Below are 216,929 nucleotides of genomic sequence, written 5' to 3'. Positions count from 1 at the left end.
TTGCTGAGAGTTTTTATGTTGAATGGATGTTGAATTTTGTCACTAGCTTTTTCTGCAACTGTTAATATGATTATGTGATTTTTCTTCTTTAGCCAGTTGATGTGGATTATATTTATTTATTTATTTTTAATTTGCTTTTAGTATCTGTCTGCTATTGAAAAATTAGTTGATGTTTGAATGTTGAACCATCTTTGCGTATCTGGGATAAATTTTACTTCGTCATGGTGTGTATAATCCTTTATCTACATTGTGGGATTTGATTTGCTAATATTTTGTTGAGGACTTTTTTTTTAATACTGTCTTTGGTTTTTGTATTAGGGTAATGCTGGCCTCATAGAAGGAGTTAGGAAATAGTCTCTCTGCTTCTATTTTCTGAGAGATTGTTGAGAATTGCTATAATTTTTTCTTCTCTTTCTTCTTCGTATTCCTCCTCCTCCTCTCCTTTCTTCTTCTTCTTCTTTTTCCTCTTTTTCCTCTTTTCTTCTCTTCTTCTCTTCTTCTTCTTCTTCCTCTTCTTCTTCTTCTTTTTCTTCTTCTTCCTTCCCCTTCTTTTCTCCTCCTCCTCCTCCTGCTCCTCCTCCTCCTTCTCCTTCTTCTTCTTCCTCTTCCTCTCCTTCTCCTTCTTATTCTTCTTTGTTGAGACAGGGTCTCACTCTATCACCCAAGCTAGAGTGCAGTGGCTCCATCATGGTTCAATGCAGCCTTGACTTCCTAGTCTCAAGTGATCCTCCTGCCTCAGCCTCCTGAGTAGCTGAGACTACAAATGTGTGCCACCACACCTTGCTGATTTTTTTTTTTTTATATATCTTGTAGAGACAGGGATGTCGCTATGTTTTCCAGGCTTGTCTTGAACTCCAGGACTCAAGGGATCCTCCTGCCTTGGCCTCCCAAAGTAGTGGGATTACAATTGTGAGCCACTGCGCTTCACCAGTATAATTTCTTCTTAAATGTTTCGTAGAATTCAGCAGAGTGCATCTGGGCCTGGTGCTTTTTGTTTTGGAAGGTTATTAATTGTTGATTCAATTTCTTTAATAGATATAGGCCTATTCAAATTGTCTATTTTTTCTTGTGTGAGTTTTGGCAAACTGTGTCTTTCAAGGAATTGGTCTGCTTCTTCTAAGTTATCAAATTTGTGGGCATGGAGTTGTTAATAATATTCCTTTATTATCCTTTCAATGTTCATGGGATCTGGAATAATGGCACCTCTTTCATTTCTGATATTATTAATCTCTGCCTTTTCTTGTTTTTTCTTAGATAGTCTGGCTAGGGGCTTATTTATTTTTATTTTATTTTTTGAGACTGAGTCTTGCTCTGTCACCCAGACTGGAGTACAGGGGCATGATCTCGGTTCACTGAAATCCCCGGCTCCCAGGTTCAAGCAATTTTCCGGCCTCAGCCTCCCGAGTAGCTGGGATTACAGGTGCCCGCCACCATGCCTGGCTATTTTTTTTGTATTTTTAGTAGAGAAGGGGTTTCACCATGTTGGCCAGGCTGGTCTTGAACTCCTAACATCATGATCCGCCCACCTCGGCCTCCCAAAGTGTTGGGATTACAGGCGTGAGCCACCACACCCGGCCAAGGCTTATTTGACCTTGGCCAAAACTGATCTTTTCAAAGAACCAATATTTTGTTTTGTTTATTTTCCCTATTGACTTCCCATTTTTAATTTCATTGTTTTGTGTTTTGTTTTTAATTATTTCTTTACTTCTGCTTACTTAGGTTTAATTTGCTTTTTTTTTTTATTTCCTAAGATGGGAGCTTAGATTATTGATTTTAGTTATTTCTTTTTTTCTTTCTTTTTTTAGAGACAGTGTCTTGCTCTGTCACCGAGGCTGGAGTGTAGTGGCGCAATCTCGGCTCACTGCAATCTCTGCCTCCTGGGTTGAAGCGATTCTACTGCCTCAGCCTTCTGAGTAGCTGAAACTACAGGTGTGTGCCATCACACCTGGCTAATTTTTGTATTTTTAGTAGAGACGAGGTTTTGCCATGTTGGCCAGGCTGGTCTTGAACTCCTGACCCTCAAGTGATCCACCTGCCTTGGCCTCCCAAAGTGTTGGGATTACAGGCATGTACCGCCGTGCCCAGCCTCTTTTCTCTAACACATATATTCAATGCTATTAATTTCCCTCTAAGTACTGCTTTTGCTGCATTTCTACAAATTTTGATAAATTGTATTTTCATTTTTACTTAGGTCAAAATAGTATTAAATTTCTCTCAAGATTTCTTCTTTGACCTGTTATCAGAAAGTGTTGTTTACTCTCCAAATAGTTTGAAAATTTCTAGCTGTCTTTCTGTTATTGATTTCTTGTTTAATTTCATTGCTGCCTAAGAGTAGACATTGTATGATTTCTATTCCTTCTATTCTTTTTTTTTTTTTATACGGAGTTTTGCTCTTGTTGCCCAGGCTGGCATGCAGTGGCGTGATCTCAGCTCACCGCAACCTCTGCCTCCCAAGTTCAAGAGATTCTCCTGCCTCAGCCTCCCGAGTAGCTAGAATTACAGGTATGTGCCACCATGCCCAGCTAATTTTGTATTTTTAGTAGAGATGGGGTTTCTCCATGTTGGTCAGGCTGGTCTCGAACTCCTGACCTCAAGTGATTTGCCTGCCTCGGCCTCACAAAGTGCTGGGATTACAGGCGTGAGCCACCATGCCTGGCCAACTTCTATTCTTTTAAATGTGTTTAGGTGTGTTTTATGGACCAGAATGTAGTCTATCATAGTGATATTCATCAGAAATTGAGAAGAATGGGTATTCTATTGTTGTTGGATGAAGTAGTCTGTATTTGTTAATTATTTCTTGTTGATAAATGGTGCTATTGAGTTCAACTATATCCTTACTGACTTTTTGCCTGCTGTATTTGTCCACTGCTGATAGAGGAGTATTGAAGTCTCTACCTATAGTAGTAGATTCATCCATTTCTCCTTGCTTTTTTTTTTTTTTTTTTTTTTTTTTTTTTTTGAGACAGGGTCTCTCTCTGTCACCTACGGTGAGTGCAGTGGCACAAACACAACTCACTGCAGCCTCAAACTCTGGGGCTCAAGTGATCCTCCCTCGTCAGCCTCCTGAGTAGCTGGGACCACAAGTGTGAGCCACCATGCTGGGCTAATTTTTTATTTTTTGTAGAGATGGGATTTTGTTACACTTCCCAGGCTGGTCTTAAACTCCTGGACTCAAGTGATCCACCTGTCTTGGCCTCCCAAAGTGCTGGGATTGCAGGCATGAGCCACTGTGCCTGGCCTCTCCTTGCATTTCTGTCAGTTTTTGCCTCATGTATTTTGATGCTGTGTTGTTAAGTGCATAGACATTAAAGATTGTTATATCTTCTTGGAGACATAATTGTTATGTCTATTCTTGGAGAATTGACCATTTTATGGTTATGTAATGCTCTTCTTTTTCCTGATAATTTTTCTTGCTCTGAAGTCTGCTCTGCTTTTGTTTGTTTGTTATGAGACGGAGTCTTACTCTGTCGTCCAGGCTAGAGTGCAGTGGCACAATCTCAGTTCACTGCAACCTCTGCCTGCCAGTTTCAAATGATTCTCTTGCCTCAGCCTCCAGAGTAGATGGGACTACAGGCACGTGCTACCATGCCTAGCTAATTTTTATATTCTTAGTAGAGACAGGGTTTCACCATGTTGGCCAGGATGGTCTTGATCTCTTGACCTTGTAATCCACCCGCCTCAGCCTCCCAAAGTGCTGGGATTACAGGCGTGAGCCACTGCGCCCGGCCTCTATTTGAAATTAGTATAGATGCTTCAGCTTTCTTTTGATTGGTGTTGTCATGGCATATTGTTCTCTACCCCTTCACTTTTAATCTATATGTGTCTTTATATTTAAAGGGGATCTTTTGTAGACAATTTATGACCCAAATGGTTGGGTCTTTTTTTCTTTTCTTTGTTTTGAGATGGAGTCTCGCTCTGTCACCCAGGCTAGAGTGCAGTGGCATAATCTCGGCTCACTGCAACCTCTGCCTCCCGGGTTCAAGTGGTTCTTCTGCCTCAGCCTCCCGAGTAGCTGGATTACAGGCACCCGCCACGATGCCTGGCTAATTTTTGTATTTTCAGTAGAGACAGGGTTTCACTATGTTGGCCAGGCTGGTCTGGAACTCCTGACCTCATGATCCGCCCACCTCAGCCTCCCAAAGTGCTGGGATTACAGGCATGGAGCCACCACACCCGACGGTCTTATTTTTTAATCCATTCTGATAATCTGTCTTTTAATTGATGTATTTAGATCACTGACATTTACATGATTACTGATATAGTTAGATTCATATCTACAATATTTGTTACAGTTTTCTATTCATTGCCCTCGTTCTTTGTTCCTATTTTTGTCTTCCACTCTTTTTGTGTCTTTTGTAGTTTTAATTGAGCACTTTATATTATTCTATTGTGTCTCCAATATCATTTGAATATTTGCTACCATCAAATCTCATTTTGAAATGTAATCCCCAATGTTGAAGGTGGGGCCTAGCGGGAGGTGATTGGATTATGGGGGTGGATTTCTCATGAATGGTTTAGCACCATTCGCCTTGGTGCTGTTCTCGCCATAGTGAATGATTTCTCATGAGATCTGGTTGTTTAAAAGGGGCATCGCCCTCCACTTGCTCCCGTTTTTGGCCATCTGATGTGCCTGCTCCCACTTTGCCTTCTGCCATGAGTAAAAGCTTCTTGAGGGCCTCACCAGACGTCAAGCAGGTGTTGGTGCCATGATTGTATAGCCTGTAGAACTGAGAGCCAATAACCCTCTTTTCTTTATAAATTACACAGCCTCAGGCATTTCTTGACAGCAATGCAATGAACAACCTAACATACTCTCCTTTCTTGGTATATCATCCTTCTTTTTTTATACTTTTGTTAGTGGTTGCCCTGGAACTCACTTACTCTCTCACCCTCTCTATACATATATATAATGCATATACAGCTATATATAATGCATATGCATTCTAGTGGTTGCCCTAGAATTGTGTCTATATATAAAATACATATGCAATGAATACAAGTCCACTTTCATATAACACTATACTACTTCACAGGTAGTGCAAGTACCTTATAATAACAAAGTATTCCTAATTCCTCCTTCCCATGTCTTACATCATTGCTGTCACTCATTTTATTTACACATAAGTGTGTGTGTATACATACACACACATAAGCGTACATAATTGAATACATCTTTGCTATTATTTTTTAACCAACTGTCATCTGTTAGATCAATTAAGAATAAGAGTAATAAAAGCTCTATTTTACCTTCACTTATTCCTCGTTCGATGTTCTTTTTTTTACGTAGATCTGAATTTCTGACCTATATAATTTTTCTTCGCTCTGAAGAAATTTGCTTAACATTTCCTGCAAGGCAAGTCTACTGGCAACTGATTCCTTCCATCTTTGCTTGTCTGAAAAAGTCTTTCTTTATTTTTCATTTTGATGGATACTTCCACAGAGCACAGAATTCTAGGTTGCTTTTTTCTTTTTTCTTCTCTCAACACTTTAAATATGTGACTCTACTGTCTTCTTGCCTGCATGGCTTCTGAAGAGGAGACAGATATAATTCTTATCCTTGCTTCTCTATAGGTAAGCTGTTTTCTTCCTCTGGCTTCTTTCAAAATGTTTTCTTTATCTTTGATTTTCTGCAGTTCAAATATGATATGGCTCAAATGTCTTTTTTTGGGGGTTGTTGTTAGATTTTTGGCACTTATTTTGCTTGATGTTCTCTGAGCTTCCTGGTCTGTGATTTGGTGTCTGCCATTATTTGTGGGGGAATTATCAATGATTATTGCATCAAATATTTCTTCTGTTCCTGTCTGTCTTTATTTCTCTTCTGGTATTCCCTTTATGCATATGTTATACCTTTTGTAATTGTCCCTCAGTTCTTGCATATTCTTGTCTTTGTTTTGTTTTGTTTTCAGTCTTTTTTTTTTTGATTTTCAGTTTTAGAAGTTTCTACTGACATATCTTCAAAGTCAGACATTTTTTCTTTAGCCACATCCAATCTACTACTGAGCCCACCAGAGACATTCTTTATTTCTGTTACAGTGCTTTTAATCTTTAGTATTTCTTTTTAACTTTGTCTTAGATCTTCCATCTCTCTGCTCACATGCCCTGTGTGTTCTCTTGCATGTTGTCTACTTTTCTCATTAGAGCCCTTGGCATATTAATCACAGTTGTCTTAAATTTCCAACATCCCTCCCTGCTATATCTAAATCTGGTTCTGATGCTTGGTCTCTCTGCAAATTGTTTTTTGCCTTTTAGTATGCTTTGTAATTTTATGGTGAAAGCCAAGCATGATGTACTGCATAAAAAGAACTTAAATAAATAGGTCTTTAGCAGTGTGGCAGAAAGGTGTAGGGTGAGGGGAAACATTCTATAGTCCTATGATTAGGTCTCAGTCTTTTAGTGAGTCTGTGTCTATGAGCTGTGAGCTTCACATGTGCTTCTTAGTCCCCTCTGCCCCCTTAAGTGGGACAAGATGGCTAGAGTTGGGGGAGTTGGCTATTTCCCTTCCCCTAGGTTGGTTTGGTTCTGTTAAAACTCCAATAGGTCAAGCTCTGGCAAAATAGTTTCTCCTGAGGGCAGACTTGCTTATGAACAGAATGCTCTGGTGTATTTCACAATGGTTCCTTTCCCCATTCCACCTGCAAGAAGCCTTTGTTTTTCTTTAATACTCACCGTGAGAACCCCATAGAGCTCCTGAAGGTAAAAAGGTAAGAAGTGTGGGGGCCTCCCTATGACTGGACCCTTCTGACGTTTTTGTCTCTCAGACTTGTCCACATTGAGCCTCCATCGGTTTGTCAACTGCAGGTCAGGTTTTCCTATCTAGTACTGATTCCTGCACAAGTTTCTACTGGAGGATTTTTGCTCTGGTAAATTGTGATTCTATGTATCTGCCTCTCTTTCTCCAATTTAGAGGGCGGCAGTTTGTCCTATGATCTCAGTTCTCTGACAAATCTAAGAAGAGTTGTTGATTTTTCAGTTTGTTCAGTTTTTGGCTTGTTAGGATAAAATGACAACTTCCAACATCTCACATGTTGAACTGGAAACTGGAAGTCTGTGATTAAAGAAAATTTTTTTCATTGTGGTAAAATAGATAAGTTAAAATTTGCCACTTTAATCATCCTTAAGAGTTGAATTCAGTGGCAATAAATACATTCGCATTGTTGTACGACCATCACCGCCATTCATCTCCAGAACTTTTCTATCATCCCAACCTGAAACTCTGTACCCGTTAAACACTAATTCCCCATTAAGTAACTGCAAGCTTTTATATGATTGCTGATGCTGTCACTACTATGTAGTAAGCAATGGCAGCTCTTCTACTGGGATATTGGGCATCATTCTCAAGAACATATGTAGGGTGGGGCATCATGACATACTTTTGAGAAGGGAGCTAATGAGGTCAATGTGTGTGTTTTAGGGAGAAAAATCACTAATAGAGAGAAACTGTGGTGGAGCATGGTAGTGATGCTCCTTCAAGTCAGAGCTAAGCAAGCTGCCCTGAAAATTGGTCCTAAATGGAAACGTTTATCAAAGTAAATGTCTTGGCTCCACATTGACTTCATTTCACTGGTTTTGTTTTATTGTTTCATCTGCCCAGGAATGGAACCTTGAAACTTTTAGCGAGATGAATGGGAAGATTCCTTGTACTAATCTCATTTCCAAATGTAACTGGTGTCTGAATTATGAAGCTCTCTGCTTCCAAAGGCTACGTTAACAGAACCATCTATCCTCCTCTCCATGTAAGAGGTCCAGGGTGCCATTGTGATGCATGTTCATTATTGCAGCAATGGAGAAGTAATGGAGTTGGTACAACCTTTCAGAAGGCAATTTGGCAATATGTATCAAAATGTAAAATTTGCAGAACTTTCAGTTTAGCATTTCATTTCAAGGATCCCAAAGAAGTAATTGGACAAATGGTCAAGGGTGTTTGTATAAAGATGTTCAATGCAGCCTTGTTTATAATTGTGAAATATTGGAAACATTCTAAATGTTCAACAGTAGGGGACAAGGTACATTAGTTATCCACACAGTGGAATGTTTACTATGCAACTCACCAAAGATAAGGTGGAGCTGGAGGTAAGGAAAAACCTCCACAGTATTCAGGGATATCCTGCAGAATATTTCTCTGGTTAACATTTTCCCAGTGGAATCATTCTTAGTTTATAATACCCAAACTTGAGAGAATACACATCTCTCAAGAACAATGTCTTTTTTGGCAAATGCTTGCACAGGAAAAACATTTATATTCATATCCCTAAAACACAATAGAATATTTTAAAATTATCTTGGGGAAAAAGTTACTCATTATATCGCAAATAAGTTTAATGAAGCTTAGAATTACATATAGAAGGATAAAAATGCAACTGAGTGACCCAAACCTTCCAGTACCAAGGAGTCCTGGCTGATAAAGTGCAGTGGAAGTCACTGGATGAGACGTTCAGGGATGCTTTTATGGAAGGAACAGCCCCTGTTCCTTGCTTCTCTTTTGCCTTTTTGCCCCTTCCCCATTCTCCCTGTCTGGAACATGGAAGTGTTGTCTAGAGTGCAGCAAACAGCATACAGCCATGAGACTACAAAGCCTAAAGATGAGTCTTCACAGTGTGCAGAGGAAAGAAGGAAAGAGGAGGCATAAGGCATACCCAGCACTTCTTGTTACATAAGACATATACGCATTTTAGTAATTTATATCTTTTTTTTTTTTTGAGAAGAAGTCTTACTCTGTTGCCCAGGCTGAAGTTCAGTGGCGCAATCTTGGCTCACTGCAACCTCCACCTCCTGGGTTCAAGCTATTCTACTGCCTTAGTCTCCCAAGTAGCTGGCACTACAGGCATGCACCGCCACATCTGGCTAATTTTTGTATTTTTAGTAGAGACATCATTTCACCATGTTGGCCAGACTGGTCTTGAACTCCTGACCTCAGGTGATCCACCTACCTTGGCCTCCCAAAGGGCTGAGATTACAGGTGTGAGCCACTGCACCCAGCCGATTTATATCATTTTTTGGTCATAGCTTCTTCCATGTGCTTCTAAACATGATCCTGACACTGTGGTTATTATTTTCCCTTTTTTTAATTTCTAAAACAAAATTATAAAAATATATCATGAACTAATAACAAACAATACCTGAAGGAGTTAAATAGAAAGAAGTTTAAAAACACTGCCAGGGTCAGTGGCTTATGTCTGTAATCCCAGCAACTCAGGAGGCTGAGGTGAGAGGATCGCTTGAGGTCAGGGGTTTAAGACCAGCAACATAGCAAGACCCTGTCTCAACAAAAATAAAAATAAAAAATCAGTTGGGTGTGGTGCCACTTGCCTGTTCCAGCTACTTGTGATGCTGAGGCAGGAGGATTGCTTGCACCTAGGAGTTAGAGGCTGCAGTGAGTCATAATTATGCCACCGTACTCCAGCTTGTACTAGTTAGGAAGCTTTTGGCTGTATGTAACTCAAACGTGAAAATGCAAATGAAATGCTATCTCACTCAAGAAGCTAGAAGTAGAGTGTTTCCAGGGTTGGCTAATTCAACCTTAGATACATCATCAAGGATTTGAGTTCTTTCTACATTCTTGTTCTGCCATCCCCAGATCATTGGCTCATCCTCTTAGTCCAGCCTTTTTTGGCACCAAGGAACAGTTTGGTGGAAAACAATTTTTCCACGGATGGCAGGGAGAGGGGGAAAGGTTGGGGAGGGTGCTGCTGGTGGTTTCAGGATGAAACTGTTCCACCTCAGATCGTCAAGCATTAGATTCTCATAAGGAGCGTGCAACCTAGATCCCTTGCACGCGCAGTTCACAATAGGGTTTTGCTCCTATGAGAATCTAATGCTGCTGCTGATTCTGACAGGAGGCGGAGCTTAGGCAGTAAGGCTTGCTCACCCCGCTCACCTCCTGCTGTGCAGCCCGGTTCCTAACAGGCTGCGGATAGGTTCTGGTCAGTGGCCCAGGGGTTGGGGACCGCTGTCTTAGTCTTATTCCCTCCAAGGCCCAGGATAATTGCCATTGCTCCAGAAGCGCCATGCTAATGGCAATATATAGAGGCAGAAGATATTAATATCTTAACCACGTCCCTTTCTGAGATTGGGGAAAACTTTTCCAGAACCTCCATCAGGTGGTAAGGAGAACAGGAATATAACAATTCTTAAATAAGTCAGTGGTAAGAACAGGACTGTAACAATGAGTTGAGACCAGTAGCTCTCAACTCCAGCCACATGTTAGCAATACCACCTGCAAGGTTTAGGCTCCTGAGTCCACAGCACACCAACAGTCTGTAGTGCAGTATCTCTGGGAGTGGGACCTGGGCTATGTATATATTTTTAATTCCCTGGGTATTTTCAATGGGTAGCAGAGTTCAAAACTACTCTTTTGGCTGGGCGCGATGGCTTACGCCTGTAATCCCAACACTTTGGGAGGCCGAGGCGGGTGGGTCATGAGGTCAAGAGATGGAGACCATCCCGGCCAACATGGTGAAACCCTGTCTCTACTGAAAATACAAAAAATTAGCTGGGCTAGGTGGCAGGCGCCTGTAGTTCCAGCTACTCGGGAGGCTGAGGCAGGAGAATCACTTGAACCCGGGAGGCGGAGGTTGCAGTGAGCTGAGATTGTGCCACTGTACTCTAGCCTGGGACAGAGCGAGATTCTGTCTAAAAAAAAAAAAAAAAACCTACTCTTTTATGCTAATTATACTTCACCTCCTGGGACCAGGGAAGGGGCTGATTTCCCCCTTGAAGCATATTTGGATTGTTGGCAGAGGAAATGATCAAGAAGTGTTAGTTATGCATGTAGACTAATGATAGTATTTAACGCATATGTTGTGCTCCTATTTCTGTAGTTTAAAAAATTGTCTAAGTACATAAAATGACATATATGACAAGAAAAAATCTGGAAGTCTACAGACCAGACTTTTAATACTGATTATTATGGTGGGGTGGGGAGGGTTAATTTTGGATTATTTTCACTTACTAGTTGAACTTTCACAATGAACATTAATCACATAATTAGAAAAACAATGATGATACACCATTTTGGAAAAAATATTTTTAAAAAAACAAAGAAAAAAAAAGAAGGTGTAGAAGAAGAGATGCTGCTTTGCCTTTGTAGGTTGTCTTCTGTGGGGCAGTCCAGTCCCTTGTTGAGGGACTTATTATTATGCCTGTAGAGTTGGCCAGGCATGGTGGCTTATGCCTGTAATCCCAGCACTTTGGGAGGCCAAGGCCAGTGGATCACCCAAGGTCAGGAGTTTGAGACCAACCTGGCCAACATGGGGAAAGCCTGTATCTACTAAAAATACAAATATTAGCGGGGCGTGGTGGTGCGTGCCTGTAGTCCCAGCTACTCGGGAGCCTGAGGCAGGAGAATCACTTGAACTTGGGAGGCGGAGGTTGCAGTGAGCTGAGATCAAGCCACTGCTCTCCAGCCTGGGCAACAGAACGAGACTGTCTCAAAAAACAAAACAAAACAAAACAAAAACAAACAAACAAACAAAAACAAAAACATAGTATTGATCACTGACCCAGCAATCCATATGACCTGGGCAAAGGTAAACCCTGATCATGACACTCTTATTTCCCTTGCCAGCAACTGGCGTAGGCCAGGACGTGTGATGCAGTTGTGGTCATTAATACGTGAGAAAGCATCTGCTGGTAGGGGTGGTGGCTCTGGGAAATGTTTCTTTACTTTTCAAAAACACACAGGAAAAGAGGGTCTCTTTTTACCCCAGACATATTCCTTATTACATGTAATGCCTGGCTCTTGCAGCTGCCATCTTATGATTAAGACAAAGTCCACACACTGAGGCTGTCACAGTGAAAATATGAAAAGAATTGGGTCCTCTTTGGTGGCACATTTTTAAACCTGATGTATAACTTTCATACAATAAAGTGCACACATCTTAAGTGTACAGCTTGGGGAAGATTTTATGTGTATACACTCTTGTAACCATGAGCCCGATCAAGATACAGCACACTTCCAGCTCTCCAGAGGGCTGCCTCGTGCCCCTTCCCAGGCAATTTCCTATCCTCAGTGTTCCAATGCCTTAACAATTTTTTTTTGTTTTTAATTGTGGTTATGAACACATAACATTAAATTTACACTCAAACATTTTTATGTGTACAGTTTAGTAGTGTTAATTATATTCACCTTGTTGTGTAACAGATCTCCAGGATTTTTTTTCATTTTGTAAAACCCGAACTCTATGCCCACTAAACACTAATTCCTTTCCCACCTCCTCCTGGCCCCTGGCAATCACCTTCTCTATTTTCTGTTTCTACAGTTTTGACTAATTTAGATACCGCATATGAGTGGAAACATATGGTATTTGCCATTTTGTGACTAGTTTATTTCACTGAGCATAATATCCTTGAGGTTCATCCATGTTATAGCATGTGACAGGATATCCTTTTTATATTTTTTAAATTTTACTTTAAGTTTTGGGATACATGTGCAGAACGTGCAGGTTTGTTACATAGATATGCATGTACCATGGTGGTTTGCTGCACCTGTCAACCCATCATCTAGGTTTTAAGCCCCACATGCATTAGGTATTTGTCCTAATGCTCTCCCTCCCCTTTCGCCCCACCTGCCGACAGGCCCCGGTGTGTGATGTTCCCCTCCCTGTGTCCATGTGTTGTCATTGTTCAGCTCTCACTTATGAGTGAGAACATGTGGTGTTTGATTTTCAGTTCCTGTGTTAGTTTGCTGAGAATGATGGTTTCCAGATTCATCCATGTCTCTGCAAAGGACATGAACTCATTCTTTTTTATGGTTGCATAGTATTCCATGGTGTATATGTGCCACATTTTCGTTATCCAGTCTATCATTGATGGGCATTTGGGTTGGTTCCAAGTCTTTGCTATGGTAAATAGTGCTTCAATAAACATACATGTGCATGTGTCTTTATAGTAGAATGATTTATAATCCTTTGGGTATATACCCAGTAATGGGATTTCTGGGTCAAATGGTATTTCTGGTTCTAGATCCTCCAGGAATCGACACACTGTCTTCCACGATGGTTGAACTAATTTACACTCTCGCCAGCAAATCCTTCTTTTTAAAGACTGCATAATATTCCTTTATATGTACAAACCATATTTTCTTTATCCATTCATCTGTCATTGGAAATGTGGGTTGTGTCCACATCTTCACTACTATGAATAATGCTGCAGTGAACATGAGAGTGCAAATATCTCTGAGATCCTGCTTTGAATTCTTTTGGAAATAAATCCAGAAGTGGGACTGCTGGGCCATATGGTAATTCTATTTTTAATTTTTTGAGGAACTTCCATACTGTTTTCCATAGCTGTTGCACCATTTTATATTCCCAGCAGTGCACAAGGGTTCTTATTTCTCTGCATTCTTGCCAATACTTGTTTTCTGTTCTTTTGATAGTGGCCATCCTAATTGGTGTGAGATGATATCACATTGTGGTTTTGATTGGCATTTCTCAAAATATTAGTGATGCTGAGCATCTCGTCATGTGCTTTTTGGCCATTTTCTTTCGGGAATTATCTATTCAAGTCCTTTGCCCATTTTAAATCCACTGTCCTAATTCCTATCTCCATGGTTTTACTTGTTCTTGATCTTTATATGAATTGAATAATATAGCATAAGCTCTTTTGTAGTTGGCTTCTTTTGCTCAACATGTTTTTGAGGTTCTTTAATGTAATTATTACACTGGTAGTTTATATTTATTTATTTATTATTTAATGTAATTATTATACCGGTAGTTTATATTTATTTATTTATTTTTGAGATAGGATCTGGTTTTGTCCCCCAGGCTGGAGTGCAGTGGCACGATCATAACTCACTGCAGCTTCAAACTCCTGAGCTCAAGCAATCCTCCTGCCTCAGCCCCCCACATAGCTGGGACTATAGGCGCATGCCACTATGCCCTGGTAATTAAAAAAAAATTTTTTTATAGAGAGAGGGTCTCTCCATGTTGCCCAAGTTGATCTTGAATTTCTGGTCTCAGGTGATCCTCCTGCCTTGGCCTCATAAAGACCTGGGATTACAGGCGTGAGCCACTATTCCCAGGCTAGTTTAGAGCACTGTGTAATGTTCCATTCATTTTTTCCATATAGATTATTTTCTATGTTGATATAAAATTTCTCCTGACCTACTGAATTTTGGTGGTAAATCAAGCTATCATACTTGTTTGGATCCAACATTGGAGTCTAAATGCTATTCCATTGGTCTATTTGTCCATCCTTGCACCAATATCACACTGCCTTAATTACTATAGCTTTATAGTAAGCATTGATAGCTGGTGGGGCATATCCTTCTTTAAGATTGCCTAGGTTATTTCTAGGTCCATCATATTTCCATATAAATTTTAGAATTAGCTTGATAATTTCTATACTTTGTCGGATTTTGGTTGGGATTGCATTAAATCTACAAATCAATTTCAAGGGAATTAATTACCAATATTGAGTCTTCTAATCCATGGTATATCACTGCATTTATTTTGACTTCAATCTGATGACATTATTAAGCATTTGATTTAATTTCATCAATCCTGGAGTTACCTTACTTTGGTCTTCATATTATTATATGATGCATTTTACTAATTAAGACTTTTTTTCTAGTTGTTTACAGCCATAAACATCTCAACTGATACAATAAACTTGTCCTCTATTGTGATAGATGAAGCAGAAGGCTTCAGTCTGTACGATTCACTGTGTGACCATGGGTAAGTCACTTTACCTCTCTGGGCCTATTTCCTTATCCATGAAAATCCCACAGGATCGAAAACCTTTTTCACAAACTGGTGAATGTCAACTCATCTCTTGTGTCTCAATTTAAGTATCACTTTTGTTAGGAAGGCTTCCCTGACTCTTCCAGAAAAATCTGATTTTCTTTTCCTGTCCATGTCTCTCAAAGCAATCAACACACTGTAATGCCATTGTTTACTGATTTGTCTCCATCAATGCCTTGGATCAGTCAGGGACTTGTAGGAAACAGAAAGCACAGTTACAGGCTTCCTTGAAGAGAGGATTAGACAGGATTAAGGGAACCCATACCGGAAGATGAAGCACCCAGGGCCTAGCCATAAGCCAAAGCCATTACCAGTCTTGGGCTTGAAGGATTAAGATGAAAGAATTATTACTGGAGCTTACTGATACCTATAGCTGTGGAACAGGGACTGCCCAACAGATGGACAGGTGGGGAGGGAAGAACAAATGCCCGCAACCTCTCCTTTTTCTCCCCCTCTGATTTCCTTCCACTGCTCCCATAGGCTGAAACCAACCACAGGTCAGAGGGTGATGGTGCTTGGGTGATAGACTGCATAAAGTTCAGTCTCCTGGAACATAGAGCAGGGCAGAGAGAGGCACATATGGATACAGGAGAAGGAAAAGGTAATGCTCAGGATACTTACCTTCAGTGTGAACCTTTGAGAATAGACATCAAGTCTTTGAAAAGTAATGTTGCCACAGTGCTTGTTACACCTGTACAACAATAAACATTATAGAAAATAAAAGACAGCCCCAGAAATGACCATAGCTAACTCTTTGTTATATAATATTTCAGATTTATGTATATACACACTGAATATATGGGTCTGTGGAAGATCACAATTTAAAAAATGACCACAGCAATATTTCTGGTCTTACGTGCTTTTCTAAACATTGCCACTCCCCATCACGAGGTAAATATGTTTTCCCTCCCCTTGAAACTGGGGAGGGCTTTGTGATTGCCTTGGCAGATAAAATGTGTCATACATGATACTTCATGACTTCTAAGTCATAAAGACACTATGGCTTCCACCTGGAAGTCTCTTTCTTGGGATGCTCACCTGGGAACTCAGCCACCATGTTGTGAGGAAGCCCTGTCACATGAGGAGGCCACATGCAAGTGTTCTGGCTGATTTCCCAGCTGAGATCCCAGCTGACAGCATCAATTGTCAGAATGAGCTTCTAGATGATTCCATCTTTCAGTGTTCAAGCCACCTCAGCTGATGCTAGTTGGAACAGGGCAATCTATTCCCCTAAATCCCTATCCACATTGAAGATGTGTGAGCAAAATAAGTGTAGTTGTTTTCTTAAGTCACGGAGGTTTTGAGTAATTTGTTACATAGTCATAATAACCAGCAAAGAGGCAATATGAGGAGGTTAAGCTCTCAGACTCTGCAGCCAGACTGCATGGGTTTGAATGTGGTCTCTGAAATTTATTCCCTGTGTAATATTTGGCAAGTTGTTCAAATTCTTATTTTAAGTTCAGGGGTACATGTGTAGGATGTTCAGTTTTGTTACATAGGTAAATGTGTGCCATGGTGCTTTACTGCACAGATTGTCCTATCATGCAAGTATTAAATCCAGCATCTATTCGTCATTCTTCCCCATGCTCTTCCATCCCCCACCTCCCCAGCCCCCAGGTGCCCAGTGTGTATTGCTCCCCCACCATGTGTGTCCATGTGTTCTCATTGATCAGCTCCCACTTATAGGTGAGAAAATGTGGTATTTGGTTTTCTGTTCCTGTGTTAGTTTGCTGAGAATAATGGCTTCCAACTCCAACCATGTCCCTGCAAAGGTTATGATCTCGTTCCTTTTTATGGCTGCATAGTATTCCACTGTGTATATGTACCACATTTTCTTTGTCTAGTCTATCACTGATGGGCATTTAAGTTGATTCCACGATTTTGCTATTGTAAACAGTGCTGCAATGAATATACACATGTATGTATCTTTGTAATACAATGATTTGTATTCGTTTGGGTACACACCCAGTAATGGGATTGCTGGGTCAAATAGTATTTCTTTCTCTAGGTCTTTGAGGAATTGCCACACTGTCTTCCACAATGGTTGAACTAATTGACACTCCCACCAACAGGGTAAAAATGTTCCTTTTTCTCCACAACCTCGCCAGCATCTATTGTTTTTTGACTTTTTAATAATAGCCAGTCTATTTTTTCCTTCTTTTTTTCTTTTTCTGAGATGCGATCTCACTCCATCACCCCTGCTGCAGTGCAGTTGCACGACCTTGGCTTGCTGCAACCTCTGTCTCTCAGGCTCAAGTGATCCTCCCACTGCAGCCTCCCAAGTAACTGGGACTACAGTCATGTACTACCACACAGGGCAATTTTTTTTTTTTTTTTTGTATTTTGGTAGAGATGGGGTTTCACCATGCTGCCTGGGCTGGTCTGCAACTCCTGGACTCACATTATCTGCTCACCTCAGCTTCCCAAAGTGCTGGGATTGCAGGCATGAGCCACCATGCCCAGCCATTAGTAGCCATTCTGATTGGCATGAGATGGTATCTCATTGTGGTTTTGATTTGGACTTCTCTAATGATCAGTGATATTGAGCTTTTTTTCATATGTTTGTTGACTGCATGCATGTCTTCTTTTGAGAAATGTCTGTTTATGTCCTTAAGTTGTTCAGATTCTCATCCTCACTTTCTTCATCTGTAAAATGGGAATAATGACATTAAAAATCTCACAGAGTAGGATTAGTGTATAAAACACTCCACCTAGTGCTCAGCACATATTAAGTGACTCTTTTTGATGATTGATTCCCTGAAAGCCCACCAGGAAAAACTGTTGATCAAACAAAGCTAAACATATTAAGTTAACTGTAGTAAGGGAGAACAATGCCTTAAAAAGTTCTTCTAGTATTTCAAAATGAAGAAATTAAGGAAAAGACACTTACAAGGTTTAGGCTGCTCAGGGTAATTTTTAGGTAAGTGATACAGACAGGTAATTGTCTGGGCTTGGGCAGAATTTATGACATAATTGCTTTGGATTGGTGAGCCCAGAGAGGCAAGAGCCTTGAATTAATTCTTGATGAGCAAGTTATCTATTTTGATAAGTAAGATGTTTAGTTGGTTTGGTCTTATCTTCCAAGAGCAGGCATTTCCTGGAGCAAACAGCTAAATTATTATTACTTGGTCCCGGTATTGTTTAAGGCAGGGGCAGAAAAATGTGTTGCTCACAGTTCTCATTATTATACGTATCTTTTCATGGAAAAAAAGATCATGCCCCACCTATTGTATTGAAACTTACCTTTTCATCTAACTACATGTCTTGAACACCTTTTCTTATCAGCACATGTCAATTAATTGTACCCTTTTCAACAGTTTCCAGGTATTAACTTGCATAGGTGCATCATGATTTGTTTGCCTTTTCCCATATTAGCAGGTACCTGGTGTGTATCTGAAGTGAGCTGGGGCACCCAGACCCTTAGTACAGTGCCTGGCACAGAGTAGGCACCCAGAAAGTGTGTGTGTTATTTTTTTGGGGGGGATGGAGTCTTGCTCTGTCACCCAGGCTGGAGTGCAGTGGCGCGATCTTGGCTCACTGCAAGCTCTGCCTCCTGGGTTCACGCCATTCTCCTGCCTCAGCCTCCCAAGTAGCTGGGACTACATGCGCCCGCCACTACGCCTGGCTAATTTTTTGTATTTTTAGCGAAGACGGGGTTTCACCGTGTTAGCCAGGATGGTCTCGATCTCCTGACCTTGTGATCTGCCCGCCTTGGCCTCCCAAAGTGCTGGGATTACAGGCATGAGCCACCGCACCCGGCCAGGGTTTGTTATTTTAAAGACAGTGGACATGACATGTGCAAGATGCCATATACATGTAATGTACGGGTGGAGGGTTGAGATTCCCTGATTTCTGCTCTTATCCCACCCCAGTTTGTCTCCTGTATTAGGAACCATGTCATGGATGTGCATGTCCTGGGAGAGATCTAGAAGTTCCTATGAATCTGGGATGGGGTAGATTGCTGAGGGGTTTGAAAACCAGGGAGCCCAGGGAGCTGTGGGATGAGCAGCTGAGGCAGGGCTGGATGGAGGATGCAGCTGGGGCTCAGGTGCCCAGGAGAGTGGTGGTGGCAAGAACAGACTGTGAGTTTCAGCGGGTGTGGGCTTTAGCAGCTGGCACCATCAGGACACCCCTGGCTAGGTAAAGCAAGGGGCATCTTGTGAAACCAGCCAGGACTCACAGGACTGTACCAGGGCCATCCCTCCCCATTGCCATGAGAACATTTCCCTACATCCAGATGTCATCTTGAGGAGAAGGAAGCAGAGGAGAAAACATTTAGAAGAAAAATAAAGCAGCCCCTGTAGAGATTTTAACCTGATAATCAGATGCAATATTTATGAAAAAGAGGATGAGATGCAATGAGGCATGGGTTTTCAACCTGGTGTGACATCACAGCAGCAGGGGGCATTTGGAAATAGGTGGGACATTTTCCACCCACTACAGAAAAGTAGAAAGAATCATGGAACAAATACACTTATATCTATCACGTGGATTTCTCAGTTATATGGGGGATTTGGCTGTAATCGTTTTATCTATTTTTTTTTCTGAAGCAGTTTAAAGCAAATTACAACTATCATAACATTTCAACCCCTAAATGCATCTCTGAAAAATAAGAACATTTTTCTGCATCATGTGGGGATGCTCTTGGTTGACACTAAGAGTGCTACTGGCATTTAAGTGGGCAGAGGTGAGAGGCTAAATGTCCTGCAATGTGTGATTTACTTCAGGATAGGAAGAATTGTCAGGCCTAAAGCTCCAATAGCACCATCTTGTAGAAAGCCTGTTCTGTAGAGGAATGAACTTGTGTGGGAGTGTGTGGGTGTAGGTGGAAGAGGTGCTGTCACATATTTATTCATTGTATATATGTGTGTGTGTGTGTGTGTGTGTGTGTGTGTGTGTTTATTATAAAAGTAACACAAAAACTGGTAAGATGTAGAGACATACCAGAAAAGTTTGAAGAAGCAATAGGATAAAATCACCTGTCATCCCATCATCCTCTGAGAGTCAACCACTGTTAACATTTTGGCACATTTCCTTCTAGTTCCTATCTTTTTACATAGTTGAGATAATGCTAAACATATACGCAGCTTCCCATCTTAGAAAGGCATACTTTTAATTGCTTATTTAAAGTTCCTTTTTCTCTGCCCACTCACGACAACCTAGTGGGGAAGGGAGCTGGAGAGCAAGAGAAGATCTGTCTCTAAAGCAAAAAATAATGCCACATTTTCCAGAAATGCATTTGATTTGTTGCTTGTTAATTTGTTTTCACCCTACCTACTTGTGACCTCAGTTAATCTTCAGAATTACTTTATGATGTAGAGATTATCATTCTCATTTTCCAGATGAGATACCTAAGGCACAGTGAGTTTAGGAAGCCCACCCAAGCAAGCTCTGTGCTCTTTACCATTCTGACTTGCAGCTCCTGAATACACTGTCTACTCCCTGACCAGCTCCAGGAACAGAGAAGCCAGGATATGGGAGTGCAGAGGGAGCACTTGACTCAGGGATCTTGGGAGATGGGAGATTCTGATTCTCTTCTACTGAATATTAAATGACAAGTAGGATTTACCTCAGTTGTGAGGAGTCAGTTTTCCACTCCCCATTTGATCACCCACTTCTAGGTTGGAACATGGTTTGGGGAAGAACTTACCTATCTGTGTCTGAGCATAGTTACCTGGGGCCAGTACCTGGAGTGAGAATGCAAACTACCTGTAGTAGGTTAAAGATGTCTGCAAATTCCTTGACACTCTTTTCATTCAAGAGGAGGGGTCTGTGTTTCTCCCCTTGAATCTGAGCAGACTCAGTGAATGTTGACTAATAAAACATTGCAGAAGTGAAGTTGTACCCATTTTTCTGGCCCAGGATTTAAGAGACTGGAGTCTTCCAGATTCTGTTTCTTGGAACGCTTGCTCTGAGAACCTGGCTGCCATGTTGTGAGGAAGCCCAAGCAGCACTGCAGGGAGGCCCATGCAGAGATAATGGAGGCCACCAGTGTATAGCCTTGGCCAAGCTCTTAGCCATTAGCTAGCACTGACTTACTCCCCATGTGAGTGAGCCAGCTTGGAAGCAAATCCTCCAGCCCCACTCACACCTTCCCAGCTGATGTTGCATGAAGCAGAGATGAGCCAACCCTGCTAAGCCCTGCCCAAATTGCAGATTTATGAGCAAAGTTAATGATTGTTGTTATTTTAAGCCACTGAGCTTTGGAATGGCTTGTGATGCAGCATTAGATACCAGAATGCCACCATTTTCTGAGCTGGGCCTCTAGGCCAAATTATATGTCAAACCTTCCACACATACTAGCTCCTTTAATCCTCATACTCCACTCTAAGGCAATAAAACCAATAGCTAACATTTATTGAGTGCTTGCAGTATACCTGGTGCAGTTCAAAATCCTTTTTCTATGTCAATTCATGTAATTGTCCCAATAGCCCTGTTTCACAGGTACTCTTATTCTTATTTTACGGATGTGGAAATAGGCGCCGAGAAATTGGAGAACTTGCTCAAAATTACACAGTAAGTGGCAGAGCCGAGGACTCCCTGTCTGATTTGAAAGCCAGCAATCCTAAATGCTCCATTGTGCTGCTTCAGGCAGAGCAGGTCATTGTCCCTAGTTTTCAGATGAGAAGGCTGAGTATCAGAGAGGTGGAGTGACTTCCTCAAAGTGGCACAGGCTAATGAGCAACTTTGGGCCACTCATTCTCTGGGCGGCTTAGGACTTCCTCCAAGGAAACTGCCATGGCCCTGCTGGAGGTGACTGTTCTTTTGGGCCTGTCTCTGTATAGCCATGGCTGGCTCTCGATCTCTAATGATGTCCCTGAGCTTGCTTCCTTTCCCTGCAACTGTGGCTCTTTTCCCAGTGACCTTTGGCTGTCTCCACACATTCAATTCCATCCTCAAAGCACAGGATTTTCCTAATCAAGAAAGCTCTTCAGAAGAATGTGCCCCAAGCTCATAAGGACTTTCCAAATAACTTTCCAACATTCCAAGGACAGTCTGTGCTTTGAGCTTCAGGCAGTCCTCCCTGCCTTTCCTGCCCCATCTGCCCAGTCTGCCTTGCAGATGAGGGCTGGAGGTGAGCAGGACAGGATATAAGGGATAAAAGTGAACATGAGCTTGCCAATCACACAGACCTGTGGCTTAAGGCAATTATTTAACCACTCAGAACTTCTACTTACTTGCCTGTAAAATGGGATTATCAATAGTCTCTTCTTCATAGGGTTGTTGAATAAAATAATGTTTGTGTTTCCCAGAGTTCCTCTAAGACTCGTTGCTCCAGATAATCGGAGGGTGTCAGCTGCAGAGAGTATTCTTGCCCAAGGTTTTAATCTTCCCATGGTGGCTCGTATCCGAAGACTGACTGATATAGGAGCATAAGGGCCTGGTCATCATGGCCCAATTTGGGACAAGATTGAAGGCCCATTCTAGCTTCAGAGCTGTCCATGGGTTTGGCCAGTGCTGTTATTAGACCTGCATTGTAGCTTGACTTCTTCTTCTGCCCAATTCTATTTTGGTCACTCTCTGCCATCAAGTGTTGATCCAAGGGCCTTTTTAAGTAAGTGTCCTGCACATTAAACTCTGTCTCAGCTGTGACAGCATGAAAAGCACATACTCAGTGCCTGGCAAGTAGTACTAATCCTCTAGAATAATGAATACCATTGTATCTGTATGGAGGAATGCTTTGTAATAGTATGCTAGCACACACCCATCCTTAACTCCATTTTCAGTGACATCACATTGGTATCTTGGAATCAGCCATATATGGGAATCACCAAATGCTACAATCAGAGCCTCCACTCACCCTGGTGACCTGGTTGTTATACATCAGCACACCACTGGAACTTAGTCACGTGGCCACACTTAACTGAAAGGGAGGTTGGGAAATGTAGTCTAGCTGCAACTCCAGAGGAAAGGAAAATGGATGTGGTGAATAGCTAGCCAAAAATACCAGGACCTATTTCTGGAACTGGAGCAATTCCAAACGCCACAGTCTTTCCACATGTAGGATTGAATGGAAGGGATGTTGAGGGGTCAGCCACAATGTCCATCATACTTTTATTCCCAGAATAAAAGCACTTCATGAAGGCTGAATAATCTCATCTGCACAGGTACCCAGATTTGGATACTCTAGGAGCCCTGGAGAGGAAGGTTAGCAGTGACAGCTTGGACCTCCCAAGGCAGAAAGACAAAAGTGGGCACAATGTTCATTTCTTTTGGGCTTAGCTGAACCAGTTTGACAGAACAAAGGGCCCTGCCATACCACTTGTCTTTGCAAACCTAGAGGCAGAGATTCAAAATTAACTCCCCCAAGGGTGGTGCTTAAGATGCCAAAATTAATTCCTCAAAAGCTGGTGCTACAACATGCCTGTGGGGCATATGTGGGCAGAAGAGGCCAAAGCCTCAGGCAGTTTGAAATAAGACTTTCTCCCACCCACCTGAGCTATCTTGGAGAGACACCAATTAAGCAAGCAGAGAAGCAGTAGAAGACATGTCAGTTCCTGGCTGCAGCTTCTCCCCAAGCTGATCTGGGTCATGTCTGACAAGGGACGATGCTGATCAAGGCATTTGGCACCTGACCTCCAAACTAAGCACAGTTGGGCAGTGTGTTAGAATCAGCCCTGGCCACTCAGTGCATAGCAGAGGCTAAGAGCAAGGGCTCTGCGGTCACATAGACATGGCTCTGATGTGCTCCGTGACCTGGCGAAAGTTACTGAAACTCCTTGAGCCTCTTTTCCTCTTCTGTAAAAGATGGCTAGTATCTGTATCTCAGGTGTGGGTAACACCGAGTACAGTGTTCGACACAGAGTAAGTGATGCGATTGTTAAGAAAAAGAAAAAGGAATACTCATATTGAGGACTTATTGACATATAGTGCTCTCTCTACACCACCTCCTTTAGTTTTCACAGCAACTCAGGGCCTCCAAGATATGAACAGTAACCCCTGGAATTTGCAGTGCAGCAGTACAGCAGCAACCCTGTGAGGTAGGAATTCTCTTCCTTATTTTATAGAGGAGGGAACTGCAGCGTCACAGACACTTTCAGGTCCTCACTCATATCTTCTTGCCTCAACCAACTCAGTGAACACTAAGAGCTAGCACCTGCATTTCTTTGCCCAAGGGTTTCCTCTTGCTGTTGGCCCAGCAGGCTGGAAGCATTTATAACCCCTTCACCAGCAGCTTTCAAACATTGACTGATGGGAGTTTGTGCATTGATACCCTATCTCCCTTAACCCTCGGGGGTAATCCCGAGGTGTGTGTTCTATACTGTCTCCCAGATATCCCCAGTGGGACTGAACTCCAGCGGCCCACCGGCAGCTGCCTTAATCACACACCCTCTCATGGCTCTTTCCTTCTGTCTGTCACCTCTCTATTCTCCTGTCAGTTTTCCCTTCACTTCTTGAATAAACTACTTACACTTGAATTTTTATCTTAGGGTATGAAGGACCCCAAATTAAGACATGAGACTTAGAGAGGTCAGGAGATTTGGCCCAGGTTGCTCAGTTCTGGCAGAGTGGCTCACTTGGGTTATCAGGAACCCTGTGTGGGGCCGGGCGCAGTGGCTCACACCTGTAATCCTAGCACTTGGGAGGCCAATGAGGGTGGATCACCTGAGGTCAGGAGTTTGAGACCAGCCTGGCCAACATAGTGAAAACCTGTCTCTACTAAAAATACAAAAATTAGCCAGGTATGGTGGCGGGTGCCTATAATCCTAGCTACTTGGGAGGCTGAAGCAGGAGAATCACTTGAACCCTGGGGTCAGAGGTTGCAGTGAGCTGAGATCATGCCACTTCACTACAGCCTGGGTGAAAGAGCAAAACTCCATCTCAAAAAAAAAAAAAAAAAAAAAAAAAAAAAAAGGACCCTGTGGGCTGGGCACAGCGGCTCATGCCTATAATCCCAGCATTTTGGGAGGTGAGGTAGGAGAATTACTTGATCCCAGGAGTTTGAGACCAGCCTGGGCAACAAAGCAACACCCTGTCTATAAAAAAATAAAAAATAAAAAAAATAGTGTGGTGGCATGTGCCTGCAATCCCAGCTACTCAGAAGGCTGAAGCAGGAGGATCACTTGAGCCTAAAAGGTTGAGGCTGCAGTGAACTATGATGGTGCCATTGCACTGCACTCTAGTCTGGGTGACAAAGGGAGACCTTGTCTCAAAAAAGAACCCTGCATACTTGGGTCTAGTGACAGAAGTGGAGCTGGTTTGGAAGACGTTCTCTACTTTATTTCCTGGGGACCTGGGGGAGAAGTTCCTTTAGTTCCCAGCTACTCAGGGGCAGTTGATATCCTGATCAGCTGGTTTTTTGTTTGTTTTGGTGGAGAGGGTGCTTTTGTCCTCCCCCCGACTTTAAAGTTTAACTTAAAGAATACAGGAATCATAGAGTATAAGGAGGAGGCACTGCCCTTAGGGCTGAGATAGAGTGCCCAAGAAAGAGCTACACTTCCCCTATAGGCTGAGATCCAGACCTTGTTGGAGAGGGCAAGGCTGTGGCAGAGATGTGGCTGACCTGCAGTGCCACCAGGACTTTGGGGAATCTGTCCTCTGGAATATGGGTGAAGCCACCCATGGAGAGATGCCATGCCTTAGTGCTCACTGCAAAGCTGCCTGAGAGGGTGCCTGGGGAGCTACTCACAGGGAGGTACCTTGGCAGTGGCACTCTGCTGCAAATTTGTCCAAGAGGTGCGGGAGAAAGCTGATGGCCACTGCATGCTCTAGGGCACTGGAGAAGCCATACCCTGCTGAGGCCAAGTGCTGGAGAAGCCATGTGAGCCACTGGTGCTGGGCCCTGCAAGAGCCTCATACACCACAGGAGGCAAGTGCTGGATAAGCTGTGTATGCTATGGGGGAGCAGCACTGGGGAAGCCACCTGAACTGGAGCAGCTGCACTAGTGAACCCACACGCAGTGCTGGAAAAGCATGCAGTGCTTCAGAAACCTGCCTGGAGGAGCACGTAGGAGCCAGGAAGAGGATCTCTTCCCCCTCCAGTGTCCCACAGCATTCTTTACTGACAAAGCTTGAGAAGGAGATATATTTACAGAGCCCAGCTCCATTATTATAGAGAGAGAATGAAGGGTAAGTTTAGAGCTTGGAGGCAATATGTTGATAACTGATTGAGTCTACCTTTTGGTTACTCTTTTCTTTCTATGTGACAATTTACCATAAACTTGGAGGCTGCAAGCAAAACACATTACTACAAAGCTACCAGTAATCAGAACAGTGGGGTATTGGCATAAGGATAGACATATATATTGATGGAATAGAATTGAGACTCCAGAAATAAGCCCATACATCTATAGTGAATCAATTTTTTGACATGATGCCAAAACCACTCAATGAGAAAAGAATAACAGTCTTTTCAACAAATGGTGCTGGAACAACTAGCTATCCACAGGCAAAAAAATTACTTTGGATTCTCACTTCACACTATATACAAAAATTAACTCAAAATGTATGAAAGACCTAAATATGAGAGCTCAAACTATACAACTGTTAGAAGGAAACACAGGCATACCTCTTTGTGATCTTGAATTAGACAATGGTTTCTCAAATGTGATATCAAGAGCACAGGATGCAAAATTAAAAAGGGATACGTTGAACTTTATCAAAATTAAAAACTGTTGTGCGGCCAAGGATACTATTAAGAAAGTGAAATGACAACCAACAGAATGAGGGAACATATTTACAAATCATGTAATTGATAAAAGCCTGGTATCAGAATATAGAAATAACTCTTGGCCAGGCGCAGTGGCTCACACCTGTAGTCCCAGCAGTTTGGGAGGCCGAGGTGGGTGGATCACCTGAGGTCAGGAGTTCAAGACCAGCCTGACCAACATAGTAAAACCCTATCTTTACTAAAAATACAAAATTAGCCAGGCATGGTGGCATGTGCCTGTAATCCCAGCTACTTGGGAAGCTGAGGCAGGAGAATTGCTTGAATCTAGGAGGCGAAGGTTGCAGGGAGCCGAGATCATGACATTGCACTCCAGCCTGGATAACAAGAGTGAAACTCTGTCTCAAAAACAAAAACAAAAACAAACAAACAACAACAACAAACAAACAAAAAACTTTTACCACTCAACAATAAAGAAACAATTTAAAAATGGGCAAAGTCGGTTGCTAAACATCATTAGACATTAGGGAGATTTTCAAATTTCAAAATTATAATGAGATATCACTTTACATTCACTAGGGTGGTTGTAATAAAAAAGACGGATGACAAGTGTTGAGCATGTGGAGAAATTGGAACCCTCACATATTGTTGGTGGAAATGTAAAATGATGCAGCCAGTTTGGAAAACTATCTGGCAATTCCTCAAAATGTTAAACAGAGAGTTGCCATGTGATCTAGCAATTATACTCCTGGGTATATACCCAAGAGAATTAAAAACATGTATCCACACAAAAATTTGTAGATGACTGGTCAAATGATTGAATGTTCCATCAAAAAGTGGAAGCAACCTAAATGTTCATCAACTGATGAATGAATAAACAAAATGTGGCATGCTCATAAAGGCCTATTATTCAGCCATTAAAATGAGTGAAATGCTAACATGTGCTGCAACATGGATAAACCTTGAAAACCTCATGTTAAGTGGAGGAAACCAGCCACAACAGCCCACATATTGTATGATTCTATTTATATAAAATGTCCAGCATAGTCAAATCTATAGCGACAAAAAGTAAATTAGTGGTTACCAAGAGAAGAGTGCAGGGAAAAATTAAAAGGTATGGTGTTATTTGGTGGGAAATGATGGAAATATTCTGGGATTAAATAGTAGTGACAGTTGCACATCATTGTGAATATACTAAAAACCACTGAATTGTACACTTAAAAACAAACAAAAAAATCCAAGCCAAACCAAAACAAAAAACCAAACGTACACGTATGACCCTAGTTTTCATGGGTTGGGAGTCTGGGCTTGGCTTAGCTGGGTTTCTTGCTCAGGCTCTCATCAGGTTGCAGTCCAGGTGTCTTCTAGGTTGTGGTCCTTTCTGGAGCTTGGAATCCCTTTCCAAGCTCATGTAGTTGGGAGCATAATTCAGTTCCCTGTGATTGTAGATCTGAGGTCCCCATTTTCTTGCTGGTTGTCAACTGCGGGTCACTCTCAGGTCCTAGAGGTCACTCATAGTACCTTGCCACGTGGCCCTGTCACAGGTCTTCTCATAGCCCTCCGCCCACGACATGGCAGCTTCTTAAAAGCCAGCACAGGACCCTCTGGCTTAAATCTGCGAAAATGGAGACTTATATCGCATAATATAATCATGGGAGTTACTATCTTATCACCTTTGCTGTATTCTATTGGCTAGAAGTAAGTCACAGGTTTCCCTACATTTAAGGGGGAAGTGATGATATACAAAGCCCTTACTTATTGGGGATCACCTTAGCATGTGTCACCACAGCTACTCGGCTTACATGTGCACCCTCTACACACATTTAGAGTCCCATATAATAAAACAATTCCTCTTCCCATCTAACAAGATATAACTATCCTCCTTACATTAGTAAGCAGTTCTCACCTTCTCCCCAAAATGAGGCACTGCACCATCCTGACAGTCATTATATCCATTGCTGGATATATTAATTGTCTTTCAATCTGTTATAGTACCACCGAATATTCTGTTATCTAAAGGCTAAATTATAAAATTAAGCTTCAAAAACTTGTATAATATAAAACAAAAATAAGAAGAAAAAGAATAAAGTAGTTAGCACATTCTTCTAACAAGCAAAGAGAGCATTTGCAGAGCTGCTACAGGCCTTGATTCTGTAATAGGTCATGAGGTCATAGCTGATATCCATGGCTTCCTTCTTCCGTTACCCACCCCTCAGACAAGGTCTTGCTCTGTTTCCCAGGCTGGAGTGCACAGTGGTGCAGTCACAGCTACCGCAGCCTTGACCTCCCAGACTCAAGCGATCTTCCACCTCAGCAACCCGAGTAGCTAGGACTACAAGCACATGCCACTCTACCTGGCTAATTTTTAATTTTTTTGTAGAGATTGGGCCTCACTATGTTGCCCAGACTGGTCTCAAACTCCTGAGCTCAAGCGATCCACCCATCTCAGCCTCCTAAAATGCTGGGATTACAGGTGTGAATCACCACGCCTAGCCTCTACTACCCAATTTGTGTTTCCTTTGCTCTCCAACAGAGCCTCAGTTAGTTGGGGTTCCTTATTTGATGGGGCAATCCAAACCTTCCTTCTCAAATGGCCTGAGTCCTCAATTATTCTGCCTTTTTTCGGGTTGCTATAGTTTTATCTTAATGTTTATTATTGGGCATGGACACACTAAGAGGCGATCCATAGAATCCACTGCATTCCAGGCATAGATCTTCTTGTCCCCACTTTGTGGCAGCCGCAATCCAGTTTTCTCTTGTTAATCAGGATCAATCATTCCAACCCACAGAATAACGCCCTTTTCTGCTTATTGATTCAGTGGCATAAAGAGTCCCAAAATGGCCAAGTGACAGCCTCACCTTCCAATTCAATGGAATCATTTTTGCATTCTCTGATTGAAGTATTTCCACCTGGGAAATAATCAAAGCTAGTATTTCTCATTGCCTTAGTCAAGTGAGTGTCTGCTGGGCTTTCTTATGAAGACAGTTGGCAGGTGAGTGGGCAGATTGCATGTGATACATCCAGGCAAAACTTCTGGTCTCCCTAAGCCTTTGAATTTCCTCCTCTGTGTAATTTTAGGGAAGTTCTGGCATCTCAATATCATTCAGTGTAAGTCACCATTGAGCCCAAGTTTTAGTCAACAACCAAGAAAGCAGTTAGAGACGCTTCCAGTAACATGAGGTCCATACAAGTTAGAGCTATCCTCCTTAAAAGTATGACATTCTCACGCTCTCCCCCAAATCCAGTCACTAGTAAGTTCACTTACATCAGTGAATTTGCTCACTATAGTGTTATAATCTACCCTACTTGGTCTAACACCTTTCAATTCCATACTCACACATGTTACCCAGGTTAATGCTGATATACATTAGCAAATTTTTGCAATTCTTTTGGTGTTTAAGCTATTTTCTCCAAGGTCATAATGTGTACCTGTCTCCCTGGAGCATACTGTTATTTGACCCTAGTTATAGGTCTAGTGGCAACAAAAGGTGGTCGTGGTGGGTTTGGAAAAGAATGACCATACCTTTTCAAGGTATTTGCCTCAGATGAGGTTGTCACAGGGCTATCAAGCAAAGAAATGCTAGTGTCCTAATACACCAGAGGGCAAGCTACTTCCACTGGTAAGAGAAGCTCACAGTGATTTTGGGATTCAAGATTATCAACTTCATCTAGGTCCAACCAGATGTCCCTGTTTCCAGTTTTATGATTCCATTTTTTTCCAATCAACTTTCATTTGAGCAACTTAGTAAGCTTGTGAATCTGACTGACACTATAATTCGGCAATCTACACAATTAAATTTTTGTTATCTTTTTCAGCAACATCAGCCTTGTATCTATAAGAAATAAAATATTCATTTAACCTCTCTGGTTTTCAGGTCATGATTTGAGCTGAGTTTGGCATTTTCTCCCTATAAGCATTCAAGTCCACTCAAAAGAATATATTCCACACTGCAGTCATTACAGTCATCATTACTGCTGTAACAATCAAGTGGAGCATCCTCCTGGGCTCCCTGGACACTTGCTTCGGTTGGTTGTAGCTTGTTTAATTGGCACTGCATGCAATGAATTGCTAGCATCCCATTTCCCATTGGTAAGAAGCTCATTACTGTGCTCAAGCCCAAGGGCATGACCAAACCAATGCCCAAGTCCCATCTTTACAGATCTATTTCCTGAGACGACTCCTATGTCAGCCAGAGTCTAGTCAGGGGATAAAAACTGTACAGTAATTTGAACAGAGAAAGTTTAATATGAACACGGTTAACTATAGGAGAGAATTGGCATAATAAGGGATTGGCTGGTAAGAAGTGAAGAACTGTAAAGAATGCAGGAATAGCAGGTATGAGGAGTACCCACTACTCTTAGGACTGAGATGGAGTGCTCGAGGACGATCCCCGAGCTCCACACTGTGATCCAGACCTTGTTGGAGAAGGCATGGCTGTGGCTCACTGACTAGTGGAGCAGTGTCCAAGCTACTGCCCCAGCGGGACTTGCTGAAATCTTCCCTCCTGCATCCCAATGAGGACCATCCATGCAGAGATGCTGTGCCTTGAAACTTGCTGGAAATCTGCCCAAAGGGGAGCCACCAGAGGCAGTTCACAGGGAGGTACCTCATCTGTGGCATTCCACTCTGAAGTCACCTAAGGAGTTTCTGGGGAAACCTGTTTGCATTTGGGTACTGCTGGCTGCTGCACCCTGTAGGGACTGGTGCCTGCCTTTTAGGAGTTGGAAGTTGAAGCCAAGACTGGACCCAGGTGCTGCAGAAGCCACATGCACTGCAGAAGCCAGACACTGGAGAAGCCACATGTGCTACTGGAGCTAGAACCTGCAAAAGCAGCCTGCACTTCCAGAACCAGGTGATGCATAAACCATAAAAGCCTGTGGAGAGAAGTGCACTGGGAAAAGGAAGAGAAACACCTTTCTCCTTCAGTGTCTCTTCTGTGTCCCCTCATGTCAAAGCTTAACATTGTGCTGCCTGGCAAAGGAAGAATCTTCACAAGGCCCAACTCTATTATTGCAGACCAGGCAATAAAGGGAGACTTTGGAGCTGAGAAGCAGTACGTTTGTAATTGGCACATGGAACAAACATTGTAAATTATCTAACACTGCATGTCCAGTATAACCACATGTGGCTACTCCAATTTACATTAATTAAAATTAAGTAAGTATGTAAAATTCCAGTCCTCAGTCATGCCAGCCACATTTCAAGTGCTCAATAGCCACATGTGGGTAGTGGTTGCTAGAGTAGAACATTGCAGCTGCAGGACATTTCCTCCATTGAAGAAATTTCTGTTGAACAGCCCTAACATCTCTTTGGTCATCTCTTTGCTTTGGCTGCTAGAAAGCTTGGACATAAATTTCATCTTCAGGTTAAGGATAAGGTACATCTCTAGCAAATGATAAGTCTATATTCTAACCCTTGGCCTCCTCTTACTTTCTCTTCATCTCAATTTCCTAATCTATTTATTTTATCCTGCTCTATTCCTTTCAGTAAACTTTTAAAATTTACATATGTTGCAGGATTAGGATGGCTAAAATAAACATCCTTCAAGTAGAATACCCTTATTTTTAAAGCCGGATGAATCCTTAGAGATCAACTTGTTCGTTTTTCAAATGAAGAAGTCAAAGCCTAGAAAGTGAAAATAAGCCACCCATAGTCTCAGAGTCAGAACCAGGATGATGACTCAGGTCTAATGACTCCCATTCCAGGTCTCACTGCACAGAATTCAATCTCTGGCTCCAAGATTTGAGGGTGACGTCACCTGAGGAAATAATTAGTCCTGAAATTTAACCCACGATTCATGGCTCTCTTCTGAGGTCCTAAAGTCGGGGCTCAAAGCCTCAGATGAGAAGGAAAATTCGAGCAGATTCAGGGAGAGGTCATGGCAACCTCCTACAAGCCTGCCAGAGTCACTTGCCACCTTTACCTTGGTATCCTTATTCATGGATGGGGGCTGGTTGACTCTCTGCAGCCATCACCTGAGATCCTGTTCATACCTCAGGTGTGCCTTAATACCAGTCTGCCCTGCAGTCCTATGAATTTCTGTTCTACTGGGTCTCCAGTGTTTCCTCTGCCCACTTGCCTGACTATTGTCCCTGTCTCCTTCCCCTTCTGAAACTACAAGGCCACAGCATGCTTTGATTGGCAGAAGTTGCAGATACCTATTGGGAAGTTGTCTGTGATACAAATGGCTCATATAACTGACAGAGAAAGCAACTGAGAGTGAGCCTACTAGGTGCCAGCCTTATGCTGCATGGTATTTTGTGTATTATGTTTACCTCCTAAATAGCTCTTGGATCTGCCTACTTCTCTATCCTCACTGCCACAGCCTAGTACAGACACGTCATCTCATCTCTTATCTGCAAATGTCTTCTAATTGGTCTCCAACCAAATCAGTTCTCCTCTCTGAAGCAAAGTTGTTGTCTTTTTAACAAGTGCAATTCATATAGCGTAAAATTCACCTTTTTTGAGGTATAGTTTTGTGAATTTTGACAAGCACATGCAGTCACATAACCACCACCACAATCAAAATTTAGAACAATTCCAAGATTTTAAAAATTAAAATTTAAAAATTAAAAAATAAACAGTACAGTTCTGTCACCCAGAGAAGTTCCCCTGAGGCTCCTTGCAGGCAACTCCTTCCTCTACCCCCAGGCCCTTGCAAGCATTGCTCTGTTTCCTATCCATACAGTTTTGGCTTTTAAAAGATACCATATAAATAAAGTAACATAGTAGGATTCTTTTGAGTCTGGCTTCTTTCATGCAGCATAATTCTTACGTGATTCATCTGTGTTGTTGTGTGTATCAGTAGTTTGTTCCTTTTTGTGGCTCAATAGTAGTATTTCATTGAATAGATGTACATAGTTTGTTTATCCCTTCACCAGTCAATGGACATCTGAATTGTTTCCAGGTTTCTGGTGATTTTCTGTAAAGCTGCTATTTAATACAAACATTTACCTCCAGTTTGTGCTTGTGTGTGAATGGAGCTGAAATGCTGGTTCAGTTGCTTGCCACTTGCAGAGTCCAGTTAACAGTGAGGTCTCGTATAAAGTGATTTTTTATTCCAAAGCTAGCTTAGGGGAAGAAATACGGGCTTCCTGCTTTAAGGGTACCACTTACTTTTAGAGCAGAAGGTGAGCACTTTTAAAGGGGACCTAACATGAACAGCATGAGGAGGGGTAGGGGGAAATGAGCGGGTAGGGGGTCTTCGTGTTAGCTTAGTGCCTTATCTACCAGGCTGTCAAGCTGGTGACTGCTGATGTTTTTGTGGGCAGGCATACTTTGGGTTGTAATTGACTGTTACCTCTCGAGGTAACCTCCTAGCGGGTGAGAGTTCCTTTCTGGAGTGCCTAAGCACATAGTTGCAGGTGAACTTGCCTTGTAGGGAGTGTCTGGTGAAGGGGAAGGAAAGCTATATTTTCATTTCTAAAGGGCTAAGTAGGAAGTAGGGAAAAGGAGAAAAGAAGAGACAGAGAAAAAATTATTAAATTATCTCTTAGAAAAATGAGGGTACTCAGTTACATGAACATACATTTAATTTCAGTTGAGTAAATACTTAGAAGTGGGATTGCTGGTTTCAGGGTATTTCTAACTTCATACAAAACTGCCAAACTATTCCTCAAAGTAGCTGTGCCATTTTGTGTTTCCACCAGCAGCATATGAGAGTTTCAGTTGCTCCATAACATCACCAACCCTTTATATGGTTGATTCTTTTTAAAAATAGGAATTTTTTTTTTTTTGAGACAGAGTCTTGCTCTGTCACCCAGACCGGAGTGCAGTGGCATGATCTTGGCTCACTGCAACCTCTGCCTCCCGGGTTCAAGTGATTCTCCTGCCTCAGCCTCCCAAGTAGCTGGGACTACAGGCTCTCACCACCACACCTGGCCAATTTTTGTATTTTTAGTAGAGACGGGGTTTTGCCATGTTGGCCAGGCTTGTCTCGATCTCCTGACCTCAGGTGATCCACCCACCTTGGCCTCCCAAAGTTCTGGGATTACAGACATTGAGCCACTGCACCCATCCCAGGAATGTTTTTTTAACAATTCAAATTTAGTCATGCCACTCCCCTATTGAAAATCCTCTGATTGCTTCTTATTGCTCAAAATTCTCAAGGTGGCCTTGAAGATTTGGCAATTGTCAGCTGGGTGCAGTGGCTCATGCTTGTAATCCCAACATTTTAGGAGGCCGAGGCAGGCAAATCACTTGAGGTCTGGAGTTCGAGACCAGCTGGCCAACATGGCAAAACCCTGTCTCTCCTAAAAATATAAATATTAGCCGGACATGGCGGTGTACGCCTGTAATTCCAGCTACTTGGGTGGCTGAGGTACAAGGATCACTTGAACCTGGGCGACAGAGGTTGCAGTGATCCAGGCTGGAGCACTGCACTCCAGCCTGGGCGACAGAGCATGACAGAGCATGACTCTGTCTCAAAAAAAAAAAAAAAAAAGTCCTGCAATTGCTGATGCTCATTCCCATCTTTCATATGTGCTATTGCTTCTAACTGAATATCACCCCTGACCTTCCAACTCTGCCCACTGAATTCTTGCTCTTGACCGTCATGCCTTCACCCTTCCTTAACCTCCCAGTTTAGGTGGGTCCCTGTTAGGTCACCATGTATCTATCACAATTGTAACAAGATAATTAATTTTATAATGAGGTATTGAATATGTGTCTGCCTCATTAGAGCGTCAGCTCTGCCATGGCAGGTAGCATGTCTTATTCACTACTGTACCTTCAGGGCCAGAACACAGCCTGCACGGGTAGGTGCTTAATAAGGTTCTCTTGGGCAAGAGATTTCATTTAGTTGTCTTAACAACCCTGAATGGAACTATGATTGTTTTCATTTTACAGAAAGTCTCAGGGGGGTGAAGTAAATTGCCTCTGTTGCTCTGCCAAAGCCAAGATTTAAGTCCTGGTGATCCCTACCCGTTTTCCCTCCCTTGGTCACCAAGTCTGAAGCCCCCTGCCCCCACGTTTACAGATGGCTGGGCCGGTTGTTGAGTCTGCTGGGGCCTGCCTCTCATTCTAGGGACATTTTCCTAAGGTCTTCTGAGAAGATAAAACAGAGATGGGATGGGATATTCAGCTTGTCCTATCCCTTATTTCATTGACTCCTAACAACAGCCCTGTATTTTTACCTCATTTTACAGCGGAAAAAGTGAGGCACAGGTAAAGAAAAAGATCCATTGTATGTCCCACAGCCAGTGCTGCCGTCTTTCTCCCTCTGAGGGAAGTGGCCCATGAGGAGTGGTTTAGGAGGGATGGAGGGATGCCTCTGGCATCACATCACCCAGAGGGCTCATTAAAATCCAGATTTATGGCTCCCACCACCAGAGATTCTAATTCAGTGGGGCTGGATGGGGTGTGAGAATTTGCATTTCTAGTAAGTTCCCTGGTGAACCTGTGGACCACAATTTGGACTACTACCTTATGGCATGCTTACTTCTTCAGGTCAGTGGGGCCTCTCACTGCCCCTAGAGTCCTAATAATAATAGCAGCCAATATCTTATTGAGCATTTACTATGTGCTTGGTACTGTTCTAATGATGTCACACACAACGCCTCACTTAAACCCACAATATCCCCATTTTCCAGATGGGGAAACTGAAGCACTGAGATGTTAAATAATTTGCCCAAGGTTGCAGCTCCCGTAAGGATTGGAGCTGGGCTTTGAACCCAGGCAGTCTGGCTTTAACATCCACACCTACAAATACCACACTATATTGCCCACTGCTCACAATAGTGCCTGCCCTTCCATCAGCACTGGCAGGACCAGTCCAACCTGAATACTTTTCAGGGCAGGGCCGGAGGTCATGTTCCCCATTTTGTTTACAGTTAGTCTCCCCTCTCCCCAGTTTAGTTCTTGGGCCACATTTAAATGGAATGCAAACCTTCTCCAGTGTCTCCAGCAAGTGGCAGTTGACACCTCTACTGGCATTTCAAGAGCCAACCCCCGGCATCATGCTACTTGTTGACAACTCCTCAGCTACACGCAATCAGTGATTACACACTGTCAGGGGCTTGCAAATAGCTTCCCCCTTGGAGCTGTGGCTCTGGAAGGCAAAGGTGTCTTGAAGAGGATTCTGCAGAGACAAGCTGATGATGACATCTGAGGGCTGGGAGAACAAAAGCTTTATATTGAACAGTAGCCAAAAATAACTCTTTTATATTGGGAGGAAGAGCCATCGAAAATTCATGGTAGTGAGAAAAAAATGCAGATGTCAACTTTCCTGAGGCTAAGTGGCTAAAAGTGGTACATTTAGCTGCACAGTCCCAGAGAACATCAGAGGGAAGCTATAATGTCAGAGCTGGAGAGATTCTTAAGGATGTGTGAGCCCAGTCTCTTCTTATTTCACCTAAGAAAGCTGAGGCCCAGCGAGGGTCAGGTCCTGCTTAAGATCACACAGCAGATCTTGGCCTCCCATTTAGTGAATGGGCTCCAGGGTCTGGAAGGAGGGATGCAGGCTATCTGGGCAAAGGCAGGCTTGCAGAAGAGGCCAGTCAAAGGGGGGCTTACAAAAGACACCAGCCTTGTCTTCCTCTGTCCAACTTCCAGAGTCATCGGAGAGGATACTTCTAATAGCACACACTTTATCAGATTATTGCTGATTCAAAGATTTTGATGGCTTCCCACTAGACAGAATGAATCCAAACCCTTGTGGAATGGATAAAGTTCAAGCTGACATAGGGCAGTACAGCTTGGTGGTTAAGAGCATGGAGTATGGAGTCAGAGAGACCTGGGCTCATGTCGTGGCTTTGCCACTTACTAGCTGTGTGACATTCAGCAAGGTACAGAATCTTTTGGAGGATCAGTGTCCTCAGCTGCAAAATGGGTTCATAGTAGCAGTTATTCTCAGATAGTTGAGAGAATTAGATGAGATAATACAAGTAAACGGACTTGGCAGCATTCTCGACTCACAATATTGTTATTAATTGTTCTATATGTGGCACCCAAGGGCCTCCATGATTTGCTCCCAGCCTACCTGTCCAGCCTTGTCTTCATTTTGGCCCCATTCTTACATGTCTTGGTGCCAGGCTCTCTGTTCTTTCTGCCTTGAAAGCCCTTTCTTCTGTTGGTGTTTAAGACTCGGCTCAGGTGTCTCCTTCCCTGGGAAATATTTCCTGATTCCTGATTTGTATTATGAACTTCTGCTGGGAAGAAGAAGGTCAGTCACTGCTATTTGGCACAAACGTTAAGAGCAATCTGGAGTTTTGAGCAGTTTGAGTCTGAGCACTGAATCTGCCTACTACTTGCCAAGCAACTTGGAGACTTGCCTCCTTAAGCTCCAGTTCCCTTATGGGTATAATAATAACGACCTTGGGATTTTTCTGAGGATTGGAGGAGGTGATCTCTGTAAAGAGCTTAGCACAGGCTCTGGCACATAAGCACTTATTGAATTATAGTACTTATTGAATAGCATTAAGTAGCTGTTATTTTAACAAGAGATAACTGGGCTCTTAAGTACCTGACTATATGTGGCTGCTTCTTTATTCCCACTTTACTCTGGTCTACTGTCCATCCAATTTTGTGCCTTTGACCATCTACCCACCATCCACCCATGTCCCCACCATCCACTCATCTCTCAACTAGCCATCCACCTACAATTCATCCACCCACCATTCCTTATGCATCTATTCACTGTCCATCCATTCATCTACTATCCACCTATCCACCCACCATTCCTTACGCATCATCTATCCACTGTCCATCCATTCATCTACTATCCACCTATCCACCCACCATTCCTTACGCATCTATCCACTGTCCATCCATTCATCTACTATCCACCTATCCACCCACCATTCCTTATGCATCTATCCACTGTCCATCCATTCATCTACTATCCACCTATCCACCGACCATTCCTTACGCATCTATCCACTGTCCATCCATTCATCTACTATCCACCTATCCACCCACTTACCTACTACTCATTCACCATCAGTCAATCTCTCTCTTCACCAAACACCATCTACTTATCCTTCCATCCTCTCCATCAATATGGAGTGGACACCTATTATACTTCAGAATTTGTAGAGATTTAGAGATAAATCAATGAAGGCAACAGGATGTCATTGAAAGATTGGGAGCTTTGATGTCAGGCAGACCTGGATTCTAGATCAGGCCAGCTCTATGACCCTCTAACATTACTTCGCCGTGAGAATGTGGCAAGACACTTCTCAAACCATGTGTGTCTTTTAACACATTTTCCCATTCTGAACACTTAAGCATTTATATAGCCACTCACCTGAGCATCTCCTTGGGCTTGATTCTATGCTGATGCCCAGCCACAGAGATGAACTGGTTGCTGTCCTTGCCTTGCGGATTTCACCCAAATGCCTCTACTGTGTGTCTAACTATTGAAGTCACCTTGAACATCCCTTACAGGGGACTCTTTTCTAATTGCTTTCATTTTTGTTTTGTTTACCCCTGCATTTTTTCTCTTTCCCCAACTTAGTTGTGAGAGCCTTGAGAGCAGGGACAATTTTCTTTGGATCTGCCTCGGTGTCTAGTGCTGTGCTTCTACCTAGCAGCTCTTTGTAATTGTTTGTCTACATTTCACCCCTGGACTGTCTATAATAATAATAAAGCTGATACTTATTGAGCACTTACTATGTGCCAGGTCTTGCATTGCATTCATTATTTTATCTTGGTCTTACCACAGCGTTATGCGGTAGGTACTTTTTACCCCCATTTTACAGATGAGGGAACTGAAGCCTAGAGATGCAGAGTCACTGGTTACAAATCTGCTCATTGACAGAGCCAAGAGGGAATGCAGGCAGTCTGATGCTAGAGACTGCTCTCCTCTGTGAACTGAACCACCCTCTGCGATTAGAGAGATGGATATGACTATATTCGTCCTATTTGCGTCAAAGGATGGCCTAAACACAATAAAACGAAATAACTGGAGAGTGCTTAAAAAAAGAAGAGGAAGAAGTTAGGAGTTAAAAGGAACAGAATTATCATTAAACCTTGGGGATTTCCAGAAGTTATTTAATAGTGCCGGTTCCCTGACATTATCATCTGGTACTATCTCCCCTCTATAAATGGCCCCCAGGAGGAATGGTGTTGATGAGAAACCAGTGGTAATTGGAAGAAAATTGCTCCTCCAGGTGTTTCAGAGTGAACCTTAAATCTTTGCCCTTGCAGATAAAGCAAGTTTCTGAGAAGTTCAATTTTGGTGCCTCATTTGAAGGTGACAGAGAGGTGAAAAAGTATTGATTCTTTTGGAGTACTTTTGGGATTTGGAGTCCTGGGGAGTTGGATCTGCATATTGTCTGTCTCCCCTTTCTAGGCCCAAGGATTCCCTGGGACCAGGACTAGCCTTCACCTACTTGTGTATTTCTGGTTCATCATGGGTATTCCAGATTGTGCTGGCAAATATCTCCCAGAGATGACTGTCTGAGATGATGCTTATCCTTAAAGTAACCACTATGGCCAGGCAAAAAGAGAACTTTGTCCAGGTCTGGGTGAGTAGCTACCACTGTGGTGGTGGAGAACCACATTTAATGTGTTCCACACACAGAGAAAGGGGTTCTGTTTCCCTAGGGAGGTAGGGAAAGGGGCTCTAAACCACAGGTGTCCACAGTCAGGCATCCAAAGTCAACAGTCAGAGCAAGACCTCTTTTTGCTCCAAGCAGTAGCAGACAGCACAAATTGTGACCACCTTGTCTTGCACTGACGAGAAAACCACAGAGCTCATTAGCTGGGTGATGACTTTTGCTGCCAAATGAAGAGAAACTGAAGACAATGGAATTATACATCCATTAAAGAGAGTGAGGCAGATGATAATGACAGTTAACATTTACTAGGAACTATGATACGCACTTTGCAGGCATTATTTCATTTAAGTCAACAGCCTCATGAGGTAGGTTCTATTATTATCTCCCTTTTACAGAGGAAGAAATGACACTTGGAGAAGTTGAGTCACCTGCCCAAATGGTTTGGGTGGAGCACATTTCAGAGGCCAACTCTCTTCTTTCCTAGCTTTTTATTTTTTAAAAAAATAAACCTCAGAAAAGTTCAAGACAAGTTCAATGAATACCCATATATCCTTCACCCAGATTCACCAGTCCTTCAACATTTTGTCACATTTGCACCATACTCAGGAAATTCAAGGCTAATACCATACATTCGCTACATTCTATATTTGAATCCACATTCTATACTCAAATTTTCCCAACTGTCTCCCAAATGTCCTTTTCAGCTAGTTTCTTTCCCATCTAGGATTCAACCCAGGACCACGCCCTACAATTAGATGTCATATCTCTGTAGTTGCCTTCAACCTAGAGCAGTTCCATAGCCTTTTCCCAGTGCCCCCCGTCCCCATAACACTAACATATTTGAAGAGTCGAGGAGAATATCTCATGCTTTGGATCCATCTGATTGCTTCTTCCTGATTAGATTGGTGGCAATGGCTCTGGAGTGATGTCATGTCCTTGTTAGCACCTCACACAGAAAGGCATGTCGTATCAGTTTGTCCCTTGTCCCTCACTGGTGATGCTAAATTCAATCCCTTGGCTAAGCAGTGGTCATCAGATCTGGACCCTCCCACCTCTGTAAATAAATAACCCTTAGGTTGATACTTGGAAACAGTGTGAAAATCCTATTCTTCATACATATAACTCCACTGCACCTAATTACTGACATGGATAGATATGGATGTACCCATAGTACATAATTAAATTTAAAAAGCAAGTGGCAGAACCGTGCATGCAATTACAACCTTCCTTCTTTTTGAGCTACTGTACATATTAATAAATACGTAAGAGAGAGGTGTTGGCTGAGAAAGACCTAATCTATAATAGCTGGGCTATTTGCTCAGGGTAAGCCCTAGCTATGAGTATCTCTGGGTCTTCTCTCCGGGGCTGCTCATTTTCCCCAGAGTGGAATCTTTCCGACTGGTGGGGTAAAAGCCTGAGTCTGTCACAGTAGAGAGGAGAATGAGGCCTCAGCCTTTAAGTGATACCTTTCACGTAACTCAGCTCTTTCCCTGTTTTGGGATGGAACACCTCAAGGCCAGAGCCTCTTGCTTCAACTGTACCTTTTTTTAAGAGGCACAGCACATTGCCAATTCCTGAGCTTTGTGGGGATCCATAGCATAAATTAGATGAATTTTCTGGTTCTATACTGCCTGCATAGGTTTCAGCTTTCTTAGATCTGCTAAGTCAGTTTCCATTGGTCCATTTGCTGCATAGCATCACTAAGGTTTCATTGCTGTTGCCTTCTCTATCCTTCTCCTTATCCTGTGGGTCATCTCTTTGATCTCTTAAATTATAGTGAGAGTGTGGAGGGGCACAGAGGTAACTGTGTTTCACTGGTTATGCTTAGCTGTAAATCCATAGCATATACAGTTTTACAGGGTTTCAGTTTTAAAATGAGTCTATATTTTGTAAAAACAAATTAAAATGCAATAAAAACATTTTTGTTTTGTTTTTAAACATGCCACATCTAAGAGGCATAGTAGTCAGAAGCCTTATGATTGCATATGAGAGATATTCGCCTCAAATTGGTTTAAGGAAAGGAGGAAATGTATTGGTTCACGTAATTGAGGCGTCCACAGTGATGCCTTGGGAACGCCACGGACACCAATAATGTCCTTAGGAATCTCTCTTTCCATCCTTGACTCTCTCTTCCCCATCTTTGGTTTTTTTGTACAGGCTTTCTCCATTGCTCTCCATCTGCACATTTACACCTGCAAAATGGGGCTGTCAGGAAAAATGAGTGATGGAAAGAGCTGAGAATTAATGCACTCAGCAAACAGAGAAGGTTTCTGAAATCCTAACCAGTAATAAGCATAATTGCTCTTCAGAAACCTACCCAAAGACCCCGCCTCCAAGAGCAGGCACACAATGAGGCAGAGGAGAATTTTCAGCTTTGCATTAGGAGCTGCCTGAGCTGAGAAAATGGAAACGTGTCTGGGTGAATGAGTCAGTCATCAGCCTTGGTACAAGCTGATCTCTACCCATGGCCCAGGCAGCTGTGCCCCACTCCAGAGCTTCCCCAGGTCTCCGTGTTCTCAAGACTGAGTGCTGGAGATGCTGGAGGGTAAGGTCTTAAGGTCACAACTGCCTTACATTCCATGATGACGATATGTGTGTGTGTGTGTGTGTGTGTGTGTGTGACTGACCTCTCCGACCCTTATATGCTGAGCTCTGTTTCCTGGGTTGAAGGATGAGGATATGGTCTTTTTGTGCAGCAGAAATTGAGATAATGGAGACTGTGGTGCAGTCAGTGAGCAGCAGGGAAACAGCAGGAGAGAAGGCAGGGGGGCAAGAAGATGAACTGCACGTTTAGGGCAAGTAGGTAGTTCTTGTTGCCAGGGCAGCATCCTTTAGAAGTTCTTAGGACCTTGGATAAATTGTCTTATTTCTGCCAGCCTCAGTTTTCTCATCTACAAAATGGAGCAGCATTAGCACCCTACCTTATTTATAGATGTTAAAAGCCAGAGAGAACATTTTGTTTTCTCTTTTTTTTCCCCCTATGTTTGGAAAAAATACTTTGATAAGCTTGTGGAGGGTGAGAGACATGCACCCAACCCTTTCAGGGAATAAAACCACCAAAGGTGATTCCCATGCTGCTGTGCAGATGGCGAGGGGAATGTATGTTGCTCATGAGAGAGAGGGAGGCAACGGGGAAGAATGACATTGGTCAGACAGTGTGTGTAAGCCTCTTGCCTACTTACTGCAGCTCCCAAGAGTTTAATCAAGTTGACAAAACTCACAAAATGCTCAGTGTGGGTGGAGTTCCTGGACAGATAAGGGAAGAGGCTGAGTAGATAGGGATGTAACAGAGACATTCCTGCAGAGGACACAGTAAAGAAAATCCCTTTGCAGAAATCATGGAGAGGACTTTATAGCCATAAAGCTGGGGTCTGAGCAACGCTGTCCATCTGCAAAAGGGAACCTGAATGGATGGCATCCGAGGAAGTGAAACACAATGATGAGTGGATGGGAATGGACACAATGCTTGATATAGTAGATGCTCTATAAGTGGCAGCTACTATTATTTAAATGATCACTATAATTAGAACACTTGTTACTCCCTGTTGTCTCTCAGGACTGGGCCTGTGAGCCTTGAGCCAGTTCTCTCTAACCAGTGTTTTGCTTCTCTATTAGGAAATACAATTTGTACGGAAGGAATTGAAATTCATTGAGCCTCACTAGCAATAAAAGAAAAGTGGCCGAGTACGGTGGCTCACACCTGTAATCCCAGCACTTTTGGAGGCCAAGGCAGGCAGATCACAAGGTCAGGAGATTGAGACCATCCTGGCTAACATGGTGAAACCCCATCTCTACTAAAAATACAAAAAATTAGCCAGGAGTGGTAGCATGCACCTGTAGTCCCAGCTACTCGGGAGGCTGAGGCAGGAGAATCGCTTGAACCCAGGAGGCAGAAGTTGCAGGGAGCTGAGATCACGCCACTGCATTCCAGCCTGTGTGACAGAGCAAGACTCAGTCTCAAAAAAAAAAAAAAAAAAAAAAGAGGCAAATCAAAACCACACAATATTATTTAGTTTGTTTGGCACATATTTTGTTTTTCAAGTGTTAATACCTAGTATAGGTATGGACAAGTGGAGATCAGCCATCTTAAATCACGTAGGTGGGAGTATAAATTCTTACAACTTTTCTTGAAGACAACTTGACAAACAGCATTATAAGCATTAAAAACACACTTGTCTTTTGACTTTACAATTCCATGTCTAGAAATAATATGTAGTAGATGTTGGCAAAGGTTTAGTTGAAAGGCATACTGTGCTGATTGTTGCAGTGAAAAATCGGAACTAGCTAACTGTTCAACAATAGGTATTTAACTAAATGAATAATGGTACATCCACACATAGGACTAAAAAGCAATCATTCTAAATGATATTGTTGGAAGCGTATCTACTGGCCTAAATATAAAGTTAATTGAAAAAAGCAAGGAACCAAACTGTGTGTGGATATGAGCTTTTCATCTCTTCAAGATATTCCTGGGCAAGCCATGTCATTAGGGTACCCCCTGGGCTTATGACTCAAGCTAGGTCAATGAAGGATCCTAGGATGATGGTAAACCTCTCAGGAGGGAAACACCTCTCTTTCTGCAGGCATAAGTTCTAAAAACCATGCATGCTAAGAGCTGTCAGATCCCTCTTTGCCACCATGTGGGAGAACCTGCTTCAGATGAAACAAACCAAGGGAAAGTAAAGCCAAGAGGGAGAATGGGACAGATCCATGATATTATTGAGCTCCTGGATCCACCTGTTCCTGAAGACAGCCCCTTGAGATTTTTCAGTTCTATGAGCCAATATATTTCCTTTATTGCTTACATTAGTTTGAATTGGGTTTCTCTCACTTTCAAGTAAAAGAGTCTCCACTAAAACTATTTCAGCTTTATAAAAATCAACGACAAAGCAGTATCCAGAAAAGTTTACATGAAGATGTTGATTGTGATGATCTCTGGGTGGGCAGGGTTGCATTGTTGCTTATTGTCCTCTTTTTGCTGGAATCCTGGGGTATTTAAAAATAGGCCCGCAAGTTGATCTTTGATGCTCCTTTCAGCAAAAAATAGGGTCTCCGTCTTCTCCCACTGAATCTGCAGTGACCTTAGTGACTAAATGTCCACTGGAGTGCTGGAAAAGTGATGCTATGTGACTTTGAATGCTAGGACATCAAAGGCCAGGAGGCTTTAGCTAGTTATTTTGATGTACAAGCCTTGGAGTCTTGAGCTTCCTTGCAAGGAGTCCAAGGTAGTCATGCTATGAGCAAGCCCAGGCCACATGGACAGGTCATATGTAGGTATTCCAGCCAATGGCCCAGGCTGAGGTCCTGAATGACTGCCAGACATGTGAGTGAGGACATCTCCAGATGATCCTGCCCCCAGCAATCAAGTCAACCCCAGCCTTTGGTCATCTTAGCTGAAGTTCCCTGGTGGAACAAATACATGCCATTGCCCACCCCCCTCGTTCCCTTTCCAAATTCTTGACTCACAGAATGTGGGAGCATAATAAAATTGTTATTTTAAGCTGCTGCCAAATTTTGGAATGGTTTGTTACACAAAAATAGATAGTTGAAACATAGATTTATTTTTATTTTTCTGTAATGAACAAGAGTTGTTTCATATTTTTAAAACTAGCAAAAATTACTCTTAAAGTTTTCAGACATAAAAAAATTTCACAGCACCATCTGGTAAGATTTACTTGGTCCTTTAGGTAGTGGGGGTGAGGGTGACAGACATTGCTCCACTTCCCATTCCATAGCTCATTGAAGGTCCAAACTGAATGAGTCAACATCCTAGAGTCATTGTGACCCCTGATATACTGAATTACTGAATTCTCAGAAGCAACTGTCAACTGTCTCATCTAATAGGTTCAAAATAATTTCTGCCTAATTGCAAATGTTGACAACTCTTTTGAAAAACAATTTGGCAGCGTGTTGTACATGAGCTAGCATGCTTATATTTGAAAGTGAAAGCAAAAATGCCACTTAAAGTGGCTTATCCAAGAAAAGGAATTTATTGACTCACATAATTAAAAAGCTGAGAGGTAGGGCCAGCTTCAAATGAAGATGAATCCATCAGCAATGTGACCATGATGTCTCCCTTTAGGTATTTCTCTCCTCTGCTCCCTCGGTGGGGAGGGGGCTAATCCTCAGTGAGCAACAGGATCTCCCTTTGTGGCCACCAAATTGTAATCACTGGCACCAGGGCTCTATGTCTTCTGGCTCCATTCAGAAGAGTGTGTTTTCCTGATAGTAAAACACAAAGCAAAACAAAAATTAAAACCACTACTGGGTATACATCCAAACAAGATGAAATTAATATGCCAAAGGGATACCTACCTGCACTCACACATCCACTGCAGCATTATTTACAATAGCCAAGATATGGAATCAACCTGTGTCCAGCAAGAATGAATGGATAAAGAAAATGTAGTATATATACACAATAGAATACCATGCAGCTTTGAAAAAGAAAGAAATCTTTTCATTTTTGACAACATGGATGAACTTGGAAGATATTATGCTAAGTGAAATAAGCCAGACACAGAAAGTCTAATACTATGTGATCTCACTTACACGTGGAATCTAAAAAAGTCAAATTCACAGAGAGAAGAATGGTAGTTAGCAGCGACTGACGGTAGGAGATGGAAGATGTTGGTCAAAGGATATAAAGTTTCAATTAGATAGGAGAAATAGGTTCAAGTGATCTGTTGTACAACATGGTGTCCATAGTTAATAACAATGTGTTGTATTCTTGAAAACTGCTAAGAGAGTAGATATTGTGTTTTCACAGACACTTAGCATAAAAAATGACGAGTACTGTGTATGAGGTGATATGTATGTTGCATGGCTTGATTTAGCCATTCTGCTATGTACAGTCATCCCTCCCTATCCTCAGGGTATTGGTTCCAGGATCCCTGAGAACATCATAACCTAAGGTTGCTCAAATCCTTTATATAAAATGACAGTATAGTCAGTCCTCCATATCTGCAGGTTCTGTGGATCCACAGATTCAACCAACTACAGATCAAAAAATATTAAAAAAAAAAGAACAGTCAATAACAATACAACAATAAAAGTGATGCAAATAAAAATACAGTATAACAACTATTTTTCATAGCACTTGCATTTCTATTAGGTATTATAAGTAATCCAGAGATGACTTAAAGCATATGGGAGGATGTTCATAAGTCATACGCAAATACTACACCATTTTATATAAAGGACTTGAGCAACCTTGGATTTTGGTATCCGAGGTGGGTCCTGGAACCAATACCCAGAGAATACTGAGGGACAACTATATTTGCATATTACCTATGATGGCAGTGGCAACCCATCTGGGGTGGCCACTGCCATGACACCAGCTGCAGTGGGGGAGGTGTGGCTGGGGCTGCACACTCCATGGAGCTGGTGGGAGCCACGAACAGGTAGGAGCCCTGCTCCCATCCAAGTTAAAGGGGTGGGAGCTCTGCCCTCCCAGGCACAGCTGCAGCTGCCCAGCCATGGCTGTGGACCCAGGAATCTCTGCATTCTCTGCGGCCTGGGAGCCCCTCTTACCCCCACAGGCTCAGAAGTGCCTGCTCCCACTGCCTGGCCTCTTCCTGCTCCTGGTGCCCACTCCAATTTTGGAGCAAAGGTGTGGCCAAGCCTGGGCGCTGTCATGACCTGGCCAGGTGTGTATGTGCTTGGGGGCAGCACTGACATGCCAGCCTCCTGCTGCCTCAGCCCCCTCTGGACTTTGGGTGCTGACAAGTATGGGAGGGAGGCAGAGGGGCAGTTAGGGCAGCTCAGCACAGGCCTGAGGGCACCCCTTGGCATGAACAGCCTGGCCATTGTGAGCACCGTGCATGGCAGGTTAATGGTGGCAGGAGGTGGACAGGCTCCTGAGTGGAAAGGGGTGGGTCCCTGGTGAAACCCCACCTTCAGCTCAGGGACAGCCTGAGGCCTGGGGACTGCACTGACAGTTCTGCAGGAGTAAGAACTTATGGTCCTTTCTCTAGGCCACCCATGACTAGCCATGGACAAGTCAGCATGCACTTCCTCTCCTCTGAAGCCCATAAAAACCCCAGACTCAGCCAGATTTGGGCAGATGCCAGGGTGACCTGCCTGCAGAGAGGAGCTACCCACTGCAGGTCTCCTGTCTGCTGACAGCTGAGCAGATGTTGGGATGACCTGCCTGTGGAGAGGAGCTACCCACTGTGGGCTCCTCTGAGCTGTTCTGTCACTCAGTAAAGTACGTCTTCGCCTTGTTCACTCTCCACTTGTCCACGTACCTCATTCTTCCTGGACACAGGACAAGAACTTGGGACTCATCAAATGGCGGTGATGAAAGACCTGTAACACAAACAGGGATGAAGCATGCCCCTTGTGTGCCACATTGCAGGCAATGAGAAGGGGAGAAGAGCTGCAGCCCTTTGGGGAGCCCACATCTAGTAGCTCCTTGAACCAGGGCTGTGACATCCTCTTTGGGACTCTGTGGTTCCTGGCATCTCCAAGCTTCTGTGCGCCACCATGTTCCCCAGTGCCAGCTGTGGAAGCTGCTAGCAGTACACCTGGTCCAGCTGCAGCCTCGCAGAGAGCTGGCACCCATGCCAGCGCCTGGAGCTGCCTGCCCCGCCGCAGCTGGCATGCCTGGCTGTGCACAGTGGTTGGACCCCATGCTTATTCACACGTGCCTTACTACTCCATGGCTGGCTTACCCTTGGCAGGTGTGGGATCCAGGCTGGTAACATGAGCCGAGCACAGCTTGCCAGGCTGAGTGGGCAGAACGAGTCCAGTGGGCCTGAGCAAAACTTGAGCAAAGGTGCCACTGGCCACAGAGGTTTCTGGCTGGAAAAGCGACACCCCAAGGATCCTGTGACACCTACACATATCTCTGGTATATTTTAAATTATCTTTAGACCACTTATAGTATCAAATACAATGTAAATGCTATGTAAATATACTATATTTTATTTGTATTATTTTTCATTGTTGTATTGTTATTTTTTATTGCTTTTTTCCTATTACTTTTGATCCATGGTTGGGTGCATCCACTGATGTGGAAACCATGGATATGGAGCTTCAATTGTATACATATTTCAAAATATCATGTACACAATAAATATATACAATTCTTATTTGTCAATTAAAAAGAAGGGTTGGACCTGAGTCTGGTTGACTCTCATTGGACTAGCTTTGTTCACGTGATCACCCCTAAGTCCCTCACTCTGTGTATATGTGGGGTGTGGCTGGTATGGATGGTGTGGGTGTGGGGAGTGAAAGGACATCCCAGTTGGATTTAAATCAGGGATTCACTCAATGGTGTGAAGGTTTAATAAATCTTGCCCAAACTCTATAGGTGACATGTGCAGGGTTTTGTTAGAAAGGAGTAAGGAAAAAGTGTGAGTGAGGCATCTACACTATAGTGAGAGACACACAAGTCTTTATCCTTGTCCCAGGAGCCCTACTTCTGGGGAAATATTCTAAAACACAGGAAAAGGCATATTTATGGAGCTACTCACTGTTAATTACAAGAGTGAAAAGTGGGAAGCATCCTCAAAGTTGAATTCACTCATTTATTCCATAGCTATTAAGCTCTTTTACAATATGGTAGGCATCATTCTAGACTCTGGAAAAACTCACAGATAATAAGACTAGTCTGGAGTTTAAAAACTCGAGGTTCAGAGTATAAGAGAAAGTAAGTGCTGTGGGAGCTTAGAGGAAGGACACCCAACTTGATTTGAGGAATGACAGCAGGGAAGACTTTCTTGAGGAAGAGACTGAGAGACCAGTGACACTTAACCACAAAAGGGCGGGGAAAATGGTTAGGAGTGGGGGGTGAGGTGGGAGCAGGTAGATAAAAATTATGAATGCCTGGGTCGCACTGCACAGATTTGGTTTCTATTGGATTAGGGTAAGGGGTGGGCATGATTTGTTTTCAGAGAGCCGAATTAAAAGAATAAGTTGATATAAACTGATAAGCTCCTGGGGGTGGATGGAGTAGGAGACTCTCAAGACCATTGCTTCAATGTTAAGATGTGATTGCAATAATGTGGAAACTGAGACAAAGAGAGGAGTGTATTCTGGTTCTGAAATGACTTGGGAGTAGTTACGGGTGGGTGCTGCCAGTGTGCTTGTGCATTCTCTATCCCCACTTTGTTCCTTCCCATGGAGAGTCTTCCACGGTCAGACCCTGTCCCAGATGCTGGGGCTACCTTGGTCGCCAGCCACTGTCCCATTCCTTATGAGCACCTCCCCATGAACTCACCCCTAGATCTTGTTTAAAACTTTCCGTGATTGGATTGCCCATGGAACCCAGTGAGGGGCTGCACATGGGGTCTGGGAGGATACGGGGATGTCAGAGACAATGACATGGTCAGCGCACATGGTCAGCAGAGTGGACCAGGCAAAGCCCCATGGAAGTCACAGGAATTTGGGGACAGCTATGGAGTAGGAGATGCCAGGCTCTTTGAGGGAATAACAGGCAGCTCCCAAAGGTGCCAGCCTCTCTTTCCCGGCAGAATCAAGGACAGGATTTTGGTTCTGCTGGGAAAGAGTCTGGCACCTTTAGGTGCTGCCTGTTATTCAGTTTGGCTCAGGTAGTGTGAGGGGGAGTGGTGAGTGACAGGGTGGGAGACATTTGCTGGCCACATCTTTGAAGGTCTGTTAAACTGGATTAAAGCCCTTGGACTTAATCCTGAGAGCAAGGAGAAGCCAATAAACCTGACCGGGAAAGTGGACTGATAGAAAAATCCTGCTGGCTGCTGTGGGAAGAACACATGGCAGACCTGGTTTTGAGGTTTTGATCTTAGGGCACTGCCACTTACAAGTCAGAGCACTTGGGTGAGTGGCTTTCCTCCCTGAGCGTCAGCATCCTCATGTGTACAATGGCGGTGATACTATTTACCCACTGTGGGTCGATGGGTGGATACAATGTGATAGGGTGCATGTGATAGGACAGGGTCATATGTTTAAGAAGACTGAGCATGGGGCTAGACTGCTTGGTTTGAATCCTGGCTCTGCCCTTGACCAGCTGTCTGACCTTAGGCAAGTTGTCTGACCTCTTTGTGTGTCAGTTTTCCCTTCCACGGAATGGGGATATACTAACTTCCTATCTGATAAGATTATATGAAACTTAATATTAGTCACATGCTCAGAAGGATGACCAGAGAAGTGTTTATTAAATAAGCAAAGTGCTGAGAGTAGCTGAAAGGGCATTGGAGAGGACTTGATTTGCCCAAAGTCAGGTAGCACGTAGATGGTACCAGAAGCTGATCTGAGCTAAAGCCTTTCCCCTGTACGATGCCTTTTAAGTTAGATTGTTCATCTTATTACTACTGTTTCTAATTCTTTCTTTAATGTGGGATAAGAGCATAGATTCAAACCATAAACACTACACAATACTGCTTCTCCTATATATGAAATACCTGGCAGGTAACAATAATTAATGATCAAAGAAGCAATTTCCTCTCTGTCCTCAAGGCGCTGGCCGGAGGATCAGCACAGTTTCGAAAAGGATGCCAAAAGGGTGCTAAAGAAAACCTGGGGTGGACTTGTAACCATCTGGACCCAGGTTGGTATTATGAGTTCAAAGCCTGGTTCCACCAATTAGGAGAGGTGTGACCTTGGACAAATCACTTAACCTCTTTGTGTCATACTTTTTCATCTGAGAAAATGGGGTGGGATGGGGAATAATATCACTCTCCGAGGGTTGTTTTGAGGATTAAGTGGGTTAATACCTGTAAGTGCTTTTTGTACCTGGCACGTCCTAAACACTGAAAAAGGTTAGCTATGAAGCAATGATGATGATGATTCTTGAGTGTTTACTCTGCGTCAGGCTTCACATTTGCTGTCTTATTCCAGGCTCACAAAAACTCTAGCAGGTAGATACTATCTATATATCTATATAATATCTGCATCTGTTACCCATGGAGATGAGAGATTGGGCTCGGGGACCTTAAATAACTTGCCAAGGTCACACAGCAAGTACATGGTGAAGCTGGGAGTTGAATCCCCACCTATTTGATTTCAAAGTCTGAATCCTTAACCACCCACTAACCTTCCGTGTGTCAGTCAGCCCCACCAGACTTTGAATAACATGGGGGCAAAAAGCATGTTATTAATTTTCACACCCTTCACCACCCCACTAACACTTCTAAGTGCCTGCCCCAGAGTAAGCATCAGGAAATGTTTGCTGAATGAATTGTTGATCTTTCCTCCCACTCTGGGCACCCCTCAGTCCTTCAAGGACTTCCCTCTCTGTAGCCTTGAACCAGCTTTTACTGAGCATAAAAGGAGGAGTTATAAAAAGAAGTCTTTCTCTCCAAGGATACAATTAATCAGAAAGCTTCAGTTGCGCACATACCTCTGTCTGTATAAATACATGTATTTGTATCTATATAAATAGTAGCATTCACAGAGGTTGCTAGCTCAGTGATGTGGTTGAATGGGAAACTGACAGCGTGATTCATGCTCAGGTCAAATTTAACTCTAACCTGTTTGTGCAAGACAGATTTACTTCAAGAGCCCTTTCTGTTGCATAATTGCTATGGGCCCACCTTCTCCCCAGGAGAGGATATTTCCACATCAGCCCACAATCTCCTGCTGCTGCATACCCAAGTCAGATCTGGAGTCTCTTGGCCACTTTCCCAGCAGTGTGGGCCCAGGTAAGATCCAACCAGGCTGTCTTTGTCAGCGCAGGAAGGAGTAATAAAAACTGCAGCAGGGGGCTGCCAGCCAGGAAACCTGGGAATATGAGATGGAGAACCCTCTGGCATAAGTGATCTAGAGAAAGCCGTTAACCCATCTGTCTATCCATTTATCCTTCTACCCACACATAGCATCTATCTATTCATCTATAGCATTCATCTATCCATGTGTTTGGCTGTCTGTCCATCCATCCATTATATCCACCCATCCATCACATTCATTTCTCCATTCATCAGGCATGCATAAGATATGTGCTGAGCAGCCACTATCTGCCTGCACTGTGCTGAACACTGGGGTTATAGTGAACAAGTCAGACAGAGCCCTTGCATTTATGGAGCTTACATTCTAGCATGAGTTCAGTCAATAGACACATAATCATGCCAATAACTTATTAATCAGAGGCTCCAAGAAGTGCTGTAGAAAAGAGTTCCATGGCGGCAGGGCGTGGTGGCTCACGTCTGTAATCCCAGCACTTTGGGAAGCCGAGGCCGGCAGATCACGAGGTCAGGAGATCAAGACCATCCTGGCTAACACGGTGAAACACCATCTCTACTAAAAATACAAAAAATTAGCTGGGCGTGGTGGCGGGCGCCTGTAGTCCCAGCTACTCGGGTGGCTGAGGCAGGAGAATGGCGTGAACCCGGGAGGCGGAGCTTGCAGTGAGCAGAGATCGCGCCACTGCACTCCAGCCTGGGCGACAGTGCGAGACTCCATCTCAAACAAACAAAAAAACAAACAAACAAAAAAGAAAAGAGTTCCATGGGGTTAAGAGACCCTGTACCTAGGGAACTTGGCCTAGTCTTGGGGCCAGGGAAGACTTCTAAGAGTTATGGATAAGAAGGAACAATCCATCCAACTAGGAGCTGGGTGGAGTTTTCAGGGCAGAGAGGAGAGCCTGAGGGCAACTTTGAGGCTGAGAAGACCTCGGTGTGAGCAAGAAGCAAAGTGGTTTTAATGCACTAAGGAGGAGAGCGAAAGGAGACTGGGTTGGCAAGGCACTGGGAGGCGAGATCACCCAGGACTTTGGAGGCTGTGGAAGGATTTGGTGTCTGGAAGGATTCTAACTTTCTTGTGGTTCCATTTTCTCTGATGGAGTGGGAGCTTCATGTCTTCAAGGGGAAGGTGGTAAATCATGGTGAAGAAGTACAGAGCTGAGCTGAACTCTGAGATCCTCCATTCTACAGATGTCCAGGCTTAGCTCACTAAGTCATTTAACTTCTCTGACTCTCAGATTTTTTCACCTGTAAAATGATGATAATCCTTCCTTCCTTTCACCCTTCTTTTAATGTTCACAGAGCACCTACTATATGTTGGGTGCTGTTCTGGGCGCTGGTGAAATTCCAGTGACCGAAATAGATTAAGTGAACTGAGTTGTTGTAAGGACTAAATGAGATAATGCATATAAAGCATTTGGTAACATGCCTAGTTCATTGTAAGGGCTTATTAGATGGTAGCTGTTTTGATTATTATTTTAAAAATTAAGGAACACTTTTCTAATATTGTTCAATATACTGGGAGCTCCAAGAAAATAGCAGGTGGCATTTCCTTTCTCCAATCCTAGCATCCCTATTCACGTATTCTACCAACACAGGAATCTGGTACACATTCTTCATTCATCCCTCTTCCCTACATCCGACAGCTAATCATTTACCAAGTTCTGCCTATCTTACCTCCTAAATATCTCAAATGTACCCACTTGTCTGTAGCTCCCATTCACTGACATAGTTTGGAGTTGTTAATCTTATGCCTGTTTAGCAGAAATTGTTAATTGCTTAGTCAAAATATATGCATTCCCTTCTTCCTTACTCAAAGAATCATGATTCTCGGTATCTGTAATGTTCATATCTTCAGGATAAATACTCACATTCCCAGCCTCTTTTGCACTTAGGAGTGATCATTCTGGCCAAAGAGTTAGAAGCAAAGTCTCCTGGAGGAGACTTTACCCAAGAGTTACTATTTCCTGATATTTCTCTAAGAAATTTACTAAGGAGATAGGACAATGAAATGCAATGTAGGATCCTGGATTGGATTCTAGGCCAGAAAACAGACATCCATGGGAGATTTGGCAATATTTTAATAAGATCTGTAGTTTAGTTAATGGTACTGTGTCAATGTTGATTTCCTGGTTCTGATAATTTTACTATGGTCATGTAAATTGTTAACATTAGGGGAAGTGATGAAGGGCATACTGAATTCTTTGTACTGCATTTTCAACTTTCTGTAATTCTTCAACTGTTCTAAGTTATTTCAAAATAAAAACTTTTTCAAAAGATCCTTTTAAGCTTAAGGAAAAAAATTATAAAACACAAGAGATTGGCATAGTTTTTAATTATATTTTTATTCTAGAGAGTATGGAGTATTCCCTATTAAGAGATACGATGATATTAGCACCCTTATAATTATTTTTATTTTCTCTTCCCCAACTTGTCAATTTCTGTTAATTATTATTATTATTACTATTAGACAATAGATATAGATACTCTCTCTCTGTCACCCAGGTTGGAGTGCTGTGGTGTGATCATGGCTCACTGCAGCCTTGACCTCCTGGGCTCAAGTGATCCTCTTACCTCAGCCTTCCAAGTAGGTGGCTGGGACCACAGGTGCATGCCACCACACCCAGCTTTTTCTCATCTTTTTTTCTTGTAGAGACAAGGTCTCACTATGTTGTCCAAGCTGGTAATTATTTTTATATTGTCAACATTTTTTGGCAATCATAATTATTACTGGAGCTGTTTAATCTTAATTATGTATTTAAGTACATTCAGTGCACACCACCAGGCCTTTTGTTTCCTGAAATCTTTATTTTGACTTATCTCTTTATTGGCTGGATTTCCTAAATAGGAACTTTTTTTTCAAGAATGGCTCATTGCTGCTACGTTCCTTGAGCTCATGCATTCTTGAGGATGTCTCTGATTTGCTATTATATACAAATGAAAACTTGGCTAGCTATACAATTCTGGGATTTGCATTCAGAACTTTGTAAACATTCCTCTACCATTTTCTATCATTGGGTTTTAAAAAAGCTTACATAGTGTGACATCGGCTTGTTGGTATACTGTTTTATAAATTTTAACATATCAAATAGTCACATAGCCATGACAAGAATCGAATACAAAATGGTACCATGATCTTCTGAACACTTTTTATGCTACCCCTTCAGAGACAAACCTTCCCTAACCGCTAGTTCTTGGAAACCAGTAATCTATTCTCTGTCCCTATAGTTTTGCCATATTGATGTCATATAAATGAATTTATATGGTATGTAACCTTTTAATACTGATATGTTTTGTTCAGCATAATGACTCTGAAATACATCCATACTGTTGTGTGTATCAAGTTTGTTCTTTTTTATTGCATTGTGTCAATAATCCACAATTTGCTTATCAATTATTAAAGGACAGAGTGACTGTACCATTTTCCTTCCAACCAACAATATATGAGAGTTCCAGTTGCTTTCCATCCTTATCAGTACATGATATTTGATTTTCCCTTCTTAATTTTAGCCATTCTAATAGGCATGTGATGGTTTCATCTTGGCTTTAATTTGCATTTCCATAAGGGCTAATGATGTCGAACATTTCTTCATGTGCTTATTTGTTAACTCATGTATCTTCTTTGGTAAAGTGGCTGTTTAAATTTTTTGCCTTCTTCTTGATTTTTGAGAGTTCTTTGAATATTCTGAAGACAAGTCCTTTGTAAAATATATTTCTTGCAAATATTTTGTCCCCACAGGTAGCTTGTGTTCTCACTCTGTTAGCAGAGCAAACATTTTAAATTTTGATAAAGCCCAATTTATAAAAAAATTTTAGTGGATTATGCTTTTGGTGTCATATCTATGAATTCTGTGCCTAACCAAAGGACATGAAGATTTCTCCTGTTTTTAGAGATTTTGTCTCAAATGTTCCATTTGTGATAATTTTGAGTTAATTTTATGTAAGGCATGATGTATAAGTTGAGGTTCAGCTTTTTTTTCACATAGGTGTTCAATTGTTCCAACACTATTTGTTGAAGAGACTTTTTTCCATTGAATTGCTTTTGCAACTTTGTCAAAAAGCAATTGACCATGTTTATGTGTCTCTTTCTGTACTCTCTGTTCTGTCCCACTGTTATGGGTCTGTCTTTTTGTTAATACCTCATTGATTTTATTACTGTACCTTTATAGCAAATGTTAAAATTGGGTGGTGTAGGCCCTCTAACATTATTTTAATCATCAAAATTATTTAGGCTCTTCTAATTCCTTTGCCTATACATATAAATTTTAGAATCAGTTTGTCTACATCTACTGAAAAATTCCTGCTGTGATTATGATTAGAATTGCATTAGTTTGGGAGAATTGACATCTTAACTATGTTGAGTCTTTCAATCAATGAGTATGGTATGTCTCTCTGTTTATTTAGGTCTTTTATCAGTGTTTTGTAGTTTTCAGCATATAGATTCCATATATGTTTTATTAGTTTTATACCAAAATATTTTACAATTTGGGGGTTTGTTGTAAATGGTACCATTTTTAAATTTCCCGTTTCTAATTGTTCATTGATGGTATACAAAAATATGATTAATTTTTATGCATTGACCTTGTATTCTGTGACCTTGCTAAACTTACCTATTCATTCTTTTTTTGTTTTTAGATTCCTTGGAATTTCCTATATATTGTCTGGGAATAGGGACAGTTTTATTTCTTACTTTCCTATCTGTATGCCTTTTATTTCTTTTCGTGACTTATTGCAGTGGCTAAGACCTGCAGTACAATGTGGAAAAGGAGTGGTGATAGTGGACCTCCTTTCCTGGGTCCCAATCTCAGAGGAAAAGCTCCCTCTTGCACCATTAAGTATAATGTTAGTTGTAGGCTTTTTGAAGATGCCCTTTATTAGGTTAAGGAAGCTGCCTTTTAATCCTAGTTTGCTGAGAGACATTTAAAAAAAAACATAGATGAATATTGAGTGTGGTTAGGTGCATTTTCTGCATCAATTAATAAGATTATTTGGTTTCCTTCCTTACTATGTTAATATGTTAGATTACGTTGATTTTCAAGTGTTGAACTGTTATTGTACTCCCAAGATAAACCTCACTTGGCCAAGACATATATTTTGTATGTGTGTGTGTGTTTGCATGGGTGGGTGTGTGCATGTATGTGTGTGTGTGATTTGCATATCCATACGTACACAGTCATGTATCACTTAACAATGAGGATACGTTCTGAGAAATGTGCTGTTAGGTGATTTCATCATTGTGTGAACATCATAGAGTGTACTTACATATATCTTGGTGGTATAGCCTACTGCACACTATTATGTATGGTATAGTTTATTGCTCTGAGGCTACAAACCTGTATAATATGTTACTGTACTGAATGCTGCAGGCAGTTTTAACACAATGGTGTTTGTGTATCTAAATATTTCTAAACATAAAAAAGGTACTGTAAAAATAGAGTATAAAAGATTAAAAAAAAATACACCTGTATAGGGCACTTCTCATGAATGGAGCTTGCAGGACTGTAAGTTGCTCTGGGTGAGTCAGTGAGTGAGTGTTCAGTGAATGTGAATGTGAATGGCATTACTGCACATGACTGTGAACTTTGTAAACACTATACACTTAGGCTACGAAATTTATAAAAATCATTTTTCTTTCTTCCATAATTAATTAACCCTTAGCTCACTGTAACATAAACTTTTTATTTTTATTTATTTTTTATTTTTGAGATGGACTTTCACTCTTGTTGCCCAGGCTGGAGTGCAATGGCGCGATCTTGGCTCACTGCAACCTCCTCCCGGGTTCAAGCGATTCTCCTGTCTCAACCTCCAGAGTAGCTGGGATTAGAGGCATGTGCCACCACGCTTGGCTAATTTTTTGTATTTTTAGTAGAGACAGGGTTTCTCCATGTTGGTCATCCTGGTCTCGAATTCCCGACCTCAGGTGATCCCTCCGCCTCAGCCTCCCAAAGTGTTGGGATTACAGGCGTGAGCCACTGCGCCCAGCCTATAGCCTTTTTAATTTAAAAAACTTTTTGACTCTTTTGAAATAACAGCCTAAAACACATCGCACGTTTGTGCAAAAATATTTTCTTTCTTTATATTTTCATTCTATTCACTTTTTTAAAATTTTTATTTTTTAAAACTTTTTTGTTAAAAATTAAAACATAGCACCTATATTAGCCTAGGGCTACACATGGTCACGATCATCAGTGTCACTGTCTTCCACTTCCGCATCTTGTTGCAGCGGGAGGTGTTCAGGGGCAATAACACGTGTGGAGCTGTCATCTCCTACGATAACAGTGCCTTCTTCTATAATACTTCCTGAAAGATTTGCCTGAGGCTGTTTTAAAGTAAATTTTTTATATTTATTTATTTATTTATTTATTTATTTATTTATTTATTTATTTATTTATTTTGAGACGGAGTCTCGCTCTGTCGCCCAGGCTGGAGTGCAGTGGCGCGATCTGGGCTCACTGCAAGCTCAGCCTCCCGGGTTCACGCCATTCTCCCGCCTCAGCCTCCCGAGTAGCTGGGACTACAGGCGCCGCCACCAAGCCCGGCTAATTTTTTGTATTTTTAGTAGAGACGGGGTTTCACCATGTTAGCCAGGATGGTCTCAATCTCCTGACCTCGTGATCCGCCCTCCTCGGCCTCCCAAAGTGCTGGGATCACAGGCATGAGCCATCGCGCCCGGCCTAAAGTTAACTTTTTAAAAATAAGTAGTAGAAGTGCACTTTAAAATAAGGATTAAAAATATAGCATAATGAACATGTACACCAATAACATAGTCTTTTATTATCATTACCACATGTTATGTACTGTACATAATTGTACTGCTATACTTTAATATGATTGGCAGTGCTATAGGCTTGTTTATGCCAGCATCCACACAAACATGTTAGTAAGGTGTTTCACTATGACATTAGGATGGCTATAACACCACTAGTAATAGGAATTTTTCGTCTCTATAATCTTATGAGACCACCGTTGTATACTTGGTCCATTATTGACCAAAAGGTTGTTACGTGGTGCATGACTGTACATGATTTGCTGATATTTTGTTGAAACCATATGTATGAGTTTGGAGTTATATTATTGAATGTTTTTAACTATTAATATTAATTTGGTTTTGTAATGGACATGGGAATATTTAGGTCATCTATTTCTTCTTGGGTGAGTCTTGATAGTTTGTGGCTTTCAAGAAATAGGCCCATTTCAGCTAAGTTGTCAAATTTAAGTGGATAGATTTGTTCATAGTATTTTTTATTATCCATTTATGTCTGTGTGGTCTGTAGTAATATTCCAATACTTTTACTCTAGAGATTGGTAATTTGTGTCTTCTCTCTATTTTTCTTAGTTAGTCTGGCTAGAGGTTTATCAATTTTATTGATCTTTTCACAGAAACAGCTTTTGGTTTGATTGATTTTCTGTATTATTTTTCTGTTTTCAATTTCATTGATTTCTGGCCTTATCTTTATTATTTCCTTTCTTCTGATTGCTTTGGGTTTATTTTGCTCCTTTTTCTAGTTCTTTAAAGTGGAATCTTAGATTGTTGATTTGACACTCTCCTTCTTTTCAAATGTAATTATTTAATGATATACACTTTTCTTCTGAACACTGCATTAGCCGCATCCCACAAACTTTGAGATGTATTTTCATTTTCTTTCAGTTAAAAATTTTGTAATTTCCCTCAAGACTTCCACACTGACTTATGGATTATTTAGAAAGGTCTTTTTAAGAAATTTCTAAGTGTTAGGGGAATTTGCCAGATAATTTTCCTATGTTAATTTTTAATTTAATTCCATTATGTTCAGAGACATTCTTAGGATGATTTACTCTTTTAAACTGTTAGGGTTTGTTTTATGGCACAGAATATGATCTATTTTGGTGACTGTTCCTTCAACATTTGAAAAGAATGTGAATTCTGCTGTGCTTGAATGGAGTATTCTGCAAATGTCAATTAGATGAGTTCACTGATGGTGTTGTCCAGTTCTTCTCTGTTCTTGCTATTCTCTCTGTACTTGTCCTGTCAGCTCCTGAGTGAGTAGCGTTCACACCTCCAACTCTAATTGTGGGCTTGCTCATTTCTCTTTTCAGTTCTAGCAGTTTTTGCATCACATATTTTGAAAGTCTGTTGTTAGATACATACTTCTTAAGAGTGTTATGACTTCTTTGTGATTGATGCTTTTTCATTATTTAAAACCCTCTTGATCTTTGGTAATTTTCTTTTCTCTAAAGTCTACTTTGTCTGATATTAACAGAGCCGCTCCAGTGACTTTTCTTTTTATTAGTATTTCCATGGTGTATTATTTTTCATCCTTTTACTTTTAACTACCTATGTCCTTATATTAAAAATGGAATTCTTGTAGACACTTATAGTTGAATCTTGTTTTTTTCTTTTTTTTGGTCCAAATCTGGCAATCTCTGTCCTTTAACTGGTGTGTGGTATGTTTAGACAACTTTCCTTTACTGTAATTATTGATAAGTTTGAATTTAGGTCTACTATTTTATGGGTTTTTTTTTTTCAACTCTGTTTTTCTTTGCTGCATTTTCCCTTTCCTGGCTTCTTTTGGAGTATTTGAATACTTTTTAGTATTCCATTAAAAATTTTCTATTGTGATTTTACTATATCTCTTTGTATATAGTTTTTAGTGGTTGCTCTAGGGATTATAATATACATACATGACTTTACAATTTACTAGAATCAATGTTTTACCGCTTCTGGTCTTACGTGTAACCTTATCATGAAATGGGTCCCTGGGTCCTCCTATTATAATGTATTTCTCATACATACTACCTCTGTATGTAACCCAGCCAAACAACGTTATAACAACTTTTTGCTTTCAACTGTCATTTCTTTTTTTCTTTTTCCTTTCTTTCTTTCTTTCTTTCTTTCTTTTTTTTTTTTTTTTTTGAGACAGAGTCTCTCTCTGTTGCCCAAACTGGAGGGCAGGGGCAAGATCTCGGTTCACCACAACCTCCGCCTCCCGGGTTCAAGAGATTCTCGTGCCTCAGCCTCCTGAGTAGCTGGGATTACAGGCATGCTCCACCACACCTGGCTAATTTTTGTATTTTATTTTTAGTAGAGATGGGGTTTCTCCATGTTGGCCAGGCTGATCTCTAACTCCTGGCCTCAAACCATCCACCCGCCTTGGCCTCCCAAAGTGCTGGGATTGAAGGCATGAGCCGCTGTGCCTGGCTTATTTTAAAGTTAAGAGGAGAAAGACAATCTATTTATGCAGATATTTACCATTCTTATTGCTCCTTCTTCAGCGCTCATGTTCCAAGTTTCCTTCTGGTATTATTTCCTTTCCTTCTGAAGAACTTCTAATAGTTCTTTTAGAACAGGTATTCTGGTGACAAAATCTTAGTTTGCCTTCATCCAAGAATGCCTTTATTTTGTTGTCACTCCTGAGGGATAGTTTTGCTGGATATAGCATTTTGGATTGACAATTCTTTTATCTCTTTAAAATGTTGTTATACCTCCTCTTGGCCTCCATGATTCCTAATGAGAAATCTGCAGTCATTTGGATAATTGTTTCTCTATATGTCATACATTATTTTTCTCTGGCTGCTTTTGAGATGACTTATTTTTTAGACTCAGAGTCTTGCTCTGTTGCCCTGGCTAGAGTGCAGTGGCATGATCATAGCTCACTGTAGTCTTGACCTCCTGGGCTCAAATGATCTTCCCATCTCAGCCTCCCAAGTAGCTAGGGCTACAGGCATGCATCACCACACTCAGCTAATTTTTAATTTTTCTGTAGAAGTAGAGTCTCCTTATATTACCCAGTCTGGGCTCAAACTCCTGGCCTCAAGTGATTCTCCTACCTCAGCCTTCCAAAGTGCTGGGATTACAGGCATGAGCCACTGTGTCCAGTCAAGATTTTTTTATTTGTCTTAAACATTCAGCAATTTTTATTATAATATGCTTGAGCGTGGATTTCTCCATTTATTCTGTTAGGATTTGCTTATTTTCTTGAATCAAGTTTGTGTGTTACACAAACTATGGGAATTTTACAGCCATTATATTTTTAATACTTCTTTTTTCTGTACCACATGCTTTTCTCTGTCCTTCTGGGACACCAATAACATGAAAGTAGACCTTTCTGTATTGCCCCGTAGGTTACTGAGGCTCTGTTCATTTTTTCCATTTTTTTGATTGGATAATTTCCATTAATCTGTTTTCAAGTTCACTGAAAACAGTTATTTTTCACTCTGTTATTTCCACTGTGCTATTATCAAGTAACCACATTTTAAAATTTTGGTTATTGTGTTTCTCAATTCTCAAATTTAATTTGGTTCTTCTTTATAGCTTCTATTTTTCTACTGAGGCTTCTCAGCTTTTCATTCATTTCAACGCTGTTTGCCTTCTTGGATTATAATACTTACCTTAAAGTCTTTGTTTAATCATTTCAATATCTAGACACTCTTGCCATTGGCATCTGTTGTGTTTTTTACCTGAAATTGTTAAACTTTTTCTTGATTCTTTATATGTGGAGTACTTTTTTATTGTATCCTGGCCATTGGAATATCATGGTATGAGACTCTGGGTCTCATATTTGTTTAAATCCTATATAGAATGCTGATTGTTATTATTATTTTTAGCCAGGAAGTTGACCCACTTAGTTTTGGGCAACAAGTTTTGATCTACTTTCTGTGGGCTACAGTTTCATTATCAGTTTAGTTTTCAAAGGATTTCTGGTGCTAGTCAGATATATTCTGCATATTTACTGTCCATTGGCCAGCCTGGGATCTTGGTGGTTGTCTGTTCTCTAGTTCAGTTCTCAAAGTCTTTGGTATATGTTTAGGATTGGATGCATATATGCTTATTTCAGGGATAAGCCCAGGAATACATAGACTACTTTATTAGATCCCCTTCTTCAGCTGCCTCCTGAAGGTAAGTGGCAGAGAGAGAGAGAGAGAGAGAGAGAGAGAGAGAGAGAGAGAGAGAGGGAGACATACATCAGCAGGTGAGCATCCAGAGCTGAGGATGCTGAGAATCCCTAGCCAGTCTAGGGGATATTGTTTGAGCCCATGGTCAATCTGTGCTTGGTCTCCAGACTTCTCAATCACTTGTGCCAATACTTTTTTTATTTCCTAAACTAGGTGAGATCAGGTCTCGTAAAAGAGTTCTGAGTAATATGTACGCCTCTCGTGAGCATGGCAGCCATGGTGGTGAATGAGATTGTGGAATAAGAATGTGTCGAGAGAGAAGAAAAGAGAAGCCTGTTTTAAAAGATAGGTAGGAAGAGGAGCCTGTGGAAGAGAATGAGAGGAGTGCTTAGAGACACAGGCGAGTTCTTTGTCATGAAAGCCCCAGAAAGAGAGTGAGTCAAGAGAGTAATTAACAGCGTAGAATACTTGTAGGGGATCAGTCAAGATAAGAACTGAGAAGGGCCCTTGGGATCTATCAACATGAGGCTGTTGACAAAACAGTTGTAGTTACCACACTAGAAGAGTCCTTTGAAATCATACTCTACACCCTCTTCTGCAGATGAGGCAAGTGAGGTAATGAGCTACTTAGTTTTTTAGTTTTTTTTTTTTAAGTGGCAGATACAGAATTACAATAAGTAGAGGTCAAGGCTCTAAGGATATTTAAAGGTCGCCTGCTCTGATTCCTTATCCCGTACTTGAGTCTCCTGTACAACAGCTCTCTAAAGCTCGTGCCTAAATGCATCTACTGGGAGAGAACTCAGTTCCCAGTTCTAATGAGAGCCCTTAGTGTCTGATTCTTTATACTTTGTTCTCTTATACCACAGGGCAGACACATGCCAGGAGATTGTCTGCATCTTGAGCTGATCCTGGTGGAAGCTGATTGGATTTGAGAACTCAGAAGATTTGGTCAGGTTTTGAGTTTTAAGAAGGCTCTTGGCCAAAATGAAACCCTCTCCTCATAACTCTGGCTGCTCCCTAAATAAAGCCAGATCCTTAGGGAATTCCAGGACCAGGATATTCCAGGTCCAGCATAACATTTCCACATGGGTGTTCATAGGCACCTCCAGCCCAATACATGAAAAGGTGAGTGCATCACCTTCCCCTGCCAAAACCTGTTTTTATTCTTGAGACTCTGACTCCTCTTCCATCCAGGTGCTCAAGACAGAACTCTGGAGGTCTCCTTGACTCTTCTCTCTCCTCTATTCCTCAATTTAAAATGAATCATTATTATTCTTCCCAAGCATCCCTGGAACATGTCAATTTCTTCCTATTCCACCATGCCTCTCAAGTACAGGCCACCATTACCTCCTGTGTGGACAATGATCAGCCTTCCAGCTGGTTTCCAGCTTCTAGTGTCTTCCCGTATAACCTGTTCTCCACATTGAAGCCTATCACCTCCATGCTCAAAATGCTTCAGTGCCTTCCCATAGCTCTCAGGATAAAATACAGGCTCCCTAACAAGGCCAAGAGTTTGTCCTTAATTCTAGGGCTTCTGCCTGCTCTGTAGCCTCATCTTGTGCCTCTCTTTCTCACTCACTTTCTGCACTTCATTGACAAAGCCATGCTATTTTTCTCCTTCAATGCTTTTCGCTATTCCCATTCTTGGAGCTCCTTTTTGTCACCTTCTCTAATACTGCCTATACATTCTTAAGATCTTTGTTTGGATATCACCTTCTCAATAAAGCCCTCCTTAACTACCCCCCAGCCTATCATAGGTAGGATTGTTGCCATCCCTCTCTTCTCACAGGTCCTTGGGATGCCTGTATTATGTAACTTTTACTGTTCTCCAGTTATGTGCTTTGAATCTTTCTCCCCATTTGACTCTAAGGCCCAGGAGAACAGGGAATATGTCTGCCCTCATTCTCACAGTATTTTTACTGCCTGGCACAGTGCCTAGCACACAGAGTGTGTTGAGCGTGTACAATTCTATGGTTTAATTATTTATTTAATGCTTTTGGTGTTGTTGGCACCACTTGGATGAAAAGAAGCTGGGCTCAGATGAATTAGTACACCAAAATTCTTACTGCACCTTACAGGGTTCAGATAGACATCTTCTACATTCTCTGCTGTCGCAGGGAGTACTGAGTGTAACAGCTGAGATGGGAGCTATTGTGGCCTCTCCAGAAGAACAGCCCTCAAAAGGATACCCCAGGAGGCCTCATTTCAATACCAAAAACTTCTCCCTGGAATACCAGTAAGCCCTATGATGACATCAAAGCCAACCAGGTATCTGATCAATGTGAGCTAATTACTATTAGCAAATGTGATTCCAGCCCAAACATAAAGCCTTGGTGGCCTAATCATCCGTTCACTCTTTATTCAGCAAATATTTAATGAGCACCTACTCTGTGCTAAGTGCTGAAAACACAAGACAGACAGGGGTCCCTGTCTGTTAGTCGACATGATGGTGGTCAGGTTGAGCATGGAGCAAAGGAGGGCTGTTAGTTAAATAATTACATAGTGATTGTGGTTAGTGCTATGATGTAAAAGTATTGGGTTCTCTAACAGCATGTAAGGGGGGTCCTGACATAGGTCTGGAGAATTGGAAAGGATTTCCCTGAAGCAGTGGCCTAGGTATACATAATTTTTGCCAGGCTATGAAATGCGCAAGGAGTGTTCCAGGCAGAGGTAGCAGCAGAGCAAAGGGACTTGGCAGTTGGGAAGGAGCATGATGCCTTTTAGTTGCTGAAGGAAGGCAAATGGCAAAGCATTTGAGAGATGAGATGGGCAGAAAGAAGCTAGAGAAGAAATCGGGCCCAGACCATGCCAGGCCTTATAGGCCATGGTAAGAATTTATAGATTTTATCTAAGAATGATGAAAAGCTCTCACCAAGAACTGTTTGATCCTCTGAGGGAACAGGAGTAGCTGCTGGCATTTAATTATAATAATACCCATGCATGGTAGGTGTGGTAGTTTTCAAACTTGGCTGTAAATTGACACTCCTTCCACTTAGAGATGGGGTCTATGTCCCCTCCTCTCAATCTGAGTGGCCTTGTGATGGTTTTGACCAACAGAGTGCGAAGGAAGTGACACTATGTGACTTGCAAAGCTAGGTCATAAAAGGTCATGCAACTTCTGCCTGTTCACTGGAACACTAGCTTTTAGAATCCTGCTGGAGAGGCCAAGGTAAGGCATTGTAGCTGAACCCAGCCTTTGAGGCAACACTGCCTGGGACCATGTGAAAAAGTCTCAGGTTATTCCAACCCCCACCTATTTGAGTTTTCCAGTCTGAGACCCCAGACATCATGCAGCAGACACAGCCATACCTGTTATATCCTGTCTAAATTTCTGATCTAAGACTCTGTGAGCATAATCGAATGATTGCTTTGTTATCCCACGAAGTGTTAATGTGGTTTAATATGCAAGAATAGAGAGCTGAAAGAGTAGATATATTATTAGTATTCTCCCATCTTACAAATGAAGAAGCTGAGTTTCAGAAAGATTAAGCAACTAGATCCAGGCCTTGCAGACAGTCAATAGTAGAGCCACGATTGAATCAAGGTCTGGTTAATTGCAGAGCCTGCTCCCTTCTGATGATCCCGGGTGACTCCTACACTGAGTAGGGCTCCCTGACAAAAATCTCCCAAGCTCCCCCGTTACTGCTCTTCAATCTGGAGACCCACTTTGGTCAATCTAGATTTCAATGACTAGGATTTGATTACAGAAACAGCCTTCGTGACACATTTGATTTGCATTCTTTTCAAATAATTGAAAGACATTCACTCTGCAATCGCTTCTTTTCTGACTTTATTTTCCCCTCCACACCCACAGGCAGGAGCCAGATATTTTTGCCAAGCCTGACAAATCTGCTCCTCTCCCCACATTGCCCCCAGTGCACCAATGCCCACTAGTCCCCTATTAAATCCCAGTCAGGGTTGTGAGAAGGCTGATTCAGCTCCCTCTCCCCACCCCCTCAGAAGAGTTAGGGATGAGCAAATCACTTATTGGAGTAATTCTGGGAGCTGAGGCAGAGCCATGGCTGGAAGCCACCCACTAACAAGAAACCCAGGACATCAATCAGCCAAACTGATTTTTCCGCTGCCGCAGCCACTTAAACAGTTATCTTTGCTCGAGGCTTTGTCCAAAGTTACTCAATCAGTGGGTTCCTGGGCGATAAGTCACGGCAGCCTCACTGCACTGTCTCTGTGTCCTAGGGCTGCCTCTTTACTCACTTCTCGAGAGGGGTTGAAGTTCATTTTTTGCACTCTAAAAAGAAGAGCTCCTGCACTGCTTGCGCACATATTCTGGTTATAGCGGGAAGATGAAAAAGGATATTGAGGTCTGCTGGGATATCAATACGCTTCTCATTTGACGCCCTGCGGAGGCAAGGGAAGGATGTTTTAATTCATTTTATAGCGCCCCCTGCTGGTCGCGTGGTCCAGCTGCAACAAACGCATGATCCAAGCCTTCCGGGGAGCCCCTTATAAGCCATTTGTGGGGTGGGGAGGGGACCCATTAGCCACACAATCTCCTTTTCCATTTTACATATGGCAAAGTTGAGGCCAGAAAGAAAAACATGATTCCCTCAAGGTTGAATAGTGAGTCAGTGCTATTGTTAGAATCAGCCTCTCCCAAGCTGGCACCTTTTCTAGGCTCCGAGAGTGCCCAGCGCATAGTTAAGTGGCTCTGCTTGACAGCACAGCATGAAATTAGGAGGTCCTGGATTCAAACCTAAGCTCTGCCGCTTAATAGCTGTCACGAGAAGGGAGTTCTCAGAGACCCAGTTTTCTCATCTATGAAATAGGGGTAAAATAAAAATGGGTAAAATAGGATTTTGTGAGGATTCATTCATCCACACATTTATTAAAAACCTATTGAGTGTCTACTATGGGCCAGGCACCGTGCTGGGTACTTGCGGTATAATGGTGAATACAACATTGCAGTACCTGTTTTCTGCTTTTTTGTTTGTTTTTAGGGTGACAGTCTAATGAGAGTATTAGATAACATATGCAAATACACAGCATAAATTTAACAACTGTTGAGAAGGGAAACATTTTCCCTTTGATTCTCCACACTTTCCAAGTATCAGGAGGCTCGGGGCCTTGCCCCAGCTGTATCAGTTTAGGAATATTGATGACTCGAAGAGATTAAGTGATTTAAAGGTCAAGACCACATAAATCTCTGTATTCTTCAGTATGCCTGCCCCCAGGATGTGCTCAGTAAATATTTGTTTGGTTGCATGAATGTCCCACGTTCTGGCTTCCTCGCCTCCCCGGCTGCCAGCCAATCGCTGTCCGTGGTGCTGAAAAGCAAATTCCTGCTACCGAGCATGAGGCGGCGCAGGTGCTGAGGCAGAAAATGGAGCCCAGGGGAAGTGAATAAAGAGAGGAAGAATGAGCCAGCTTTTCACTGACTATTAGTGACATCTTCATTTTGCCATCTCTTGGAATCCAAAGCTAATATTCCTTTTTCCAGATGTCCCCACTTGGCATTTCTTGCTAGCTGGAAACACTGGGCAGATAGGTGATGCAGGATGATCATGTCTACAATGGGGGTGGGTGGGGGAGAAGGGGTACTGGGAGTCCACAGCCCCATAAAGCCCTATTTTAAAGTGTTCTGCAAAAGTGGTGGATTCTTTCTCTAGACTCTTCCTGGGCAAGGAAAAGGCAGCAGTCATCGATGCCTTCTCCAGCTGCTTTCATCCATGTCTGTCACCCAAGAATGTAGGCAGCTCTGAGTCAGAACTGGCTGTGGAAGTTCTGACTCAGATACTCAGATGTATATGGCAGAGTCATATATGTGGTATATAGTAGCCCAAAAGAGATCTGTCTGGGATTAACAGGCTGAAGCTGAGTGAGTGTTTCATTTTGACCCATATTTAATGTGATAATATTTTTACTTATTCATGCATTCTATAAATATTTGTTGAGTGCTTCCATGGCCTGGAACTGTTATAGGAGTTATAGATATACAGTCAAGTACAAGAAAGACAAGATTTCTGGCTTCCTGAAACTTACATTCTAGTGGATGAGAAAAAGAATAAACAAGTACACAAATGTGTAGCATAATTCCAAGCAAGAGGATAGATGATGATAGATAAGGTTCTCTTTTAGATAAGGTGATCATTGGAGGCCTCTTTGAGGAGGTTTCATTTGAGCACAGATGTGAATGAATTGAGATAATAAAACATGAAAATATTAGGGGAGGGCAGCATTCCGACTAGAAGCAACAACAAGAGCAAACACCCTGAGGTGGGAACAAGATGGCATATCCAAGGACCAGAAAGGGAGCCAGTATGAGTGGAGTAGATTAGACAATAGGGGACATGAAGACGAGATCCTGTAGGTCTTGAGGAGGACAAAGCAGGGTGTCTGGAATATGAGAAACACAAAATGACAGTTACTGCTGCACCTGCTATCATGTATTGATCATTGAGTATATAGTAGGCACTGTGATAAGCATTTACATGTATTAATATCATACTTGCAACAACCCTATGAGGAAAGTGAAGTTATTACTCCACTTCACTGATAAGAAAATTGAAGCCCAGAGAGATTAAGCAACTTGCCAAAGATCACACAGCTAGTCCAGGGCCCAGCCAGGCAGTCTGGCTCTGGAGCCCTTCATTGCTCCTAATCACTGTATTCTATTGATAAAAACATCATTACTCAGAGAGGTAAGTGAATTGCCTAGTTAGTTATACACAGCCCAGAGATGATGGATCAGACTTGAATCCTAGGATTCAGCCCTGGGGTATTTCCACTGCACCACACTGCCTCTTTCTATGGTAAAGCAGAATAAAGGAGAGAGGCTGTTCTGTGACAGCACCACAGAGGCAGGAGCAATTTTAATGCTGCCAGCGAGCCCCATGGGGATTTTATTTAAATGATAATCTGCACTCTGCAGTTGTCTGATATTCCCTCCCACTTACCTTTCTCAAATGTGAAAACCATGTCACTCCATGCACCCTCCCCCAGCAGGTAAATGCTTTACCAAGGAAGCTCAACCTTTCTGTAGGGATTTCAGGTGTTGAGAAAGCTCCCTCCTTAAATACCATTGTTTCAGGGGCTTGTAAAGATGACTCAGAGAGAGAGAGAGAGAGAGAGAAGCTGCAATGGAAAATTAATGATCTTATCTGAGATGGGACCCAGGCTGAAGGCTCAGCTTTAGGCTGATAAAGGCCCTTCAGCAAGGGCTCCAAGGAGTCCTGAGTTGTCACTGACCAGTTGTTTAAAGAGAACTCAGGAGCAAGGCTCCGAGCTACTTCTATTCTCTGCAACTTTTAATATTCCTGAGTGTGTCACAAAACTGGGAGGGTGTGGAGTGTGCGTGTTGAAGGATGTGTTTGCATGAGTGCTGCTGTTGTTTCTCTGTGTGTGTGTCTATATGTATTTGGGTGAGGTAGTGCTTCTATAAGTTTGTGTGTGAATCTGAGTACTAGTGAGGGTCTGTGTATTTGACCATGCATATGTGTGTCCGTTCAAAACCAGGTGTATGTATGAGTGTTTGTTTGGTGTGAATCTGTGTATATTGTTCTGTGGGTACTTGTGGGTCTCTGGGTGAGATGAGGGGAGGAATCCTAGATGTTTAGTTAGAAATTGGCAAATGCAGGCAGGCTAGAATAATGGAAGCAGTTAAAGTGCAGGTCTTTTTATGCTGCTACTGAGGTAGGAGAAGAAAAAGCAGTGAGGTTAAACCACATAGAAAACCTTTAAAAAGTTTTCATCTTCAATTTGGGGAGGATCGGCTACTATTAATAGTAATGGCAGTTTATAATTAACAATAGTATTGTGGAACCAGTCCCATCAGCTCCCATTTCAAGAATACCTACTGTAATCTTCATTATATTTAGTATCTGCCATTCTCATGACAACTCTGTGCTTTTCTCCATGTCCGTTTCACCGAGGAGGCAACTGGAGCTCAGAGAGGTTGAGTAACTTGCCCAGAGTCACACAGTTAGCAGGAGTGGAGCCCAGAGGAGAACTCAGGCATAATTGATACCAGAGGCTGAGTTTTTTTCCCCTCTCCAGACTGCAATTCTTCACCTACACCAGCCATCACCCCCATCTCCAGCCAGGCCCCAGACCCAGAATGTGAAGAAGAGGATGGCAGAGCAGGCACAACACAAAGGGGAGAACAAGGTTCTAGGCCCCACTTGTCCATGGAGTTGTGTGGCCTTAAGACAATAGTCTTCCCTCTGCACCTCCATTTCCTCATCACAGAAGTGAGAATCTGGATTCACTGGTCCCCCACTCTGACAGGGCCACAGGGAAGGGGTCTTTGTGGGTGGTCCTTATATCACCTGTGGAGTGTTGACCTGAAAAAGGGCCTCTGGGTGGAGGCAGAAGAGAAAATTCAAGATATGTGTCCACCTGGCCTAGGGCACTCACTCCTTTCCTTCCCAGTTGTGGGGGATACGCGTGCTTGGGCCTCAGCCCCCATTCCCATCCACTCCCCCTCTTCTCCTTGGTACACTTTCCCATATTGCAGAGATAGGAGTTGAAAACTATTTTCCCCAGCCTCCCTTGCGGCTAAAGTTCTCGATGTCAATTATGTTCTGTCAATTATCTAGGCTGTGTGAGATTTTGACTCTGGAATTGAAACAGAGGCCGTCTCTCTGCTGCTGTGGCTCTTTCCTCCAGCAGGAGCCATCATGATGGCATGGGGGTTTTTGCAGCAGCATCTCAGAGTCTGGTGGCCACCTCCATGGGTGTTGAGAGGCAGTTGTGATGACGTCATGGTGGCTCCCCAGTCCCAGCTTCCAGATCCCTGGACCCAAGTGTGACAGTAAGTTCTTGAACTCACTATTTGCAGGGGTGGTCTCCCATTTGCCTGGCTTTCTGATTGCATGGCTGGTTGGTCAGGTAGTATTCTGGGAGTCATTTACAGAGGCCCTGTTGACTCCTCCAGCGCCTTCCCTCCGCTAGCACCTTTTAGAGTTCCTTATCCCCTGTGTTAAATCAACTTTTGCTTTAAAAAGCCTGGATGATTTCTTTCAGCTGCACAGAACTCTTTCTGGTCACCATGGAGCTCTCCTACTCATCCTTCAAAACCCAGCCTTGGTCTCTAGCTCCAGGATGACTTCCCATATTGAACAGACTGGCTTGGGTACTTCTGTATATCCACACCTCTATCTCAGCCCCGTCCAGGTGGTGCTGAAATCACTGAAAGTACTGTTTACTTCCTATCATCCCTGCCAGCTTGTGATCCCCAGAGGGCAGGAACTGGGTCATCTTAGCCATGCAGCTCAGTGTTTAGTAGAGAACCTGGCCTATAATACATACTCCAGGTGTCTTGTGGAATGAATACAGAAAAGGCCACAATTTGTCAGCTCAATAGGATTTAGGAGAAACTGTAAGATTTATGACTGAGAAAAAATCAGTTTAATCTCCTCCTTTGGCAAAAAGAAACTCACCTGGCATAAAGAGCTATTATTAGGAATGATGTATATTATGGGGCTCATGGGATGATGAGGAGCAGGTCTTAAATGAAGGGTCTCATTTCAGATCAAATACCCAGAATCTCCGGGCAGGTCTGTCCTCTTGCTGATGCCCAGGCTGCTGCTGAGGAATTAGGAGATGGTGGCTTTTGAGAGGTAGCTTGATGAGTGAAAAGAGCCCTGGCTTTTGAGGCAGACAGACCGAGGTTTATAACCTAGCTGTATCACATTCTGTGTAACCTCAGACAGGTGATTGAGCCCTCAGCTCGGTTTCCTCATCCGCAAAGTGGAGCTAATGATATTTACCTCCTAGAGTTGTTGTGAGGGTTAAATGAGACAGTTTAGGAGATGTGCCTGGCACCTAGCAGAGACTTGATGAGTGGAGGCTGTGATTAGATTTTAGTGATGTGAGATGTAAGGTTTTTCTCTTTTGTGCAGGGGGCTAAAAACAGTTCACATTATTACCCAGTGAAGTCTAGACCAGGCATCCAATCCTGCCACTGACCTCTTGTTCGACTGGCAGCAGAGGTCAGGCACATGTTCCAGACACGTGGTCATAAATGTGAAGCCTGTAGTCCGGACCCAGAACATAGTAGGTACTCAGTAAACAGGTGTCCCTCCTTACCATGTGCTGGTCAAATTCTTGTTCAGGTCTTGGTCCCAGAAGTCTAGGAAGGACAGAGGAGCATCATGGGTGGATGTGACAAAGCAGAAAGGGGCACAGACTTTGGAGCTATACAGATCTTGATGTGAGTCCTGACTCTGTCCGTGTCCTGCTGCGCTACTTAGGAAGTCATTTCACCTCTCAGTGTCTGTTTCTTCATCTGCAAAGTAGAACTTACAGTGCCTGCCTAACTGGGCTGCTGAGAAGTTACTAAAGATCATGTATCCCTGTTCTTAGCATTCTGCCTGGCACAGGGTGACTCTCAGTGGATAATAGCATGTATGCATTTGCTGCTTTTGGGTTTCAGCTTGCCTCTGTGAGGTAGTAGTGCAAAGCATGGTCTTTACAGTCAGAGGAACTTGGGGTCTATTCCATTTATGAGCTGTATGACCTCAGGCAAGTGGCCACCTCTCTGAGTTCAGTTTCTTCCTCTGGCAGATGAAGGCAAAAATAGCACCTACCTTGTTGATTTGCTGTGAGGATTAAATGGGATAATAATACATAGAGACGAACTAGCAGAGTGATGGGCATCAAGTAGACGGACAACAACTATCAGCTCAGAGTGTGGAAGTTGTGCTGCCAGCTGAGGCAAAATAGGAGAGAAGGTGAAGTTTTGCCCTTTGGGAATGGGTAGTTCTGTGGCTTCATAATGCTGTTGCATCCATTACCACTATCTACACCAGAATGTTTTCATCACCCCAAGCAGAAACTCCGTGCAATTTAAGCAATAACTCCCCACTTCCCCCTCCGCCTAGCTCTTGGTAAACTTTACTCTGCTTTTTCTCTCTATGAATTTTCCTGTTCTAGGTACCTCATAGAAGTGGAATCGTACAGTATTTGTCCTTTTGTGTCTGGTTTATTTCGCTTAGCGTAATGTTTTCAAGGTTTGCCCATTCTGTAGCATGATCCAAACTTCATTCCTTTATATAACTAAATAATTATTTGTTGCATGTGCATCTGCCACATGTTGTTTATCTATTTTTTTGTTGATGAACACTCAGGTTGTTTTTAACTTTTGCTGATTGTGAATAATGCTGGTATAGGCTGGGCATGGTGATCACACTTGCAGTCCTAGCACTTTGGGAGGCTGAAATGGGAGGATCACTTGGGGCCAGGAGTTTGGGACCAGCCTGGGCAACATAATGAGACCCTGTCCCTAAAATAAATAAATAAATAAATAAATAAATAAGCTGGCTTACAGGGAACTGTGATCACATTACTACACTCCAGCCTGGGTGATAGAGTGAAACACTGTCTCTAAATTAATGGTGATGATGATGATGATAATGATGCTATAAACATTGGTGTACAAGTGTCTGAGTCCTTATTTTCAATTATTCTGGGTGTATATGTAGGAGTGAAATTGCTGGGTCATATCGTAATTCTATGTTTAACATTTTGAGGAACCCATCAAAATTTTTTTTCCATAACACTGTACCCTTTTACATTCCAGCCATAACACATGAAGTTTTCAATGTCTCCATTTCCTTGACATTGGCTCTTTGAGGTGCATTAGGAGACCAAACTTTGTTTGGCAAACTCCTATTCATCCTTCAAAACCCACCTCAGAGTTTGCCTACTCAGGGGTCCCCAGACAGAGTACATCACTGCTGCCTCTGTATCTTGCATTGCTTTGCTTTTGCACCCACTCCATGGTGTTTTATGCCAACAGATATCCCTTATTGGACTGTGAGTTTGTTGAGCATAGGAATCTTGTTGGATTTGAATCTGAATCACCAGCACCAGAGCACCAAGAAATGCTCATGAGCCAGATTAAATGATTGAATAAGTTCCCTCCAGATCTCTGAGTTCTCTGTCCACATGGAGAGCCATTGCCAACCCTTTCCAGCCTCCAAACGTGCTTCAGATAAAGTGCTATGTTGACCTGGCCCTTGGGGTCCTGTGTGGCTTCTTCTCCATTTCCCATCTTTCACTCTGTGCTCCAGCCACACTGAACCATTTGTTGTTCTCTTAGTCACTAACTCAACGAATGTGTACTGAGCACTTACAATGTGCCAGGCGAGACAAAATTCCTACCTCCCTAGAGTTTACATTCCACCAGCGGAAACAGGCAATAATCAGATAAACCAATAAATATATTGCATCAGGGAGGGATAAATGCTGTGGAGACTGACAGAGGTGGGTGAGGGATGGAGAGGGACAGAACACAGGGTGTGCAGAAGAGACCTGTTTTAGGAAGTGACGTTTAAGCCCAAAGCCAGATGCAGTGATGGAAGGAATGTGGGGAAAAGTGTGTTCCTCAGAGAAGGCACAGCAAGCACAAAGTCCCCGAGGCAGGAATGTGCTTGGTGTGTTTGAGGAGCAGCAGGGAGGCCAGGGCAGCTGCAGGAAGCGGGGAGGACAGGAGGTCAGCAGAGAGTAGACCTTCCAAGTGAGGAATATGTGGACCTTCTTCCAAGTCAGATGAAAACCACTGGAGTGTTTTAAGCAGGGGTGAAGTACAATCTGAGTTGCTTTTCTTTTTTTTTTCTTTTTTTTTTGAGACAAGGTTTCACTCTTGTCACCCAGGCTGGAGTGCAATGGCGTGATCTCCGCTCACTGCAACCTCTGCCTCCCAGGTTCAAGCGATTCTCCTGCCTCAGCCTCCCAAGCAGCTGGGATTACAGGTGCCCACCACCATGCCTGGCTAATTTTTGTATTTTTAGTGGAGACAGGATTTCACCATGCTGGCCAGGCTGGTCTTGAACTCCCGACCTCAGGTGATCCACCTGCCTTGGCCTCCCAAAGTGCTGTGATTACAGGTATAAACCATAGCACCTGGCCTGAGTTGCATTTAAAAGAATCTCTCTGGCTGCTGAGGAACAAATAGTAGGCTGGGTAAGGGCAGAGGAAGAGGCCAGCCATCTAGGAGAGAAGTGACAGCGACCGGGGGCCCAGGCGATAGAGTCAGAAGCAGTGAAGAGGAGGTGTCAGGGCAAGAGAAAGAGGGGAGTCAAGAGCAACTCCCCCACCATCCCACTCAACTCTTCTTGCTTGTAGGCCTTTGCCTAAGCTGTTCCCTCTGCCTGACATGCCCTTTCTTGCCCTCTGCCTGGAAAACTCCCACCTGTGCCTCAGTCTTCAGCTTCACGCTCACTTTCTCCAGGAAGCCTTCTCCCAACTCTTCAGCAGGCTGGTTGGGAGCCCCTTTTCTGTTCCCACAGTATTCCAGGTCTCCTAGCCCCTACTTGCCGTACTGCTGTGAGTGGCTGTTCCTATACCTGCCCCTCAACCTGGATTGTGAGGACAAAGAGGGCAAAGTTGTGTGTGGCATGTTAAGCCCTAAGGGCTCAGCACTGAGAATGGCACATTGGGATGTTTCAATACAGATATGTGGAAGAAAAGGAAGAGGAAGAGGAAGAAGAAGAGAAAGAGAGAGAGAGAGATGATGAGCACAGCTCCTCACTCCCTCTTGCAGCAGCGAGGCACAAACACGACGGCTGGGGCAGTGGGAGTCTCTCACGCGCTTGCCCACCCAGCCCCGGTGTGGACATCCACGCTGGACACACGGCAGCATGAAAAGTGATTTGGGAGACTTGATGCTGACCACAGGACCGGAACTTCATCCCACTGAGGTCCTCCTGAGTGATCCATGTTGCCTGCTGCCACTTTTCCAGGCTGACAGGTGAGTAGAGAACGCACACAGAGCTCGGAGCATGAAGCAGAACAGGGAGGAGAAGCCCAGGCGCAGCGCAGCTCATGGCTGGGGCACATGCCTGGAGTCGGATTGCCTGGGATCAGGCTGTGCTCTGCCACTTTCTACCTGTGTGCCTTTGTGCGAGTGACTTAACTTCTCCCAGCCTCTGTTTCCTTCTCTGTAAGGTGGGGGCAGGAATTGCATCTAATGGCAGAATGGTGGGGAGAATCAGGTGTTGATTTGTGTCAAGGGTTTACAATGGGGCCTGGTAGTAGACAGCCCTTCAGAAATGCTGGCTTTGTTTCTTAACTTTTCTGTCTTCCAGCCTGTGCTTCCTGAATCCTACCTAATGGAGTGATTTGAGGACTGGTTGTTTTAAATCTTTCCTTTTCTTTACTCTTTGCCTTTTGCCCACCTCGAGATCTGCAGTAGAAACTGGTCATGCACGGAGGGTGTGCAGGGAAGGGAGCATTCTAGAGCTTTGGAATGAGCCCTGACATCTGTATAAAAGCTAGCAGCATCCTCCTGTCTTCAGAATGACTCAGGTGCTCAGAGAGGCGAAGTATCCATCAGTTGTCACACAGTGAGGAAGCAGTGGCGTCGGGATCTAAGCTGAAGTGAGCCTGGCTGAGCCATGGTACCCACCCCCGGGACTGCTGCCCACAGGGCCAGCACCATGATTGGTGCATCACTGAGCCCAGGAGAGGGTGAGCTTTATGGCAAGGTTCTCCAGGACTAAGGGGGAAGGCTGCTCCTGGCCTTCTATGTGTGTGTGTGTGTGTGTGTGTGTGTGTGTGTGTGTAAAGGAGGCTGCGGAAGGAGAGGAAAGGCAAATGCAGGAACTATTTGCTCTTGAGGCAACAGTAGACTCAGGGGGTGAAGGATATCAGACATCAATGGCTTAATGAGGATTATCCATGAGTGTCTCTACTCTCACTGCCCCAACTTCCCTCTGGTGAATAACAGTCAGGAGAGGCCCCTGTCCTCTGCTCTTCCAGTGCTTGCTGACTTCCAGCCACGGGAGCCATTGTACTCCCTCTCTAAGAGTCTCTGTGTATTCGAAGGTTATTACCAAGAGCTTATAGAGGCAGAGGTTAGGAGGAGAAGGAGGAAATGAAAAATGAGGAAAGAGAGCAGTTGGAGTGAGGCTTTGGCCTTGGGGATGAAGTAGACGCTCACTCCTGGGCTCCCAGATTCCCAGGGTGGCAATGAATAGACTCCACTCATGTCCTCTGGCCACCATGCAAGAAGCCAGCCTGAGATGTGGCCAAGTGCTTGGTGACCCTGCGCACTGGCTATCACCAACTGGGCAGGGGCTTCCACATAGGGCACCAGGAGTCGCTTGCACCCGCCAGTCAGACCCCTTGTGCTGCCTCGGGAAGAGGAGACAGGGAGGAGAAGGAAAGTGAGGCTGTGGGTCCAGAGGGGAGTGTGGTGGGGCTGCAGCTTCAGGATCTGAGGGATGGGTCTCGGTTCTTCCTCCCTCCCTGGGTGGCTGGGGCCTCTCTGAACTTCTGCTGCCTTCTCCATCTGAGGACGCATTGTGAGATCCACACCACAGGTTTTCTTGTTGTGAGGATGTGATGGAATGTGGAAATGTCTGAGGCATAATAGGTGTTCAGCAAACAGCCCCTTCTACCCTCCTCCTTATGTGAGAGTTTAACGAGCCAGGTGCAGGGAGAGGAGGATGCCCAGGAGAACCTGCTGCATCAAAGCTGGAGGGATGTGGTTTATCAGGAATGATGGGAGCAGAACATCCGCTCCGTACTGGCTGCTTTAAGTGCTATTGACACATCCTCCTTTCACCCTCACAAGAGCCCAAGAGCCCCATGATACTGTTGTCCCCACTGTACAGATGAGCAATCAGAGGTTGAAGTTGGCAGCTTATCCAAGGTCTCTCCGATGGTGAGTGGCAGACCTGAGAGTCAAACTCACATCTTAAATGTCATTAAGCACAGCCTGTGTATGGAGAGGCTGAGTCCCAGAGAAGAAAACTGACCCCACCCCTCAGTGTGGGCAGATTCAAGCCTGGGGAGAGGCAAGGGAGGGGGCAGAAACTTGGAGGGTAGATGGACCTGACTTTAGGTTCTAGCTGGATGACTTACTTGCTGTGTGTCTCTAGGAACTTGGAGGGTAGATGGACCTGACTTTAGGTTCTAGCTGGATGACTTACTTGCTGTGTGTCTCTAGGAACTTGGAGGATAGATGGACCTGACTTTAGGTTCTAGCTGGATGACTTACTTGCTGTGTGTCTCTAGGAAAGTTTCTCAGCTCTCAAACCTCTGTTTTCTCATCTGCAAGATGGGGATAATATTAACCAACTGGCTAGGTCATGAGGATTAAATCTGACAACTCTACCTAACCGCCTGGTGCAGCCAGGTGCCCACAAAATGGGCGGCCCTGCCAGACTTCTGAAATAGTTGTGCCTCCCACCACAAACTGTCTGCTATTGACTGAGAAGAGAAGCATGTTCTCTTCCAAACTCAAAGACCCTTATGTTCTGGAAGATCTCTGTAGCAATGAAGAGTGCCACCTTCAAGCTGCTGCTGGTCCAGGCCAAGGGTATATTGAGGTGGGTCCATCCCTCACCCAGAGTGTGTGCTGAGGCATATTGCAGCCCATATTTTGAGGGGTTTTTCCTGCTATTCATTTTGTGTTGCCGCCAGAGAAAACTAAACTGCAGCTCCTGGCTGTCGGGGAAGAGCTGTGCTTCTGCCAGGGCTAGTGTGCCTGGCACCAGCTCAGGCATGTACCAGAGCCGAATGCCGTTTGCAGGCAAATGTACACACAAAAAGATTCCAGCACACGCGTGCACCAGCCAACACAGAGTTGCCACGGCACGCAACAGCGGGCCATGCACGTGCCTGCTGACTCGGCTGTCATCTTCCGACTCTCTTCCGTGATCAGAAGACTGTCTCAGCCTCTGTCTGTCTCCACGTCTGTCTGTCTGTGGATCAGTGTGTTTTGAGTCTGACAGTCTACCTGGCTGGTTTCCTTTTTTCTTGCTCTGTCCCTCTCTCCTTGTGTTTCTACCCATCTCCCTATCTCTGCCACTCTCTGTCTCTGTTTTTCTTTCTCTTTCTCCCCTCCTTTGTATCACTCCCTAGGTCCGACATTGCCTCTTTCTCGATTTCCGATTCTCTCTGAGTCTCTCTCTCTCTCTCTCTTTCTCTAACTCTTCTGTCTCTGTCCTTCCCTGTCTTCTTTTTCCTGTGACACTCTCCTGGAAACGCATCAAAAACTGAAGTGGCCGGATTTCAAGTGACAAACAGCACTACACCCAGAATCCGCCCCCTCCCCAACACGGCTGCCTTCCTCCTCCACATCCCTGTCACGAAGAGAAGCCTATTGTGTCAGGCCCAGGGAGTTCGAGTTGAAGGGCCTGGGGGTCTGTGCTCTGACTGCTCTCAGCCACTTCCCCATTGGCTCCCAGCAGCCTGTGCTCAGCAAGGGCTGAGCGACAGGGGAGGCTCTCGTCCATAAAAGGGGGGAAGAGGCACCAGAACTGCCATTTGAAGGGGCTTTGGTGGTGTTCACAGCTGCCTCTTTGGCACCTCCTCCCAAGCCGGAGTCAAGGAGGCCCCTGAGCCTTGGACCAGCCACTGCCACCTCCGACCTGCTCGGCCAGAAGCTGCCCAGGGACAAAGCAGAGTGCAGGTAACATCCAGAGGGGGCACTGGAATTCTATCGCTTGGTTTTATTTGCTTATTCCTGGTCCTCTGGACCTAGAGATGGTGGGAGCTCGGGCTGGGGATTTTAGGTTTGGGTCTGATTATCTAGCAAAGGTGGTTACAGTTAGGAGGCTAGTTCACAAAAGCCAGACCAGTGAGAGACTGCTCTTTGGACTCTCCCTTTCTGCACAGTCCTGGCTTAAACAGGTGGTAAGCTCTCTCCCAAGAGGACCACCCTTTGGCTTTAGCTCCAGGGTCTCCTTCTTGCAGTCTCCCACACAGCAGTTCCCATGCCATTCCCAGGGTCTGGGGAAAATGGGACACCCTGGATGGGAGAAGTGAGAGGTTTCACTAATCAGGGTGATTTTAAAGGTCAATGAGTCTCACTGGACTTAGAGAACAATGGCTTGAGGACATTAATGAGATCCAAGGCTCTGGCATTTATCACATAACATGTACATCAATGTACGGCCAGGTTCGGCCTTTTCATTCTTTTCGGATTGTGTTTAATTGCTGACAGGGTGCTGGTTTGAGCGGCTTCTTTTGATGGAATTTGATACAGGTTGAAGTTTGGGGATGTTTTGTTGGAAGGGAATGGGAAAAGGGAGTGACAACAAGCCAGGAGGCCCAGGCTTAGCAGGCATTTTCTTGTCCATTTTACTTGGAAAGGACTTGTTGCTCTCCTATTAACTACAGCCAGAGGAGTCTAAGGCCAGGAGGAGGCTCAAAGGGAAAGCCATTTGCTCACTGGTCCAGAGACCCATATTCAGAAAAGTACCAAGTCTCAAAGTTTGATTCTAGCAAAAAGCTGATGAGTTTCAGGAAAAAAAAAAAAAAAAAAAAAGCCTGCTGACTACTCCAAGGTTGAAGAGTAAATTCTGCAACTGCTTACTTTTTCCTGGGTATCAAGAATCCCTCCAAGCTCTACAAACATTACTTAATTAAGTCTCCAGTCTTCCCAGGGGAAACAAGCTCTTTCGATTATTGGATCTGATTTCAATTCCCCTCCCACAGACTGAAAGTCTTCATTATCATCTTTCTTCCAAGGGTTGCTGAAATATACAAGGCTTGCCTTTCTAATTTGACAGGCATCCCAGTCGAGATCCATTGCAAAGCATTGCAGAATGTCGATCCTCTTCTGTTCTTTCTCACCCCAGGCCTCACTCCCACCCCTCTGTGGCACCTTCCTTCTCTTTTCCCCTCCTCTTCTCCCCCCAGTCCCACCACACCTTGCCTTTGTTCTATTTTTGCAGGTCATTTATCTTCAGGCTTTGAGATCTGCGTGGGGGGAGCTGTTGCAGCAGCCCAAGCCGGTGAGTTATGCTGCCTGGGGGTGGTTTGCGTTCACTGACGGGATCTCAAGCCCACTGCTTTGCCCCAGCTGAGCTAGAGGTGTGATAGGTGGCAGGCAAACCCTATGCCTCTGTTGGCAGCTGGGAGGGGGATGTCACACTGGTTCCCAAGGCTATGTGGCGGAAGGCAGCACATTTTAAGGGAGCAGGCAAAGGGATCAGCTCTGGGGCTATTTGAGAGATTTGCGATCTTAAAACACGTGGAAGGAGTTAAGGTTTCTTGAAGTAACTCCTGGGAGGCAGGAATTTTCCATCTGTCATCTACACGTGTGTCTCACAACACCTGAAACAGTGCTGGGCTGAAATCCCAGATCCTACCACTCACTTACTGTGTGACTTTGGAACAGTAGAAGTCCCTCTCTGAGTCATACTTTCTTTACCTGTATGATGAGAATAATAATAATATTCACCTCCTAAGGTTATTGCAAGTCTCCAATGGGATATAGCAAAATGCCTGGCATTCAGTAGGTGCTCAATAAATACTGGCATGACTGCTCAGATTTTCACTGTTCCGAAGTGGTGAGGTTGGACCTTTCTCTCCATCGATTATCATATCGCTGATCATCCCACTCCATCATGCTGTGTGCTATGTCCAGGAGATATGATCTAATGTCTAATATTTTCATTTGAGGGGCTGGTGCTCCTTTCCCCTCCCCATCCCAGCAGAAGACTTTTTATTTCATCTGCTGCATCAGGATCATGAAGTCTCTTTTTGATCGATACTCCCTAAATCCACCTCCCACTACCCACCTCCTTGGGTCATTCCTGCACAATTGTCGTATTTATTAGATCTCTTCCATCATTGTAAGAGAGATCAATAGTTACTGGTTCGATTTCAATGCATGCCTGACAAAGTGTGGTTACACAGCTGATTTCTCTCACTGTATTCACTCATCTCAGCCCATGAATGTTGGCTAATCTTGCTGGGTCTGACAAAGTGATAAACCTGTTTCACTGAGACAGAGCTGGCCACTGTGGTAGGCAGTGAACATCGGCTGGAGACACCCAGGTAAGCCCCAGGATCAGACCCTCGAAATGGAGTGGGGTCTGTTAGTGCTGTGAAGCGCAGCCTCATCAGTCCCTCCCAGCCTGGATCCAGACTGATGCTCCTGGCAGGAGGACGATGGCCTAGGTCCATGAGGCACATGGCTTGGCTCAGGGGGCTCCTCCGAGTCCATCCAGGTCATCCCACTGGCCAGAGCGGCTGGCCACAAGCCGCAGACATATGCACCGAGGCAATTTGTTGATGCATTGGCTTGAACTGCCATTTGGTCCCTGTCCTATTCCTGGACGATTTGATTTAACTTGACAGCGGTTTACTGAGCAGTTATTATGTGGCAGGGTCTCTTGCCCACTGGTCCCTAGGAACAAAGGGCAGACTCAGAGAGCAGCAGGAGGGAGAGAATTGGTGTTTGTGATTCACACGGTATGTCAGCATCCTGAATCAAAATCTACTCTCCCTCCCCACTTCTCTCTCTCTTATTGTGTTCACTTCCCTTCCCTTTTTTCCCTCTTCTTCCCCTCCTCCTCACCCCCTTCCCTTCTATTCCCATTTGTCCTCTCCCCATCTCTATGTCTCATCTTATTTTTTCTTCCCATATGGTCCTCCACCTCTCTCTGCTTTTTCTCGGTGTCTCGGTCTCTTTTTCTGTGTGTGCAGTTCTCACCTCTGCCATTCTTTTGGGCCCCTGTCTTTTTCTCTGTGTCTATATCTCTAACTCTCTCTTTTTACATCTCTCTCTCTATGTCTCTTCATCTCCATATCTCTCTAGCTTATCCTCTTTTTGCCTTTCTCCCCATCCCTTAATTGCACCAGATAACAAAAAGGGTGGCGGTTCCATCCAAACCTTGCTCTTGAAAAACGTTCTTTTAAATATGCAGTGAATGATCCCACCAGGACCACTGCCTGCAAGGCCGTCTTTCCCTCTGGTCTCTGCACAGCAAATGCAGCCGACCACCAAACGGGACCCTCATCCGATTCTGTGCTTTGATCTTTGCCAGGCTAAAGTGTGGGTTTACTTTCTGTTCAGAACCCGAGCCTCCTTCCCATTGATCATTCGTCTTTCGTTACGATGCTAACACCTAACAAGGGGCACCGCTTTTCCAGGTTCAGGGGCTCCCTTTGCCAACCACCTGGAGACCCACAAGGGTGAACTTTACACTTTCGAGTGTGGGGCAAAAGCTTCTGAAATGGTTTCAACGTCAGGAATGTGAGAGTTTGGGAGGTTATCCGAAAGACACTCGATACATATTTAGGCCTCAGGATGGTTTGTGGCGTGGTCAGCAGACTGACTCTGAAATCTTATTCTGCTGTTTCCTTGCTTCTTGGTCTTGGCCCAGTCTTTTAGACTCTGAGCCTCTGTTTTCCCCATCTGGAAATGGAACTAATAGTTCCCAACCCACTGGATTCTCTTCAAGAGAAGAGAGAAATAATTGAGATAAAGTGGACAGCAAAGAGCTTGTCCCTTCTCATAGCTACACCCTAAATGAGGAATGCGATGGACTTAGAGAATTCCAACTCTGCCATGCTCTGTGACCACGGAGAGGCACTTTGTCACTTGATCCTCACCTTCCCATCTGGATCCCAAGCTGTAATATTAGCCCCTGCCCCGTAGGGTCCACGGGAGGCACCTGGAGTGCACGGGGCTGGTGCAGAACAGCGTCTCAGTCCTTGCTGGCTGTTAGGATGGTTGTCATTGCAGGGTCATTGAAACAATGGCATCTCTTTAGTGGGAGTCACGGTTCAGGTGTGGGAGGCTGGAGTTCTGTCTCCATTTCCCTCGTGACTCATGATATGACCTTAAACAAGTGACTTCATTTCTACCTTTTCCCATTTCCTCTTTCATCAAATAGGGGTAATCATATGCGCTAAAGTGCTCAGAGAGATAATTGCAATGTTAAATCAAGCCATTATTATTCCATGCTGGCTTTTTAAATAAAAACGCTTGCGGCTCCTCTGAGCCCTCAGCTGACTACAATATAGAAATATCATCGAGAAGCCAAGACGTCAAAAAGATCATTCCCTTTCAAGGAACTCTGGGCCCTGGGTGAAAAGAGGGTCTACCTTGTGCTGGCCCTTTAAGCAGTGCTGTCTCAGTGCAGGAAGATGATACACCCCAATCACAGATGAGAAGACTGAGGCTTGTGGAGGAGGTGGCACCAAATGACCGCAGAGCCCATGCCTTTCCCTCTCAAGGAAAAGGTAAATCCCAAGGCAAGCCTCCCCAGGTCCTCTCAGTATTTGCCAGGAGAGCAGTCCAGGCAACTAGAAAGGGCTCAGGGCTGAAGAATGGGGCCAGTTGCTTCCTGCCTCTTCCATCAGGAAACCCACCTGACCTCCTGGCAAGAGATCCATCCACTAGCAAGGCATAAAAAATGTTTTATTATTTAAGAATATGTTCAAGTGCCTGAGGACTCAAGAAAATTAGCTTAAAAACTATTAGAATCATAAAATGTTTATAAAACCAGTCAAAGTACGGTCAGCAAACCTTGTCTGTAAAGGACCAGAGAGTAAATATTTTGGGCTTTCTTGGCCCTACAGTCTCTGTTTCAGCAATTAACTCAGCTTTTGCAGCATGAAAACAACCACAGACATAGATGCAAACAAAGGGGCATGGGTGTCGTATTAGCCAAGGTTCTCCAGGGAGGCAGAGCCAACAAGGTGTGCCTATCCGCAGAAAGAGATTGACGTAAGGAATTGGCTCATGTGATTAGGCAGGCTGGTGAGTCTGAAACAACCCCACCTGTTAGGGGAGAATCACCCCACTGCCCCATCAGCCCCTCTTTCCCCTACTGGGCTATTACAAAGCACCCGAGGTAGCAGCTGAGAAAAAGCTTCACAAACTGCCAAGTGCAAAGGACTTTTCCTTGTGTGGCCTCCGGGTCCTTGGCCAAGTCTGTGAAAGAAGACCATGCAGGCCCTCCATCAGGGTCAGATACTGACATCATGCCTCCCGCTTACCAAGGGGGCTTGCTTCCCACTTCTCATCCCGATGATCGGCAAAGTTCCTTTCCTCCTTGGCCCATCCCTAATCAGACATGATAGGCAGGCAGGGCTCTCTCTTATGTGTGACTTCCCAGCTCCATTCCTTGGCAAATCCCCATCAGAAAGGTCGAAATGCTTCCCCTGGGGCCCATCTGACATTGTTCAGTAATGTATTTATCCTATAAAAGGAAGGAAATAGGATCACCTATGAAATTGTGAGGGCCAATGTGTCTCTACTAGGGTCCCCTTTTAACCCGGAGGGATCTGGACAGGAGCCCAACTCCCCCATTCATAACTCCAGGTGAACTTGGATGAGCAAGTTCCCCTTTCTCAGCCTCAGTCTGGCCCTCTGTAAAATGGATATTAAAAGAAAAACATGCACCTCTGGGGCTGCTGTGAGGATTGGAGCTAATATGTACAAAGCAGTAATGCACAGCCTGGCACCCAGTAGGCTCCTGAGAATCGGTGGCTGTTGCTGGGTTGACAGGATCATGGATGAAGGGCATTCAGCCCAGACCAACACCCAGCAGGCCCTCCGTCCACGGCAGTGAGTCATGCAGCAGCATTTTTTGTTTCTGCAGTGTGCCAAGCTCTTTATGATCTCTCCTTTTTGCCCTCTTCTTTTCCTATCCCCTACAGCTCAAGTAAGACTAGACTGGAGTCTTCATACTCCCCTCTCCAAAGCACCTACTATGTGCCAGGTGCTTCAAGCACAAGCTAGGTGCTTCAAATGTGATCATTTATTTAGTTCCTATGTCCACCCTCTGAAGCATTATTATTAGCCCCATTTTGTAGCTGAGAAAACTGAGGCACAGTAAAGCTAAGTCATTTTCCTAAAGTGGTGGTAAGTGGTGGGCTGAGACCTGAGCCCACTTTACTGACCACTTGGTGATCCTGCTTCGGGGTCAGGAAAGAATTTGAGGTCCTACCTCTCCTTTCTCAACAGCTGTGTCCCTTCCACCCCATGCTGCTTCTCCGAGTTAGAGTGGGTAATTCAGGGGCTGCAGACTCACTTGTCTGTCAGGCAGTCGGCAGTGAGGGAAGCCCCAGGTGGTTCCGCGGGTGGCGATGGGCAGTATGGCTCTTCCTCTGTGACTGTTGCCATATTGGAATACAGGCTCAATGTCCCCAGGCCTTTTGTTTTTTCAAGACAAATTGAAAATTGAGATTTTTTTAAATGTAAAAATTGCCTAATTTTAAAATATTGCCTGTTTATTTTCATAACTAATTGGTGTGCAGCTCCTGCTCTCATTCTAGCCCTGTATGAGGTACTGGGACACCATTCATTCATTCATTCATTCATTCATTCATCAATCACTCAAACTTCCTTAGTCTTCCAGTCACATTTAGATCAAATGCAAACTCTCCCTTGGCCTATGAGAGCCGGCATTATCCATCCTCTGCCCACCTCTTTGCTTTTTCACCCCAGTCTCTCCCTTACGTCCCTTCATGCACCCTGGCCTCTTTGTCATCCTCAAGCACAACACACTCGCACCTCAGCGACCCCCCTACCTGCCCATAAGGGACTGACAGGTAAGTGGTAATTTTGTGATGGAGCCAGCATAGGAGGCCGTGGGAGCTCAAAGGAGGGAACTAATCCAGATAGACTTCCTGGAAGAGGCAACTGAGGCTGAGTTTTGAATAATGAGTAAGAATTAGCCAGGTCAAAGTGTGATGGGAGTGGATGAGTGGGTTGAGAAAGATGTTCCTGTCAGAGGAAACCCTTTGTGCAAAGGCTTGGAGGGTGGGGTGTGTGGAGCATTTGTTTTGAAATTGCAGGTGGTTTGGTCAAGCCCAGGATGGGCAGAACTCACATCCAATCTGTCTGGGTGCTGTGTACTTGCTGGGATAGCTTGGACAGACTATATGATCTTTCTGTGTCCCATTTTCTCATCCATAAATGGGGAGAATATTAGTCCCAGTCTTACGGAGTTGTCAGAAGGACCCCCTTACAATAAGACACACAGAGTTCTGAGCACAGGGGCAGGCACACAGGGAGCACTAGCAAATGTCAGCTGTTGGTATTAGGAGAGCCCGGGGCTGCTAGGTGATGGGGACAATCTTCCTCTGGAAGCCAGTGGACACAGGGCAGAGGTGCAGTCAGATCTGCATTTCAGAAGGGTCCTCCAGCTGCTGCGTGGAAAGTGTCTAGGAGGGAAAGATTGGAGGCTACTCCAGAACCAGGTGGAGGGTCCACCTGGAGGGAGAAGCTGGAGGCTGGAGATGAGAGGACTGAAGGGGCCTGGGCAGTACACAGCAGTTACGAAGGTAGCTCTGGAGCCAGACAGCCTGGTAGGAATCCCAGCTTTGCCACTTACTCACTGTAGAATCTTGGCAGGCTCTAGAATCTTAACTCAGTTTCCTCATCTGTAAAGTGGGCATGGCAACAGCACCAGTGCTGTAGAGTTTCTGTGAATATGTATGAGTTAATCCACGAGAACTGCTCAGAACATCGTGAGTACTTCATTACCTTCAGATCAACCAGAATTATCATTCAATATAAAGTTAATGGATGAAAGACAAGGATGCCAATGCTGTTTTTGCCTGAGATAAAGAGATCTTAACGTGAGTCCCCTACCTTTGCAGCTAAGCTGTGTGGGAAGCCTTCGGCCAGGAGTTAGATGGTGTGGTAGGCGCCCCCTCCCCAGTAGGTTAATTCACTGCTGATCTTCTAACAGGCCAGCCCAGCCATCACTGATATCAGAGAAAACATGAGCTGCCCGCTTTGTATGGCTCACTGGTGGGGAACTGTAATCCACTCCGCAGCTGACAGACTCAAGGGGAAGAGAAAGACACAGGAGGGACACAAGTCCGCTTCCCTGACTTTTCCACTGAGCCTCCCTGGTTCAGGGGAGCCGACCTTGCCAGCCTCAAGCGAGGCACATGGGCCTGAGCTTATGCCTCGAATTGCTATGTGACCTCAGGAGATTTACTAAGCCTCTCTGAGCACCAGTTTTCTTGTCTATAAAGTGGGGCTAGTGATACCCACCTCTCACAGTTTGTGGGTAGGCTAAGTACAATACACAGGTCAAGGGCCTTGTATATAAAGCCCCTTGGATCTCACGGAGGGTGCAGCTGCCACTGAATTGAAGTTGCTCTAGAAATTGTAGTCATTAAGTGTAGGGGGTCAAACAGAGCAGGCCTTGCACCCCAGCTTCACTATTCGAGGTAGAACATGGGCAATTCACCAGACCAGAAGTGCCCGCTTCCCTGAAGGAATAAATGAGGTGATGAATTGAAGAGCTTAGAGCAGTAGGGATCTGATAAATGGCGGCTGGGATCACTATTAGGCATGCTCTGGTGGGGGAGCCTACTGCATGCTTTAACGGGGAGACCCTGCTCTGGCTACAGCGTGGGGTTCTGGGGCCCGTGGAGTGGAAGCTTCAAAACACTCTGAGCACCTGAGCAAACACGGCAGTTTGCAGGGATGGGGAAGTTGGAGGAAAAGAGGACAGCCTTTTCTGAGAGTAAATTGGTGTTGTCAGGTTACAAAGACCATGCTGGGCGAAGCATGAAGCCCCTGGCCAGGGTGGGGTGGAGTGTCTTAGAGGATCCAGTTGAAAGAACTGTACTGCGCCCCCATAAATCAAATATCGAGGCCCTGAGTCTTGATGTCTGATTTATAAAGCGCTGACTATGAAACAGACAACTTTTTTTTTTTGAGATGGAGTCTCACTGTGTTGCCCAGGCTGGAGTGCAGTGGCACAATCTCTGCTCACTGCAACCTCTTCCTCCTGGGTTCAAATGATTCTCCTGCCTCAGCTTCCTGAGTAGATGGGGCTACAGGTACATGCCACTCTTCCCAGCTAATTTTTGTATTTTTAATGGAGATGGGGTTTCACTATGTTGGTCAGGCTGGTCTCAAATTCCTGAACTCAAGTGATCTGTCCGCCTCAGCCTCTCAAAGTGCTGGGATTACAGGTGTAAGCCACCATGCCCTGCAAAACAGACAACTTTTAACAGAGTATTTATGAAGCATTAATTCATCTGCCAAGAATTTATGGAGGACCTGCGATGTGCTGGCCGGGGTTTTAGGAGCTAGTATACAGCAGAGAATAAGACAGGGTCTGTGTCCCCAAGGAGCTAACATTCTATTGGGGAGGCAATAACCACAACATACACACCACCAACAACAACCAAGCATCAGATAGATAGGAGACTATGAGGTGGGAGTGTTCTGATGCAAACAAAGGGTGATGTAAGAGAGAGACCAAGGAAGCCTCATTAGACATAGTGATCAGTAAATGCCTCTCTGCCAATGTGACAACTAATTTAATGACAAAGAAGGAACTAGTGATGTAGAAGTCTGAGGTCAAAATACTGCAGGCAGAAGAACAGAAAGTGCAAAGGCCCTGAGGTAGGAGCAAGCTTATTTGAGGAACAGAGTGACTATTTCAGAGAAAAAGACAAGACGTGGAACCAAATCCTGAAGACTCGCATAGCTAATTACCAAATAGTAGACTATTTTCATGGAAGAGGCACATGTTGCTGGGAGAATAGAAAGGAGGAGCAGCTCACCTAGCCTAGGCAATCAGGGAGAGCTGCCTGGGTGAAGTAATATCTAATCCAGGACCTAAATGACAGGTAACAGAATAGGAGATGAAGGGTTCTCCAGGCGGAGGGAACAGCATGTGCAAAGGCCTGGGGGTGGGTCAGAGCCTGATGCATTCATTAAGGGAATTGCAAGAAGCTGATGTGGTTGGAGCCCAGAGCTGAAGTGTGGGATTGTAGGAAAGGGACTGAGGGAGCCCTGACATTTAGGCAGAAGGGCCAGCCTGACCCCACCCAATGGGTGTGTTCACAGAATTGATATTGCCAAGACCGGCATTTCAGGGTAGGAAGGAGGAATCGGAGAAGGAACTGGAGGCAGGCAGGGAGGCCAGCAGGGAGAGGGAGTGAAGGTGGAGCCGTGGCCAAGGTCAGTGACAGTACCAGAGTGGGAGAGAAAAATTCCAAAGCCCTCACACAGCCGAAAGGACTGACATGGGACAGTCTGGGACACAGGGACAAAGACCTCAGAGAACTCAGAAAAGCATTTAGCCAAGTATCTTCTGGCTTGGCGGGTGGCCAAAGTGGGTTTTGAAGTCTGAAAGACCCAGAGCAAGTCGTGGCTTGTCCACTTCCTAGCTGTGTGCAACCACTTCCCAGCTCTGAGCCTCAGCTTCCCCATCTGTTGAATCAAACTAGCACAGCCCACATTGAAGAACTATTGTGCAGATTGAAAGTGAATGTGCAGGAAAGCTCTGGGTATACAGTGGGTGCTCATTCCCTTCCTTGACCCTTGGCTTTGGGCCTCTGCTTTACCTCCCTGGGCCTCTGTTTTCTTGACTGTAGAATGGGAATCAGAATGCTTTGCAGTGCTGTGGGCAGGAGTTAGAGATGACTTTGTGGGCTCAGAACACAGTCTACAGAGTGGTGATCACAGATTTCATTATCTTCTCTTTCTTCCTCCCCAGCAGGAATTGCTGAGACAGGATGGCCTGGCAGGGGCTGGTCCTGGCTGCCTGCCTCCTCATGTTCCCCTCCACCACAGCGGACTGCCTGTCGCGGTGCTCCTTGTGTGCTGTAAAGACCCAGGATGGTCCCAAACCTATCAATCCCCTGGTAGGTTTCAGGCAAGGTTCTTCAATGCCCAGGTCCTTGGACCTGTGCGAGGCAGCCCAGAGAGGGGAGGTTGCAGGCCTGGGCAGCTGTGTGCTGTCTTGTAGATCCATCCCACCTGTGCAGGGTGGTGGGTGTCCTGCCCTATAGATGGCCTGGACACCAGGGGCTGCTGTGTCCCCACTCCAGACCTCGCCATCATGGGTTCACTTAGGCCAGGACAAGAGACTCAGGTGTCCAGGGAGAGTGATGCCTGGCAACAGGGAGTGTCATTTCTGAGGTGGTGCTGACTTCGGCAGTCAGCAGCTCTAGATTGACTTTTCAGGGCTTCTTTTTCCTGGGCTGATGAGCACCTCCAAATCTAGACAGTTCCATGAGAGGAGCTGTCTCCAACACCCCTAAATGCAAAGATCTGGCTGACAGGATCAAAGCTTTGACCCTCTCCTGGGCCTTAGCACCTCTTGACCCTACCTTGTCGGCTTTCCTTTGAGTTAAGTTCCCCCACATGTCTCTCCCATGACAGCAGAAAGGCTGGAATAGAAGTACCAAGGGCATAGGGACAGAACACAGACTTTGATTCTGTCCCTTTCTAGCTCCATGACCTTGGAACTCCCTCTCTAAGCCTCGGTTTCTTCATCTGCAAAATGGAGGTGATTCCATGAGATAGTGAAAGAAGTTATTTAATTATTTATTTATTTTTCCGAGACAGGGTCTCACTCAGTAGCCCAGACTTGAGTGCAGTGGCATGATGTCGGCTCACTGAGACCTCTGCCTCCTGGGTTCAAATGATTCTCCTGCCTCAGCCTCCCGAGTGGCTGGGACTATGGGCACCCACCACCACACCCGGCTAATTTTTGTATTTTTAGTAGAGACGGGGTTTCACCATGCTGGCCAGGCTGGTGTTAGACTCTTGACCTCAAGTGATTTGCCCACCTCGGCCTTCCAAAGTGCTGGGATTACAGGCATGGGCTATCAAGCCCATGCCAGAAGTTATTATTTATTTATTTATTTATTTATTTATTTATTTTTGTTTGAGACAGAGTCTTGCTCTGTTGCCCAGGCTGGAGTGCAGTGGCACTATCACAGCTCACTGCAACTTCCGCCTCCTGGGTTCAAGTGATTCTTGTACATCAGCCTCCCGAGTAGCTGAGACTACAGGTGCACACCACCACACCCAGCTAATTTTTGTATTTTTAGTAGAGATGGGGTTTTGCCATGTCTGCCCGGCTGGTCTCAAACTCCTGGTTTCAAGTGATCCGCCAGCTTTGGTCTCCCAAAGTGCTGGGATTACAGGCATGAGCCACTGCACCTGACAAAAGAAGTTATTTAATACATAATTCTAGCCACTGAGAGATGCACACAATGGGCCAGGTCCTGCCCGTGCCCAATCTCAAAGAGCACCACGTTTAAGCATGAAGACTCATGGCACTGGACGGCCTGGGTTCAAGTTCCATATTCTTTGCTATTGTCATCGTCATTATGATTGAATGCTCCCAATGGCCCTATGAAGTGATGCCATTGCCCCCCACCCCAGGCCTGATGAACCCTCCTGTGTCCTCTCCTGTGTGTTCTCTGCCATGCTGCACTTCTCTGTCCCACTTTACCAAGAGTTAGCAGTGTGCTTCACACCTGCAGAAGCCTGGGAGAGAATTTGTATTTTTAGTGGAGATGGGGTTTCCTGTCTGGGAGTCAGACGTGGAGGGGGAAAGGTGAGCACGCAGAACACTACGGGAAGATCTTACTTCCAATTCTGGCAATTGCCACCTGCAGCCATGTGTCCTGGGTCTAAAGCCATTTCACCTCTCCAGGTCTGTCTTCTCTTTCTCACAGGCACAAAGTCCCCTACCTTTATGCACCACCAGTAGTATGAACATGGGTAGCCCAGGGCTTAGCAGTGGCGTTCATTTTGGTTTTCTCAGACACTGGACAGGGGAGCCTGGGGCAGACCAGTGCATGTGTTTTGATCATTTGCCACTGTGGTCTTTTTGGGTCTTTTGCAGATTTGCTCCCTGCAATGCCAGGCTGCCCTGCTGCCCTCTGAGGAATGGGAGAGATGCCAGAGCTTTCTGTCTTTTTTCACCCCCTCCACCCTTGGGCTCAATGACAAGGAGGACTTGGGGAGCAAGTCGGTTGGGGAAGGGCCCTACAGTGAGCTGGCCAAGCTCTCTGGGTCATTCCTGAAGGAGCTGGAGAAAAGCAAGTTTCTCCCAAGTATCTCAACAAAGGAGAACACTCTGAGCAAGAGCCTGGAGGAGAAGCTCAGGGGTCTCTCTGACGGGTTTAGGGAGGGAGCAGAGTCTGAGCTGATGAGGGATGCCCAGCTGAACGATGGTGCCATGGAGACTGGCACACTCTATCTCGCTGAGGAGGACCCCAAGGAGCAGGTCAAACGCTATGGGGGCTTTTTGCGCAAATACCCCAAGAGGAGCTCAGAGGTGGCTGGGGAGGGGGACGGGGATAGCATGGGCCATGAGGACCTGTACAAACGCTATGGGGGCTTCTTGCGGCGCATTCGTCCCAAGCTCAAGTGGGACAACCAGAAGCGCTATGGCGGTTTTCTCCGGCGCCAGTTCAAGGTGGTGACTCGGTCTCAGGAAGATCCGAATGCTTACTCTGGAGAGCTTTTTGATGCATAAGCACCTCTTTTCATGGAGTAGAGTCAGGAGAAACCCCTGACACCTTTTCAGGTTGGAGTGCATTCATTCATCCTCTTATATGTGCCCCTTCCCCATGCTCAGCTCAGCATTGTGTACAAAATATCCAAGCCCAGCCTATCTCTCTTCTGCGTGGGAGTATGTTATTTCTCTGGGGTCTGTGATGGGGAAGGGTGGATGTCCCTTCCCCACAATAGGCTTAGTGCTTGGCTCAGACACCTAGACTCTAAAACTATCAGCAGCGGCAGCAGCAGCAGCAGCAGCAGTTTGTGATCTGTCCTTCCAACCTGTTCACGTGACTCCTCAATTCCAGGGAACCAGAGCGATGTGTTCTTTGTACCTGTAGGTCTATGATGTCCAAACTTAACAGATCACATGCCCCTCTTAGAAGAAATATGAGCATGCTCCCTCATGCAGATAGTATACACATCATAAACAAAGAGTAGAACTTTAAAAGAAGGTAAATAATCATACACAGAAATCCTAACATTATATTCCCAAATCTCAAAAGATCTCCTGTGCACCTGACTTTGGAGACGATGCTTTAGGTAAAAAGCTTAAACATTGCCTTATATTGGATCAGGAACCCTTACAGTAGAGGGTCCAGTCTTCTAGTGGGTTTAATGTTTAGTCAGTGTACTCTGAGTCCTCATTGTTCAGAAAAGCACCTCTTGAAGAACTGACTTCCTGAACTCCCAGTCATGTTGGTACCCTGGACAGTGCCTAACTCCTTACAGAAGGGAGTGAAAACCTCTTTCGGAAATGATTGAGAGCAGCCTCTTGAATGCTTAAATGATCAAGGAGGGAGAAAGGCAAACCAATTTGTTCTGTGCAACAAACTCAAAATGTGGACCAGTTCCCTCAGCCCTCATTAAACTAATTAAACTGATGGGTATCATGCTTCTACTCCATGGTGAACTGAAGCAGAGTCAAGCTGATGAAGTTAAGCACAACCATGTTCTTGAGCAGCTGAATTGGCTGCCAAGAGTCCAAGCCATCTGGCCCAACATACGCACTGGGCATTGGGTAAGGGACTCCAGAAGCAGCAGCTAGAAAGAGAAAAAGCCCTCTTCAATCCCCATAATGCTTCTTTCCTCTTAATGTCTCAAAATAAAACCAGAAAGAGGAATAAAATGATTAAGTGCTTGAGGCCAAATGAGTTCCCTTGATTCAAATAACCCTGAATCAGAGGCAGAGACCTCCTGATGTCTTGGTTTCCATCAAAGCCCTCCCTGTCTGTCTGTCTCTCTTTTGCTCTCTCATTCCCAGGCACTCTCTTTTGGTTTGTGGGTCCAGGAGATGAGGCTGGATAGGAGAGGAAAAGGCTTGAGTCTGGATAATTTGTATAAGATGCTGCTGAGCACATCTCTTCATGCGCAGTCCCCAGGTATCTGATGATGTTCTGAAATGGATAGATTGTTTTAGAGTTATTTTGTGTCCTTTAAAAAAATCCCATTTATGCAATTTACTTGGAATTTGCTTAGCCTTTAATAGGCTTGTGTAATTTCCTGCTCCTCCAGTACAATAAATAAAAGAAAGATGCTGATGACTTGGTGGGTGTGTGTGTACGTGCACGTGCACATGTGTGTGAGCCTCAGTCCTCAGAGAGAAAAAAAATTTGCAGAAAAGAGTGCTAGGGAATAAAGAAGAGTTACACACACACACACACACACACACACACACATATTCAGGTTGGAAAACCAAGTGTGGGATAACAGAAAGAGCAAAAACTGTGAAGTGTCACAGCTTTAAATTGGAACATTGGATCTGTGCGACCTTGAGTAAGCCATTTGGCTTCTCTCAGCCTTAGTTCCTGCCTCCATAAAATAAAGACTAATAGTGCCAATTTTGTAGAGTTGCTGTGAGGATTAGAGGAGCTCATATATGCAAAGATCCTGGTACACAGTAGGTGCTCAGTAAATGAGTTTTTTTTCCTACATTGTCTTAAGGGATGGTGACAAAGCTTGAGCATTAAGCAACACAATGAGGAGAGTGGGGAGAGGTGCTGCAGAGGGAGTCTGCATCCCACATAATTCCCATGGGCTGTTTTCTATGCTAGATGACCAGGACAGGAGATAGAGACATGTTCCCAGACAAGGATGAGTGAGTTAGGGATGGAGGATGCTGTAGCCATGGGTGGCATAATGTCCTTTACTAAAATGACATTTTGCATTAAATGTTGTTGATGAGATGTCTTTAAATAGGATGAATGTGAGATTTAATGGCTACAGACCTCATGGGTTCCATTTGGACACTGGCTTTCTGAATGACTTCATAGAAAATGCAGAGTGAGGAAGGTCTCATACATTCTCTCATTCATTCAGCAAACTCTTAATTAAAGGTCTACTGTGTTTGGCAGGCCTTTTGCTAGGTGGTGGAAGTACAGAAAAATGAAATGGACAAGATCTCTGCTGTTATGGAACTAACAGTCTAGTAGAGGAGACAAACACATAGACAAAAATATAAGTCAATCATTAAAAATAATGGTAATTGTTGGGAAATAGTTGGGATGTGGAGATAAAGGATAACAAGGGTAGGGGAGAAACCTCCCTAGGGTATTTAGGAAATCCTTCTCTGAGGACTGTGTCATTCATGATATTCATAGGATCATCAAAATGGAAGGAACCTAAGGCTTGGGTTCATCTTATCCATCCACCTACCCTGTGCCAAAATTGACACATTGATAGGAAACTTTAATCTGCTTGAATACTTTTGTTGACTAGGATTCCACAACATATTCCTATTCCTCAATGATTCAGTGTTGGAAAGTTCCATCTTTATGTCAGGTTGAAGTTCAGGTTTCTGTTATTTTTACCCACTGAGTCCCGATCCTGTTGTCACTAGCCTGGGAGATTCTCCAGGGAAGAACTGTCTACCACTTGAAAACAAATGACTCCTAACTCTCTCAAATGGGTTAAACAAATAAACTACAACAACAAAATCCAAGTAATTTGTTGGTTCACATAAATAAAAATTCCAGGGATATTTAGCTTCAGGTAGAGTTTGATCAAGGGACTCAATAAGGATAACATGATCTCTGCATCCCTAGGCTCTCTTCTCCTCTGTATTGTGTTCATTCTAAGGCTCTACGTGCTTTTAAGATGACTGGCAGAAGCTCTGGGTTATACCCACATGCTATTTTCACCAATCTCAATCAAAGTTTCATGACATCTTATTGGCTTTAATTGGGTCATGTGTCCTATCCTGAGCTCATGCCAGTCACTGTGGACAGATGGATGTGATGCTCTGTTTGATTAGAACCGAATCACATGGACATCACTGGAGCCAGGGATGGATTCAACCCCACTCGAAATAGTGGGGAAGGAAGTGGGTGGTTCTCAAGAAGAAAATGGAGCATGGATCCCAGTAGGAGAGCAAGTGAATGCTAGACCTCCTAGGGTATAGAGTAGGAATATGTTATGGAATCCAAGTCAACAAAAGTGTTCCAGCAGATTAAAGTTTATTATCAATGCATCAATTCTGACACAGCGTAGGTGGATGCCAGTGAGTAAGGGGAGCTGGTGGGGGTTGGGGCCAACTGGAGAGTATACGCTGTGGGAAATGTGGCCCTAGAATGGCAAAACCTTCTCTGATTTCCAAGAGACTGCAGAGATTGCTCAATATGCATGTGACATCTCTGTTTTTCAATCTCTAGGCAGGTAATTTTTTTAAAGTACTGAGTAAGACAAACAATACCATGTTTAGGATAAGACACATCACCCTCTCACCACTATTTTGTGAGTTCTTTCTAAATCTTTTTTTTATGAGAAATACTTTTTTTTCATTTTTAGTACTTTTCCCCTTATGCTATGGACTGCAGAACACTGTTGTTCTGGACTTTCTTTTCTGGACCGATTTCACGTGGTCATAAGAAGGAAAAAGCATGGTAGGAGCCACAGAGAACTGGCTTCAGATTCTGCTTCCCTGGGTGACTCTGAACAAGTCCCTGAATGCCACTGTGCCTCAGTTTCCAGTCTGTCAAATGGAGAGAAAAATAATGATTTCACTGGGTTCAGTAATATATTCAGTAATATGAAGTGCACCTGATACATAAGAGGTTTATGATTCCTAACTATCTCAAATGGGTTAAACAAATAAACAACAACAAAAAAAAGCCCAAGTAATTTGTTGGTTCACATAAATGAAAAACCGAGGGATATTTAGCTTCAGGTAGAGTTTGATCAAAGGACTCAATAAGGATATCACGATCTCTGCATCACTAGGCTCTCTTCTGCTCTGTGTTGGGTTCATTCTAAGGCTCTATGTGCTTTTAAGATGACTGGTAGAAGCTTTGGGTTATACCTGCATGCTATTTTCACATTGTTGCTTCTTCTTAAAGGGGTGTGCCTCTGATTATGGTATTTCTGATGTCACCTGAGTGAGGCACACACCTGTTGAAAAGACAAAACTATGCTGGTGGTAAGAAAAGGGTGAAATTAATTTTTTTAATAGAGCTGTAACATATGTGCTATAAAAGTGTGCTTAAGTGTGTCATTCAATGGAGCCTCACATTTGCATACACCTGTGTGGTCACCACTCAGATCACACCATAGAACATTTCCAGCACCCAGAGGGCTCAAGGAGATCATTTTAATAGGCTGTTTGTGGGGGATGTGGAGCAAGCCAGAGTTAGATTTGGAATAAAAACATTGAAGGCCTTGCGGATTACTGGTTCTTTGTCCATGCTACAAAGGCCACTGTGCAGTGATCACAGAGCAGGCATTGGTTAAGGGATTCCAACATCCCGGTAACCTTAAAAGAGCACGTTACTAATAAGCGCACGGTTTCCACGACAACGCCGTACACCATCACTAGTGAGGAAAGTCTTGTCATAATGATCACGACAATCATTATGATCCCTCAGATTTGGATCACCCCGCCCCCACCCCCAGCTCCAAGCCCTTCACACAAATGAGCCCAGCCATGGGGCTTGTCTGTTAATTAAAGGCCCCAAAGTGAAAACAACAAAAATCCCCACGACAGTGTCAGGAACAATGGTTCCCTAATAGATGTCATCTCAGCATTCTTGATTCATGTGCTGGCTACATGTCGCCTCCCGTTAGCTATGCAGATTTATAACAAAGATTTATAATCAGCCTTCTAATATGTAAATCTGCATCTATGTTGCATTCCCTCATGATTTGTCTCGTCTCTGTCTAACTTACACCAAGCCCCATTATTCTTTGTTCCCAGGGCTCCCCTCATCCTTCATCACCTTTGACATGAAGTGTGCCTTCTGAAAATGTGCATCTGTCTCACTCTTAAATCCCAGTTACACCTGGTGAGCTCCTACAGGCCTGTCCTCAGGTTTAGGAAATCAGAAAGGGCTTTCTGGTTCTTGGTAAGATCCATGCTCTGTCTGGACTTGAAGAAGGAGCACTGGAGTGAGAGTCTCACCTGGGGATGTGAGGATGGTCCCAGCTCTGCTAACCAGTCACTGGAGGTGGGCTGTGGCCTCCCCCAAAGAGTTTTCTCTTTGGTAGAGAAAATGATGGTGAAATATGGTAATGTCTTTCGTCCTTTCAGGAGCTGACACATAACACCTGCTCTGTACCTGTCAGTCAACTAATCAACAAGGCCTCAGTTGCCTCATCCAAAATGGGGGTGATGGTTTCTGCCCTGATGAATAGAGGGAGGTCATGTGATAAGACACAGGGACAGTGTCTGACCCAAAGTTGTTGCATAGTCAGGGTTAATGCCCTCCCCTCCCATATTCCTCCAATCTTTGATGAACATTTACTAAGCCACCGTTGTGTGCCCTGCGCTGGGCTAGTGGTGGGAGATTCAGCAGTGATTAAGCAAAGTTGGTACTTCCTGGGGCTCACTTTCTAACAAGGGAGACCAGTCGCCTACAAATGAACAAGGGTCTCCAGGTTGCAGGCGCTTGCTAGTGCTGTGAAGGAAAATACAGGGTGAGGGATGCAAGTGACAGGGGCAGGGAGGCTGTCACTCAGAGAGGGCACAAAGGCTCTCTGGCAGGTGACATTCGACCAGAGATGTGCAGCAGGTAAGCCTGTGGGTGTCTGGGCGAGGGAGTGAGGGAAATAGCCTCCCGGGAAGAGGGAACAGCAAATGCAAAGGCCTTGAGAAGGATTTGTGGCTGTTTCTGTACTGAAGAGTAAGAAGCTAAGGCAACAAGTAAGAGCAGAGGGCGAGAATCAGGGTGCCGAAGTGGAAGAGACCAGATGGTGGAGGGCGTCCCGCACCTTGCGCTGTCCCAGTTTACACTGTCACTCCGTGTGACTGTGGAGCTGCTTTTACTCTCAAAGTATCCTGGTTTGGATAATGTATAGTATTGATGCCTCACTTATGGGCCATGGATGTTGACTTTTGACCCATGGTGAGATGGGAGCCACTGGAGGATTTTCAGCACAGGAGGGGCATGATCTGACCCAGATTTAAAGGGACTGTGCTGGCTGTTGTATAAAGAGCAGGCTGCAGGGAGCACAAGGGAACGTTCTGCGTCCCTGTCAGCGAATGGCACTCTCCAAAGTGAACATGAGAGACGGAGGTACCAGGAGGAGTGACATGGGAGCTTTTCTTTCTTGAGATCAAAGCCCCAGTCACAGTGTTCTCTCCTTAATACACAGCCACAGGCATCAGGACTCTCAGACACTGCCAGTGGTAGTGGTGGATGGCATTTAAGAAACTACCAGCCTGGAGCCCTCCTCTCCCCACTCCCGTCTCAGCCTTGAAAAATGCAGCCTCATAGTTTGAGCTTTCGGGGAGAAAAATCTCTGAATTGGGGCTTGCTTTACATAAAAGACAGATCATTGGAAAGTGTATAAATCAAAGTTTGGCAAATCGAATTGTATTTTAATCCACTGGGGAATGTTGCTATTCAAGGTCCTCACTGATTTTACAGATTGCAACAGTATCTGTTGTCCATTTAGGAACATTGGTAAAACCCAGAAATGCATCAAGAAGTTTCCCATGAAATTGATCAACAGTCAGAGGTTCAGATAAGATCATTTATGGAGCCCCTGCCCGGGCCAAGGCACAGTAAGGATTAACGCATTAATGGGGATAAATTGGAGATGAGCGCATGACCTCTGTGCTCAAGGAGTTTGCGTTCAGCAGGAAAGACCTCGCAGAGCAAATAACTATGGAAAATAAAAAGAGTTACTTTGGGAAGACTGAACAGCAAAGGTTGATGCAGGTGTCAGGAGCAGAGACCTGGCCTGGCAAGGGCTGAGGATTCCTGAGGAGGTGACTGAGACCTGCGGAGGGGCAGGACAGAGCTGGTGTGAGTAGCTGTGAGCGCAGGGAGGGCTTTGGTGGCTGGGCAGAGACACAGCAGGGAGCTTGATCACACAAGACCTCTAGGCCGTGGTCATGATGTGTGGACTCTGTCTCAGGAACAAAAGAAGGATGTGGAGAAGTTCAAGAGAGGTGGCATGGTCAGGTGTGTCGAATAAGAGTTTTCTAGAACAAGCTGAGGTATACGCATTTATACATACGTCTCCAACAAAGAAAATAAATATCATCCTTGATCTCACCTCTCAGAGTTAGCTATGATTAATATTTTAACATATATTCTCCCAGGGTGGTTCTTCGGTGTGTCTCCGAACACTGGATGATATGCCTTTCTTGTTTAACATTATAATGTCTTAAGCATTTTTATGCAATCATTATAAGTGTCAATTATAAATCTGCATAATCACAATAGTTTACAAACTGTATATACCATGGTTTACTTCAGCATTTCCTAATGAACATGGTAGTTTGCCTAGAATGTTCCAAGGTTGTGCCTTTCCTCTGGTGTCATTATTAATAGCACCTCATTCACTTTTGGAAGAGTTCTGGATGAAAAATTATATGGTCACCCTTCCTATGGGATAAACATTTGAGTTGCTTTCATTGTTATTATTATTATTATTGCATCATAAATAACCCTGTGATAAATATATTTCAGCTTGAAAACCAAATCATCACGTCATTGCTCCAAAGACTCTTAGAATTCATGTCGTGTTTCTTAAACTTCAGACATCCACATGCAATCTGTCACAGCCGACACTATCTTTTAACATTTTTCTTTAATTCGACTTACTTTTTTAAAACCATGAATGAGCTGATTTAAGAAGGAAGCTTAATGTTATTACCATGAATGGAAAACCAGTATTATATTCCATTAATAGAAGTGGCATAACAATGAATTCAAGCAACAATTCAAGGAACAATACCATGAGGAACCAGCTCTAAGCCGAAGTCTGAAGTCTGGTAGGGACAGGACAAAAGGAAGCTTTGCAAGCATTAGAGGGGTGTTAAAGACTTACTAGTCTCAGATGGAGCCTTTATCTTTAATAGAATTGGAAGGCTTTAAAGAGCATTGAAAACTTCCTCCCTCTGGGGTCCCAGGTGGCAGGTCTGCACCCAACATCACCCAAGGGAGTTGTATGTGTTAACAGCTAAGGTAGCCTCAGATCAGGACAGCCTTTATGCAGCACGGTAATGGGCTTGGAATTTACTCCTGCATTTTAAGCATAAGAGTGGCACAGTTATACCCCCTTACCACATAATAAAAGCTGCCCAGGCGCCAAGCCCTGGGCTATCAATTGATGCACCAAGTCACTCTCTAGGAGATGAGACAGGAATAAGCAAAGAAAACCCCACTGTAAGTGTATATACATTAAGGGCTGTAAGAGCTTTAATTTTTTTTTTTTTAATTAATAGGCCAGGCGCAGTGGCTCACGCCTGTTATCCCAGCACTTTGGGAGGCTGAGGTGGGCAGATCACTTGAGGTCAGGAGTTCGAAACCAGCCTGGCCAACATGGTGAAACCCCATCTCTACTAAAAGTACAAAAATTTACCCGGGGGTGGTGGCGGGCGCCTGTAATCCCAGCTACTTGGGAGGCTGAGGCAGGAGAATTGCTTGAATCCAAGAGGCAGAGGTTGGAGTGAGCCGAGATCGTGCCACTGCACTCCAGCCTGGGTGACAAGAGTGAGACTCTGTCTCAAAAAAATAAAATTAAAATAAAATAATAAAACAAAAGACTTCATTTTTTTTTCGAGACTGACTCTCACTCTGTCACTCAGCCTAGAGTGCATTGGCATGATCTTGGCTCACTGCAACCTCCTCCTCCCAGGTTCAAGCGATTCTTCTACCTCAGCCTCCCAAGTAGTTGGGATTATAGGTGCAAGCCACCATGCCCGGCTAATTTTGTATTTTTAGTAGAGATGGGGTTTCACCATGTTGGCCAGGCTGGTCTTGAACTCCTGACTTCAGGTGATCCACCCGCCTCAGCCTCCCAAAGTGCTCACAGGCGTGAGCCACTGCACCCGGCCCATTTTTTAGTTCTGTGTTTACAGAAAACTCGAATGAAAGTTCAGCGAATCCCCGTACATCTCTTCACCTCCCCCCAACACCTGCAGTTTTCCTTGTTATTAACATCTCGCATTAGTGTGAAACATTTGTTACAATTGATGAGCCAATATTGATGCACTGTTACTGGAGTTCACTCTTTGTCCCGTATATTCTATGGGTTTTGAGAAAAACCCGTAATGACATGTATCTACCTTTACAGTAACACAGAGAATAATATTAAAATACTAGTCCCACTAATATATAATATATAAATATGCTTTTATATATAATATCTAATATATAAATAAAAGTCCCACTGTCCTAAAAATCCTCTGTGTTTTGCCTATTCATCCCTCCTTCTCAAAACCCTTGGAAACCACTGATCTTTGTACTCTCGTAGTTTTGCGTTTTCCACGATGTCTTATAGTTGGAGTCACGTAGTGTGTAGCATTTTCAGATTGGCTTCTTTCACTTAGCAATATGAATTTAAGTTCCTCCATGTCTTTTTGTGGCTTCATAGCTCATTTCTTTTTAGCGCTGAATAATATTCTGTTGAGGGACGTTGCACAGTTCATCCATTCACCTCCTGAAGGACATCTTGGTTGCTTCCAAGTTTGGGCAATTATGAAGCATGCTGCTATAAACATTCATGTGTGGGTTTTTGTGTGGACATAAGTTTTCAGCTAAGAACTATTTATTAAAGTTATAATTTCATTGTGATGCTATTATTACTGTTGATGGGATTGGCTGCTCTTCTGATGATATAGTCAGGGAAAACTCTGGGGAGACGACATTTAAAATAAGACCTAGCCGGGTGCCGTGGCTCATGCCTGTAATGTTAACACTTTGGGAGGCCGATGTGGGCGGGTCACGAGGTCAGGAGATCAAGACCATCCCGGCTAACACGGTGAAACCCCATCTCTGCTAAAAGTACAAAAAATTAGCTGCGCGTGGTGGTAGCAGGCTCCCAGCTACTTGGGAGGCTGAGGCAGAAGAACTGTTTGAACCCGGGAGGCAGAGGTTGCAGCGAGCCAAGATCGCGCTGCTGCACTCCAGCCTGGGTGACAGAGCGAGACTCTGTCTCAAAATAAATACATAAATAAAATAAAATAAACTAAGACCTGAAGAATGGGGAAGGAGCGGCCATGAAAGAGCTGAGGGGAGGGCACCCCAGGCAGAGAGAAGAGCAAGAGCAAGGGCCCAGAGGTGGGAGCACTGCTGGCCCAAGGACCCTCAGAAGGTCAGTGAGGCTGGTGAGGACTGCAGGAGGTGAGAGCCGGGCAGGCCCTAAGGCCACAGTGAGCGTCTAAGATTTTGTTGCCAATGTTCCAGGAAGACATTTGGGGCCTTGGCGGGAGTGAGGGGGCTGAGAACTGCAAGGCGTTTGTAGACAGAGTCTCAGAGACCTCCCAACAACCCTGTTAGGTTGGTAAGCTCTCTCCGTCTTGCAGATAAGAAAACAGAGGCTTGGAGAAGAAGAAGCCTCTCATTCTGTATCTAACTTGACTTAAGGGATGTTACAGCTCAGAGCCCAGAAAGGGAGAGATGCAGAATCCAAAAGGAAGCCTCTAAGTATCTATCTGAATTGCAGCCTGAGCAGACAGCAAGGGCAAGAAACAGCTTCAGAATTCAATTCAGCAATAAGGAGATTAGCAAAGGAAGCCAGCTTTAACCTCCTGGGCAGGAGGAGGGCAAGGCGGGGAGTGCCGGGGGTGCTGGGGGGAGGTGGAGGGAACTCTGGTCTCAGATCAGACAGAAGAATTAGGTAATGGTATGGCCAGAATCTAATTGCCCACAAGATACCAACCTCTTTAGAGGATATGGAGTCCCTTGTTGTCATAGCAACCGATTGGAAAAAAAAAAGGGCTCAGCACATCCATCAGCAGCAAGAGAGAATCACCCTGGCCACTGAGGTATCACATCAAAGCAAAAATCTCTGGTCCAGAGGTGCATGTGTGCATCAGGATTCCGTTCACCCAAGACCAAAAACCATCATGCCTTAAACAAGATCAAAGTTTCTTTCTCATGAAAAAGTCAGAGGTGGGCAGCCCAGGGCTGGATTTTATTTAGCTTTCACTGCATCAACAAACCACCCTAAAACTTGGTGGCTGAAAACAACAATTTACACTTCATGTTTTGCACATTGGTGAACTTCCCCTGTGGGTTTCTCCTGGGCTCCCTTCTGAAACTGCAGGCAACTGGAAGGTGGCCTGGGCAGAAGGGTCCTACATGGGCTCACTCCAGTGCCAGCAGCTGGTGCTCCTGGCTGGAGACCCTCATCTTCTGGGAGGCTAGGCTGTCTTTCTCACATGGGAGTGTCAGGCCCCAAAAGTCACCCAATGCCAATTTTGCCACACGGAGGTGGGAGCACAGTGCTGGGTTGATTCAGGGACACATCCAATTCAAGGGAGGGAAACAGACTTTATCTCTTGATGGGAAGAGGGCAAAGTCACATTGCCAAGAAGCACTGGGATGGGAGGGATCTTCCCAAACAATCTCTCACAGGTTGAAGTGGACATGCTGTTCATGAAGTTGTCAGAATCCCAAGATTCTTCTATAGCACATCACACCACCAGCCCTAAAGGGGGACCCTGGACCTCCAGGTCCAAGACAGTGACTGGAATCTGACCACTCCACCTGTGTTAGGCTGTTCTTGCATTGCTACAAAGAATACCTGATACTGGGTAATTTATAAAGAAAGCAGTTTAATTGGCTTATGGTTCTGCGGGCCGTACAGGAAGCATAGTGCTGGCATCAGCTCGGCTTCTAGGGAGGCCTCAGGAAGCTTACAATCCTGGTGGAACGTGAAAGAGGAGCAGGCACGTCACATAATGAAAGCAGGAGCAAGAGAGAGAGAGACAGGGGTCGAGGGAGGTGCCACACACACTTTTCAATGACCAGATCTCCTGTGAACTCAGAGCGAGAGCTCGCTCACCACCAAGGGGATGGCCCAAGACACACACAAGGGATCCGCCCTTATGATCCAAACACCTCCCACCAGGCCCCATCTCCAGCATTGGGGATTACAACTCAACATGAAATGTGGACAGGGGCAAATATCCAAACTATATCAACATCTATGGTCCAGGTGGCAAGATGGAGGAACAAATAAAAAAGAGGGGGAAAGGACATACGCGTCAGCTGTCCTTTCTGGAAGTTGCTATGTAACATTTCTGCTTATCTCACTGGCCAGATCTGAGTCACATGGCCACACTCAGATACAAGGAGGCTGGGAAATGCCATCTTTATTCTAGGTAGCCAATTGGCCCATTTAGAGTCTGAGGTTCTATTTCTAAGGAGGCAGGGGAGCACGGATATTAGAGATCCAGCAGTTTCTGCCACAATATGAAACCTTTGCCCCTGAGGTAGTACAATGTACTGAAAGATGTCACCCCAATTACCTTAAAATGGGGAACTTTTCCATCACTGGGCAGATATCTTTTAACCCCACAAAGGTTTAGAAGTCAAGCCTATATTATTGTGTAGTTGGTATTTAAAGTATTCACAACTTTGAAGAGGTTTTTTTTGCATATTAGAGTATGAACAAATTAGCCTTGTGACTCCTATTTAAAATATGTAATTGAGTTTAGACTTGTGATTCTTCCGTTGAGAAGCACATGAATCTTTTTATACTAAATTTATAAATGACTCCAGAATGTATAAGAGATCTTGAGATTCACTGTTGTATAAGTTTTTAAATTAGATTTTCCAAAGTGGTTTAAGTACTTTGGAAAGTTTTGCTTGTCAGGTCAGGCAATGAAAGTGTTTAAAAAAGGAAATTGAATACGTTAAATTAGTAAGTCCTGTGTAAAATGTTGAAGATAATTTAATTAACCAAGTTTGCAAATGGTATGAATCATTTAACCGAGTATGAGTCGATTGACCATTAATCAAAAGCCCCTTGAAACTGACTGCATAGAAATCGAATAATAAGTTTTGTAAATTGAACTTAAAGGCTTAAGAATGACTAGGGTTTTTTTTTTAAGCTACTGTATTACATTGAATATTAAGTAACAAGTACTTGCAAGAAACCTTTTCTGCATCCAAAAAATCCCTTCCACACTGACATTCCCGGATTCACTCAAGAGCTAAGTTGGGGTTTTAGGGTAACCCCCAAAGTCCTTGCTTGTCTGCTAACTACACAGTAACTGCCAGTCTGGGTAGGGAACATTAAGGGTATGGAATCGGCAGGACAAGGCACCTGACTGGATTGGGAGAGAGAAAGAGGAAAAGCGTCGAGAATGAGCTTGGTTCAGTTTGGGCACAGGTGAGTATGCAGAGAGCACCAGCAGGCCTTGGGAACTCCTAAAGCATCCCCACCATATCATCTCATCATCTCTCTCATCTCAACCTCCCAAGGTTACACATTGATCTTCACTGGAGATTTTCTTTTGGAGAAGGAGGTCCTAGCACACTCTCATGAAAGAGTTGGGGCTGACACTGAGGAGCCCTGGGGAGCCCTGGAAGAGAGGGTGTCTCTGAGAGCCACCTCCATGCTCTCTGCCTAAGGGACGGATCCTCAACGTAACCACAATCTGAAAACAATCATTGCTGACATTTGGGGTGGATGCTATGGGAGCCACATCTAGGCCCCTGATTCTGGCTGTCATACCCCTCCCCACTCCAGATCTAGGGGCATAAAAGACCAGTCACTCACCTCGTGGTAGTGCAGCTCCCACTCCAGAGCTCCCCTAGGAGCAGGCTGAAGCTAGTGCACAGCTGAGACCACTTTCTTGCTTGGCAGCATGCTGCAGAATGCTCTGCTGGCTGCCAGGGAAACTGGTCTGAGGGTCAGGCTCCCTCCTTCACCCTCAGCTTCCTTCCCTTCTTGGACAGCCACCTCTGCAGGCCCTCAGTGTTTGTGGAGTGAATAACTTGGGTTACATAAAGCCCTGGCACACAGTAGGCCCTCAGTGCAGTCCCCATTGACTTCCCAGAGGTCCAGAGTTTTCACAGAGATCCCGGGACGTCTCACAGGACATCTTGTTCCTCGGTAGTGACCTTGCTCTAGCCTTCAGGGCTGCACCTGGACTTCAGGGAGTCTTAATGGGGCAGGAGACCCCCCGGCCCCGCCCTCTGGGCAGGTGCGCGAAGATGATGCACGCACAGGAGGTGGCGGCCGCGAGGTGGGTGGGCGGCAGCCGCGTGTCTCTGATCTGGGAGCGCCCCCTCGTGGCGAGATGAGCCATGCACGTTGAGGGAGGATTTCCCCACCGTCCACGTGGTCTTAAGGGTTCAAACTCAAGGAGACAAAAGGAGAGACGCTCAGGGGATCATCTAATATAAACGGGCGGTCGTCAGCATTAAGATAAGAAGTCTTGGTGCTTCCTATTAAAATAAGTTGTTCTGCAGTGCGGTCTTTCCTCTTAGCCTGCAAATGATTAGGCAATTTCCTCACTGCAAAGAAAGGGAAATCCTGTTTGCCCCAGCTCTCATCGGAACCAGTGGAGAGTGAGCTTGGATAGTGGCGTTCAGAAATTTAAACCTCACTCGAGTAGAAAGCACTTTTGCTTCCTCCACCCATCCCATGTTTTCTCCATTTAAAATTAAAAACGAAGATAAAAACAGGCCGGAAGTATTTTGTCTACCCAGCTCTGCCTGAAGCTCTGGGGGAAATTTTCAGTAATGATGATGATGATGATCAAAGCAAAAATAGTAAACTATAAATGTGGAGAGCTCTCAACTAAGGTGGGAACGTCTGAGAGGAAGAGCTTTTCATGAGCCTAGAACTCTTAAAGAAAACGTTATTCGTGGCACTCGCTGAAGGTGGTGAGGCCAATTCAAGGTCCCCTGGCGATGGGTATAGGGATCGCTGCAGTGGGGTCTCATAGTGGGAAGAGAGATGGGGCTCAGTTCTGACTCCAACAGGGACAAGTGAGAATTTATAACCAAGGAGCAGAGCGGGGGTCCACGGATGGAAAATTACTAAGAGGAAACCTCAGGGATTTTCTGGCTAAACTAACGTGAGAGGATTATTGCTGAAGGCAGGCCAAGCTGATCAGATATCCACAATGGTCGGACACCAAGAGTGGGGATTTTTGCTAAACTGATTTAGCAGGATTCTTGCTCCAGCTGGAGTCTACAAGGACAGAGAGGCTGCCTAGTCAAGTGGAGGACTCAGAGGAGACAGACTAGTTTGTGTCAAAGGAGAGAGTCTTTGTCTCCTTTGACCAAACCCCGGGAGGTGCTATGCGTGAAATTCAGCTGCTCAGATGTGCAAATGAGAAAGTGCGCTTCTGTAAGAGAAGAGACATAGTATGGGCTTTATAATTTTAAAAAAACCCAGGAGGGATTTCAGGTAGTACGAAAAGAATGGGGGGACTGGAGTGAATGAATACTTGTCGAGCCCTTATTTTTTCCATGTGGCTCTTATTATTCTGTCAGGGACATTGAAACAGGAGTGACTCCATCTTGAATAGGGGCTGGGTAAAATAAGGCTGAGACCTAATGGGCTGCATTCCCAGGAGGTCAGACAATCTTAGTCACAGGATGAGATAGAAGGTTGGCAGGACTAGTATCACAAGATACAGGTCACAAAGACCCTGCTGATAAAACGGGATGTGGTTAAAACAAAAAAAAAAGAGCCAAAACCCACTGAAACCAAGATGGTGATGAAAGTGACCTCTGGTCATCCTCACTGCTCATTATGCGCTAATTATAATGCATTAACATGCTAAAAGACACTCCCACCAGCACCCATGACAATTTACAAATGTCATGGTAATGTCAGGAAGTTACCCTATATGGTCTAAAGCAGGGAGGAACCCTCAGTTCTGGAAATTGCCCACCCCTTTCCTGGAGCACTCATGAATAATCCACCCCTTGTTCAGCAGGTAATCAAGAAATAACTGTAAGTATACTCAGTTGAGCAACCCACGCCACTGCTCTGTGTGTGCTTTACTTTCCTAATAAACTCGCTTCCACTTTATGAACTTCCTCTGAATTCTTTCCTGTGCGAGGTCCAAGAACCCCCTCTTGAGGTCTAGATCAGGACCCCTTTCTGGTAACAATCACATCTTTACCTTAGCCTTGACAAATAAAGGCAATTTTTCCATTTTACAGATAGAGAAACAGGCTCAGAGAAGAAAGGGGCTGAGCTCAAAGTGACATCATTGAAAAGCAAAGGGCTAGGATTAAAAACCAGGCTCCTAATATCAACCTCAGTGTTTGCCACAGCACTGGGTCAACGGATCTACCGACACTCGTTCATCCATTGATTTATTCATCAAATGTTTATTGAATACCTACTATGCACCAGATACAGTTATAAGCACTGGGGATACAGCCACGTCCACAACTGGCTGAAGAAATTAGGGCTACAAATATTGCTGGGTGGGGAGGCTCAGATGACCAATGATATTTCTTTACTAACTACTTTCGTTTATCAGCTCATTCACCAATCCATTTATTTTTTATTTTATTTTATGCAAAGTGTTTACTGACTTATTTATTCATCCATTCTCTCAGTCACTTATTTTCTTATTTACTTATTCATTCATCCACTCAAACATTGATTCACTTGTTCATTCATTCTTTTGATCATTTATTTATTTATTCACCTGCTCATTATTTGCTCATTCTACTACTCCATCAATCATTTACTCATTCCTTCACTAATTCATACTCTCATGTGTCTGTAAATCTCTCCATCCATCCATCCTTCATTCCTCCTATACATCCATCAATCTCTCATAAATCCATCCATTCCCCTGTCCACCCATATCTCCCTGTCTTCTTTCTTTCCTTCCATTTCTCCCTCCCTCCTTCTTTTCTCCGTCCCTTCCTTCTTTCTTTCCATCTATGGTTCCTCCAGTCACTCCTCCATCAATCCCTCCCTTCTTCCCTCTATCCACCCCTACATTGCCTGTCCATTCTTTCAGGCCTCATGCTGACCCTGAAAATTAAGAAATAATACAACCCATTTCAACCTCCAAGGCACTTACCATCTAGTAGTGGTCAGTGACAAGAAGAAAGGGCACCATATCACTGTGATTAGAAATGAGACAAGAAGCTAGGGGAGGGTGGCAGAGAGGAACCCTAAGTCACCTGAGGGCTGGGAAATCCAGGCTGAGTCCTAAAGGAAAAGTCAGCCGCATTGAGCAGGATGGAGGCAGTGGGAGTTTCAGGCAGAGGGAATCGCATATATACACGCTTGGAGGCAGAGCGGGCACAGCGTGATTGGGGACGGGCAAGTGTGGCTGGATCTTAGGAAGGGCAGGGAGGCAGTGGAGAGATCACACCCACTACTCTCCCAGGCATTGCTTCCTGAGATTCTTAGCTTTGTGTATTGTGAGGATGGCCACATTTGGTGCTCGGTCTACCCTAGTCCCCCTCTGGCCTCCTCCATCAGCTTGACAGGGCAGTCCTATAGGATTGCAAGAAATCCAGGCTACCCATAGTGTCGTCGGTAACAGGGCTCACCTTTCCTCATCACTGTCAGAGCCAGCAGTGAAGAGAACACTGCCCAACCCCCCCAGGCTTCCCCTTTGTCTGTGGTGATACCCTGGGCTGTGATACCCCCACAGAAACATCTTCTAGATCAGCTCTAGCACAGACCTCCCCAGCTTCCACGCCTCCCCCATGTCTGATAGGTCTCCAGGCCCTGCCCCTTTCACCTCTTCATCACCTCCTCCTTGTCAGCCAGACAGATATTTACCTAACTCTGACCCCCATTAGGCCAGCCTCTCCCTACCAGCCCTGTCTCTCACTTCTCTTCCTCTAGCGGCTTCCCCCAGACCCCACATGCCCATTCCTCTGCCTCCAGAGTAGCCTCTCTGAAGCTCCAATATCCTCATGCCATCCACCTGCATAAAATCCTTTAAGGATACCTTGTTCCAGGCCAGGGAGTCAAGTCCAAACTCCCTGGCCAGGCATACAGATTCTTTATCATCTGGCACATGCTATTTCTCCAGGCTTGTCTGGCTCTTACATCCTCACGTGTACTATCCTTGCAGACCAGAGCCCCAGACATTCCCAACACATCCCACTTCTACTCACTTTTGCCACCTTGTAACTGTTGGAACTTTGCCTGTGGTGGCCTTCCCTGCCTTGTCCCCCGAGAAGACTCTTGCTCATCCTTCCAAACCTGGTTGGGTGCATCCATCAGACCTTGTCAGGATTGCTATTTTACCAGTCATCATATTTCATTGCATATCTGTCTGTCTCCCTTCACTAGACCGCAAGCCCCTGGGAGACACAAGCCTTTTCACAGTCTTCACTGCTTTCTCAGTGTCTAAAACAGTGCCTGACACACAGAAGGTACTCACTCAATAAGCATTCTATGGACAAATGAATGAATGAACGAAATATCTCTATGGATGTCTGGGTCCTCTGAGATTGTGTGTCCAGCCTGGCCGCTTATCCTGCCATGGGAGAAGCTCTGCAGACATTGGACAAAGTCTCACATGACATCAAGTGGGGAAAACAATCTGGTTGCTTGGCATTTAGGGCTGGTTTCCAAGCATTTGTCTTGACAGGGAGATCCTGTCTGTAATGCTGGCTGGCAGATCACTGTCCTGAGGGTGGGATGGGCCGCCCAGAGGTTACCCAGCTGCTAGGATTATGGTAGTCAGGTGAACTCCGGAATCAGAGCCAGTGATCTCGGGGAGAAGGTGGTGGTGAATGAAGACTCATTCAGAGGTGCTAGCAGCTGCTGTCTGAGATTAATTCAGTGCTGCTGTGCATTGACATTCCATAGTACATGTTGGGAAGTCTCCACTCTCTACTCCTGGCATAAAGCGTCCTGACTTCCATTTTGGCCCACAGAGAAGGGACCACATGTCTAAGAGGCAACAAAATGAGATGCTAGAGCACAGCTGCCAGGGCTGCCCACCCCCACCTCTGTCTAGGAGATGACCTCGGCAAGTTCCAATCCGATAATTTCTGCCTCTTTAATTTGGGTGTTTAGACCATTTACATTTAAGGTGATAATTGATATGGTTGGGTTTAAATCCACCATGTTGCTATTTATTTTCTGTTTCCCCCATTTGTTATTTGTTTCTTTTTTGTTCTGCTTCTTTTTTAGATTAATATTTTTTATGATTCCATTTTATCTCTTTTGTTGGCTTATTAGCTATAATTCTTTGTTGAATTATTTTAGCAGTTGTTTTGGAGTTTATAATACACATCTCTAACCTATCACAGTCTGCTTTCAGATGATATTATACCACTTCACATACAGAATCAGAACCTTACAACATTATACTCCCATTTCTCCCCTGTTGGCCTTTGTATTGTTTTTGTTATACATAGTATTGCTTCATATATTATAAACTCCACAGTACACTGTTGTTATTTTTGCTTTAAATAGTCAAATTTGTTTTTAAAGTGATTTTTAAAGTAAGAGAAAAGAGGGGTTTTATTTGCCCATAGTTGTCATTTCCAGTGCTCTTCATTCCTTTGTGTAGAGTCAGACTCCCATCTGGTATCTTTTTTTTTTTTTTTTTTTGCCTAAAGGACTTATCAACACTTTTTTTCTATACAGGTATGCTGGTGATGAATTCTTCCTGCCTTTGGATATCTGAAAACATCTTTAGTTTGATTTTTTTTTTTTTTTTTTTTTTGAGACAGGTTCTCATTCTGTCACTCAGGCTGGAATGCAGTGGCATGATCTTGGCTCACTACAGCCTTGATCTCCCCAGGCTCAGGTGATTCTCCCATCTCAGCCCCTGAGTAGTTGGGACTACAGGCATGTGTCACCATGCCCGGCTAATTTGTGTGTGTGTGTGTTTTTTGTAGAGATGGGGTTTTGCCACGTTGCCCAGGCTTTCATTTTTAAAAAGACATGTTTGCTGGATGTAGAATTCTAGGTTGACTTTATTTTTCTCTGAGCATTTTAAGGATGCTACTCTACTGTCTTCTTACTTGCATTGTTTCTTTTGAGAAATCTGATGCCGGCCTTATATTTGTTCATGTGTATATATAACCTGGGTTTTTTATTTTCTGGCTGCCTTTAAGGTTTTTAGTTTATGTCTAGTTTTGAGTAATTTGATTATAATGGCCCTTGGTGTCATTTGCTTAATGTTGTGAGAGTCTCAAGTATAATCTCGTAAGGCAAAGTGGTATAATATCAGTCGGAAGTAGAAGGTAGAGACTGTGATGAATTAATGTGCTTGGGGTTCACTGGGTTTCTTCAGTCTGTGAATTTTGTTTACATCAAATTTGGCAAATTTTCAACCATTATTTCTCCTTCAAGCTCTCTCATATATATATATATATATATTTGATCTATATATACACACACATATATACACATATGTATATATTTATCTGCTTATAAATATGTCTATCTGCTTATACACATACCTATGTGTGAGGGTGTGTGTGTTGTGTGTTGTGTGTATATGTATATTATACTGGAAGTTGTCCCACATTTTGCTGATACTCTGTTCATTTTTTTTTTTCAGTCTTTTTTTTCTCTATGGTTCATTCTGGATAGTTTCTCTTGCTATATATTTAATTTCACTAATCTTTTTTATACGAGCCTTTTTGCTGTCTTCCATATCACAATTTAGTAACTCAGTCCTTCCTCTAGTTTCCTGAACCTATGAAATACAGCTATAATCATGGTTTTAATGTCTTTATTTATCAGTTCTATCATTTGTGTCATTTCCGGGTCAGTTTCCAATGATCAAATTTTCTCCTCATTAATGGATTGAATTTCCTTGCTTCTTTGCATGCCTGGCAATTTTTTTAATGGATACCAGACACTGAATTTACATCATCATGTGCTAGGTTTTTTTGTGTGTGTTTCTATAAATATGTTTGATTTTTTTTTTTCTGGGACACAGTCAAGTTCCTTGGAATTAGTTTAATCTTTGCTTTTAAACATTTTTAGATGGAACCATATCCATGTTTAGAGCAAATTTTGTCCAGCTACTAAGGAAGAAACCTTGTGAATCCTCTGCCTAAAGCCCTGTGAGATTTTTCACTCTGGCTCCTAAGAACAGAGACTATTCCCAGCCCTGTGGGGGAACCTGGGGTTGTTCCCTCTAATCTAATCAGGTGGTTCTTTGCTCCTCAGGTAGGTTTCATACATGCACATGCTCATTAGTACTCAGAAGACAGGAGGGGCTCTCTGCTGATCGCCAGAGGTCACCTGTGCTCTTGAACCTGCTCCTCCCCACAAGCTCTCTTCTCAGTGATACTCTGCCCTGTGAACTCCAGACACCTTGGCCTCTGGATTAATGCGTTTGCATTGCTACAACAAAAATACCCAAGTCTGGGTAATTTATAAAGAACAGAAATTTATTTCTCATGGTTCTAGAGGCTGGGAAGTTCAAGATCAAGATGCCAGTGTTGGATGTCTAGTGAGAGCTGTTCTCTGCTTCCAAGATGACGCCTTCAATGCTGTGTCCTCCAGAGGGGAGAAATGCCATGTCCTTATATGGCAGAGGGCAGAAGGGCAAAAGGATAGACTACCTTCATGAAGCCCTTTTATAACAACATTAATCCATTCATGAGGGCAGAGTCCTCATGACTAAACACCTTCCAAAAGGCCCCATCTCCCAACACTATTGCATTAGGGGTTAGGTTTCAACATAAATTTAATTTTTTTTTTTTTTTGGAGATAGGGTTTTGCTCTGTTAACCAGGCTGGAGTGCAGCGGTATAACCATGCCTCATTGCAGCCTTAGTCTCCTAGACTCAAGTGTTCCTCCCACCTCAGCCTCCTGAGTAGCTGGGACTACAGGTGTGCATCACCATGCCTGGCTATTTAAAAAAATTTTATTTTGTAGAGATGGGGTCTCACTATGTTGTACAGGCTTATTTTGAACGCCTGGCCTCAAGCAATCCTCCTGCCTTGGCCTCCCAAAGTGTTGGGATTAAGGGCGTGAGCCACTGTATCCAGCCTCAACATAATTTTTTACAGGGGACAAAAACATTCTAACCATAGCAGCCACCCAGCTCCATCTCTTCAACTCAGGAAGACCCCCGGGCCCTACCTGGACTCCCTGTCCTGTGCCGTGGCCTGAAAACTCTCTCCAGATAGTAAGCAGAGGCAATTGCTAGGCTCTCTTTTGTTTTCTCTCTCTCAGGGATCACGGTTCTGTGTTGCCTGATGTCCAATGTCTTGAAAACTGTTGATTCATATGTTTTCCCCAGATTTTTTTGTTTCAGCTAAGAGGATAAACCCATTCTCTGTTATTCCACCTTGACCAGAAGGAGAAGTCAGTGAATGAACCCAGATCTCTTCTAGAGGAACAAATATATTTCCAGGGGTTTAAGTTGGGCAACCAGGATCTATTGGTCTAAGCCATCCTAATTCCTCTACTAAATTTTTTTTTCAAAAATACTGGATGCACCAAACAAGACCTTCTATATGCCATATTTGGCCCTTGGGCTGCAATTGTGAGAATCCTGGAAACAGGAAACTTTACTTGTTTCCAGGTATTTTTTACCTGTCATTTTAACTAGTTTAAGCCTAAAAATAGTCTTTGCATATTACTGTCCAAAGCTAGGAGTTGAAAGAAACAGGATTTGAACCCAGGTCCTCTCTGACTTCAAAGATACCATCATTTCCTTCATTAGATTCCTACCCCATTGTTTTCATTTGCACTGTTATATTTCACATTATTTTGTGTGTATTCTCCCACCCCACCACCCTGCACTTTGAGACTTCCTTGTCTTTGCATCCTCTAAGTTTAGCAGAGGGCCTGACCTGTAAGAGATGTTGAGAGAATTTTTGTGGAACAAATAACTTCTCTCCTTCTGTTTGCTCTCTTAATGTTTCATCCTCCTCTAGTCCACACCCATCTATTAAATGGGAGGTATGTTACCAGCAGCACAGGTGGGATTTAAATCAAGCAGCTGCTACCTGTGAGATGATGCCTCTGCTACTACAAGAGACCTGCCAAGACACAGAGTTCATTCATTGAGGAGAAAAGGGCTGGTTAACATTCTGTAAACACAAGCTTTGAGGGATTTTAAAAAATATTTAAAGTCCTGAGATATTGAAGCTGGGACATCCAACTTCAGTAGTCATCAAAGAAATTCAAATTAACAAACAAAGTATTGGCATAATTTTAAAAAACCAATAACATGGGATATTAATAAGAATATAAGGAAAAGATGACCTCATATACTGCTGGTAGCATTATAAATCAGTATAATTTTTCTGGAAGGCCATTTAGCAAAACATATCAAAAGTTTTAAATATGCTCATGTAATTTTTCTCAGCAATTTCACATTTAGCACATTATATCCTAAGGAAATAAGCAGACAGGTGCACTGTGATTTATCCATGAGAATGCTCATTGCAGCACTGTTTAGTTGAAGACTGTGGACTAGATAAATACATCACTATGAAGGATAAGCCCACAGCCTTTGAAAGCAAATACATTGAAGAATAATGACTTGAAAAATGTTTTTGAACAATTGTTAAGAAATCTTGATTAAACAATTATATGCATATTCATCATAATTAATACTTCTTGTGTGCTTTACTAATTAACTCATATAATCCTTATAATAATAATAATCTTATGAGGCAGGTACTGTCCTTGTGGACTCAGAAGTTGCATCATGGAGAGGCAGCCTAACTTCCCTGTGGGCAGGTAGTGGGTGGCAGAGCTGGATTCCAACTACTGGTGCTCAGGAAATCTTAGAACACTGAGTCCAGTGCTTCCCAAGGTGTGGTCCCTGGACCAGCAGCCCCACATCACCTGGAACTTGTTAGAAGTGCCAAATCCCAGGCCTGGTCCCAGACCTCCTGATCAAAAGCTCTGGGGGTGGGGCCCAGCAATCTATGTTTGAGCAACCCTTCCAGGTGAATGTATGCTCAGTTTTGAGAGCCACTGTGCAATTGTAAGGGCCGAAGGGAAGCTTCTCCTCTGTCCTCTTAAGGTTTGCTGAAAACGAACTATAATAGACAGATTAGTAAAAGAAAAAGGCATATGAAATTGTATTTAACAAGGCCAGGCATGGTGGCTCATGCCTGTAATTCCACACTTTGGGAGGCCATGGTGAGAGGATCACTTGAAGCCGGAAGTTTGAGACTACCCTGGGTAACAAAACAAGATCCTGTCTCTACAAAAAATTTTTTTAAAAAATTAGCCAGGCATGGTGATATGTGTCCACAGTCCCAGCTACTTGGTAATCAGAGGCAGGAGGATCACTTGAACCCAGGAGTTTGAGGCTGCAGTTGAGCTATGATTGTGCCACTGCACTCCAGCCCAGGCAACAGAAGAACATCTTGCCTCTCAAAAAATAATAATAATAATAAAATAAATTATTTAATGTGAGTAACACAGGGGAATTATAGGAGAATGATTACCCAATAACCCTTATATGCCCTTCTTCATCGGGGAAGGGGAAATGGGAGGTATAGGAGTAAGTGACTTTTTAGGGGAAATGAGTGATCCTAAAGAACAACTGCCTGAGACAAAATTCTTCTGAGCTCTGGGGGAGGTGGCGGGAAGGTAAGGGGCAGACCTTCACTGTAAACAAAGATTGTCTTACTATGCAGATGAAGCGTCCCAGGTGATCTCTAGGAGCTGCTCTCAGAAAAACAAATGAAAGTCTGTCTGAGCACGGTGACTACATCTAGTCTCTTTTCCAGTGGTTAATCTTTCCTGGTTATTTGATGAGATTCCTAGGGACGGGGAGTTTTAAGAAATTGCATTTCTCTTGGAAAGAAGCTTTCTTAGGCAGATAAGAAAATTCCAGCGACAGCCCCTCCTGGTGCTTTGGGAAAGTAAGAGGATCAGAGAGACAGGGAGGCAGGGCAAGGTCAGAAAGAGACCTTGAAACCGCTTCTTCAGTTCAGCACGTCAAAGCGCCAGATTCTGGGGTATTATTTTCTGAGCCTGAATACAACACTATTGCATCTTTTCTCGAAATTTTGTAAAAAGAAAGTATATGTATGTATAAAAAAGTCTGATGGATTGGTCATTAAAATATTAACAGTGTCACTTCTGAATGGTGGGGTTCTGGGTGATTTTTTTATATATATTTTTTTGTTTTATAATTCCAAAAGGTACATAATGAACTTCTGCATCCAAAGTAAAAGAAAAAAATACATGTTCTTTAAAAAAAAAAAAAAAAGAAGAAGGGGCCAGGCACAGAGGCTCACGCCTGTTATCCCAGCACTTTTTGGGAGGCCAAGGTGGGTGAATCACTTGAGGTCAGGGGTTCAAGACCAGCCTGGCCAACATGGTGAAACCCCATCTCTATTAAAAATACAAAATTTAGCCAGGTGTGGTGGCACAGGCTTGTAATCCCAGCTACTTGGAAGGCTGAGGTGGGAGGATCGCTTGAACCAGGGAGGTGGAAACTACAGTGAGCTGAGATTGCACCACTGCACTCCCCTGGGAGACACAGTGAGGCTCTGTCTCAAAAAAAAAAAAAAAAAAAAGGAACTCCGCTTCAATACTCAGTGAGATGGTATATATTTTGGGTAGAAGGGAAGTAGAGAAGAAAATGGTTCCCCTAAATCATACAGCAACTCCAGCAGTTCTTCTTCAGTGTGAATGAATCACCAGGGGGTCTTGTGAAAATGCAGACTTGGCCGGGTGCGGAGGCTCACGCCTGTGATCCCAGCACTTTGGGAGGCCGAGGCGGGCGGATCACGAGGTCAGGAGATCGAGACCACGGTGAAACCCCGTCTCTACTAAAAATACAAAAAAATCAGCCGGGCGTGGTGGTGGGCGCCTGTAGTCCCAGCTACTCGGGAGGCTGAGGCAGGAGAATGGCATGAACCCAGGAGTCGGAGCTTGCGGTGAGCCGAGATCGCGCCACTGCACTCCAGCCTGGGCGACAGAGCGAGACTCCCTCTCAAAAAAAAAAAAAAAAAAAAAAAAAGAAAGAAAAAAAAAGAAAATGCAGACTCAGTGAGGCTTGCGGCTAAGATGCTGCACTCCCAACCAGCTCCCAGAGGATGCTGAAGATGCTGGTCTAGAGTCCACACTTTAAGAAACAAGAGACCAGAGAGACGGAGGCTCTTAATCTCCAGAATGCAAGCTTCACGAGGGGCCTGGTCCCATGATGTGTTTCCAGTGCTGAGAACGGAGCAAAGAATAGTTATCTAATAAATAGATGGAGGTGCGGCAAGCCTCCTCATTCCTGGGGACCCAGAAATGGGGGTTCTGGTCATGGTTCTGTATCTGCTGCCAGTAATACCTTTGGCAAGCTGCGGCCTCCCTGTGATGACAACTGTCACTGGGCAGGGTGACAGCTCTGGACCCTTCTTTCCCATGACCCAATATGCAAGACCGGTTCAGCCTGGGCCAGGGCTACCCAACATGTCAGTCTTGCACCAAACAAAAAGTACCAGGAACTTGGTAACACAGGTGTTCTGAGAAGCCCAAAGAAAGGAACTAGAGATGAAGAAATATCTAAGTTGAGGTTTCCGTAGAAACATTAACTCATCTGCATAGGCTGCATGCTGCATTTGGATTACAGGTTAGGCTCGTAAGCCTGAAATAAATTATATACTCTTCGTATTATTCAACACTGTACTGTATAATAATAAATTATACAGTTATAGGCCTCAGCCCAAGTTATAACAAATTATACCACAGTGTATAATTACCCTGCACTGCACCATATAATAATAAATTAGACAGCTACAAACCTAAGTTGTGACTCCAGAAAGAGGAGAATGAATGGGGGCTACTGATCCATTCCTCTGACCAGTCAGATAAGCCCGGAGCCTGAGAATGAAGAATTTAATTGCTTATTCCTTCCTTCCTCCCTCCCTCTCTTCCTTCCTTCCTCCTTCCCTCCCTCTCTCTTTTCCTTCCTTCCTCCCTCCCTCCCTTCCTTCCTTCCCCTCTTATTCCTTCCTCCTTCTCTCTCTCCCTCCCTCCCTTCCTTCTTCTTTTCCTTCCTTCCTTCCTTCCTTCCTTCCTTCCTTCCTTCCTTCCTTCCTTCCTTCCTTCCTTTCCTTCCTCCCTCCCTCCCTCCATCCCCCTCTCATATTTGAGTGCCTCCCTGGTTTTTGGTGTAGACTTGACCATGGGAGCCTGAGCTGACTTGGAACGAGTCCCCATCTTTGAGGGCTCCCAGGCTGTGGGGTGAAGAGCATGTAAACTGAAAATGAAACAGTGTAACAACAGCTGCTGTGGAAAGAGTAAATTAATCACAGCGGCCTTGGTATCAGGTGTCTACCAGGTAGCAGGCATCAGCACAGGTGTTAACTCCTCATGCCCTGGGGGTAGGTATCATCGTCTCCATTTGACAGGTGAAGCGAGCAGAGCTAACACAAAATGTGACTCGCTTAAGGTCACACAACTATTATAGAAATGGTGGGTGGGAATTTTCACCCAGGACTGTCTATCTGACGGTTAGATTTCTCTGAGGGTGCTACCCAGTCGAGTCAGCTTGGAAAGCAAAAATCAAGTGTCATGAAAAGTACCCCTGGCAAATCCTCAGAGACACTAGGTTGGGGACTGATATTCAGTCTCCTAGTGAGTCCAGCACAGTTGGGGTTCCCTGCAGCCCAGGAGCAGGTTCCTCTTCCTTCCACAGAGGGTACTGGCTGGGGTAATACTGGACCATAATATAATCTAGTGCCAGTGTGGATTAGGAGCTACTGTGAGGACTTCACAGGTGTTAAGCTCATTTTATCCTCTCAACAACCTTATGAGGTTGGTACTTTTCTTATGCCCACTTTACAGGTGAGGAGTCCCAGGCACAGAGGAGTTAGCAACTTGCTCGGGGTTGTACAGCCAGGAAGTGGCGGAGCTGGAGTCTGAATTTGGAGTAGTCTGGTCTGCCAAGTCCCTCATTCTTTCCCACTATACTGCCAGTTTTTTGGGTTTTTTTCCAGCTTATCTTTAAAGACTTGTCCTTAGGTAGCTGTAGGATGAGGGGCCTATGGGGACTGAGCCTCAGAGAGCAGATTCTGCCTCTATCTCATAACCACTTAGGGTGTGTGCCCATTGAGCCACATGGTCCTTACTTAATTTCTTTCTCTCTTCTTGTCTTTCTTTCTGTATTTTTTCTTTTTTCTTTTGTCTGAAGCACACGTTAAACTTGCATAAGCTGTAATTTTATTGTAATCAAACTGTCAAAGAGGCCCAAAGTGACAGGGAAGTGAATGCAACTGCCTCTCTTCCTGCAGTGGTCAGGGAAGGCTTCTGGGAGGAGGTGGCATTAAAGGCATAAAGGGTGAATAGGAGTTTAAACAGCACACAAGGAAGGCAGGCAAGAAGAGTGAAGGTACAGGTGAGAAGAGATTGTTTTGGGAGGGACTCTTAAGTCCTTCCAGGTGGCTGTGTGAGCTGGGCAGGAGGCGAGGTGGGGTGGCAGACAGGGCCTTTCAGTGCCTCACTAGGGGAGCTGGACTTTATGTTAAAAGCAGCGACCGTCAATGTGTGGACGGTGGGCTCCTTGGGGATGTCCGAGCTCCACACTGTAGCCAAGACAGGGAAACCAAGGCCCCGTAAGGCTCCTCAGCCTGTCCCACCCCACTCAGTTCCCCAAGGCTCTTCCATGCTGACCAAGCACTTACCTAAACGCTCTTATCCTCATGTCTGGCTGACGGAAGCGGCTCAGTCTGGCAGGTCTCTCTAGAAGGGCATCTACTGGGGGACGGAGAGAGGGTTGACAGAGAAAATACAGGATATCTATGCCCAGTTACAGTTGAACTTTGGACAAACAGCAAGTGATTTTTATATCTCAAATATTGCATGATATATACTAAAAGTATTCATTATTTTTATGAAATTCAAATGTGATTGGGGGTCCTCTATTTTTATTTGTTAAATCTGTCTAGTCTAGATGGAGGGGAACAGGTCACTTCCCAAATAGAATTGAAACCCCTGTGCCTTAGTCAGCATCCCATCAGAGAATTAGAGATGCTGAGCCTTTAGGAGTCATCTAGAACAAGGGATTCTGCCTCTAGTGTGGACTTGCAAGGCCCATGGATCGGCTGGACCAGCAGTCGGAAGGAAGAGGTGCCACGGACAAGAGTAAGAACAAACGGGAACATGTGTCTGTCCGCCACCCCTGCCCATGTCACTGCCACAGTGACCTGCAGGAGAATCCGCCGCCTTCCCTCTGAGAGGCTTTGTAACCATGGTTACAAAGGAAGGGCCCTGGGGAGTATGGAATCTGCACCTCATTTCTGCCCTGGTCTGTAACTTTGGGTAAGTTACTGATAGTAGTCAACTTCTCCATACCTTGGTGTCCTCACACATTAAATGTATACAAAAACTCACACCTCCCTTAGAGAGCTGCGGAGAAGATCCAATGGGAATGAGCCCAGCCTGGCAGCTGACATTTCCTAAGCAGTCAATTAATAATAGTTACTAGCAGTGTCAAAGAGTTGCTATCCATTTATTTTGCTGTAAAAAAAAAGTCACTTGTTTTAAAAGACAAGATAGGCTGGGTACGGTGACTCACGCCTGTAATCCCAGCACTTTGGGACACCAAGGTGGGTGGATCACCTGAGGTCAGGAGTTCGAGACCAGCCTGGCCAACATGGCGAAACCCTGTCTCTACTAAAAATACAAAGATTAGCCAGGTGTGCTGGTGTGTGCCTGTGATCCCAGCTACTTAGGAGGCTGAGGTGGGAGAATTGCTTGATCTGGGGAGGCAGAGGTTGCTGTGAGCCAAGATCATGCCACTGGACTCCAGCCTGGGCGACAGAGTGAGACTCTGTCTCAAAAAAACAAAACAAAAACAAAAGACAAGATATTAAGAGGCAGTATGTTTCAAAATCCTCTCTTGATTAAGTAACTCACCAGGTAAGTCTTGGAAAGATAACATAAACCACCTTCAAAAGCATCTCCAAATGCCAAAGTGAAAATCAGATACCGCGTACAAGAGAGCTACGAATCTCTGAAATCTTAGCGATTCTTCCCCCAAATAAATGGAACAGAGAAGCGCTAAGTAATGGGAAAATAACAAAATTCTGCTTCAGCACTGTTACAGATGCAGTGACTGCTGATTAAAAGAAAATACTTCCTTTAAAAAGGCCACTTATGAAAAGGAAACTCTGGTAGCAAAAGCTGGCATGGAATGGGGGTCAGGCAGCAGGTGGTGGCCACAACCAGGGGGCATTGATCACATGTGAGATGGGGAAGGCCAGTGGGCCTCCAGGAGGGCTGAAGGGCAGAGGACCCAGAGGACAGTGGCTCCCTTCCTTCCCGCTGCTCAGAGAGTGGTGGGGAGAAGGGTTTCCTGTAACCTCAGGGCCTGTTTTCACTGCTTGTTTTCATGGCCATTCAATGCTCTGGCTTGTTTTCAGGCCTGAAGAGGGAAAAAAAAATAAAAGTCAATTCCTTGTATTTGGAAGAATAGGGGTAAACTGGCCCTCTTCAGGGTGTTGGAAGCCTCTCTCTGCCTCCTGCTGGAAAAAGAGGCCCCTGGGCAGTCTTTTTAGCCACTTAGCCTGGTTCTGAGGTTTTCTTCTTAACAACTTATAATTCCAGATTGCAGCAAGAAATACAAATGCATTGGAGACCGGGTCTGTGCCAGAGGTGGAGGGGTTGGGCAGAGTGTTCCCAGGAGCACAGCAGGAGGAGAAAGTTCCAGGGTAGAAACTGGAACTCCTGCATGTTGGACACAAGTGGAATGGAGGCAATGTGGCCATCTGGATATGATTAAAAAAAAAAAAAGTTCACCCCTTTGATCCAAGCATCTCATATCTGGGGCTATCTATGCAATAATGTTTAAGACAAAATTGTTTGCAAGTAGGGAAAAAATAGAAACAGTCCAGCTCTCCATCAATAGGGAATTCATTAATTAAATTATTATGTTGACATCTGTCAGTGGCAACTTGTTTCTTTTTTTCCTTCAACTCTGTCTTCCCCATCAGCTGGTCCCGTGGGCTCTGCCACTGAGGCATGTTCCAGGCTGGAGGCTGCATCCCTAGTCCCTGCCACCATCGCCTCTTGCCCGTGCCTCTGAATCCTGTAGCCTGACAAACTTCCTGGTTCCTCCATTGGTGCCTCTCCAATCTGTTCCTACACAGCTGCAGGACCCCCGGGTTCAGGGACTTCACATGTCTCTCAGGCTAAAATCCACAGGCGCTGTCTCACTGGGCCCTGGCCTGACTCTCCAACCTGGTTTCAAAAATGCTCATTCTTTACCTCCAGTTGAATCACACTTGAGCTTAGTGCAGCCTCCCAGCCTTTGCCCTGGCTGCTTCCTCTGCCTGGACTGCTCCATTCTCCTTCCTTCTCTTCCTTCCGGTGGCAGTAAAATGCCATATCCCTGGGGACTTCACGCACTGTCTGTAAATTGTTTTCCCTCTCCCAACCAGCGTCTCTCTAACACTTTGTCCATCTTTTCTTTTTACTTTTTTCTTTTTTCTTTTTTTTTTTTTGTTTTTTGAGACAGAGTCTCACTCTGTCACCCAGGCTGGAGTGTGGTGGTGAGATCTCGGCTCACTGCAAACTCTGCCTCCCAGATTTAAATAATCCTGGTGCCTCAGCCTCCAGAATAGATGGGATTACAGGCATGCACCACCACATAGAGCATTTTTGTTTTGTTTTGTTTTTTTGTATTTTTAGTACAGATGGATTTTCTCTACTAAAACCCTAGGCTGGTCTTGAATGCCTGGCCTCAAATGATCTGCCCGCCTCGGCCTCCCAAAGTCCTAGGATTTCAGGCATGAGCCACAGAGCCTGGCCCCATCTTATTTTCTTCATAGCACTCAGTATAAGGTGAAATGCTCTCAACTATTTATTCATGCATTTGTCAATTATCCCTCCCATGAGAACTCAGAGCAAGGACTGAGTGTGTTGTATGCCCTTGCCTGGTGTACAGGAGCTGCCCGCTCTACACATGTTTGGTGAATGAATGAATGAATGAATGAATGAATACAAGAATGTTATGAAGCTGCTTGAAAGAATGAGGTAGACCTGTATGTCTTACTTGGAAAGGTGCCTTAAATGTATACATGTAAATCCACTTATGAAAAACCAGAAATTAATCAAGTCTATGGAATTAGAAGAGTGACTAGTTTTTGAGGGCTCACTATCATCTGGGCACAGTTTTAACCACTTTTACATTTATTGTCTTGTCTCATTTGGTCCTCACAGTAACCTTCTGGGATAGGTACAGTTTTTGGCACCATTCTACAGAGGAGGACGCTGACACAGAGAGGTTAAGAAACTTGCTTAAGGTCACGCAGTCAGGAAATGGGGGAGCCAGGAAATGAATGTATAGGGTCTGACCTCTGAAAGAACATTCACTAAATGGTGTAGAGTGTTTATTTCGGGATGGACAGGGGCTGAGGTGAGATTCTGGAGGCCGTGGGGTATTAGGGGAGAGGTCCAGACGCCAATTCTATTCCTGCAGTACTGTGTGATCTTGGGCAAGTCATCTGCTTCTCTGTGCTTACCTGGGAACCAGAGGCGATGGTGCAGGGCTACCGAGAGAAGTAAATAGGATAACGTACCCACAGCGCCCAGCTCGAGGCCCTCCATCAGCCGACGATGGGAATGTTTGGTGGAGTAAGTCTGCCCTTCAAGGCCTGAAAGCCCCGTCCCGGTTCCCTGCGCCAGGGCCGCACAGGGGTGGGGAGAGGGCCGCAGGGCCTGGTTGCTTGGCTTGAGGCAGGGTCCTCCCTCAGGGCCTCGGCTCTCCCAGCTGTCGGCCGCGCTGCAGCTTCCCCTGCTCTGGACCGCGACTGCCTGGGCTGGGCGGCCGCACCACGGAATGCGCAGGGGTCATTTTTGGAAGAGCTCAGCTCCAGGCGCAAGGTGCCAAGAGCAGGGCGGATGACTTCAAAGGGCCTTTGCAGCACGTCCTGAAAGATGAGCCCTTGCAGCTCTCCCTGCCCCCGCAGAACACACAGCTTGAAAGGGAAATCGAGCTCGGAGCAGGTGGCTCAGGAATTTGGTGCACGCTGGGGAGGCAGCTCATTTGGGCACAAATACGCGAGGAGGGCGTGGCCTCCTTACACTCCCGGTTAGTATTGCGCGTTTGGGTCCGGGGTAAGCTCGCCTTCTGAGCTTTCATCGCTGGCCGCATTTCGCATTTATTTTTCTGTTTATTTCATGATCCCTTTCTTCCCCGACGAGGGCCTGGGATTTGTCTGTTGCTCTCTGTGTCTACAGTTCGACCTGCAGCGGAGGATGAGTAAATGTTTCCCTAGTGAATGAATGCGTTTTCCTCTTCCACCGGTTTCATCACGTTGGAAAGGCACCGGGGTTTAATCCTGCCTCTAGTAATAACCAGTTGGGTAATCTTGGACTTCGCTGTTCAGCTATAGGCTTAAAATCTGCCTCCATTTGAACCCAGGCCCTGCCTCTTACTAGCTGCGTCACTTTAGAAAGTTGCCAAACTTCTCTGTGTTTCAATTTCCTCATTTGGGCAACGGGGTACTGAGTGCCTATGTCACAGATTGGAGTGAGGGATAAAGGGCTTAACACATACGAAGCGCGACTAGGACGGCACATAGTAAGGTCTAGATAAATATTAACTCGTATTATTTTATTATTATTTTAAAATCAACTTTATTAAAGTATTAACTTACAAACAATAAAATGCACTCATTTTAAAGTATACAGTTTGATGAGTTTTGACTGATATGTACACCCATGTAAGCACCACCTCAATCAAGATAAGCATTTCCAGGTCCCCGAAAGTTCCCTTTGTCCCTTTTAGTCAAGTGCTTCCCTCGCCCTAGCACCTGACTGATGAGTTTTGCCGGTTCTCGAACTTTCCATGAGTCTGGGAATGGTGGTTCACGCCTCTAATCCCAGCACTTTGGGAGACTGAAGCAGGAGGATCACTTGAGCCCAGGAATTTGAGACCAGCCTGGGCAACGTAGGGAGACCCAGTCTCTACAAAAATTTTTTTAAAAAATTAGCTGGGCTGGTTGGCATGCACCTGTAGTTCCAGCTACTTGCAGGCTGAGGCAGGAAGATCACTTGAGCCCAGGAGTTTGAGACCAGCCTGGGCCACATAGGGAAACCCTGTCTCTACAAAAAAAATTTAAAAAAAATTAACCAGGCATAATGCATTGCACTAACACTTATTCCACACTCAAGAAACGCTCTCTCCTACCTCCTCTCCCTTCTTCCCGTTAAAGGGGTCCTTCCAAGGGTATCGGGAGGCAGGAATCTAAAGGTCAAGGGCACTGTGGAGTTGATGGGGGAGAAACCACTGTGTTTATAAAGCAGGTTGTTATTTTTTCATTCTTTGCCTTGTGTCCTTTCCCCTACTTCCCTCTTTTGAGGATAATTAAAATGCAAGCTGGCACTCCCTTGGAGGAGACAGCTGAAGATTTAATTGCCCCAAGAAAAATTTTCCAGCAAAAGGTCCTGTGGTAATGGCAGCTCTCGGCCGGGCTGCCCGAGTGCCTTTGCATCTGGCACAAAACATTAGCGATAATGCATTAATCTGCATGTGCACAGGGTCCATTTACTGGCATGGGGGGGAGCCATGGCAGAATCAAGCCGACAGCCTTAGTCAGGCTGCAGCCTTCTTGCCATTAAACTCTCACCCGGCCTCATTCTGGAGACAGGTCTGTGGCCCAGATCCATGCGACCGGCTGCCGCACCAGCTGACCTTGCCCAGAGAGGGCCTGCGGGGGCAGAAGGCCCAGGTTGGTGGGAACGGCACCTTCTACCATGAGGGCTTGGCCTGTTGTCATTGAAGCAGAGCCAGGAGGACAAGTCTGTTGAGAGGCTGAGCCCCGCCAGCTCCCAAAGTTGAGCCATTGACCAGCCACGCTAGGGTTGTGCAATTTGAGAGTAGACAAATTTTTGCAATCTTTTATCCTGTTTTCTAAGTATAGCCCCAGTTTCTCTAGAAGAGGAACCAAAGGCTCAGACAAAGGTCATTGGCTCCTTGCCTGTTGGGGATCATGCGTCATTTTTTTAAAAAAGTGATTGCCCTGAACCCAGGATCATGATGAAAGGCAGAGAAACTCAGTGGGAAAAGTCAGATGTACTGAGGTTTGCTTCTAGTTCCAAACCTGCCAGCCAGGGACTCTCAGTTCTCCTAAAATGCCAAGCAGACTCCGACTTTTATGCTCTTCCTTCTCCCCCTTTGCTCTCTTCCCTCCCTCTCCCCCTTCCTTTCTTCCTTCCCACCCATCCACCCATCCGTGCTCTCCTGCATCAATCCAGCCATCCATTCAGCCTCCCTTCTTCCATCCATCTATCCTCTCATCCTCCTTCTCATCACTCCGTCCATCCTCCCATCCCTCTAATATTTGCTGGGTGCCTCCTATGGGCTTAGCATAGGAGTTACACTGATGAGTGAATCAACACCCTCCTTGCCCTGAGGCAGCAACTGGGGCAGTAGAGGAGAGGATGGTAATCATGTAATCACAGTGCCAATGTATAATTACAAATTGAGATGAGGGCTACAAAGAAGGGCTGGACATGGTTACTATGGAAGTGTTTGACAAGGGAACTTAGCCCAGCCTCTGGATTGGAGGACAAGCAGGAAAGATCCAGGGAGTGTTGCAGGCAGAGGGAGTAGCTCATGCCGGGGTCCTGTGGTTCATTTTAGAAACTGGCAGGAGGCTGGTGTTGCCAGTGCAGGGAGTGATGGAGAGAGTGGTGTGAATCGGGCTGCAGAGCTCAGTAGGGGCCAGTGCACACAGGGACGGCTGGCCTCTGCCAGGCACTGGCTCCTTGGAACTCCTTTGCACTGGCTCTTTTGCACTTACCTGGCTTCTTGTTACTTATTTTTTAGATCTCAGTTCAGGGATTTCCTCTTCAAGAAGTCTTTTTCTGCCCTGTGCAGGCTGAATGAAGCCAGTATACTTTCCTTTAATAAGACAAAGTATCTCAAATTTGGAAATAAGGCAAAAGAAGGCAGTGCTTCATCTCGTTGCCATACTGGGGCACGGTTTAAAAGCCCCACTGAAGGATTAGTTAGTTCTGTAGAAGAATATACCTGAGTTTGTCTTTCCTATTTGATTAAGGCCCAGATTGGGGCTAATTTGTAGACTTTTGTCTGGTGGGTGCAAATGGCTTCTGTCTGGCAGAAAAAAAATATCTCCAAAGATATGGCCTTATTGCCTTGTGGGACATTAACCGGATTGATCTCTAACTTGAAAATGTTATTCTCACCTTCCTTTTTCAAAGCCTCTAAGTGCCCATTTACTCTTGGAACCAGCTCTTGCCCCACTGCTGGCTCACTCATTAGTGTGTTAATTCTGCACTTGTACGTCATGTTTGTCACGCCCTTCTCAGCAGCGCTCATCCCTGCACTGGGATTGCCAGTGGCTCTGGTTCCCTCATATATGAGCTCATATGGGTGTGGTCCATTTTTTGTCCACATTGTGTCCTCAGAACTTTGCACAGGGCCAGGTTCCAGTAGGAGCTTGAGAAATAATTACTAGTTGAAAGATCTTGAACTTATTACCTCTCCACCTCTCTGAGCCTCAATTTTCTTCCCTGTGAAATTGACATTCCATTTGTAAAGAATGTGAAGGTTCCATGAAGTAAAGAATTCGAGTGTCCAGAGTCCAGCGTGGCACATGGTAGGCTTTAGTCTCCCTTATCCTAGGGGCTGAATCCCAAAGGTAGAGCGTGAAGTTCTGGTTTGGGAGCTCATGTCTGGTCAAGAGGACACCAAGTCACTGGAGGAATGACTCATGGTGGGGCTAGGGAAGTCAAAGGAGTTGCTATATAGTATTTCTTGGGAGAGGAAAATCAACCTGGCCAAGGAGTCCAGCAGGGGCTGGGGAGGAGCAGGAAATGTTCTTAAACAGGTCAGGTGGTGGTATAAGGCAGAGGACTCCGAAAACCAAGCTGGGGTGTTGCACCCCATACCCGAAAGGTTGGTAAGAGAGACCTATCTCAGGCTAATGAGAAAGAGAGGGACTTGATAAAATTATTCGTCAGAAGACCCACCATTGCAGCGATGCTCTAATAACCTGGCCTGATATGTGAGTGTGTGGGTGTGAATGTGTGTGTGTTTCTGTGCATATGTCGACTGCTGTCTGCACCACACTGCTGCAAAGAGTCTTAAATCTACTTTCTCATCGAACTCTCGCAAGAACCCCCGGAGGTGAAGGCTGCTACTATCCCTGTTTCACAGGTGACAAAGCAGAGGCCCAGTGGTGAATCTCTTTGCCCAAGGTCACAGGGCAAGGACTCTGGGGTGCAGTTGTATCCGATTCCAATGGGTGGAGGAGGAGGAAAAGTGATGGAAGGAATCTCAGGAGATGAAGTGATAACAGATAATGGCTTATGCTTGTAGCCATCCTTAATCTTTGTGCTGTTTAGCATCTTTCACTGTTTTCTGTGCTGTTTTGATCACGGGGATGTTCATCTTTCCAATGAACTCAGCGACACTCCTTGGGCCCCTCACTGGGGCCAGGCCCTGGGCTGGGTTCAGCTACCGAAGATAAGGTGTTGACACTAACTTTAAAAAATAGATTGGCCGGGGGTGGGGAGGGGCAGGCATCAAAGGTTGAGGGGGACAGGGCTGGGCATCTATCTTTTAAAAAATTCAAGGCATAACTTATATACAGGGAAATGCACCCATCTTAAATGTGCAGCTGGAAAGGTTTTTACATATGCAACCTCCCAGATAACCACGACTCAGGAAGACGTAGAGCATGTGCCACCCCAGGCTTCTCCTGGTCCTCCCTCCAAGGGCAGCCACTCTTCTGATCTCTGTTGCCAAGGTTTTGCCTGTTTTTGAACATCAGGAGCACGTCTTCTTAAAAAGCATCTTCAATGTCATAATCTTGTATTCAGAAAAGAAACCAAGAGCCTGGTCAGGCACAGTGAAGAGGGTGGTGAAGCGGGGTGGTGTCGGGGATCCCAGCAGTGGCAGGCTCAAGGGTGCCTCGGCTGGCTGGTGAGCAGCCAGGCAGCCATATCACCCTGATGTTCTGACACTTTGGTGGTGAGATGTGGTGTTTCTGGCTACTGACAGTGTCCAGTGTATCCTGAACATTATCTATGCCCCCCACTTTCTCACTATCAGCCCCAGCCCCCATCATATGCCCATTCAGTGCTGGACTAGACCATACCCACAGTGGCGTCACTTCCCGGATGGCGACCTTGGAGCAAAATGCTTAATCTCTCTGTGTTTCCATTTCTTTATTAAGTGGGGGATAATCATAGTACCTAACTCATAGGTTTGTTAAGAGAATAAAGTGAATTAATTTTAATAAATACTTGTCCAGAGTTTAGGAGAGTGTCTAATATGTAGTATGTGTTTATGCCAAAATTAAATAAACCTTCGTCAAAACTTGGCTGTTGGAAATGTGCTAGAAGACACATGGGCTTTTACAGTTGGGCATTCAAATCTTGGGGTTGGGGGCCAGTGGAGATTTTCCTGATTATCACGTAAAATGGGCAGGGGCTTCAGGTGGAAGGCAGAGGACTCTGGCCTGGTCCTCATGGAGGAAGGGAGTCTTAGCATTCTCCTTTGCACCAGGAGGAACCCCAAGGAGGTGTCCGATAAATGCCAAATGCTTGACTGATTTCCTGGAGGGCTGGAAAAGGGCCACTTAGCTCCCATCAACTTTCATTTCGCCTGCCAGCCTCCAGCCCTGGAGATTTGGCCGTGGAGAAGCAAGGCCCAGGTGCTGCATGAAATACACCCACCAAGTCTCCTTGTCTGGACACGCAGTCCATCATCCCCCACCTTCCCAGAGAATGGAAGGCATTTCCCCACCCACTCGGCCTGGATTCATGCCTTGAACACCCCATTCCTGCAAGCAGTGCACATATTTCATGGGTTGCTCCCGGAGGGAGGCGGAGAGCTGAACTCAGGCCACGGGCCAGGAAACTGCTGAGCTGTCTGTTACAGCCAAGGTCCTGGCCTGAGAGGAGGGTGACCTCTCTGAGCCCCGCAGAAGGCTCCTTGGTTCAGGTGGTCTCTGATCACATGGACCAGGCCAAGGGTGTAGGGATGATCCCCAGTGGGCTTGTGGATCTGAGTTCAAGTCTCAACTTGACTAAAGACTCTGCGTGAGATTGGTCATGTCACATGCACTTCCAGAACCTCATCTTTCCTTCTTTGCAAAATGGGCACAACCACAGCGATCTGATAGTCATGAGAATTAAATGAGGCAGTAAGTACAGTGTGGGGGAGAAGAGTCAGATTCCCTGGCTTCAAACTGCTCTGCCATGGGACATTGGAGAAATGACTTCTCCGTGTCTCAGTTTCCTTATCTGCAAAGCACAGAGAACAAGAGTTCCTCCCTCATGTAGCTGGGAGAAGGAAATGAGTTCTAACTGTGAAGCACGCGGCAGCACACTTGGCATAGCTGTTATTAGCTATCATGGTGGTTAATTTTGCAGTCAGTGGTCCATACATGACGTATTGATTATTAACCCAGTGGCTAAGCATCAGGCACTACAGTTATCCAGTTGGAACTGGAGGCTCAGTAACATCACTCATTAGCTGTGTGAACCTGTGTAAGTTGCACCCTCTCTCTGTGTCATCTACAGTCAGTAACATAATTGCCCTTGAGTCACAAGGTTTAAGAATTCATCAAGGTAAAGCGTTGACACATAGTAACCACTAAATATTAACATATTTATGCCTTAACTTTATTACATAATTAGCACTAATATCATTAATGATCTAATGGAGGGATAGAAAGGAAACTAACATTTATTGAGCACCCACTATAAACCAGCACTTGACATCAGTCATCTGGCAAGGATATTACAGGACAAGCATTAGATGTCTGCATTTGGTGGGGAAGGAAAGTGAGGCCCCAGGAGGAGGGTGAGCCGGGTGTCCGAGATCCCATCAGTGGTGAGAGGCCACGAGACTCAGCTATGCAGGGTCAGGGCAGGAAGGAAAGACACAAGCCTCAGTGATGGCCTACCCAGTGCCAAGCGTGGGCTCAGTGCTTCCAACCTCCTTGAATCCACACAGTCACCCTGGCAGGGACTATTCCTGCCCCATTGTGCCGACGCGGGGCCCAAGTCTCAAAGAGGTGCTGTTTGAACTCCCACAGCTACAAAGCAGCAGAGCCGAGATCCAAACTCAGTTGTCTATATGGAATTTTATCTCAACCTTACACCGGCTCCTTCTGAGCCAGGGCAAACAAAAATTGTACGTCTCTAAAACCTACGTGAGGGGCTCAAATGCTGTAGGTTGTTTCCAAACCCTGGGGTCCATTCAATCCTCTTCCAGGCTTTGGCAGGAGGGCAGGCAGGCCCCGAGGCGGCCCCGGGACGCACTCACAAAGACAAGAATACTGAACACCGGAAGGACTCATTATTACCCAGAAATCTTTATTACAAAAATATTTTGCAAGCCAAAAAGTTTAAGTTGCAACTATATACAAAATGGGGCCTGTTTCCTTCCCAGCAGTCTTAAAATAAACTCCTGAAACCATGCTCCTTCCGCAGGGTTGGTTCGACCTCTTCCTTTTCCTGGGGTTCAATACACAAGGTATGTGGATTCTCCAGGTTGCCAGGCTAAAGCTAAAGCTATACATCTTCCTTGGCCTTATTCCCTTATTTCCCCCTCCAAGAATTAAAAAATAAAATAAAATGAAAATGGCACCAAGAAAACATTCTTTTAAAATACTGAATGTGTGTGTGCATGCGTGTGCACACGTATGTGCTGTCTCTGGGTAAAAGAGAGGGAGACGAAGGTTTACAAGCCAATCTTTTGGAATTTGGAACTAGCCTGAGCCAGGTGGCTGGGTCACTGTGGCTCCCAGATGCCACACGGGAGCTCTGGCCAAAGCTGTCCACATGGTCTGTTGGCTCAGCTAATTCCTGGATGCCATCATTGAAATCACCAGGTGACCATCCCCCAGAGAGCTGGGTCTATGCTGAGCTCCTGCAGTTTCACCTGTAGGACCTCCAGGAATGGGCAGGATGGCTCAGCTACTTTTACAGCCTGAGCCAGAAATCCCTTGGGCATCCCAAGGCCAGGAGTCATGAACATTAGCGTCTCAACTCTAAGAGTTATAGTGAAGACTGAATAAATAGGGCTTGCGACATCTGCTTGCCCTGGGCCCGGTCAGGCCCTCACACCCGACTGGAAGGGTGGGGGTTAAAGGGTAACTGGGTCACACCCTCTGGCCAACCTTCTGGGACAGAGGGGGAATCAGCCCGAGCTTCACAGCTGCACCATCCCCCTGGCTGTCTTCAATTTATTCCAGTTTGATCCCAGTAGGGTTTGAGAGCAGAAATGGAAGATTTCTTCTTCAAGGATCAGCTCAGAAAGCCGGGATGGGGGCGGTCACTAAAGGGGTAGGATAGACGGCCAGGGCCACTATCCCTACCCTCTGTGTGTTCCTAAAGTGCTTATGAGAGGTGGTGGGGAGGGGTGTCATCTTCACTATCCCCACTTTACGGATGAGCAGACTGAGGCATTGGGTCTCGATAAGACTGCACTGTCAAGAGGCAGCCCTCAGCAGCCCTGGGCAGGCTGGACTTACCACAGCGGGGTCACAGAAGGCTGCACTACCAGCCGCGTGGCTCAGCTGAGAACATGGCCAAGTCAGTCCCAGCCAGAAGGCTGTGTCTCCAGGGAGTGGCTGACCTGATCCTTCTTGCCCATTCTTGGGGTTCTGGGACTTGGAGGAACTCAAGTCTTCGCTGTAAGAAAATCCCTCCAGGACAACAAACTGTTAAACCTCAGACTTCACAAGACCCAACCATGGACTTCAACACATGACAGACAGCCAAGATCACGTTGCTGTTGTTTTAAGAAAAAAAACAAAACAAAACACCACAGATCAAGTTTTCTAACACCTCAGTTTCAAGATTGCACGTTTCACATTTCTCAGTAATTTACAGGCGTCCACAGCGAGATGTTGCTTAGTGCTAGCTGGAGGGGCAAGCTCAGGTCTAGAAGGGAGAGATGGGTCCGGGTGGAGCAACACAGTTGGGCCCCAGGGAGTCTTGGAGGGACCCAAGGAAGCAGAGGGTTTTGTCTCCAGTCCTTTGGGAGGGGTCCTCTCCTCCTCCAGGACTCATGGCTCTTTAGCCTAGGGATGGGGGAGGCCAGGACTGTTGGCAGCAACCTCACCAAGCCTGGATATGGGTTCCAGAGTTTTTTTCCAGCTTTTCCATGGAAGGGGCAGTTTGATCTAAAGGGGAAATCTTCCCCACTCTAGCCCCAGTTGGGTGGTGGTGGTAGTGGTGGTGGTGGTGGTGGTGGTGGTGGTGGAGGTGGTGGAGGTCAGGGGAGGTGGGATTTTCTCCTCCCCACCCTGGAAGATCAGGCTTCGGAGCATCGGGGAGGCAGTCGAGGGTCTTCAAAACCCACATGGTGATGGACGGAGGCACAAGAGTTCTTGGACCCCAGGCAGTTCTGGCCACTTCCCAGGTTGGTTCCCTGGCTGGTTTGGCAACGTCAGCCTCCAGGTATGTGGCAATGTGGGGGGAGGGGGCCGTGGCTGCCCAGGAAGTGCTGGAGAGCCAAGGAGGGGTGGGGAGAGAAGAGCCACCCTGGCCCCTGGGTCCCAGAGCCTGCACCGCCCCAGCCCTCCGGGAACTGGGTTGGCTGTGCTCATCACGGCGGCTCCCTGTGGGACAAGAAAGCGCGTAGAGATGGGTGCTAGAGCAAACCACGGTCCCATTCACTTCCTCGGGACCTGGACGCTGGCGTACTCTGAGAAGGACGGCTCAGGCTTGGGGGCCGGCTGCTTGGGGGTCCGGTTGAGGTGGACCATGTCCAGGTCAGCATAGGTGAGGGTGTCCTCCGACGCGGGCTGCGGGCTGGTCTGAATGCTGGCATACTCCGTGTGGTTGTTGGGCTCCGCAGCCTGGGGAGCAGGCTTCTTCCCCTTGGGCAGGTTCAGGTCTGCATATGTGATATCATTTGTGTCCTGGATTTAAGATACCCAAAGAGAAAGTCATGAGAAGGTCATTCTATAGCCCCTGGCCCACTCACTCAAACTGAATACCAAGTCTGGATGCTTCTGTGTCCTCTCGGCCCACACTGGCTCAGCCATAAGTCATGTTCCCCTCATCTCTTGCCAACGTTACTTGCCTCCAGCCTTGCCCCTTCCCATCTGCCCTCCTCCTCACCCTGCCTGAAGGGTCTTTCTGACCCGCACAGTGCAGTCTCCTCACAGCCCCGCCTCAGTGTCACCTCCTCCCGTTCCTGCCTCCTCCTAGCCTGAACCACCTGCAGTCTTCACCCATTTCTCATGTTCATCCCTCGAGGGTGTCTGTCCTGCTTCTCCTTGTAACAAATCCCAATCCACCATGTAAATTTCAGATGAAGCATGGCTCATACTAAGACCCTCCCTGGCTCTCCCCTCTCCTGGCAGGGTCCATGTTCCTTCTTTGTGCTTCCTCAGCCCATGTTTGTTTTCCATCACAGGGCCCGCTACCCAGGACCATGTCTGTTTGGGGGCCTGAGGAGGTGCTGCTGATGGTGGTACGTGTGGGGACATTCATTAATGTATGCGTTTATTCCACAAATATTCACTGGGCATTTGTTATGATTCAGAAACCAAGGCTGGCACATAAGAAGTCTGATCCATATTGAATGAATATATGAGTGGATGGCAATAATTTCACCTTCACTCAGGGCAAAGCTGGGGACAGGGAGACAGAGAACAGGGGCAGTATAAGAACGAGATCGCCAGTTAGTGAAGCGGGAAACGTTCTGGAGTCAGAAAGCCTGGGTTTGAATCCTGGTTCTAGCTCAGGGATTTTGAGCAATTCACTTAACCTCTCTGGGCCTCAGTTTCTCCATCTGTAAAGAGGGGATGATAATAGTGTCTACTGCCAGGGTTGCTGTGAGGATGGAATGAGATTATCCAGGTAAAGCGTTTAGAACAGAGCCTGGTACCTATTGAGCATCTGTCTTCAATAAATGTTCGCAATCATTAACCACTTAGCAAACTTGGATACCTCCCATGTGCTAATCCTATCAACCTGCCACTGCCGCCTCAAAAGCGCCCATCATGAATGATAAACTTTGCTCCCTCTGTGACTGGCCCCTGCGTGATAGAACAGAATAAAGCTACCACCAACCGGCACACCTCCTAGTTGGTGCACGGTAATGGCTGATTTCAGTTCTCAGGGCTTACAAGCAGCACACAATCACATAGATCACCCCATCCACTCTTACCACAACCCTGCTTGGGAAGGATTATCTATTCCACTTTACGGCTGAAGACACTGAGACCAAGGGAGGTTCAATAAAGTGGACAAAGTTGTCCGGCTGGCAAAGAACCAAAGTGTGTTGGACTCTACGACTGTGCTCTTAGCACACAGCTCCTCTGTCCTGAGCCCTGCGTGCTCTCATTTGCTTCTGTCTGGGAAATCCGTGTTGACAGCGTGCAACTCCCTCCCTGGCCAGGGCTGGCACCTGGCACTGGAATCGCAGGCACTCTGCCAGCTGGGCTGTGACTGTCTGGCTCACTGTCCAGTGCGTGGCACACAGTGGGTGCCCAGTAAGTCTCTGCTGTGAATTTCGTAGAGGTTTCCATGACCCATTCTTCTCACCATCATTTTTTTCCCCCAGAAGATTCCAGGAGGAAGTCCAGAAGTAAAATGATGGGGGAGAAGATCTCCCTCGCTCATGACTGGAAATTGTTTTTTCTTAATTACAACTCGAGCTCATGTCCGGGGCTGCGGGGGGACCCCATGGGTCACAAGGGCAGGGCCAAGGCATTTTGGTCTACAAATGCTGCGCCTTTCACCAGCCCGACTCCTTCAACAGATTACATCTAAAAAGATGACAACTGCCTTGGAAATGTCAAGGACAGCTGGCGCGCTCTCGTTCCGGGTTCAGAGCAGGGCCTGTCTTGTTACAAGATGCTGAGCAGCCCTCTGCCTTCAAGGTCTGACAGCATCAGCCGGTGATAAGCAGGGCTAGGTTTCTCAGAAACCGTGTTGCTGCAAAATCATCTCAGCAATGCTGACCAGAAACCTCCAGCTTGAGTGAGTGTGCCCTTGTGTGAGGTAATTAATGACATGGGGTCTTTCCATCAGCAAAGGTGGGAGAGGCCCTGGCAGGCTGGGCTTTGCAGTTCCAGCATAGAAAAGCCTGGCTGTGAGGAGCGGGCAGTGAGCTGGGAGTGGCGCTCCTGGTAGAGGGATGGGCCTGGGCAAATGTAGAGAGATGGGAAGGCACGATCCACACTAAGGGAGCTGCAGCCTGACTCCAGGGCACCATTTTCATAGGACGGATTGTGAATGGTGCCCCTGGGGAGTTGTGCAATGGGTCGCACTGAGTCATGAGGCTGCAACAGCCACTCTTGGCTGCAGTAGAGAGAAGGAATATGCACAGGACATGGGGAAAGCTAGGAGTGTAAGATCCTCCACCCTCCACCCCACAAGGAGTCTTAATTTAGAACCAGATCTGCAATTCCGGTTGATGTGAAGCAACCACGCCACGGAGTTTCCCAGGAAGGGCATCTCACCAAGGACTGTACCTGTGTTATTTCTCTGGCATTCTTCTCGGGCTCATGCAACCTAAAAAGGAAAGAGACACACAGATAAAAATACCCTCACTATCTCAAGTGCTCATGCAAACTGATAAGAATAACATTTAGGCTCCATTTTCTATATGGGTTGAGGACATGAACGAAGGACTCATAACAGAAATACAACTGCATATCAAATGTTTGGACAAAGGGGTCAATCTCACTAAAAAGGAATTCTAAGCAATGCACTATCATTTTTTTAACCTACTCTATTGGCAAGGATCTTTAAAAATTATAATACTTGGTGCTGGGGAAGCTATGGTGAAATGAACTGGAGCTTTCATACGTCACTGGTGGGAGAGGCAAACCAGTACAATCCTTTTGGGAAGCAGCTGGCAAAATCAAGAGCTTGGAAGATGTCCTCATCCTTTGACTCATAATTGCACTTTTTTTTGGGGGAATTCAAAATATAGAAAAAGCTTTCAACACAAAGGCATTTGTCAAGGGCTGGATGGGGGAGGAGGTTTATGTCTTAGGGCTCTGCCAATTGGGACTGGTTAGGGAAATTAGGATAAATCCACAGATAAAGATTTAAAAGGTTTATGAGGAGGTTTTTTTTTTAAGTTAAAATTGCTTACATTAAAATGATAAGTGAAAAAGGAAAATTCTCTGTAGGATTATCTCAATTATGAAAAATGTGTGGATAACACTGGAAGGAAACATAGCAAAATGCAAACTGCAGTGGTCTTTGCATGGTATTTTTTTTCTCCTTTTTAGTTTCCCATATTCTCCAAATGTTCTGTATTATAAACATCTATGTATCATCATTAAAGAAAGAAAAGAAAAAGACCAAGATGTCCAAGTTAATCAAAGAAGTTGTTCGTGCACTTGCTTCTGTAATTGGAGGTCATGACTTGACTCACTGGAGGGTCACGGTCAAGGTGATGAGCAAACCAGAGCCACTGGCTTGGCAGAAGTTGTGTAAATTCTCAAGCCGGCAACCCCGGGGATGTTAGCATGGATAATGTCAGAAATGAGCAGTGGGGCTTGGCAGCAGGGTTATTAATGGATTTGGCATGAGTGCTTGGCTCTGAAAGCAGTTCTGAGACATGACAAGCCCCACGTGGCCACAGAAAGAACCCTCCAGGAGCAGGGGCACGTCTGCTGGGGAAGATCACGCAGATCTGTCCCCACACTACTGGCCTCCAGCCCTCCTGGAGCTTCCCACTGGCTGGCTGGTTCAAGTCCAACTCATCGCCCTGCTCAGAGTCCCACGTGGTCTGACGTGCTGCCTCCAGGCTAATTCACTGCCCTGCCCTCATGTACCCACTCATCTGCCCACCAGATATTTCGGGGGGGGGGTGGCATTTGATGTTATGTACTTCATGCTTCAATAGCAGCCTCGAAGGACCCCTTTGATCATTTTTCCTCTTGGCTAACTTTCCTGTTTCCTTCAAGACTCAACTATGGTGTCACCTTGTGATGGCTCTGCTGACAGTGCTGCGCTGGCTGGGCTGCCCCTCCATGACAATCTCAGATCTCCTGTCTATCTGCATATCTGGTTTCTATTGCTGTCTGCCTGCCTGCCTGCCATGCTTCCTCACCACATGTGCTCAAAAACAGTGACTTGGAATGAATGCCAGTCAGGCTGCCCCAGGGCCTTTGCATGCTCCATGCTGCTGCCTCTTAATCTGCTTTAATCCTTTTCTTCCTTCAGATGCTATTTTTAAACAGCCTTTTCTTGGGGAAATATTCACTGAACCCCCAAACTCCATTCTCAAAACATTGGGTTCTTCTCTTTCAAAGCAATTTCAGACAATAACCAATTATCATTTTCCCCATATCTGTGTCTCCCCTGGATTTTCCTATTTCAGTGAATAGCTCTACCATCGGTCATCCTGTGCTCAGGCTGGAGAAGTGGGAGTCAGTCCTGATTCTTCTCTCTCTTCCTTTACAGCTCTCATCTAATCCAACCTAGGGCTCGTCGGCTCCACCTCCAAAATATCCATCAAAGCCAGCCACCCCATCCTCTCCACCATCCGAACTCCCCTGATTCCTGAAGAACCTCCTCCTTGATCTCCCCACCTCTATTCCTGCTTCCCTGCCCTCCATTCTCCCTATCTGAAATGCATAAGTGATGTCATGTTACTTTTCTGCTCAGAATGCTCAACCCCTCTATAACCACTCCAAGGTGGTCAAGTGACACCAGCTCCAAGGCTCAGCTCGGCCAACTGCTCTAGGCTCCATCCCTCTCCTGCCTCTGCTCTGCTCCAGCTCCTCTGGCCTCCTCTGCGTTCTGTGCATGCATCTGACTGCTCCCGTCTCAGGGTCTTGGCACTGGCTGTTCCCTTTGATTGGTGCAGTCTTGTCCCAGATATTCCCTTGGCTGGAACCTCCTCATCCTTCAGTGATCTTCTAAATGTCACCTTGCAGACAAGCCCTCCCTGCTCGCCCCAGACCCCACCTCCTTGATCTGCTCTATCCCATACCTGGCTTCATTTTATCTAGTCAGCAGCTGCACCACATCCCTTATTAACTTTCCAGCTTGTCTGGTAACCTGTCTCCTCAGCGGACACTGAGCTTCACACAGGGAGGAACTGGGCCAGTCTCATTCACTGCTGAAGCCCCAGCACCAAGAACTGGGCTGGCACATCGTCAGCAGTCCATATGTATTTGCTGAATGAATGAATGAATGAATGAATGAATGAATCTTTCTCACTGGCTCTTAAGTGCCATGAGACCAGGGGTGGGCCTTTTCTGCTCCCCTTTGCAACCCTCTGCTCAAGGCTTGGCACTGAGTTAGGCTCAGTCCCGACGAATAAATGAAAGACTCAGGGAAGCCCTAAATATTCCAAGAATAAATGCAGTGAATGTCTGACAAGTGAATAAATGGCTGATCGAATGATCAGTGCCCCATTAAGGGAGCAGAGACACATTTTTCTCTCATCTGAGCTGGGGAAGATTACAGACAATATTCTGTCTGTACATTCCTAACCCAGGGAGTTAGAGAGAGCCAATCCCTCCACCAGCCCTGCAACCTGAAGAACCCCTTGAGCTCAAAGTGGCAGCCTCCCCGCTTGCAGCCTCCCTGAGGTGCTCAGCTGTTACTCACACCAACGTCCTCTGGAAAATGTCTGATCCCAGCAAGCCAAAGCCGAAGCTGGCTGCTACATGGGAAACCACCATTAGCACTCACTAGCTATTGCTTTGGTTTAGAGAGATGAAAGGGAGCAAGTGATCTCATGGCTCCCTTGGTAGGCTCACGCTGGAAAAATAAAAAACAGGCAGAAAACGGTTGGTTTCTCTGGGGAAGAAGAAATAGACAGCAAGAAGCATGGGAACAGTGATGAAGGCACTAGCTTTAGTACAAGAGATGTCGAGGCTGAAGTCATCATTCCGGTGCTTCCTAGCCGCAGGACCTCGGGAATGTCACGACTTCTCTGAGCCTCAATTTCCTCAACCATAGGATAGGGAATAAGAACCTTCTAGAACAGGGGTTCCCAAAGTGTGGCTGGGGAACAACAGCATCAGCACCACCTGAGAACTTGTGGAAATAGAGATTCTCAATCAGGGACTTTGGGGGTGGGGCCCAGTAATCTGTGTTTTAACAAGTCCTTTGGGGATTCTGTAGCACACTCAAGTTTGAAAAACACTGTTCTATGAACTTGGGACAGTGATAAATCATAGGGTTCCTGCAAGAATTAAAATCACAAGTGGGTTAATACACATAAAGGCATAGATAGTGCCAGGAGCACAGTAAGTGCTCAATAAATGGTAGCTGCTATTGCTGTTACTATTATCGACAATGTCCTATTCTTCCAGAAACTCATTGTCTAATCGGGGAGGTAAGACAAGTAAAAAATAATGACAACAGGGCCGGGCGCAGTGGCTTACGCCTGTAATTCCAGCACTTTGGGAGGCCGAGGCAGGTGGATTACCTGAGGTCGGGAGTTCAAGACCAGCCTGACCAACAAGGAGAAACCCCATCTCTACTAAAAATACAAAATTAGCCGGGGGTGGTGGCGCATGCCTGTAATCCCAGCTACTCAGGAGGCTGAGGCAGGAGAATCATCTGAACCTAGGAAGCGGAGGTTGTGGTGAGCCAAGATCGCACCACTGCACTCCAGCATGGGCAACAAGAGCAAAACTCCGTCTCAAAAATAAAAAATAAAAAAATAACAACAAAAAAAACAAAAAAGAGAGATCCTCCTAGATGGGGCTGTGTAGCCACTGGGAAGCAGCATTTTAGGGATTCAGAGAAGGCAGAGTGGGACGTGCTACAGTGGTTTAGGATGGTATGCACTGATCCATTCATTCATTCGTTTGTTCACTTGTTCAGTCAGTAAACCTTTACTAAGCACCTATCCCATTCCAGGCATGGTGCCAAGTTTAGCAGCTATTTGCAGTGAACCTCAGGGACATTGGCCCTGGCCTTGAGGGGTGGGTTATGAAATGGGACAGGTGCAGAGACACCTTGAACACACCAGGGTGTCCACGCTGCGGCACCAGGAGGGTTCACAGGAAGCCCTCCGACCCTGGAGGATGTCGTGCCCTTGCTGATCTCAGGAGAAGCAGGAGGTGAGCAGGTGACAGGAGGGGTCCCACTCTAGCTACCACATTGCATAACTCCAGGGGGTGCCATTCACAGAGCCCACTGTGCCTGCCACCCCTGGAGCTGGGGGACCCTGGGTAGTGCATGAGCAGGGGCAGGGAGCACACCCCAGCAGTGAGGGCAGTGTGCAAGGGGGAGGAGGGCAGACTGTGGGAGGAGGGAAGGGGGGAGCACAGTGTGGTTGAGCCGTGAAATGTGAGGACAGGGGGTGGCTAGAAGTGAAACTGTTCAAGGCAACTGGACCACAAGGGGCCCAGGAGCCTCAGGGGGGCATCTGGACTTTATCTGGAGGGACAGGTAGAGCCACTGAAGGTTTTTTGGCAAAGGATATAAACGAGTCTTGCCCTTGGAAGAGTGACCTAGGTGTGGGAGTGTGACAGGCACAAGCATGACAAAAGGAAAACACATGTGCCCAGAAGGCAGTGAAGAGCCTAGTTTTGCTGGAGAGGCGGCTCTGCTTGTTCAGGGGAGGAAAAGGCCAGGAGGCTGGGCAGGGCTCAGACCAGGAGGCCCCCTGTGGAGATCAGAGCAAGAAGCAAGGCTTTATCCCAAGAGTACCTTGGACTCACACTGCTGGGCAGGAGCGGGGCACCTGATGCTTCCCAGAGCCTTCTCTGGCAGAAGAGCTGCTCCTGCTATATGCAACTGCTTTGCCTGATATTTGCCCCATCACTCCACCCATCACCTGCACCCCCCAACTCAGGATACAGCACTCCACTGCCCCCAACCTTGAGGTGGTCCTTAACCCTACAGCCAATCTATCAGCAAGTCCTCTTGTGTCTACCTTCAAAATATATCCAGAATCTGAGCACTTCTCAGCCCATCCCACCACTTTGGTCCAGGTCACCATCTTTTTCTGCTTGGACCAGTACCGCTATGGTCACCTACACATCCTCACCTCCTGTAGTCTGGGCTCCACATGTAGCCAGGCGACACTTTTAAAACAAAAGTCAGATCGTGTCCATCTTTTGGTTCCTCATCCCACTGCGGATAAAATCCCGAGTCCTTCTAACACCCACAGGCCCCACTCCAGATCATCATGTCCTATTCTGTAATTCTGAAACCCAGAAAGCTCTAAACCATCAAAAGATTGGCACTATGCAGTTGCTGGCAAAACCTGGTGTGAACCAACATGAAGCTATTTATAGTTTTATTTATCACTCTTAGCACGGATGTCCACATGGTTCTATGCAGATGGGTTCACATGGCAGATGATGGTGTGCTGCCTCTGCTCTGCTGGGGATGAAGATCAGAGGCCTTCCAAAAAGCCGATAAAGGCTTTTCACAGAATAGTTCGTAACACCTCTGACTGCAGGGGCATCTGCAAAGGACACCGGGATGCCGAGGACCTGGGTCTTCCTGACCTTATCTTCTTCCTCTCCTTCCCTCTGGCCCAGCACACAGGCCTCCTCTCTGGCCCAGCATGCTCCTGTCCAACATAGCTCACTAGTTTCAGGCACCCGTTTGCATCCCCTTTTCAGAGGCAGTCCCTTCCTCTGCCTAAGACAGCCCCCCACCATTCACCTCCATCTCCTTGCAGGGTAGGAGTTGTCACCACCTGATATGACACCATGAATCACTTTATTTCTGCGTTTATGCCTGTTTCTCTCACCGGCGTCTGAGCCCCATGAAAGCCTGGGCTGATTCTTGTTTACTGCTATATCACCAGCTGGTCCTGAGCAGGGCTGGCACATAGTAGGGACTCAAGTCACTAAAAATGTGAATCAACAAACTAAAGTGCCATCGGTGACGTACATCAGTGATGTAATGTCACCGTCTGAGCCTCTGACCAGGCTGTGAGCTTGCAGAGGGCACAGATTCTATCCTACTCATCCCGGCATTCCAGGGTCACAGCACGCCAAGGTACTCAATAAATATTTACTAAACAAAGGAAAGAGTAAAGTATACAACTTGGATCTGGGAGGATGCATCCGGTGGCGTGTGCAGGATGTCTGTGAGGACAGAAAGCCCGGGAGGTCTCTGCCCCAGTCCACATGGGATTAGACAAGGGTCTCGTTGTCTGGGAAGAGCAGGCAAGAAATTAGCACCTCTGTGCACCAAAAAAACCCCTCATTTGGGACAATAATTAAAAACAGCGTGACCCAGTGTGAGGAGGTTACAAAGGAGAGAAAGAGACATGTTGACCAACACATTGGTGAGGTCAGTGGACATGGATTATGCTTTGTAGTCTGGGGGGCTGTCAAATAACCAAATAATAACTGCAAGAGGGTCTGGACCAATGATGCACTTACCTTGTAGAAGAAGTGGAGCCCTGGGCTGAAAGACAAAAGAAACAAAAGCCAGTTGTTTAACTAGAAGCACACTTTTCTTATGTAACTATTTTTTGGCAAAAGGTTTGCCTCCAGGGACATGGAGAGGAAATGCTGTAATCACATCCTTGGAACCACAGGAGACCCCCATGCCCACCCAGTGGGCATCCTCTTCCACCAAGGAAGCCTGGGAAGGAGTAAGCTAGATGGTCCTGCTTTTCCACTTCTGGAAGTTGCCAGGGGTCCAAAAGCAGCCTTCAGCCTGGGAGGCGACAACCGCCCTACCTCTGTCTGGGTCTCACCTCCATTCAACCACAAACCTCAGCGGAGACCCTCCAACAAGCCTAGGTCCCAATCAGTGCCCTTCGTGGCTTGAAAACAGATTCTAGCAGGGCTGCAAATCGGGGATCATGTGTGAACCCCGGGTCTGCTACCCACTCACTCACCATGTGACCCCGGGTGGGTCACTTCCTCTCTCTCAGCTTCTATAACTTGCAGGGTTGGGCTGAGCATCCATTTATTTACATGCCACCACTTTCCAAAAAAAGGATCTTGGAAGGAAAGAAAGTGTCCATCTGGTTCAGAGGTTTTAAACCTGTGATATGGGGTAACCCACAGAGAAGCCTCCAGGGTTCAGCAGCCGTTTGACTCCCATTTTGCTGTAAAATTGTAATTAAAAAGCAACATGCACACCCAAATGCACTCTGCACCGCACTTTAATAGGCTGGAGGCTGCCACAGTGCAAGAATTCTTGCTGCTGGGTTAACGCTTGCTGCCTGGGCAGGTCCTGGATCTTTAGATGAGGTGTACCAGTTGGAAGCTGTGCTCAGCACCGAAAGTCTGAGTGGAGGCTGACAGGTTGCAAAGTGCTGGACACAAGTCATCTCTGGGAATCCAGTGATAGGACACCAGTCACCCCCTTTTACACCAGAGAGACTAGGTGACTCCTCAGGGTCACACAGCTGGGTAGTGGTTGAGTTGAAATCAGGACATTTCACTGTGAGCATTGAGAGGCTGGGCAGACCCCTCCAGGGCCTAATGAGGGAGAAGGGGGGTCTAGTTATGGCGGAGGGAGGTAGTGTGCAAGGTGGTCCTAGACATGGTCCTTGGGTTTAAATTCTGGCCCCACCACCTCCTGGCTGTGAGGCCCTGAACAAGTTTTATAACTTTCCCATGCCTCAGTTTCCTCATCTGTAAAGTGGGGTTAGTAATGTCACCCATGAGGTCTGTGGTGAGCACTGACTGTTACTACAGGGAAAGCACAGTGAGCAGTGCCTGGCACATTGGAACTGCTGGGGGATACTAGCCGTCCCTGTCACTGGAGCCTGTGTTTGAGAGCTAGGCTCTGCACACAGACCTGCCACTCGGGCTGGGTGGCCTTTACCAGAGCTGCAGCCCTGCAAACTCCATTCCTCTGCAACACCTAAGCCCACAGTAATGAGCTCACGTGTGCCAGGAGCTGGCGTGCTGCCTGGGCCTGAGACTCAGAAAGGATGGCCAGGATTTCACTATCGGCTGCTATGAATGCTTCATCCCATGGGATGGGCTGTCACCCTTGGTGGGGAAGGGACCTGCTTCCCCATCCAAGGAGGAGTCCTCCCTGTGTGGGGCTCTCCAGGAACTTTAGGGAACCCATTGGGTAGACGTCTTGGTGGGACGTCTTGCAGATTCTGGAGAAGCAGGGCCTGACTCCAACCCTCCCAGACAGAAGCATCAGGCTTGGCCAGTATCTCAGAGCCAGCCCAGGAGGGAGGGAAACTTGGGAGGCAGAGGTGAAGGAGCTACTGAAGGGATGCGTGATTAGTGTACAATGTGCCCAACCAAGCTCAGCTGTGCCAGGCCACAGAAAGGCAGCTCGGGACAGCACTTGTCCCTTTGGAGGCGGTGGGTCACAACCAGCATTTTAAACAGAAAAAAGAATATGACAAAAAAGAAAATATCAGTTTTAATTTTATATACAAAGGGTGTGTGTATGTGTTGGGTTGAGATGTGAAATGTATTTCTATCTCTTGTAATAAAAAAAGGTTGCAGAAATACCAGCTTAAAATTGTCTTCTCCAAGAGTGGGAAAGAGAACATGTATTTATGGCGATCCTAGAATGTGTCAGACCCGTTATTTCACATGGGCTTATTTGGATCTTGTAACTTCTCCAAGACAGGCGTTGCTAAACCCATTTTACAGATGGGGAAACTGAGGCTTGTAGAGGCCAAATTGATTGTTTACAGTATATAACCAGGGTCTGGAACCCTGGTTTGTCTGACTTCAAAGTCAGAGGCCCTGCCACAGCAACAACCAACCCTCCCAACAACCAGCACACACACACAGACACACACGTAACACGTGCACACAAACAAGGGGAAGCGGTGTCCTGGGTTTGACCCTGTGCCCTCCTGCTGTGCAGTCAAAGGCTATGCACCTTGCCCTGTGAGGGGGCTTTCTAGGGAGGTGGCTCATATTTCTGGGCTCACATACAATACGGGTAATAATCAGGGCTGACATACATTGAGCACTTGTGTGCCAGGTTACTTCCCTAACATTTCCCATGCAATCACTTGTTAAGTCCTCCCAATCAAATGGTGGCGCTATTATCTCCATTCCCTCTGGCCTCCTGTCCAGGGACTGGTCATGTAACCTAGACTTGTACCAGGAAAGCAGAAGTCTGCCGGGAGGCTCCTGGGAAAGACGATGTCCTCCCTGAGACAGGTAAGAAGAGTCCCTGCCTCCTCTCTTCCCAGGCTGGCAGCTCCCTTGCTCAGTAGTGGCCCCTTGAGGACACGGGGCCTGGGGCAGTGATGAACATCTTGTAACCATGAGGGGGAAGCCACAGAGTGACCCACCCAGACTCTAACATGGTGAGGCCACTGCCCCAGCCCTAGCACCACTACCTCTGGACTTCTTGCTACTGGCAGAAGCTGATGTCCTTAACCCAAAGCACCTAATGGCGTCTCCCTCCGAGGACAGTCCAGGGACAAACCCTTAGGGAGGAAGAGGGGAATGCACCCACCTTTCTTCTGTCTGATTCGGACGAGGTAGAGGGCCGCCATCAGTAGGGCCACCAGCAAGGTGCACACCACACCCACCACAATATAGATGTTCCGTTCATTAGATCCAGTGTTCTCTAGGGACCACATGGAATAGAGGCTTCACGTATGCAGATTAAAAACAGAAAACCAAACCCACCACTGCTTTTCACCACTAAGCAGGCATCATTAACTGAGAACATCTGGCTGGACCTTCTTAGATGTCTCGAGCCACATGGGCACACTCATGGGTCTGTACACACTTGCCCACGAGACTCATCCATGAACAGCACAAAAACCATGCTGAGGTGCCAGGGGGGAATATATTTGTAGCTGACAGCTACGGAGGAACCCCTGCTGCAGGATACAGGCAGAAATCTCACTCCTGAGGAACAGAAACGTTCCTTCTCATCTGGAGTGAACCACAGAGCGGTCATGAGGGCACCCCAGATCCACTGGAAACTGAATCAGCAGCTGGAAGAAGGGCAGTGCGGCCAGCAGGCTCTGCACAGCTCAGGGGCTGACGACCGGTCTGTGCCCAGCACCTGGGCCATGCACACTGGGCTCAGGAGTTAGCATAGGGGCTCTGAACCAGGACTCTTGAAAATACAATGGAGGCTTGACTGCCCACAGCACAGGTAAGGGGGTCATAGACTAGAACACAGTGGTTCATCAGAAGCAGGGCTCTAAGCCACAGAAAAGTGCTTTCAAATCTATGCTACTAAGTAGCTGTGTGACCCTGGACAAGTCAGTTAAGCCTCCCTCCAAACCCTGGCTGCTTCTTCTGTTACTGGGGCCAACAGTCATCTCTACCTCATTGGCTAACTAAGGATTATGTAACCAACCAACCAACCAACCAACCAACCAACCAACCAACCAACCAGCCAACCAACTGACTCTTTTATCCTCTTTCACTCAAAAAGCATTTACTGAGTGCTTACTGTGGTCAGGCCCTGAAGCTACAATGCTGAGCAAGATAATCATGGCCCCTACCAGCTGAGACTCAGAGCTGAGGGGTCATGAAGCTCATCCCCTTCAACACAGCCAGAAGCAAGTGGAGGCCCAGAGAGAGGCACTGACTTGTCCAAGGTCACACAGCCAAGTATGCAACATAGCTGGCGTGGAAAGCCACACATCCTGTCTCCCAATGCCCTACACATCCCATGAAAACCTGGCATTGCCCAATGCCCTACACATCCCATGAAAACCTAGCATTGCCCAATGCCCTACACATCCCATGAAAACCTGGCATTGGCCGATGCCCTACACGTCCTAGGAAAACCCGGCATTGGCCAATGCTCCACACGTACTATGAAAACCCAGCATTGGCCGATGCCCTACACATCCTAAGAAAACCTGGCATTGGTGAAACCAAAGGGCCACTTTGACACAGCCCCAAGGCTGTCTTTGAGAGCTTCCCTGAAGGGTGCATGAAGGACAGAAATGGCTTCCATTCTAATCCATTCAAGGGTTCTACTATGTACAGGGCATCAGCCACATTGATAACAGGTGATGAAATATTCCATGGCTGCACTGAAATGCCAATCAGGTGCCACCATTTGAAAACAAAAGAGATGTACACCAACACCACGTTGCAAGGGCTGAGAAAATGATACCTTGACACCCTCACACTCTCTCAGGGGAGCGACAGCATTATCTCCTCCTTACATGAGTATGCATTTTGGCCTAAAGTGTTCCTTGGGCAATCACACAGAAATAGTCACATGTGGGATGGAACATGCACAAGGATGTTCACTGAAGCACTGACTGTATGTGAGACAAGCTGCAAACACCCTGAATGACTCCACCCTGGCTTCCAGTGGGGCAGGCTCCCAATGGCAGCCAGGGAGATGAGGCAGGGGCTAGAAAGAGTAGGGAAGAGGGGCTGGGCCAGTGAGGAATGGGGAGCATGACAACTGTCAGGTGAAGAAGGCAAGAGGCAGGACACCATGAACAGATGGGCCCCCTCTCTCCCTCTTTCCTCCTGTGATATAAATCTATGTCAAAAGATCTATCAAGATGTGCATCAAACTCTTACCAGTGGTGACTCTTGGAGTGTGGGATTTGGGGAAATGGAGCTGACATTAAAATTCTACTTTATATTTATAGACTTCTAGATTGTTCTATAATAAGCATGAATTACTACTTTTAACATTTAAAAAACCCACAAAACTAAAAGTTTAAAAAAGCTGGGTCAGCTGAAATAGAGGCCTCACCAGCGGCGGTATTTGAGCCCTGCTCCTTCGGGTGGGCTGAGACCTTCAGGTCATGGCTTTTGCTGACCGCTGGCTGCCCGTCATGCTCCACCTGGCAGGTGAGCTTCACATCATCCCTGTGGGCAGATACATTCACCAGGAGCCAGCTCATCCAGTTGTAGGTACCATCCTTGTTCTCTGTAACGGTTGAGGCCGTTTCTGTCCGGGACACGTTTCCATTCTCCAACCAGGTCAGCTGTAGTCTCTGGGGGTAGAACTTCCTCACCTGGCAGGTGACATTCACCTGGTTCTCTGCCCTCACGGGCTGTTGAGTAACCTCCAAGGTGGGTGGAACTGAAACAGCACAGGGCAGAAGCTCTGACCTTGTGGCACAGACAGATCACAGGGAGGGCTCCATAACGTAGCTCCCCCACCACGGTGAGGTCATCACCAGGACAGAGCTAGGCAGGCATCAGGTGCTCAGACATTGAGGGTGCTCTTTGCATATGAATGAAATTACTAAGCACAACGCCCAGCACACAGTAGGTGCTCAAGGACTGGTAGCTCCTACTAGGCTAAGAATGAGGGAAATCTATAAGCACCACCCCTGGCATGCAGTTGGAATGTTGTAACTGTAGCAAAATAAAGAAAATCACCAAGCACATAGAGGCTTAGTTCATAGTAGGTACTCATTAACTGTGTTTGCTATCAGTGAAATAAATGAAACGGCTAGCACAGTCCTTGGCACCTGGTGGGTGGTGTGGTCACCCAGCCACTGCCATTAAAATGTTAGTAAGTGGCTGGCACATCTAGGGGCATGGGAGGTGGGCAGTTAGGAATTTAGGTTCCAGGCATTTCAAGCCCTGGAGCAAGAGTAGAGCTGGATGAGTGGAGGGTGGTGGGGGGTGGGCTTGGCGGTCAGGTGTGGGCTTGGGCTGGGTGAGGGTCTTCTACCTCGGATGGTCTCAGACAAGTTGGCAGTCCCACGAAGAGGGTCCCCCTGCAAGGTGACGTGGGCCACCTCGCAGATGACTTGAGAGTGAACGTCCTCGCGGGTCAGCACCACCTTGGCTGTGCTGTGGATGCTGTAGGACACGCTCTCTCCTACGGGGTCCACGTTGGTCTGGAAGTCTGAGAGCTCATTCCCATTTTTGAACCATTTCAGGGTGATGTCTCTGGGTGAGAAGCCGTGGGACTCGCAGGTGAAGCTCACTGTGTGCTGAGGTGTGGCCCTCGCCGCAGGGCCCGATACCACGGGGGCAGAGGGTTTGGCTACAAAAGGACCATCGATAATCAGGAGACATGACTCAGATGACAATCACTAACGATAAGTGTGTGACACGTTAAGAACCTTCTGAGACATTATTTTTTATCCTTCCAATAATGTGGAAGGATTAATGAGGGCGGTGTCCTTATTGTCATTTTACAGAGCAGGATGCAAAGGTTGGGAGAGGTGAGGACCCATGTGAGGTCAGACAGTGTAGGGGCAGGGCCCAGAGGGAAGTCCAGGCCTGAGTTCAAACTTCTCCACTCCACACAGGGTGACTTCCAGCAATTTGGGCACAGGATCAAAATTAACGATCCATCTCATCCTTGGTATTAACTGTTTCTACCCTGCCTCCCCTGGCAACAGTGCCAACCTCAGAGAGAGCGTTTATAGAGGTCAGTGCAGGGAGTAAGCAGCAACGTGGCATCACCATGAGAGCTGGAACCAGGCCGCTCAGCCCATGAGAGGGGCGGCCTGGCACACCCAGCTCCTTGTCTGTAAAATGGAACAGCAGCATTTCTCCTTTCTGGGATGCAGCGAGGATTAAATGAGGCAACAGAAGCAGTTTTGCTTTGGATAAACACAGAAGATGCTTCACAAAAATAAGCAAAAACAGATCTAACTTTAACCCAGACTTTATTCATATCCAAAGCTCTCTCTTCAGGTATTTATGAATTTACTTCATATTTTTCATTTTCTCCACAAATATTCCAGCAGGGTCTAATCTGTGCCAAGTGCTAAATTTGAAAGGAAGGGATACTTTTCTGAATCTGCGGTCTTCTTTGGTGTCAGTTTTAGATAGACACTAAAGATCACCAAGTGTGGAGAAAGCCAAAGTGGTTAATTATCAATTAATTACACAGACACAGGGCGCCCAAGCAGGCAGAAGCACTTCCTGGGTCCTGAAAGCACACACATGGCTGAATCAGAACGCGGGCTGTTTCTCCCTGCAGATGGGTCGTAAACGTGTCTCCAAATTGCTAATCATTACCCCATACCTCCTATCGCAGTCACCAGGAAGCACATATCACACATACTTGCATTTGTAAATATTAACTTCTCCCTCACACCCATCAAACATTTTGAGGGCACAGTAAGGAGGGTGTCACTTGAAGAAGTCAAGTCATTGAGGCCAGCGGCCTGGATGTCCCCACAGGGCTGAGGGGCTGCAATCAGTTCCCATTTATCCAGGGCTTCTCTGGAGCTGGACACTGGCTGCTCCCTCCATGCCCGTCAGCTCTTTAATCCTCACTCCATCTCTGTGAGGGGATCCTCGTGTGAGCCCCTTTTAGGACAAAGCTCAGAGAGGCCCAGGGCCAAAAGTGGATACAAACCCCACCCTGTTAAGAAGAGGGAGGATGAATGCAAGCACAGAGCCTGGTATGCAGCAGGTGCTTAATAAATGACCCCTGTGACTGTTATCAGGAGGTCTGGTCATTACTGCTTCCGAATCTACACATTTATCCTTCAGGCAGCAGAACAAAGCAGAGCAGAAACACCAAGAAAAGGCTCAAACCCTGCTCCCTGTGGCTCATGACAAACCCAAATGATACAAGGAGCAGAAACCACCAAGTGAGGATTCTCTCCCCTTTTCTAAACAATCCCCTCAGGAAACAAGTTTGGCGAATTGGCTTTCAAAACACAAGATCACAGGCGCCTCCCTCCAGAAGAGCCATTTACAGAAGCTGGAAGCATTTTAAAGGAGGAGGGAACAGACTCCTCCGTGACATCTTGGTGTGTCGAGGCAGGGAGGGTTCTGGGGCCGAATTGGAAGGATTTGCTGGGATTCCGGCGGTCATTTAGACAAAAACATTTTCAGGATGGAAGGTTTCCCCACACTGAGGCTGGATCTGAGCAGGGCTTTGTCTGGGGCCCCTACCTTGGCCCCCGAGGCCTGTATCATAAGAGGGGGTCTGGCCAGGCCACTGGGGCCTCCAAAGAGCTGTCCCGGGTGCACGTTGTTCAGAAGCATCCACACCCTGAAAAGCTGTTCTCCCATCTGGCACCCCAAGAGGACCATCTTTTCCAACTTGTCCTCCGTGACCTCTGGGTGTCTATCCCAGGGGTTTTCAGTCCTGACTCTGTATTAGAATCTTCTGGATTAATTAAAAACTTTAGATGCCTAGGCCCATGCCAGGCCAATTGAAGAGGCATTTCTGTGGTGGAGCCTGGGATTTATTTCAATGTTTCCCAGATGATCCTAAAGAGCAGCCAAGATTGAAAACTACCTGAGTACATCCTAAGGACCATTTATCCTTGAGGCCTGGAGGAGCACTAACCCATCTGAGGTTGCATGGCTTCAGCATCACACAGCTCACATCTGTTGAACATTGACTGCAGGCCAGGCGCCTGCTGCCCTAAGCACGCTACAGGATTTAACTCATTCGGTCCCAACTCCTGGTCTGTGAGGTTGGTGTTATCACTGACAAGTGAGGACACTGAGGCCCATGGTGGTGGAGTGCCTTGTCCCAGGTCACAGAGCCAGGAGGTGGCAGAGCTGGGATGTGGCCCAGGCAGTTGGACTCTGGCCACACTCTCCTAACCACACTTCTGCAGGAGCTCAGTGATAACCCGAACACCGCCACCATTCCGAGGCTCTGTACATCCTCTCCAATCCTCACAGAACCTGTGAGGGTTGGCAATCATCATCATCATTTCATAGACAGGGAAGCTGAGGACTCAAGGGAAGCCAGGATTTGCCCAAGATCACATGACCTTGGGAAAACCCCATTGCTTACTAAGGTCTATCGTCGCCCCAGGCTCATTGCATCCTCATAACATCCTGGAAAGGTTGGTACAATTATCGACGTTCTACGCATGGGGAAACTGAGGCTCAGCAAGGGGAACTGGGTTGCCCAAGGTAACACATCTTAAAATAACACCTTGATGGCAGGGCGCAGTGGCTCACACCTGTAATCCCAGCACTTTGGGAGGCCGAGGTGGGGGGATCACCTGAGGTCAGGAGTTTGGGACCAGCCGGGCCAACATGATGAAACCATGTCTCTACTAAAAATACAAAAAAAAAAAAAAAAAAAAAAAGCTGGTGTGGTGGTGGGTGCCCCTGTAATCCCAGCTACTTGGGAGGTTGAAGCAGAATCGCTTGAACCCAGGAGGTGGAGGTTGCAGTGAGCCGAGATGGTGCCATTGCACTCCAGCCTGGGCAACAAGAGTGAAACTCCATCTCAAAAAAAAAGAAAAAACAAACAAACAAACAAAAAACCTTGATTTGGGGGTGTCTACTCTGCATTGGGTGTTTTATACACAGGAACTCAAATCCTTTCCACTCTGCCAAAGGAGTCCCTGATTATCACCATTCTACAGATGAGGAAACTGAGGCTGAGAAAAGCGAAGGCACTGTCTCCTCATCCCTCATGTACCCAATGGGCATTTCCAGTGTTCCCCAAGCTCTCATGTCAATCAATTGAGCAAGTGCCTGAACTTCATGAACCCTGACACTGACCACCACCTTCCCTTTTTCCCTTTGAGATCCCTGACTTCATGCAGTTCTAGGGAGAAGCCTCCCTCCAGGGTACCCAGATCTGGTTACCCTATAGCCATAAACTGAAGTCAGTGGGCTCCTGACAGCCTGAGGGGATAATATAAACTCTTGCTCCAATGAGCCCCAAGCACCCACCAGGAAATGCCTCATCTCCTCATCCTTAGTCCTCAGCACCGTGAGTAGGTGGGCACGTGGTCTGCTGGGCTGCAGGAGGCCCAACTCTGCTCCATGGATGCTACTCAGTGATGTGCTGAGACCTGTCCTTTAGGAACAAGTTCCCATATCATGAGACATCTGCAGGACCTTTCTGATGGGGGCCAGTCCCTCCTACTCCCATAGGACTTGTTTTGTTTTTTCTTTCAAGACAGAATCTTGCTCTATCACCCAGGCTGGAGTACAGTGGTGCGATCTCGGCTCACTGTAATCTCCGTCTCCTGGGTTCAAGCATTCTCCTGCCTCAGCCTATGCTTATTGCTATAGAACTGCAAGAGTTTGGAATGAGTAGGGTGGAGCATTTCTCCACACTTTGACAAGCATAGCTGAGTGTTACAGAGACAGGGGCTGTGAGTCAGGCTGGTGGGGATCAAACCTTGGCTCCCCCACTGGCTCACCACACAGGTCTCCTCTCTGAGCCTCAGAGTCCTTATCTGTAAAGGGGGCAAGAAATGGCTCTTCCTTCATAAGTACTTGTTATAAAAGGAGAAAGTGCCAGGATGAGGATCCAATCCAGCTGCTGCTCCCTGGCCCCCTCCCACCTCCCTCCTTTCTCATCCAGGGCATCATTTAGGCTGACAGCATGGCAAAGAGGAGTGAGCACTCTGCTAGGAGTCAGCAGATCTGGGTCACACCTGAGCCACGTATTTGCTGTGATTGTCTAGGCACGAGATGCATCATCTGGGAACTTCAACGTCTTTTCCTGTAACATCTGCACAATCAGGATAAAGCCACCCTCCCTGCCTATGTCCAGCGGTTGTGGGGAGACTTGATTGTTATAATGTCTAGGAGGGAAATTAGGCCATATCCACACACATTAAAACACACACCCCCTCTGATCTAGCAATGGCACTTGCAGTGGGCGTCTCCCACCTGAGTAAGGTCACACATGTATAAGGTCATCCACTGCAGGACTGTTTTAATAGTTCAAGTTTGGGGACAAGTTACGTATCCATCAATGGAAGATGGTAAAATAAATCTGGTATTTCCATAAGCTGGAGTATTCTGTAGCTATTACACAATGGAGCAGGTCTCTATCCTGATATGAAATCTCAGTATCAAATGATATGGCTTACATTTGGGAGCGGTTTTCCAATCACCAGTGGGCCTAACGGTCTGAATGTGAATATTCTGAACCTTTAGGAAACTGATGGAAAGGAGAAGTGCTGGCTTCCTGCTTAGCAGTTCTGTTCAAGGAGCTTTCAGTCGGCACCTATGATGCACCAGGCTCTTCTATGTAAACAATGGCTAATGAAGGAGCCTCCCTGGAATCAGATGTGGGCTCTGGTCCAGATCCTGTCACTAACTGGGCCTATGACTGTGGACAAGGCCCCTGTCATCTCCTGACTTCAAGTTTCCACCTGTAACTAGGGGTTGGGCTGGATGGTCTGAGGGTCCTTCCTGTACTAATGTCCCAGGATTCGGAGTTAGAACAAGGATCCTGGGGCTCTGGCAGTAAATACAAAATGAGCATCTTTGCTGCCTTAACGGAGGAACCCAAAGTCACCTAGAAGGGAGACCTCCTCCCTGGGGTGAGAGACATTCTATGATGACCCAGCTTTGTTCAGAGCCTTTAGTGACGCATGAATCAGTCCCTAAATCACACAAGTGTTTTTCTAAAAGACCCACAGAAAATGCCCAACCCTCTGGCTTCTCCTCTCACCAGGGCCATCAGATTAAACAGTAAATCTGTGCCTTTTAGGAATCTTCTCAGTTGGTGTTTGGTGATGAAATAAAGGAAACACACCCTCTCTGCTCCCTGCCCTGGGTGGATCTCTTATTGGAAGGGATGAGAACACAAGCTTGGCGGAGCCTGGCACACAGTAGGTTCTCAGTGAGTGCCTGTCACATAGAGGAGACTCGGCTGCCCTGAGAGGGAAGTGCTCTCTGGAGGCAGCAGGTGAGGTCTGGTCCTGTGCCTGGGCAAGTCACACTATCTGTCAGTTTCCTCATCTGTGGAATGAAAGGGCTGGGTCAGCTTTGAAGAGGCCAGGGCTACACAGCCAGGCAGATGAAGGATGCAGATGTTCCCACCCTTTACCAGCTGTGGAGCCTTCAGCAAATAGCATGACGTCTTCAGGCCTCAACTTCCCTTATTTGTAAAAGGGGGAGACATCAATTCATGGAAAGGAGCACCTACCACCACACCTGATCATTGCTCAAAGAATGGAGGGTGTTATTATTGAGTTACTGTCACAAACCAGAGGCAAAGGAGGCCCACGCTGTACTCACCGCGCACAGACAGCTCAGTGCCTGCTCCAGACTTAAACTCCACGTCATCGGGGCTCCCTTTCCGGAACTTCACACAGTAGTAGGTGCCGGCATCTGCTGGGGTGATGTTACCGATGCGGATGGAAAAGTCCATGTTGTTTCTCTTTGTGAGGTCTGAAACAGTTGTTACCCGGGGGAAGTGGCCTTCTTTTTGATTGTAGATTAATTCCCGGCCTGGTCCAGCTCCTCTGAACCACTGGATGGGCCCCACAGGGATCAGAGAGGTCGCAGTGCAGCGCAGAGTGGCTGTCTCTCCAGCTGCAACCAACACGGACTTGTCAGGCTGAATCACCTGCAGCTCCTCCTCACCCGCCACTCCTGGAAAGGAGCACAAAGCAGTCATTTTTTCATCCTTACGTGATCCTCTGTGTTTCCTCAAGTGTTTATCAATGACGTTCATTGACTGGATGCACACCAGAAGCAGGCTGTGAGATCAGTATAGTGCATGTATCATCTCATTTGACCCTCACAACAAACCTGCAACATGAGCCTGTATTCTAAGTGGGGACACTGAGGCACAGAAAGCTAAATGACATGGCAGAGAGTGGGTTTGAATGCCTGGACCCTCTCTGGAAGAGTCACATCTGAGCTGGGCTAATTCTAATCTGAATGAGCCAGAAGGGAGCCTGGTATTCCAGACAGAGGGAACAGCCTGGGCAAAGACTCAGAGGTAGGGGCCTGGCATATCTGGGGCTGTACAAGGTGTTAAGATTCTGTTTCTGGCCTGGCCCAGGATGCAGGCCCCGAGAAGGGAGGCTGTACTCAGCGGTTTGGGCAGTAGGAGAATGTAGTTTGAGTTCTGGATCAGTGGCCTATAGCTGTGTCCTTGGGCCACCACTCAGGTAACCAAGAATATCCAATGTAGACTCGTGCCAGTGTGTTTGAGTCCCCACCTGGAACCCAGGACTGAGCCTGGCTAGCAAAGTGTCACACAAATGCAAGAGCTGCCCTTAGTTTGCCCTTACTGCTCTCAGCCTTGGTTTCTTCATCTGTAAAATAGTTACTATGACCCCACCTCGATGGATCTCTGGGAGGATAAAATAAGCCAAGGCTGGGGACAGCGTCCAAATGCAGCATCTGGTCTTTAGAGTCATCGGACCTGGTTTGAAACCTGGCTCGCCCCTTGTTCTTGTGGGACCTTAATTTATCCATCAGTTTTGAGTCTCAGTTTTCTTATCTACAGGATGGGTAGAACAGCCCCCAGGCCTCTGCTTTGTTCTGAAAAGAAAACGAGATCACACATAGAAGTCACTTAGCCCTGAGATGGGCCCTGAGGAAGTTGTTGTTACTATACATTGAATAAACAAGGAGGTGGCTGTGGCTCAAACTTCACTCTCACCAACACCTGCTGATGCCCTGTGATCCAGGCCTCACTGTGATGGGGACACACTGGAGCTGGACCCAGTCCAGGCCTCAAGGGCTCCCAAATGGGCAGCTGGAAGGAATTGTAGAGGTTGGCTGCAGGAGCCTGAGCCCCAATCAGAGACACTGGGGCACACAAGACAGGGACCCTGGGTGGAGAGATTGGGGTGCACGGGGGGAGCCCAGACAGGAAGAGGGCAGGACGAGCTTGTCATGAGATGCGTTGAAGATGGATAGGGACCAAGTGAGAACAGTTCAGAGCAAGGCAGAGCCAGGGCCTCGATTCTGAACAAGGTGAGGTACAAGAAACAAAAAAAAGAAAGATCATGATCATAAAGACCTCAGAGAAACACATGCCTGAGAGACAGACGCAGAGTGAGAGAGCGAGCTAGAATAGGGGAGAAGGAGAGAACCAGGTAGACAGAGGAGTGGCAGCTACCTGGTATGCAGGTGACAGGTGACCTGGGGCCCCAGTTGGGCTCTCCACTGACCCTTCATGTGACCTTGTCCTGCCCTGACCTGGGCCACCTTTGCCTTGTACATCAGACAAGGCTGCGGCAGATGTCCAGAGCTGCTGTGCCCCTCTGGCTCTGGCTGGGGAGGAGAGAGACCCTGTGAATTTGCCCACCAACCCATGGCCTGGCACCACCCCACTGGCAGGGGCAGGGCAGCCAGGGAAAGAGGCTCACAGACCCCTATCTGCCCTCACTGCAGGAAGCCCAGGGCTATCTGCCCATTGTCCTGCCTCTTTCTCCCATTCCCAGCCTCACCCAGTCTTGACTCTGGCAAGGGATCACCCTTGGGGCCCGGTTCTCATGGCAGGTGAGTGGAGTCTCAGAGTGCCTAAGACCACTCCACCTGCTTTGGGTGTAAATATTACCATTTCGACTTCCTTTTCCTGATCAACCACTTAAGACCTCAACTGCTTTTATTATCAGGAAGTCCAGCTTCTCATTTCATTTCCATTTGAAGTTGAACATGGCAAGATCTTCATGGCACAGGAGAAAAAAACAGAACCCACAGTGGACAGACAGAACCCACAGTGGACAGAGGCCCAGCCAGCATCAGACGGCCTGAGAGGGGTGAGGCTGGTGGCCAAATGTGTGGGAGGCCCGGGAGGCCCATCCAGGCGGGGACATCAGAGGCAGCACCAGCAGCACTGAGCTAGGAACTTTCCGGATAGGTCTGTATTTCAGCCTCGAGACTGGACCAACTGGAAAGGCTGCCTCGGGGAAGCACAGTTGCTAGGGCCAGCAGGCCTGGGTGACAGCATGGCTCCCCTCTTAGCCACCTCTGTACCCACCTTCCCTGGACCCCCATTCCATCATCCATGAAGTGGGGTTCCGGCATCCACCCCAGCACAGTCATGAGGACCCTGACACGGTGGTATGCCTGCTGCATAGGTGCTGGGTAAGTTTTAATTCTTATTCCCATTATTATCACATAGCTGTATTATTCACATATTTGATTTTCTCTGGATTGTCACATTCCCAATAGTAGGATGTAGGATCCACAAGGGACTGTTTCCAACCTCCTGCCTAAAACACAGTGTCATCGATAAAAATATGCAGAATGAATGCGGTAATGAATGAAGGAAGGAAGGATGTCGTTGGCTCCATGACCCTGGGCAAATCTCCTCTCTCTTCATGTGTTAGGTGGAGTTGATACTGGCATATCCAGGGGAGGGTGCAGGCCCGGAGCCCGGGACTCAGCCTGGCTTGCAGTTATTATTATCCTTATCAATAACACCACAAGGGGCTGTGAGTCAGCAGTTGGTGAGGGAGCAGGAGGCGCAGGAGAGGCTGCGGAGTCAGGCGTGCAGCATGTTGGAGCAGGGCTATTCTTGTGGTGCAGCCGGAGGCCTGTAATCACACCCCAGGCAGGCGACAATAAAATCTGGAGTTGTGTAGCGCTGGCTCCCCCATTTTTTTTTTAGCTCCTCTCGAGCTCTCTCCACCGACTGCAGCCAGATTTAGGCGGCTTAATTAATTAGCTAGTGTTTATAAAGCGTTTGAAGAATTTTAAAAGTGCGACGTAAGTGCCAAATATTATTTTAATCTGTGTATGTGTATGTTTTTTCCAGTAGAGAGGGGTTTTTTTTTTTTTTTCCTTGCTTGCTTTCTTTTTCTCTGCAGGTTCTGTTCTGAGAATCAGGCTTGTTAAAAATCACTCCTGGCTCTGGGTCTGGGGTCACTTGCTGGCCAAATTATTTCCTGCTTTCTCTTGCCCTCCTAGCAGAGGATGCGACTGTCCAGGGGCCTGAACCGTCTCAGGGAGAGGAGGGCGGCTGGGCAGGCATTCCCACGCACTGCCGGTGGGAGGGGAAATTGGAACATCTTTTCGGGAAAGCAGCTTGGCAGGATGAACCAAAGGTGTGAAATCTGTTCACCAGCCTTTGCTGGGCTGCTCCCTGAGGACGTAACCCCAGATATGGAGTAGGTTTCCTGTATAACGATCTTAAAGACATTAGAAAAAGCCCAGCCGGTCAATGATAGGGGATGGTTAAGTGAATTACGGCCTATCCCCTATGTGGAATTACAGGCAGCCGTAACAAGCCATTACCATGAAAACGGTGGTCATATAGAAATTTTCATGGCATCATTTTAAATAATATTGTGTTTATGCAAATAAAACCTGTTCATTGCAAGGCATTTAGAGAAAATAAGTATGGAAACAAAGTAATAATCTCACATCATACCATCAAAGATAACTGTAATCAACATTCTGATGTAGTAAAAATATGAGTGAAGAAAAACAATCTAACATCATACCTTTAGGTAACTAAGAATATGTGCAGACATTTTGCTTCATTCACTTAAGTGTCTGTATGAAAATAAAAAATTGAAAATATCCTAATATCCAAGGAAAGGAGATTGGCTGATCCCATTATGGTGAATCTACTTTCACAGCTATAGGCCAAGTCTATAGCCATGAAAATGATGGTATAGAATTACAATGGAAATGTGTTACAAGATCAGAGTCTGTTACCAAGTAGTAGATCCAGTGTGATCCCAAACTCCCAATTTTAGAAAAAAACAATGATATTAAAGATTAGCCATGATTGAGTGGTAGATTTACATGGGATTTTGCTCTTGTTTATGTTTTCTGTTTGCATTTCTTTTGTAAGAAAAAAAAAGATGGAGAAAAATCTATACCCTCTGTATGATCATGACTTTGTAAAATAAAACTATATATAAACAACTGGAGGGTATTAAACAAAGCTATAAAATGTAACTCTCTTTGGATCATGAATCTAAACCTCATGAGGTTTTTCTCTTTTTTTCCCCTCCTACTTTGGGCATTGTTTCAGCTTCTCTAAATTGGATGAACACAAAAGAATATTTATAGTATCTCATTTTGTTTTTTAAAAAACCTGTACATGTAATGATGTATGTTACCGTATGTGTACTGTTTAAATGAACCTCTCCTCCAGGGATTTAGTCTGTTTTGTTCACTGTTTCCCCAGCTCCTGCTACTGTGGTTGGCACAGTGTAGACGCTCGATAAATCTTTGTTGATTGGTCAATCGCATGTCTAGAGAAAAAGGTCTGCAAGGATGATAAGTTAAACATGGCATGCTGTGGTGTGTTGCATCTGGGAAATGGGACTGAGGTAGGATGGGGTCGGCATGTTTTCTTATTACTTTATAATACATCATATATTGTATTTTTTTGCAGTGAACATTTATTGGTTTTGGAAAAAAGTTAAAAAGTAATGAAACAAAACACACGAACACGTTTCCTAAGGGGAGCAGTCAGCACAGTGGGTGGTCACCATATGTTTGCTGTAAGAGGAACTCAGTGTCCACAGCAAGTGCGGTCAGTGCTGCATTCTGGATCCTTCCCTGTGCCAGGCCCTGAGCTAAGGGCTGTGAAATGGCTGTGTCCCTGGCCTCATGGAGCTTCCACCCTCGAGGCAAAGATGGATTTCAAAGAAATCACTCAAATGATTACATCTGGAATGTACCTAACCCCCCTGGGCAAGAGGCTCCTGCTGGCATCTTAGATCCCATCTCCCGGCCCCTTCCTGTGACCTGCTTCTCCCGCCACATCTCCTTTCTCTTCTTTGAATTGGCCAAGGAGGGTGTGACCACCTGCATTGAATGCCACTGAGAGATGCAATAAGATGGGGGCTGAGAACTGACCACTGGGATTTAGAAAATATATTTGATTTCTTAAAAAACAATGTTCATGTGTGTGGCTTTTGAGATTAAAAGATGAAAATATTTCATAAAGGGTGAAAAAAATTAGCATGGATACTTTTTTTTTCTTTTGAGACGAAGTCTCACTCTCATCACCCAGGCTGGAGTGCAATGGCACAATCTCGGCTCACTGCAACCTCCACCTCCCGGGTTCAAGCAATTCTCCTGCCTCAGCCTCCCAAGTAGCTGGGGTTGCAGGCGCCTGCCACCACACCTGGCTAATTTTTGTATTTTTAGTAGAGATGGAGTTTCACCATGTTGGCCAGGCTGGTCTCAAACTCCTGACCTCAGGCGATCTGCCCGCCTCAGCCTCCCAAAGTGCTGGGATTACAGGCATGAGCCACTGCGCCCTGCCCACATGGATGTTTTTTCTAATAGAAAAAAAAATCAACTTAGAACTGAAGCTTGAGGCGGGGATGGGGAGGGCTGCCTTACCCTGGGGTGTGAGTCTTCCAGAAGCCTGTCTCAAGGGGTGGGGAGAAGGAAGCCAACAGGCACATTTCCCAAGAACCAGCCTTGCCCAGGCGGGTGCTCACTGCCACTGCATGGGAGCTTGCCCATCCCCCGGAAGCAGTGGGTCACCACAGCACAAGCCACAGGGACAGGCAGGAGGCCACCTGTTTGGATTCTTTGTAGATTCTTTGTTTGTACTCAAGGACCCCCAGGGTCTGGGAGGCTATGGCTGGAGCTCTGGCAGTACACAGGGCTCAACATTCTAAAGTGGCTGCAGTGATACCCGGCTCCCTTCTTCCCTCATCATTATTGTTATTCACCATCCTCAGAAGGCTGCGATTTTCCACCCCGCACTTATAGCAGCTCCTCATCGGGGGCTGCCTCTACTATCTTCTGGGTGTGATTTAATGCTGTGTGCCAGAGTATGCAGTGCAAGAGTGTGCATTAAAGAGGGTGCTCACAGGATGTAGTACAGGACCTTGCAATAGCACATGTGAACATAAATGTGCATTAAGGCGGATGCAAACAGGATGTAATAAAGGGCTATGCAGAGAACATGTGAACATTAAGAGTGCATTAAAGAGGATGTACACAGGATATAGTACAGGGCTGTGCAATAGAACACGTGAACATGAGTGTACATTAAAGCGGATGCACACAGGATGTAGTACAGGGCTGTACAATGGAACATGTGAACATGAGTGTGCTGAGGGTGCATAAGAGTATGCACACGAGAACACACGTGTGTACATACATGTATGCGTGTACAGAGCATAAGCATCTGCACACACATGTACACATGGGTGGGCACAAGGAGGAGTGTGAAAGAGACGGTGCCTGTGTGCCGGAATATGTCAGAGTGCAACACAGGACTGTGTCTGAATGGGGGGCTAGGGATCATGGGCGTGGGCATGTGAATTGTGTGCAGGAGAGTGTCTGAATCATGGTGGCCTGGGCATGTGTGGGAGGGTGTGAGTGTGTGGGAGAGTGATGCAGGAGCGGCATGCACGTGAGTGTGGTGTGTATGTGTGTGTAGAGGGTGTGTGTGGGGGGTGGCACGTGTGTGACAGAGTGCTGTATGCGTAAATGTGACTATGAGGGTGTGTGCATTGACAAGCAGGGAGGTATGCACATGCCACTATTTGTGTGCACCCCAGGTGTCCGTGTGCCTGTGTTCGGGAGTGTGTCCAGCTGGGCATGTGCCTGGAATAGATGAGGTTGCTGTGTAAGTTTCCACAAGCACAAGGGTGATGGAGGATGTGAGGAGACACACTTCCCTCAAGTCTGCCATGGGCTCCTGGCGGTCAACACCCTGTGTGGTATCTGTCTAGGGTCGTGCCCTTGATAGGAGGTGCTAACCTTTCCAGAGCACCTACTTACTATGTGCTGGCCACAGGGCACAGCTGTCAACAGGCTAGCCCAGAACCATCTGCTGGAGCCCATGACCCCATGCAGGAAGGCGAAAGGTAGCTGGGGCTGCATTCATGGCCGGGGCTGCACCAGTGGATGGCTGCATGGATGCCACAGTTCCCAAGAAGAGAGCTTGGGGCTCCAACAGCCAGGACTACACAGTGATTTCCTCTGGAGTCAGAATGATTCATTCATGCCCTCTCAAACCTCACTCTGCTGCCAGGCCCTGTCCTAGATACCACAGAAAACAGAGCCAAGTAAGACAGGCCCTTGCCCTTGAGACTATCTTAGCATGTGGGGCCGTCCTGGACATGAGCAATGACCACGCACATGGCGATCGGTGTTGCAAGAGGAGGTTTAGGGATGGGGTTCTGGAAGAGAGTGAAACCCAGGAAGACTTCCTGGAGCTGGTGGCCCCTGAGCTAGGTCTTAAAGGCTGACAGAGGCTGGGATGAAGGAAGGCATTCCAAGAGGAGGGAACCACATGAGCAAAGACGCAGAGGTGACAGGACTCAGGGTAGAGTCCTTGGAACATGCTCACTGGCTGTAAGGAAGCTGAGATGGGGAGGACCTGGGACTGGGCTAACCTAGCGCCCTGAAGGATGGTTTCGGTTGCCCATCTGAAGAGCAGGCCAGCACTGGGAACATTCTGCCGGCACCACTGGATACACCCATTGGGCAGGGACAAACCAGGTGCTGTGATAGAAACTGCTACCTGCATTGAAGCCACCAAAAATGGGGATGCGTGTGGCCTGGTAAATAAGCTGACAGCTGGCCCAGGGGCTCAGGGTCCCCACTCCTTCACCCTTGCCCTGGGTAGCTCTGAGAACTCAGTGCTGTGCCACATCCCTGCAGGGAAGGGGCAGACTCTGGTGGCCCCATCCATGCAGTAGGTAAACTTCTAAGGTGCTAAGACTGTCCAGAGCTCAGGTTCTGGGGCCAGATGACCTTTATGTCTTGTCTGTAGCACGGTGCTTGGCAAAGTTGCTTTTCTCTAAGCCTGTTTCCTCACCTGTAAACAGGAAATGCAGCCCCCTCCCTCCCCAGGTCAGAGGCTCTGTGGTTAGAAGTGCTGGACTCAGAATGAGACATTTCCTTGACTCCCTTTCATCCGTGTTCCACAACCCATCTGTTAGTAGATCCTGCTGGCTCAACTTCCAACACATGGCCAGACCCTGACCTCTTCTTACCACCCTGACTGAACCTCCACGCTGACCTCCCTGCCTCTGCCTCACCTCTCTACCAGCCACATTCCCCCAGCAGCCAGAGAAGCCTCTAAAACCTAAGTCAGGTGACGTTCCTCCTTTGTGCAAAACCCTCCCACAGCCCCCACTGCACTCAGAGTGAAACCCAGAATTTTTACAGTGGCCCCAGGGGCCTACAGCCTTGCTTTCCCCCAATCGTGCCAGATTCTCCACTCACCACATGACCTTTGCACTCGCCATTGCCTCTGCCTGGCACTCTCATCCCTAAATATCTACATGTCTGGCTCGCTCCTCTCCTTCAGGCCTATCTGAGAGGCCTTCCTTGGCCATTCTGTCTAAAATACTACCCACCTCAATGTCCCTGGCTCTGCTTCATTGTTCGATATGTCATCCTCACTCAAAAAGCTACGCATTTCCTTGTTAATTTTTTAAAAGCGCTCATCTCCCTGTCATAGACTCACTTATAAGTCCTTTGAGAGCAGGAACTGAGTTTTCTTCCCCAGGGTTGGAGCAGTGCCTGGCACTGGCTGAAAGTATGTTTTGATTTGGATTCCAACTCTGCTACCCATGAGACTCCAGGGAATGTCTCGCCCACTCTGGACCTCTGGCTCTTTATCTGTAGAATGGGTCTGATGATGATGATGATGATAACAATACTAGGGTTGTTCTGAGGATGAAACGGGCTAGCGTGCCTGGCACAGAGTAAGTACTCAATGCAGAGCAGCTGTCACCATGCAGATGGGTGTCTAAAGATGAAGGGGGCGACAGATGACCACGTCCTTAAGCCTGAGAGGCTCGGGATCCTCTCCGAGGCAGAACCAGCTCTGCCTTGATGCATGCATGAGGCCCCTCTGGCATGGGCCTGTAAGCAGGCTGAGCACACTGCTGGCAAGGAGGCAGCGGGGACAGGCGGCACTGGGAGCCCTATGGAGCATTTGCTGGGTTCAGATGAAACCTGGAGGTGATGAAGCGATGCTTGCAGTGTGACCCTGTTTGCAAAGTGGCAGGAAAAGAACTGCAAATCTGTGTAAATATCCTTTAGAATTAACAGGCTTCGGGGGACCGGCAGAGGCTGAGAGAGCAGGTAGAGGACATTGACATCTACTAGGCTTGGTGCCTTGACAACCTAAGGACCTTTCCTCCTCCTCATTTTGCAGAGGAAGAAACTGAGGCCTGGAGTAAGGCCTGGAGAGGCTGAGGTTGGGAGGTCCTCCCAATCTCCAGGCCCCAACCATTGCCCTGAGACAGGCCCTGGTGCTGCACAGCCACACTTTCATGGGGGAAATGCATGGGTTAGGCCAGATAACCAGAAGCCTTCATTTAGCCCTCAGGACATCCTGGCCCAGAGTGGCAGGTGCTATTGTCACTGTCCCCTCCTACAGATGAGGAAGCAGAGTCTGGAGAGGTAGGTAAGTGGCAGAGGTGGGATTCCAACACTGGAGGCTGGAGCCACCCCATGCGATCGCCTCTCCCTGTGACAGGTCCCCTCCAGTTCAGGCTTCTGGATTCTCAGGTTGCCAAGGATGCGCACACATTTTCCCAGCTGAGATAAAGGCCCTCTTAAAAGCAACACGCATTTATTAAACGACATTTGCCAGGGTTTCAGCACACTGCCGGCAGCAGACAGTCTCCGGACTGACGGGATTTTTCCCCAAGCTGACACTATTCACTGATTCCTTTTATAGAGCATTTTGCAGCTTGCAAAAGCACTTTCCACGGCTCTTAATTCCTTAACCCTCAACAGTCACCCATTTGGGAGGAAACAGTGTTAGCGGTTCCATTTTGCAGATGGGGAAACGGAGGCTCAGAGCTGGGAAGACACCTGCCCCAGAGCACACAGCCAGTAAGCGGCACATGCTGGACTCCAATTCAGGAATGTGCCCCAGAGCAGAAGCCCCTCCATGGCCTCTCCTCCCAGAGGAGTCTGTGGAGTCATCAGGACAAAGGGCCAGGAGGACATGCAGGCTGGAGCATCAGGGCTGGAAGGGACCTGCAAGAGAGGAGCCGAGCCAAGCCTCCCGGTCACAGAAGGGGAAACTGAGGCTGAGGGGGCAGAGGAGTGGGTTCCAGGTCTCCCCGCTGGCAAAAGATGGAGCTTTTAAAATTCCCAAACCATAAAACGATGACAATCACATAACAGCAGTAACAATAGCTAATAAGCATCGACGCTGCCCAGAGCAAGACAGGCCTCATGGAACCTCTGCAGGAGCCCAGTAAGACAGGGCTGTCGCCACCCCCATTTCACGGAGGACCAGATGTGAAGCTTTGGGAGGTACAACCATTTGGCCATGGTCACAGGGCTGCCGAGTGGTCTGATTCCACCTCCCTCTGTTGTAACCCCCACCCCGCACCAGACTGCCTCGTGCAGTGACCCTCTGGGGGAGGCTAACCTCGAGGTGGGGCCTCCAAGCCAACCCCCAGCCAAGAGTGCAGCACTAATTACGTCATGTTTCATGGTTGCAGCACCTGATCATTCATCATGGTGTCTAAAGTTGGGCAAGCAGTTTGCGTAGCCAGAATTTTAAGTACAAATTCCGGGGTTTCTTGGCCGCCTCCTCCTATCCCTCCTGGCATTGATATCTTTGTGCTTCCTGATATCTTAGGGCTATTCATGACAGCTTGATGGGCAGGGAATTGTGGTATGATCCCGGCCCTGGCTGCAGGGGGGGGACTGTGGTAGTTAGGGAATAAGCTTTGCTCGTACAACCTCATAACTCCAAGCCTCCTCTTTAAAAGGGGGATTTTAGTACCCACCTTGTTCTTTCATTCAATCAGTATCTATTAACCCACCTACTGTGTGTCAGGCCCTGTGCTGAGGTCCTGGGAGGCCCAACAGTGAGTAAGAGACATAGCCCATCTCTCGTGCAGCTTATATCCTAGTGGAGGAGACAGGGCTGAAATAATGAAATGAATTAATATAGAAAGGGCTAGGAGCACTAGGCAACAGGCAGATTTGGCCCAGTGATAGAGAATCACAAGCGATAACCTCTTTTGGAATGGGGTGGTTGGGACAGCATCCAAGGAAGGGAGGTGGCAGCTGAGACCCAAAGGAAGTGAAGACCAGGGAAGATGCTCCCGTAGAAGAGACAGCCAGTGCAAAGGCCCTCGGGTGGGAAAGAAGCTGGTGAAGGGCCAGAAAGGACGCTGCCAAGGCTGAAGCCCAAGGAGGCAGGAGAGTGGTAAGAGGTGAGGATGAAGAGACAGACGTGGTCCAGAAATGCCATGCTGGAAACCGAAAAAGGTTTCCAGCAGAACCAAAGATGACTTGATTCACTCCAGCTGCTATGGGTGAAGAGCCCGAAGGGGGCAAGGACGGCTGCGGAAAGCAGCAATGGGGATGCTGCAGCATTCAGGGACCTAAATCCTAGTTCTGCACATAAAAGCTGTGTGACCTTAGGCAAGTCACTTTACCTTTCTGAGTCTCAGTTTCTTCATCTGTCCAATGGATTAACGGTATTTCCCATCTTACAGAACCCGTGGTGAGAATTAAATGAGAGAATGCATAATGATCCTCTCACAAGCCAGACATGCTCCATGTTAGGTGCTCAATGAGCCAGATCCTGCTGGTCTGGCCCTGACCTCTGCTCACTCCCCCACCTCTTCTACTTTCACTCCAGCCCCACTGGCCTCTTTGCAATTCCTGGAACATACAAGCTCATTCCTGCCTCAGGGCCTTTGCATCTGCCATTCCTCCCACATGGAGGGCTCTTGCTATCCCCCGTGGCTACTCCTCCATTTTCTTTTCTTTCTTTTCTTTTTTTTTTTTTTTTTTTTTGAGACAGAGTCTTGCTCTGTCACCCAGGCGGGAGTGCAGTGGTGCAATCTCGGCTCACTGCAACCTCTGCCTCCTGGGGTCAAGCGATTCTCCTGCCGCAGCCTCCAGAGTAGCTGGGATTCCAGGCGCACGCCACCATGCCCGGCTAATTTTTGTATTTTTAGTGGAGATGGGATTTCGCCATGTTGGCCAGGCTGGTCTCAAACTCCTGACCTCAGGTGATCTGCCCACCTCAGCCTCCCAAAGTGCTGGGATTATAGGCGTGAGCCACCGCACCTGGCCTTAATTGTACATTTTCTTGAGGCCTCTGCTCCTTAGAGCGGCCCTCCCTCTGTCCTGACTAACCTTCTCCCTTCCCTCCTCCTGCTTTTCTCCCCAGCTACCTGGCATCATTTGTTTACTTGGGTGTGTTTTTCTCTTCCTCACTAGAATGTCTGCTGCACGAGAGCAGGTGTTTTTGTCTGTCTTGTTCACATTTGTATCCTCCAAGCACCTAGAGCCATCCCTGGCACATAGTAGGTGCTCAAAAATATTTGTTGAATGAATATTTACAATTAAAATGACCCTAATAATGACTGCAAAGTGGTTAAGGGTAAAGTGAGGAGTGGAGCCTGGCTTTACCTCTCACTGGCTGTGTGGCCTAAGGATGAGCCCCACTTGGCCTTGGGAAGCCTCAGTTGCCTTATCTGTAAAGTGGGGATGAAGGGCCATACTGTTTGGCTCGTGGTGAGGGTCAGGTAACAGCTCACATGAAGGGATGTGGAGAGAGTATCGGTGGGTGAAATGATACCCCATGTTTAGCACTTGCTTTATATACTCCCCGATTCTCCTCTCCCTAGCAAAAATAGGGGCAGGGGACAAGCATGGTATAGAGTTGATCAGTGTCAAAGCTGAGGCTCATTACATCATTCCTTCTCATTTTGCATATGTTTGAAATTTTCCAAAATAAAAAGATAAGGAAGAGCTAACACATGTTCAAGGCTCAGCCTGTGCCGAGCACATCGTGTACCTAGTATTTCCTTCCACCACGGGCTTCCATTTCTGGAGAACACCGACGGTCGGCCTGAAGAATGGAGCTGTAGAAACGGCGCTGGTATCACCGCCCACCTGCTCCAGCCGTCCCTCCTGGCTGGGAGGCCCATCGCTCACTCCCGGCTTCCAATTTCCCTCCTGATCCGAGCACCTGATCTCCTTGGGCTCTTGGCGCTAATCTGCAGCCATCTAACACCCTGCGCCCCCGAACGAATGTGCCAGGAAATCTTACAGACACAAAGAACCAATTCTGCAGCATTTCCGACTTCCACCTCAGCTGTTTTGCATCTCTCTGGACTGAGGGCCTGGCAAGACACCTGGCAGGGAAAATCCATCTCGTGGAGGGCTTCATCAGAATACCCATCCCAGGAACACCAGCAGTTAACAGGAAAGCAGTTTCAGCTGTGAAAATAGATGCTTCCTTCTCTAGTATGGGGACAGGGACACACCTTGGGGACACACACTGCCCCCACCTCATAGGAAGGTGCACTGATAGAAATACGAGAGGAGGCCGGGTGCAGTGGCTCACGCCTGTAATCCCAGCACTTTGGGAGGCCGAGGCGGGAGGATCACCTGAGGTCAGGAGTTTGAGACCAGCCTGATCAATATGGTGAAACCCAGTCTCTACTAAAAACACAAAAATTAGCTGGGCGTGACGGTGTGCGCCTGTAGTCCTAGCTACTGGGGAGGCTGAGATAGGAGAATTGCTTGGACCCAGGAGGCAGAGGCTGCAGTGAGCCGAGGTCGCACCACTGCACTCCAGCCTGGGCGACAGAGCAAGACTCCGTCTCAAAAAAAAAAAAAAAAAAAAAAAAAGAAAGAAAGAAAGGAAGAAAAAACAAAAACAAAAATGAGAGGAGCACTAAGGGAGCAGGGTGCCAGCACAACTGGGCCTCAGTTTCCCTACCTGTCAAGCAAGCCTCAGTGACGGCTAAGGAATGGCACAACAGTTAACCACATAGGCTCTGTGATTAGGCCGACAGTGGTTATCCACATCTGGCGCTTACGGTGTGGCCTTGGGCAAGCTGCTTCACCATTCAGAGCCTCAGTTTCCTCACAGATCCAACGGGTCCGAAGATAACGACGTGCATCGCCAGGTGGCTGTGAGTACCACCAGGGTCACACACACCAAGTGCTGAGCCCAGGAAGCAGAGAACCCAGATGGTTCCTATTAGTATTACTTTAGTGTTTTCCCGGGGAATTCGGGATCCTGTCAGATTTCTGGCTGAAACAGTGGAAAGTTCCAGCACAGCCCAGTTTTTAAAAGCCTTGGCCTGGACCACAGGAGGCTTGGCGTTCCAGCCGGGCCTTGCCATGGATCTCCCGCGTGGGCCCGGCCAGTTTTTTTCTCTCTGTTCTTCTGGCCGCACCATAAGGCACTGGATGAAAGCACAGAGGGCTCTCTCAGGCCCCCTACTGCTTTGCAGGTCCGGGAATCCACAACTGCAGACCTGTGGATCCAGATAGAGACACCTAGAGGCAGGCTGTGCCCACAGCACTCAGTCCCTAGTAACAGGCAATTAAATCACTCTAGCCTGGGTTTCTACTCAACTTGTCCATCCCCCAACAGCATAAAAGCTACAAGGACAGCTGGGTGGTGCGGTGGCTCAGCCTGTAATCCCAGCACTTTGGGAGGTGGATCACCTGGGGTCAGGAGTTCGAGACCAGCCTGACCAACACGGAGAAACCTTGTCTCTACTAAAAATACAAAATCAGCCAGGCATGGTGGCGCATCCCTGTAATCCCAGCTACTCGGGAGGCTGAGGCAGGAGAATCGCTTGAACCCAGGAGGCGGAGGTTGCGTTGAGCCGAGATCACGCCATTGCACTCCAGCCTGGGCAACAAGAGTGAAACTCCATCTCAAAAAAAAAAAAAAGAAAAAAAAAAAGCTACAAGGAAAATATCAAGCTGAAGGACATTTGTTCACTGAACAGCCTTTGCTGTTTTTTAAGTACCCCCTATGTGTAAGCAACTGTGTTAGATGTTTTATGAAAATCCGTCCCAATTGTTAAAAAAGAGGAATCAAACCAGAATAAAGCCATGCTAATTACAACACTGGTTAATATGTATTGAGTGCTTACTACATACAAGGCATGGCTTCCAGCATTATACACGCATTAATTAACTTAATCCTTGCAATAGAGTGGTTAATACCATTCCTCTTTTACAGATGAGCAAAATGAGACACAGATTCCTGCAAATTGTCCAAGTCAGTAGCAGGGCTCAGATCAACACCCAGGGGTCTTAGCACCATCTTAGCGCTAGGCCAGGGTGTGTGTCTGCGTGGAGAGGCTCCTCTGACCTCTCCCCAGGAGGCACATTAAATTGAACCTCGGAGGATGAGTAGGATTCAGACACAGGAAGACAAGGAGGTACAGGGAGGGCATTTCTGATGGCAGGAACAGCACGGGCCAAGGCACAGAGCTGAGAGTTCAGCTGAGGGCATGGATCTGTAGAAAACCGTTTACCAAACGGAGAGAGGCCACATGCTAACGGGCATACTACAAATCAAATGCCTCTCGTTCATAAGTTCAGGGAACACTGGAGTAAATGTGACCCAGCTCGGGATTCTACATTGCAGGGCTTCTCAGGGTCTTTGGGGTGCTCGTGTGGCTGAGTAGCCAGCAAAGCTCTGGTCTGCAGGGAGGAAGCCTGGTTATCCTGCAGCATCTCAACAGGTCAGCTTGTTGGAAAACATGTGGCTGGAAATCAGGCCTGGCAGGGAGGAAGCCCAGGCCTCACGGCAGCTTTGTGTTTTTTTGTTTTTTTTTTTTAAAGAAAACTTGGACCCACTCAACAGTTTTGAGCTGGGGAGTGACATGATCTGAGTTGTGTTGACAGGCCAGAAATCTGAGCACATTTAAAAAGAGAGAGAGAGGGGGGAAACCTTCCGTCAGTCCAAGACTACAAATAAGAAAATAACCTGTCGCACGGAGCCATTGGAAGCAGCAAGCGAGCGCGTGTGGGATCCGTACAACACTTTTAGACTCCCTTCCTCTCGCACACCCCCTCTCCATCTGTCGCAAAGGGCACCAGGAAGATGCAGGGAGGAATATTCCAGCTCTGGGGGCTCCAGAGCTCAGCAGCCCAGATGGGGGGCTCTCACAGGAGCCACATCACCTCTCATGTGTTGTTACTGGTGAGGACCAAGGGGCTGTCAGTATTTCCACCCTCAGCAGGCTTTCAGAGAAATGCCTGTGACTTCATCAAAACCTTCTGCCCAGAGAAAGAACTCTTCTACAGTCCTCCACCCAAGGCCAGAAAGGGGCCTCTCTCACTCCCTCTCCAGCTTGGACTAAATCATCCTGATTAAGTCATTGAGCTTCTTCCCTAGAAGCCACCCAGCAGGAAGGCCAGCATCCAAAATCCTGGCTCCTCTCTATCACTTATAAGTTAGTTCCCCAGTTTGGGACTCGATTTTCTGCATCTGCAGAATGGGGAGAAGAGCCAATCCATGTCTTGCGGGTGAGACGACGCAGGAGCAGCATCCGGCCTGGAACGCCATTAACTATCTAATGAATGTTGGTTTTCCTCCCTTCTCTCAACACATGGTTCACACCAGCACTGCATAGGTGCTGCATGACTGCAAGTACAGACGTGAATTACCGTGAGTTTCCGAGGGGTTGGTAAAGGCCAGAAAGTACTCAGAGAAAACTATGGCTTTAAAGGAACTTCCAACAGCCTGATGTGTTGAGCCAAAGCACTCCCGCCCCGTTTTCTCTTCTTACGAAAGAGGAAGTGAGATTAACTTTACCATTTAGGAAAGTACAGAGGAGCCCCCAGAGTGCCACCCTCTACCAAACGGTGAGAGGTTCACTGGGGGGCCCCGCTGCTCCCCAGAGCCTGAACTGCAACTTGGCTTGGCCTCCTCCAGGCCAGAGAGAAGAAATGAATGGGAGTTTATCTGAGGTCGGCCTGGGGGGTGACTCAGAGGTCTCAAGGCCTACCTGGGGCCAAGCAGGCATCCTGCGGGTTCAGCGTCAGGCCCTGCTGACACAAAATCAGGTGCCAGGTGTCCCCAGGCCTCAGTCCCTTGCCCTTCTCCCAGCCTCAGAATCTCCCTCAGTGCAGTTGTTTTAGGAAACAGGCCTCACATTGGGTCCAAAAACATAGGTTGGTGACTTCACTGGGATCTTTTTAGAATTTCCCTTTGGCAGCATTTGTGCTAAAAGCAATCTTTAGAAACTTCTTCTCTTGCCTCCCCCACCCAGGATAATTCACATGATTGGCCCCACCCCCCCAAAACAGTGATCATGTGAAGACACAGGAATCATGTGACACCTCCCAGGCTGACAGTTCTGCCTGAGACACTAGTAGTCATTCAATCCAAAGCCGCCTTCCTAAACCTGACATTTTAGTTTCTCACTCGAACAAATCCATTTTCTTAGAAAATTGGACAACTGCCTCCTTGTACCTTCCTACCCTCATATCCTGTCTCTCTACTTCTTTGTTGTAAATTCCATGTCTGGAGCAATAGGGGGAGGGGCCTGAGGCCCCATCCTTCAGCCAAACCAGGTGACTTCCCTGCCCAGGCCCATGGTGTGACCAGGACCCCGAAGAACAGATACTGAAGGATAATGGGAGACTTGAGCTATGATGGTCGCACCTCATCCCTTCCCCACCACCCTCGACCAAGAAATTCATTCTTACCTCCTAAGATTTATTTATTTCAAAGCTAATCTTGGCCCCTCTGCTGCTCCCACTTTTTCAGGCTATTGATGCTGAATGGATTGGAACGGAAGTTTTATGGCCCAATCTTTACCATCTTATAGACTGTTTTTATAGGCAAAAGGGGGAGATGTGCTCACAAGAAAGGTGTTGGTGTTCCCAGCCGGTGCCCCAGGAAAGGCAGGCTGCCCATCGGAGCACTTGCTAATCAGCGTCACTGCTCGTTTGCCAGGGACTGAACCACAGCCTCCTGGTCGGAGAAGGGTCTGGAATAGACATTTAGAAATTAACTCGGGCCCAATTCCCTGCTTCAGGAAAATTAAGCACTTGTGAGTGACACTTGTGCATTTCCAGGCCAGGAAGGATGGCAGGGCAGGAACTCGGACTTTTGCAGGGTACAAATGGCCAGCTCAGGCAGGAAGGAGCAGATAGGAGATGCCACTCACTGGAGAGACGTGAACTGTATCAGTGCTCCCTTCAGCCCAGCAAGGACGCAACTATAACTGAAAAGAACTGGGGGTGGAGGGTGGGGTGGGGTGGGGGGATGCCTATGTGAATTCCTGGGTTTCAGGGGAAACTGCAGGGCAGAGAGAAGCAGCTGTCTACCCCCCATACTTCTCCTTCCACCCACTCTTTGCTAGTTCTCCCTTTCTCCCTGCTATCAGATGGTTACCATCTCTAGTCAAACGCAAAAGGGGGTGTTGGACACTGAGCTCATCTTTACCTCCCTCCTCAAGGGTGGGAGGTACAGAGAGACCCCACTGCCTACAACACAGTTTCAAGACGACAAAAAACAAGATCCCCATTTTTCTCTCCCTCCCAACTCCCTTAATGCCATTTCTCTGCTCCCCCCGCCCCCCACCCGGTGCCCTCCCAGGAGACCCATGGTTTTGCAAAACCCATTTAAGAAGCAAGACTCCTGAATGGTGACCTCACCCTTTGGTGAACATGCACAGTAGCCTTCAGAGCCCGCCTGCCGGCGACAGCCAGGTGTTTGATGTAGGCCAACAGAAAGACATGGTCAGAGCCACAGGTAACATCCCCGCGGAGCACCTGAACTGCAGGGAGCTGCCTGGAAGCTCGGGGAAGGCAGGAGGAAGGGGGAGCTGGGAGCGCCTCAAGGAGCAAGACCACCAGGGAGAGGCTTTGGCAACCACAGGGACAATCCACCGTGTTTTTACATAAGGATCTGTTGCTCGCAGCAGCTCGCTCTGGGGTTACCGCGGCCTCCCGGCTCCCTCTCTCCCAGGCACACACTAACACCGGTTTACTCTGCGCACCAGAGGGAGGGCTCACTCTTCCCTAATTGCAACAGCTTGTCTCTGTTCCATTCCAGGCAGCATCGGGAGGACCTCTGCCCTCACCTCCTCCCCTCACACCCTGAAGTCAAACATGTGGAAAGTCGTATGTCCATGGGGACAGATTCTGGGGAAGCCGGACGGCCCTGCTCTGAAAGCCACTGTCAGTCAGCCTTCCCCATTGGACCGGGCAGGGGCTGAGTGAAGCAACTCGGCTCTTTTGTCTCAGTGCCCAGCACAGTGCACAGAGTCAGAGTCCACAGAGACAAACTCTCATAGAAGAGACTTGGGTTCTACCCTTGGCTGTGTGACCTTGGGCATGTCGCTGGCCCTCTCTGGGCCTCAGTTTCTGCATCTATAACCCTGGTTACAGGCGTCTCTCCCCCTATTACTGCTCGGCATTAGCCGAAGGGGTCCCAGTGCCAGTCTGAGAGGCCTGAGCCCGCAGTTTGGGGAGTGCAGCGGTGGGGAGCGGGGGGGTGCTTACCTGACCAGGCGCAGGACGCGGCGAGCAGCAGGCAGAGCAGCGGCCCGAGGCGGCCGGGGGCCGGGCCGGCGGGCTCCATGGGCCGCGGCTGCGGAGCGAGGAGGGAGAGCGGCCGTGAGTGCGCGCTCGGGCGGGAGCAGGCTGGAGCGGGGAAATGACTAAGGCTCCCCCCCTTCCCCCCTCCCGGCTGGGCCTCCCCCCGACTCCGGAACGGGCGCCTGGAGCGGCCGCCGCCGCCGCCGCGGTTTTTGGAGACCCCCCCTCCCCGCCCCCCAGGAGAAATGGAGAGACGGAGACTGGGAGAGACCCCAAGCGCGCGAGAAATAAAGCCAGGGGCGGCCAGAGAGAGGCGGCAGGAGAGAGAAACAGACCCAAGGGAGCCAGGCAGAGAGCCAGAGACACGGAGAGGCGAGAGGGGGAGAAAGAGGGGGAGAGCGAGGAGCGAGGAGCGAGGCGGCGCGCAGACCGACAGACCGCGCGGGAGAGAGGACCGCGCGAGCAGGGGCGAGGGGCAGCACGGCCGAGCCCGGCCGCGCGGAGCCGCCCCCGCCGCTGCCCACCTGCCCCGCCCGGGCTCCACACGGCGCGGGCGGCTGGGCTCGCTCCCGGCCCGCAGTCCCGGCCGCTGCCCCCGCCCTCCCGGCAGCCCGACCCCCTCCCTCCTTCCCTTTCCCCTCCTCCCGTCTTCCCGCCGCCCGGGGAGGCTTCGGGGCTCCGGCCCCGCCGGCACCTTCTCTGCGAGCGAGCGCCCGCCTGCGCGCCCCGGGGGAGGGAGCGAGGGCTGCGAGCTGCGCGCCCGGCCGGGGAGGGCAGCGTCCTCCCCCGCGCCGGCGCCCGGGCCCCGGCTGCTGTCCCGGGAAGGCGGCCCCGCGAGCCGCCGCGGCCCGCTGGGGCTCGGGACTAGACGAGCCTCCGGCTCCGACAGCGTGCCCGTTCAGAAGCCCGCGCGGCTGGTCCCCAGCCCCGACCGGTCCCGCTCTGCCCCTCCCCGTCCCTGCCGGGCCCGGACCTGCGCCGCCCGCGAGGGCTGGAAGGCACTGGAAGCGCCGCCGGGGCTGCCCAGAGGCCGGGTCCCCGCTCCACTTTGCGCAAACTTGTTTTTCTAAGGTCAGCGCTGCGAGCTGGCTACATCGTCCTCTTAAGGTGGACCGGGGAAGTTGCGGCCGACCTCCCCTCGCCTCCGGACTCCGGCCGCGCGGCTGCTCCCCGCTTCCCACTGGCGAGAGGCTGGAGGCGGCGAAGGAGTCGGGGCGCGGGGGCGCGGGGGGCGGGGGGGCGTCTGCCTTTTAACCCTCCCCAGGAGGTCGTGCCTCTGAGCCCCAAAGCTGAAGGCCCCTCTTGGGGGTGGGTGCGGGCCGGAGGGGCCCGATCCTTTCAGAGCCGGGCCGAGGTGAAGGAAAAGAAGGAAGTAAGTGAACGCAGGGGGAAGGGGAGAGGAAGAAGAGATGATGGTACAAAAATAGCGTGTGTGTAGGAAGGACTTCGGTGCCGCCTGGAAAAGAGGCGCGGGGAGGAGAGGGAGCGAGAAGGGGGCTGTGGCGCGCAACCAGAGGGGAAGGGTCGGGGCCTTCCCAGGGAGGTGGAGGCCCCCTGGCCAGGTGTCTCGGTGGTGGAGGGCGGACTGGGCGGGTGGGAGGCCCAGGCCGGGGCGTGTGTGGGAGAGCGGGGCCCTGAAGGCCTGGGTTCCGGGAGAAGGACAAGCCCTGAGGAAGATGAGGGGAAGGGGAGCCGGGGCCAGAGGCCTGGAGTTGGAGAGGACAGAACCCCGGTTTTCCCGGAGGGAACGCCGTTCCTGTAGTAGCCAGGTCAGTGATGGGGAGTGCCAGTGTCGTGGTCACCTGGCAGAAGGCTCCGCACTGTGGGAGGAACACAAGTTCAAGACCCCGCTGCTAATGGGAGAGAATTTTGGTTCACACAGTGGCGGTTAAGAGGACAGGAATGACACAAGGTGAGAGAAGGCCCAACCCTGTAAATGGACAGAAAGTTGAGGCCCGGAGAGGGAATAGGTTTGCTTAAGGCCACACAGCAAAGCTTGGGGTAGAAACAAGATTTGAATTCCTGATTCCCAGGTTAAAGACCTGTGCAAAGTAACACCACTGCCTCCCCTCCTGCCCCGAGCCTCCTGGTGAAGGCATGGCCCTGCTGTTGTGCAGGGGGGCAGGGAAGGTGCCACACTTGAGAACATGGGCTGAACTCCGTGGGTTCAAATCCCCCGGCTACTGTTATGAGCTGGGTGGACTGGAAAGTGCCTTACCTCTTCTGTGCCTCAGCTTCTTCATCTGAGACGAGGCCAGCGTGAGTCTCAATTGTGAGGATTTGATGAGTTAATATTTGTAAGACATGTTAAAAAGAGCCTAGCACATACCAAGTGCAACATAAGCATTTGATAAATAAGTGAAGTGTTTGACAACAGTCCTTGAGAACCCACAGGGTTCTGGGCAGCATTTGAAGTGCAAGGGAATTTTCATTTCTCTGGGTGTGGGAGAGCACGAGGTCCCTGTCCATGAGGAATTTATATTCTACTAGGGGAGACAGGTAAGTGGACAAGTAGAAATAATTAATGAAGAACGGAAGATTGAACTTAGAGAAGGAGAGGGGTGAGCGTATTTAGATAAGGGGGCCAGTAAGACCTCCCTGAGACATGGGTTGCTGAATCACAAGTAGGGTCAGCAAGGCGAAGATTTGGGGAGAAAGGTGTTCCAGGAAGAGGGCCCAGCACAAGGAGGGGAAGGCCCCAGGTGGCTAGGCCGGAGGAGAGAAAGCGCAGTATGCAGGACTGGGGAGGGTGGGATGGTCTCCAAGACCTGGGTAAAGAGCCTGCGTTTATTCTGCAGTTGGGAGACCCCTAGAGGGTTTTCAGCACGGGAGGGCCATGTCTGATTTATGTGTCTAAAAGGCCAGTCTGCAAGCGGAGGGTGGACTGGAGAGAGAGGAGCGTGGAATTGGGCACCAATGAGAAAGATTGTTCTGGGGTTATCCTGGTATCTGAGGTGGGTGCAGGGAAGGTCTCCAACTCTTCAGGCCACATCGGGTCTAGACCATGAAGGTAACCAGGGAGGCTCCTGGGAAAATCTGTCACCAGACTCCATCTGGGGTGGGAGTGGAGATGGGGGCTGCTGATGAAGTCAGAGAAGAGGCAGCCTCCTGCCCTGGACTTCCAGAAGGCTCTGCTGTTCACTGTTCCTCAAGACACATACACACTCACAAACCTGCTGGGGGATTAGGAAACTGGAGATTAGGGAAGGATAATAATTGAACCACCTGCTATTTATATATAGCACCTTTGGCAAAGGCGCTCAGCAGGGCTTCCCTCACCTCTCCCCCTGGAGGGGGCCCTGACCCTTGTTCTCTGTCCACATAAAAATCATCCTTGGCCAACCTCAAGGCTGAGAAGCCATTGAGACCCACGGGCCATGGGTAGACTGATGTGAGGGGCAACTTGTCTGAGGCCACACAGAGAGATTATGGCAGATAATTGACATGAATCAGCCACCCGCACAGCAGGAGGTCTGTGCTGCCCTGCGTTAAAATCTAACTGCCTTCACACATGTTCACTCACGCACTCAACAGTATTAAGCATCTGCTAGGTGCCAGGCACTGGGAATGCAACAGCTGGAAAACAGATAAAAATCTCTGCCCTCAAGAAGCTGACATTCTAGTGGGAGGAAACGAACCGATAAGATAAGTAAATTATTTAGTTTGTCAAATGGGACAGGTGCTACGGGGTGGGGGGAATTAGCCAGGGAAGAGGCCCAGGAGTGCTGATGAGAGGGATAGATTGCAATTTTGAAAACGGATCAAGGAAGGTCTCACCGAGGAGGTGAGATGGGAAGCCAGGGGTGGTTGCATCCCTGCTTTTGCTGCTTGACTCTTCCTCTTACTCCTAGAGGGCACAATCTGTCAGCAAATCCTGCCTGCTGGGCCTTCTCATCACAACCAGGGCCAAACCACTTCTCAGCGCCTCCGCTGCTTCCGCCCTCGTCTGAGCCTCCACCGCTCTCACCTGGGCGCCCTATTTCCACCTTGTGCCTTCTGTCGATTCCTCACTCACCAGCCCGAGGAATCCTTGCACAGAAGTCAGATCACATTCCTTCCCTGTTGTCAAGGGAAGAAGACAAATGGGCATGAGAAGGAGAGGATCAGGGGCTTGGAAGCCAAGATTTTGCCAATTTGACTTATGCAACTTGGGCAAAAAAAAAAATTGAGCCTCAGTCTTTTCATCTGTGAAATAGGGATAACAAACTCTGATACGAGGGGTCAGTAGTGACAAGGATGTGAAAGCAGCCACGATGGCATGGCAGGGCCTATCTGGAGTTTGGCCTTTGCAGGGGGGTAGATGACACCCTTGTGTGTTCTAGGTCCTTTGAGATACATTATCTCACTGAAGCCTCAGCAACTCCGCGGTGTTCCCAGAGGTGAGGAAACACACTGAGAGACAGAACACGACTTGACCAGGGCCACCCTGTGGGGCACGCTGGCACCTGCACAGCCCAGCTTCACCTGGTTCCAGCCCTGCCCGCGCTCTGCTCCCCACTTCCCGTAACCCTGGGCTGGCGTCAGCAGGCAGGCCTGCCAGGAGGCTGGAGCTGCCAACGACCTATTTTTCTGGGCAAGAAGAGCCATTTGGAGTTAGAGGTCTCAGCTGTGAAGCCAGAACAATAAAAATAAAAACAGCACGGACTCCTGGGCAGCCTGGACCAGGGAACCAACTGCCCCAAGAGTTGCTGCTCACCAGGCTGGAAGGCAAGTGGGGTTGGGGGGATGGGAGATGGGAGTGACCTTACCGAGCCCCTGCTATGTCCTCCGGCCCTTACAGAGTAAGGGTAATCTCCAAGGTTCACAACAGGCCCTTTGTCTGGGTGGCCAGACCAGTCAGGATTTGAACTCAGTTTTCCAAACAGTAACAATTCCCATCTGTTCAGCAGCTACTATGCTTTACAGACTTGTGACATTCATACCACACCTGGGGGGGTGAGCTAATCATTCCCTCATTCTACAGATGAGGCAGCTGAGACTTCAGGAGGCCTCTGCTCACACGCCACCTCCTTGAGAGGCCTTGCCAGACCACCCTGTTAAAGTAGTCACCCTCACGCCTGCCCAATATGCCCTACCCTCTTCCCTATTTTATCTTCATAGCATGCATCACGACCTGCTAATATTGTGTGTCTCCACTGCATTTTGTCTGTCTCCCTAACTAGCTCCAGGTCAGTTTATCCTAGTGGCTTGCACTCCAGCGGTCTCTCAGACTAGCCCCGTGGGGCAAGTTATTTTGATGATCTGTGCTTCCTTCGGGGTAATGATAGGACCTTACCTGAAAGGTTTCTTGTGAGGGTTAAATGAGTTAATATCGGTTAAGTGTTGGCCGCTGCCATTGTTTTGTCCCAGAGCTGTAGCTCCAGGGTCTTTAACAGTAAACAATAGGTTGTCAATAAATATGTATTAAATTTAAAAACTGGGCTGGGCATGGTGGCTTACACCTGTAATCCCAGCACTTTGGGAGGCAGAGGTGGGAGGATTGCTTGAGCCCAGGAGTTCCAGGCTGCAGTGACCTATGATTGCTCCACTGCACTCCAGCCTGGGCAACAGAGTGAGAACCTATCTCTAAAATAATAGTAAGTAAAAATAATAAATAAATGAAGCTCTCTGCCCACGATCCAATCTCAGGGTAAGGAATTGGCACAGCCTGGATTTGAAGGTGGGTCTCTATGAACCTGTGCTTCAATCCATCCCACTTCATAATCGCCTCTCCACAGGCCTCCATCCAACCACAGCTGCACAGGCATCAGAGCTTTGGTTCTACAACGTGAGCTGATACCAATAGCCCCTGGAGGGATTGTTAAAACACTGATTCCAGGGCCCTAGCCATGGAGTGTCTGATTCAGTAGGCCTTAGGTAAGGTCTGAAAATCTGCATTTCTAACAAGGTCCCAGGTGATACTGACGCTACTGATTCAGGGATCACACTTTGAGAACCGCTGAATAGACTGCCATTCAAGCCAAGGTGAGACTCCTTTGTAAGCCTGGCCCCAGTTTCCGTGTTGGTTAGTCTGTCCATCCCTGTGGTTTCTGTCCTCCCCTTAGGGCGAAGGCAGAGGGCAGGACAGCGCTTGCTGTAGAGACTGTAGCCAGTGCTCTGATGCCTAGGGGCTGTGACAGATCACTGAACCCAGGGGAGCTTTGCTGTAATTAGTGCTTTCCTGGGGAAGTCAGTGATTGAGCAACTCGGCAGGCAGGCAGGCAGCTCATAGGAGCCCATAAGGGGTGGGACCACACTGTCGGGCCCTAAACACTGTTCTCAGGCTCTGGGGATCTAGCTCCACCCAGAGCTGAGCCCTCCCCAACACCTCTGGGTGGGTGTACTGGTGGTGTTGCAGGGGCAGAGAGCTGATTGCCTCAGCCATCACGGAGAGACCTGGGTTTGAGTGCTGACTGCCTAATAGTACTAATCACAGGTAAACATAGGAGTGTGTGTTAAGCCCCAGGCCTGAAGGGTTTCAGCACATTATCTCATGATGCCTCCCTGTGATTATCTTACGTGGACACAATTCTTATCCCCATTTCACAGATGAGAAAACTGAGGCACAGAGAACTTAAGGAGCTTGTCCAAGAGCCCACACCTTGAGAGCTCCAGAGCCAGGCTTTGAATCCAGGAGCTCTCATTCCCTATCCCCTGCTCCCGACCTCTGCACATTCTGACTTCTACTTGCTTAGGATGAGCTTGGGATGCCCCACAGTGCCCTCTCTGGGTTTCCATCACTACTGAGGTGTTGGCTTGATGATTTCCAGGTCCTGATGGTTTCCACGTCCTTCTCAGGTGCCCAGCACCAGACCTGCTAAAAGGTCTTAGACACACAAGGATCTGGTGGATGAAATAAGGAATGAACAGATGACCCTAACTCCAGTTCTGATGGGACAGTGTAGCTCAGTGGCTAAGAGATATGCATGCAATTCCAGGCGCTGCCCCTCACTATGTGTGTGATCTCGAGTGGGTCTCAGCCTCAGTTTTCTCATCTGAAAATAGGTGAGGGCAGGATTAATGCATAAAGAGGAGAGCGAGAGACAGAGACGAGAGAGAGAGACAGAGAAAATATGCACCAACGCATGGCAGCTGAGAATGATGTTTGTTGCCTGCTCCATCTCAGTCTGTTCGTGCAGTTCCTCAGGCAAAATACCTTGGTGCCCTCCTTGACTTATCTCTTTCTCTTCCTTCCCTGCCAGCCAATCCTCTTGGCTCTACCTTCAAAATAAACCCAGAATCCAACCACTCCTTCCCACCTGCATCACACTCCGGTCCCAGTACCTTCATTTCTCACCTGGATTAGTGCAGTCACTTCCTCACTGGCTCCGTACTTCCTGGACTCCCCACCTTGTTGCTTCTTCAATAAAAGCCTCCCAATGGCCTTCCACTCCTTCTCTTGGAGTAAAACCTGAAGTTCTCAGTGCAGCTCAAAAGGCCCCCTGTGATCCCCTGCTTCACTGACCCGGTCTCCCCACACTCTCCCCCTTGCTCACTCCACTCCAGTTAATTCACCATCTCAGTATTCCTTGAACATGCCCAGCAGGTGCCTACCTCAGGGCCTTTGCACGGGCTGTTCCCTGTGCCAAGAACCCTCTTCCCCAGCTAGCTGCCTAGTTTGCCCCTGACTCTTCCTTAGGGTCTATGCTCAAATATCACCTCTGCAGAGAAGCATGTCCTGACCACTCAGCTAAAACTGTCCCATCACTTCCTATTCCCTACTCCACTTTATTTTTTGATAGCATTTCCATTTCTTGACAGCATATCAATGTTATACATTTGATTGGTTGCGTGGCTCTCCTACTGATCTTTGAGCTCCATGTGAGCTCTTTGCCTTTGTTCCCTAGCACCTGGAGCTGAGCCCACACAGAGTAGGGCCTCAGGCAGAAACTACTGATAGAGTGAAAGAAGGAGCAGGAAGCAGGAAACAGGAAGCAGGATGCAGCTCTGTCCATGAGGGCACTGGCAGCTGGATCCAGGGGCTCAGGCTCCGCCACCCGAGGGCCTGGCTTGGCTTGGGTTTCCTGAAGGAACAGGTGTCCTCGTTGGACTCCCCCGGCTGCTTTCCTGGGCAGGGAAGCCAAGACTCTAGTTGGCCTCATTCCTGTACCCGAGAAAGGAAGTGTCCATCCCTGGGCAGGAACTGGTTTGGCTCTCAGGGAAAGCCTAAACAACACATACCACTGTCTTTGCTGCTGCAGCTTCCGATTGGGACCATGCCCTCTGGGTAGCAGTTGGCCACACCAGCCTTCATGCTGCCACTGCTGCTGGAGCAAGGAGGGAAGTGGATTGGGAAGTCTCCCAGAGCCCTTTGGACTGTATCTGATGGGAGCCTCATAGCCGTGCCATACCTATTGTACAGATGAGTAAACAGAGGCTCTACCTGACCAACATATTGACTTAGTGGCACAGAAAGGCCATAAACCCAGATCTTTTGATAGCAAATCCCTTAGTCCCCCTCCTTACTCCCAACTCACACCCTGCTGCCCCAACGCCTACAACCCTGGCTGGTTCATACTTGAAATTCCACCATTATAGTTTTCTTTCTCACTGTGTCTCATTCCCTCTTCAGCAAAAAAGGTGGTAACTATCCCCATGAATCTCTGGGAATAGATGAGGAGACTGAGGCGCAGAAAGGGAAATGGGTGGCCTGAGCTCTCACGGCCTGTAGGCATGACAGGCCAAGTTAGAAAATGTTAGTCTGTTTTTCCTCTTTATGTTTCTTCTCTTCAGCTTCAAGCAAATAGTTGGGCTTAGTAAACAGGCACTGCAGGGATTTAGGCAGAAAAATGAACTCCCCTTAGTCTTTAGTAAAGTCTAAAACCAAAGAGATTCCCAGGAAAGACTGGGAGAGATTGGGGGCAAGCACACTGGAGAAGCTGGAGGGGGTCAGGCTGACAGGGGGTGCTGCCCCCACGCCAGCAGGATTGGGGAGGGGACAAGGCCTCCAGGGCAGGCCTCACGGTGGCTCCAGGTAGCCATAACTGTGTCTCAAGACCTCTGCCCTCATGGAAGACCCCACAGCCCCACAGGGTGACTGAGATGGGTGTCCCTTAGGGTGGGACAATGGGCACGGCCTCCATCAGCCAACAGATATTTATTGAGCATCTACTATGGCCAGGGGCTCAGCTGGATGCTGGAAATGAGATAGTCACAGTTCCTGCACTCAAGGCATTCACATTCTAGTGGAGGAGATGGAAAGATAAATGTATGAATTAGGGGGGAGGGGATGCTATTCTATGCAGTGGAGGTCTCACTCAGGGAGTGGAGTTTCCTAAGGAAAGTATGAAGGAGAGCCATAGGAACACCAGGTGAAAGGAATGGCCAGTGCAAAGACCCCGGGAAGACCCTGGGATGACAAGTTCAAGGGCAGCTGGGCAGCCAGGCAACGGGAAACTAGCCAGGAGTGAGGCGGGAGATGAGGTTAGAGAGGAAGCAGGGTCCAGTCTGTTGGGCCGTGCAGGCCAAGGTGAGGCCTTCAGCTTTTACTCAGAACCAGATGGGAGCCACTGCGGGATTAGGAGCCGAGGAGCTGCAGGCAAGCAGTGTGGACAGATTCCTGGAAGCCACCTCAAATGTCCAGAGACTCTCTAAGACCCTGCATCTGAGCAGGCTCTGGAGAGGAGAGAGCCCCAAGAATGACCAAGGTTGGGCTTGCTTCACGTCACCCCCATGGGATACATTCACAGACCAGATGAGTTTAAGTAATTTGAGGCTTCTCAAACTTTATTCTTGCTAAATGCAGATTCTGACTTAGTAGGTTTGTAGCGGGGCCAAGATTCTGCATTTCTGATAAACTTCCAGGTGAGGTTGAAGCTGCTGGTCCCTGGACTGCACTCTGAGCAGTGAAGATTTAAAGGAAAGAAATGGCCACATCTGGCCCAACTGTGCCTGTGGTTTGAGAATCATACCTGCTGCTTGGCTTCAAGGCCGTCATTCAGGGCTCTTGACAAATCGTGCAGCCCCTCCACTCAGCCTGTTGCCCCCAAAAACCAAATGGGTCTTTCCCCAGCTCCATGCTTCCTGTATGACATAGGAGTGGTCAGGGTGGGCAGTGGGCTCCGGAGCCAGCTTACTTGGGTCCAGATTCCAGCCGTGGCAGCTACAGGTGGCAAGACTGTGGGGAAATGATTTTATTTGTCTTGCCATTTAGTTTCTCATCTGCAAAATGGAAAACTCATGACAGCTTCTTTACAGAGCTATTTGAAGATTCAAAGGCATAATATATATCAAAAGTCTGGCACACAGGAGGGACTTCATAAATGTTATATCACTTTCCCTTCAGTTTCACCTGTCCTTTAAAGTAGTGATCTATGTACCTTTATCTCATTTTTCAAATTTTTCTATTTTGTGTATGTGTTCTATGAAGTACATAACAAAGAAATATACAAAAATTTGTAAAAAGTATCAAATGTACATACATTGAGGAATACATGTTTTAAATGTTTTTACTGATAGGGAATATGATACAAAAAATTTTGAAGACCACTGTTTTGAAGCCCAGTGGAATTGATAGAAATAGACTCTCAGGGCTGGAATAGATTTTAAAGGCCTTCAATTCCCCTGGCACCCACTCTCCCATCTGATGCCCAAAACCCTTGGTTGCACTAGATTGCCTCCAGGGGTGGGGAGCTCACTACCTTTCCAGGCAATCCATTTTGTACAGCTCTGGGAATGGTTTCCTGAACCCAGTGCCTATCTGTATTCTAGCTGCCTCTGAGTTCCCGGGGGCTGACTGAACTGCTCCTCCCCTTACTCCACTGTGTCAGAGCCCTGGGATCTCCCAGGGGCCCAGTGCCAGGTTGTGTGCAGAGTGGGCCTAAATAATGTCCCATGAATGAGAGGGAGTGGGAGATGGGGATGAGAAGGGGGATTCTGACAACTCTCATTTGGAGGTATGTTAACAGCTGAGTGCTGTTGTCCCCCTGGGAGTGTGTTGATCTGTGTAACTCTGGATCCGTATCTATTCGTTTGGATTTATTTGCATGGGTTTGTACATTTGAGTGTGTATGCATGCATTGTGTGTTTTGCTGTGTGGCTATATATGAGTGTGTGTGTATGTCTATGTTGCACCGCAAATATCCACGTGTGCTGTGCATGTCTTTCTCTGTTTTTCTGCATGCCTGCGTGTCCAGGTGTATGTCACTGTGGGGTTGTGTGTCTGTCTCTGGTTTGTTTGCATGTGTGTGAGTGCTGTACGCATGTGGGCGTGTGCTGTTTGCACTGTCTGTGTGTGCGTGCACATCTCTGTTTCTTTGTGTGTCTGTGTGCCTGGGGCCCTCCTTTGTGTGTCTCTGTGTGTGTGTCTGAATCTGCAGGAGTGCGTTTCCCTTCCCTGCTCAGCCCTTTCAGGGAGCTGAGGTGATTCGCTGCAGCCTGGTCGACTTAAGGCCGTCCGACTGGCAGGCAGCATGGCTTCCACACCCTCCTCTCTGTTCTGCTGTGCTAATCACTGGGTTATATGTAGATGGCAAATGTGTGGCTGCCAGGCTTGGAGGAGGGACTGTGGAGGGGGGTGTGCAGATGAGCAGACACCAAAGAGTGAAAAGACAATTTAAAGGCAGAAAGGGGGAAAACAAGCCTGCTTGGCTTTGGAGTTACGGGTGTGGGGTTCTTCCCAGAGGCGTGAATTTTATTAAGGGGATGTGATGACTACGATGTCTTCCTTCCCCTAATCAAGTAAGAGTCTTAGAATCACAGGATTCTAAAATCTTGGAATTGTCGAACTATAGAATTCTAGAATCTCAGCCGAATGCAACTCTAGACGCGTAGAACCTCTTCAAGGACCCTAATCCTCCTGGGATTTTAGCATCTTCACATGCACATGCAGTTCTTCTTGTCCCCCTTCTCTTTGTATAGAATCATGGCCAGAAAATGACCTTGAAAGTTCATCCAGTCCACCCCACCCTGGCTCCGGGCAGGGCAGTGGAGACAGAGGTCCAGCCAGTGAGGACATTCTTGGAAGTGTTGCACTGGAATCTTCCCTGGCTCTCTTGCTGGACAAGGACTTGTTGCCTGAAGGGTCTGGGGTCTCATATTACTCTCCCCACCGCCACCTGCCACAGGGACTGAGTTCCTGGCGAAGACAAAGGCACCTATGTTCCTAGGATATGTTCTTAGCAGTTCAGGAGCTGACACAGGCTGCAGGTGTGGGGAGAGTAAAGGGGCAGGGCTCTGTTTCTCTGAGATCCTCCCTCGGTGGAGTCTCAGTAACCTAGCCTGGGGTGGGGGTGGGTAGCTAACCAGGCAACCACACTCATGCCCCAGGATATTCAGTGGGGTGTCTTCTTCCTCTTATTGCTTCCTCTTACTGCTTAAAAGAGTAGACTATATCCGGTCGGGCACGGTGGCTCACGCCTGTAATCCCAGCACTTTGGGAGGCCCAAGTGGGTGGATCACCTGAGGTCAGGAGTTCAAGACCAGCCTGGCCAACATGGTGAAACCCTGTCTCTACTAAAAATACAAAAATTAGCTGGGCTTGGTGGCGCATACCTGTAATCCTATAATCCCAGCTAATCAGGAGGCTGAGGCAGGAGAATCGCTTGAACCCGGGAGGCAGAGGTTGCAGTGAGCCAAGATCACGCTATTGCACTCCAGCCTGGGGGACAAGAGCGAGACTTCATCTCAAAAAAAAAAAAAAAAAAAAAAGAGAGTAGACTGTGTCCTATCTCAGGAATCCTGGGAGCCATGGACTATCCCTGAGGGAGGGCATTGCACTGTACTTTGAAACCCTCCAGGACTCACCTATACTCTTTAATGTGGCAGCTTTTCAGGCTCTGGCTACTAGCCATCCCATCCCTCCCTCCCTCCCTCCCTTGCTCCCTGCCTCACTCCCTCCCTTTCACACATGTCCAGCCGCAGTGAACTCCCTATTCACCTTGAAGCTACTTGACTTCATGCCTCTGAATGTTTGCACAGGCTCGCTCTCTTCTTTATCTCTTCTTCTTGGTGCAAACCTTGTTCATCCTTGGAATACAAGCTCTCACTCAATTGTAAGCACCATGAGAGAGTTTGGTTTATTTAATACTTTATTTCCCTGAATCTACAACATTTGGCACACATTAGGTATTGAACCAATGTTTGTTAAATGACTGACTGAATGTACAGTTCAAAGTCAGCTCATTTCCACTCTGAAGCCTCAATTCTCCAACCCCTTCTAGATATTTCCCTGGGGCCCGCACCACGCCCGAGATTACCTGTGGTTGTGAGCCCTTGCTTACTTCTTCAGCGGACAGGGAACCTCTTGAAGCTGGAGTCGTGTCTGGTTAATCTTTTTACACGTAGCATCCAGTTCAGGGCCTGGTACCCAGCAGGTGCCCAGCAAATGTGGGGCCCTTGCCAGCAGCCTGGCTTGGTGACTTGAAATCCCCTGTTGGTCCCAACTGCATGCACCGGTCCAAGCTGTTGGCAACATCTGCCTCAGAGTCTCATTTGCAATTATACATTCTCAGGCTCTTGCCACTTAATATTTAATAACCAGGCGGGTGGCCTTCTCTGGCAGCCAGTTAAGTCCCTGATTGCCTCTTGTCTGAACTTGGCCCCAAGTGAGGCAGGGACTGCTTTGGGGTTAAGTGTAAAGTCTGTGTCCTGAGTTGGGGGCTAGCATAAGGCCAGACCGTTGGAGATGGAGGAAGGAACGGCTGCTGGCTCAAGGCTTCTGGGTGACCTTACCAGGCAAGAGGCAGGTTGGGTATTTGCTCCAACTGGTTCCACCTCTCCTCCCCTTCCATGTAGGTCGACGCCCGCTCCTGGCCTCATAACAGGGGAGGAGGAAGGGAGGAAATTTGTTAATGAGAGGGTCCCTGACTCACATCTGATTGGTCCAGGAGAAAGAAAGGGGGATTCCGCCTGGGCTGTGTCCCAGCAGGAAAGGTGGTTCTATCCTGTGTGGTTTGGCCACCAGGAGCCAGGGCAGTCCCTGTGAGGGCCTATGGCGCCACGGAGTGGGGCTCTGGCAGCCGTGCCAGCCTCTCCTGGCACAAGGCTGGGGAATCCTTCCAAGTTGGCTGTGGAAGGAGATGAGGCAAATGGTGATGACCTGACCCTAGGGGTAACCCAAGCTGCTGCCGAGCTCTGTGAAACCCTGCAGGCCCAGGGAGGCGTGGGTCAGTTCTAAAGGCTGACCTCTGCAGAACTGCTGGGGTGAGAGGGCGCAGAGAGGCCAAGTGACATCCAAAGGTCATGGGAGGCTCCAGGAAGGGGAACAGCAAGCACAAAGGCTCTGAGGCTGGACTCTGCTACCGAAGCCCGAGGTCCAGAGAAGGACTCACACCTGGGAATCTCAGACTTTAGATCCCAGAGGACATTTTACAGGGTCAAGAGATCCCACTCTGCCCCTAACAAGCCCAGTGACCTGGGACAAGTCACCCTGGTGTTTATGCTGTCACCGCACATGTTGGGCAACATGACTGCCTGAACCCTTCCTGCGTGGAGTCCTCTGTTATCCCCTCAGAGGTCATTTGGTGCAATCCAGGAATCTGAGACCAGAAATGCCGCTCTGTTGATCAACAGGGCTGGTTCCTGTAGAAGGTGGTGCTTAGTGTAGAACACTATGCTTTCCCAATGGGCAGTGTTTACCAGCACTTACTGTATGCAAGGGGCCACGCTCAATAAACCCTCTGCTAACATACATGGTCTCAATCACCTGTGCCATCCTTGTCCCTTCCCTTTCCCTCTCCTGCTCATCATCCTCAGATCCTGTGACAGTATCTTTAAAACCCAGCCCAGCCCTGGTCCACTGTCTCGTCCCACATTCCCCTGCACTACCTTCTTAGACCACAGCTGCTGTCATGCCCATGGCTGTACCAGCCTCTTTTCAGCTCCCCTGCACCACCCTGGCCTCTGCAATCCATCCCCTACCAGCAGCCAGGAGGCCTTTGAACCATCAAAATCAGATCACATCCCTCCCCTGCTCTGAACCTCCAGGGACTGCCATGGTGCTTCCAGTCAAAATGAATCCTGCAGCCATGCTGCTCTACGTGGCCAGTCCCCACTCTTCTCCATCCTGAGGTTGTCCATCTTTGCTGCCCACTCTGCTTCAGCCACACTGGCCTCCTTCCTCTCCTCAAACGTGTCCCTTGAGGCCAACCTGGGGCCCTTCAAGGCTGTTGATGTCACCTGCGCCTTAGTTCAAATGCCTCCCCCCAGAGTATCCTTCCTTCATTCTCTAAAAGACCGCTCCTCCTTACATCTGGCCCCTTGTTATCCCATTTCCAAGTTTTATAGCACTTATCACTTTCTCATATTTCTCTTATTTATTTATGTGCACCCTCCCCCACCTGGAATGCAAATTTCGTCAGAACAAGACTTAGTCCCTGTTGTTCCCTGCTGGTTCCCAGTGCCTAGAAGGCACCAGCACGTGGCAGGGACTCCATGGGATTTGTCAGAGGAGGGATGACATGGCCTCGAGGGATGAGTGTAATAGTAGTATCCCATTTAATAGGAAGCCCAGCAATGCTAGGTGCCTGTGCAACTTACCAAACTTGTGAAGGGTGGAGTCGGGATTCAAACCCCCATCCAGGGGGCTCCAGCATCTATGCTTTTGTTCAGGAGGCTGCATGCTGTGGTCATGGTCAGAGCCCCTGAGCCCCAGGGACTCAGAGGTCAATTAGGGGTGGGGGAGGGGGAGGCACTGGTGCTGGTGGTGCCTGGGATGTACTTTTCGATTTTGCCCCCAGCTGGGGCCCTACCTTAAGGTTAGGGTTCTGGAACGAGGGGCAGCCTCACCCATACCCCTCTGCCCAAAGGCTACCCCTGTAGCTCCTGTTGAGGCTGCTGGGCCCCCTGGAAGTCCCTGGCTTAGCTGTGGGTCAGTGAGCTCATCCCCTGCCCACCCTACGGCTTTCCAACGCTCCCTCCCTCTGCCGCAGTCGTTGCTACACAAGTTAATGGAATAACAAGACACTTTACCTATTATCTGATGCAAATACCTTTCCTCGCCAGCACCAGCTGTACAGCTCAGATCTTCCTGTAACCCAGCAAACAGGCCTTCAGCTCCAGGCTCCAGCTGAAGAGGCCTGAGCACCAGCCAGGCACTGACAACCCCCTAGCTCGAGCCCTGGAAGGAGGGGTCAGGGGTGTTGTGCTGATGGGGTTGTGGCACCAATCTTAGTACTTTTCACCGGCGACCGTACAGTGAGGCCCACTGTGCACAGGTAGTTTGCATATTTCACCTTCACGTGATTACATACAATTCTGATCCTCACTAGGCAGATGTGAGGATGAAAGGCTCAGGCAAGTCTGTGTAGCGCTCAAGTGGTGGATCCAGGTGGGTTTCACACCCACATCCTAAAACTTGACCCCTCTCCTATCCACTTCCTAAGGGCTTTGTCTGAGTGGCTCCATTTAGACCCGATTTCTCTAATAGCTCCATAGTAGGAGTTCTACTTATAGACAAAGAAGACGAAGGGGGTAGCACCTTGCTCAGCCACACCAGGGTAAGTAGGACTGTATGCCCAGGAAGGTGGATGTGTGTAGGGGGGTGCAGTTGGGTCAGGAGAGTTCCCAAAGCTTGCCCCTTGGGAAGCTCTGTCCTGGGACCCCCGCACCACCAAAACACACCTGGCCTAGTTCATATTCAGTGCTGCAGGCATGTACAGGGCATGTACGCAGGCATGTACAGGGCACCTAGCAGGTGCTGGGATCACCCAGATGGAAGGTGGACCTCCTCCAAACAACTACATGAATCTCACAGGATGGCAGGACAGACTTAAGCTCCCTGTGCCTCAGTTTTCTCATCTCTAAAATGGGGAAGATAATACTGTTACTTCTTCTGTAGAGTTGTGCTAAGGATGAAATGAGAATGAAGCACTTAAAAGAGGACCGAGCACATACTCAGTGACCAATCAACAGCCGTTTTTATTGTCACCTCCAGATCCCACATAGGCAGCTCTTCTCGAGGTCTATCGTCCTGACAAATAAAGCGCTAGTTCTGTCTAGGTCAGAATTGCCTCTAAGCCAGTGGTTCTTAAACTCCAGTGTGCGCTTCAGAATCCAGTAGCATCATGTGAAAAATGTAGCCACAGCAGGTCTGAATGGGCTTTCTAGGAAGCTGCCTGCATCCCATTCTGACACAGGTGGTTTGCAGCAGGGCTCAGACCCATTGCTCTGGGGGGCACCAATGAGACTTTGTCATGGGAACGTGACTCCTGGTGACCAGCCCCTCCTCATCGCCATCAAGGGAGGTTTAGGATGTAGCATAGTGGTCAAGGCCTTGCCAGGAGACCTGGGTTCAAATCCCGGCTTCCCTCTTCTGGGCAAATGGCTTCCCTCATTTCCTTTTCTGAGACACAGAGGTTCCACAGTTCCCATCTCCCTGTCTGAGGGTTGGATGAATGCCTATCCAGAGTGGGCCTGAGACATGTTGCACACCCAGCAAGCAGGAGTGGCTGCCACCTTCGCCCCGCAGCAGTTTGTCTTCTGAGGCTTCTGTCCCTGAGTGTTTTATTTTCTGTTGATAGATTCCAGCTCATGTTCATGGGTCTGCACCTGCATACAAATGCCAAGAGGACTGGCCCACCCCCGGGATCTGTCCTCACCCGCTCCTCACCAAGCACCCGGCTGCAAGTTCCCAGCAGGGCTCGGAAGTCCCGGGGCCTCCTGTGAAGCTGGGACCACCATGCTGGTCCAGCCTCCTTGGTTGTGGTCGTGGCCGGAAGCAGCCAGACTGCTGGCCCCTTTGAGAGCGGGTGTCTCTGTGAGAGAGTGACTGCTGGGAGGTCTTCAGGGAACTTGGGCGCCGCTGGGACAATTGGTCGCTGTTTGGGGGAGTGAGGTTGGCAGGCCCTTGGCCCTCGGCACTGAGCCTCTGCCAGGCCCCTGCCAAGCCTGGGGCTGGTTTCCCACTGCCTGCTAGTTTCAGGGCCATTTGGGGAGGGGGCCCAGGGGAATTCATTGCCCCTCTCTTCAGCGTCTTTGCTGTGGTCCAGGAAGCCCGGGCAGTGTCTGCTCTCAGACAGCAGGTCAGCACAGCCTCAGACATGTTCTGATGATGCCCGCTGTGTACCAGGCTAGGGGCGGGATACTTAGAACCAGCCTCCCAGATGCCTTAGAGACCTCTCCAATGGGCTGCCAGGGGCCTCACAGGCCATGGTAATGCAGAAGCCCTGGCTAGATTGAGCCCTTGCATGCTTGTTAACTCTGGTTGGCCCTAGTCAAGAGCCTTGGCTGGGGAAACAACTGACAAAACAAAGCCTCTACCCTCCTGCAACTTACTTTCTCACGTGGGGAGGTGGGGGTCAAAGCTGTGACAGTGCGGGGGAGAAAAATAAAGTGGGGATGGATACAGGGGGATGGATACAGGGGGGATGGACACGGGGATGGACACAGGGGGATGGACACAGGGGGGATGGATACAGGGGGGTGGATACAGGGGGGTGGATACAGGGGATGGACACAGGGGATGGATACAGGGGATGGACACAGGGGGATGGACACGGGGGGATGGACACGGGGATGGACACGGGGGATGGACACGGGGCTGGATACAGGGTGGTGGACACACAGGGGTGGTGTGGGGGTGATTTCTGCCAAGGGGTCGGGGAAGGTCTCTCTGAAAAGGTGACATATGAGCGGAGATATGTAGCTATGTGGAGGAAGAGTGTTCAGGCAGAAGGAACAGCATGTGCAAAGCTGCTGAGCAGGGACAGGGCCTGACATGTTTGAGAAAGGCTGGGAGGCGGGTGTGACTGGAGCAGACGGAGGGAGAGGGGGAGGGGAGGCAAGGAGGCCTAAGCAGAGAAACTCCTCCCCACCACCATTGTCCCATCTTACAGACAGGAAACTGAGCCCAGAGAGGTTAAGCAACTTGCCCGAGGCCATGCACCTGGTCAGTGGAGGTACCTGGCTGGATGCCCACTGTGATGTCAGAGCCACTTAGCACCATGTGACTAACATGCTCTGTTGTAAAGCACAAGTGGCACCTTGTAATCCGTGACCTGGGGTCTCTGAGTGCTAGTGGTTTCCCTTTTAACTGTAAGCCCATTTGGCAAGGTTGTGTGCTGGGCACCCAGGAGCCGGGCCATCTTTAAGGACCTTCCTGAGATCTGGAGTCTGACAGGCCTGGGTTCGAATCCCTCTTCTATACTCACTAATCACTGGGGTTTTCTAGGCCTTGGTTTGCTTCTCTGTAAAATGGGCCTAATGCTGCCTACCTCAGTGGCCTGGCAGGAGTGAATCAGCCCGAGATCTGGTGGATACTTAGAAAACATTTACCACCTTCAGACCCCCTCACCCAGGCCTCTAAAGCTGTGGTCCTCAAACCTCACAGTGTCCTTCCCTGGGAAGAAACAGCCCTCCCCAGAAGTGCTGGGTCTGCATGCCTGGGGGCTTTAAACGGGATTCTGATGGGAGGTGCTGCAGGACCACCACTGCGGTAAGGTTTCTGCAAACCTTGTACAAATGGGAGATGTTGGCATCCCCCACTGTCTCTTCCCAGGGCCCTTGCTGCTTTTCCTTTGTGGCATCCATCACACTTGTAATTACTTGTTTAGCATCTGTCTGCTTCTCTGGGCTGCGTGTGCTGGCCTTGTTCATGGCTGGGTCCCCAGCACTGAGCAGCCTGCCTGGGGCGTAATAAGTGTGTGTTGGGAAAACAAACAAACAGGCGCCTGGCTGGCTGAATAAATGCTCGGATGCTCTTCAGAGCAGCTGGACTCAGTGTCCCCCCACCCCAAGGCCTGGGTTCTGACACAGGCTCTGCGGCCACACACTTCTTGTGTGATCTTGGGCAAGTCATCGTGTTCTCTGAGAAATTACATTGATTACTGAGGAGGAGTTGCGTGCAGAGGATCCCTGAGAGCTCTGGAAGAACTTGTTGGAAGTGGGTTTTTGGAAGAAGAAACTGCATGAGCAAAGGTAAGGAGGGAGGAAAGTGCACAGCTTGTTCAGGGGACGGCCAGATGGCCAGGGGGTCCGATGCTCTTCGTACACCATGGTGTGCGTGTCTGTGTATGGGGGAGTGTGGGATGTGTGTTTATGTTGCTGTGTGTGTGTGAGTTTCAGAGTGTATATGTGTGTGGTGTGTTACTGTGTGTTGTGAAGAGTGAGAAGCTGAGGCACAAGGAGGGTAAGGGTCTTACTTGATGTCCCTGGGGTGGGTGGCACGTGGTAGCCACCCTCTCATGCATGCCCTTATCCTCTGCTCCCCTGGCCTCAGGATGTACCAGGCACTGGGGTTCCATCAGCTACAATGGCAAACAGAATCCCTGCCTTCACAGGGACTGCTGTCGCAAATAGAGGGGTGACATTGTGGAGCAAGGGCGCAGTTGGCTCTGAGGGCCTCGAAGGTCAGGCTGTTGAGCTTAGACTTAGGCCTGGAGGCATGGGGAACCGTGGGAGGGATCTTGGAGGGGAGGTGCCCTGGGAGACATTGAGGAAGGAAAATGCACCATGAGATAAGTTCTGCAGCTGCAGAGCATTGGGCGCTGCTGATGGAGTAATCAGGAGACATTGTGCTCACTTCTTCCCTTCCTAGAAGAGGAATCGCAGCGCAACCGGGGTGAGGCAAGTGTATGGGCAACTTAGCTCAGTAGCTAGTGTCTGTGTGTGCGGTGTGTGTGTGCTTGTGTGGTGTGTGTGTGTGTGTGTGTTGTAGAGTGACTCAGAGTGGACTCTGCACCTCTGCGAGAGGGAATTCTATCATGGAAATAGTTTGGTGGCCCTCGGAGGCACAGGGTCATGCAGCAAGCTGGCACTAGAATATTTCAAGCTCGCAGTAATGAAAGCAAATGGCAATTTGGCGTGTCTTCAGGCTTGAAAGCCGCAGAGCAGTGTTCAGTCATCAGCGGCGGTTATCACCCACCGATAATGGAGGCTGCTGCTCGGGGCCCGGTGAGGGAGAGGAGGGTTCAGAGAGGTTAAGTGACTTGCCCAGCATCACATGGCCGGTAATGGGAGGGCAAAGTCCAAGGTGCAGAGTTTGGCCTTTCCCCCTCCCCCAAGGCCAGGCCGCTCCCCAGAATGGATCATCTCTGAGCATTTTCTGAGTGCTGGTTTCCATAGCAGCAAGGCCGTTCCTGCACAATGGATCCCCATCTTTCCCCAGCTTTGCTGCTGTGGGGGCTGCAGGGGTGGGGATGCTTGGTCTTGGGGACTGCTGGGGTGCCAGTAGGAAGGAGCTGGACAGGCCATTTGGATGATCTTGGGGCCTCCAGCCTTTACAGAAGGGCCACACCTGTTCAGTGTTTTCCATTTCAGCTCTGGAGTTGGGTCCACTTCCAGGTAGAGGGTAGGGAGAGAGAGGACAGAGAATGAAATAGGAAAAACACCAGAAACAGAGAATGGGAAAGTCAGAGACAAAATAAATTTTACAAAAGCCAAGACAGAGAAAAGGTGTTTGCTTTCCAGACAAATTATTTCATTTCATCTTTACAACCTTGGGAGGTAGTTTCTGTTTACTCCAAATTGACAGATGAGGAAACTGAGGGCAAATGCAGTGCTTCTCAAAGTATAGTTCAAGAGCCAGCCTGGGAGGTCACAGGGTGAAAGGTTTTGGAGAGGACAGTGGTTAAAATGCAGATTCTCTCACCCCATCCTGGACCTATAGAATCTGATTCTCTCCGGTGGAACCAGGACTCTGCATTTAGCCAGTTCCCCAGGAGAAATTTCTATGAAGTTTGAGAGTATCCACAGTCAGGAGGGTTGCCCTGTGCTATGCTGAAGTTTATGCAGCACATAAACTCAGAGCCAGGATTTAGGACCCAGAAGGGACCAAGATAGAGAGGAAAGTGACAAAGAGAAGCTTATATGCCTCAGAAGAGATGGCAAAGAGCAAGAGAGAGAAATAAGACTGACAGAGAGACACATTGGGAGAAGTCCTCTGAGCTAAGAGAAGGAGGAATCTGGTAGGACCAGCGTGTACTTTTATGGATTATGGATTGCCTATCACTGTAAACACAGCCCTCACTTAATCCTCACAGCAGTCTGATGAGGTAGGTCCTATTGCTCCCATTTTCTGGATAAGGAAACTGAGGCAAGGAGAACAAAGGGGAAGAGCCTAGCTTTGACCCCTGGTGGCCTGGCTTTGGAAGGGGTCACAGCTTTAACCACCAGGCTAGGCTGCCTCCTAAGCAGAAAGCTCAGGGACTCAGACTTAGACTCCAAATTTTTCTCCATCGCCCTACCTGTGTGACTCTGGGAAGCTTTCTGTGCCTCAGTTGCCTCACCTGCAAAATGGTGATAACAATACCTGTGTCAAGGAGTTCCTGTGGGGCCTTGTCTGAGACGGTACAAGAGCGCAGAGCAGTACCTAGTGCTAGAAGTGCTCCGTAACAGTTAGCTGTCAGTAAATACCTAGAAAGTCCAGGAAGCACATAAAAGTTTCTCACAAATGGTGGGTTTCTTGAGGCCTCTTTGCCCTGAACTGGGGCAAAGGATGGTGTCTTAGTCCATGTTATGCTGCTATAACAGGATGCTGCAGACTGGGTAATTTATAATGAATAGAAATTTATCTGGCTATGATTCTAGAGACTGGGAAGTCCAAGAGCATGGAGCTGGCATCTGGAGAGGGCCCTTGGGCTGCATCATCCCATAGTGGAAGGCAAAAGGGTAAGAGATTGTGCAAGAGAGAACAAGAGGGAAGGGTGCTGAGCTCATCCTTTTACCAAGAACCCAATCCCACGATAACCAACCCACTCCCATGATAATGGCATTAATCATTCCTTAAAGGTCCTACATGTCACCACTCTTGCACTGGGGATTACATGTCCAATATGTGAACTCTGGGGGATACATTCAAAACTTAGCAGAGGGGAAGAGGCTCCCAGTGAGTCTTGCTCTTCTCTGAGTCTAGAGCAAACCTACCAAACACAGAATCATTGATGACACAGAGACAATGGCCCGACTCATGGCCCTATCTGCCACTCTAAGCCATTGGACTCCTGTGAGCCTCACCAGGTTACACAGGGAAGCCCCAACCTGTGACTCACAAGAGCTCACTCCCAAGTCTGCTCTGCCAGATGCTACGGTGGCTCTGGTTGTCACTATTATGTGGACTATTATGTCTACTGTGCACCTGCCAGATATCCTCTGGGTACATTGGTGCCATACCTTCACCCTGTGACTGGGGCGCAGGAGCCCTGGGGATGCCCCACTCACCCTTCCAGGCAAGAATGAGTCCTCCCATTTTACAGATGAGGTAACAGAGGCTCAGAGAGGCAAAGTGATGGGCTGTGGGACACACATCTGGAAAATGGTACAGTCAGCACATACACACGCACACATCTGGCTGTGCTCTGGTTGCCTCTAACAAGCATTTATTGAGCCCCTGCTGTATACCGAGCATTTGTGATATTTGTGAGCATAGTCATTACCTACATCCTCTCATAGGCTGGAGGCAGCGTAAGAGGAAGGAGATCCTCCTACATGGCGTGATGGGTGCAGCAGCAGCAGCAGGTGACACTCATGCAATGTGCCAGGCACACACCCAAGGATGTCTCATCACTCCATGCCACAGCCCTGTGGTCACGTGGTGAACATAGCTTGGGTGGTGATGAGCAGCCAGCCTTGGTCCAGCCCCTGTTCTCAAGTGTGGGTGGTCTTGGGTTGACTGGGGTTGGGGGGAGGTTAGGAAACAAGCCCTGTGACCATTGGACCTTTCTCAGGTAGTGGTGGGCGGTGTGAGCTTTATGTCTTTGCTCTCAGGACAACACAGAGCAGCTGATAATGCTGCTGTTCATTGACCCTGTGATGGTACTGTGGTGTAGTTTATACAATTGAACCTTCGGATTTCACTTACTACCTGAGGGTGGGTTTTTAATGGTCTGTTATTATTATCTCCATTTTACAGATGAAGAAAACTGAGGTTCAGAGATTCTAAGTAGGGAGGATTTGAATCTGGCGCTTGATTGCCAAGGCCTGTCCCCTAACTGCCTCCTGGTTCTCTGGGGAGGGAGGGATGAGGCAGGTCAGGGGCTCTGGGCTGGCTTCCCAAAGGAGGAGGTGAGGGCTAGACTGAGACTTGACGGACAAGCAGGCGTGGGACTGATGGAGCGCGTGTGTGTGTGTGTGTGGAGAGGGGGTGGCGGCTTGGGCAGGGCTTACTAGGTGGGGCCCAGCGGGGCTGGAAGGTGGGAGCAGGGGAGCCGGCTGCAATCTCAGCTTGTCACCTGGGTTACCCTGTGTTAGTAAAATCAAAGTGAGGTCACGCCCCCTCCTGCACTCAGAAGACTCCTGTGGCTCCACGTTGCATGTGGAGGAAAAGCCGAAGTTCTGACAGTGGCCTGCCAGGCCCTGCCCTGGCTGACCCCGGCCACTCCTCTGACCTCATGTCCAGTCTAGGTCCCCTTTGCTCACTGAGCTCAGGCCGTGCATTCAGGAACCACGTCAGGGATGCTCACGGCCCTTCTGCCTGCAAAGCTCTGCTCGGAGATATCTAGAGGGCCCCCTTACCTTGCCAAATCTTTTCATAGACAGGCCTTCCCTGACCATCTTATTTAAAATTGTGACATCCCCCTTTCCGCACCCCTGCCTCTCACACTCTCGCTTCCCCTTTCTTGGTTTAATTGCTACTTTTTCACAGCACTTATCAGCATCTGACATGCTATGTATTTTACTTGCTTATTTGTTTAGTGCCTGGCAGTCCCTGTAATGACGTCAGCTTTAACTGAGATTTTGTCCATGTTATTCACTGCTATATCCCCAGAGCCTAGAACAATGCCTGGCACATACTAGGTGCTCAATAAAATAAATTGTTGCCTAAATAAAAATACCAGCAATGACCCCATCTCATCATCATCCCTCTGCAAGTCATTTTATTTTTTTTCCAGTTTTGGAAGTTGAGGCTCAGAGAAAGCAAGGAGCTTACCCATGGTCATGTAGCGAGTAAAGGGGCAGGGTGGGTGCCCAGCTCTCCTCAGGAAAGAAGGACTTACTGCCCAGCTATTGGTGGTGCAGCAAAGTCCCTGTTGGAGATTGCCCAGTTAAGGAGAGCAGTCTTGCCTGAGGTCATGTCCCCTCCCTGGGCAGCTCATATCTGATGACCGATTTATTCAGGCTCTAAAGGCCCAGCCCAAGCCACTGACCGCAGCCCCAGGCTCTGGTGGCAGTGGAGAGAGAAGCACAGCTTACTTACACCTGACAGCCCTAGGCAGAATGTTTTAGATGCCATATAAGTTGAATTATGTCTTCTCCCACCCGCACCAAATTCATATGTTGAAGCCCCAACCCCCAACACCTTAGCATGTGACTGTATTTGGAGATTGGGTCTTTAAAAAGGTAATTAATTACATGAGGTCATTGAGGGTGGATCTTAATTCAGTATGACTGGTGTCCTTTATAAGGACAACTTTATAAGAAGAGGAGATTAGGATGCAGACACACACAGAGGGAAGACCAGGTAAAGACACAGAAAGAAACAGCCATCTACAAGCCGAGGAGAGAGGCCTCAGAAGAAACCAGCCCTGCCAACACCTTGATCTTGGACTTCTAGCCCCCAGAATTGTGAGACAATAAACTTCTGTTGTTGAAGCACCAGAATATCCTGTGGCTCCGCATTGTGTGCAGAGGAAAAGCGAAAGTCCTTAGAGTGACCCCCAAGGCCCTGCCCTATCTTCTCTCTCTAGACCATAAGTTCCCTGGGAGACGGGTGCTTGTCTGTCTTCTATACTGTGTCTCCAGTATCTAGTGTAGTGTCAGAAACACAGCAAGTGCTCAATAAGTATTGATTGATTGGATTTGCAAAATGACCAGATGTACAAAGTCATTGTGATGCTTAAGTGAGGTTTTAATTGTGAAGCATCATGGCACAAAACAACAGAAATTTATTGTCTCACAATTCTGGGGGCTAGAAGTTCATGATCAAGGGGTCAGCAGGGTTGGTTTCTTTTGAAGCACCAGTATCACAGCCAATTGTGACACTTCGTTTTTTGTTTGTTTGTTTTTGTTTGTGTTTTGAGTTGGAGTCTCACTCTGTCTCCCAGGCTGGAGTGCAGTGGCATGATCTTGGCTCACTGCAACCTCCACCTCTTGGGTTCAAGCCATTCTTCTGCCTCAACCTCCCAAGTAGCTGGGATTACAGGCACCCGCCACCATGCCCTGCTAATTTTTGTATTTTTAGTAGAGAGGAGATTTCACCATGTTGGCCAGGCTAGTCTTGAATTCCTGACCTCAAGTGATCTACCCGCCTCAGTCTCCCAAAGTGCTGGGATTACAGTCATGAGCCACAGCGGCTGGTCGAGTGTGATACTTCGTTATGGCAGCGCTAGCAAATTAATCCAGTGCATTTGCTCATCCAGTCCTTACAAGATCTGCACAGTAAGTCTCATAATTACCCCATTCTGCAGATAAGGAAACAGGCTCAGAGAGGGACAGCGACTTGCCCAACATGACCCAGTTCAGCTCTGTTCTGACCCCAAAGCCAGAGGCAGCGTGCAGTCTAGTGAGAAGATGGGCTTTCACAAGCAAAACTGATGAAGCTGCCTTGGCCATCTGCCCTCATGACTGGGCAGTGCTGTGTGAGCTCAGAGGACCAAGGGCTCCATTTAGGGCAGTCAGCCAGGCTTCCTGCAGGAGGCAGAAGCCCCTGGGCCTTGCAGAGTAAGTACAATTTCGTTAAGGATAGTGAAACCACAGAATTCAGGGTAGACAGCTGCTGTTCAGGGGTGTGGAGGGAGGAATCCTCATGGCCTCCTTGGGTAGGTGCCTCAGTTGCTCATTTGGACAGAGCACAGGGTCCAAACTAGGTCATGGCCGGTCGGGGGAGGAGAGGAGGAAGTGAAGAATTGACGCCAGGTGAATCATCTGGCATGTGTAGTGTGAAGTTATCACATGAGACTGGATTTTAATGTTTTGGTTTTAGGACCCCTTTATACTCTTAAAAATTACTGTGGACCCCAAAGAATTTTGTTTATGTCAGTTTATCTATTGATAGTTACCATGTTAGGAATTAAAACATTTAAGAAACACACTTGGCCAGGTGTGGTGACTCATGCCTATAATCCCATCACTTCAGAAGGCTGAGGCAGGCAGATCACTTGAGGTCAGGAGTTCGAGACCAGCCTGGCCAACATGGTGAAACCCCATCTCTACTAAAAAAAATACAAAAACTAGCTGGGTGTGGTGGTGCGCACTGGTAGTCCCAGCTACTTGGGAGGATGAGGCAGGAGAACTGCTTGAATCTGGGAGGCAGAGGTTGCAGTGAGCTGATATCACACCACTGCACTTCAGCCTGGGCACAGAGTGAGATCTGAAATAAAAAAGAAAAAAGAAGAAGAAAGAAAGGAAAGGAAGGAAAGGAAAGGAGGAAAGAAAGAAAGAAAGAAAGAAAGAAAGAAAGAAAGAAAGAGAAAGAAAGAAAGAAAGAAAGAAAGAGAAAGAAAGAAAGAAAAGAAAAGAAAAGAAAAGAACACTCCATTAGTTGTCAAAGCGAGGTCATCTTCCTAACAATCTTCTAGTGTGTTACTATTATAATCCCATTTTACAGATGAGAAAACTGAGGTCCAGATAAGCTGAGTCATCCAAAGTCTCACAGCTACCATGTGAACTGAGCCAGGATTTGAACCCAGGCATTCTGCCTCCAGAGCCCAGGCTGTTAACTGCTGCATCATGCTGGACATGCTGCACCTGCCCCCATTCCTACCCCAGGTATGGAGTTTGGACATTATCCTAGGAGTCTTGGGCTAAATCCCTGGAGCCTGTCTATAGCCAGTAGAATGGGGTACAAGGAGTTAAGCTTTCCCGAGATGAGATTTCAAACCGTGAAAGGGATGCTTTACCCCAGAGGCACACCAGGCATCCCACACCCACCTCCACACAAGACAGGGGTGAGAAGTCTGCTCTCACAGCCAAAGCCTTTGAAATGTTATTTCCTGAAGTGTTGCCTCACCCCTACCACAGCTCAAAGCCTCTGGGACTGGGGCTCCCTCCAGGAAGCAGCTGGTCCCCATCCTTCCTCCTGCATAGAGCCTGGGACCAGCCAGGACCAGAGATAACTTAGCTCTCTGTAGGGTATAGGGCAGGATAAGTCCTGGCTAAAATCTGCCCTCCCACTGAAAGCCTTGCCCAGCCCACATGCACCTTGATTTAGCTCATTTTTACTGTATTTGCAGGGGACCTCCTGTGTGCCATGACGCTTCACAATCAGAACCTCGCTTAAGCCTCATGACAACTTTATGCATCTGGTCATTTTGCAAATCCAATCAATCAATACGGAGCACTTGCTATGTTCCTGATGCTAAACTAGATACCAGGGACACGGTGCAGAGGATGAAGACAGATAAGGACCCATCTCTTGGGGAACTTACCGTCTAGAGAGAGAAGACAGCCAGACGAGGAGAGAGGCAATCGTGGGCAGTGCAGGAGAACAGGAAACACAGGGGGCTTTGCAAGCACAGAATAGGGACTCAGTAAATATTCGTGGTTGAATGGAAAGCTCTTAGGATAATGGCTCTCAGGTAGCTCTCCAATGTGCCAGCCTATTGTGTTAGTTAGGGCAGGATAACTGCTGTTACAGACAACCCCCAAATCTCAGTGACTCATAATCTGTTTACTTGTCACTCAGGTCACAGTCCAGTGTAGGTCAACTCCTCATGGTCACTCAGAGACCCAGGTCCTTCCATCCAGGGGAGGGGATCTTGATTTCTTTTTTGATCTTCTGCATCCCCCGGCAGAGGAGAGGAAAAGACAGGGTGTGGAGGAGCATGGGGGAGGTTTTATGGGCAGGCCTGGAAGGGATTCATGGCCAATTCACCTGGTCTTGTGTGGGGGTGTAGGTAGTGACCTAGGAGTGAAGGAAGGAGCAGTGTCATGCCCAGCAGTTCCCCCAGGTGAATTCAATGGAGGAGAGGTGATTTTCCTAAACAATGAGGGTTACTTAGGAAGGGGGCATGGATTCTGGGTGGTCACAGCCTTCTAACCGGTATATATTCACTGCAGTATGCTAGTCAGGATTCTTTTAGCTTCAACTGATAAAAACCCAACTCAAACTACTTAAGGAAAAGAGGGAATGTATTGGTTCTGGTCTAGGAAGGTGGTTTCAGGAATGGCTGGATACAGGAACTCAACAGGGTCATCTTTTCTGGTTGGCTTTAGCCTCCAGGCAGGCTGTCAATGTGTGGTAGGGAAGCAGGCCACCAGCAGGTACACCCAAACATGTATGCAACAAGCCCAGCAAGGCTGGCAGGAGCGAGGCATATGTATCATTTATCTGTGTACATCTATAATATGTATGTCATATATCATGTATCCTCTCTATATATCATATATCCATGTACATATCACATATGTCATATATTGTATATCCTATATATATCATATATATGTCATATATCCTCTATACACATCATACATCCATGTATATATATCTATCATATACATGTCATATACCTACATATATTATGTATCCATATCTATGCCACATACTCATCCCAGAAAATCACTTTGGTCCTGAATGGGACCCATGACCACTCTTGTTTTGGTGATCTTGATGGAAACCCCAAGTTTACATGGTGTGGAGGAGGGACCATTTTCCGAAAAAGGGACTCAGACAGACAATACCGTCAAGTTCGCTACAGGAGAGATTACTAGATCTTTCCAAGAACATTGGGTCTATCTCACAGTCCTAGGTGTCAAAAGGAAAAGAGAAAAGCAAGGTGTCAAAAGGAAAAAAGAGGAAACTTGAGAAAAATAGGTGTCTAATCTCTTTGTTAATAGCCAATTTCTAGGAGCCAGGTATGGACTATGTGATTTTTATGGCATCTACATATAATGTTGCTTTCTTCCTCACTTAAGTTCAGAAGCAGTAGGAGACCGAGGAGTCAAGAGGTGAGGAACAAAATGTCAGCTTATTACAGATAAAGCTGTTTAGAGAACGTGGCTTGGGCATGCAGGCAAATGGAACTGCTAACACTGATCCTCAGAGTTGGACAGCCTTACCTTTGCAATCACAGGTAGATGGATAAACACAGACCTCTCCCCTCTGACTCCTGGGACAGAACATGTCTTCACAGGTAGCTGATCCCAGGTTGAGAGAGGGCTCCCCTCTTCATACTCACCAATCATTCAGTCCAGGTTTGTTGCTCTGATGGAGGCCACCCCAACCCCCAGCCCCTTTTCAAATGTGCACCACAGTAGGGAATGAGGCCAGGACCTGAGACCTGGCTGCCTGGTGGGTAGACCCTGGAATGTACAAGCAAACAGCCCCTAATGCCAGGAGCTCCTGGTTCCCGAGGAAACAGATGAAATTTGTGATGGGCAGAGAGTCAGAGAAAGAAGCATTCTTGTTTTCCTTTATTTTTTCAAAAATGACTATTCGAATAATACAATCCACTGTGAAAATTTTAAAAGGAAAAAAAAGCCAGGAAAGAATTGTAAAACTGCAAGCCACCTTCAATTCCATCATCTGGTGTTAACTATCATTACATGTTGGTGTATATCCCTTGGGCCTTTGTGAGTGTGTGTGTTTAAACAAAATTAGAATCTTGCTCTATGCATAATTTTTTATCTGGCTCTCTTTAACATTCTATATAAAGCATTTCAGCATGTCCACAAGGCTGGAGGCAGCACGAGGGCAGGAACCAAGTCTGCTTGATGATTGCTGTCTCCCCAGGGCCTCCCATGTGGACCATGCTAAAAAACAATATTGCAGAAAAGAACGATATTCACAGGTAATATTGATTAGGTGACTTCTAGGCATCACCATGCATCATCGAATTACATTCTTACAAGATAATGCAATGGGCACCTCTATGAACCATACCTTGTAGAAGAGGAAACTGAGGCCAGGGGAGGTGAAGTAGCTCACACAAGGTCACCATCAATGTTATATCCCTGCATGAACACATCCTGTATGTGCATCTTCCTACTTGACACATTTTCTTCTTGCCACTTTCCAGTTTTAATCAGGGATAGAGGGAAGCTCTGTTTACTTGAGAGAGGACTCTTTATTTGGAAAGAAGGTCTATCCCATTATGAGAGGGGGATGTGCTGAGGACTGTCACCCAGCCTTTGAGCCCCATTGGGATTCTTTTTTTTTTTCTTAATTTTTCTTAAGACAAGGTTTTGCTCTGTCACCCAGGCTGGAGTGCAGTGGTGGGATCTTAGCTTACTGCAACCTCAAACTCCTGGCCTTAAGTGATCCTCCTCCCTCAGCCTCCTTGCAGCAGGAGCCACAGCATCCCACTGGGACCCTTAAGCAGCCTGGGCACAGGATGGTGATGGGTCTGTCCTCACTTGGGCCCTGTTGCCCATGACCCACCTGTCCCAGCTGTGTGTGTCAGTGCGTCTGCCTCTCTGCCAGATGTTGGAGTCTCCCAGTATGCCCACTGACTATCTTTCAGAATTCCACAGGGGCAGATGCTCTTAATGCCCCACCTGAGTCCCCTTGGCATTTCTTTTCTGTTTCAGGACACATGGGCCCTGTGTCTGGCTGCTGGCACATGAGTCTCTGCTTGAGGGTTTATCTGGCACTGGACCCTGCTCACCAGGAATTGATGCCTCCTGGGAGTAGCCTCCAACCAATTACTCTAGGAATTGGCATTGAGATCCTCCAGCCTCCTACCCTTGAAGTGGGCAACTCTGAGGCACTCTCGGTGCCGTCTCGCAGAACTCCCAGGAGGACTGAGCTCCCGTGGCCCACGGTGCTAACTGGCTTTCTAATAAACACTTTATGAGCCTTCTTCCCTTCCCTGTCTCACTTCCCTCTCCCTCCTCCCCATATCAGTGCTTCCTGGGGTCACATCTCAAATAAGATTGGATCCTTGGCTCAAGGTTTGCTTCTTAGGGAACCCAAACCGACACTTTTTCACTCTTTTCTTCCCTGCAGCCACCACCCACCTGAATTCCCCCACAGGCTTCGTCTGCATTCTTTGCCCTCTAATCCATTGGCCACACTTGTCCTCAGAGTGGCCTTTTATGTTTTGCCCTACTCCCTATGTGGCTGATTTCCCCTGGCCTCCAAGCTGAAGTCAGCCCAGCATTCAAGGCTCTGTATGTTTCTCCCTTGTCAACCTCTCCAGTATCTTTTTGAAGTATGACTCATCCTATGCTTAGGCCATACTGACCTATGTCATCTGTTTCTGCCTTTGCACGTGCTGTTCCACCTGCCTGATGTGCCCTTCCCTATGCTGGTCATTCAGAAAACTTCTACTCATCCAGCAAGACCCATCTCAGAAGTCACCTTCTCTGTGAAGCCTACCTAGATCATCCTAGATATTGACAGCCTCTCCCTTCTTTTGTGCCCCATTTGTATATTATTTTTCCCTTGTATACAATACTTATATTACTTTATTGTAATTATGTGTTTGTATTCTGTCTCCCCAACAGGACTGTGAGCTCCTTAAGGGCAGGATCAGTCCTATTCTCTCTCACCCCAGGGCCTGCCTAGCACTGACTCTGGGACAAATTAGGTCCCCAATGAATACAGATGTCCCTTGCTATCCAAATTTTCCTATGTACTCAAAACCTAGAAACAAAATAGGTTAAGACAACATGGCATCCCACATGATTCTGAGTCCATTGTCCAATACCCGCTACCTGAATTTAGGAGTTCTATGGATTTGGATGGCAAGAGATACTTGTGTATGAATGAATTAATTACTTAATGAATGAGGGCATTCAAAGCTGAGAGCGTTCATCAACTCTGGGCACAGACCTGCGTGAAGTTGGTGGAGAGGAGGGAAGGAGGGAACATGGAGATGCCAAGCCAGAGCCAAGAAAGTTGTTTTGCTTTGGAATATATTATTTTTGCAGGTTGCTATAGTTACCGCTGTGAAATTAAAAATTAAAACCTTGTGAAAGAGAGAGGGTTGACTGAGATGAGGCAGTTCCTTGACAGGCTGAGTTATTTATCTTTTCCCCATGTAACATCTGGTTATGTGCTTGCAAATTTATTTTTAATTCAGAGCTCTAAAAAGGATTTCGTGGCAGTGCGAGGTGCCTGGATGATTGGCTTGGGAGGGAAAGGTTAGAGGGTGGTATTTGGGGCCTGCTGGTGACCCCCAGCTTCTCTCCTGGCCCTTGCTCCTGCTTCTCACACAACCTCTAGGAATCAAGGGGTAGCTCGAATGTGTCTGGACCCCCTGCCAATCAAGCAGCAGCCGTAACCATGGTTCCCAGATGCAGAGCCAGGATGGAGGCTGCTGTCTGGTTCCTGTGGTTCTTTGAGTGTGAGGACAAGCATGGCTGGGAGTGGGGAAGGTTTCGAGTTCCTATCTCTCCAGTCTGTCTCCTAACTTGTGTGTCTCTGAGTGTCTCCTGGGATCTTTCTGGACCCCTCATTCTGCCTTCCAGAAAGACAACAACTGTGGTTTAGGGGAGGCACCACTGGCCAGAGTTAAGAGATGTGGGATCTGGGTCCAGCCCAGCCACTGCTGGCTGTGTGACCCGGGGAAATCACCTTCCCTCTCTGGTCCCTGTTCTCTCCATTCTTCAGAGACTGGTTGGAGGCTGCAGTCACGCATTGGATCCCTACTGTAGGAATCTAAGTGAGCCTAAGGAGGTGCCAGCCATCACTGGAGCCTATTTTTGTGCTTTCGCCTGACTGCCCAAGGTGACAAGTTGGGAACCTGGGACAGGCTGCCCCATGGGTTCCTTTACCCTACCAAGCTTCTTCCTTCCTCGTACCTTTGCACTCTGTGTTTTCTGCCTGGAGCTTTCTTCCCCTAGATGTTCACAGGACTCCCTTCTCCGTCCCACCCAGTCTTATACGTCACCTCCTCAGCAGGGACTCTCCGCCCAGCCAGTCTGGAATGGCCTCGTCCTGCCTCCCCCACCTTGAAGCCTCTGCTTTTCTCTTCCAGCATCTGCGCTGCCTGTGAGTGTGGTATATTTTCTGTCTATCTGTCATCTGTCTGTCTGCCTTCCTGTTGTCTGTCTTCCTTGCTGGAATGTCAACCCCATGAGAGCAGAGACATCGCCTGACATTGTCTGTTTGGGTCACAGCTGCTTCCCCAGCTCGCGGAGCGGGGCCTGGCATGTTGGAGGAAGTAATAAATGTTTGTCAAGTAAATGAATGAACGAAGGAAGGAATGAAGAAAACATTTATTGGTCTCTGCTATATACTGGGTTAGGTTAGGACAAGCTACGATGGGTTAGGACTAAGGGGAAATGAATGAAATTAAAAACTCCCAGACCAGGAAAAATGAATGCCAAAGACAACTTTAGAGGAGGAAATGAATTCTTTCATAATGGCTTAGGTGTGAGTTGCGTATGTGTGTATATATGTGTGGGGTGGGTAGAGGGGGCGTTTTCTGCCATGGTAATAATAATCATATAGGTGGGTAACAGCAAATAATTGTATGTGTAAAACTTAAATCCTCTGACAATAACAAAAGTCATAATGACCATGAATCGAGTACTTATATGTGGGACACAGTACTTTAGATACATTAACTCTTTACACAAGCCCCCGTGAGAACAGGACTTGGCTGTTCTTTTCACTGCTGTATCCGCAGTGCCTGGGACATAGCAGGGGCCCAATATACATTTACACAATGAATGAATCTCCATTTTATATTTGAGGCCTTTGATCAGAAAGGGCAAGTGACTTGTCCAAGGACACACAGCTGGAAAGTGACAGAGCCAATTGAAACCAGGTCCGTTTGGCTCTGTCCATCTTGCAAAAGAAGCTCTTCTCTCTACGTTCATTGGCCTCTTTGAGTCACTGCCCACCACCACCACCACTCCCCTGAAGAAATGACTCCCCACCCCCTTCCCTCACTAACCCTCACAACATGCCTAAAACTCTGCTTAGCTCAAAGTCTGAAAGATCTTGGGCTAGATGGGAATGGAAAACAGGCCGAGCAGTTTTAGCTACCAACATTGCAAACACAGCCTGGGCCCTGTTGTCTCTGAAGCCTCCTGGCTCATTGTCATCTTTCACTATGCCTGACGAGGCTGGTGTGGGAGGACCAGGGAACAATTTGTGGGCAGACACATACATTCCAAACTTCTTAACAGGTCTGGGCTTATCACCGAGGCTCCCCCATGGTTGAGCTCCAAAAACCATGGCTGAAGCCCTGGGCCTGCATGTTCAGCAGGGATGAATAATTAAGCAGCCACCAGGCGCCAACAGCTTGATGAGGGGGGTTTTGTGTAGCTGACAATGCTGTATCCCAGCCCAACACTGATTTTGGGTAGAGGCTGTTGTTTCTGATGGCTGTCTCAGTGGTGCCCAGAGCAACAGATCCCCATGGCAGAGGGACTTATTTGATTATTCTAGTAGACAGAGGATGTGCCCTGGGGAAGGCAATTGCTGCCAGACTGACCCTCCTGGACATGGCTGGGTGATCTTGGGGAAGCCTCTTCTTGGTCCCCGTTTTGTGCCTTTGTTTCTTTGGCAAAATGGAAAAATGAGGAGTTATTGAGGAGGCGAAGTTAGGTCTCCTTAAAAAGCCCTTCCCTTTATGTTTATCCCTTTCCCTTCTTCCTACATGGAACAGGGATGTGATGCCTAAGACCTGGCAGTCATCTTGCAACCATGAGGCACTAGGAATGAGGATAAAGGACAGATAAATTCTTAAAAGTAAACTGTAAAGCACCTTGTAAAGGTGAGGGACCTCTCTGCTGACTTGGTTATGGTTTGCTTCCCCCATTAGGATATGAGTTCTGATGACAGGGACTTTGCTGATTTTGTTCACTTATGAGCACCTGAAACTGGGCATCCCCTCAATAAACATTTGTTTAGAATGATGTATGCTATTATTTGTTTAGAATGATGGATGGATGGTTATTACAAGTCAAATCAAATATGTTTCCTGGAAGTCCAATCTGTTGGATACTTGGGACCCTGGAATTTTCATGGTAGGTGGGTTCAGGGCAAGACCCCACCCCCACTCCTCATGGGTTCACATGGGCAGGTCTAGTGGCTACGTGGCCTGAGGAACAACTGCTCAGCACCCTTTTCTAGGCCCTGAGCCAGGCAAACGCCTAATGCTGGTGCATTTTGGAAGAGATAGAAAGGGGGAGGTACATCCCCTGGGAGGTAGTGTGATTCCATAGAGGGAACAAGAGCTCGGTGACAGGCAGTCCCTGGGTCCTATCTTGACCCCACTCTTGGGAAAGTTAGGAATGAACTCAGCTAGAAATAATAGAAACCCTTCTGCAGAGGCATAATCCAATTGGTGTTTATTGTCTTATAAGTCCTGGGCAGGCCACCCGGGACCAGTGTGGCTCTCACTGATGCCACTGGAGACTCAGGCTCTGCTTGCCATTCGTCTTTGCCATCTTTAGCCTGTAGCTGTTTATCCTCATTCCTAGTGCCTCATGGTTGCAAGATGACTGCCAGGTCTTGGGCATGGCATCCCTGTTCCATGTAGGAAGAAGGGAAAGGGATAAACGCAAAAGAAAGGGCTTTTTAACTGTGGAGGAAGACTGTTTCTGAGACTTCTACCTACATCTCATTGATTAGATCAGCGAGGGTCACATGCCACTCCTAGTTAAAAAGGAAGCTGGGAAAGTTAGTGTTCTGGGTTTTCTTGCAGCTAGCATGAGAATAACTATTAGCTGTGTGGGAGGAAGCTGTCCACACATAGTTTCCACAGCCACAGGCCGATTTCCCAAACCCTGAAGCCTCCTTCACCCATGCTCACTAGTGATGCTGGAACTTCCAGAAAGCAGGTCCTCTTCCTGCTGTCAGTGTAGTGATCAAGATGGGTTGTGAAGCCAAGCTGCCGGGTCTGAATCCCTACTCTACCGAATACCAGCTGTGTGGTCCCAGGCACATTCTGTAACTTCAGTGTGCCTCATTTTCCTCATCTGTAAAATGGGGATGCGGACCCTTCCCTGTGGAGTTCCTTTATGAGGGTGGAAAATGTTCAATCATCTGAAGGACCTAGAATAGTGCCTGCCTTATTGTAGGCATTCAAAAAAAATACAGCTCTTAACAACCTAAATGGCCACCAGTGGCAGGCTGGATAAAGAAAATGTACATATACACTGCAGAATACAATGCGGCCATAAAAAAGAACAAGATGGTGTCCTTTGTAGGAACATGGATGAAACTGGAGGCCATTATCCTCAGCAAACTAATGCAGGAACAGAAAACCAAATACTGCATGTTCTCACTTATAAGTGGGAGGTAAATAATGAGAACTCATGGACAGAAAGAGGGGAACAACAGACACTGGGCCTTCTTGAGGGAGGAGAGCGGGAGGAGGAAGAGGATCAGGAAAAATAACTATCAGATACTATGCTTAGTACCTGGGTGACAAAATGGTCTGTACACCAAACCCCCATGACACGAGTTTGCCTGTATTAACGAACCTGCACATGTACCCCTGAGCCTGAAAGTTAAAAAAAAGTTAAAAAAATCAGGAAATTCTTTTTCTCTCAAAAAACAAATTTTATATGTACATATAAATATATATCCGTCTTATGATTGTTGTTATTATTATTATGACTATGGTTACTAAGATAAGACTTTGATGTTGGTGAAAACAGTAAGGCCTCAAATGCCTGGGGGTGGTCCCAGCTTTGTCCCAACCTGCTGTGTAACTTCAGATGAGCCCCTATCTGGGCCAGTGTCCCCTTTGTACGATGAGAGTCTGGATCCTGATGGTTGGGTCTTACAGGCCTTCCCGGAGAGGACTCAGATGGAATCCTCCTATCAGACACTCACAGGCAGAGTGTCCTGTGATCACATCTTCCCGGAAAATGGGTCTTATCACAGGAAGAGCAGAGTCCAGGAGCAGGGGAAATTTTGGCAAGTTTGGGGGCTCTCCCAGGATTGCTGATCCCAGGCTTGGTGTCTGGAGCTGGGCCAGGGCTGATCAAGCTTTTCTGTGTGGGGAGGTGGAGGCTCTGGGCTGCCCCCACCCCCAACCTGCAGCCTCATCCTGCCC

The 216,929-nt window shown here is 46.9% G+C and overlaps 2 protein-coding genes and 3 long non-coding RNA genes across 31 annotated transcripts, besides 23 other annotated features; 3 read left to right on the top strand and 2 right to left on the bottom strand.

The window, feature by feature from the left end:
* Nucleotides 1-67,151: 67,151 nt before the first annotated feature.
* PDYN-AS1 (PDYN antisense RNA 1) lies at nucleotides 67,152-127,459 on the bottom strand. The gene is made up of 4 exons (NR_134520.1): nucleotides 127,018-127,459; nucleotides 123,121-123,190; nucleotides 108,326-109,065; nucleotides 67,152-67,737 (listed from the first exon to the last, which is right to left on the bottom strand). It is a non-coding gene; the product is annotated as a PDYN antisense RNA 1 (long non-coding RNA).
* Nucleotides 68,452-68,746: a silencer, noted in NCBI's record as "tiled region #7514; HepG2 Repressive DNase unmatched - State 8:EnhW, and K562 Repressive non-DNase unmatched - State 10:DNaseD". NCBI's record gives its function as "represses a minimal TATA promoter and a strong SV40 promoter by Sharpr-MPRA in HepG2 and K562 cells {active_cell/tissue: HepG2 | K562}" and the evidence as "EXISTENCE:reporter gene assay evidence [ECO:0000049][PMID:27701403]".
* Nucleotides 80,241-81,071: an enhancer, noted in NCBI's record as "H3K4me1 hESC enhancer chr20:1974244-1975074 (GRCh37/hg19 assembly coordinates)". NCBI's record gives its function as "activates a minimal SCP1, AML or CMV promoter by ChIP-STARR-seq in naive H9 embryonic stem cells {active_cell/tissue: H9 hESC(naive)}" and the evidence as "EXISTENCE:reporter gene assay evidence [ECO:0000049][PMID:30033119]".
* PDYN (prodynorphin) lies at nucleotides 80,384-95,913 on the top strand. Of its 13 annotated transcripts, none has more exons than NM_001190898.3 (4): nucleotides 80,611-80,758; nucleotides 82,026-82,085; nucleotides 91,569-91,713; nucleotides 93,711-95,910. In NM_001190898.3, the coding sequence occupies exons 3-4, from the start codon at nucleotides 91,585-91,587 to the stop codon at nucleotides 94,344-94,346; spliced, it is 765 nt and encodes a 254-aa protein (NP_001177827.1). In that variant the 5' UTR covers nucleotides 80,611-80,758; nucleotides 82,026-82,085; nucleotides 91,569-91,584; the 3' UTR covers nucleotides 94,347-95,910. The 13 variants fall into 13 exon arrangements, with proteins under 13 accessions (NP_001177828.1, NP_001177827.1, NP_077722.1 ...); NM_024411.5 differs by having other exon boundaries at nucleotides 91,566-91,713; NM_001190900.1 differs by lacking the exon at nucleotides 80,611-80,758 and adding an exon at nucleotides 80,921-80,982 and having other exon boundaries at nucleotides 91,566-91,713; nucleotides 93,711-95,913.
* Nucleotides 109,557-110,107: an enhancer, noted in NCBI's record as "NANOG hESC enhancer chr20:1945208-1945758 (GRCh37/hg19 assembly coordinates)". NCBI's record gives its function as "activates a minimal SCP1, AML or CMV promoter by ChIP-STARR-seq in naive H9 embryonic stem cells {active_cell/tissue: H9 hESC(naive)}" and the evidence as "EXISTENCE:reporter gene assay evidence [ECO:0000049][PMID:30033119]".
* Nucleotides 120,067-120,156: an enhancer, noted in NCBI's record as "active region_17462". NCBI's record gives its function as "activates an Ori minimal core promoter by ATAC-STARR-seq in GM12878 lymphoblastoid cells {active_cell/tissue: GM12878}" and the evidence as "EXISTENCE:reporter gene assay evidence [ECO:0000049][PMID:35858748]".
* Nucleotides 123,532-123,826: a silencer, noted in NCBI's record as "tiled region #1230; HepG2 Repressive non-DNase unmatched - State 21:Repr". NCBI's record gives its function as "represses a minimal TATA promoter and a strong SV40 promoter by Sharpr-MPRA in HepG2 cells {active_cell/tissue: HepG2}" and the evidence as "EXISTENCE:reporter gene assay evidence [ECO:0000049][PMID:27701403]".
* Nucleotides 126,613-127,160: an enhancer, noted in NCBI's record as "H3K4me1 hESC enhancer chr20:1928155-1928702 (GRCh37/hg19 assembly coordinates)". NCBI's record gives its function as "activates a minimal SCP1, AML or CMV promoter by ChIP-STARR-seq in primed H9 embryonic stem cells {active_cell/tissue: H9 hESC(primed)}" and the evidence as "EXISTENCE:reporter gene assay evidence [ECO:0000049][PMID:30033119]".
* Nucleotides 127,172-127,466: a silencer, noted in NCBI's record as "tiled region #9993; HepG2 Repressive DNase matched - State 4:PromP, and K562 Repressive non-DNase unmatched - State 21:Repr". NCBI's record gives its function as "represses a minimal TATA promoter and a strong SV40 promoter by Sharpr-MPRA in HepG2 and K562 cells {active_cell/tissue: HepG2 | K562}" and the evidence as "EXISTENCE:reporter gene assay evidence [ECO:0000049][PMID:27701403]".
* Nucleotides 128,594-129,140: an enhancer, noted in NCBI's record as "H3K4me1 hESC enhancer chr20:1926175-1926721 (GRCh37/hg19 assembly coordinates)". NCBI's record gives its function as "activates a minimal SCP1, AML or CMV promoter by ChIP-STARR-seq in primed H9 embryonic stem cells {active_cell/tissue: H9 hESC(primed)}" and the evidence as "EXISTENCE:reporter gene assay evidence [ECO:0000049][PMID:30033119]".
* Nucleotides 133,979-134,478: an enhancer, noted in NCBI's record as "H3K4me1 hESC enhancer chr20:1920837-1921336 (GRCh37/hg19 assembly coordinates)". NCBI's record gives its function as "activates a minimal SCP1, AML or CMV promoter by ChIP-STARR-seq in naive H9 embryonic stem cells {active_cell/tissue: H9 hESC(naive)}" and the evidence as "EXISTENCE:reporter gene assay evidence [ECO:0000049][PMID:30033119]".
* On the bottom strand, nucleotides 134,077-180,502 carry SIRPA (signal regulatory protein alpha). 13 transcript variants are annotated; one of them, XM_005260670.4, is made up of 9 exons: nucleotides 179,873-179,927; nucleotides 179,143-179,230; nucleotides 159,214-159,570; nucleotides 152,957-153,274; nucleotides 152,024-152,356; nucleotides 149,792-149,905; nucleotides 146,770-146,794; nucleotides 139,903-139,954; nucleotides 134,077-137,349 (listed from the first exon to the last, which is right to left on the bottom strand). In XM_005260670.4, exons 2-9 carry the CDS (start codon nucleotides 179,219-179,221, stop codon nucleotides 137,101-137,103), a joined length of 1,527 nt encoding a protein of 508 aa, XP_005260727.1. In that variant the 5' UTR covers nucleotides 179,222-179,230; nucleotides 179,873-179,927; the 3' UTR covers nucleotides 134,077-137,100. The 13 variants fall into 13 exon arrangements, with proteins under 13 accessions (XP_005260727.1, NP_542970.1, XP_024307604.1 ...); NM_080792.3 differs by having other exon boundaries at nucleotides 139,915-139,954; XM_024451836.2 differs by lacking the exon at nucleotides 179,873-179,927 and adding an exon at nucleotides 179,703-179,733.
* Nucleotides 134,479-134,980: an enhancer, noted in NCBI's record as "H3K4me1 hESC enhancer chr20:1920335-1920836 (GRCh37/hg19 assembly coordinates)". NCBI's record gives its function as "activates a minimal SCP1, AML or CMV promoter by ChIP-STARR-seq in naive H9 embryonic stem cells {active_cell/tissue: H9 hESC(naive)}" and the evidence as "EXISTENCE:reporter gene assay evidence [ECO:0000049][PMID:30033119]".
* Nucleotides 136,494-137,046: an enhancer, noted in NCBI's record as "H3K4me1 hESC enhancer chr20:1918269-1918821 (GRCh37/hg19 assembly coordinates)". NCBI's record gives its function as "activates a minimal SCP1, AML or CMV promoter by ChIP-STARR-seq in primed H9 embryonic stem cells {active_cell/tissue: H9 hESC(primed)}" and the evidence as "EXISTENCE:reporter gene assay evidence [ECO:0000049][PMID:30033119]".
* Nucleotides 137,047-137,601: an enhancer, noted in NCBI's record as "H3K4me1 hESC enhancer chr20:1917714-1918268 (GRCh37/hg19 assembly coordinates)". NCBI's record gives its function as "activates a minimal SCP1, AML or CMV promoter by ChIP-STARR-seq in naive H9 embryonic stem cells {active_cell/tissue: H9 hESC(naive)}" and the evidence as "EXISTENCE:reporter gene assay evidence [ECO:0000049][PMID:30033119]".
* Nucleotides 168,016-168,095: a silencer, noted in NCBI's record as "silent region_12597". NCBI's record gives its function as "represses an Ori minimal core promoter by ATAC-STARR-seq in GM12878 lymphoblastoid cells {active_cell/tissue: GM12878}" and the evidence as "EXISTENCE:reporter gene assay evidence [ECO:0000049][PMID:35858748]".
* Nucleotides 172,311-172,810: an enhancer, noted in NCBI's record as "H3K4me1 hESC enhancer chr20:1882505-1883004 (GRCh37/hg19 assembly coordinates)". NCBI's record gives its function as "activates a minimal SCP1, AML or CMV promoter by ChIP-STARR-seq in primed H9 embryonic stem cells {active_cell/tissue: H9 hESC(primed)}" and the evidence as "EXISTENCE:reporter gene assay evidence [ECO:0000049][PMID:30033119]".
* Nucleotides 173,907-174,476: an enhancer, noted in NCBI's record as "NANOG-H3K27ac-H3K4me1 hESC enhancer chr20:1880839-1881408 (GRCh37/hg19 assembly coordinates)". NCBI's record gives its function as "activates a minimal SCP1, AML or CMV promoter by ChIP-STARR-seq in naive H9 embryonic stem cells {active_cell/tissue: H9 hESC(naive)}" and the evidence as "EXISTENCE:reporter gene assay evidence [ECO:0000049][PMID:30033119]".
* Nucleotides 174,048-174,097: an enhancer, noted in NCBI's record as "active region_17461". NCBI's record gives its function as "activates an Ori minimal core promoter by ATAC-STARR-seq in GM12878 lymphoblastoid cells {active_cell/tissue: GM12878}" and the evidence as "EXISTENCE:reporter gene assay evidence [ECO:0000049][PMID:35858748]".
* Nucleotides 178,102-178,617: an enhancer, noted in NCBI's record as "H3K4me1 hESC enhancer chr20:1876698-1877213 (GRCh37/hg19 assembly coordinates)". NCBI's record gives its function as "activates a minimal SCP1, AML or CMV promoter by ChIP-STARR-seq in naive H9 embryonic stem cells {active_cell/tissue: H9 hESC(naive)}" and the evidence as "EXISTENCE:reporter gene assay evidence [ECO:0000049][PMID:30033119]".
* Nucleotides 179,909-180,028: a silencer, noted in NCBI's record as "silent region_12596". NCBI's record gives its function as "represses an Ori minimal core promoter by ATAC-STARR-seq in GM12878 lymphoblastoid cells {active_cell/tissue: GM12878}" and the evidence as "EXISTENCE:reporter gene assay evidence [ECO:0000049][PMID:35858748]".
* Nucleotides 180,039-180,298: a silencer, noted in NCBI's record as "silent region_12595". NCBI's record gives its function as "represses an Ori minimal core promoter by ATAC-STARR-seq in GM12878 lymphoblastoid cells {active_cell/tissue: GM12878}" and the evidence as "EXISTENCE:reporter gene assay evidence [ECO:0000049][PMID:35858748]".
* Nucleotides 180,419-186,547, top strand: LOC102724545 (uncharacterized). 2 transcript variants are annotated; one of them, NR_186374.1, is made up of 4 exons: nucleotides 180,419-180,550; nucleotides 183,501-183,885; nucleotides 185,066-185,142; nucleotides 186,360-186,547. It is a non-coding gene; the product is annotated as an uncharacterized LOC102724545 (long non-coding RNA). The 2 variants fall into 2 exon arrangements; NR_186373.1 differs by lacking the exons at nucleotides 185,066-185,142; nucleotides 186,360-186,547 and having other exon boundaries at nucleotides 183,501-184,594.
* Nucleotides 183,683-184,207: an enhancer, noted in NCBI's record as "H3K4me1 hESC enhancer chr20:1871108-1871632 (GRCh37/hg19 assembly coordinates)". NCBI's record gives its function as "activates a minimal SCP1, AML or CMV promoter by ChIP-STARR-seq in primed H9 embryonic stem cells {active_cell/tissue: H9 hESC(primed)}" and the evidence as "EXISTENCE:reporter gene assay evidence [ECO:0000049][PMID:30033119]".
* Nucleotides 194,993-195,494: an enhancer, noted in NCBI's record as "H3K4me1 hESC enhancer chr20:1859821-1860322 (GRCh37/hg19 assembly coordinates)". NCBI's record gives its function as "activates a minimal SCP1, AML or CMV promoter by ChIP-STARR-seq in naive H9 embryonic stem cells {active_cell/tissue: H9 hESC(naive)}" and the evidence as "EXISTENCE:reporter gene assay evidence [ECO:0000049][PMID:30033119]".
* Nucleotides 198,229-198,728: an enhancer, noted in NCBI's record as "H3K4me1 hESC enhancer chr20:1856587-1857086 (GRCh37/hg19 assembly coordinates)". NCBI's record gives its function as "activates a minimal SCP1, AML or CMV promoter by ChIP-STARR-seq in naive H9 embryonic stem cells {active_cell/tissue: H9 hESC(naive)}" and the evidence as "EXISTENCE:reporter gene assay evidence [ECO:0000049][PMID:30033119]".
* Nucleotides 198,807-203,878, top strand: LOC124904857 (uncharacterized). 2 transcript variants are annotated; one of them, XR_007067496.1, is made up of 3 exons: nucleotides 198,807-199,011; nucleotides 201,622-201,702; nucleotides 202,483-203,878. It is a non-coding gene; the product is annotated as an uncharacterized LOC124904857 (long non-coding RNA). The 2 variants fall into 2 exon arrangements; XR_007067495.1 differs by having other exon boundaries at nucleotides 201,622-203,878.
* Nucleotides 203,642-203,801: an enhancer, noted in NCBI's record as "active region_17460". NCBI's record gives its function as "activates an Ori minimal core promoter by ATAC-STARR-seq in GM12878 lymphoblastoid cells {active_cell/tissue: GM12878}" and the evidence as "EXISTENCE:reporter gene assay evidence [ECO:0000049][PMID:35858748]".

Source organism: Homo sapiens, chromosome 20, assembly GCF_000001405.40.
Source record: "Homo sapiens chromosome 20, GRCh38.p14 Primary Assembly".
Lineage (NCBI taxonomy): Eukaryota > Metazoa > Chordata > Mammalia > Primates > Hominidae > Homo > Homo sapiens.
This window is presented reverse-complemented; position numbering and strand designations above follow the sequence as displayed.

Excerpts from the sequence above, each read along its gene's own strand:
- PDYN (NM_001190899.2), top strand. The coding sequence starts at position 91,585 with ATGGCCTGGCAGGGGCTGGTCCTGGCTGCCTGCCTCCTCATGTTCCCC. Across the intron at positions 91,714-93,710 it reads CCAAACCTATCAATCCCCTG|ATTTGCTCCCTGCAATGCCA; the intron begins GTAGGTTTCAGG and ends GGTCTTTTGCAG.
- SIRPA (NM_001330728.1), bottom strand. The coding sequence starts at position 179,221 with ATGGAGCCCGCCGGCCCGGCCCCCGGCCGCCTCGGGCCGCTGCTCTGC. Across the intron at positions 152,357-152,956 it reads CTTGTCTGAGACCATCCGAG|TTCCACCCACCTTGGAGGTT; the intron begins GTAGAAGACCCT and ends GTGCTGTTTCAG. Across the intron at positions 149,906-152,023 it reads GGGCTCAAATACCGCCGCTG|AGAACACTGGATCTAATGAA; the intron begins GTGAGGCCTCTA and ends TGTGGTCCCTAG.